Source organism: Mustela erminea, chromosome 2 (assembly GCF_009829155.1).
Source record: "Mustela erminea isolate mMusErm1 chromosome 2, mMusErm1.Pri, whole genome shotgun sequence".
NCBI classification, from domain to species: Eukaryota; Metazoa; Chordata; class Mammalia; order Carnivora; family Mustelidae; genus Mustela; species Mustela erminea.
In genome coordinates this window covers 70,386,241-70,654,555 of record NC_045615.1, presented here as the reverse complement: position 1 = coordinate 70,654,555, position 268,315 = coordinate 70,386,241, and the positions used below count along the sequence as shown (strand labels likewise).

At 36.5% G+C, this 268,315-nt stretch overlaps 2 protein-coding genes across 4 annotated transcripts; one reads left to right on the top strand and one right to left on the bottom strand.

The window, feature by feature from the left end:
* Nucleotides 1-121,988: 121,988 nt before the first annotated feature.
* LOC116584623 lies at nt 121,989-158,801 on the bottom strand. 2 transcript variants are annotated; one of them, XM_032333258.1, is made up of 6 exons: nt 158,678-158,801; nt 158,056-158,191; nt 152,580-152,659; nt 124,055-124,258; nt 122,692-122,774; nt 121,989-122,617 (listed from the first exon to the last, which is right to left on the bottom strand). In XM_032333258.1, exons 1-5 carry the CDS (start codon nt 158,787-158,789, stop codon nt 122,698-122,700), a joined length of 609 nt encoding a protein of 202 aa, XP_032189149.1. In that variant the 5' UTR covers nt 158,790-158,801; the 3' UTR covers nt 121,989-122,617; nt 122,692-122,697. The 2 variants fall into 2 exon arrangements, with proteins under 2 accessions (XP_032189149.1, XP_032189151.1); XM_032333260.1 differs by lacking the exon at nt 124,055-124,258 and having other exon boundaries at nt 121,989-122,774.
* Nucleotides 158,802-158,836: 35 nt separating this feature from the next.
* ARSJ (arylsulfatase family member J) lies at nt 158,837-246,674 on the top strand. 2 transcript variants are annotated; one of them, XM_032333257.1, is made up of 3 exons: nt 159,170-159,253; nt 166,585-166,696; nt 243,926-246,674. In XM_032333257.1, exons 2-3 carry the CDS (start codon nt 166,674-166,676, stop codon nt 245,328-245,330), a joined length of 1,428 nt encoding a protein of 475 aa, XP_032189148.1. In that variant the 5' UTR covers nt 159,170-159,253; nt 166,585-166,673; the 3' UTR covers nt 245,331-246,674. The 2 variants fall into 2 exon arrangements, with proteins under 2 accessions (XP_032189147.1, XP_032189148.1); XM_032333256.1 differs by lacking the exon at nt 166,585-166,696 and having other exon boundaries at nt 158,837-159,253.
* Nucleotides 246,675-268,315: the final 21,641 nt, after the last annotated feature.

Sequence of the window (268,315 nt, the reverse complement as noted above, 5' to 3'; positions counted from 1 at the left end):
CTAAGACAAATATCAAACACAGAAGGAAGGTTCTAAAAATTTTAAGACCAAAATAGCAAAACAACTACCAAAGAATAAGAATTAGGTTAACATAGGACTCCCTCAAAAACCACACAGGGTATAAGAATAAACTGAGGGAATACTTTAACTATTAAATGAAGAGAACCTAGAAATTCCAATTTCATATCCTACAAAGTGTCAGTCAAATATGAAGATAGAATAAAAAATATTTTCAGACTTTGAAAAGCACAGAGAAAATAGTTTCTGAGGAACTGGACCAATAAGAATAGAAAAAACATCCAAGATATGCTGCAATGCCTAAGGAAAGGTAGTAATAGTGATAAAAATCAATTGGAAAATATTTCACTATCTAAAACAAATAAAAATAACTATGAGGAAAAGGAAAGAAGGAAGGAAGAAAGGAAGGAAAGATGGAAGGCGGGAGAAAGGAAAAGAGGAAAGGAATTCTAAATAACCCAGAATTAAAATACTAGATGATACTAACATTACTGAAGTGAGGGGGAGTTCAAGGGATCTAGCAGCATGCCAAGAAGATTTTAATATTCCTCTTTTCCTAGATTCAGATATAAATATAAAAGTAGCAGTAACAAAGAAAAAAGGAGAAAATTTTTGTAGGAGAGAGACAAGCTGAAATGAAAAGCAAACAAGTCACAAATAAATCCAAAATACCTACAGTCACAATCAAAATAAATAAATGGACTAAACTTCCCAGTTACAAAATAGGAGCTGTTAGATGATTTTTAAAACTCCAGTTACAGTTCAGTTAGAAGAGACTTAAGTGACACCTAAGGACAGAAAAGCTAAAAGTTAAGAAATCTGATAGTAGGTACATACTATTCAAAGCAAAGTTGGTATAATTGTTTTGTTTTCTGACAAATTCAACTTTAAGGAAAAAACTAATATTATAGATAGGAGTGCTTCATGAAAATTAAAAGTCCAGTTTATTAAAAATTATACTAACTATAAGCATACTACACCTAATAAAAGTCTCAGAATTTATAAAATAAAAATTAATAGACTTAGGAAAATTGGCAAATTTGCTAATCAGAAGACAATACTAAAACACAGCTTTTTAAGGAAAAATAGGTACATCAGGATTATAGAATAGGTATCATACAGATAACATTATTTAGACATAGACAACATAATTAAGTTGCAAGTTAATAAAAGTACAAATAAAAATGTCCACATATTTGGAAATGAGAAGAGCATACTTTCTAAGTAACTCTTCCTTCAAAGATAATACAATGAAAACTGCATGATCACAAAAAGACTGTATGTCAAAATTTGAAGCTGCAGCAAAAACAGTATTTAAAGGGAAATTAAATACCTCAAATAATTACAAAATAAACTAACAAATGCTGTAATTAATTAACTATACACACAAAGTAGATAGAAAAAGTAATAAAGGTAAAAGCAAATATTAGTGAAACAAGATAGCAAAATGAGTCCTAAAAAGTCTTAAAAAGTCTTAAAAAGTCTTAAAATGTTGGTTGTTCGAAAGATAAAGTATAAACCTCTAACTAAACTGCTAAAGGAGAAAAGAGAAGATATACCTATAACTAACATTTTGAATAAAATGGAGAAAATATTAGAAATCAAATGGATATTAAAGACTCAATAAAATTATCAATAAATTTACAAGATTAATTTTAAAACTCTTAATAAATGTAACTTACCAAAACTGAGTCCAAAAGAATAGAAGAATGAGGACTCATTATTGAAAGCATAGCTTAAAATCATCCTACAAGAAAATAATAGTCTCAAATGACTTATAAGGGAGTTCTATCAAATTTTCATGAAGCAGATCATTACAATCTAGTAGAAACTCTCCTAAACAATGGAAAAAGAGAATATATCTCAAACCTGTAAAATCTTAATGCAAGACTTAATGAAGAAAATTACAAGTTCTTCTCATGAATAAACCATAGATGAAAAAACCCTAAATCAAGTAGCATATTTGAGATATATATATGAAAATCACATATGACAAGGTAGGATTTATTCCAGTAATGTAAGGATGGGTTAATACTGGGATGGGTTAACATTTAATGTAAATATCTAACATCTAAATAATATATAGGACTTAATACATAAATTTCATCTGATTATCTCAATAGAAATGAAAAAATCATAGAAATATAACAAAGTAAATTTAATAAAATTTAGCATGAATTAATGATAAAAATTGCTACTAAACTTGAAGAACAAAGCTGGAGGTATCACAATCCCAGATTTCAAGAAACACAACAAAGCTATAGTAATCAAAACAGTATGGTACTGGTACAAAAACAGATGCACAGAATGATGAGACAGAAGAGAGAGCCCAGGAATAAACCTATGCACATATGGCCAATCATTCTACAAAAAAGGAGGCAAGAATATACAATGAGGAAAAGAATATCTTCAACAAATGGTGTTGGAAAAACTGGACAGGTACATGCAAAAGTATGAAACTGGACCATTTTCTGACACTATGCACAAAAATAAACTCAAAATGGAATAAAGACCTAAAAGTGAGACCTGAAACCATAAAACTCCTTGAAGAAAAAATAGGCAGTAATCTGTTAGACATTGGTCCTAGCAACCTATTTATGGAAATGTTTCCTTAGGCAAGGGAAACAAAAGCAAAAATAAATTATTGGGACTACACCAAAATAAAAAGCTTTTACACAGCAAAGAAAACCATTAACAAAACAAAAAGGCAACCTAGTGAATGGGAGAAGATTTTTGCAAATGATATATCTGATAAGGAGTTAATATCCAAAATACATAAAGAACTTATACAACTCAACCCCCAAAACATCCAATTAAAAATGGGCAGAAAATCTGAATATTTTCCAGAGAAGACATACAGATAGTCAACAGACACATGAAAAGATATTCAATATCACTCATCTCCAGGGAAATGTTAATCATATCCACAATGGAATTGATATTCTCAATTCTTTTTTTTTTTTTAAAGATTTTATTTATTTATTTGACAGAAATCACAAGTAGACGGAGAGGCAGGCAGAGAGAGAGAGAGGGAAGCAGGCTCCCTGCTGAGCAGAGAGCCCGATGCGGGCCTCGATCCCAGGACCCTGAGATCATGACCTGAGCCGAAGGCAGCGGCTTAACCCACTGAGCCACCCAGGCGCCCGATATTCTCAATTCTGATTCACACCAGTCAGAATGGCTAAGTATCCAAAAGATAAGAAATAACAAATATTGGTGAGGACGTGGAGAAAAGGGAACTTTTGTGCATTGTTGGTGGGAATGTAAATTGGTGCAGCCCTTTGAAAAATGGCATGAAGATTCCCCAAAATATTAGAAATAGAGATACCCTGTAATTCCACTACTGGGTATCTAATCCCACTAATTTGAGAAGATATATGCACTCCTATGTTTATTGCAGTATTATTTACAATAGCTAAAATATGGAAGTAACCCAAGTGTCCATTGATACATGAATGAGAAGAAGATGTGGTGTATGTATACACCACGTCTTGGAATATTACACACACCATGGAATATTACTCAGCCATAAAAATAATTGAAATCTTGTCATTTGTGACAACATGGATAGACCTAGAAGGCATTATGCTAAGTGAAGTACCTCAGATAGAGAATGACAAGTACCATATGATTTCACTTTATGAGGAATCTAAAAGCAAAATATATGAACAAATAAACAAATGAAAAACAGACTTACATACAGAGAACAAACTGGTGGTTGCCAGAGGGGAGGTGGGAGGAGGGATGGGCAAAATAGGTGACAGGTATTAAGAGGTACAAACTTCCAGTTATGAAATAAATAAATCAAGGAAATGAAAAGAATAGCATAGGGAATATAGTCACAACAATGTAAAAACACTGTAAGCTGACAGATTGTAACTATTCTTATCATGGTGAGCATTGAGTAACGCATATAATTACTGAATCACTATGCTGTACACCTGAAACTAACATAACATTGAATGTGAACTACACTTCAATGATATACATTTTATTAACTTGGAATTAAAAAAACAAAAAATAAAATTACCTTAGAAAGAAATTAAGTAAAAAATAAAACTACATACAAAGACCATTTTGATCAGAAGATCAAAATTTAACTACAGCTACTATATCACAGGACCATAATGACCTTGCTATTAAGAGCAATCCACAAACTAGGATCCATAACATCATCATCACCTAGGAGGTTGTAAGATTTTCAGAATCTCTGGGACCACCAGGACCTGTATTTGAACTAGAATCCTGGGTGATTCACATGCACATTGCAGTTAGAGAGGTGCTGATCTAGAATACATTTTCTGACCTTCTCACTGTTGACATTTGGGGCTGGATAGTTATTTGTGTTGAGTGCTGTTCTGTGCATTATAAAAAAGAAAAAGCAAAAAAAAAAAAAAAAAAAGAATAGTCTTAGTACTCTTAGTGAACTTGAGTTTACTCAAAGGGAGGAACACCACAATAAATATGTTACTGTCAGTCTTATACATCTCTAGTAGGTTCATAAATGTTAACTATATTATTAAAAATAAAATTTTAAATGTAGCCATGCATGGTTCAGGGAAAACAGTGGTATACCACAAATCAATGTTTATTATTAAACTAATTCTGAATACTTGATACATACATTTTTAAAATAAAGGGAATGTGGATCAAATGCAATTCCCATTGAAGTTTTTCAATGAGAAAGCAGGGTAGGTATGGGAGAGAGATGTTTTTTAAAACAGATAATAAAAACAAAAGTAAATACAAGGAGCTTCTTAATCACTGACATTAGATTATAGAATCAAAATCTATTTATGTCAAATGTTCAATATAGTAAGATGTGCTCTATAGAGGTAATATAATTAGTGGTGTATCTAAATTTTCTAATAGGTCTGGCCTTTACTGAATTCAACCACAAACTAAAAATGGGACAACTTTACCATATAACATGACAGGATATCTCCTAATGAAAGACAACACCTACATTATTTAACACACTTTGTAAAGAACCTAGCATTAAGCCCTCATGGTGGCACTTAAAAAGATACTTTGTTATTCATGCCTTCAATAAATGGAACTCTAATAATATTTTCAATTTGTAACAAAATGACATCCTGGCAGAGAAAAACTCATACCAAGCCTTTTTCTTTTCCTTCTTAAGGAGTCATATTTTACACAAATCCTACTGAAAATGCAGTCTCCTTAGCTATCAAGATTTTTCTGTGCATAAAAGGCTATCTTTGTTTTAAGCCTGAAACAAACCCTTGTGCTCACTGAAACTAGATTCCAACCACAAATTTCTCCATAAATGACTTCCTGTAAGGACCACCTCTTAAAGCTGATGGATCTTATCCTGAATCTGGATTATATATTCACCAGAAATGACTATATCATTTTGCCGATTATCCTGAAGTGGTCAGAGGACAAATTATATCAGAAGGAGAGAAAAAAAATCTTAATGTAAAATAAAACAGTTGCTCTAAAGACGTTCTTCAGAAAAAAAAAATGTTTAAACAAGATCTTCTTCATTAAATTTCTAAATATGACCATTTCTGACTTTCTGTCCTTCTTCTGATATGAAAAATCTTGTATTTTATTTACCATAGCAGCCATTTCTTTCTTTTCTTTTCTTTTTTTTTTTAAGATTTTGTTTATTTGACAGACAGAGCTCACAGGTACGCAGAGAGGCAGGCAGAGAGAGAAGGGGAAACAGGCTCCCTGCTGAGCAGAGAGCCCAATGTGGGGCTCGATCCCAGGACCCTGGGATCATGACCTGAGCAGAGGCTTTAACCCACTGAGCTACCCAGGTGCCCCCATAGCAGCCATTTCATCAGGATTTCTGAATAGCTGACAGTCTAAAGCTCAGGTTTGTGTAGGGAAGAGAAAGAATTCCTGAAACCAAAAGGGAGAAGGTAATGTAAAGAGGTCTCTAAACACTCTAATTTTTTACTGACTGAATATTACTAACTGTAATATGTTTTATTCTACCTTCAGTATGACTTGGGCAGTATCATAGGCGCATCTGTAGCCTAGGATTTAGAAAACATTTTATCATATTGGGTTTGTTGGTTGAAGAAATCTTGTAAGCAGCAATAGTCCATGGCATTCTGATAGTCTGACCGTGCTGACCAATCAGGGAATTCTCAAAATCTCCAAAAGCAAGAAAATATTTTTTCAAGTTACAGTGTAAGTCAAACATTTCCTAAGATGCAGTAAATTAAAAAATTGGGCAAAACCTGCAGTTTTTCTTGCAACTTTCCTTGCTGTTGATGGATAAGAGACTAGTCAATGTGATCAAAAGTGCTTTAATTTAACATGATACTTATATAAGGCTAGGGTGAGCAGGGTACATCAGAATATTCCAAAACTAGCTTCTATTTTTGAAAATGACAAGAATTTAACAGAGGATAGAGGATAATTTCTAGGAATGAAGGAAAGTCTGTGAACTCAATGATCATGTGAAAAATATTAACTAAAGATATATAACTAAGATTATTGGGAGCCACAGACTTGAACATCATGCAGTTTATAAAATGAAATAAGCCAGTATCATTTTAAATATAATGTTTGTTCATGAAAGCCTTTATTTTTCAGTGTACATTGTTGGACTATGTTCTAATATAAGTATAAACAATTTAAATTATAAAAATTTTTTGCTATCTTGCATTTTTTATTTATTTTTACAGATTTTATTTATTTATTTGACAGACAGAGATCACAAGCAGGCAGAGAGGCAGGCAGAGAGAGAGAGGGGAAAGCAGGCTCCCTGCTGAGCAGAGAGCCCAATGTGGGGCTCGATCCCACATGACCTGATATGAAGGCAGAGGCTTTAACCCACTGAGCCACCCAGGTGCCCCATCTTGCATTTTTTATAAAATGTCACTTACTTTTCAAAGCATTAAAACACGTTGCCTAATATAATGTGTAAAATTGCTCTATTAGACATTAGTTGAAGATTCTCAAGAGTACATAAATTCAATGGATAGCTTAAGGTCACACTACAATTTCTAGGACAGCTTCAAGAATGTAACAGTAGTAGTTTGGCACCAGGTTGATGGTACGCACACTGTTTCATTCTGAAGGTTTTGGGGAATAGAAAAGTAAAAGTATAACTAGATTGGCTTTGATGACAATTCTTTCAGGAGCTTCAAGAATTCTCTCCTTAACAGGAATATTTTACATGGTATTCTCAAGATTAAGAGTATTTTTTCAAATATTCATTTTGGAGTTGGTACAGATTCACATAAAACTGCAAAGAAATATAGGAAGGTCCTGTGCGTACTTCACCCAGCTTCTCCCAATGCTATCACTGTGCACAGTTAGAGCATAGTATCAGTATCAGGACACCAATGTGTCTATAAATCACAAAACTTATTTGTATTTCACCAGCTGAATATGTACTTGTATATGGGTGTGTGGTGTGTTGTGTGTCGCTGTCTAGAATTTGATCACATGTGTAGCTTCATACAACCACCACACTTGCAGCAATTTAAATGTGTTATCCCACTGACTTCTGGACTCCACAATTTCTGATTATAAAGCAGCTGTTGATTTTCCTGAGTTTTTGCATGTTATAAGTCACACTTCTCTTGCTGCTTTCAAGACTCTGTCTTTGTTTTTGGATTTCAACAGTTTATGATGTCTGAGGATCATTTTGAGATTATTCAACTGGAGTTCATAGACTTGTTTCATGTGCAGATTAATTTTGTTCATCAAATCTGGAAAATTGTTAACCATAATATTCAAATATTCTTTCTGTCTTTTTTTCTCTCTTCTCCTTTTGGGACTCTCACTGTATTTTTGTGTATGCTTGATGGGTGTTCCACATATCTTTGAGCCTTTGTTCTTATTCTTTATTCATTTACCCTCCTGTTCCCTAGACTACATAATCCCAATTGCTTTATCTTCCAGTTTACTGATTTTTCCCTCTGCCTGCTCAAATCTTTGTTGAGCACCTCCAGTGACTTTTTCATTTCAGCTATACTTTCAACTCCACAATACCTATTTGCTTTTTAAATATATACCTACCTCTTTATTCATATTCTCTATTTGGGGAGATAATTGTTCTCATACTTTCCTTGGTTCTTTGATAGCTCATTTATAGTTTTTGTCTAGTAAGCTGACCATCTGGGCTTTCACAGGGACAGCCTGTACTGACCACTTTTCTTTCCTGTGTATGGGCCATACTTTCTTGTTTCTTTGTATGCCTTGTAATTTTTTTGACAGCAAAAAATAAACGTTTTAAGTAAAGATGTGAGAAATCTGGAAATGAGCTTCTTGGTTTTCAAGGCTATCAGAGAATTGGAGAGGGAGAGAAAAAGATGAAAATTTGGGTAAAATAAAATGCCACTCATCTCATACCATGGTTCACCTTTCTTGAATAAATTTTCCACATATGGCTGTCAACTTTGTTAATTTTCAGAATTTGGAAATTTTATTTTTTTTTATTTTTTTATTTTTTGCAAATGTCCCTTTTGCTTTTGCGGAGGAAGGGACTTATAGAGGATTTCACTGTTATTCTTCAATCTCATACCTCGAACAGAATTAAATTTAATCTAAATCTCGTACCTCTCATACCAGATTAGAAACTTGGAAAGATCTATAGGTCTGAGACAAATGCTGTATCTTGTTTTGTTTAGTTTTGCTTTCAGTTTCTTGAATCTGTAGATTTATATCTTCCACCAAATTTGGAAGTTTTTAACCATTATTTAAATAGCTTTTAAGTTCCACACCCTTTTTTTCTCTACTTGTGAGACCCTAGTGATACAAATATTATAGCTTTTGTTATTATCCCTCAAGTTCCTGAGGCTTTTTTTTTTCTTTTCAGTTTTTTATCTTTTATTCAAGTTTTTTGATTCTGCCCTCTTGTCATCTCCATTCCACTACTGAATCCACCCAGCAAGATTTTTATTTGGGTTCTTATATTTTTATTTCTATAATTTCTATTTGGTTCTTTTCTATAACTTGGGAATTCAGTTTATAACTGAGACTTTTGGCTTATTTATTTGTATCCAGAGTATTTGTAGCTGATCATTGAAGCATTTTAATGATAGCTCCTCTTTAAAATCCTTGTCAGATAATTCCAGTATCTGATTCATATCAGTATTAGTATAAATTGACTGTTTTTTTTTCCTCATTCAGATTGTTATTTTCTTGGCTACTGGTATGAAAAGTAATTTTTAAAATTATATCATAGATATTGTGTTTGTTTTGTTAGGAAACTTTTGATTCTATTTAAACCTTCCATCTTTGGTTAGTGTCTATCTGTTGTCTTTAGAAAGACAACAGAATTCAAACTGTCATTGAATTCAGACAATTCGAATTGTCTGTTCCAATGATGGTTTAGTTTTCTGTGACCTTATATTATTCTGGTCTTCTTTGGGTGTTGCTGGGGTTCCCACTCAGTCCCTACTGTCACCATTTGCAGGTGGAGGAGGCACATCCCTGTTCAGTTACCTGTTGTAACTGAACAACCGCTTGGGGAAGAGTGCAGAAGCCTCTGTGTTTGGGTTTTCTTATGTCAGTGGATGAGGACAGGGCTTCACTATTTTCACCACCATTGCCATCAGACTGGAACACCAACTGATGTCCCAGTTATACAGCATGGACTAGGATGGTCTATGCCTTTACTGCTCTGCTGCCAGAGGACTGGACTGACCAGCAGCCTAATTTGTAGAGTTGTGGATGACATTCCTCCATTAGACCTCTTCTGGAATTCCTCTCTCTCAGTCCTTTGGCCAGAAGGAGCAAGCTCTTCATGCTTGTTTGGTTAGCTGAATGGCTTTTGTCCATGCTTTTTGGTGATTCCAGGTTCTGTTTAGCATCCAGTCCAGTGGTATATGGGAAATAAAGGAAAAACCTAGAGAGATCACCACGTTGTCATTCTTCAAGTGTGAAAGTCCCTAACTTGTTCATATTCTTCTTTCAAGCTTTCAAGTTGGATTTGTCATCCAAAGTATAACCTTGCCAGAGGCTGATGAAGTTAGTAGTCTAAAATATCAACTAAACCACTCACATAATATGTTTTCCTATCTTACTGCTTGGCAACCACACATATTCATTTTAATATCTTTAAATAGGTTGCATTTGATTTTCTTAATGACATCATTAATTATATCTGGTAGATAGCTAAAATATCTCTACTAACAAAATCTCTTTTGTGGCCTATCTTGTACTCTTCAGTGGTTACAGAGGATATCAAAGAAGTGAACATGCATGTTACTAGATACAAATGTCTATGTGTTTGCTAATATTTGATGCCTTCATCCAAAATAAAATAAAATAAACAAAAGATATAGAAATACAGACTAAGTTGCCTCTGTGTTAAAAAGCACAACCAGAATATAAAGTTCTATCTATCTTTTAAGATAAATTTAAAGATGGATATATTTTATGATTAATAAAGTGCTAGACTCTTGCTAAATTTTTTACATAGGAAAGTAAGACTTGAAGTTTTCAATGCCAAGTGAAGGTATGCAGTGCTATCTGGAATGACAAAGTTTCCTGCCCAGGCTGTAGTTAACTATCCACTTTAAAACTTTTATTATTTCAAGCCAGGAATCATTATGTGGAGGTATTGGCATGGAATCAGAGAATATTTACTTTCATGACTCAAGAGCCACTTCATTTCAAATGTGTCCTATTGCTTATGAATTAAAATTAACTAACGTTAAAAGTTAACATAGAAAACACAAAAAAATTACCATTAGATTTTCTTAATATTATTACTCTAACTTGCTCAGGCTATTTTATTATATTTTGGAAGTTTGTTTTGAAGAGCCCATCTTTGAACACTATGCTACTGGATACTTTACTGTGTTTTTTAATACTTATAGAGCAAATGGGCACATAAATAAGAGATTTAATCAAACATGTTTTTAAATATTTTAAATGACCACTCAAAGTCTTTCTAGTTTTTAGTAATCATTTAGCTAAGTTTTCAAGAAGTAAACCAAGACTTACAGTAAAAGGGTCTAACTACATTATTCCTTCAGCTTCTGAAATCCACCCTGAAATAACATTAAGTAATTTTAAAGGTTCAGGTAATGAGGCATTAACAATCAAAATTCATAAGTAAAATGGAATGTTTTAAAATATTAGGCATTTCAAACTGAAGATATAAAGAATAAAATATACTCAATGAATTACCTTTTTCTCTAATTTAAGTTTTCTTAATGTATAGTTGATGTAGAATAAACTCTACATATTTAACTTACCCAATGTGACCAATCTGCAAATATATATACATTCATGAAACCACTGCCACAAAGTATTGAATATTTCCATCAACTCCAAAGTTCCCTCATACCTTTTGTAATTGCCCATTCACTCATAACAAAACTGTTTTGGCTATTCTGGGTCTTTTGCATTCCCAGGTGATTTTATTTTATTTTATTTTATTTTTTAATATTTTTCCCCCAGGTGATTTTAGAATCAATCTGTCAACTTCTACCAAAACAAAACAAAACAAAAGCCTATTGGGACTGAGTTGAATTTATGATAAATTTGGAAAGAACTGACATAGTGATAACTCTGAGTCTTACATCTGTAGATGTGCATATCTGCCTATTTACTAAGATCTTTAAATATCTCAGCAGTGTTTTCAATGTTATGTGTATATGTCTCTCAAATCTTTTGTCAGATTTATCCATAAGTATATCATAATATAATGCTATTATAAATGGTACTCTTTATTTTAATTTCAAGTTGTTCATTGCTAGTACATAGAAATACAACTCCTTTTTTTATTGATCTCGTATTCTGCAACTGTTAAATTCACTTTTCATTTCTATGGCTTTTTTAAAGATTCCATCACATTTTTCTATATAGACAATCATGTCATTTATAAATATTAACAGTTTTACTCTTTCCAATCTGGATGTCATTTATTTATTTTTCTTCCTTTATTGCATATGCAAGAATTATCTGGTTCAATGTTAAATAGAATAGAGAGTGGATATCCAATTTGTTCCTGGCCTTAAGAAAAAAGTATTTAGTTGTTCCCCAATAAATACGATGTTAACTGTAAGTTTTTCATAAATGCCCCTTATCAAGCTGGATCACAAGACTGAGCCCCACATGGGCTCTCCCTCTGCCCCTCCCTCCATTCATGCTCTCTCTCTAAAATAAGTAAGTAAAATATTTTAAAAATTAAAAAATTTTAAAAAATTAAAAATATTTAAAAAAATAAAAAAATAAAAATATTTAAAAAAAGAAATAAAAAATAAAAAAATATTTTAAAAAATAAAAAATATTTAAAAAAATAAAAAACTGAGCCTGGGTGGCTCAGTTGGTTAAGCGGCTGCCTTCGGCTCGGGTCATGATCCCGGCATCCTGGGATCGAGTCCCACATGGGGCTCTTTGCTTGGCAGCAAGCCTGCTTCTCCCTCTGCCTCTGCCTGCCACTCTGCCTGCCTGTGCTCGCTCTCTCTGACAAAATAAATAAATAAATAAAAATAAAAATTAAGATGACTATTTTTTTATAAGTTTGCTAATACAATGAGTTTTGTCCCTACATGCAAGACCGTTTACCATTCAAAAACAATAAATAAAGCTCATCATATTACCAACCTAGAAAAAAAATAGCATATGATCATTTAATCCAACATACATTTTCCTTATTTCTAGATTCGAGATGCTAAAATTTAGAGTACAGTTTTTACATCTATGTTAAGGGAGATATTCATCTGTCTATCTTTTCTTGTAACATCTTCTTTTCTTATTGTTGTATCAGGGTAATTCTGTCTTTAGAGAATAAGCTGTAGATTCTGTAGCTACAGAATAATACCATCCTTTACTATATCCTGGAAGAACTAGAATTAGTAGTATTAATTTCTTAAATGTTTAGCAAAAATTAAGTAAGGAAGCCTGACATTTTCTTTTTGCCAAATTTTTAATTACAAATGAAGCTTCTTTAATTCCTTCAGGTCAGCTCACATTATGCATTTCTTTTAGATGAGATTTGGAAGGTTGTCTTTTTATGAACTTACTCATTTCATCTGAGTTGCCAAACTTATTGACAAAAAGTTGTCCAAAACGTTTACTTATCATTCTTTTCATAGCCACATGATCTGTAGTGATGATGTCCCCCTCTTTCATTCCTGATATTGGTAATTTTTGTTTTCTCTTATTCCTGATCTGTCTGGAGGGAATTTACCAGTTTTATTTATTTTCTCAATTTTTATTTCATTGTTTTCCTTTATCATCTCCTATTTTCCTGTTTAGTGAATTTCTGCTCTGATTTTCATCCTTTCTTCCACTTTCTTTGGATTTAGTTTGCGTTTTTTTTCTAGTTTCTTAGGATGGAAATGGAGTTATTGATTTGAGAACTTTTTCTTTTCTAATCAATGTAGGTGTTCAGTGTGCTGTTAATTTCCCAATAAGCACTGTTTTAAGACATTCCACAAACTTTGCTTTGTTCTGTTTGTATTTTCATACATTTTAATTTTCCTTTTGATTTCTCCTTTGATCTGAGAGTTATTTATAAGTTTGTCATTTAGTTTCCAAATAGTTGGGGATGTTTCAGAGATGTCTAGATTATCTGTTTCTAATTTAATTCTATTGTGGTCAGAGAACACAAAAATGGTGGCCAAGGGACGTGAAGAAAATGGGGAGTGACCATTAATGAGTATGGGGTTTCTTTTTAAGTGTTTAAAATGTCCTAACAGTGTCTGTGGTGATGGCTTCACAATGCTGTAAAACACTAAAACCCATTGAATTTGTACTTTAAATAGGTTAGTTGGAATTATAGCTCAATAAATCTTTTTTTAAAAGTAGCTGTATATTACATAAGTTCAGCAGTATTAATGCCCAAAGCAAAGGGATTAGTTTAGCCTCTTTAAGCAAACACATTTTCAAAAAAATACAATGGAAACAGACTATGTCTGTATAATTAAAATAAAATTCAGAACCTGATCAATAATGCTATATCAATCACACTAAAATGAATTAGTGAAAGGTCCAGATTTTGATCATTATACATTTCAATAATTTCTTTAGGTTACATTAACCAACTACAAATATTAGGATTTCCTCCTTTTAAATTAATATTAATAGAATTCATATCTCCATATATGTTGACTTGTTTATTGCCTATATTTCCTACATTAAAATAACCTCCATAAGAACAGTGATACTGGGGCACCTGGGTGGCTCAGTGGGTTAAAGCCTTTGCCTTTGACTCAGGTCATGATCTCAAGGTCCTGGGATGGAGTCCCACATCGGGCTCTCTGCTCAGCAGGGAGCCTGCTTTCCCCTCTCTCTCTGCCTGCCTCTCTGCCTACTTGTGACCTCTCTCTCTCTCTTAGATAAATAAAATTTTTTTAAAAAATCTTAAAAAAAAAAACAACAACAAAAAACAGTGATACCATTCATCATGTATCTCCATGGCTGGGACACTGCCTGGCCCAGAGTTGGCACTTAGTGAAGATGTGCTGAATGAATGTGCAGATGACTGACTCAGAACCAAAAAAGATCTGAGAGAAAACTGATGGTGGGGAGGAAGTTATTTCTTCAAAGTACATAAAATATGTACATAAAATATGTCAGAGCTAGGATGACAACTCACTTTTTGAGTGTTCTTTCCATCACATTTCACATTTTCACAAAGTAAAACATGGTTAAATGGAAAAGTCAAGATATGAGGTAAAATTACCTTGGTTTCAGTTCCCTTTTCAATATAGCAAACTCATTTAAATAATCATGGGCAAACTATCTTGGAAATTTAATTTCCTCACTTGAAACACACAGATAATGACAGCTTATTCATAAGACAATGGTTAGAATGAAATGAAACTATGAAAATAAACAGTCTGGAGGTATAAAGCATTATGAAAAATTACGCATTGCTATTATTCCCTCCTCTTCATTTTGTTTTTTTCCCTAAAAAGTAATTAATAGCCCACTGAAAAGAATATATAATTAGAATAAAATTAAGATTATGTTTAAGAGTACCCCAATGTATTTTTGATTGCCTTGGAAATGTTATATCTTCCTTAAATTTAAATCCTAATTGACCTTATTTTTATGGGAATTACCTATGAATTCCAAAAACTAAGGTTACTATTGGTCTTTATTTTTGTCCATATGTTGAGCTCATGATCTTCTATAAAACTGGTTTATTAGAAGATTACTTTGTGAAATAATAATAACAATCAGGAGAATGAAGCTTGATCATTGCAAATATTTTTGTTATGACAAAAGTTAGATACACAATGAGAAAATTTATAGGGGGAAGTAAATAAGGAAACATCTACATCCCATCCATATTCTATGTGGACCGGATAGAAGTTTTTAACTTTCCCAAAATCAGTTTGAGCTAACATCCAACAATTATTTCACTTTTTGAATAACTAATTTAAGAACAATAATAGGAAACCTCAAGTCCTTAGTTTCCTTAAATCACCAGAAATGAAACCAGTAAAAGGTTAACTTCAAAAAGTATTCAGGTGTTTTCAACACTAGGCTAATTAACTAATTTTTTTTTAAAATAAAGAAACATAATGTGAATTCCTTTTTTAAAAATACCAATGAAACTGTGTGCCTCAATTTGTGATACATCAAATGATAAGCCTTATCTGAATTTGTTTTGGACCTAACTGATAATCGTGCAGCAAAGCATTTTCAAAATGCTTATTTATAGCTTTCAGAGTTTATGGTTCTCCTTTGGAGGGCCTATATTTCAACCTTAATTTATTTATCTGGAATAGATCTGATGTTAGTCACAGTTGTCTATAATACATATGAAAATACTTCAGCATATATAGTGTTATGGTGTGTGTGTGTGTGTGTGTGTGTGTGTGTGTGTGTGTGTGTGTTGGGGGGAGAGGGCTGTTAGATGAAGCTATGCTCCTGGAGCCATTAGCCATTCTAATCAGACATGTATAGTATGTATAGTATGTACAGTCTACTGAGCAACTAATCATCATTTGGCAAACATCTTAGTAACAACTGTTTTCTTCAAAAATTAACAATAGATGCTAAATTAATAACTGAAATTTTAATAAGAAATAAGCTATTTTTATGGTCTCAAATTATCTATTTACAAAACACATATTAACTACAAAAGGAAAAATAATAACTTTATAATGGAAAAACTGGATAGACATCACAAAATTAACCTCCTGATATACTGTATTGAACAGGAAACAATCGAGAGCGCCTGGGTGGCTCAGTGGGTTAAAGCCTCTGCCTTCGGCTCAGGTCATGATTCCATGATCCATGATCAGGGATCCCATGATCCCTCAGGTCCTGGGATCAAGCCCCGCATTGGGCTCTCTGCTTGGGGGGGAGCCTGCTTCCTCCTCTCTCTCTCTGCCTGCCTCTCTGCTTACTTATAATCTCTGTCAAATAAATAAATAAAATCTTTAGGAAAAAAAAAGAAACAATATCACAATATCAATATGCCAAAAATGCATAATCTGAACCTAATCATGAGGATACATCAGACAACCATAAACTAAGGGGCACTCCACAAAATCAATCATTAGTACTCTCCAAAATGGCAAGATTACGAAAGACAAAGAAAAATTTAGAAATAAGCCAGATGAAAGGAAACTAAAATAAATACTGTAAGGACATTTTTTTTTCTTTTGTTATTAAGATCATTAGTAACACAACTGTCAAATTTGAAGAATCTAGGTAAAGGAGAATCATGATAGCAGATGTCAAATAATTATGCATATGTATTACAGAGACTGATCAGAAAATGTGGTAAAATGTTACTATTTGGAGAATATTATGTGTTAATATTTGGAGAATCTGGGTAAAGGACATATAGGGATTCTTTATACTATTTTTTCAGTTTTTATGAAGTCTGAAGTTATCAGAAAGTAAAAATACATTTTAAAAGGAAAAATTCAGCCCAAACATGGTCTATAAGTTTTCTATCAGAAAGTCCAATGTACTTTGTAGAGGATTAATTGCTACAGGTCTTTCTGCTATTGTATCTTGGTTGGCACCAAACACTGAATTGTAAAGGTCAAAGGCATTTTTATTGGTAAAATCTGTGATGCTTTAAATGGCCTGTTGAATGTTAGAAATGGGTTTTTCCTGGTAAATGAAGGGTGTTAATATGAATCAGCAAAACAATTTTAGATCTTGCCTCCCTAGCGTGAGGACAGTACAAAAATTCAGTGAGATGTTATCTAAATGCCTAAACAAGTCTTTGCTCATCCACAAACAGGATTTTGGTTGCCTGATGCTCAGCTATAAGGATGGAAGAACCATTTGAAATCCTGGCTTTGACTTCCAGTGAGGTTTTCCTGTAAACTGGTGGGGAGGTTATTTGCTTGTCTTAAGCATATCCCAGAGAGGCAGCATTCATGGAGAGACCTGTCCAGGAACAAAGGAACTGACCAGTACTATTTCCTTCCCCCAGGCCCTCAGCATAAGCACAGCACCACCTGTGGGAACCAGGGTAGCAAAGACACTGCTACTTGCTTACACCAAGCCCCATCTCCCACACAAGGGGTGGAATCGCCCTTCCCAGTCACACCTGCCTCAGTCACAGTGGGGCATATCTCCTCCAAAAGAAGACCAGTTTTCTGCAAACCCAGGAGTTGTGAAGAGCTTCAGTTCAGCAGTAGTAGTGATAGGTCTCATTTTACAAGCAGACCAGAGCATACCTAATTAAAACTCATGACCTCCGGCCAGGAACCAAGGACTGCTTACAAAAGGCAAAGAGAGCCTCTATAGATGAGTGCTCTGAACAATAAAACAGCCAGGACCCAACAGCAGACCATGCCTAGCACACATTGGAAACACTTCCTGAAGCACCAGGCCCTGGAGAAAAGGGGACACAACACGGTAAGGCACTATAGGAACTCTTCTGTATAAGCCCATTACCCTCAAGGACAGGAAATATAGCTGCCTTTCCTAACACAGAAAAACAAGCAGAGAGACTTAGACAAAATGAGAAGACAAAGGAATTTGTCTTAAATGAAAAAACAGGACAAGGCCATGGCCAGAGATCTAGGAGAAAAAGACATAGATAACATGCCTAATAGAGAATTGAAAGTAGTGATCACAAAGATACTCATTGGACTTGAAAAAAGAGTGGAAGACATCAATGAAACCCTTAACACAGAGATAAGGAATGACAGAGGAGAGAAAGATCAATAAACAAAATGAGAAACACACTTGCTAGAATGAACAGAAGGATAGAAGTAGCAGAGGAATGAATTAATGACCTAGCAAAATCTAAGAAGGAAAGTTCATAGCAATACAGGCCTACCTCGAGAAGCAAGAAAAATCTCAAACCACCTAATCTTACATCTAAAAGATCCAGAAAAAGAATGACAAATAAAACCCAAAGCCAGCAGAAGAAAGGAACAAGATTAGAGCAGAAAGAAGTGATATAAAATTCCAAAAACATAGAACAGATAAATGAAACCAGGAGCTGGTTCTTTGAAAAGACAAACAAAATTCTAAACCTCTAGTCAGACTCCTCAAAAAAACAAAGAGAAAAGAATCAAATAAATAAAATTATAAATGAAAGAGAAGAAATATAACCAACACCACTGAGATACAGATAGTTCTAAGAAAACATTATGAAAAACCATATGCTAACAAACTGGGCAAGCTAGAGGAAATAGATAAATTCCTAAAAACATATAATCTTCCAAAACTGAAGCAGGAAAAAATAGGAAGTTTGAATAGACTGATTATCACCAAGGAGATTGAGTCAGTAGTCAAAAAACTCTACAACACAGAAGTTCAGGACCACACAGCTTCCCAGGCAAATTCTACCATACATTTAAAGAAGAGTTAATACCCATCCTTCTCAAACTTTTCCAAAAAATAGAAGAGGATGAAAGCTTCCAAATTCATTCTATGAGACCAGCATTACCTTGATACCAAAACCAGATAAAGACACCACTGAAAAAGAGAACTACAGGCCAATATCTCTGATGAACATAGATGTAAAAATCTTCAACAAAATCCTAGCAAGCAGAATCCAGCAATAAATTTGGATTGAGTGAAATTTATTCACCATGACTGAGTAAGATTTATTCCCGGGATGGAAGGGTGATTCAATATTCACAAATCAATCAACATAAGAGACACATCAAAAAATCACATCAAACAGTAAGAGAAAGGAAAAAAACCCCGTAAGATCATTTCAGTAGAAGCAGAAAAAACAACTGACAAAGAACAACATCCACTCAGAATAAAAGCCCTCAACAAAGTTGGTTTCAAGGGACTATACCTCAACATAATATAGGCCATATATGAAAAATCCACAGTGAACATCATACTTAATGGGGGAAAACCAAGAGCTTTTCCTCTAAATTGAGGAACAAGCATGCTTACTCTCGCCACTGTTATTTATCATAGTACTGGAAGTCATAGCCACAGTAATTAGATAACAAAAAGAAAGAAAAAGCATAAATATTGGCAAGGAGGAAGTAAAACTTCCACTATTTGCAGATGATGTGATACTATATATGGAAAACCTTAAAGACTCTACGAAAAACCACTAGAACAATAAATGAATTCACTAAAGTTGCAGGATACAAAACCAATGTGCAAAAATCTGTTGCATTTCTATATACTAATAATGAAGTAGCAGAAAAATAAATTTAGAAACTAAATTTATGATTTACTAATTTACGATTGTACTAAAATTTATGATTTTAGTAATTTTACCAATTTATGATTGTACTAAAAATAATAAATACCTAGGAATAATCTTAACCAAAGAGGTTAAAGACCTCTACAATGAAAACTATAAACGCTGATGAAAGAAACTGAAGACATACAAAGTAATGCAGAGATACTCCATGCTCATGGATTGGAAGAACAAATATTAAAATGTCTATACTACCCAAAGCAATCTACAGATTTACTGCAATCCCTGTAAAAAAATACCAATAAAATTTTTCACAGAACTAGAAGCAACAATCCTAAAATTTGTATGGAACCATGAAAGACCCTGAATTGCCAAAGCAATTTTGGAAAGAAAAGCAAAGCTGGAAGTAAAACAATTCAGAATTCAAGTTATATTACAAAGCTATAGTAATCAAAATAGTATGGTGCTGGCACAAAAATAGATCAACAAAACAGAACAGAAAATGCAGAAATAAACATACAAGTATATGGTCAATTAATCTTCAACAAAGCAATAAATAATATCCAATGAGAAAAAGACAGTCTCTTCAACAAATGGCATTAAGAAAACTGGATAGCAACATGAAAAAGAATGAAACTGGACCATGTTCTTTCACTATACACAAAAATAAATTCAAAATGGATGAAATAGCTAAACGTGAGAACTGAAACCATAAAAATCCTAGAAGACAGCACAGGCAGTCATGTCTTCAGAAACATTTTTCTAGATATGCCTCCCAACAGAAATACAAGCAAAAATTAAATATTGGGACTTCATCAAAATAAAAACTTCTGCATAGCAAAAGAAGCAACAAAACTAAAGGGCAACCTATTGAATGGCAGAAGACATTTGCAAATGACATATCTAATAAAGAGTTAGTATTCAAAATATATAAAGTACTTAAAGAAATCAACAACTCAAAAAAACAAACAATCCTTTTTTTTTTTTTTTTTTTTTTTTTTTTAATTTTTTTTTATTATTTTATTTTATTTATTTTTATTTCAAACAATCCTTTTTAAAAAGGACAGAGAAATGAACAGACATTTCTTCAAAGAAGACATCCAGATGGTCAACATGTATTTGTTTTATTTGTTTTTATTTGTATTTGTATTTTTTGTATTAAAAAAGATTTATCATCACCCAGAAAATGCAATTCCAAGCTACAGTAAGATATCACCTCACAAAATAGCTAAAATAAAAAACACAGAAAACAAGCATTGGCAAGGATCTGAAGAAAAAGAAATATTCTAGCACTGTTGGTGGGAATGCAAAGTGGTGGAGTAACTGTGGAAAACAGTATGGAGGTTCCTTGAGAAGTTAAAAATAGAACTCTATGATCCAGCAATTGCACTAATAGGTATTTACCTAGATACAAAAAGTACTAATTCAATGGGATACACGCACCTTGGTATTTATATATTTATAATATACATTTACAATAGCTAAATTATGGAAGCAGTCCAAGTCTTCATAAATAGATGAGTGGATATGTGGATAAAAAGAGTTGGTATACAATGGATTATTCAGCCCCCCAAAAAGAATGAAATCTTGCCACTTGCAAAGACATGAATGGAGCAGAAGTTATAATGTTAAGTGAAATAAGTCAAACAGAGAAGACAATACTCTATGATTTTACTTATATATGGAATTAAAAAAAAAAAAAAAGCAAATGAGTAAAGGAAGAGAGAGAGAGAGAGAGAAGCCAAGAAATAGAGTCTTGGTTACAGAGAACAAACTGATGGTTACCAGAGGGGGGAAGGGTGGGGGACCGGGTGAGATAGATGATGGGGATTAAGAAGGGCACCTGTCATGATGAGCACTGGGCTATGCATGGAAATGTCAAATTACTGTATTATACACCTGAAACTAATATAACATTGTATGCTCACTATGCCGGAATTAAAATTTAATAATTAAAAAATATTTTCCTTAGAACAAACTCCATGGGGACACCTGGGTGGCTCATGGGTTAAGCCACTGCCTTCAGCTCAGGTCATGATCCCAGGGTCCTAAGAGTCCCACATCGGGCTCCTTGCTTGGCGGGGAGCCTGCTTCTCTCTCTGCCTCTGCCTGCCACTCTGCCTGCTTGTGCTCACTCTCGCTCTCGCTCTCTCTCTCTCTCTCTCTCTGACAAATAAATAAATAAATAAATAAAATATTAAAAAAAAAGAATCAACTATATGTAAACATGTTAGATTTATTATAGAAAATTGGATTTTTTAAAAAGAAAACTGAAATTCTTTAGTGCTTTTAAAATAACTGTCATTCCCCCACCCTATTTATTTGGGATTGCATGCCAATAAGAAAAGATAAGGAAAAAGAAGAAAGGTTAGTGCTATTGTGTCCCAAATATTCAGAAGCCTAGAGTCTACAAAATTAATCAAACAACCAAACTGACTGGGAAATGTTACAGAAGGAAAAACTAAGGAAAAATAATAGGAAGACCAAAACAGAAAGGGCATTAGGATTAAATACTACTTCAACTGGCGTTTCTGGACCTAGGTAATTGGAATCCTCAGGGTCAAAAGGACTCTAAAATTACCTTTACTTTAGGGATATACAGTGATGTTGACCTCAGTCTGCAATATTCACCTGAATTCTGAGAAGCCTGAACTTTCATTGCAAACCATGTCAGGTACCAAAACATGAGGTTATTTCTGCTTTACCCAAGAAATTCAGAATGGAAGTGAAGTTTCAATCATACAGAAAATAAATGGATAGAATTAAATTTTCTGTTTCATTATCTCATATTTCATAACTACTTCAGGATGTATAATTGAGATTATTAATCTGTAGATATCAGCTGCAGGTAACTATAAAAAACAAACTGTTGGCTTGTTTGAGTTTGTATTTCTCATTTAAATATACCATTACTTGGGGAAATGTGCCTTTTTATTCTCAGACGGTCAATTACCAACATTATAGTAATTGTTGCAGCAAGAATAAATGTTAAAATTAGTGGACAAAGTTTAAGAAAAACAGGATATTTTCACAGTCTCAGATATCTCCCTCAAGATAGTTATCAATTACAAGGAAAAAAAAAAAAACAGTAACACTGAAGAAAGCCAGCAGCTATCTCCTTAACCAAATGATCTAGGTTAACATTGCCAGTAAATACAATATATCACCATAATATGCTTTTGATAAGATGCAGTAGGACAAATGGACATATTATTCCTGGGGTATTCTTGACAAAATTATATAGCCTCAATCTAATGAGAAAACATCAAAGTCAAATTGAGAGACATCCTACAGAATAAGTCCCATACTCATCAAAAATGTCAAGGTCTTACACACAAGAAAAAACCAAGGAACTGTCATATTGGAGAGTATGGAAGCATAACAAGTAAATGAAATGTGGAATTTTGGATTGGATTCTGATACAGAAAAAAGAATCAGTAAAAGGCTGAAGTCTGAATACGGTCTGCAGTGTAGTTACTAATACTGTACGAACATTAATAATAATTGTCTTATGATTATGTAAATTTTTAACATTAGAGGAAGCTAATGTAAGGATATATAAAAACTGTAATATTTTCACAACTCTTCTCTAAGTCTGAAGTTATTTCAAAAAAAGAAAAGAGAGTGGATTACATTGTGGAATATTTAATCCAAAACAGATTATTAATTCAACAATTTATAATGTGGCATTACTCTTTCTAAAATAACCATAAGTAAGTGAAATTTTCTCCCCTGCATTTCTCCAGATTGAGGCCCAATATGCCTCAATTTTTATTCAGCCACATATTTGTTATAACTCAACCACAAAGCCAATTAGTGCTTTGTTATGGCAAAAATACCTTTAACAACTAAGGTATGATTTTTTGTTACTATAATCATTTTCTATCATCATCAAAGTAAGCTACACAGATCAAACAAGAGGCTTACCTGCTGAAGTATCCATTTAACTCATTCCAGAGAGACTTCATTTTGGCAAAGAGAATATAGTACCTAAACTTTATAGTTACATTTATTGTAAGCACATGATGTAAATGTCAGAAAGTTCTCTCCAAAACTTTTTTGTGTGTCAGTTTTAATGGAGTTGTTAATATAATTGAAAGTGAAAATTTCCTCCCTAAAAAAATGAAACCACCGAGATCTTGGCAACTGAAAAATATCTGCACTCTAAATAACTGTAAACTTTAAATATTATTTCTTCAGGGCAGAACATTTCTTAGAAGCCTGTAATGAGAAATCCTGAAGACTTGTGTGAAGTGATTTTAACTCCAAATAAACTGGAATCTGCCTGCCGTTTGTTTAGTAGCAAGTTTTTAGTTCTTTACTACATTTTTTTTCTCTTTACATACTTAGTACCCAGGCTCTTAGATAATTTAGGTTACTCAGTAGGATACAAACCTGCAAGGTACCATAGGTAATATCTGGTTCATGGATTTTGATCATTACTGTCTATTTAATTTCATCACTTTTACTTAATTAACCCATATCACAAGTTAAAGACCACAGACTTTCTACTTTGTTATTGTTGCAACAATCTATATTAATGGAAATAACTTCAATGCCTCAATACTAATCTAGATTCTCCATGATATCATATGTTAAGACCTAGCCTTGATTAAATAACTCTGAAAATAGATTAACAGCCATTCTCTATTTAATCAGAAATTGTCACCTTCAAAATTATTTTAAAGATAAATTAAATTATCACTTGCATAAATAGTGTAAGATTGGGGCACCTGGGTGGTTCAGTGGGTTGGGCCGCTGCCTTCGGCTCGGGTCATGATCTCAGGGTCCTAGGATCGAGTCCCACATCGGGCTCTTTGCTCAGCAGGGAGACTGCTTCCCTTCCTCTCTCTCTGCATGCCTCTCTGACTACTTGTGATCTCTCTCTGTCAAATAAATAAATAAAATCTTTAAAAAAAAATAGTGTAATATTCCATGCAAACTGTCTCCTCATAAAAACAAGAAGATAAGCTGGCATCCTCTTTATCCCCTATGTTTGCTTCCCATTTCCTCTGTTTCATAATTCACTTTATATATTTATAATACTTTCTCCATTCATCAAGTAAATCATTTGCAGGACACTACTCCATAATCCTCAATTTTAGCAACTGGATTACATAATTAGTCTCCACTCCTACCTAGACTATACAATAGTCCCTCCTTATCTGTGGAGGATACTTTCTAAGACTCCAAAGAATGCCTGAAACAGTGGATAGTATTACACCCTCCATATATAATTTTTCCTATACATTCATACTTTGAAAAAGTTTAATTTGTAAATTAGGCACAGTAAGAGATTAATAACAGTAACTAATAATAAAATAGAACTATAAACAGCATAGTATAATAAAAATTATGTGAATATGGTTCCTCCCCAAATATTATATTGTACTCTGTTCACTCTTCTTCATGAGATGACGTGAGATAATAAAATGCATACATCATAAGATGAAGTTAGCTGAATTATGTAGGCATTGTGACATGGCATTAGGCTACTATTTACCTTCTGACAATATGTAAAAAGGAGGACAATCTGCTTCCAGACCATAGCTGACAGTGGGTAACTGAAATCACCCCACCAGAGACCCTAAGTTTCAAAACATCTTGACTCTAAAAGCCATCATCTCCCTTTCAGCTCCCAGAGAGCTAGCAAATGTGGAGCACATCATCACCTCCACTGATCCACTTCCAAGATCTGGTAACAGCAGCAATTTGAAATCTTATAATATGTTCATCCTTCAAAATCTGAATATCCTTGCACAACTCAAACTCTTCATCCCATCATGTAACCCCACCTTCCAGCTTTACTCAACTATTTACAAAGCATGACCATTATCAATCAGTAAGCCATGCTCTCTCATAAGCAGCCAAGAACTGACCTATTGTTTTACATACCTTAGCAGTTTCTAATTCTATGTTAATATTGCTATTTCTCCATATCCATTTGAAATGACTAAACATAGCAAAATTCACATTATTGAACCAGTTGACCTCACTACAAGGCAGCCTACCTACAACTGAATAATGAATATTCATCACAAATTATTATTTTATCTTAAATTAATTCTCTTCAATAACACCAGTCCCCAAGAGTTTTGAACTTTGCCCATCTCTAGATGCAGTCAAGTCTAGGAGCAAATGACTTCATCTCCTTGTTTATTTAGTTAAAAATAGGAAGGAGTGGGCCAAGATGGCAGAGGAGTAGGGAACCTTATTTCAACTAGTCGCCTGAGCTACGTATCTAGTCAATTGAGCTAGATATCTACCAGACCACTCTGAACACCCAAGAAATCAGCCCGAGATGTAAGAAGATATATCAAGATCTATACCAACAGAATATCTCTGGTAGCTGGTTTCGAGGTATGAAGCCGGGAGGCGCAATTCTGTGGGCAGATACCAGAAGATAAATGGAAGAGGGAGGGAGCCACCAGAAGTGCTGTCACCGGGAAGGTGAAGTAACACAGGAGTGCAAAAGTGTCTTGCTCTGGATACTGGGTACAGACTCAAAGACCAAAGACTGGTAGCAGCAGGGAAAAGACTTTAGGGCAGTTCTTTAGGCTGAAACCTGGAGCTGCTGGCACATGTGTGAACTGGGGCAGCTGGCAATTTTAGAAGCACAAAGGGCAAAGATGTGCCTGGACCTGGAAGTGAGGGCTGGGAGTACTGCTGTGGGGCACACAACCCAGGACACTGCAGTTTTTAGCAGCACAGACAAAAATGGAGTTGATATAGCCTGGAGGGCTTTCTGGAGAATAGCCTGTGATCTATTTCTGGAGAATAGTCTATTCTGGAGAATAGACTGTGATCTCTCTTCTGAGATAGAAGACTAGATATGGTCACTTCTGCTCTGACTCTCAAAAGAGAGGCAGAAAGCCCCTAGGGAAAGCCACCAGAGAACAAAAGCCCCAGGAAAACTGGTTTTCACTAGGCCATACCCTCCACAAGGGGCAGGGCAACTCTACCCAAACAAGATTGCCTGAGTAACAGTGTGGCAGGCCCCTCCTCTAGAAGATAGGCTGAAAGAACAAGAAGCCAACACCCCTAGGTCCCTATAAAACAGGTGCATCTTGCTAGGGTTGTGTCAATAGTTTGGACTCTGTACATTCCTTCAACCACCGCTCACCAGAATGATTAGGAGGAAGAACTTCCAACAGAGGACCAATTCAGAGACTGTGACCTCTGCCACAGAACTAATGGATATGGATATAAGCAAGATGTTGGAAATAAACTTCAGGGTAACAGTCATGCAAACAATAGCTAGGTTGGAGAAAATCATTACCAGTAATATAGATTCTCTAAGGGCAGAAGTGAGAGCAGATCTAGCAGAACTTAAAAATGCTATCAATGAGATACACTCTAATCTAGATACTCTAACAGCTAGGGTAAATGAGGCAGAAGAACAAATTAGTGATACAGAAAAACTGATAGAAAAGAAGATCAGGAGGAGGCCTTGAACAAACAGCTTAGAATCCATGAAAACAGAATTAGAGAAATAAATGACACCATGAAACGTTACAATGTTAGATTAATTTGGATTCCTGAGGGGGTGGAGAGAGAGAGAGGACTAGAAGATATATCTGAGCAAATCCTAAAGCTGAGAAATTTCCTAATCCGGGGAACAAAACAAGTATTCATGTCCTAGAGGCATAGAGGACACTCCCCCCAAGATCAAGGAAAGCAGATCAACCCCCAGGCATGAAATGGTGAAACTCACAAGTCCTAAAACTAGGGAAAACATTTTAAGGGCAGCTAGGGGGAAGAGATTCCTTATGTACAGAGGGAGGAACATCAGAATAATGTCAGACCTGTCCACAGAGATCTAGAAAGCTAGAAAGGGCTGGCAAGACATATTCAAGGTACTAAATGAGAAGAACATGCAGCCAAGAATACTTCATCCAGCGAGACTGTCATTTAGAATGGATGGAGACATAAAGAACTTTTAAGACTGGCAAAAACTGAAAGAATATGTGACCAAAGCCGGCCCTGCAAGAAATATTAAGAGAGGTTCTGTAAAAGGAGAAAGACACCAAGAGTGATATAAAACAGAAATTTACAGAGGCAATCTACAAAAACAAAGACTTCACAGGCAACATGATGACAATAAAATCATATCTTTAAATAATCACTCTCAACATGAACGGCCTAAATGTTCCTATAAAATGGCACAGAGTTGCAAACTGGATAAGAAGACATGACCTATCCATGTGCTGTCTACAAGGGACTCATTCTGAACCTAAAGATACACCAAGACTGAAAGTGAAGGGATGGAAAACCATTTTTCATGCCAATGGACTGCAAAAGAAAACTGGAGTAGCAATTCTTACATCAGGCAAATTAGATCTCAAGATAAAGACTGTGGTCAGAGGGGCACCTGGGTGGCTCCACTGGTTAAGCAACTGCCTTCTGCTCAGGTCATGATCCTGGAGTCCCGGGATTGAGTTCTGCTTCAGGCTCCCTGCTCAGCAGGGAAGTCTGCTTCTCCTTCTGACCCTCTAGCCTCTCATGCTTTCAGTCTCTCTCTCTTTATCTCAAATAAATAAATAAAACCTTTAAAAAATATATTTTTTTAAAAACTGTAGTCAGAGATACAGAAGGACACTATAGCTTTCCTAAAGGGTCTATCCAACAAGAAGATCTAACAACTGTAAATATCTATGATCTAACATGGGTCAGCTAACTGTATAAGCCAACTGTTAATCAAAATAAAGAGTCATATTGATATGAATACATTAACTGTAGGGGACCTTAATAATTCACTCTCAGCAATAGACAGATCATCTAAGCAGAAAAATCAAAAAAGAAACAAGAGCTTTGAATGACACACTGCACCAAATGGACCCATAGATATAAACAGAACATTCCATCCCAAAACAACAGAATACTCATTCTTCTCAAATGCCATGGAACTTTCTCCAGAATAGACCACATACTGGGTCACAAATCAGGTCTTATCTGATACCAAAAGATTGAGATTATTCCCTGCATATTCTCAGACCACAATCCTTTGAAACTGGAACTCAATCACAAAAAAAAAAAAAAAGTCTGGAAGAAATACAAACACTTGGAAGCTAAAGGCCATCTTGTCCAAGTATGTTTGGGTCAACCAGGAAATCAAAGAAGAACTTCAACAATTCATGGTAACTAATTAGAATGAAAACGCATCCGTCCAAACCCTATGGGATTCGGCAAAGGTGGTCCTAAGGGGGACATACATAGCCATCCAAACCTCATTCAAAAAATATAAAAATCTTGAATACACAAACCCTCTTTACATCTTAAAGTACTAGAGAATCAACAACAAATTTAGCCTAACCCACACACGAGAAGGGAAATAATTAAGATTAGCATAGAGAGCAATGAATTAAAGACCAGAAATAGAGTAGAACACATCAATGAAACTAGAAGCTGGTTCTTTGAAAGAATTAATAAGATTGATATACCACTGGCCAGACTTACCCAAAAGAAAAAAGAAAGGACTGAAATTAATAAAATTATCAATGAAAAGGGGAGATCATGATTAACACCAAGGAAAGAGAAACAATCATCAGAAATTATTATAACAGCTATTATTATCTATCAATATGCCAATTAGTTAAGGAACCTAGAAAAAATGGATGCATTCCTAGAAATCTATAAACTTCCAAGACTGAAACAGGAAGAAACTGACAACCTGAATAGACCAATAATTAGTAACAAGATTGAAACAGTGATCAAAAACCTCCCAAATAACAAAAGTCCAGAACCTGACAGATTCCCTGGGAATTCTACCAAACACTCAAAGAAGAAATAAGACCTATTCTCCTGAAGCTGTTTCAAGAAATAGAAACAGAAGGAAAACTTCCAGATTCTTTCTATGAGGCCAGCATTACCTTGGACCCCAAAACAAAAAAAGACCCCATCAAAAAGGAGATTTTCAGACCAATATCCCTGATGAATACAGATAGCAAAATTCTCAACAAGATTCTAGCTAATAGGAGCCAACAGTACATTAAAAGGATTATCCATCATGACCATGTGGGATTTATCCTGGGATGCAAGAGTGGTTCAACATTCACAAATTAATCAATGTGATAGAACAAATCAGTAAGAGAAGAGAGAGAGAAACACATGATCCTCTCAATTGATGCAGAAAAAGCATTTGACAAAATATAGAATTCTTTCCTGATTAAAACTCTTCAGAGTATAGGGATAGAGGGAATATTCCTCAACTTCATAAAATCCATCTATGAAAAATCCACAGCAAATATCATCCTCAATGGGAAAAAGTTGAGAGCTTTCTCACTCAGATCAGGAAAATGACAAGGATGCCCACTCTCACCACTGTTGTTCAACACAAGTACTAGAAGTTCTAGCAACAGCAATCAGACAACAAAAAGAAATGAAAGGTATTCAAATTGGCAAAGAAGAAGTCATACTCTCTCTCTTCACAGATGACATGATACTTTACATGGAAAACCCAAGACTCCACCCCCAAACTACTAGAACTCATACAGCAATTCAGTAATGTGGCAGGATACAAAATCAATGTACAGAAATCAGTTGCTTTTTTTCTTTTTTTTTTTTAAGATTTTATTTATTTATTTGAGAGAGAGACAGTGAGAGAGAGCATGAGCAAGGAGAAGGTCAGAGGGAGAAGCAGACTCCCCATGGAGCTGGGAGCCTGAAGCGGGACTCAATCCCGGGACTCCGGGATCATGACCTGAGCCGAAGGCAGTCGTCCAACCAACTGAGCCACCCAGGCGTCCCAATCAGTTGCTTTCTTATTCACTAACAATGAAACTGTAGAAAGAGAAATTAGAGAATTGACAATAGCACCAAAACACGTAAGATAACTTGGAATACACCTAACCAAAGGGTAAAGGATCTATACTCTGGAAACTACAGAGCACTCATTTAAGAAACTGAAGAAGGCACAAAAAGATGAAAAAACATTCCAGCTCATGGGCCAGAAAAATAAACATGGTAAAATGTCTATGCTGCCTAGAACAATCTATACTTTCAATGCTATCCTGATCAAAATGCCATTGACATTTTTCAAGGTACTGGAACAAACAAACCTAAAATGTGTAAGAAACCAGAAAGACCCTGAATTACCAAAGAAATGTTGAAAAAGAGAAACAAAGCTGGGGGCATCATGTTGCCTGATTTCAAGCCATATTACAAAGCTCTGATCACCAACACAGCTTAGTCCTGGCACAAAAACAGACACATAGACCAATGGAACAGAGTAGAGAGCCCACATATAGATCCTCAACTCTATGGTCAAATAATCTTTGAAGAGCAGGAAAAAATAACCAGTGGAAAAAAGGATAAATGGTGCTGGGAAAATTGTAGAGTTACCTACAGAAGACTAAAACTCGACCATTCTCTTACACCAGCCACAACGATAAGCTCTAAATGGATGAAAGACCTCAATGTGAGATAGGAATCCATCAAAACCCTAGAAGAGAACACAGGCAGTGACCTCTTCGTCAATGGCCACAGCAACTTCTTTCAAAACACGTCTCCTTTTGATGGATGCAACATGGGGGCTTAAGTGGGTAGGAGAAGAATAAATGAAACAAGATGGGATTGGGAGGGAGACAAACCATAAGTGACTCTTAATCTCACAAAACAAACTGAGGGTTGCTGGGGGGAGGGGCTTTGGGAGAAGGGGGTGGGATTATGGACACTGGGGAGGGTATGTGCTTTGGTGAGTGCTGTGAAGTGTGTAAACCTGGTGATTCACAGACCTGTACCCCTGGGGATAAAAACATATATTTATAAAAAATAAAAAATTAAAAAAAAAAAAAACACGTCTCCAAAGGCAAAGGAAACAAAAGCAAAAATAAACTATTGGGACTTCATCAAGATCAAAAGCTTCTATACAGCAAAAGAAGCAGTTAACAAAACAAGGAGACAACCCACAGAATGGGAGAAGATATTTGGAAATGACACTACAGACAAAGGGCTGATTTCCAAGATCTATAAAGAACTTCTCAAACTCAACATTCAAAAAACAACCAATTCATAAAATGGGCAGAAGACATGAACAGACATTTCCCCATACAAAGGATAACAAACACATGAAAAAATGTTCATCATTAGCTGTCAGGGAAATTAAAATCAAAACCACACTGAGATACTACCTTACACCAGTCAGAATGGCAGAAATTGACAAGGACAGAAACAACAAACATTGGAGAGGATGTGGAGAAAGGGGAACCCTCTTAACTGCTGGGAGGGAGTACAGGTTGATACAGCCACTTTGGAGAACAGCATGGAGATTCCTCAAAAAATTAAAAACAGAGCTACTGTATGACCCTGCAATTGCACTACTGGGTATTTACCCCCCAAACGCAGATGTAGTGAAAAGAAGGACCATATGCACCCTAATGTTCATAGCAACAATGCCCATAATAGCCAACCTATGGAAAGAGCAGCAATGCCCTTCTGCAGACAAATGGATAAAGAAGATGTGGTCCAAATATACAATAAAATATTACTCAGCCATCACAAAGGATGAAAATGCAGCTTTTGCATCAACATGGATAGAACTGGAGGAGATCATGCTGAGTGAAACAAGTCAAGCAGAGACAAGTCAATTATCATATGGTTTCACTTACTTTTGGCACATAAGGAAGAGCATGGAGGACATTAGGAGAAGGAAGAGAAAAATGAAGGGGGTAAATTGGAGGAGGAGACAAACCACGGGAAACTGTGGACTTAAAAGAGGGCTTCAGAAGGGAGAGGAGTGGGGGGATGTGCTGGCCTGGTGGTGGATATTAAGGAGGGCACGTATTGCATGGGGCACTGGGTGTTTTTCACTAACAGTGAATCTTGCAACACTACATCCAATACAAATGATGTACTGTATGATGACTAACATGACATAATAACTAATATACAAAATAAGGAAAATAAATAAAATAAAACACAATATAATAAAATAAAATAATAAATAAGTAAAAAGTTAAAAATACCCAAATAAAGTTCTTCAAATTCCTTTTCCTCTTTCTCTAATGTACTTTAATTCCTGATTTTTTAAATTTATTTTTTAAATTTCTTTTCAGTGTTCCAGAATTCCTTGTTTATCTACCACAACCCATGCTCCATGCAATACATGCCCTCCATAATACCCACCACCAGGCTCACCCAACCTCCCATCCCCCTCCCCTCCAAAACCCTCAGATTGTTTTTCAGAGTCCATAGTCTCTCATGGTTTGTCTCCCCCTCCAATTTCCCCCAACTCCCTTCTCCTCTCCATCTCCCCATGTCCTCTGTGTTCTTATGCTCCACAAATAAGCAAAACCATATGATAACTGACTCTCTCTGCTTGACTTATTTCACTCAGCATAATCTCTTCCAGTCCCGTCCATGTTGATACAAAAGTTGGGTATTCATCCTTTCTGATGGAGGCATAATACTCCATAGTATATAGGGACCACGTCTTCCTTACCCATTCATCCATTGAAGGGCATCTTGGTTCTTTCCAGTTTGGCAACTGTGGCCATTGCTGCTATGAACATTGGGGTACAGATGGCCTTTCTTTTCACTACATCTGTATCTTTGGGGTGAATACCAGTAGTGCAATTGCAGGGTCATAGGGAAGTCTATTTTTAATTTCATAAGGAATCCCCACACAGTTTCCCAAAGTGGCTGCACCAACTTGCATTCCCACCAACAGTGTAAGAGGATTCCCCTTTCTCCACATCCTCTCCAACACACGTTGTTTATTGTCTTGTTAATTTTGGTCATTCTAACTAATGTAAAGTGGTATCTCAATGTGGTTTTGATTTGAATCTCTCTGATGGCTAGTGATGATGAACATTTTTTCATGTGTCTGTTAGCCATTTGTATGTCATCATTGGAGAAGTGTCTGCTCATGTCTTCTGCCCATTTTTTGACAGGGTTATCTGTTTTGTGTGTGTTGAGTTTGAGAAATTCTTTATAGATCCTGGATATCAGCCCTTTGTCTGTATTGTCATTTGCAAATATATTCTCCCATTTCGTGGGTTGCCTCTCTGTTTTGTTGACTGTTTCCTTTGCTGTGCAGAAGCTTTTGATCTTGATGAAGTCCCAAAAATTCATTTTCGCTTTTGTTTCCTTTGCCTTTGGAGACGTGTTTTGTAAGAAGATGCTGTGGTCAGTGTCAAAGAGGTTACTGCCTATGTTCTCCACTAGGATTCTGATGGATTCCTGTTTCACATTGAGGTCTTTTATCCATTTCGAGTTTATCTTTGTGTATGATGTAAGAGAATGGTCGAGTTTCATTCTTTTACACATAGCTGTCCAATTTTCCCAGCACTCTTATTGAAGAGACTTTTTTCCACTGGATATTTTTTCCTGCTTTGTCGAAGATTATTTGACCATATAGTTGAGGGTCCATATATGGAGTCTCTCCTCTGTTCCACTGGTCTATCTGTCTGTTTTTGTGCCAGTACTATGCTGTCTTGGTGATCACAGCTTTGTAGTAATGCTTGAAATCAAGCAACGCAATGTCGCCATCTTTGTTTTTCTTTTTCAATATTTCCTTAGCAATTCAGGGGCTCTTCTGGCTCCATACAAATTTTAAGATTGTTTGTTCCAGCCCTTTGAAAAATGCCAGCGGGATTTTGACCGGGATGGCATTCAAAGTACAGATGGCTCTAGGAAGTATAGACATTTTAACAATGTTTATTCTTCCAATTCATAAGCATGGAATTTTCTTCAATCTTTTTGTGTCTTCTTCAATTTCTTTCATGAGCGTTCTGTAGTTCCTCGAGTACAGATCCTTTACCTCTTTGGTTAGGTTTATTCCCAGGTGTCGTATGGTTCTTGGTGATATAGTGAATGGAATCGATTCTCTAATTTCCCTTTCTGTATTTTCATTGTTAATGTATAAGAAAGCAACTGATTTCTGTACATTGATTTTGTATCCTTCAACATTAGTGAATTGCTGAATGAGTTCTAGTAGTTTGGGGGTAGAATCTTTTAGGTTTTCCATATAAAGTATCATGTCATCTGCAAAGAGAGGGAGTTTGACTTCTTCATTGCCAATACTTACTTTCTAACACAAAGGAGATGACATAAAAAATTGGGGAAAAAAAAAGATTTGCCATTTTCTTACTCGGTAACATTAAGCTAATTCTTTATCACATCAATTTCTTCATGTGTAAAATACATATACCTTAACGATGTTCTGAAATTAAAAAAGATATTCTAAAACCTGACAGAGAATATGCCATGGCTGACTATTTTTCAAAGAGGTCCATCCTTTCCCTTTCCCTTAGGCTCTTAATTTCCTTTTTTTCTCTTGTCCGATCATCTCTTTCTTCTTCTACCCTTACAATTCACCCTGTCTCTTGACTATTTTCATCTAGTTTACAAACATACTGAATTTCCCCAGTTCTTAAAACAAAACAAAACAAAACAAAAAATCACCTTCTCTCCTTACCCTGTGTTTTGCTCAGGTTATGTATTATCCCTTATCTCTATTTACCTCATAGCCCTGCTATTCTTGAAGATGTCATCTAGGTTTATAGGCTATACTTTGTTATTCAACCTCAACTCTAACACACTGACACCAGGAGTTCTTGTCCACTATCTGCTCAAATTCGTTCTTATAAAAGCTACCTAATGATTTTTTTTTTTAAGATTTTATTTATTTATTTGACAGACACAGATCACAAGTAGGCAGAGAGGCAGGCGGGAGGGGGGGCGGGTAGAGAGAAACAGACTCCCTGCTGAGCAGAGAGCCCAATGTGGGGCTTGATCCCAGGACCCTGGGATCATGACCTGAGCCGAAGGCAGAGGCTTAACCCACTGGGCCACCCCAGTGCCCCATGCCTAATGATTTTTTAATTTCCAAATCAGATGACTGGTTCTCTTTTACATAAATCCTGACCACACTGCAATATTCAGAACTATTATCCCCTCCGTATTGCCTCTCTTTCCTTTTTAACTTTATGACACTGTTTTGTTTGTTTGTTTGTTTTTTGGTCTTTTCTCATGCATTTGTAAGGTACTCTGTTCTATACTCTTTAATGGTTAATTTTTCTTTAGTTACCTCTTGACAATATATCTCATCAAATTCAGGACACAAAAATCTTAGTTGATATACCAAATTTAGTGTCAACCATATTCTTGGTTTTATGAACTCCTGCAGAATATATCCAAGTGTATATATCAGCTTTTGCCTTCCTACTGTATTCCAAATCTATCTTTCCATGTGGAAATGCTAGCTTCAGAGTGATACCCTGCTGGAACTCAAATACTTTAAATCAAATTGTGAACTCTTATGTCCCACTCAAGTCTGTTTTTTGTTTCCTTTCAGAGTTCATGGCACTGCCACATTTCCAGTCACCTTGATCTAGAGTTAAAGAAATACTTAAGTCTTTTTTTTCAGCTAATATAGTCAATCAACACATTCAGCCCATTTTAACATAAACATTCTGAGATTTAACGCCTTCATTCCACTCACTTTTTATTCTCTGATAGTTATTATACATTTATTGATCTAAAACCAGAGCTTTTTCTAAAGTGGATTATAACTCCTGCCCCACTCATTCTTCCTAGCACCTTTTATTTTTTATCATCTAAAACACAGATCTAATCTACATCAGTACTATCCTTAAAAAGAGAGAGAGATGATTCACATTACAGAAAAACAGTAATTTTTTCACAGATCAATTTTGGGTATGTGACCTAAGCACATTCTAACTGCACATTCTAACTATGCCTCCTACCTGCACCATAGTCTCTAGCCATGCCGAATTTCATTTACCTGCTACTGTCCCTGTACATATGTACATAGGTTCACAATCCTTTCAGGATCACATCCTTCTGTTACATCAAAGCCAGCTTTTTTTTTTTTTTTAAGATTAATTTATTTGAGATAGAGAGCACGCATGCACAAGAGCAGTGAGAGGAGAGGGAGAGAATATCAACAGACTCCCTGATGAGCACGGAGCCCCATGTAGGGCTCGATCTCATCACCTGAGTCAAAATCAAGAGTTGGAGGCTTAACCGAATGAACCACCCAGGGGTCCCCAAAGCAGAATTTAATACTCTGATTGAAAGTCTTCCAGATTCAAATCTGTTTTATGACAAAGGAGTACTTTGTAATTACATTATAAACCATCCAATAAACCCAGTTTATTGGAATTTTGTAAGCACTGATGGTCCCATATAGCACTGTCACTTTGTGAGGATATATGTTTTAATACAACCGTTTAGACTGTGACCAACAGACTGGCTGCATCGAAATCACCTGGATTGCTTGTTAAAAATCAGGTGCTGGTGTTCCCTTTGGACTAACTATATCACTGTATCTAGGGATAAGGATCCAAGAATCTGCTTCTTAATAAACTGGTATTTTATACACTAACGTAGAGCACAACTGTTAAACTAAAATGGTACTGACTTTGGAATCAGATACATTTTGTCTTTGGTTATATGACCTCTCAGCATAAATTTTCTTACCCATAAAATGAGAATAAAAATAATAATATCTAACACGCGAATCGAGTGGGAAAAATAAATACAAAAGAATATGACTTGGACACCTGGGTGGCTCAGTGGGTTAAATGTCTGCCTTCAGCTCAGGTTATGATTCCGGTGTCCCAGGATCAACTCCCAGGACCAAGCTCAGCACAGGGCTTTCCACTCAGTGGGGCGTCTGCTTCTCCCTCTGCCCCTCCCCTGCTCATGCTCTCTCTCACTCTCTCTCTCTCAAATAAATAAAATCTTTTAAAAAAATAATATGAAAAATAAAAAATAAATTAAAAATATAAAAAATAAAATAAATATGGCCTATAATATCATAGACATTCATTGATATATAATTTTCCTTCCCTAACTCCATTCCCCAAACCCTACAGACTCAGAAATGACATATTGGTATTTCAAATATATACAGCAGATAGCAGATATTATCTATCATGATACCTTACACACCAGAAAGGCTACAAAATGTTTACTTTCAGAGATGGCAGTAAGGAAAGAAAATTTCTTTCTAGAAATATTGTATCAGTATGAAAGACAATTAAGATACTTGTAATTAAGGCAAATTTTAGAAGACTATTTAAAGATCATTTGTGAGTACATATAAAACTTATTGATGATAATGAGAAATAGTAATGATTCACTACCATAAGTCATGGAAGACTACTTTCACTTTAAAAGGCAGAGTATTGTACATTTAGATCTGTGTAATGGCAAATACACTGTGCACTGTGGATCAAGCAAGGCATTTAACAGCAATATAACAATTGCTTTCTAGGTAAAATTGAGAAATATAGGTCTGATTACTGTACTTCTGGGTATATTGGTAGAAACATCTACAAAAGTGTATTTCTGCTTCCACAGCTCATCTGCCCAAAGGAGGTGCCATTTTTAATACGTTCACAACTTTGTATGGGGGTCTTATAGATTAGTCTCAAGTTGGTTCCTACAAACAAAAAGGTGGAGACATAGGAGACAGAGTTTCCCATATACAAGAAGCCATATGATTCTGTATCTCCTACCATAGTCACCAAAGTGATGAAAACCTCACCCTTTCCTAAAGCCCAGTACAGTACAGGATGGAAAAGGAAGTAAGCTGGACAACTGGCAAGGCACAGTGCTTGGGACAAAGGATGACCCAGTAGCTGCCTAAAGAGACCAGTAACTAAATACAAGATGGTAAAGAGGATAAACCAGCAGCTGCCACCAAGACAGAGAGGACACTGAATAACACACACCCTCCCCTCTCATGGGCACTCTGTAAACCTCCTGGAACTTAATGAAAGTCCAGGCCAAAGAGTGGATGAACCTGAACTAAGATTACATTTTTGCCAGCTGGCAAAATAGGAGATGAACAAAAAAACTGATTTAAGTAATATAAAAAGTAAAACCCTGCATGGCCTGAGACTCATACCTGCTATACAAATGTAGATTGAACTTAACTATTTGAAAGCTAGGGTAATTAGACTATATTTATATAATTATTGCACTTATCATAACAAAAAGAAAAATAACTCACAGGAAACTCCATATAGTTGACTAGCTTGACTGCTATTTTGGAATATATAGACATTTCTAAGAAATGCCTTTGTCAATACGACTTCTTGTACTTTCTCTCTTGCCTCTCACAAAAGACTATCCTTGTTTTTAGCACCTGAAAAATACACTTTTAAAAACATCCATGCAATAGCACAACTGTTTTACATCAGTAATTTTATTGCATGTGAATGGAAAATTACGTGAAATGCAGTGCTGCAAAAATCCTAAAGAAAATTAGACCTGCAATTATAAACTTAACTTTCAATATCACACTTTCTACTGTTACCAAGATTGTATAACGAAGTCTTCAGCTGTTCGTTAGGAATGTCATTCCCTTTAGGGCCTGACATATTCCACTGATTAGATCCTAAATTATCCAGAGAAAGATGCAGAGTCCTACAGCCTGGTCAGTCTCAGTCCTGCTTTTCTGGAGCCTGAATATAATTAGTTGGTATTGTATCTGGCCTCTGTACCAAGCTCACAAACTAAATGGAGTATTTATGGTTCTTGCTTAAATGGCAGAGACACCCAAAATTAATGTGTCTGCTCATTGCTTCTGTGCTAGAATTATGTAATTTGACTCACTCCCTGTACATGAGACAAGATTTCTTCTTTGCTTGTTTTTTACTCTTTCTAAAAACATAATTACTTAAACTTGAATGGAATAAAAATAACTCTAGCAAATTAAAATGATGTGCTGAGTAGCAGTTGAAGTTGCATAAAGGAAAAGGATCAAGATACTTTGTCACAGAAAGGCAAAAATGAAAGTTCTGTGAATATGAATAATTTACCCTGTAAAACAAAATATAATATCTCTAGAATATGTTTTATCTTTAAAAAATGACAAATACTGGGGCGCCTGGGTGACACAGTCAGTTAACTGTCTGATTCTTAGTTTCTGCTCACGGTCATGATGTCAGGGTTCCTGGAGCACCCAGGATGGGCTCAGGGCACAGCGAGGAGTCTGCTTAAGACGATCTCTCTCTCTGCCCCTCCTCCGCACACATAAATGTGCTCTCTCTCAAATAAATAAATAAATATGACAAATACATTTTTTGTTGATTCTAGAAACGTGAAAATCCAAAAACTAAAAAATTAAACTTAAAGTTTATCTGTAAGAGACAGAATCCCATATTTTGATGAGTTCCATTTCATTCCCCTACAAAGAGAAAAAGTGCACAAAAGCACACTTAAAAAAACTAGATTTATGTGGTTTGGAAATTTTTTTCTTGATAATGTATTCTTAACATATTTGAGTATAATGAAATATTCATCCACAGTACCATTTTTAAAGATTGCACAAGATAAGATACCACTGTAAAACTTTAACACAAATTGATTAGCCCATCCCTTATTGTTAAGCTTAGTTGGTAAATTTTTTAGCTCTGATAAATCAGGCTTTGATAAATAATTGATGTAATGGAATATTTATGAACATCTATAAACAAAATTCTTAAGGATCAACTCTAAGGGCTTAATAGCAGGCCATGAAGTATCCACTTTTATTGCTTTTTCTTGCTATTGTCATGGTCAATGCATCCTCAAGAAACTCTCTACCAGGAGTAATTCTGGGTGCAGTATTTCAGAGTGTTCATGTTCCCAAAGCTTTACTGACATGGAACATTTCCCTCATTTTACTCCTACCAGTTTGAGATATGTGCCATATCCATTTTACTTTGCCTTTGTGTCTTACCAACGACTTTTAACATTTTTTAAATGTTTATTTACTTGTATATATTCCTACATGATTTTTTAAGTTCTTGTTCTTTTCACATATTAAATGGAGACTTTATCTTTTTCTTCATTTTGAAAAGCTCTCTTTATTAAATAATATTCTATGTAAAATATATTCCCAATATTATTTTTACCAATTTACTACTGCTCTTTTAAACTCTTTATTCAAGTGTAGCATAGGTACAGAAAGTACACAGCTTGAAAAATTTCACAAAGTGTATCCATCTGTGTAGTTAGCAGCCATATATGGAAACAGAGCACCTTGACACCAGAGATCTTTCTGCTCCTTCTAGTCCTTATCCTCCCCTGCAAAGGTGATTAGTATTCTGACTTCTAACAGCTAGTTCCATTTGTTAGTTATCTTAATTTGTTTCTTTTAGCTTCACATAGTTGGAATTATACTATATGTGCTGTTTTGTGCCTGGTTTCTTTAATACTATTGGTAATAGGCATTTGGGTAGTTTTCAGTCTGGATCTATTAAGTAGAGTGATGCATATTAAATATATGATGGTTACTATTAAAAATAAGTAGAAGAGTTGGAATATAAAGTTTAGGAAAGCCCCAAGAAAGTGGAAATAAAATTAAGAGATAAAAAATGTGAGGAAAAAAACATAAGAGATCCAGAGGACAAATCTACAAAGATGTGACAACAGAAAATAAAATAAAAACCAAAAACATCAAATTGAGAAGATAAAATCATTTGAAAAATAAAATAAGCATAATTTCAGAAACCTTCAGACTAAAAGGGACTACCTTGCAATAGTAGGACAAGTGAAAGCTGACCCATAATTGGCATAGCAATATGAAACTTAACTATCTCAGGAATAAAATCATCCTTAGGAGACAGAGAGGGTAGGTGGGTGAAATGAGTGAAGAAGGTAAAAAAGTACAAACTTCCAGCTATAAAATACATAATAAAATATAAAATAAATTTTATAAAATATAAAATAAATAAGTCATGGGTGACTACAGTTGACTATATTCCCAATATTATTTATGTATCGTATATTTGAAATCGCTAAGAGAGTAGATCTTAAAAGTTGCAATCACAAGAAAAAAATTTGTAACCACACATGGTGATGGATATTAACTAGACTTATTGTCATATAATAATAATTTTGCAATATGTACAAATATTGAATCATTATGTTGTATACCTAAAGCTATTATTATATATCAGTTATCAATATATATGCTTAATCAATCACATCTCAAGTTTTAAAAAAGAATAACATCATCTGGGGGTGCCTGGGTGGCTCAGTGGATTAAGCCTCTGCCTTTGGCTCAGATCTGAGGGTCCTGGGATCGAGCCCCAGGGGGCTCCCTGCTCAGCAAGGAGTCTGTTTCTCACTCTGCCTGCCTACTTGTGATCTCTCTGTCAAATAAATAAATAAAATCTTAAAAAAAAAAAGAATAAAATCACCTGAAAAGACAGAGGAACATACTATATTTATATACTATATACTGTTCAAAGCAATAAGAAAAACACTGGCATCTCTCTGTCCAACTAACATACTACAAGTAGAACACAATGAACCAATGCCTTCAAAAATGTAGAAAAAGTTACTTTAGTCCAGAATTCTGCATTCATTCACATCATTACTAAATATGGAGGTAAAATAAAGATATCATTATTAAATATGTAGATAAAAATAAAGATATCAGTAGACATGCAAAATATTAGAATATTTTACCTCTTATTTGAATAATTATTTAAGAATTTACTCTGGGAAAAAAATGAGGGTGTAAACATAAAATAGGAAACAAAGGATCTAACCTAGGAGAGTAATAAAGGAAAGTCCCAGCACTTCAAGTGTTGGGCAAGTCTAAAAAGAAACCACCGTAAGATTCTAGGAAAGAAAAAGAATGTAAGAGGAACAGAATCCAAATATAAAGAAGCCATTTAAATTGAAGGAATTCAATGGCCTTCAATTAAGGGCATGAAACAGTCCAGAAAATAAAGCAGTAAGATGACTCTCAAATGTTCTGCTTTTAAAATCAACTTTTAAGAAAAGCTGTAAAACTTATGGTTACAAAATAGATTGCAATTTGTATCCACTTTGACCATTTATATGTAAAAGTATAGGAGACAGCTGTTGGGAGGTGGAAAAAGAAGGAAAGGTGGAGGAAAAGACAAAAAAGACTTCCATCTTTCAGACTGAGAAAGAAAAAGACATTTTTCTATAATAATAATAGAAGAATTAATATAGAATTTGTAGAGAAATATAAACTCACTACTACTCAGCAGTACAAACATAATGCAGTTGTTTTTTCTAAAACTGATCTAATCTTTCAGACAAAGCTCCTGTTAAATCTATTGTTTCCGGTTTACACTGGTTTTTGTTTTTAATAATTCAGCTTATTCAATGTAAATGCCTTATGTGCAAAATTTCTTCCCCCTCATAAACTTTCCTCCCCTCCTACCCCAATTTGACATTAAGTCTAAGTCGGAGAGGGTTATGTGAGCTCCTGTACTATGTTCCCCTAGGTCCTCTGGCCCCCTCAGGGTTCTCAGGGTTCTTCCTTAATGTGCCTGGGTACCCTACTGACTTCCTCTGCTAACATTTTGCAAGGAAGAATTGTGTTTTGTTCTCTTGGCTCCCTTGGGCCTTTGGCTCTTTCCAGTTGCCTATTCCTCCAGGTCTCAGAAAAGTCTCCCTCTGGCCGTTGGCTTAGTTCACACACCCAAACATCTCAAACCTCCTCCATGCAGCCCCCATAACAGGCCAGCTGGTTTTCATCTCAGCTACTTTCCTGTCCCCACAAGACATGAGGAACTGGTCAATTGATTCTATATCACAAAGTCATAAATTACACCCTTTCTCGCCCCACCCACACTGAGCCCCTACGTGTGCCCTGCTGTATTTGTGCAAAAAATACATTTCCACAGACCTCATTGTCTTTGGCTTTCCCTCAACCACACAGTCCTCTGCCCTCTTTCCCCAGTGGTGGAGAGCTAAGGCAAAGTGTGCAAATAGGTGTTTTTACTGCTTCTCTCCTTCTCTCTTTCCCACGATCCACTGATTGCAAAGGGTTTTCATTTATTCCACTTCTTATCTGCCAAGCACTCCCTCTACATCATAGTCTCCATGTCCCATTGGACTTTCCTTTCTCTTTTACCTATGATGATAGAACTGCTATGGGAGAAAAAAGAAGGAATATAAAGAGATATTTTTTAATGGTTTCAAAATAGTTCACTGCTTAAATATGAACAACAGAGACATTTTTAAAGAGTGGTATATATAATTATATTGGGGAAGAAACAGTGCGTGTGTCAGAAGAACTGAGACAAAAATGCTTAAAAATATTACTCTGTGTAAGTGAATTAGGGATTAAGAGGAAAAGGGCACGGGACAATTGTTTTTTATTATAAATTTTTGTATACTACTTAACATACTGTTTCACAATCCAAGTTTTTATTTCTTTTTGCCCATTATGCCATGAATTCGTTAGGAATAGTTTCCAGCAGCTCCGCCTCCTTGCCATTAATCCTCAAAGTGAGTTCCTTTCCATAGAGCATGCTGGCACTTAAACTGAACCCTGAAACCCACTTCTTTCTCTCCTTTTTAAGATCATTTTCCTTCATTTGGGAATCAATCTCAACTCATAGAGTACTTAATATGCAATACACATACTATTTTCCTGTCAAGAATCATGCCCTCAACTTCCTTTGAGTTTTACCAATATAACATTTGTGGAGCAAATGTTACAGGACTTTAAGAAAATTATTTAATCTTTCTAATTTTACTGTCTTCATCTGCAAAATGGGGATGGCAGACTCGAGAAGCATTAGAAATACAAAGACATATCAAAGCTAAATTCTTGTACCTAAATGTCTTGAGTGCTTGATTAATCTATATTCTTGAAAAAGATTAACATAATATGTCTCAAGTATTTTTATTAATTTTTCTTGGTAAATAAGGAAAAAATTTAAATCATTCAGGCAATTTAACATTCCTTATTTCAGAATATATTTCTTTTATTGTATTTTGCATTGCTGACTTTTTCCATTCGTTTTCTTATTCAGAAATATATTTTCCGTACATTAGATCACTAAATAAAGTCTTCTTGATCCATAATAATCTCCCTTATTATTTTCCTTCTATCATATTCCATTTCATTTCAGAAATCCAACTTGTTTATTATATCACTGATTATATCAGTGGATTATATCATTGATATAATTTCACATAATATTTATTCTGTAGTGTTTTATGCAGATTTCAATTCTATTCAATTTTTGGTGTCCTACTAAAAATTACAATACTTTATTTCCCCGCTTCCTTTTTATTTCCATCTTTTATATTAAGGGAATAGTTCTTTGCTGTTTTCATAAAGTCTGATTTCTTGAATTATTTTACTAGCTCAAGGCCGAAAAGTTGTAAGATCTAATTTTCCTGTAGTAAATCTTTTTTAAGTCTATGTTTTTTCCACATCTTCTATATTATATTCCTTTCTATGTTGAAGTGTATTCCCATCGACCTCAATTTGTTGGAATACGTGCTCTCTCTGTTGACTCATCCTAAAATTGAGAATGATTTATCCAGGCCAGATGTGGGCCATAAACAGAGGACTCTCAGAACCATTCACTGACCACCTGATTGCTATTAGAACCCTATTCTCAGGTATGAAGCTTCAACTGGAAACTGTTAGATAAATTTCACTTCCCTAGTTCATTGAGCCTGGGAGCTTCAGGAAGAAGCCAGACCCTTGGAAAGGCAACTCAGTCTCTAGGCTTCTCTTTTTAGTGAAGCTTCAGCACTAATTTCTAACTCTGATTCTCAGCTTCTTTGCTTTCCAGCCTTCTCTGACAAGTATAACATTTGACTCCATTGCCCTTTTTTCTGGTTATGATACCAACCAGATCAAAGAGGACCTACATCACCCTGCTGGATTTCTACAGTGGAACTATGACCTCCCTTGCAGCTTATTTTTAATGCAGCATCTAAAACAAACGTCTATCCTTGGTCCTTTGCCCTTATCTTGTCCTTTCATTTCAGGGGATTTTTCTCTCTTCAACCAAGAGAAATAAGTCACATTGCCATTAAAAAGTTTAGATGGTATTATAAAATTTTTTAAGAGATGAAATGTGGGGTACCTGGGTGGCTCAGTCATTTGAGTGTCTGCCTTCAGCTCAGGTCATGATTCCAGAGTCCAGGGATGGAATTGTACATTGGACTCCCTGCTCCGTGGGGAGTCTGCTTCTCCCTCTCCCACTTCCCCTGCTTGTGTTCCCTCTTTCCATGTGCCTCTCTCTGTCAAATAAATAAATAAGCTCTTTAAAAAATAAATTAAAATATTAAATGTATTATTTTCTTTATGTATTTTTAAAATACACATTTTTAATTTATTTAAGTAACCTGTATGAAAAAACTGGATTTCCTAGAAATTGTATGCCATGTTTGGAATGTTCAGGTACCAATTATGAGTTAATTGAGAGATGCACAAAATATTTGCCTTTGGCTCATAAGTTATGTTTACCTAATAATCTTGATCTTTCCAGGATCTGTTTGCACTGAGATCTTTCCCCCTTGCTGCTTTCCTTGCTTGACTTTGCATCATGGGATTAGGTGGCTGTAGGGGTGATAGGGACTAAGCCCTGACAACTGTATTTCTAGGCTTCCATGTCTCTTTGCTTCTGGCTGGTTCTGACCCTGTAAAGCACTGGTGGGTCACTGAAAGTAGGAAGAAAGGAAGAGGCTGCCAGCTGTATTTCCTCCTTTTGGCCACAAGTGGCATTGCCATTGTATTTTCACTCTCTCTTAAACTACTTAACTACTTAACTCTCAAACTCTCTTAAACTACTTAAACTACTTAAAACTACTTAACTACTACTACTAAACTACTACTAAAACTACTAAACTACTTAAACTCTCTTAAACTACTGACTTCAAGCCTATTATGACTGCATCTTTTTTAAAAATTTATTTATTTTCAGCATAACAGTATCATTATTTTTTCACCACACCTAGTGCTCCATGCAATCCGTGCCCTCTATAATACCCACCACCTGGTACCCCAACCTCCCACCCCCCCGCCACTTCAAACCCCTCAGATTGTTTTTCAGAGTCCATAGTCTCTCATGGTTCACTTCCCCTTCCAATTTACCCCAACCCCCTTCTCCTAACTCCCCATGTCCTCCATGCTTTTTGTTATGCTCCACAAATAAGTGAAACCATATGATAATTGACTCTCTCTGCTTGACTTATTTCACTCAGCATAATCTCTTCCAGTCCCGTCCATGTTGCTACAAAAGTTGGGTATTTGTCCTTTCTGATGGAGGCATAATACTCCATAGTGTATATGGACCACATCTTTCTTATCCATTCATCCGTTGAAGGGCATCTTGGTTCTTTCCACAGTTTGGCGACTGTGGCCACTATGACTGCATCTTATCACTGGTGACCCTGTGCTCTGAGCTTTGGTAAAATTATTCTATTCTTGGGGCACCTGGATGGCTCAGTGGGTTAAGCCTCTGCCTTCAGCTCAAGTCATGATCTCAGGGTTCTCGGATCAAGCCCTGCATCAGTCTCCCTGCTGATCTCTTTTCTTTTCTCTCTCTGCCTGCCCCTCTGCCTACTTGTGATCTCTGTCTGTCAAATAAATAAATAAAATCCTTTAAAAAAATTATTCTACTCTTAGTCATTCCAGCCCAGAGATGATGGCTTCCGGCAGCTATTAAATTCTGAGTTGAATCACCAGTCTGATTGCTTCTTAATTCTTTTATCACCTATGTAACTAATTACCCACATTAAATTCCTTCTGTTTCAAAAACTTAGTGTTATTCAGTTAATACCCTGATTGGTTTCCAAGCCATTACATTAATATATATCAGTATCTCAAATTTATATCCATTATAAGTCTATTTTAATGTTATGTTCTCTTTATGTCTTTAGTACTATTGATGGTGTTGATTTTAACATGAAAATAAATGTGTATTTTTAACTCCTTCTCTCAGATTTCTCCTCAAAGGAAAAAAGTTGTTAAAACATTTATGAAATGTAAAACTGCCAAAAATGAAAGACAGTAAACATCGAAATAAATAAATAAATAAATAAAGTTGTTCTAAACTATATAGGAGTTTACGGGGCTATATAACAGTAGTACAAGGCCAAATAATAATACTTGTGTAACTTTTGCTTTATATGGAGTTTCCCCATACAGTACAGCTTTCTATTGCCTTGTATTTAAGTCTTTATTAAGCATCCTGACCTGATTTAGTTATAGAATCTTGGATGCCAAATATATACCAATTAACTAGCAGTTGAATTCTAATATTAGGAATAATTTTTACAATTTTAAATGATACGGTGTTACTCATTTTCTGAGCAACAAAACTTTTTCATGATATAATCTGCAAAATTTTCATTTTTTAAAAAATTGAAACAATTCTTGATGGAAAAATTGTCAGTTTTAATCTTCATGTTAAGCAAAGGTATCAATTCCTGCTTTGCAGTTGGGTAATGCATAATTATATATGTTAAACACTGTATTCTATAAAAATCACAGGCTCTGGTTAAAAAGAAATAGCAATTCATAGTCAATAAAACTCAGTATGAAATTTCCCTTAGAGTCACTTAAAAACTGAACCAAAGCCAATAGGTCTTGCCTTGTAACTACAGAATGGCCCATTTACACAGCTTCTGCTAATGCAGTAAGACTTTTGATGGGCCAGCGTCTTCTGAGTTTTTGCCAACAGACGTGGAAATTTCCTGTAATTACTACATCTGGGTATTATTTTCCTGGAGCGATGTATATGAAAAGGATCAGAAAAGTTTATGGGTAAATTGATATGATAATTGCTATAGCTTTGTTACATTTTATCATTTTATTATAGCTTAAGAGTTCAGCTGCTAATGGCTTTGGTTATTTTCTTTGTACAGGGCTTGAATTTTTCCCATGATAATCTTTGTTCTCCTACCTACACATCAGCTCCTCTAGGGAAATCATCCATACTCTGGTATAGAATTTTCTCTAGCTAGAGTGCTGTAGACAGAACAAATCAACACCCTGACACAGTGAGAAAAGAATGTGCACACCTTGCTTGAGCCACATTTTTACTTGTACAGAAACACAAACTGTCTAGATAATTAACACCTGGAGATTCCACCAGTTACTTTAGTCACTGCCCAACTGCATTACTCAATAAGCTATTTTGTGATATCGGTGTATTACTCTGGTAATGCACCTAAGAGCTCTTCAGAAAGCAGTCAACCCTAAATTAATTCAATTTACTACCAGGCTGGAGGTGAAATTGACTTTCCTATTTAGTAAAATGGGTAATTATGAATCACTTTAACAGAAAAATCACAAAGTAACTAGAAGTAGCAAGTAAACCACTGCGATCACAGTGTGGGCAAACCAGAAATGAAAATGAAAATGTAAGAGGTCGGGGTTAAGGATGTTAAAAGTATGAAAGACTGAATCAAGTAGTGGTAGAGGAGAAATCCCCTGTGCCACTTACCAAGTTTTTGCCTTTCAGTTCCAAGCCAACCTTTCTTCTCTCTGCATTCTGATACTGAAGGTGAGCCTGGAACCCAACATTTCTGCTTTGCCGGAAGACATGTTATATTCACCCAATAGGAAGTGCTGGAGAAAACTGGTAGCTTAGCAGAGGAAGAAGGGATTTGCACTTTCCTGGTTTTTTCCTACCAGCCTCTTGGCTTCCTCCTGATTCTGAGTATCATCCCAGCAATTTTTTTTTTAACCCCAACGAAGGCAGTTCCTTCCCACAGAAAATACTAAATCCAGATTTCAGTTTTCCAAAACTTGCAAAACCAGCTTCATCAAGTGCTCTTCCTCAGAGGCACTAGGGTCAGCAAGTTGGTGTTCCCTCTTCTAAGGCCTGGTTCCAGGCACCCTGGGATCCTCATTTAAGTTTCTAAGCTTTAATAATTCTAGTCTCTTCCTAAGGGTGGTCGCTGTTTCTTACAGTTGCTACCTCCATGAGAGCTTATCATTCTCTTTTTACCCTTCCAGTTACTTAGCTAACAACTTTATGCCTCATTAGCAACTCAGACAAAACTCTCTCAGTTAAAATATGTGACATCATTTCTGCTTCTTTCCTGGACCATGCTGATACTGCTTCTTCTTCTTCTTCTTTTTTTTTTTTTTTCTGATACTACTTTTAAAAAGGCAACTTGATTACTAATTGTTCTTTAGATGATTTTAAAACCCACTCTACCAAGATGAAAAGTCAAAAAGACCTAGGATGAAAAAAGCTATGGAAAAGTATGGAACATAATAGCTGTCATTAAAAGCTTGAGCAATGTTTTTGCTGAAAAATGCAGGGCAGTTAGGGAGCAAGTCAGTGCAGTTTAGACCTGATCTTAGCCAAAAGGCCGAGAAGCGATAAGTCAGTGAAGTTTAAATTATTAAAATGAACATGACTTTGATGAGAGTTGATAGCACAGAATTTCTGCCTTCTAGTGCATGAGAGTCCATCCACCTCCTATCTACAATTCTGTTGACTAAATTTCATAAAGATAGGCAGACACCCTGAATATAAGGACTTTGTGAGATTTTAACATTAATAATGCAACATAGTAAAACTGCTATTTGTTATGTATGTCTCTATTCAGTTTATTACTAGAATTCAGCTAATATTCTTTTCATGGACTGTGGGTAAGACTGCCTTTTCCATTAATACATTAATACTTTTATAAATTCTATTCTAAATAGTATTATATAATACTATTATAAATTCATGAGTATACACCACACGAAGTTAGTATTCACCAAATGAATCATCATGAGATATAATTATAAAGTGTGACTGATTCAGAATGTAAAGGACAGAGATTTATGCATTGGTCCATTCATTATTTTCAGTAGAACACATGTAGAATAAATAGCTTAGCAAAGAAATTAAAGAACTGAAAGAAAATGTAGGAAAATTTATGTATTATTGGGAATGGAAAAGGACTTTTGAAACAAAATAATTCCAGAGACCATTAAAGAGAAATTTTTAGATCTAACAACATTAAAATTTGAAGTAGTACCTCAAAAATGACCACAAATAAAAAGTAAAAGACAAACAAAATATTAATGATACAAACCTTAATATATTTCCTAAATAAGCAATCACAAATCAATATAAAATGATGACTGCACTAATGGAAAAAAGGAAATGGTGGTTAATATGTAATTCATAAAAAGAAATAAACTAGTAAATAATTATTATCTAATAATTAAAATGTATTAAATGAGATAATATTTCCATCCATCAGTCTGACGAAGTGGTTAATAAAATGACCTCCTTGTACATTATAGTGGGGTTGTGGGAGAGGATACTGTTTAAACACTTTCATCAAATAACCTGACAGATATATATTTTTTTAACTTTTAAGTATTCATACCTTTTTAACCTAGTAGTTCCTTTTCTACAAATTAACCCAACAGAAATAATCAGAAATGTTTTCAAAAAGCTATATATTCTATAAAATATTCATCTTTGCATTGTTTATCATTCTAAAGAGACTCAAATATCTTCATTAAAGGATTAATTATATTATCATAATACTATGAAAAATTAGAATATTAAGAAACAATTTTTACTGACATTCAAAAAAATCATTTGTCCCCTCCCCCCAAAAACCAAAATCAAATATATATGCCTTATGATGCCAATATTAGATTGTCTGTACTCTGTCAATATTCAGAAATAAGTCAAAATGATGAAGGTTATTTCTGAACACTGGAAGATTGGTGGTTATAAAAATGTGTGCTTTTCTATTTTTTTCCAAGATTATATGTTTGGTTGATTTTTTTTTTTCATTCTCCTTGTCTTTACTTATCTGTTTATATGTAGTACTAAAATTACTATGTGCCTCAGTTTTTTCAGTTCCTAATCAGATTGCAGTATTTTGTCATTGTTAATCATTGGCCTTTTAGGTTTTTCCGCAGTTAGGGAGAAGTGAAATTTAAAAAGCTATAAATTGAAATATTTCAAGAAACTAAATAATGCATTCATAAGTTTCATTTTACTTATGTAGCAGTTAGGGAGTATTTACAAATTATTTCATCACTAAGAATTTCTTATTCTCTCTCTCTAAATTAAACCCTGGGAGGCACCTGGGTGGCTCAATCTGTTAAGTATTTGCCTCCGGTTCAGGTCATGATCCCAGAGTTCTAGGATCAAGCCCTGCAGTGGGGCTCCCTGCTCTGTGGGGAGTCTGTGCCCCTCCTGCTTACATCCTCTTTTTCTTTCTCTCTCTCTCTCTCAACTAAATAAGTAAAATCTTTTAAATAATTAATTAATTAAACCCTGATTCTGAACCAGTTCTTTTTTCTGATTAAATGATTATGGAAATAATGTGCATTATTTGGAGAACTATCAGCTCTTCATACAAAGTTTTTTTTTTTAATTTTTAAAAAAATTTTTTATAAACATATAATGTATTTTTATCCCTAGGGGTACAGGTTGGTGAATCGCCAGGTTTACACACTTCACAGCACTCACCATACCACATACCCTCCCCAATGTCATAACCTTACCTCCCTTCCCCAACCCCCCCTCCCCCCAGCAACCCTCAGTTTGTTTTGTGAGATTAAGAGTCACTTATGGTTTGTCTCCCTCCCGATCCCATCTTGTTTCATTCATTCTTCTCCTACCCCCTTAACCCCCCATGCTGCATCTCCACTTCCTCATATCAGGGAGATCATATGATAGTTGTCTATCTCCGATTGACTTATTTCACTAAGCATGATACCCTCTAGTTCCATCCACGTCATCGCAAATGGCAAGATTTCATTTCTTTTGATGGCTGCATAGTATTCCACTGTGTATAATATACCACCTCTTCTTTATCCATTCATCTGTTGATGGACATCTAGGTTCTTTCCATAGTTTGGCTATTGTGGATATTGCTGATATAAACATTCGGGTGCACGTCCCCCTCAGATCACTACGTTTGTATCTTTAGGGTAAATACCCAGTAGTGCAATTGTTGGGTCATAGGGTAGTTCTATTTTCAACATTTTGAGGAACCTCCATGCTGTTTTCCAGAGTGGCTGCACCAGCTTGCATTCCCACCAACAGTGTAGAAGGGTTCCCCTTTCTCCACATCCTCGCCAGCATCTGTCATTTCCTGTCTTGTTAATTTTAGCCATTCTGACTGGTGAGAACTTCATACAAAGTTTTATTTGTCACATTTACAGTTTCCCAAATATATGGATATTTACTTTGAAAATGAAATTATCCCTTTTTCATTTATTTTATGATTGAATTTTAAAAGCATTAAAATTAAGATATTTAAGCCTTTTTTGAAACCTCATCATTCTCTTTTTACCCTTATAAAGATAAAGGATTCTTAAAGATATTTCTCTCTAATATCATCAGTCTTCTTTAAAGGAAAAAATAATAAATGCTTAAAAGTCCTATGTAATTGTCAAATTAAAATATGTAAATTTTAGTCAATAATAAAAGGAAATTTTTCCCACATTTCCTGATCACATTATACAGAGTCAGGCACAGATGTGCACATTTTCTCAAAAGGATCTATAGTATCAGGATGTTATTTAACCAGAATGAAAAAAAAAAAACAAAACCTTCTATTACTCCAAACTGTTGAAACAAAGAGTCACCAGTGTTTAAAATGAAAAAAATAAAAAAATAAAAGTCACTGAAGATGAATGAAAAGCCTCATCAAGTTAATTTCATCCTATTTCACTACAAATTCCTTTTAGTCCTCTGGGTTTTATATATTATGGCACGCTAGTAAAATACATATTAGAAAATGGTTACACCAGTGAACAATTACTGGGAGTCACATTAAACTTAATAGATGTTAGCTGAAAGACTTGCCACTATAAACACCACTTTCTAAATTGTAAAGGAAGTATGGTTTGGTTGATTATATTCAAGGTGGTTTTAATCTAGCAGAGGAATTAATATAAGAAACAAGTAACATGGGAAGAGTCATAGTAAAATTGTACATGCAAAGCTTTCTTTCATCTGATGGTGAAATTGAAGGAGGAGAAAATTTCAACGTAACTAAAAGCAGAAATACAAATAACTACTTCTCACTGCATATAAGTAGTAAAACAAACAAGTTCAAGAATAAAGTGTCCTTGAATATGCACCATCTTAATTGCAAAATCGCTTGTATTATCTTTTCAGTAAAAAAAAAAAAAGTAGTATTTGTGAAGAAAAACTGGAACTAAGGATCTTAAAGGCTCATTGTATTGATTAATTCAATTGCACACTTCTCTTACAAAACCAAATGTTTTATATCAAGTTAAATTGCAGTTTACATCTGGCATAGGCACTTCTTGTCTGACCTTCTTCTACTATCATACAATGTAGGTATACCGTTTCTTTATAGGTATCGTATGGATTTTACCTGGTCTATCAAGCAAAATCAAGTTTTTTCCAGAATGAAAAACGATTTTTCTCCCAATGGCCATGTTGTTCATTATAGTAAAAATTCACAACCTTTCACAAGGGAAGAAATTACAACACTTAAATGTTATAAACTTGAAATTCTCCAAGGGGGTGACTGTATAATGGAGCTTATACCTGTACAGAAGTATACATAGCCAAACCCAGTATGGGGCAAATGAACCATCTGCTTTAGTATTTTCTAAAATCACTCTAAAAACAGTTATTTTCCTACACTGTGAGAAGTAACTAAACTCAGACTCAAACTTTGTCGCGATTTATTCTGGTTGGAGTTTCTAGTCAGGCCTTGGAGAATTTTCTCAGTGTGACAGCTCTCCTGCAGGGAAGAGGAATGAACTGAGCTTTCAGAGCCTGAAGACTGTAACTGCACTCACTTTAATGCCAGGCCCAGGAGCAGCCAGGAACTACATATAAGGAGAGATTATGCTCCTTCACAAACATGACTATCTGGTTAGTTTTTCTTTAATATGAAATAACTGATCTTGGAAACTTCTTCATCGTTTTTGTTTATGTAATGAGGCAGAAAATGAAAACCTTTAACAAAAAGCCTCATTAAGACTGTTCTTTAAGGAGCGCTATTAACCTAGTTTTTCCTCTCTTAGCAGCAGAATTGCTGCCCTATTAGTCAGGAAAGGTCCTCTCAGTTCATCTTGCTATCTAAAAACAAACGCTTAAATTCTGACTCAACTTACAATCTATATTAAGAATTATACATAACTTACCTATCCATGGTAATAGGTAATATATCCACTATAAATATACAAAGTGCAATTCTGATTATCAGGGTATAGCCTCTCCTCACTTAAGAACCATAGAGTTTTTAAGCTTTGAGTATTCTGAATTGATTCTGAATTGAGTATTCTTTTTCTGTTGGTCTCACATCATTCCTACCTTTTTCAGCTGGTACTGGAAAGTATGTTTCTTGTTCTAGGTTCCTTAACCAGACAATATAATGTAAGTCCTTTGTGTCTATGGTCTGATTGTGATTGATATTTTCACACTGGTTCAGCCAAAGGTCTTGGGAAATGGGTGTTAAAATACTTATAGTAAGAAAGAATCCATTCATAATAGGGAGGGAAGCTGAAAATAGATGAAATACTAGATTTATAAAATGAACACAACTATATTTCTTTTACTACAGTAAATACTGTTTACAGTCTCCACCGATAACCCGGAATAGCATCCAAAAGTTTTACAGAAGTGAATTACTTCATGTTCAATACCACTGAGCTTACACTGTACTTTGACCCCATACAAATTACAGCTAAGCAGCTTTATAATTAGAAAATAGGTTTGTTATATTTATGTATTTAATGTTTAACTCACCTCACCCCTTCCTCTTTTTTCTTTCTTTTTTTTTTTAAGATTTTATTTACTTATTTGACACAGAGAGAGAAAGATCACAAGTAGGCAGAGAGACAGGCAGAGGGAGAGGGGGAAGCAGGCTCCCTTCTGAGGAGAGAGTCCAATGCAGGGCTCGATGCAGGGCTCGATCCCAGAACCCTGGGATCATGACCTGAGCCGAAGTCAAAGGCAGAGGCTTAACCCACTGAGCCACCCAGGAGCCTCCCCTTCCTCTCTTTTAAGAGCACAGACCATAATAATAACCAGTGGATCTTTTTTTCACATATTTAAAGATAGTTCTAGGTGCTAGGCGTGAAAGTCAGGTACAGAAACCCAGATAAAATTCTGACTTACGTTAGAGGGATCCAGAGGCTGAGAAAAGAAGCTTTAGAAAATGTGTGGGAGGGGCGCCTGGGTGGCTCAGTAGGTTACAGCCTCTGCCTTTGGCTCAGGTCATGATCCCAGGGTCCTAGGATCGAGCCCTGCATCAGGCTCTCTGCTCAGCAGGGAGCCTGCTTCCTCCTCTCTCTACTTGTGCTCTCTGTCTGTCAAATAAATAAGTAAAATCTTAAAAAAAAATGTGTGTGGGAACTGTGTTTAAAAAGAGAAAGAGTTGGGACGCCTGGGTGGCTCAGTGGGTTAAGCCGCTGCCTTCAGCTTGGGTCATGATCTCAGGGTCCTGGGATCGAGTCCCGCATCGGGCTCTCTGTTCGGCGGGGAGCCTGCTTCCCTCTCTCTCTCTGCCTGCCTCTCTGTCTACTTGTGATTTCTGTCAAATAAATAAATAAATAAAATTTAAAAAAAAAAAAAAGGGAAAGAGTCAGTGACTAGTAGCTGAAGAGGACCTTAGGGGAGAAGAATTTCAATATGAAATTTATGACATTATTCAAATAATTTAAATCATTTTTTTAGTCTCCTTGACCTGAAAAATGCTCTGGTTAAAATCTTGTTTTATCTGCTTGTAACTTCTTCCTCTCTTACATTTTTATACTTTTAATAGTTTTACATTACATATTTTGAAACTATGACTTCTGAAACATGAATGTGATATCTTTTATTTTTTAAGATTTATGCCTAAATTGTATTACAAGTTTTATAATTATAGCTCTTGTATTTAAGTCTTTCACTTATTTTGAGATAATTTTTGTATATGGTTTGAGGGAGGGAGTCTGACATTCTTTTGCATGTATCTCATATGTGATATCTATATTTTAATTACAAACTGGACATTTTCAAATCCATAAAATTCTCTTTGACATTTTTAATCTCTTTTGCCATAAATTCTTATATCATCTGTCACTAATATTTCTGCCCTTGATTTCTTTATGCTTTCAAAGACTGGGTAATATTTGCAACATTAATTTTAATTTTATTTTAGTTTAATATTTTATTTTGTGTATCTCACAAACAGAAAGTAATAATTCACAAACTGAATTATTTTGTAATTTATTTATTTTAATAAGATTTTGAACTCAATCATATTTATTACAGGTGTGCTTATTTGTAATTTTATTTTATATTTTCTTGGTATTTGTTATTTTTTAACTTTTTGTTTTTATCTTCATATATCAAATATGGTTTATTAGCTCACATTTTTCTCTATTGATTCAGATATTCTATATCTTTTTAAAGCTTTATCAAAATTATCCTCATATCTTCTTAAAATGTGAACATGTATTTTTTTCAACATTATCAATAAAGAAACAATAGGGGCACCTAGGTGGCTGAGTAGGTTAAGACTCTGCCTTCAGCCCAGGTCATGATCCCGGGGTCCTGGGATGGAGCCTCACATCAAGCTCTCTGCTCAGCAGGGAGCCTGCTTCCTCCTCTCTCTCTGCCTGCTGCTCTGCCTACTTGTGATTTCTCTCTGTCAAATAAATAAATAAAATCTTAAAAAAAAATAATAAAGAAACAATAACTACCCACTCCTTCACTTAAAGATAAAAACTTTATTCTATCCCAATTATCAGCCTCCTACTTCTTTTTGTTGTTTTGTTGCAATAATTCAAAAACTTAGCTTTATTTTATTATTTATTACTGCTTATTGCTTATTATTATTTATTGCTTATTAGTGCTTATTGCTTATGAGATTTTTGTTTAACACTATTTACCTTTACTTTTAAACTGTTTGATACCTGCATTATTTTGTAATAACATTAACAGACTTTAGACACTAAATTTTAAGTTTCACTGGTCTCATCATCTATTTCTTTTTATTATGCTGTACCTTTACTAATCCTGAGCTCTTTGTAAAAATTGTTTATGTCTCAGTTGACATAGGTTTTCCAGGCTTTCCTTTTCTTCTTTTCAGGGAGCCTATAGGAGTGGTGCGCTTTCTCATTTCACACATTCCTGAGGATGTCTTTCAACTGCACCCCTTCCCCAATGAATGGAGGAAATCTTCAAATAACAGCTTTTCCTCAAAACTTTATATTTTTTGCCCCCAAAGAATTGCATTAAAGCATGATACTAATCAACTGTTTTCTTTAATACGCCATAGTTTTATTGTATGAATGATATAGAATTTTTCTATGCATTCTATATATTATATACATGTTTCCCACTCATCTTCTGCCCATAAAAATAATGGTTGCCACCTTATTCCACACACCAGTCATGTATTCCCCCCCCCACAAATCGTGAGTAGTTTCAAACATAGTTAGTAAACCACTTCCACTAATAAGGCTTCTCTTATTGCTATTAACCTGTATTAAAGTTTACCAGAGTTTAAATCCTAGCTCTGTCAGCTCTTATGTTGTGTGAATTGGACACAATGAATAGCCTCTCTGTGCTGCAGTTTCCTTGTATATAAAATGGGTATAATATATCGCTTGGGGATTGTTTGAAAGATAAAAATGGGATAATAAGGTGCCTTGGTTAATAATTTAAAATGAACACTATCTTCTTATAAGGGGCAATTTTATAATAATTATTATTGCTAACACTATCCATTGTTCCATTATAATAATGTCTGGCTACTAAATGGGCAGAGAATTAAGCAATTGTAACAAAGGCTTTTTAACAAAACATACCCTATTAACATTACCAAGGTATATTAATGTGGCTAGACTAAAGTAACAGATAAAACATTTAGTGGCCTATGACATAATGGTGTTTTTTGTTTTTTCAAAAGAAGTCTAACCATTGTGCCTAATAATACACAATGACAACACATTTGAACCAAAGTGAACATGTGTGCAGTGATGTAAACAGCATGATATTTCAGCTTAGGAGGGGAGGTAATAGCTGCAAGAATGCCTCATCTTCCTGTTCATGAATCATTAGCAGAGGGGGATGCTTCGTGTTTCCACAATAGAGCATAACATGTCTACATTACTTCTTTCCTGGCAAAATTCCACCAGACAAATCTGTTTGCTATTTCAAAATGATATGGATATCTTCCCAGAATTGATTTCAGAAAAGAGACTTGAGCGTATTCTCAGATTTTAAAGATCATTTTCTCTGGTTTGTCATGACCAGATTTTAAGGATACTGTTATAAAAGTCTGCAGGGAAAAAAAAAAATTCTTCTCTGAGAAATCTCAGTTTAAAATTACTTCATCTAAAAGAAATCCCATTGCCATATGTTTGCTTGGCCTAGATTTCATTCAATAAAGCTTTCCTCCTTGTATATTCTTCAGAGGGAAACAAAATTAAAAGCAGTGTAGGTGCCAGCCATGAAATGCCTATGTCCTGTGTCAATTTTTAATAAGATCTTGTCAGTAACTTTTAATGGTCTCTTGCTTTATAAGCTAAAATTGCAGAGAAAGCAACGTGATTAGAATTGATAAGGGCATGAAATTCTTAATCCCTGTTTTTCTTTCTGAAAAATATAGCTTTCTTCTTTCCTTACAGAAATTTGAAGTTCCTTTCATGTTCACAATACAAGATTACTTATTTAAAATGCATGTGGTCCCTTCTTCTTTCTTGTTTGCTTCTTTCTGGTTTTGTTTACTTTATATGCCCATGTATGGATTGGGCATTATTGTGAAAAATCAAAAATATTTAATAAAATAATGTGTAACACCATGGTTGTTGACTCACAGTGTATATTCAATGATGAATTAACTTGGAAGAGAGTAAGCAGAGGTAAAGAATATAAAACTAAAGTACTGGCTGAATGGACTGATGCAAAATTATCACTTCTACTTGAAATTAAATGATGATGGAGAAGTTTTAAGAGTATAGTATCAATAGTTGAGTTGCCACAAACAAATTAATGTAATATAATTGCTTAAAACATAATTATTGCAAAATGATTTTTAAAGAAACTTGAAAACTTATACTGTATCAACATTAAAAATTATATTTAGGAAATCCTATTACTGTCTTTTTAAAAAAAGATTTTATTTATTTATTTGAGAGAGAAGAGAGAGCACAGAGGGAGAATGAGAGAGAGAAGCAGATTCCCCGCTGATCAGACAGCCTGACACAGGGCTCAATCCCAAGACCCAGGGATCATGACCTGAGCCAAAGACAGACACTTAACAGAGTGAGCCACCCAGGCACCCCTGAAAGGCCATTACTCTTACTGCTGGGCTGACATCTACAAATAAAGCATCATATGTGCCTGGAAAGAGGTTTTAGAATGAGAGACTGCATAGCCTGTCCTGCCCATAATGATTATGCAGTAAAATTAAATCCTACTTCTTGTCCTAAGCAAAACTTAGTCACTGACAGAGTTACAGCTACAGTTCAGGTATTTTGTCTCCTGATCCAATGCCCTCCTCCTGACTCTGATATATCCTACCAACAAGAGGTCCTGTCAGTTTCTCCAGGGGAAATTCAGCTTTCTGCATAATTCTATAGCATGTTCTACCCTCACTCCTCTGATGTTGACGTTCAAATGTATGAGGTAGCAAGTCAAAGAGTACACTGGCTAATTGTGTCAAATCAACAGAAAGAGATATTCAAGAAGTTATGAATTGAAATTGCAGTAATAAATCATATTTAGATCTATAATTAGATTTAGACCTATATTAGAATTCAATATAATAGTCAAAGCTAAATTGATTAAGTACTTTCTATTTACCAGACTGTTTGAAATGCTTGACATCAGTGCAAGCAACTATAGATACTCTTATGCTCGCAACTATAGATACTCTTATGACCTCATTTTACAGATCTGAAAACTGGAACAAAATAATATGATTAAATTGTCCATGGTCCCATAGCTATGAAGTAGCAAAATTAGGGTCTGAATATGAGCAAATCTGTCTACAGCCATACCATACTGAATGCACCTGATGTCTGAATACAAGCAAATCTGCACCAGAGTACTCATTCTTAACCACTCTTGCAAATTTCCAGCACTTAGTTCATAATAGTGAATCAGTGTGTCAAATCGATGTTGGAGTTGGAAGCATCACCATATGACATAATCCCCAACTCTTTCTTTCTCTCTGGAGCACTCATGCTATCTAGAACATGTGAATAGCCAGAACTTCTCTTACTCTTCCATACTCCTTACAGAATAACAGGCCATAAATATGAAGAATTTTTCACCACAGAATTGTGAATTAGAAAATTTTGGCTGACAAGGATTATCCACTATTTTGACATAACATTTAATTGGTTGTTAAGAGTTGGGATCCTTCTGGTTTTAAGTTTCCCTTTAATTATTAATAAGGCCATCAGTAGCCTCCCTGGGAAGCTACTTTTACATGCTCATAAAAACCTCCATGACTTTTAAATTTTCTACTTCATTTCTCGCCAGGATAATTTGCCCTTATGAAATTAAAATGTTGGTAATTATAAGCTACCATACCTTGACACACTGGGATACATCCCATAGGCATTCTGAAGTTTTATAAATAATTCTGGTGTAGAGTACTTTAAGGACATCTACTACATATTTCTGTAAAACTCTCCTGGTTCATTGGTATACATGGGACTTCACCTGTCATGTTCCATGAACACCACTCAATGCTGAAGTTTAAGCACAGAGTGAAATAATTTGGTATTTTGGTAACTAAAAGAACTCTAAACATGTATGTTTTTACTTTTAAAGATCAAAATCTTAACTTTCAAGTGGGTTTATTATTGTTAAACCAACCTGGAAAATCAATGCAGGAGAATGGTTTATTTAATGACCCATCCATATGCTACACCAATGCCAAAATACCAATAATTTGTCTAGGCATTTTCTCTTTGGCCTTTGTTTCAAACATTCTTAGTTAAAAAGCATCTCCCCATGCTCTTTAATAAGGATTGAACAGAAAGATTCCAATTATTGCCTGCTCTCCTCAAAGGAATTCTTTCTAATTGCATTTTGAAATTAGCTACTAATGAAATGTGAACATGTATGCAGAGCCCTAGAAACAATAGAAAAATAAAAACGTGGAGGATTCACCTAAAGGAATGGAGAAAATATGAAAAGCAAGTACACTCTAGAGGATTATATGAATAAAATATTACATAGTACAGTATGAAACAAGGGGTTTATGACAAAATTAAGTAATCGTTTACACCATTTAGAAGCCTGAAAAAAGGAAATGCATTTTTTCATGAAAGATTTTTTTTTCCTACCCTTTCATTGTCCCTTCATTTATAAGGCAACAAAAAGCAATCATTGCAAGAACTGCTTAATGACAGAAGATGACCTAGGAGCTGCTGAGCTTTGTGAGCTCCAAGATAATAACAGACAATTGCTAGAGAAGAGCCATGAGAGGATTATAGGGAAAGAAAGCAAATAAGATGGGTGAAAATGGTTAAAAGACAACACAACAATTTGCAGCAAACTACAAATCTTAAAAGCCAATTATTGAAAAACGATGGTCTCTGAGGGATGTTTCAGAAATTTTTTCCAAAACCTTTAACTTTAAAGAAATTATTTAATAAAAAGTGTATTTGAATCCCATTTGGTCAAATGAGCAGGTTTAATTATATTAATTCTAAAATGCTATTTTATCCTTAAAAACTCCCTCTTCCATTATTTCACTGATTATACTTTCCGCTCAGTATAGCTTGCAAAAGAATCCTGACAAATTACCATTCTTTTCAGACCTTTGGAAAAAAATTTGAGTAGTGGCATATTAAAAACAAGGGGGAGGAACAAACTAATTTAAAATAATTCTTTTTCTAAAGATTTTATTTATTTATTTGAGAGAGAGAGACGGAGCATGAGAAGGAGGAAGATCAGAGAGAGAAGGAGACTCCCCATGGAGGTGGAAGCCAGATGCGGGACTGGATCCTGGGACTCCAGGATCACGACCTGAGCTGAAGGCAGTCACTTAACCAACTGAGCCACCCAGACACCCCTAAAACAATTCTTATAAATAGATTAGTTTTTCATCAATATTTCCAAAAATTAAGGTAGTATACATCATCATAAGCAAAGAACAATTTCTAATTTACTGACTCAGTACAGAAAAATGGAGCTTGTCTTTTCTAGCTATGTAATACCTTATAACTCATTTAACCCTATTTCTTATCTACAAACAAGGGGTAATCACCTTTATTTTACTTGTCATGAGGACTAATGTGGGAGCTTGTGTACATATTAACATATTAAACATATTAAGTTTCAATAAGATTTTTGTCTCCTTGCTTGTCTACTGCAGGTAAAATACTACCATATCCCTCCTAAATAGTCTATTGACTGTAGAGATTATAAGAAGAGTCTTTAAATGGGCAATTGTAAAAAAATAAAAAATTCAATAAATTCTAAAGGCGTGATCTTAGTGCCATTAAAGACAGATTCTTATTTAATATGGCGTAAAACAATGTGTTTCAAAGTGAGGAATAATTATTTTAATTTAGGTGGCTTCGGTGAGTTAAAGAAAAAAAATATCTGTGATTTTACAATCTTACAAACAGGCCGTTAGTCCAATAGTTTGGACTGTGGTCAATACTAATGACCAGTTAATGGTTTGGCAGTTTTCTTAGGGGAAAAAAAAATACTTAAAAGAGATTAAAAAAAAAAAAAAACCTAAATTCATTAATCATCTGCTCTTTTGAGCTTCCCTTTGAAAAGCGTCCCTTCTAAGGAGGCATTACACCAAGATGGCGGCTAGGAAACCCCATCCCTTGCCCTCCCCGCCGCCATCTCGCAACAAATGTCAACAAGTACGAGGACATCCACCCGGCAAAACAGCTGTCAGAGAGGCTTGGAGTCTACTTTAGAAACTTCAGCAACACGGTGCAACAAATAGCCTGAGAATAACCACGCAAAAAGGAGGACAATCGCTTCATTTGACTGCGTCGGCCCATCCGCCATGCCAGCTGGGCTCAACACCAAAAAAGAATTTCCCAGCTAGAAAGAATTCTCTTCCCTGTTAAAGAAGAGTTCGTGCGGTGAGCAACCAATTTCCCCAGCCTTTCAGGGCATGAAGGTGCTGCTTTGATTTCACCCTGTTCAGCAAAGCTGAGACCTATAGAGACCACGAGGAACACGGAAAGAAAAGCAAGGACTACCTATAGCAGCCACGCAGCAGAAGGATCGTGGAGCAGGGAACTCCTCTGCAGATAAATCCAGCGGAGCCCACCACAGAAGAAGGGACCAAAGGCCAGCACACCTGCCACGGACCCCTGAAGATTTTACTGGCTTTGCCCCACAGGTATATCCACAGGCATCAGCTGCCTCGGCCCCTGTGTGTTCGCCTGGCCCTCGGGAGCTGGCAAGTGCACTTACAGGCTAGCTGGCCTCTGCGGCTGCACAAGCACAAATTCCTGCCTAGAACCGCAAGGCTGACTCCCTGCCCCCCCCCCCCCCCCGCGCTCAGGACTAGCCCCTCCAACTGTGTACCTGCATGCCCCCAGGACACCCCCTTGCACTGCACTGGCCTCTGCTGCTGTGCGCCATGGCAAGACCCAGCAGCCAGATAGTATGTGCCCATAGCCAGGATGCCTGTAGCTACAAGTGTGCCCATAGGTAGCCCCAATATTTGCTGCCTGTTCTAGCCCACACCACTGCATCTGTGTCAACAACAGGTGTCTTTCACCACAGAAGCACCTGCAACTGACTCCTGCAAATGAGTGCGTGCATACTACCAATTTGGCTACTGCCATCGCCTGCCCTGATCGCTAGCCATTGAAACTAGAATTGCCGCTAAGAACCTCAACAGACCTTGATCCACTGTAGAAACACATCTCCCTCCCCCACTCCTGGGCACAGCACTCATCAAGGACCATGAAGTTGTAGATGCTGTAGACCCCAGTGGTCTGAGCTAAAGAGACATCATGCCCCCTGGACTATCCTTGGTCATAACACACTCCAGCATGCCCCTCCTAGGTGGAAGTCAGAAAGATCAAAGCCAGTCCATAAAGTCCAGAAAAGGAGGCTACTTTTTTTTTTTTTAAGATTTTATTCATTTATTTTGACACCGAGAGAGAGATCATAAGCAGATGGAGCAGCAGGCAGAGAGAGAGGGGGAAGCAGGCTCCCTGCCAAGCAGAGAGCCCAATGTGGGGCTTGATCCCAGGACCGTGAGATCATGACCTGAGCCGAAGGCAGAGGCTTAACCCACTGAGCCACCCAGGTGCCCCGAGGCTACTTTTTATATCTGATGATTAATATCCAAAATATATAAAGAACTCATACAACCAAGTAGTGAAAAAAAAATCTGATTTTTAAAATGGGCACAGAAAGTGAGTAGACATTTTTCCAAAGAAGGTATCCAAATAGCCAACAAGGAGCTACATAAAAAAGGCTTCAACATCACAATTACCAGGGAAATGCAAATCAAAATCACAATGACATATTATATCATACCTGTAAGAATGGCTATCATTGAAAAGACAAAAGATTGTAAGTGTTGGAGAGGATGTGGAGAATAGGGAACCCTTGTGCACTGTGGATGGGAATGCAAATTGGTAGAGCTACTGTAGAAGACAGTATGGAGATTCCTCAAACAATTAAAAATAGAGCTACTCTATAATAGAGCAATCTCATTAATGATATATATCCTGTGGGAGGCCGCAATAAGGCTTGAGACGAGGACCAAACCCAGCCCTGACTTGTGCCTCCTTTAAAGTCCGAATAACCTAACAAAAGGTTTAGGACGGGAAAAGTTGAGTAGCACTGAGAAAGGGTCTGTGCTATGTGTTGTGCGCTAGTCTATGTGACTTCCCACATGCTTGCTAAACAAATGAGAACAATTTGGTTGGGGTCATAAGTTCGTGGCTGGTCCTTGCTGCCCTAGTACAACCCATAAATTACTTTCAGGTTTGCTGTATCAATACAGAACAATTGAACTGGCATCAGCCTTTTGGCGTCACGAGGTCTGCTTATAGTTAAATGTGAAACTTATTATGGGAACTAGTGGACACAGATGTATTGCTTCTCCTAATGTGGGAACTCATCGTTGTTTAAATAGACACAGACGTATTGCTTCTCCTATTGTAATATCACTATATATATGGCCTTAATGCTTTGAATAAACTTAGCACTATTGGACATCCTCCGTGGTGCTCCTCCTGCCCCCATCTCTCTGCTTCTCCAGTTCTTTTCTTCATCTTCTTACACTCACACTCCTGGTCAATTTGTCACGCCGGCCACGACAATATCCAAAGAAACGAAAGCTGAATATCAAAAAGATCTCTATTCCCGTGTTCATTGCACCATTATTCACAACAGACAAGATATGGAAACAACCTAAGTATCTATCAATGGATGAAGGATAGATGTGATACATATATATGTGTATATATATATATATATTTTTTTTTTCCAATAGAATATCGTCCAGCCCTGAAAAAAGAACAAAATCCTATTATTTGGTGACAAAATGGATGAACTTTGAAGGCATTATACTAAGTGAAGTAAGCTGGCCAGAAAAAGACAAAGGCTATGTGATATCTCTTATATGTGGATTCTAAAAAGGCTAAACTTGCAGAAATAGAAAGTAGAATGGTTGGTTACCAGGGGAAATGGGGAGATGTTGGTCAAAGGGTCCAAACTTAGTTATAAGATGAATAAGTTCTGAGGATCTAAAGTACAACATGGTGATGGTAACTAATAGTACCGTATTATATACTTGAAATTGCTAAGATAGTATATCTTAAATGTTATCACCACAAAAATGCAACGGTAATGAGGTGACATGATACAGGTGTTAGTTAATACTATGGTGGTAATTGTTTTTGCAATACTTAAGTGTATCAAATCAGCATGCTTATGCCTTAAACTTACACAGTGTTATATGTCAATTATATCTCAATAAAGCTGGGGAAAAGAAGAAAAATGCCATTTCCTGAATTTATTATGTGAGATGGAATAAAGGGCACAACTAAAGAAAGAAATGAACAGAGAGAGTTTAGAATCTATTTCTGTTGCTTGCTTTCTTCTCATCTCTTCCCTGTTTTTTTTTTTTTTTTACTACAGACACTGGCTTTAATCTCCCCAACTCATAAAAGAACAGAACCAAATAACATGCATTGTTTCATCTTATACTGGATGAAATATCAGTACACTAAGTCAATGTTCTGATATACACACATGAGCCTTAGGAGGGAGAAAATCCTCAGTTTTACATTCTTAAATATCTATTTTCCCTCTGTAAGACAAAAAAAAAAAACTTCCATGCTTATTCATTCATTTAACACTCAGTAAATTTTATTGGGTACTAAATATGTGCAAGAAACTCTTCTAGGATCTGGATGTACACTATGAACAAGAAAGAGTCCCTGCTCTAGTGGAAATTGCAATCAGGTGAAGGGACACAGAAAAAAAAAAAAAGGAAACACAATTACGTAATGTTAGTGGTGTTCAGTGGTAGGAGAAAACTAAAAGAGAAGACAAAGAGTATAGTGTTGTGGGAATCAAAGGAGTCCTCTTCGGAAGGTGATATTTAAGCAGGCACCTGACTAAAATACATAAGCTCTGTGTATCTGGAAATTATGCTGTGGAGCAAGCTGTGGGTATCTGGAAGCAAAACATTTTAGGAGAACAGAATTGTAAGTGATCTGAACAGAAACTTGCTTGGTGTTTTCACAGAAGGCAAGTATAATTAAGCAGTGTGGGGAAGGGTATATATTTGCTAGGGTCACCTTAACAAAGTACCACAGACTGGGTGGCTCAAATAACAGAAATTTATTTTCAGTTATTGTATAGGTTATAACTCCAAGATCAAAGTGTCATCAGGGTTGGCTTCTCCTGAGAACCTTTCTCCTTGGCTTGTAGATGGCCACCTACTCACTGTATCCTCACATGATCTTTCCTCTGTGTGTGTCCTCTTCTTCCAAGGATACCAGGCATCAGTCATAATGGATTAGTGCCCACCCTACTTACCACATTTAACTTAATTACCTATAAAGAACTTTATCTCCAAATACAGTCACACTCTGAGCTACTGGGGATTAGGACTTCAACATGCAAAATTGAAGGGACAAATTTCACTCCATAACAGAGGGGACAACCGTGTAAGAAAAGAGCCGCTTTTGTTTATTTGTGGTTTGGTTTTATGTGTGTGTGAGTGCAATTCTTGCTTTTGTTTTTGTTTTTGAGTGATAAAAGTGAGCCCAAGAGACAATGGGAGAAGTGGGAAAGTGAGTTTGGACAAGTCTGTCATAGAGTTTTGCTGTAAAGTGGACCAATACAATGGGGCAGGATTCTAAAAGTCCATGGCAAAAAAAAGGAAGACCCTTTGTAAGCTGAAAGAATGTATATTATATATTTCTGATGGAGAAAAAAGAAGAGATAACTATAGGGAAAACACTTCTGTACACAAGGTGGGCATAAAATCAACTGTATTCATAAAATATTTGGACTCAAATAGGAAGAAGAACAAGTGATTTCTTCTCTGTTACTTTATTCTTTAGCTTCTTCATTTGTTTAAATGCATCGCATTTTTCTACTATCTCATAGTTTAAATATTTTTAAAAAGAAATAATAAAAAAATCAAAGAAAAATGCAAGGAAGGAAGGAAGACAAGAAGGGAGGTAGATTGATTGTTTACTGGCTTATGAAGTGGATTTCTTTTCATTTAACAGGATTAATAATTCTTATTAAATAGTTTTAATAATTCTTTTTTAAATTTTTTATTTTTTATAAACATATATTTTTATCCCCAGGGGTACAGGTCTGTGAATCACCAGGTTTACACACTTCACAGCACTCAGGTTTAATAATTCTTATGAAAGAAACTGTCTTTACTTGAAAACAACCTATTTTAAGAGTAGAACGGGACGAGGGGGTAGGGGAGAGTGCCTGGGTGACTCAGTAGTCAAGTGTCTGCCTTCAGCTCAGGTCATGATCCCAAGGTCCTGGGATGGGCCTCACATCAGGCTCGCTGCTCAACAGGGAGTCTGCTTCTCCCTCTCCCTCTGCTTGTGTTCCCGCTCTGGCTGTCTCTTTCTCGGTCAAATAAATAAATAAAATCCTAAAAAAAAAAAAAAAAAAAAGGAGTAGAACTGGGATTCTGAAGACCTACAGTTACATACCAGCTAGAACAAGGATTTAGGGGGGTTAAAAACAGCAAAAAACTATGCCAAAACAAAAGGAGAGGGTCTTTGAAAAGAGAGAAGAGCAAAAACTGAACATTCTAAGCCAAGGAAAGTTTAGTGGCTAGAAAGCCAAAAACCAAGTTTTGAAGAACAGAAAATTCTTAATATAAGTTGTTAAATTGGTTTGTTATCTTCTAGCCAAGATAGATTAACAGGGAGCAGATTTTTCCCTCCTGACAGAAACTGTAAAAAAAAAAAAAAAAAAAAAAAAAAAAAAGAAAAGAAAAAATAACTGGACAAAATAGGAAACAAATATTTTTTAAGCAGTGCAAGATAGCGATCAGTGAAAAAGAAGAAAAAATAAAACCAACACTCATAATTATCCAGCTATTGACTGCAGAGTTTTGAATGGCAGCCTGTAAAGGGGAAATCTAAGCAGATCCCAAAGATCCCTGAGAGAAGGAGACAGAGTGTGGTGTTTAGAAACTCCAAACTAGCATTTGCAAGATAGTACTGGACAGGAGAGAGTTACACAAAGAGAGAGAGAGCTGCAAAGGAGTCCTTGGAGAGCATATGGACATGAGGAAACCACCTAAGTTCAGGGAATGAACCACTAAAAAGAACAATCCCTAGAGCTCATACAAGGCCAAGGATGATTTATGTTCTCACTAGCCACATTGGGAAAGCCTTGTAATTCACAGGCAATCCTGTAAAGTACTTAAATAGTACAGCAAAATTAGCTTTAGAAGAAAGGTTGCTCTTGGTTCCAGCATAAAAAAGGAAGAAAGAAAGCCTCAAGAAGTTCAAACTGTTTCCACCAAACCTAACTGCATCGCAGATCAAAGCTGAAAACATCCAACAAGGTAAAATTCTGTGTCTGCCTTCTGTTCCAAAATTAACCATCATGATTAGGAATAAGGAAAACAAAACACACAACTCTATAGATAGAAATGGACTCAAAACTAACAAAGAACCAGATAGATGATAGTAGATTAGGACATAGATTATAAAGCTTTTTAAGATTTCAAGATTAAAAGAGTAAAGGTAGAACACATTTAAGTAGAGACATGGAAGATATAAAAGAAAAATTCAAATCAAAAGTGTAAAGAATAGAAAGACAATATCTGAAAAAAATACACTGCATGGGATTAACAGCTCATTGGACATGACAGGAGAATAATTAGTAAACTTTAAGACATAGCAACAGAAACAAGCCAAAACAAATACAGAGAGAAAAAAAAAGACTGAAAAAAACATGAAAAGAGCAGTGAGCTGTGGGACAACTTAAAAATATATGAAGAAGTAATAGCCAATTTTTTTTAATTAAATGAAAACATAACCCACAAATCTAAGGAATCCAAATAAGTCCCAAACACAAAATGTTAAGAAAACTATACCAAGGCATATCAAAATTAAATTGCTTTAAAAAGAAATAAAAAGAAGTCTGAAAAAAGCAGCCAGAAGGGGAAAAAAGATACATCATTTACAGAGGAATAAATAACCAAACATTTCATGTCAGAACAGGGCAAAACAAAAAAAAAAAAAAAAGAAGAACAGGGCAAGACAGAAAACAGAAGAGCAGCATCTTTGAAGTGTTGAAAGTTAAAATAGTCAACCAAAATTATATACTTGATAAAAGTAATTTCCAAAAAACATAAAATACAGATGCAAAAAGTTTAACAGTAAATATACACTATGAAATTATATAATCTATGTTATAAATTTATAATTATAAATATATATAAATTATAAAATTATAAAAATTATATAGATTATTTAATTTTATTACATGGTAAATAATATAATCCCTATTATACATATTATTTTACAACTTAATAATCTTTATAATTTTATATATTTTATGTACATATGAAGTCCTTTAGGCAGAAGGGAGATGATAATAGACGCGAGTCTGGATGCTGAAGAATTTTCCTCCAGTTGTCAACTACTATGACGAGTGTGAGAGTTTACCCTGCTTGTAAGTTAAAAGGTTAGCCCGCCACAGTTTCATGGGTGCTAGCGGGAGCTGTGAGCCTCCTGGGTCAGCAACAGACTTGATTACTCAAAGTGCTGCAAGAGGCACCAGCACGGACATATTTCATAGCAGTTCTAGAGCCCCCGTTTCCAGAAGGTGATAGGAGGACCGCATAACAACAGCACACACTGTGAGATACAATGCAAGAGAGAATCCTGAGCTTAGGGAATTCAAATCTTTCACCATGAGCAGTTAGTTAGCCTGCTCTCTGCTCCAGAGGGAGACACTATTTCTGTTTTCCAAGGCTGTGCCTATACAAATGTTCTTTATAAAGGTGGTCCAGAACAATGGTCAGTCCGTGCCTCTGTTCATAAGATGTTGAGAAACATGAGACAACCATTATTGCCTCCTGATAATATCCACCCCTTACTTCTACATCATCTTGACTTCTGGTGAATCTTTGCATGAGTATTCATTCCATCGGCCACCCTGGTAAATCAGACCTACAGAAGGTGGAACAAATCTATTCAATCTGTTCCATAGTACATTTAATTAGAACTGCTATCACAGGATGAGAGCAAATTAGAACTACCGTATGATCCAACAATCCCACTTCTGGGTCTATATCCAAAAGAGGAAATGATATCACTATTTCAAAGAGATATCTGCAGTCCCACGTTCATTACATTGTTATCCACAATAACCAAGATATGAAACAATGTAAGCGCCCATCAATGGATAGATGAGTAAAAAAAATTTGGTATATGTATTACTTATGTTACAATATATAGAGAATATTATAATATTATATAAACAAGTATAATTATATTAATTACTATTTTATAATATATTATTTATATTATATTTATATTAGTATTGATAATTGTTTATTATAATTATAAATTATAATACACATATATATGACATGTAATATAAAACTATTAATTATAGTCATTCATGTTATTTATATATTATTTCTATAAATATTATATAATATATTATATATGATATATAATATAATTATATGTTTATATATAATTAAATATAATTCTATTTATATGATATTATAATATAAATATATGTTATTCATATATATATCACATTATATATCACATCTTTTAATATATATTGATAGGAATATATACATTATATACACACACATACACAGACACACACACGAAATTATTCAGCCATGTGAAAGAAGGAAATCTTGCTATTTATAACAACATGAATGGACTTTGAGGGCATTATCCTAAATGAAATAAGTCAGACTTAGAAAGACAAATACTTAAAATAAATAGTATTTTTTCTAACTGGATGCTTTACATGACAGGGATAACTGCCAATAAGGTATATGTAAATAATGAGTCAGTTCTCTCTCCAGAAAGCTCCCCTGAGAAAGTGACAGTAGCTTCATTTTGTAGAGAATCTCACAGTCATCTGAAAACTACCTGTTCTACTGATAAGGTTTCTAAAAGCAAATGAATGCCTGTCTTCCACACAAGAAGTTCAGTATGGAGACACACACAGTGCCCCTAGAAAGAAAATGTTGACAATTCTCAGGCCCTACAACGTTTGGGAGAGCACAGGTTGATAGCACCTCCAATGTGGCCTGATAACTGAATGATGGACCTTAGGGTTCCCAGTGCAGTTCAAATAACTGACTCCGATTCTTTTGTCTGGAGGGATTATATAAGAGCTGTCAGTCTAATCGATCATTTTGCCCTTCACCACCAGCAGGGTGAAATTTGTGTGCCCCACAGAATGGCTGAGCAATAGCGACAGGAGTGGGGCTATGGCAGACCTTCAAAGATGGTAATAAATGTTTTGCATGAAAGGTGTGGGAACTAGGGCCAACACTTCTATTCCAATAAGCTTCATAGTAAGAGTAAGGGGAATGATGATCAAATTGTAGTCAGAGCTGTCTGGCAGAAGATGGCAGCCTCACCAATAAGTTAAGTATTATTGCAACCATTTGCCACACCAGGTTGTTTCTCCTTCTTGAGAAAGTCTCCAGGGCTGATGCTAAAGAAAAGAAAAAAATATATATATCTTTAGTGCCCTGCCCTCTTTTATACTTTCTGAGGTCTGAGGAACTCCATTCCCAGGTGTCAAAACAATTCTTCTCCCTCCACTGAGACAAAATTGATGTGTTCCATTCCAGGCACTTAACTTTACCTTTTCCCAGTTATTCCCTAATCATACCTAGATCAGGTGCAAAAGAAATAAAAGCATTCCTGTAGAACTTACCCAGACCCATTATGTCACCTGCTTTGTCCCTCATGGACCTCCGGAAAAGAACTCAGTCAACAGGCATAGTCAACCAAGTAGTGGTTCTTTTTATGACTGAGGACCATGTAAATGGCTGAACCAGCATTAAGTTAGAATACACCAGCTTTTGGGCTGAAAAGTGTATCAATCAGGCCAACCTAGGATTGTAAGTAAGGGAAAGAAAGATGCATCATGTCCAGGGAAGATCAGGTTGGAATCCCAAATTTTCAAAATTGGTTAACCTCCATCCTTCATCCTGATCATTACCCAGTGTGTTAGTGAGGGTATCAAAAGAGGTGATCACAAACTTGTAGGTTTAGAAGAGAAGAAATTTATTTTCTCATGGTTCTGGAGGTTGGAAGTCTGAGGTCATGATGTCCGCAGTGTCATTCTCCCTCTGAAGTATCTGGGGAAAAAAACATTTCTTCCTCTTTTAGATTCTTTTGGCCCCTGGCATTCCTTGGCTTATTCCGTGGCCTAATTCCAGTCTCCACCTCCATCATCACATGGACAATTCCCCTCTTTGTCTCTCTGTGTACAAATCTCTCTTTACTTACTCTTTTAAAGACACCAGTCATTGACTGTAAGAGACACAATTCAATCCAATGTATGCAGGAACCATGCAAGAGAAGATAATACCTTTCAAGGGACAGCCACATTCAGTGATCAAACTGCTTTATAGAGAGGTGGACCAGAAAGTGGTAAGAGGTAAAGTTAGAATATTTTTTGAGCCAATTTTAAAGAGGTCAGTTAAATTATATCACTGTAGCTTAAACATTGGTGAGCCAAGCTCAGGTATCTAGGGGAACTTCTGTGAATTGAGGGCCCCATGAAGACAACAATTTTACTTCAAGAGTCTGAGTAAAAGTAAGTTTTCTCCTAAAAGAATAGTTGTTACTGGGGTGTGTGGGTGGTAAAGTTGGTTGAGCATCCTACTCTTGGTTCCCACTCTGGTCATCATCCAAAGGTCAAAAGATCAAGTCCCATTCTCAGCTTCACACTTAGCATGGAGCCAGCTTGGGATTCTCTCTCTCTCTCCTTTTGTCCCCTTCCCCCCCTGTGCTCACTCTCCTTTTTTTTTTTTTTTTTAAGGAATAGTTATTATTTTTTAACATAAAGTTGAGATGCCACTGGAGCCAGAACAGCAGTCTTTGGGCTATTCTATTTCCATTTGACAAGAGAGGTGTATTGAGCCCTTTCCACCTTGTTAGTCAGAATCTAGTTGACCCATCCCAAAATGAGAATATTAGACCAGAGAGTCATAAAGCCTCCGTGGATTAGCATTCAATTTCCATAAGACCATAGTAGCAGTGTAATGGTTGCTTTCTAGAAGAACCCAATAGCCATGTCATAGAAATAACCAATACAGATACAACGCAAAGGATGCTTCTGGATGAAGACTGTCAACTATTGCCACAGGCAGAATCATGAAAATAATCAGCCACAGAAACATTTAGCTTGAAGGGATTAATAGGTTGTGGGGCCCCAAAAGTACTAACATTCTCTATATGTAGTTTTCACTGATTGGAGGACTCCTTTCTGGCATGTACAGTGTAGGTATATATAAGCATGTAGCACATTTACTACCTCTATACATTCAGATATGAATCTACAGCAACAGAGCACTGAGGTGGCTAAATAGGACAAATTCCATGAGGTCACATTAGTTTCCTATCACCACTCTGGAACTTTCCCAGACCCTATGGGTTGAATTTGGATGGCCCTCCCAACATGAAACAGGATAGGATGAAGACTTGATTGCCTGACTTCAACAAATCCATAAAACTATGAGTGCCTCCCATTTCTGATCCTTCCAGCACACTCAGACAGGTGCATATTCAAGGTGCCTCTGAAACTCTTTAGGGACAGGGATACCTCTGGTCATCTTTCTCCTTAAGTAGCTGAGATCAGGTAAAGGAGAAACCAAGGAACCCGAGGATGTGAAAGCAGAAAGCAGCAGCTCTGTACTAGCAAGAAAGGCATGTTTGTATTCCATTTCAACCAATACAGTAGCTGCCCACAGATCCATCAAACAAACATTTAATGTTTTTACTCCTTCCAAATCCCTACATAGGGCAGCAGGGTCATCATTACTGACTCCAGCTATTTCAAGTTTGAGGACCCCTTGACTAAGCAGCCACAGCCACATTGCTTTGTGGCTGAGCTGCTGGTTTGTGCCATTTTGCTGACGTGGACTTGAATCAAATAGCAGCAATTGCTGTTAAGGAGTCCACCCTAAACCAGGGCTTGTGTTGTTACGGAGTCATGATAACATCTCTCTAGTTTTCACCAGTTTTAACATAAGAAATAAGGGAAGTTTATAGGGCAGTAGGTCTGACCACAAGAATTTATCTAGATTCTTTTGGATTGGGTAATCATATTCCAGTGATTCTCTTTCATCAGCTTTATAAACCCAGCCCAGGACAGTAAGAGGCTAAATACTGCTCAATCCCTTATTTATGTTTTCCCATGAGAATTTATCTATCCCATAGAACTATTACGAGAATGCTGAAACTTCCTAATAGCAGTCACAACCCACTGGAAAAAAAAAATTCTGACAACTACAAATGGACATAAATTTGGCATGATGCACTGTGTCATAACACAGCCCATCTCTTGCCATTCTTCCTTGACAAACATTAAATACCTGTCCCTCCTTTCCCAGGTGATTCAACTAGTTATAATGATTTGCCAGGCCTCTGACAATAGACATCACAAATTTCCTCCTGTTGTGTTTGGTATAGGCACATGTCTTCTAAATTGTCTGTAAGGGGCTGTTTTAGTTGGGAATCTCCAGAGGAATAGAACCAAAGAGTGTGTGGTGGAAGGGTTGCGGGGGAGGGTTATTTTAAGGAATTGGCTCTTGGATTGTGAAGGGTGACAAGTCTGAAATCTGTAGGGCTAGTAAGTAGGTTAGAGACCTTGGGAAGAGATGACTTGCAATTTTGAATCCAAAGGCATGTGAAGGCTGAATTTCTTCTTCCCTGGGGGACCTCAGTCTTTTCTCTTAAGGCCTTCAAATGATTGGATGAGGCCCACCCATATTATACAGGGCAATTTTCTTTACTCAAAGTCTATGGATATAAATGTTAATTGCATCTAAAAAACATACCTTCACTACACATATGGACTGGTAGTGAACCAAAAAGTGGATACCATGGCCTAGCTAAATTGAGACACAAAACTGACCATAACAGGGTAGAATCTTCTGCCAACCCATGAAAAATCTTTAAACTGTTTATTAGAGTAGGGCAGAACTGAAACATATTAATCCAGAAGTCTTCCTACCCAAGGATAGTTAGCAACAAGCAAGATGCAATATCATGTGCAATCAACTTCCCCAAGTTTTTCTCATTAACAGCCAGTAGCATATTTTTTGCCGACCTGGCCATTCAACTTGGACTAAACATTTGCTACTATTCCTATGGATTAGTTATATCTCATTAATTGGCCCACATGATCCTCATTATTATTCTAGAAAACAATATCTCTATTAGAATCCCATCTTCACCATTAAAACTGCAAAAAACTCTGAAGACCTTGAGATTTTATTCTAGTTGTAAGCAAATTTGCCACAGTTTAAGACAAAAGACTTTATTACTCATCATACAGTGTTTGAGTCCTTAGTCTTTGTTCAGGCTGTTTTAACAAAAGTACTATAAACTGGGAGGCTTGTAAACAACAAAAATTTATTTCTTGCAGTTCTGGAGGCTGAGAAGTTCAAGATCAAAGCAAATTCAGTGTCTGGTGGTGACTTACCTCCTGTTTCATAGGTGTCTGTCTTCTCTTCATGTCCTTACATGGAAGGAGTGAGGGGGCTCTCTCAGTCTTTTATAGGACAGTAACTCCATTCATGAGAATTCCTAAAGACCCCACTTCCAAGCACCATGGAGATTAGATTTCAACATATCAATTTTTAGGGAACACAAACATGAAGTCTATAGCACACAACAGGTAGCTAGACTATCAGTATATTTGTGCAGCTTCCTTGAGCCCATTTTCACAGGGTGGTAAAAGTAGGGCCAGGTCACACCTGAATATGCAGTGGTTTGCATTATAGCAGATAAATCTCTAGTTCAAGGATACTGAACCTTTTATAATAAGCAGTAAATACACCAGGCTTTTACTCAAGAAGGAGATACTGTCTCTATCTTCCAAGGCTCATAGGACATGCAAAAAATGCAAGAGGGGGAGACAAGATGAGGGGGAAGTAGGAGGAGGCACCGTTTCAACCTGTACCCTAAAGTGAGCTGATTACCTACCGAAGAGCTCTGATCACCCATGAAATCAGCCTCAGATTAGAATTATACACGTCTGGATCTCTACGGGGGCAGAAGATGCCAGTGGGCAGGTAAAGTGGAGTGGGAACATCGGACTGATATTGGAAGATAAACAAAAGGGGGAGGGAGCCATCAGAAGCAACCCATTGGAAAGTCATACCCCAATACGAGAGTGCCCTGCGACTGGGAACGATCATGAACTTGGAGTCTTGTGTAAAGCACTCAAAAAGAGCAAAAAATCGTGGGGGGAAATTGTGGGAATCGGGGCGGTTAGGGACAGGGGCTTAAGTCCCTGGACCCAGGACAGCCACCCCTGGCACTGAGCCAGAGAGAGTGTGGCGAAGAAGCCAGGTCTTGGTCCCTGAGCTGCCAGCACACCTGAGACCATTGGGTGGCGGCTCCCGTGGGGCTGGGAGCCCCTTTTGCATTCTCCACGCAGGAGGGGCGCTACCGGAGTCTAAGTCATGCCCCACACTGTCCCCCCGCCAGAGGTGCGTGCAGGCGTCAGCCAGCAGAACTTTTGCCTTTTGCACTCTCCATGTGTGTGCCCTGCTATCAGAGTCTGAGTCACGCTCCACACCCTCCCTGAGAGAAGCGCGTGCAGGCGCCAGTCCAACACTCTTGGACCTGGAGAGTCAGAGCACTCCCAGCCCGGCCAGAGGGAAAATCTCAGTGTGTTACCGCTGCTTGGAACCTCTCTAGTGGTCTGGAGCTACCCAGACAGGCACGGCTCTCGTGGTTTTGGGTAGAAGCAGGAGTTCCTGTGACCCCAGAGACAGACCCCAGTCCCCAGAGACTGGGAACGCACTCTGCCAGTGGCCTAGGGCCTAGTTTATGTGCTCTGGAGAACCCAGAGGGGAACAGACTGAGGCTTCTCTCTGAGAGCGTGGTCTGGTGGCAGTTTCCTTTCCTATAAACCTTCCAAAACCATCAAAAGCTGCCAAATTGAGAGAAAAAAAATGAACAAACAAACAAAAAAAACCTCCAGAGAACAAAAGACTGAAAAACCAGTTTCCTCAGAGCCCACCCCCTTGATGGGAGCAGGAGGGCTTAACTCAGGGAAAACTGCCTGAAAAACAGCTTGGCAGGCCCCTCCCCCAAAAAGCCAACCAAAAAAAAAAAAAAAGACAAGAGAACAACCACCACTACTTCATAGATATAACTTTTATTTTTAATTAATTCCCACTATTCTGGTTAATTTTTTAAATAATTTTTAACCTATTTACCATCACAGTGAGATATCCAGTACATCAAATTCCATAATAACCTTTTAACCTGAACTTTTTGATACATATACCTGTGTTTTTCTTTCACTTTTCTATTTTTTAACTTTTAAAATTTTATTTTAGTTTAGTTTAGTTTATTCTTTTTTAAAAATTTTTTAATAGTTAAACTTCAAGGTAATCCACTTTCCTCAATCAATGCTACCCCTTAAAGGTAAACCAATTTTTAATCCCCCTTTATCTTAGGAAAGTTGAGTCCTTTAACAAAGATACCAAGATACATCCAGGAAGAATCAAAAGAACCTTCCTCACCCACACTGAGAATTTATAACCACTCTCCCATCTTTTTCTTCTGCCAGTGTTTCTGTGTATTTGTTTTTGTCCTGGTAGTATATAAATCTTATACTTGGGGTTCTTTTTGACAAGGTAGTTTTTGTTTTGTTTTGTTTTTACATATTTTTTTTTCTCTTGTCATCTACTTTTATCAGTCTTTTTGTTTGTCTGTTTTTGTTTGTATACTTCATAAATCTTACCTTGGCTCCCATTTGGGCTGGGTCTTCTCTTTTGTCTTTCTTTTTTTTTTCCTGTCTCTCTCTCTTTTTTTCTTTCTTTTGGGTGGGGACTCCTGATTGCTCAGAAGCATTCCAGGCTGCACCTTGCCTGCACCATGGTCGATACATTCAGCTACATCCATTCAGTCTTTTCTCACCAAAATCACTAGGAGGAGGAATGCCCAACAGAAGAAAAATTCAGAGGCTAGGCCTTCTGCAATAGAGCTAATGGCAATGAACATAGACAATATGTCGGAAAGGCAATTCAGGCTAACAATTATCTAGGCAATAGCTAGGTTGGAGAAAGCTATGGATGACAAAATGGAATTGATTAGGGCAGAAGTGAAAGCCACTGGGGATGATGTTCACAATGTTCTCAATGAGTCCCAATCTAATCTAAATTCTCTAAAGCTAGGGTAACTGAGACAGAAGATAGAATTAGTGATCTGGAGGACAAACAGATAGAGAGAAAGGATCAGGAGGAAGCGTGGAACAAACAGCTTAGAAGCCACAAAAACAGAATTAGGGAAATAAATGATGCCATGAAATGTTCCAACATCAGAATTATTGGAATCCCTGAGGGAGAGGAGAAAGAAAGGAGACTAGAAGATATAGCTGAACAAATTCTCCATGAAAAATTTCCCAATCTTGCAAATGGAATCAGCGTTCATATACTAGAGGCAGAATGGTCTCCCCCCAAGACTATAGAATCTAGAAAGACCTCAAGACACTGGATAATGATGAATCATAATTGTAGACAGGACCTCTTGAAAGAAACTAGGACAAAGAAGTTCCTTATGTACAGAGGAAAGCCCATCAGAATAACGTCAGACCTGTCCACAGAAACCTGGAAAGCCAGAAAGGGCTGGCAAGATGTATTCAAAACACTAAGTGAGAAGAACATGCAGCCAAGAATACTTTATCCAGCAAGACTGACATTCGAAATGGATGAAGAGATAAAGAGTTTCCAAGACTGGCAAGGTTTAAAAGAGTATGCGACCACCAAGCTGACACTGCAGGAAATATTAAGGGTGGTTCTATAAAAGAGGAAAAATCCTAAGAATATCATTGAACAGAAATATATGGAGACAATCTACAGAAAGAAAGAATTCAAAGGTAACACGATGTCAATAAAAATGTATCTCTCAATAATCACTCTCAGTGTGAATGGCCTAAATGCGCCCATAAAATGACACAGGGTTGCAGATTGGATAAAACAACAGGACCCATCCATATGTTGTCTACAAGAGACGCATTTTGAACTTAAGGATATACCCAGACTGAAAGTGAAGGGATGGAGAAGCATCTTTCATGCCAATAGGCCTCAAAAGAAGGCCAGGGTAGCGATTCTCATACCAGATAAATTAGATTTTAAACTAAAGACTACAGTCAGAGATACAAAAGGACACTACATAATTCTTAAAGGGACTATTCACCAAGAAGATCTAACAATTGTAAATATTTATGCCCCTAATATGGGAACAGCCAATTACATAAGAAAACTGTTAATCAAGATAAAGAGTCATATTGATATGAATACAATAATGTAGGAGATCTTAACACATCACTCTCAGTAATACACAGATCATCCAAGCAGAAAATCAATAAAGAAACAAGAGCATCGAATGACACATTGGACCAGATGGACCTCATAGATATATACAGAACATTCCACCCTAAAACAACAGAATACTCATTCTTCTCAAGTGCACATAGAACCTTCTCCAGAATAGACCACATACTGGGTCACAAATCAGGGCTCAACTGATACCAAAAGATTGAGATTATTCCCTGCATATTTCCCTGCATATTTTCAGATCACAATGCTTTGAAACTGGAGCTCAATCACAAGGAAAAGTTTGGAAGGAACTCAAACACCTGGAAGCTAAAGACCACCTTGCTTAAGAATGCTTGGATCAACCAGGAGATCAAAGAAGAACTTAAACAGTTCATGGAAACCAATGAGAATGAAGACACTTCAGCCCAAAACCTATGGGATACAGCAAAGGCGGTCCTAAGGGGGAAATACATAGCCATCCAAGCCTCTCAAAAAAATTGAAAAATCCAGAATACACCAGCTGTCTCTACACCTTAAAGAACTGGAGAATCAACAACAAATTAAGCCAGCTCCAACACAAGAAGGGAAATAATCAAGATTAGAGCAGAGATCAATGAGATAGAAACTAGAGATACAGTAGAATGTATCAATGAAACTAGAAGCTGGTATTTTGAAAGAATCAATAAGATTGATAAACCATTGGCCACACTAATCCAAAAGAAAAGAGAGAAGGCCCAAATTAATAAAATTATGAATGAAAAGGGAGATCACAGCTAACACCAAGGAAATAGAAACAATCATCAGAAGTTATTATCAATAGTTATATGCCAATAAGTTAAGTAACCTAGATTAAATGGAGGCATTCATGGAAAACTATAAACTTCCAAAATTGAACCAGGAAGAAATTGACAACCTGAATAGATCGATATCTAGTAACAAGATTGAAGCAGTGATCAAAAACCTCCCAAAAAACAAGAGCCCAGGACCTGATGGATTCCCGGGGGAATTCTACCAAACTTTCAAAGAAGAAATAACACCTATTCTCCTGAAGCTGTTTCAAAAAACTGAAGCAAAAGGAAAACTTCCAGACTCTTTTTACGAAGCCAGCATTACCCTGATCCCCAAACCAGGCAAAGACCCCCACCAAAAAGGAAAGTTTCAGACCAATATCACTGATGAATATGGATGCTAAGATTCTCAACAAGATCCTAGCAAATAGGATCCAATAGCACATTAAAAAGATTATACACCATGACCAGGTGGGATTCACCCCTGGGTTATGAGGATGGTTCATCATTCGCAAATCAATCAATGTGATAGAACAAATCAGTAAGAGAAGAGAGAAGAACCACATGGTCCTCTCAATTGATGCAGAAAAAGCATTTGACAAAATCCAGCATCCGTTCCTGATTAAAACGCTTCAAAGTATAGGGATAGAGGGAACATTCCTGAACTTCATAAAATCTATCTATGAAAAACCCACAGCAAATATCATCCTCAATGGGAAAAAGCTCACAGCCTGCCCATTGAGATCAGGAACACGATAAGGATGCCCATTCTCACCACTCTTGTTCAACATAGTATTAGAAGTCCTAGCAACAGCAATCAGACAACAAAGAGAAATAAAAGGTATCCAAATTGGCAGTGAAGAAGTCAAACTCTCTCTCTTCACAGGTGACATGATACTTTATATGGAAAACCCAAAAGACTCCACCCCCACACTACTAGAACTCATACAGCAATTCAGTAATGTGGCAGGATACAAAGTCAATGTACAGAAATCAGTTGCTTTCTTATACACTAACAATGAAAACACAGAAAGGGAAATTAGAGAATCGATTCCATTTACTATAGCACCAAGAACCATAGATACCTGGGAATAAACCTAACCAAAGAGGTAAAGGATCTGTACTCGAGGAACTATAGAACACTCATGAAAAAAATCAAAGAAGACACAAAAATATGGAAGACCATTCCATGCTCTTGGATTGGAAGAATACACATTGTTAAAATGTCTATACTGCCTAGAGAAATCTATACTTTTAATGCCATTCCAATCAAAATTCCACCAGTATTTTTCAAAGAGCTGGAGCAAATAATCCTAAAATGTGTATGGAATCAGAAGAAACCCCGAATTGCTATGGAAATGTTGAAAAAGAAAAACAAAGGTGGGGGAATCACGTTGCCTGATTTCAAGCTTTACTACAAAGCTGTGATCACCAGGACAGCATGGTACTGGCATAAAAACAGACACATAAACCAGTGGAACAGAGTATAGACCCCAGATATGGACCCTCAACTCTATGATCAAATAATGTTCGACAAAGCAGGAAAAAATATCCAGTGGAAGAAACACAGTCTCTTCAATAAATGGTGCTGGGAAAATTGGACAGCTATATGTAGAAGAATGAAACTCAACCATTCTCTTACACCGTATGCAAAGATAAATTCAAAATGGATAAAAGACCTCAACGTGAGACAGGAATCCATCAGAATCCTAGAGGAGAACATAGGGAGTAACCTTTTTGATATCAGCAACAGCAACTTCTTTCAAGATATGTCTCCAAAAGCAAAGGAAACAAAGCGAAAATGAACTTTTGGGACTTCATCAAGATCAAAATCTTCTGCACAGCAAAGGAAACAGTCAGCAAAACAAGGAGGCAACCCACGGAATGAGAGAAGATATTTGCAAATGACAGTACAGACAAAAGGCTGATATCCAGGATCTATAAAGAACTTCTCAAACTCAACACACACAAAACAAATAGTCATGTCAAAAAATGGGCAGAAAACATGAACAGACACTTCTCCAATGAAGACATACAAATGGCTATCAGACACATGAAAAAATGTTCATCATCACTAGCCATCAGGGAGATTCAAATCAAAACCACATTGAGATACCACCTTACACCAGTTAGAATGGCCAAAATTAGCAAGACGGGAAAAAACGTGTGCTGGAGAGGATGTGGAGAAAGGGGAACCCATTTACACTGTTGGTGGGAATGCAAGTTGGTGCAGCCACTTCGGAAAACAGTGTGGAGATTCCTTAAGAAATTAAAAATAGAGCTTCCCTATGACCCTGCAATTGCACTACTGGGTGTTTACCCCAAAGATACAGATGTAGTGAAAAGAAGGGCCATCTGTACCCCAATGTTCATAGCAGCAATGGCCACAGTCGCCAAACTGTGGAAAGAACCAAGATGCCCTTCAAAGATGAATGGATAAGGAAGATATAGTCCATACACACTATGGAGTCTTATGCCTTCATCAGAAAGGATGAATACCCAACTTTTGTATCAACATGGATGGAACTGGAAGAGATTATGCTGAATGAAATAAGTCAAGCAGAGGGAGTCAATTAACATATGGTTTCACTTATTTGTGGAGCATAAGAAATAACATGGAGGACATGGGGAGATGGAGAGGAGAAGGGAGTTGAGGGAAACTGGAGGGGGAGATGAACCATGAGAGACTATGGACTCTGAAAAACAATCTGAGGGTTTTGAAGGGGTTAGGCATAGGAGGTTGGGGGAGCCTGGTGGTGGTTATTATGGAGGGCACGCATGGCATGGAGCACTGGGTGTGATGCATAAACAATGAATTCTGTTACACTGAAAAGAAATTAAATTAAAAAGAAAAAGAAAAAATTTCAAGAGACCCATAGAGAATTATTTTCTAACACAAATAACCACGGTTTACTTTATTTCTTCCCAAAGGTGGGTGGTCTTTTTCATGACTTTTTCTTTTTAAAGTAGATGTATTCATATGTCTTCTTGGGAAAGAGCGCCCATCATGAAACAAAAGGGTTCTCTTCCAATATGTATACAGTGTGTTAGGAATAGACATGCAGAGTAGTGGGCAAACCAAAAACTGACTTTCTTAATTAGATAATATGAATGAAGAACAAGTGATTGGAACTCAAGCACCGGGGAGGCTAGGAATATGGGAGGCAGATTAGCAACCAAACAATAGACATTATAACTTTGTGAGAGAGTGAAGATCTGGACCCAAATATGGCAGAAGTAACAGAATTTAAGTCACGACACATAGGGTGGGAAAAATCTCTGACAAATACATGAGGAAAAGAATAATACATATTTGTTATTGTTGTTTGAAAGATCAGTTATTTCTCTTTTAGAAATGAAGCTTGTTTCCTTATAGTTAAGCGACATTTGACCTCAATTTGATTATAAGAGAGTTTATGGGGGTGCCTGGGTCATGATCTCAGGGTCCTGGGATCGAGCCCCACATCAGACTCTCTGCTCAGTAGAGAGCCTGCTTCCCTCTCTCTCTCTCTCTGCCTGCCTCTCTGTCTACTTGTGATCTCTGTCAAATAAATAAAAATCTAAAAAAAAAGGACAGTTTATGAAATACTTCGGTGGCTCAAACATAGCTTGAGTTTCATAGCACTATTACAAAATCTAATACAACTGATGAAACAATAAATAAAAATGAGATAGCAAAATATCCTTTCTTATGCCACTCAAGTTTCCTTTTTAGACATACACATACATATTCACACTTTAATCTACACAATCTTGGTATAATTTACAAGAGGGAAATATTAATTAAAGGTAATTTATATTTTATAATGTAATGCATATTTTAACATAAAATAATAATAAATTATTAATAAATATTAATGACACATTGTAAGAAGATCATTTTTTGCTTTGATGTTTCTTTCTACCTTATAAAGCAGAAAGAGTAAATACTACTTTTCTGATATAATGAAACGGAGACCACCAGAGTTGGTAACTGGGTCTGATTTCCCTGACAATAAATCCAGTGTTCCATTCACTATTATTATGATCTTGGAAAATCAATTTATACTCTCTCCAATTTCTGGGCATAAGCAGGCAAACATTACTGTATAAATCAAGTGATTACTTCACTTATTATATATTAATGCACATTTACTGCATTAGCCCCATCACAGTGGTGTCAAATGTACAAAGACTATTAAGAATCTGTTTTGCATTTGTTCTTTATAGACCATAAAAATACAAACACAAATATCTTTTAATGAATAGATACATCATAGCAATTCCACCAGCCCATGTATGAAACATTTTTGGTAGTTAAACACCTAATTTTATAATACATGAATTAGTAAATATATTTGCCATAAAGGATTTTCTCAAGAAATTCAAAGTGAATGTTTTCTATGTATTTTTAAGATTTTCTAAAACACACAAACATCATTTCTAAGTCTTGACCTGATTTTTTAAAATTCCATGCTTAAAACATTTACTTTCAACTTTTATTTCCCCCACCAATGTTTTTTAAGACTGTTTTGTGTCAACTCTATTTGTGTGGGTAAAAATCTAAAGAAATAATTATATATGCTAAGTTAAGCTAAATTTACCTTTACTTTTTAAAAAATTCAGTACCTTATTGCCTTAGAGATCATTATGTCTGCTAAATTCATTACTGATACTGATGTTACCTTAATCTCTTTAAAGCATAGCTTTGGACACATTACTGTCCAGACCAGCTCTTAAACTTGGAATGGTCCATATGATACACACACACACACACACACACACACACACACATAAATACACACATTCATTCATTCATACATACATGTGTACAACCCAACCACCTAAGCAACGTAACAAGTCTTCAATGGCCAGGAATCACCCTTTAATTCTTATTTAGAAAGAAAGCTACTTATTGTCTCATAAAATTGGCTCACATTCTCATTTTCTTTGCCTGTGTTCATTTCTTCTCTTGGATTACCTCCTATCACCTTCTGTTTTGAATGAATGCTTTAGTTACCTCCACCAAAACTGGTTTTTAAAGGTTGGAAATGGTCTCTGTGTTTCTAATTCCAGTAGTCATTTCTCAATCCTCACCTTACATGACAGTAAACATTGATCCAATAAATCTCTCCTTCATCTTTGAAACACCATCTTCTCTCTCCTGAAACAGCTGGCTGTCCTGGTTTTCTTCCCATTGCATTGGTTGCTCCCTGTGTCTCCTTTGCTGGTTTCTCCTCACTTAAGCATTGGAGTGTCCTAGACCTTAGTGCTGGACATCTTCTCTATTTGTCTTCTTTTTACTGATCTCACCCAGCCTGTTTGATTTGCACACTACATACACACTGACAAGTTTTACGTTCATGTCTTAAGTTGGGATTTATTCCTTAAATGACAGAACTTTTTAAGCAACTGTCCACTTGACCCTCTATTTGGCTATCTATCAGTTTCTACTCGAATATCAAATAGGCTTCTCAAATCTAACATGTCCTAAATTGAAATCTTGATCTTCTCATTAAAAACTGTTCTTCCAAAGTTTTTCTTAACTTAGTAAATGAGAGTTCCACCATTCATATTCCTCAGGCCTTAATCCTTAAGGTCATTTGTGAGTTTTCTCTTTCTTTCACACCCTACATCAATTTCATTGGCTAAGTTTATCCATTTCTCCCTCTGTTAACACCCAGTTCCAACACACCATTCTCTTTTTGTCTCTTTCTCACCTGGAGTAGTAAAAATCCTTCTAACCAACCTCTCTATTCACTTCTCTCCTCCAAGTGCTCCTCATCTTATTCACAGTAAGAGTCACAGTTCTCAATATTATCTCCTAGGCCTTACACATTTGCCCCCCACCACCCAACACACACATCTATGATCATGTGTGTTAGAATCCCACTGGTTTTACCTTATAAGCTATTCCTAAGGAATTAAGCTGAACCTTAAACAGAGGAAAATTTTTCAATAATCATGTAGGGAGCCATGGGTAGAGAAGGACTGCTATTTTAAATAATTATTCTCACTGATTGGGGACATTTAGGCCAAGATCCAAGAGAGGTGTGGGAATAAACAATATGGCTCTCTAGGAGAATAGTGTTCCCAACAAGTAGTGAGTGCAAGGACCCTGGGACAGCAATATAGTTGCAGATGGGAGGAAATGGGAAAAGGCTGAAGACTGAAAGGTCAGCCAAAGGAAGGTGACTGTACTTATCAGCCCAGGTGAAAGAAGAGTTGAAAAGAATTGAAAAGAGGAAATAGGTAAGAAAAATGTCACTGCATTATTAACAAATGTTTATTGAGTAATTCCTTTATGCAAAGCACTTTTCTCAACACAAGAAATAAAATTAAGCCAAATGTGCCTACTTTCACAAAACAGTACTTCTTCACACGACACAAAATCCATCTTGTACAGAGGACAGCCATTCAGATATTAAAAAAAAGAATTTGGCAATGGCTTTGATGTTGTGGAGTAACAAAGAAAGACGGTTTCAAAAGGAGACCTGAATCTGGATGATGATTCATGAACATAGTTGCCTATGAGCTGAAACTCACATGGGATTCCTATGAAATTTCGCTAACAGCTTCTTTATAGCTTTTCAAGAATAGTCTCACTGAGGGGCGCCTGGGTGGCTCAGTGGGTTAAGCCGCTGCCTTTGGCTCAGGTCATGATCTCAGGGTCCTGGGATCGAGTTCCGCGTCGGGCTCTCTGCTCAGCAAGGAGCCTGCTTCCTCCTCTCTCTCTGCCTGCCTCTCTGCCTGCTTGTGATCTCTCTCTGTCAAATAAATAGTCTTTAAAAAAAAAAAAGAATAGTCTTACTGAGAAATTTCTAATAAGACATGTAAAACAGACAATACATTCAATTTCAAAGAGGCAGTAGAACATAGCAAGATCACAGACAACTAAGCTTGGGTTAATATCCCATCTCTGCTGTCCAATCTCCTTAAGCTACCATTTCCCTATCTGACACAAGGGGATAAGGACTACGCTTTCATTACAAGGTTGTTTGAGACTGTGGTAAACCAAGTCACGTGGCACCTGTTACAGAATGCATTCAATATTTTTAATATGTGTAGGGAGATTTAAACATCTTATAGATGCCTGAGAAAATACCTATTCCTGAAGAATGAATTCTCATAATACGACTTCTTATCAAAAATTTGTGATAATCTAGTGAGTCAATATCGGCATAAGGCTTTGTTTTATTATTAATGTAACAGAATAGGAACTAAATAATAGTTAATCTTCTAATGTATCTATCTGTAAAAGCTTTATCGCAATATTCTTCTTCCATCTCACATAAAAGTAGAGAGGATTTTATTATATATTCTGGAATTTCTTTGGGTAAGTGGGAGAAAATTCAGTGGTGAGAAACAGATTCATGAGGGCCAGCATTACCCATCACTGTGACTACGCTCACAATCTCTATATTCAAAAGTGCCAATGGCACTATAGCATATTCAATTTTGTAGAAAGATGTACAGTAATAACCTTTGGTCTATTTTTTAAATTGTGAAATTACATTTTGAATCAGAGAAGAGTACTAACATCATATTAAGAAATATTTACCAAAATAAAAACATCAACATCATAAGTGCTTAAGAGTTGTACCATGCAGGAAAATCATCACTTTCTGAGAAAAAAATACTGAAATTAGTCATCTGAGTGACCCAAGAATACAAGGAGCAGGTGACAATATAAGCTCTGGCCAAATAGCAATCACAGATTTACTTAAGTTAATGCAGGTGTTTTGATTAAGGTATCTAAAGATTCTGAGTTTTAGGTCAAGATAATGGACTCCTTCCCTCTTGAGAGCATATTTTATGGCAGGAAATTAATTTTCAGAAGGGGAACAATCCCTAATAGTGAAGAGAATAGAAGATGATAGTGGATTTATCAACAGATAAGATATATTAATGAATTTCTGAAATTCAGAAAACAGATATAAAAATGGGGAGGAAGCTATAGTCTAGGGAAATATGCTAAGAAGTCCTGCTACAGTTGTTGATTCATCATATTCTGAAATATTTTATAGTATATAAAATTTGAAATTTTATTAAAGTATAAAGATAGTTTTTTTCATATTTTCTTCATGCTTGCTATCTTTTTTTAATATAGAAAATTATTCCTTTCCTTTCATGGTTTTGCCTTACATGAAAATATTTTTATTTTTCAATCAGAGTTTAATTTTTCAGCAAAGAATTCTAGGTCTAAAATAATTTCCCTTTAAAATTTTAAGAGCATTTTACACTAATCTTTCTTTTCTTTGTAGGTTACCTATGTTTTTCTCATTACTTTCAGGATTCTCTCCCAAGGTTTAGAATTCTGAAGCTTTACTGGGATATCTTTGTGTGTGCAGCCTTATCACTAACCCCATCTAGTACCAGATGAGCCCTTTTAATCTAAAAATGTATTTCTCTTTTCAAGTCTGGGATATTTTTTGCCTAAATTTCTTAGAAAATTCTCTCTCTTTCATTTTATTTTAGTTCTCTCTCTCTCTCTTTTTGTTTGTTCGTTTTTCTTTTTTTGTTTTGGAAGGTTTTTCTCAGATGAAAACAGAAACTTTTGGATCTATCCTCCACATTTCTAAACACTTCTCAGATTTTCTACTTCTTACATGCAGAATTTCTGCAAGATAAAATGGCGACAGGAATGAAGTGAAGTTGAGACCCAATAAGGTTACGTACTTGGGCATGATCTTCTGAATCGCTAATTCAGTCTTCCTTTGTGTCCATTCTCCTGTTACTTAATCTACCCTAATGGTAATCTATTTTTAATTGAAGCAATCACATTTTTCATTTTGTAATGTTTTTCAAAGCAAATTATTTAGTTTCTTGGTTTGTTTATTTTGCAGATATGGTATCTTTTATGTTTCTCTAAGGATATTCTATTTAAATATCTTCTTCTGTTTCTCTTATTAACTCTGTTCATTGAAACTTGTTGACTTTCATGATTTTTGGTTTTCTGTTCATTTTTGTTAAAAAATTAAATAAAAAATGGGCCTAAGATGAATACTTTTGTAGTTGGAATGTGTTTCTTAAACTCCTAAACACTGGTGAGTTGGATCAGAAATAAAGATAGTTCTGATTACAGGAGCCTTCCACTTGCAATGTCCAACTAGACATTTTGTTTTTGAGGTGAAGGTGGTATACCCTCCCTTGATAAATCAAAACTGGTTATTTAAGCAGTAACTTAAAAATCCCAATACTCAGGCTATCACCAAACCATTAAATCAGAATTCTGGGAGCTGGACTTCAGTATTCAAATCCCCCAGTTGATTGCAATGTGAAGCCAGATGTGAGAACCATCACATTCTAGCACTGTGTGCTTACCTTATTACACACACATTTTGGAAGCTTTCCTATCAGAGTCCTGCCATCAGAGTGCTATTCTCACCTCAGTGCCAGTGTTGTCATCAGCTATCCTAAGTGGGATTCAGTTAGTTACTTTTCCCCAGGTTCTATAGTCTCTGACCTTGGAATTATTCCCAAAGTCTGCCTGGCAAACTCCCATATTGTCCCCTTAATTGTCCCCTTAATTGTTTATGTGTTTTCTTACCCTGTTGTGTTTCAGCATCACTTCATTCCTGTCAACATTTTATCTTACAGATATTTTGCACTATTCTGCTCTGTTGGTGACATCACCCTTAAGTTATTAATACTACTATGAATTCATAATATCTTTTTACATTTTAATGTGAGAAGTAGAAATCTAGTCTCCATGGAATCTCTAAGAAGAGATATTCAGGTTTATGCATTTGTTCATTCTTTCATTTATTAAGTCAGCATTGGTTCCCTGCTCTATGTACTAAGCTTAAAGCAGAGAAAAAGAAAAACACAGATACTGCCTCACATAGCTTGCATTCTACTGTGTTTTTGATAGTAGTCAACCACCCCCAATTGGAAGCAATCCAAATATTTAATAATGTATTGGTGGTTGGATGAGTTAAGATGATATACATCTAATGAAGTATTATCCAGTTTTTAACTACACTTAAGAATTATGACCTGAAAAAATCTTCACAACATAATGTTAACTGGAAAAAAGCAGGATACAGAATTGTATATACAGTATGAAGAAAAATTAGAGGTTTTTGCCTCTGAATTGGGACACCCTGGATAATTAATGTATTTGTCTTTATATTTTTTTCAGTATTTCTAATACTAACAGATTTATTTTCTATATAATATGCTATTTTGAAAAGTTATGAACTTTTTAAATTATATTCCCTTCTTCAACATAAAACACAAATAGCAACTGATAGAATCTAACTATCTCACCTTACCAAGGGGCACAGATTTAGAAAATAAAGCTTGTAACTCAGAAATCAAGGGGACTTTGAGTTCTCATACATATTCTACAATGTAAGCTTCCTGAAGGTAAGTGATTAACATAACTTTGGCTTTGTTTTGTTTTGTGGTTTATTTTGGTAGAATACCTTGCTAAGTCATGTGGTTCATTAAGAATTACCTTCACAAAGACAGATGATATGTTTTAAGTCAAAGAATTGCTGTCCAACATAACATCCGTGCTCATATTGGGTCTCTCGTCTCAGTATAGGGATTTGTGTGAAGCCCCTTAACCTAAAAATCTTGGCTGATAACATGCCTTGATGTCAGTTTTATTCTGAGTAGGAAAAGGCTTCATGGAATTTGACAGAGCCCCTCTCTCAACACATTATTAATAAAGCAGGAGAAAAAAAGTAAGTAGAAAGTAGATGGAAGATGAAGAGATTAGTCTGATATACTGTTACTATATATTATAGGCTTTGGACAAAGGTGATATGAAAATGACTACTTAAAATTTTGCTCAAAGCTGAGGGAAGACTCAAGGAAGGAAGTCCCCTTCAAATGTTAGTTAACAAACCTCTCCTTGTTTTGTCAACCGGCTAATGCCACTCCTCTCAACTTCTGAAGATCTGGATATACATTGAGAGGTGAATATTAGCTTCTGGGGGAAATAAAAAAAAGCTCATCACTGCTACTCATTGACCTCCAGAACCCATCTCCTCAAGTCTAATATGGAGTCATGGCTACCCCAGACAAAAGAGCAAACTAATCTATAAAAAACTTGGGCAGGGCTGCAAAGATACAGTTGCATTGACTCTGATGGAGACAATTACTTTATATTCTATGAAGTGTCATAAAATATACAGAAATTGAATGAGCACTTCTGAGGTACATTATGAATGCAATTGGTCATATTAATTGAACAGAACAAAGGTAAGATCTGACTAAATGGAAGACCAAATGCTATACAATCTAATTATATAAAAACACCTGTGTCAATTTTATTCTGTTAAAAATCACCTGTAAGGGTTATCTCAACAAAAAAATTGGTTTTTGTGTAATGTTGTTTTTTTGTGTTTTGTTTCCTTTATGGTGTTACCACTCAGCCAATTTTGGTTAAAGGTACATTTTCTCACAATGTACTACCAGTATTATACATAAGTTCAAATATTTTTCTTAAATGTAATACATAATAGACTTTTGGAGGGGTATTCAGTTTACCATTCATTTTAATAACAAAAGAATCCTCTTGAAACTTAGTTTTAAACCATAAAATATATGCTATGCAAAATAGATTTTAAATGTTATACTGTTTCTATCACTGTAGAGTAAATCATTCTGCTGACTTTATGATACAATGGATATTTTAGTACTTAAAATACTAGTTATTTTCTCCAAATGTGGTTTCCATAGAAACAGTACACTTTACTTGTTAGACAAAAAAGGATCAGAACTAACTCTACAACACTACATAAGTCTTTTCAGCTCTGATTTCACTAAATTCACATATATATTAATATCCATTTGAAACATGTAGTATATTTTGTCTTGAGAGCATAAAATAACCTTCACATTTCTTGACAATATATTTAGGATATTTACAATATATTTAATATATAGGCATATTTGTTTATACACATTTATACATACATACACAGAGGAAGTAAGCTAGAGACCAAAAGTAATGATATATTTTCCAAGTCTATTAGTTGCTCTCTAAAAAGATGACACACTTAGAGATGCCTGGGTGACTCAGTGTCTCGATTTTGAATGTTGAATGTTGAATGTCCAGTGTCTCGATTTTGGCTCAGGTCATGATCTCAGGGTTGTGAGATCGAGCTCCACATCTGGCTTCACACTGAAATGGAGCCTGCTGGGGATTCTCTCTCTCCCACTCCCTCTGCTTTGCCGGTTGGTGCTCTCTCTCTCTCTCTCTCTCACTCGCTCTTTAAGTAAATAAATAAAATCTTTAAAAAAATAAAATAAAAAGACAACACATTTAGAAATACATCAATGTAAAACTAAGTAGCTTTGTTTCACATATTTGAAGAGTTGAATTTTTAAGTATTTAATGTATTTTTAAAATGATATGCAGTCTAACACTATAGTATTTCAGTGTATAAATGCTCATCCAATAGCATCATATTCATTCATGTTAAATTGGTGAAGGTAGAAATGATCGATAAATATTTGTGACCTGGAAAAAAGAAAAAAGGAGGGGAAGACATATGGAAGTTGCCTGTATGACAGCTTTCTTTGAAATGGGACTCTTAGTCTCCCTCTTTTTAGTGCTCTAATATATCAAGTGGTTACTTGGCCACTTGGGAAGAGTTAAGTCAAATCACCTGTCAAAATCTAGAATATACAGTGTTTATAAATATTCAGAATTATCTTCATTCACTCATTAGTCTCTAATCTAAGAAAATATTGGATTATTGGTTTTTCACAGATGAAAACACCCTTCCTTTCTGGCATACATAATAGACTGTACTTGAATACATAATACATAATAGACTGTACCTGAATGAATAAGCATAGTACTTTGGAAATAGTGCAGTAAGATAAACAGAAGTGGTGATGAAATTTGCCTCCTGTCCTCAACATCAATTCTTACTAGGAAATGGTTCAGTAGCCAAAAGAAATCTTGTTTTCATTTTAATTTGGTTTTGGTGTGAGGTTGAGTAAGAAAATTAGTGCATTGGATCAAAAAAATACAAAGCAAGTTTTTAAGTGTGACCTGTAGCTCACTAGTCCCTTAAGATCAGGACAAATAGCAAAGTATATAAACATATAGGAGAATAAATTCTTACTAGGTATTAGAATAAATGTCTTGATTTACTCTAATAATTGCTATTATTAGATAATAATATACCTATATATATAATATATCTATTCATCTGTTCCTCAGTTGCTATTGAGGAACAGCAATTGAGAAAATCGAGGAACAGAGAAAATCATGGAAATGTTACTATCCTAGCAAGACCATCCAAAGGCACAAACATGAATTAAGTGAAGTCTATGTACCATGCATGCTTTTCTGATCCTTGACGCTCAACTTTCCTATCCCTAACTCACGTGTGTTTCTCTGTGGCTCCCCCATCAGATGTGACTGAGCAATGTACAGCTAAACAGCACCAATGGAATCCATGTCCTTTGATCCATGTGTTGCCCTCCTCCAATCAAATATAGCACTTTGAGAGCAATTCCCTAAGGTTACGCTCCAAGTAGAGGAAGTTAATCAGAATAACTACACCAGAAAAATATGTTAATGATTGTTAATTGCTTCACATGTATTTTGAACTGTAACCATGGAAAGAAAAAATGATAAATTTCTTTCCTCTGGTAAGTGTTTGAGTCTCATAAAGATCCTGTTGTCTGATTTAAAGTATTTTTATGCTGCAAAAGAGTCAGCTTTGACTAAGATATTGCTTAGACGCTGGTTTGGGTTTCTAAAACAATAAACTGCATTACTAGTAATATCTTTTCTACCAGTAGACTAAATAGCAGCCTAAATTCAGCATTCTTTAGGTATGTCCAGGGACTATTACAGAATTTGAGATTTGATAAAATACACATGTGTTAAACCAGGAAGAATTTAGCAAAATATTTGGTCAGATTTTAAGTTATTTTGATTTATTGGGTGACATTATTTTAAGACATGCTGTGTGTTTTATTTGTAGAATTAGAAAATGGCCCAAAGTGATCCAATTTTTATAATATCAGATAGTTTGAAGACATAAATCAGGCCAAATAGATTATTACCTAATAAGCACTCATAAAAATGAAATTTTAAAAATAAAAATTTAAAAAAACACAGAAAAGTAATATTTTAAAAAGCAGGAGGATTGCTAACAGAAACATAAAACTCTAACTTATTGTCTAACTTTATCTTTAAAGGAAGTCAGTGGACAAATGGTCCTATTACACTTGAGTAAAAGCAGTTTAGTACATCAGTGTTTCAGGCAAGCCCCATTTACTGGAACCTTAGTCCCTGGCCTGGAATAAAAATACCAGTGAAGATTCCACACATGCACAGGTGTTAGCTTCCACATGCTTTTAAATTTTTAAGAAGCTGACATCTACATAAAGAATTCATGCATAAATAAGAGGCAACAATCAAAGTCCAAAACTCTTTTAATTAGCATTTTTTAAAAACACATGGGAGAGAAATAAAAATTGATCTCTGTTCTTGATCTTAGCTCTACCTCTCCCTTTTCCCTTTTGCCTTTGGTTGTCTATTCCCCTTCAGTCTTAGTCACTCACCTCATCAACTCTGTTCTACCCATAATTCCACCACAGAGTATCTGGCCCCTCAGACAAACAAGAACAGTGCTCCAGCCAGAATGTCAGTCTGTGGAAGATACCTAGTTCACACAGCTGTTTACATTTTGGGATTTGGCTTTTACACTCCAGATGGCCTATCTCTGAGACCTCATGATTCTGTTAATGTTTCCAACTTCTTTTCTGGGTTAAGACACCTGTGCTTCTCAAACATTCCCCCATTAGTCCTTTACTTCTGACTGAGATCTTTTTCACGAGGCCAAGGTTTCAAACTCGTGGTGGTCCCAAAGAGCTGAATGGAGTTATTCTTCTTACTATGTGTGACCTAGGATACTAGAGTCTGAGGAGGAAGAGAGAGGAGCCAGTATTTGTGGATGACCTACTACTTTCCAGGAATGGACCTAGGTTCTTTACATGGCTTTCATTCAAAGCAACATATTATGATTATTATTCCCATTTTTCAGGTTAACAACTGAGGACTCAAAACCAAACAAAAAAAGATTGTCCAATTTATACTACTAAAATGTCAATTTGAAATAGACAGGGGTCTATTTCTGGCTCTGCCACTGGATAACTTTGGTCAACTCATTTAATTTCTTTCATCCTCAAAAGCCACATCTGTAAATTATTGTCATCATATTAGACTGATATCTTGAAGACTCATAGGTCTCAAAATTTCTGAAACTATGATAGAAAAAATTAAGTCACTGCCCAAGATTATAAAAGCTTGATAAAAGAGTAATGAAATGTCATTCTACTATTCTCTCTACTTTTTTATATTATTAAAATTTGCCATAACAACAAGTTTTTTTTAAGTGCTCTGTTATCTAAGGAGTAACCTGCCAATTGACCTTCACTAAAACACATAAATTGGTGGTAATTTTAGAAATTAGCTTCATCATCTTTCTATTTACTTTTCACGTGGAATAGATATGCAAAAACTGCTATTGACGATAAGTGAATTTTTCCATTTGTTCCACATATTGTAAATTCAAACTCCCATGTAACAAAAGTCAAATAAGAATATTCTTCACTTAAAAACAAACCCAAATTTTATTTGTCTCTAATAGTTGTGGTTTCCCCTGAGGGGAAAAGCAAGCATTTTATTCCTGTGGGAGCCTATTCTGGTGTAACTAACGCCTGTGTTTTATTTACAATCTTACCAGACATTGCCCAGATTCCTTTCTCTAAGGGGTGCACTTACTGGACAAGAGTTCCATATTCTGACAGACACTTTGAATTTGAGTATGGTCGAGGAGAGAGTCTGAGTCACTGAAATCTAGAAAATCCACTTTGTAAACCACACCATTCCTGCTGGGGTATGCAATGTTGACCAGAAATGTTTGAGCAAGTTAACTGAAGGACAAACACTTTCCCACATTCCTAAGTTTCCATAAACAATGAGATGTTCTCTTTTGAAAGATCAGCATTATGAACAGTAATAATTGTCCCACTTAAATATTATTCATTCAAATAAGGAAAGTTGGAATGTTTAAAATATAAGAAACTAGCAAAACTCAGCCAGATGTTTTACCATGGCTGATTTCATTCTTTTCTTGTAGTCCAAAGTCCCTAAAATAATGAAGGAAGAAATAAATGTTCTAAGTTTTAAAATGTTTCCTTTAAATTTTCATTTAGTTGTTAAACTCTTAAACTGTATCCTACATACATTCAGAAGAGAATGGGGATTCTTGCCAGTTTTAGGACTATCTTTCTTTTGGAATGTCAATCCCCCGGCACTGTTCAGAATTCAATGTGAGGCAAATAACATTTGATTGGTGAGGGGTTTTCTTTGAAATGGAAACATTAAAGAGGTCGTGTTTTATTGTGTTTCTTAAAATATTTGGAATCTCAAATTAACTTATTACTTAAAACTTATTTCTGATTCAGAAATAATTATACATTAGATTCCAGATATATGATTTCAGTATTTCAAACTCTGTTGGCTCAAAACCCCACCCAGAAACACAAGACTGAACAGAAACGTCTCCATTTTACAGTCACTTTGTTGGCACGAGCTCCTTCCAACATGTAAATGTAAGATGCACATCTTTGGACATGAAAAAAAATTATTAGAAGTACTCTATTGTAGAAGCAAGTAAATGGTCTTAAAAACAGCTGTTGCTGCTATAAGGAAGTAAATATTTATTTCATGACACAGAAAATAATAACAAGCAAATATAATTCTTTTACAAAATGGCTGGGATCGAGATAAGGGACTTCCAAATATTTTCATCCCACCAAAGAACAGAACAGAAATACTCCCTGATCAGTACTTGAGGAAAAAAAGCAGATATGAACCATTTTTTAATGGAGATGAACCTCAGTGGAATGATGTTTACTCACTGATAGAATCTTGGAAATCAGATACTTTAATTGTATTTATTTATTTTTTGGTATTTTAGACATAAATGCTGTAAAAAGTAGCCATTCTGTATGTAGGGGCTCAAATGACCAACTTCAAAGAAAGAATCAGAAGAATAGAAGGGATGAGCCCAACTATAATAATTCAAAACTGGGGAAGAAGTTCAGCTGAGCTTCCATGTAGCCTGTAAGTGACATGTAAGAGTAGAGTCAGCAAAATACAGAACAAAATCCATGTTTGAAAGAATTTGTTAAGATGCTATACACTTAATCATTTTAGAACTTTTGTTCATTTTCCCCTTGTAAATAGCATCAATATACTTGAATTGTAAGAGGCCTGTATTTTGACTATGTTCATTAATCAATCTCCCTACCCATCATAGTCTCTCCATACTTATTTATTCTGCTTGTTCTCCAGGAGGCTGATTTCTGCGGCATACCCCCATCGCTGCCACCCACTCTGGTTTCTGTTGGTTTGACCACTGGAAAGCACCAGCACCTTGGGAAGGCAGAGGAGGAGTAGAATTCAGGACACGTGTGTATCCTCCCAGGTCACTCCTTGCTGGATGCCAAGAACTGGCTCCAGCTCCACTCAAAGTCTCAGATTTTGTCAGATGGCCCTTCCCATGTAGCTATTTTCTCTGCTTTCTGTAGAACTTCCCCTCATCTCACTGTTTCTCCCCCCACCCTCCTCAAAGCTCAGTAAACCAAAAATAATTCCACATGCCCCGGACAAGTGAAAAAATTAGCTCTATAGCAGATTCTTAAAAGGAGAAGTTATTTACACTACATGTCCATTTAAATAGCCCATTTGGCTGGAATACATGTTTGATAGGTCTTCGAGTCTTGGAGAATGAGCATTACCACAAACTTAATCTGTAGTTGAGGATTAGAAAAAAATTACTACAGTCCCTAGCTGCTAGTTCACAGCTATTGAATTAGCCTATTTTTTTTTTTTAAATCTAACAAAGATAATCAGAAGCAGTTACTTCACAACATATCTTTACCATTTTACCTCAGGACTTCTACCATCATATCGTTCTTTATAGTCTTTTTGTGACATAGATAGTATACTGGCCTGTTCATTATATTGATGATGCTTCAACAAAAACACCTGAAAATCAGGAACAAGAACCCAGATGTCTTGTAAGACCCATGTATGTCAGAGGGTAGAAGCTAAGCCTGAGAAGTTTCAGAGGTCTGCCACACTGGTGAAGTATTTGAAAGTCCAGTATCTAGGAAATGTCAAGATATTTCCTAGAAAGTGAGAGAAGGTTGTTATTACACTTCTATCTGTCTTGCACTTCTATCATTTACCACAAAGAAAGAGCCACAATGCTTGGTTGGTGTTTTTGGATTTTGGAACAAAATATGCCAGGTTTAAGTTGTCAGTTTCAAGTGGGTTCTACATCAAGAAAAGGTTTCATGGCAGGCCCAACTAACCTTCTCTCTGAGGGTTGGTTTTTTTTTTTTTTGAGAGTTAATGTATTAATCTGTATAAGTCACCTAGTATAATACCTAGCATATAGTAACCCCTCATTAAATTAAATAACCCCTCCTTAAATCCCTCATTAAATCCATTGCTTGAAAATAAGCCCTTTAAAGAAATACATTGGGGAAGGAAGGGAGTTTTGGGCAGGGAAAGAAGTCAGGGTGGTTCAAAAGCACAGATTTTTCATAACTTACTAAGTATCTTTAGTTTGCTGTATTCTAAGTAGGTTCATCTACATATTGCATTTTTAAGAGTGCTTTCAAATGCCTGATATTTAGCTTTGAATTAAAAAACATGAGTTAGCACAGCCAAGAAACTAATTGCCTGCCACCATGCATACAAAAATTAAACTCTTCTAGTACAAATATTTTCATTCAATGTAAAAGCTTCCAACCAAGTCTCCTCCTACAGTCTTCAACCCAGATGGTTTATTCTGTTCCTCTTGTTTTTATATGTTATCTAATGGAGTAATGCTTCAATGAAGTACAGAATACATTTTTGCCAAATTATTACCACTTATTTTATAAAAGTTATTGTGCATTTTCCTCTTTCTCTCTACAATTCATAGATAACAAAAGGAGCCTGATTTTGAGAAAAAACTACATTATTTAAGAATCACAAATCACACAACTTCTAATAATAAAACAGATACCACTCTTTCTTTATTTCTTGGTGGAGTCAACTGTCATATAAGTAGAGAATTACATCAAGATTAATGTCATCTACTCCTGCTTTCCTCTATGCAATTCGTTACAGCTTCTCACTAAAGATACTGTGGAAAAACACTACTTTGGTGTCTATGATATTGTGCTTCTGCCAGTACTGTCACTGTCTCATGACCTTGGCAAGTCACTTCACCTCATTTCATCTGTAGTGTGAGGATGGAGGGAACACATCTGCAAGAACTCTTACCTTTCTAGATAGAACTTTGCATCATGTAAAGACCCATTTGCTATGTATACCACCATAGGTATGTACCATGCCTATACCTAGGCCACAGAACATTGATCTATGTGGATCAAAGTAGATGTTAGATAATTTCAAACATGAAAAGAAACCAATAAATAACACTGTCCTTCAAATGCACTGAGTTACTGATTAGGAATATTTTTTGTCCAGTTTTACAACAGTCATGATATAGCTAAATGGAAGGCAAATGTCTTAGTCCATTCAGACTGCTATAAAAAAGTACTGGGTAGCTTCAAAACAACAGTAGTTTATTTCTCACAGTTCTGGTGGCTGAAAGTTCAAGATCATACACCCAGCATGGTTGGATTCTGGTGAGAGCTCTCTTCTGGATTATAGCCTGCCAACTTCTTGCTGTATTCTTAGTGGTGGAGAGCAGAGAGAGGAAGCAAGCTCTGTCATGATTCTTACAAGGGCACCAATCCATTCATGAGTGTTCCACCTTCATGACCTCATTTAATCCCATTTATTTCTCAAATGCCCTACCTCCTAATATAATCACCTGGAAGAAGAAGGGTAGGGTTTCGACATATGAGTTCTGGGGGGAATTAAACAGTCTATAACAGCAAACACCATTTCCTCTGTTGAAAATATTATTGAAAATAATTTAATATTACCTATTGGATGTTTGCATATAATTTGGAACTCATTTTCTACATTTGACCAGAGTGCAAATATATACCAACCTAGAAAAGTAATGGCAGTAAAGCAAGAAATCTCTATAATGAAACCCAGTAAAAGGGAAGAAAGCTATTCTCTTCTAATATCTTCTATCTCTATTCTCTTCTAATATGTCTAATATCTTCTGACAATGGTTGTTTGATTCCACTGCTATTAATATTCCTTTACAGGGTAGACAAATACATTTATATATACCAGGATGTGTTACATATCCCAGAAAACTCATCTAGTTGTATGAAAGTATCTCTGTTCCATGTACAAAATGCTTTGTTCCTGTTAAGGCTGAGTTAACAACACTTTCAATAACACAGAGGTGGCAAAGAGACATGTGCATGGGCATGCATCTCAAAGGGGGAAAGAACAGATGGTTTTTCACCTCAATTACTGTTTTCACCTCGATTACTGTACTCAAATACACAAAAATAAATTCAAAATAAATTAAGGATCTAAATGTGAGGCTTAAAACCATAAAATGTGAGACCTAACGCTCCTAAAAGAAAACATAAGCAAATAATCATTTTGACATCAGCCTTACCAGCATTTTTCTAGATATGCCTCCTCAGGCAAGAAGAACAAGAGCAAAAATAAACTATTGAGACTATACTAAAATAAAAAGCTTTTGCAAAATAGAGGAGACCATAAAAAAAAAAAATGAAAAGGCAACATACGCAATGGGAGAAGCTATTTGCACAAGATATCCAATAAAGGGTTGATCTCCAAAATATATAAAAAACTTATATAATTCAACAACAAAAAAATAAACAATCTGATTTAAAAATGGGCAGAAGACCTGAAAAGACATTTTTCCAAAGAAGACATCCAGATGGCCAAAGACACATGAAAAAATGCTCAAAATCAATCATCATCAGGGAAAAGCAAATCAAAACCATAATAAGATATTACATCTGTCAGAATAGCTAATTTCAAAAAGACAAGAAGTAAGAAGTATCAGTGAGGATGTGAAGGAAAAGGAATATTCATATACTGTCGGTGGGAATGTAAATTGATGCAGCCATTGTGGAAAACAGTATAGAGGTTCCTCAAAAAATTAAAAATAAAATTTCCGTATGATTCAGTTATTCCACTACTGGGTATTTACCCAAAGGAAACTAAAATTCTAATTCAAGAAGATATTCTCATTTCTACACTTCCTGCTGCATTACTTATAATAGCTAAAATATGGAAGTGAACCAGGTATCTACTGATAGATGAATGCATAAAGAATAAAGAAAATGAGGGGTGTGTGTCTGTGTGTGTATATACCTGTACACAATGGATTGTTACATAGCTATAAAAAGGAATGAGATCTTGCCATTTACAACAACATGGATGGGCACAGAAGGTGTTATGCTAAGTGAAGTAAGTTAGAGAAAGAAAAATACTGTATGGTTACACCTACATGTGGAATCTAAAAAAACAAAACAAATTTAAAAAGCAGAAACAGACCCATAAACACAGAGAACAAACTAATGGTTAACTGCCAGAGAGGAGCTGGGTTGGGGGGATGGGCAAAATGGGTGAAGGGAAATGGAAGGCACAAGCTTCCATTTATGAAATGAGTATCTTTTTTTTTTTAATTAATTTTTTATTTTTTATAAACATATATTTTTATCCCCAGGGGTACAGGTCTGTGAATCACCAGGTTTACACACTTCACAGCACTCACCAAAGCACATACCCTCCCCAATGTCCATAATCCCACCCCCTTCTCCCAAACCCCCTCTCCCCAGCAACCCTCAGTTTGTTTTGTGAGATTAAGAGTCACTTATGGTTTGTCTCCCTCCCAATCCCATCTTGTTTCATTTATTCTTCTCCTACCCACTTAAGCCCCCATGGTGCATCACCACTTCCTCATATCAGGGAGATCATATGATAGTTGTCTTTCTCTGCTTGACTTATTTCGCTAAGCATGATATGCTCTAGTTCCATCCATGTTATCGCAAATGGCAAGATTTCATTTCTTTTGATGGCTGCATAGTATTCCATTGTGTATATATACCACATCTTCTTGATCCATTCATCTGTTGTTGGACATCTAGGTTCTTTCCATAGTTTGTCTATTGTGGACATTGCTGCTATAAACATTCGGGTGCATGTGCCCCTTTGGATCACTACGTTTGTATCCTTAGGGTAAATACCCAATAGTGCAATTGCTGGGTCATAGGGCAGTTCTATTTTCAACATTTTGAGGAACCTCCATGCTGTTTTCCAGAGTGGCTGCACCAGCTTGCATTCCCACCAACAGTGTAGGAGGGTTCCCCTTTCTCCGCATCCTCGCCAGCATCTGTCATTTCCTGACTTGATGATTTTAGCCATTCTGACTGGTGTGAGGTGATATCTCATTGTGGTTTTGATTTGTATTTCCCTGATGCCGAGTGATATGGAGCACTTTTTCATGTGTCTGTTGGCCATCTGGATGTCTTCTTTGCAGAAATGTCTGTTCATGTCCTCTGCCCATTTCTTGATTGGATTATTTGTTCTTTGGGTGTTGAGTTTGCTAAGTTCTTTATAGATTCTGGACACTAGTCCTTTATCTGATATGTCGTTTGCAAATATTTTCTCCCATTCTGTCAGTTGTCTTTTGATTTTGTTAACTGTTTCCTTTGCTGTGCAAAAGCTTTTGATCTCGATGAAATCCCAATAGTTCATTTTTGCCTTTGCTTCCCTTGCCTTTTGCGTTGTCCTAGGAAGATGTTGCTGCGGCAGAGGTCAAAGAGGTTGCTGCCTGTGTTCTCCTCAAGGATTTTGATAGATTCCTTACGCACATTGAGGTCCTTCATCCATTTTGAGTCTATTTTTGTGTGTGGTGTAAGGAAATGGTCCAATTTCATTTTTCTGCATGTGGCTGTCCAATTTTCCCAGCACCATTTATTGAAGAGGCTGTCTTTTTGCCATTGGACATTCTTTCCTGCTTTGTCGAAGATGAGTTGACCATAGAGTTGAGGGTCTATTTCTGGGCTCTCTATTCTGTTCCATTGATCTATGTGTCTGTTTTTGTGCCAGTACCATGCTGTCTTGATGATGACAGCTTTGTAATAGAGCTTGAAGTCCGGAATTGTGATGCCACCAACGTTGGCTTTCTTTTTCAATATCCCTTTGGCTATTCGAGGTCTTTTCTGGTTCCATATAAATTTTAGCATTATTTGTTCCATTTCTTTGAAAAAGATGGATGGTACTTTGATAGGAATTGCATTAAATGTGTAGATTGCTTTAGGTAGCATAGACATTTTCACAATATTTATTCTTCCAATCCACGAGCATGGAACATTTTTCCATTTCTTTGTGTCTTCCTCAATTTCTTTCATGAGTACTTTATAGTTTTCTGAGTATAGATTCTGTGTCTCTTTGGTTAGGTTTATTCCTAGGTATCTTATGGTTTTGGGTGCAATTGTAAATGGGATTGACTCCTTAATTTCTCCTTCTTCTGTCTTGCTGTTGGTGTAGAGAAATGCAACTGATTTCTGTGCATTGATTTTATATCCTGACACTTTACTGAATTCCTGTATAAGTTCTAGCAGTTTTGGAGTGGAGTCTTTTGGGTTTTCCACATATAGTATCATATCATCTGCGAAGAGTGATAATTTGACTTCTTCTTTGCCGATTTGGATGCCTTTAATTTCCTTTTGTTGTCTGATTGCTGAGGCTAGGACCTCTAGTACTATGTTGAATAGCAGTGGTGATAATGGACATCCCTGCCGTGTTCCTGACCTTAGCGGAAAAGCTTTCAGTTTTTCTCCATTGAGAATGATATTGGCGGTGGGTTTTTCATAGATGGCTTTGATGATATTGAGGTATGTGCCCTCTATCCCTACACTTTGAAGAGTTTTGATCAGGAAGGGATGCTGTACTTTGTCAAATGCTTTTTCAGCATCTATTGAGAGTATCATATGGTTCTTGTTCTTTCTTTTATTGATGTGTTGTATCACATTGACTGATTTGCGGATGTTGAACCAACCTTGCAGCCCTGGAATAAATCCCACTTGGTCGTGGTGAATAATCTTTTTAATGTACTGTTGAATCCTATTGGCTAGTATTTTGTTGAGTATTTTCGCATCTGTGTTCATAAGGATATCGGTCTATAGCTCTCTTTTTTGGTGGGATCCTTGTCTGGTTTTGGGATCAAGGTGATGCTGGCCTCATAAAATGAGTTTGGAAGTTTTCCTTCCATTTCTATTTTTTGGAACAGTTTCAGGAGAATAGGAATTAGTTCTTCTTTAAATGTTTGGTAGAATTCCCCCGGGAAGCCGTCTGGCCCTGGGCTTTTGTTTGTTTGGAGATTTTTAATGACTGTTTCAATCTCCTTACTGGTTATGGGTCTGTTCAGGCTTTCTATTTCTTCCTGGTTCAGTTGTGGTAGTTTATATGTTTCTAGGAATGCATCCATTTCTTCCAGATTGTCAAATTTATTGGCGTAGAGTTGCTCATAGTATGTTCTTATAATAGTTTGTATTTCTTTGGTGTTAGTTGTGATCTCTCCTCTTTCATTCATGATTTTATTTATTTGGGTCCTTTCTCTTTTCTTTTTGATAAGTCGGGCCAGGGGTTTATCAATTTTATTAATTCTTTCAAAGAACCAGCTCCTTGTATCGTTGGTTTGTTCTATTGTTTTTTTGGTTTCTATTTCATTGATTTCTGCTCTGATCTTTATGATTTCTCTTCTCCTGCTGGGCTTAGGGTTTCTTTCTTGTTATTTCTCCAGCTCCTTTAGGTGTAGGGTTAGGTTGTGTACCTGAGACCTTTCTTGTTTCTTGAGAAAGGCTTGTACCGCTATATATTTTCCTCTCAGGACTGCCTTTGTTGTGTCCCACAGATTTTGAACCGTTGTATTTTCATTATCATTTGTTTCCATGATTTTTTTCAATTCTTCTTTAATTTCCTGGTTGACCCATTCATTCTTTAGAAGGATGCTGTTTAGTCTCCATGTATTTGGGTTCTTTCCAAACTTCCTTTTGTGGTTGAGTTCTAGCTTTAGAGCATTGTGGTCTGAAAATATGCAGGGAATGATCCCAATCTTTTGATACCGGTTGAGTCCTGATTTAGGACCGAGGATGTGATCTATTCTGGAGAATGTTCCATGTGCATTAGAGAAGAATGTGTATTCTGTTGCTTTGGGATGAAATATTCTGAATATATCTGTGATGTCCATCTGGTCCAGTGTGTCATTTAAGGCCTTTATTTCCTTGCTGATCTTTTGCTTGGATGATCTGTCCATTTCAGTGAGGGGAGTGTTAAAGTCCCCTACTATTATTGTATTATTGTTGATGTGTTTCTTTGATTTTGTTATTAATTGGTTTATATAGTTGGCTGCTCCCACGTTGGGGGCATAGATATTTAAAATTGTTAAATCTTCTTGTTGCACAGACCCTTTGAGTATGATATAGTGTCCTTCCTCATCTCTTATTATAGTCTTTGGCTTAAAATCTAATTGATCTGATAGAAGGATTGCCACTCCTGCTTTCTTCTGATGTCCATTAGCATGGTAAATTCTTTTCCACCCCCTCACTTTAAATCTGGAGGTGTCTTCGGGCTTAAAATGAGTTTCTTGGAGGCAACATATAGATGGGTTTTGTTTTTTTATCCATTCTGATACCCTGTGTCTTTTGACAGGGGCATTTAGCCCATTAACATTCAGGGTAACTATTGAGAGATATGAATTTAGTGCCATTGTATTGCCTGTAAGGTGACTGTTACTGTATATGGTCTCTGTTCCTTTCTGATATACCACTTGTAGGCTCTCTCTTTGCTTAGAGGACCGCTTTCAATATTTCCTGTAGAGCTGGTTTGGTGTTTGCAAATTCTTTCAGTTTTTGTTTGTCCTGGAAGCTTTTAATCTCTCCTTCTATTTTCAATGATAGCCTGGCTGGATATAGTATTCTTGGCTGCATGTTTTTCTCGTTTAGTGCTCTGAATATATCATGCCAGCTCTTTCTGGCCTGCCAGGTCTCTGTGGATAAGTCAGCTGCCAATCTAATATTTTTACCATTGTATGTTACAGACTTCTTTTCCCGGGCTGCTTTCAGGATTTTCTCTTTGTCACTGAGACTTGTCAATTTTACTATTAGGTGACGGGGTGTGGGCCTATTCTTATTGATTTGGAGGGGCGTTCTCTGAACCTCCTGAATTTTGATGCTCGTTCCCTTTGCCATATTGGGGAAATTCTCCCCAATAATTCTCTCCAGTATACCTTCTGCTCCCCTCTCTCTTTCTTCTTCTTCTGGAATCCCAATTATTCTAATGTTGTTTCGTCTTATGGTGTCACTTATCTCTCGAATTCTCCCCTCGTGGTCCAGTAGCTGTTTGTCCCTCTTTTGCTCAGCTTCTTTATTCTCTGTCATTTGGTCTTCTATATCACTAATTCTTTCTTCTGCCTCATTTATCCTATCAGTGAGAGCCTCCATTTTTGATTGCACCTCATTAATAGCTTTTTTGATTTCAACTTGGTTAGATTTTAGTTCTTTTATTTCTCCAGAAAGGGCTTTATATCTCTCGAGAGGGTTTCTCTAATATCTTCCATGCCTTTTTCGAGCCCGGCTAGAACCTTGAGAATGGTCCTTCTGAACTCTAGATCTGACATATTACCAATGTCTGTATTGATTAGGTCCCTAGCCTTCGGTACTGCCTCTTGTTCTTTTTTTTGTGTTGAATTTTTCCGTCTTGTCATTTTGTCCAGATAAGAGTATATGAAGGGGCAAGTAAAATACTACAAGGGTGGCAACAACCCCAGGAAAAAATGCTTTAACCAAATTAGAAGAGATCCCAAATCGTGAGGGGGGAGAAAGGGGATAAAAAGAGGTTCAAAAAGGAAGAAAGAAGAAAAAAAAAAGGAAAAAGGAAAAAAAAAAGAAAAGAAAAGAATTAAAAAAAAAGAAAACACCTAAGAAAAATGTAAAAAAGAAAAAATATATATATTAGATAAACTAGTAAAAAATCGTTAAAAAAGAAAAAGGTAACAGTTTAAAAAAAAAAAATTTTACCCGAATGCGAGAAAAAAAAAAAACCAAAAAAAACAAAAAATGAAAAAGAAAAAAAATTAAATTAACTGCAAGACTAAAAAAAATCACAGGGAAAAAGCCATGAGTTCCGTGCTTGGCTTTCTCCTCCTCTGGAATTCTGCTGCTCTCCTTGGTATTGAAACCGCACTCCTTGGTAGGTGATCTTGGTCTCGGCGGTATTTCTTGTTGATCTTCTGGGGGAGGGGCCTGTTGTAGTGATTCTCAAGTGTCTTTGCCCCAGGCGGAATTACACCACCCTTACCCGGGGCCAGGGTGAGTAATCCGCTCGGGTTTGCTTTCAGGAGTTTTTGTTCCCTGAGCGCTTTCCGTAGAGTTCCGGAGGACGGGAATACAAATGGCGGCCTCCTGGTCTCCGGCCCGGAGGAGCCGAGAGCCCAGGGCCCCACTCCTCAGTGCGCCCTCAGAGAACAGCGCTCAGTTACTCCCGTCTGCCTGACCTCCGGCCGCGCTCCGAGCTCACCGAGCCTTCGACCAGTTCAAGGTAACACCGAGCTGTGAGCTTACTGTCGGCTCTGTCTCTGTAGCCGGCTTTCCCGTTCCAGTACCCGCAAGCTCTGCGACACTCAAACACCCCCGATCCTTCTGTGACCCTGCGGGACCTGAGGCCACGCTGAACCCGCGTGGACTTCACCCCGGTTTAGCCTCTGGAGCGATGTCCCTCAGCGGAACAGACTTTTAAAAGTCCTGATTTTGTGCGCGGTTGCTCCGCCGCTTGCCGGGAGCTGGCCCCTCCCCCCGGGGTCTACCTTCCCGTCGCTTTGGATTCACTTCTCCGCCGGTCCTACCTTTCAGAAAGTGGTTGTTTTTCTGTTTCCAGAATTGCTGTTCTTCTTCTCTTCGATCTGCTGATGGATTTTCAGGTGTTTGCAATCTTTAGATAAGCTATCTAGCTGATCTCTGGCTAGCTGAAGCAGTCTCAGCCTGCTACTTCTCCGCCATCTTGACTCCTCCCCTGAAATGAGTATCTTACAGAAATGACAGGTAAGCATAGGGAATATAATCAATTGTGTTATAATAGCACTGCATGGTGACAGATGGTAACTACGCACGTGGTGAGCATGGCATAACATACAGAGTTGTCAAATCACTATGTTGTACACCTGAAATTAATGTAATATTGTGTGCCAACTATACTTCAATTAAAAAAAAAAAGAGTAAATTCCCACCAGCAAGAAACAGCACCACAGAATTCTTTTGAGAAATTTGAAGCCAGAAGTGAACTGAACCATACCTCAGATTCCAGCACAGCCTTAACCCAAATCAATTCCGGACTGAATTGAGGTGATCAGGCCTTCATCCCTTGTGCCTATAGAAGATCATTCTATCTCCGTGCTTCTTCCAGACACAACATCTGGCATACTAGTAAAAACAATCCTGATAAAACCAGGGTAAAATCCTTACTAGAGGAAGTAGATCAAATGTAAATGTTATTATAAAATGTTCTAGGATGACAAATAATGTTAATGAGTGACAGATAATATGTGATGCTTTCAAGATCAAAGTGCAAAAATAATTGGCTAGTTTGGGGATTTGCACTTATTTTTAGAGGACAGGAAGATTAAACAGTAGACTTTCTACAACAGGATTAAAGTTGGTTCCTTCTTCCTGTTCTCTTTTACCACACAAACAAAATTTGTATCCTCAAGGAGATACTACAGGATTCTCAACTCTCAGTAAAAAGGTAGCTCTCAAAAATTCTTGCAAAAAAAAAAAAATTTTTTTAAAACTCCCATGAATGCAGGAATACTTTGAGGAGCAGAAATTTCCAAGAATTACCAGGTAAGAATGAAATCAAGTTTTAATAGGACAGCATAAATTAAGCATTTCTCATTAATGAAAAAAGGAGTTAAAGTATTTTTTAGCTAATTTGAAAACAGTAGATAAGTTGATTGTATCTTAAAAATATGATCATGTACAGCTAAGCTTGTTTATTTTGTTTCTCCCTTGAGTGATTTATATGCATGTATGCTTTAAAGTGATTTTCATGCAAGAATAAAATATATATATATATATATATGTAGAGAGAGAGAGAGGTATTTTGTATATATACCTCTACTGGAGAATAATTACATTGTACTGGGCCTGTTTTATGTCCCCACTTGACTCTCATGGCATCTGATAAAAGAAAGGTAGTCATTAAAATTTGAATGAATGAATGATTCATAAACAACATAAAGAACTATGTGAATTTTATCTTCAAAATATGCAGCATTACCTTTATTGTCTACATAGTTCCAAACTTGCCTACCATTATACTTTCAAAAAAAGACTTTTTAGCCATGAGGAAATAGGAGTATTTACTTTTAAACAAGAACAACCACAAGAGTTTTTTAAAAAATATGTAAAGATGCCACTTGCACAGAATAAAAAATTCCAAACACTCAAAATAATGGTGCAAAGTCTGTGCAATACCCCCACACAGAAAATTACTAATCTTCATGGACAGAAATTTTGTAAGATATACAAAATGAAAAGAAATACTATGATTATGTTGAAAGTGTCAATATTATAAAGAAGTTGATTTTCCTAAACTGATTTATAGATGTATATATACAGTTTTTAAATTTATAAATTATTTTTTCATGTCTATCATCTAATTTAATTCCCTTTGACAATCTTGTGAATTTAGTCTTGTTAATCCCTATGGAAGACATGGAAACTCACACAGGACAGACTCCTCAGGTCCCACAAGTTATAATAATAAGGCTGGGATTCAAACTCAGGTCCTGGACTCTTAAAGAGGGGTCTATTCCTCTATATCATAAACTTTCCCTGGCACTGCAGCCCCATCAGTCTATAAGACACAGGATTCCCAGGGGAAACACTCTGCTGAAAAGACATCCTTGATGAGATTGGCATGTCTTTCTCTTGGAATGTAAACTCCATAAAAGCAAAGATTTTAATTTGTTTCAGTCATTGCTGTATCTCTGTCATGTAGGATAATGCCTGTGTCGTAGGAAGCAATCAATAATTAATTATTATATGAATAAAAATGAAGAATTAAACTTTGGTCTGAAGTAGATGAAGGTAAATACAAACTTAGGTACCACTGGTTTTTAGATTTAATCTAAACATTCAAGTTCAGTCCAAGAATTAGAAATAAGTGTATAGTACATAACATGGCAAGGGATAACCTACAAAAATGAAATAATTACAGGCATCTCTTTGAAATTTAATAGTAAATTTGCTTTGCTAAATTTTTTCCCTCCTATTTCCAACCTAGGATCCTCAGTCATCACTCAATAAAGCAATGAATATACATTCTTTTTGCAATATACCCAAAGAAGTCAAAACTTATATCCATACAAAAACCTGCACATGGATGCTTATAGCAGCTTTATTTATAATTGCCAAAACTTAGGCACCTGGGTAGCTCAGCTGGTTAAGCGTGTACTTTAAGCTCAGATCATGATCTCGGAGTCCTGGAATCATGTCCTACATTAGGCTCCCTGGTCTGGAGGGAGACTGCTTCTCCCTCGGCCCCTACCCCCATTCACGTTCATTTGCACACGTGCTCTCTCTCTCAAAAATACACAAACAAAATCTTTTAAAAAATTATAATTACCAAAACTTGAAAATAACCAAGATTATTCTTTAGTAGGTGAACTGTGATATATTCATATGACAGAATATTATGCAGTGCTAAAAATAAATGAGCCATCAACCCATAAAAAGACATGGAGTAAATTTAAATACATATTACTCAATGAAAAAAGCCAATCTGAGAAGGTGACATACTATATGATTTCAACTATATGACATTCTGGAATAACAAAACTATAGAGATAATAAAAGAATCAGTGATTCCCAGGGTGGGGAAAGGAAGGAATAGATAACTAGGCAGAGCATAAGGAATTACTAAGATAGTAAAATAACTCTGCGATATTTTAATGACAATTATATGTCAGGATACATTTGTCCAAACTCATAGAATGTACAAAATCAAAAGTGATCCCAAAGTAAATTATGAACTTTGGGTGATTATAATGAGTCACTCTAAGTTCATTTTTAGTAAAAAAAAAAAAATATATATATATATATATATGTATATATATATATTTTTTCTACTGAAATCAAAACACTATAAAGTTTCAATAACTTAATGTTATATTGGCACAAGTGTAGAAAAATAGAACAATTTAACAGAATAGAGAGACCACATATATACCAATTAGATTTCTGCCAAAGTGGCCCTATAACACAATGGCAAGGAAAGAAACCATAAATGGTGCAGGTTTAATTGTGTACCCATGTGGAAAAAAAAACTAAACCTTAACCCCTGCCTCACACCACACACAAGAACAATTCCAAATAAAGTGTAGATACAAATATGAAAAGGAAAGCAATATCATTTGATAAGAATTTAAAATCATATATCACAATCTTGAGTAAAAATTTCTTAAACAGGAAGCAAAAAGTTTTAACAACAAGGGAGAAAATGATAAATCAAGTCACTTTAATGTGTAGAATTGTGTTCATATGAACATGGCATCAAGAAAGTTAAAAAAGAAGTAAAAAAATGAGCAAATATACTAGCTATACATATAACTGAGAAGTGGCTTATATGCTGGATAAAGGAAACACACATACAAAGTCAAGATAGAAAAAAAAAACACAAAAGAAAAATGGGCAAGAGAGTTACACTCAAATGACAAATCTATGGAAATTTGTAGAAAACACTAATCATCAGGAAAATTAAATTAAAACATAGGAAGACACTATTGCATACCCACTAGAAGAGCTAAAATCAAAAGGACTTTTAGTATCAAGAGATGACAAAGGCATGGAGTAACTAATTCTCGTATTCTTTTGGCTAATGTTAAATTGATACCAAGAATTTAGTAATCTGTTAAGTATTATCTTCTAAAACTGCACACCAACATTCCTTATAAGAAAGCAATTCCATTACTAAAATATTCCCAATAGAAATGTTTGCATATGTTCCCAAGAGGCACATAGAAGAACTTTCACATTATTCATGAGAGCTAAAAATTGGAAACAAATCCAATTTCCATCAACAGTGAAAGGAAGAGATAAATTGTGATATCTCTTTCCAGTGTAACAAAAACCAGTAATGACAAAGAATAAAAATGCTGTACTCATAAAAAAAGGATGATTCTTAGTATTTTAAGAAACAAGCCAGGAACAAAAAATACATATTTTGTTAGTCCATTTATATAAATTTTAAATCAAATCAAACTATAGTGGAAAAGGGAAAGAATAGAAATTGAGAGTGTGTAAGGCTGTAGGATTATGTAGTGCTGGTAATTTCATTAGTTCGATCTTTCTTTCTTTCTTTTTTCTTTCTTTCTTTCTTTCTAGCTTTCTTTCATGCTGGTAATTTTCTATTTCTTGATCTGGAAAGGGAATAATCATTGATCTTTACATTCATATTTCGTGCACTTCTTGATAAATGGATTAAATATTACATTAAAGACTCAAAACTATGGTAGATAATATTTTTTATAGAAGTTTGACAACCTTAGAAACCATAGGGACAGATATGAGTCAAGTTCAAACATATGAAACATTTCGATAAAATTCTGAGGGGAAATACATTCCTGGTTTATTAAGAAAAAAAAAAACTGTCTGACTAATCTAAGCTATTTAAATTTCCAAAAGCCACTGACAATTTCCATATCAAAGACAGGAAAAATTCTCCACCAAGATGACTAGGAGTTAGAGGAACATTTGTCATGGATGGGAAAAAATAAAAGGGAAGAACAAACTGTACTCTCCAGATGAGTTAATATAAGAACCTGTGCAATTTAGCATTTTTGTAAGTAATCTTAATGGACTAAACAGCACACTGTTTATATTTACTTGTTAAACATTATCAGTTTGATTTCACCTCCCCTACTTTTTTCCTCAGGAATCTTCCATATTGCCCTTTTTGTTCATTTATTTGTTAATTTTCTTTCGTAATATTTCTTGGGAAATTTTGTATAGGATTAGTGTGTACAGATTGTGTGTTGGGCACTAAAGTTTCCGTGTAAACAAGCCAGAAGATGCCTTCACTGATTTTGTATTCTACTGAAGGATACAGACAATACCGACAATAATCAAAGAAATAAGAAGTCAGCAAGATAATTGCAGATTTTGAAAACTGCTGTGAAGGAAATTAAAATGGTATGGAATACCATTAAAATGATAAGGGATAAAGTGAAATTTAATCTTGTTGGGGGGGGCAACTTTAGAATCGGTGCTTAGGAAAAGCCCATCTGTGGAAAGGAAATTGCAGCTAAAATTTAGGGATAGGGGATCCTGAGTGGCTCAGTCTTCAGGCATCGGACTTTTGGCTCTAGTCATGATCCAGTGGTCCTGGGATCCAGCCCTGCATTAGGCTTCTGGTTGGCAGGAAGCCTGCTGCTCCTTCTCCCACTCCTCCTGCTTGTGTTCCCTCTCAGGCTGCGTCTCTCTCTATCAAATAAATAAATAAAATCTTAAAAAAAAAAAAAGCCTTAGGGATAAAATGTCATCAACAATGCATGAGGAACACCTAATGTGTATGTAACAGGTATGATTCTAGGTGTTGGGAAATTAACAGTGAATGAGAAAGACAAAAATGCAACTTTCATGGTATTAACATTGAAGCCTACAAAAAGGACTTTCATGCTGATGCAACAATGACTACAAATGAGCTCAATGGGCTCATTAAACTTTTAAAAGGAAAGAGTATCAATAACATAGTGAACTCTTGCAGGAGAGGCCTGCAATGAATTTAAAGGAGGAGGCAGAGACCAGAGCATGTGTGATCTATAGGTCATGAAAAGAAGTCTGCTTGATATTTTAATAAAATTATAAGACATTGATGGGTTTTAAGCAGAGAAATGGCATGAACAGATTTAATTTAAAAACATATTTGCTGTTTTGTGGGGAATGTTATGAAAAGATAAATAGACATAAAGAAAAAATTAATAAGCTATTCTCTAGGCAATAAAAGGATAGTAAACTGAACTAAGACTTTTAAAAAGTGGAAACGGAGAGTTGGGGAAGATTGGAAGGGAGACTATGGACTCTGAAAAACAATCTGAGGGTTTTGAAGGGGCGGGGGGGTGGGAGGTCGGGGTACCAGGTGGTGGGTATTAGGGAGGGCACGTATTGCATGGAGCACTGGGTGTGGTGCAAAAAACAATGAATACTGTTATGCTGAAAATAAATCTAAAAAAATTTTTTGAAAAAATTTTTTGAGAAAAATGTGAGGATACAGTCCCCAGAATTTACTGAAAGATTGGACACAGTGTGGAAAAGAAAGAAAGAAATTACACTTTTGCTTTCAGAAGAAATAACTAGATGGATTTTGATGCCATTTGCTAAGGTGGGAAAGAAAGAGAAGAGTGTAAGGAAGAGATTAGGGTAGAAAATTACGAGCTTCTGCTTTTTTAACAGGTATGTTTGAGTGGTATATGGAGGATCTAATTGCGGTGTCAGATAACTAGTTTGAAATACAAGTCAAGCCCTCAGGGATAAATACAAACATTTGAGAGTTACCAGAATAATTACTGAATTTATACCTATGCCAAAAAAGAAGATCACCTAAGAGGGTATGTTAAAGACGATCACCTAAGAGGGTATGTTAAAGAAGATCACCTAAGAGGGTATGTTAAAGAAGATCACCTAAGAGGGTATGTTAAAGAGGCAAAGAAAGGGTGCCTGGGTGGCACCATTAAATGTTTGACTCTTGATTTTGGTTCAGGTCATGATCTCGGAGTCCTGAGATTGAGGCCTGCATCCGGCTTAGCGTGGCGCCTGCTTGAGATTCTCTCTCTCCCTATCCATCTGACCTTACTCCTGCTCATGCTCTTTCTCTCTGTAAAAACAATAAACAAACAAACAAACACGGTACACAAACACACATCCCTACATGTACGCATATGTATGCACAAACATGCCAGTAAACATGATTTATATATTTAATATGAAAAACTCTCCAACTTCTATTTTAATTTAGATTAAGTTTGCATTTCTCTTTGACCTAATAATAGCAATAATAATACATTTATTATGTCGCATTTTGCAAAAAATCATATAATTTATTGTCACACACAGTATTATATTTGAACACAGTGGGTTGTCCATGAGGAGAAAAATGCTATATTAAAATTATTTTGGTAAAAAATAAATAAATAAATAAAATTATTTTGGTGATTTGAGTTATAGCTCTTTTGTTTTCCTATACAGTGGTTTCTAGGTCTTTATTTTCTTTTCCTAAGCATCATTATTATTATTTCTTTAAACAATGTATTTATTTGGAAGAGAGAGAAAGCACAAGAGAGAGAACACAAGGCAGGGGAGGGAGTGGGACGCAGAGGGAGAGGGAGAAGCAGGGGACCCCGGGACCCTGGGATCATGACCTGAGCTAAAGGCAGACATTTAACCAACTGAGCCACCCAGGCACCCTGATTTTCTTTTTAATTATACAAATTTTAAGAATATTATAATAATAGTTAAAAGTTATTTATGCAATTTAAAAATTAATATAATTAATTTTTCATTTATTAGAGATGAGGCATCAGAAAAAAATGTGTGATATCTAACATTTGATGTCCATGCACTAAAAAAAATTAATGAATATCACTTTTTACCAGTTCCATGAACTCCATGGAAAACATTGATTTTATTTTGTCAATAAGATATTTTTACATATTAACATATATTGACTGCTAAAAATATATGGGTCTAGAACCTTAATGTGTTTGGAGAATTGTGGCAATACAGATATTTGAATAAATGTGCTAGAAAAATAGATGATGGTTATGGGAAAATTAGATATTTAAAACCAATATTTCAGAAGCTCTGTTATTTTTCTGGGGTTGGAAAAAAATGGTAAAAATGGCTGGCCAGGAGAAAAAAAAGAAATATGAACATAAGACCAAAGAACCAAAAAGGCAACATTTCAGAGGATTTATTTATGTGGACACTGAAGTCACAAATGTACAGGATTTAGTAATCTGTGTTCTTGAATAAAAGACCTTTAATAAGTAGACAAAAAGACAACAATAACAGAGAAATGGAAGAGGGATATAATTCAGTGGTATGAGCCTCAAGAATAGTGGTAGGTGTCTGAAGGCAGAAGACTAAAAAGCAAGTAGTGAAAACCAAAATACAAGAGGACACCAACCCAAGAACAAAGAACAAACAGCTTTATTTTGAGACAGCCACATTAAAGCTAACAGTGTAAAGGGACAGGCATTTTTTTAGAGAACAAGAATACAAAGAATGTTCCTAGAAGAGATGGAACATGTAGCCTAGTTTTCTGCTAAAGAACAAGGCTTCTAAAGGGAAACGGGATGGGAGTAGGAGGACCAAATTAAGGGCTGGACAGAACAGCATGAGGTTTTATGTTTTGTGAATATGAAACCTCTTGTAATCAAATTTCTAGTTATGATTGATCTAAACAGGGATATGACATGTGACAGCATTGATCTATGTCTTGGAGAAAGAAGGGCAACCAGAACTATTAATCTTGAACAGACTCTACCATCAGTGATACAGAAGCTTATTAGATTGGAGTCCCAAAAGGCTGGAACTAATGTGGCCATGCAGAGTCAAAAGTTCCATGGCCCTAAGGCAGTGTGATAGCATTCACAAGCTGGTAGCAACTTTCCAGGACTTTGAACCATATAATGAACCACCCACATCCAAGCATTTTTCACAACTTTTCTCGGGTCCTACTTCCTTTGGTGAAATTTTTCTCACCTCTCCAGACCACCGTGTTTGAACTCCCAGGCCACTTACTACTGTCAGAACAGATTTTCTCATTATTTAACAACATATGAAATAGCCCTAGGAACTGTCACATATACACATGCAACTTATTGTTTTAAGTATTTAACACATTTGTAAAATGCAGATACCACATTTTATCCTTAGGATATACATTTCTCAAACTGCAAATTAAGGTCTACAAATAGCAACTCTTATTTTTCTTTTTTTCCTTTTTTTAAAAGATTTTATTTATTTGACAGAGAGAGATCACAAGTAGAGAGAGAGAGAGGAGGAAACAGGTTCCCTGCCCAGCAGAGAGCCCAATGTGGGACTCGATTGAAGGACCCTGAGATCATGACCTGAGCTGAAGGCAGAGGCTTAACCCACTGAGCCACCCAGGCAGCCCACAACTCTTATTTTTCTGCAACTACACTCAGTCTTTGCCCATTCCTCTTAAGGGAAGAAATGTAATATGATCAATTACAGGTGTATGCAGACGTCCTAAAAACACATAAATTGTACTTATAAAGTATGTTCACTAATTCTAGAATACTAGGTTAAGGAATTATGCTTTAAAATTTGAAAGTATAAATTTAAAAGAAATTAAGCATTGTCTCATACAGCTAATAGTGAAAAACTTCATTTCAAAAGGATATGCAGGCTAGTCATTCATTCAACAGATTTTTAGTATCTGCTATTGATTCTGATTTGCAATAGATACATGTAGGGGACAGACCTTGGTAAGACACAGTCGTTTGTATCAGAAAGCATTCAATATATCAATATAAAGTATTTCTTATAAATAGGTGTTTTGTGTATATATTTATAACAATGATGGATCTATAAAATGATATTAGTTAGTATCTACTATCTAGAAGAAAAAGAAAGAGGAAGGAAGAGAGGGAGAAAGAAAGGAATTTGAAGCAAGTTTTCCACTTTTGAGGACAGGGTTGAGAAAGAAAAACCACACCCTTCCATATGACCACCAAACCACTGCCATTAGCTAAAGGTCAGACTCAGAATGAACAGATCAAGAACGGCAGATCTGGTGTTCTTAGGTTCCCAAGGCAGATATTTTTAATAGCATTGATGTTTATCTGTGTTCACATGGAATGCGGATATAAGTCAGTGTGTGACTTGACTACTTTTGAGTAGTTATCAAAACATTTTTCTGGGGGTGGCACAGTCAGTTAAGTGTTGGACTCGGCTTCGACTCTGGTGGTGACCGCAGGGTCATGGGATCTAGCCCCATGTCAGGCTCCGCGCTCAGAGTGGAGTCTGCTTGAGAGTCGCTCCATCTCCCTCTGCTCCCCCCCACCCCGCCACTGTGCTCTCTCTCCCTCTCTTTTTCCCTTTCTCTCTCTCAAATTAAATAAATAAATCTTACCAATTTTTTTTTCTCAAACTACAACTTTCATTATATTACAAATGAGTTATTCATTGAAAAAAAAAAAAAGAATCTGCCATCCAAAACATGTATAAAACTGGTAGGCCCCATATATGATTCTTTAAAAGTGATAAACTAAAAATTGGGATTTGTCTAAATTATGATAGCTACATTTAAAATTATTGTTCATATATCTATCCAACAAACACTACTATAATTCTATTATGCATTAAGCGCCTAGGAGATCTTAAAGTGTTGTTTATACTGATTTATATTTCCAAGTAGTTTATTCCAATCCAAAACCAAAAATATTTAAATGTTTCTTCTGCTCTTTAACACACAGAAATTACTCTTCTACACAGGTATAAAAGCAACCATAGCTGATTTTAAAATAATAAATAGGCAGGGGTAAAGGGAAAAAATGAATTTAAGGGCTTTTCAAAATCTATTTTAAAGTACATAGCAAAGACAACACAAAATTATCACAATTTTAGTAGTACTAGAATATTCTATGAAAGACATCTGTTCCTGGGTTTAAATGATGTAATTTTGAGATTTAACATGCGTTTTAAGAAACATAAAAAAACTAGAAGGGTCATGAAGAAACTAACAGCAACCAAAACAAGCTGGTTACAAAGTATGCCTTATTCAATTAAAGTTCAGATAAACTAGTGTACACATACTGCAAATTTAAAATGTCCCTAGGCATCAGTAACTTGTATAAGTAAACCTTACATAGTTGATTTTTTAAGGAACTCACAGTTTGTAGTCAATGTGCCTTTGAATGGGTCTTCTCAATTCTTGCTCTTTTCTCTTTTAGGTAAAAAGTTTTCCACTTTTTTTCCACTGAGCCAAGGTATTAGTCAAGAAACTGCCTTAAAAGTAAGTGGTAATGTTACCTGGTCTTTAAAGGAAAAGATCAACACTGAAAATAACATGTAGGTTGATACCTGCAACTTTAGATATGTGTGAGCTCATTGAAGGAATTCTCATTTTAATTAATTTTCTTAGGATTAATCCTTACCTAATCTATATCTATGTCCTATGTCAAAAATGGATACAATAGAAAATAGATATAGATGAATAAACATACAGTATAATATATCTCTAATATGTAATTGATATACATAGATATACACATATGTATATACACATACAGGAAGCTTAACCAACAGAAATTTTATTTTTTTAAAGATTTTATTTATTTATCTGACGGAGAGAGAGAGAAAGAGAGAGAGAGAGGGCAAGCACAATCAGGAGGAGTGGCAGAGGGAGAGGGAGAAGCAGGATCCCTGATGAGTACAGAGCTAGACTTGGAGCTAGATCCCAGGACCTGGGGATCATGACACAAGCCGAAGGCAGATGCTTAATGACTGGGCCACCCAGGAACCCCAACCAATAGAAATTTTAATGGTGTTGTTAGAGCATCATAATACCATTGCCTATTTATTTAGTGGGTTCCCCAATTTTTATTAAATTTCTATTTTTTAAAAAAGATTTGTTTATTTATTTATTTGACACAGAGACAGAGATCACAAGTAGGTAGAGAGGCAGGCAGAGGGAGAGTGGGAAGCAGGCTCCATGCCGAGCAGAAAGCCCAGTGGATGCCAACACTATCCCGGGGTCCTGAGACCATGACCTGAGCAGAAGGCAGAGGCTTAACCCTCTGAGCCACCCAGGTGCCCCTAAATTTGCATTTTAAATTGGGATTCAGACTTCTGATTGTCAAGAAGGAAAGAATAAACATATCCATATTCACTAGAACAGAGAAATTTGTATAAAAATGAAAGGAAATAAAACCAGCTATACCTACACTTAAACAACGAGCAAAGAGTAGTAAACATTCCAAGCTGGGCCAACAAAAAGTATGCCTTGCAAGGAAACAGTAAACAAATATATTCTATGGAATGGATGCTCATTTTCACTCACCTCATACTCAAGATATCACAGTATTTAAAGGAAAAGAAAAATCTGAACTACCCTTGCGTATTTCCATTTCCACCAGGAGAATGAATACAACTTTAATAAAATACGCAGATTTTATTTGATAATTAAGGTAATTCCATTCAGAACTAAGAAACATAACAAACTGTGAAAGACCCTGTCACAGATGGTTTCTCTTTGTTCTTGCAATAAAAATACTGATGTAAAAAAATAAGCCGCAGTTATTCTCCTGGGAAGTTAAAGGCAAAGATGGAAGTATGCTCCCTTCATGTTCTTCATCTATTCTCTGTTTAATTCAGCTGTTCTCCCAAGAAAGAGTACTAATTATAAAAACAGTAGTAAGTTCTCAGTCTCTGTGAGTTATTGTATTAGCTGGCTAGGGCTGCCCTAACAAAATACCACAGATGGGGTGCCTTAAAGCACAGACATGTATTTTCTCACTGTTCTGGACACAGAATGTCCAAGATAAAGGTGTCAGCATGTTTGATTTTTTCTGAAGCCTCTTTGTTTGGTTTAAAGTGGCTATCTTCTCTCAGTGTCCTCACATGACGTTTCCTCTGTGCTGGAGCATGCTTGGTGTCTCCAAATTTTCTCTTTTTATGAGGACTCTACTCTGGTAGAATTAGGTCCTACCCTAATGGCCTCATTTCCCAACTTAATCACCTCTTTAAAGGCCTTATCTTTTTTTTTACTTTGTTCATTGAATATACAAAGATGTATTTATTTATTTATTTATTTATAAATTCAATTAGCCAACATAAAGTATATCATTAGTTTTTGATGTAATGTTCAATAATTCATTAATTGCATATAACACCCAGTGGTCATCACATCATGTGCCCTCCTTAATGCCCATGACCCAGTTACCCCATCCTTATCTTCAAATACAGACATTCCAAAGGCAATGGGGTTTGGGGCTTCAAAATATGAATTTTGAGAGGAATACAATTCAGCTCATAACAATTATTCTTACTGTTATTATCATGATTATTACATTAGTCTAAAACATACTTATTTTACTTGATCTTCATAGCTACACTGAAGGGTTAAGTATATCTCCATTTAACAAAAGTTTCAAAGACCTGAATTAAGATTTTTTAAAGAAGAAGTAGAGAAACTAGAAAACCTTCACTGAAATTAAGTTTCTTTTGGAAAATAAGTACCAAGAAAAATTTCAGTGTAGATTACCTTCCCTATCATCATTCTTTCCAGCCTTCTGCTAGAAAATTCCAACTTGCAGCTAGAAGAAACCCTCCCTTCAAGCAGGCAGAGTACCCACACACAAACAAACAACCATAAATGATTGGTCTAGCAAAATTCTTCAATCCTTAGTTTTAAATTCTTTCCCCTTTGCTCAGAAGAATTCAAAGTTGATTCTGGGTAGCTGATGAACATTTGGTTTTCATCACAGGACTTCTTGCATCAGGGTTTGGCTTTAATCTTTAGGAAAGAAAAGCCACCATGTTGAAAGTGGTCAAAAGATTTCACTAAGTACATGAGACTAAAACAGTCACCTTTGCTTAGAAGTGAAGTGGTAGTTTCCATGGCAGCAGCTTTGGGGAAGAAGAGCAGCCGCTACAGATTTCTTTAACTGTGCCTTTCAGAAAAGAAAAAGAAAAAAAGTAAAAGAATCAGATATTCAAATATATCATAAGCTATTCAATTAAGCTCAACAAATATACTTTGGGACCCTACTCTGTGGCCTCCATATTTGTGAATGTCTTTATTTTACTTAAACTAAGCTCTTTTCAGAAGTTCCAGCATTTTCTCAAGTCCATAGGGATCTCTCTATAGGCCTCTATATCACGTTATTCTATCAGACCACACAGATGACTTTTCCCCTGTTTCTCTTTTTTTTTTTTTTTTTAAAGATTTTATTTATTTGTCATAGAAAGAGAAGCGAGAGCAAGCACAGGCAGACAGAGTGGAAGGCAGAGTCAGAGGGAGAAGCAGGCTCCTTGCGGAGCAAGGAGCCCGATGTGGGACTCGATCCCAGGGCGCTGGGATCATGACCTGAGCCGAAGGCAGCTGCTTAACCAACTGAGCCACCCAGGCGTCCCACCCCTGTTTCTCTTTGCTTTTTAAATTTCATTCCTTTTCTTTTCTCCAAGGGATTAAAAAAATATATCTTCTTGCTCATACTCAAGCAAAAATATATTGAGTTCTGTTGTTTTGATTTAGAAGGAATTAGATGTAACCAAAACCTACTAAAGAAATATATAGAAAGCTATGATTACAATGGTATATTTCAAGGGCACCTGAGTAGCTCAGTTGGTTAAGCATCTGCCTTTGGTCCTGTGCCCTGTCTCCCTGCTCAGCAGGGAGCCTGCTTCTCCCTCTCCCTCTGCCCGCCCTCCCCCACCCTGCTTATGCTCTCTTTCTCTCTCTTTCTCACACTCCATCTCAAATAAATAACTACAACCTCAAAAAATGGTATATTTCATCCTTTGTAATATTCTTCTCTTTGTGTTTCTTTGTTGGGAATAAAGACATGTAAGAATCGCTGATGAATTAAGCTGGCTGGAAGTGTTTGCTTGTTTTGTCACATTATGTTTTTGCCAACTCAAAAACTGTTAAATGAATTTATTCTCTTGCTCCTACATGCCATATAATAGAAGACAGTTTTGAATTAATCTCTCTTACTAGTGTATATAAGTGATATCTATAACGTATTTTTTATATTTTTTCAAACGGGTAGCATTTGAGCTGGAAATACAATTTCCCTTTAAAACAGCATAACAACAATGAGAAAAAGAAAACTCCATTTCAAAATGAAAATCAATTCCACTATATAATAATGATTCAGGACATTTATGCCCTTTTCGCCCATTCCATTTCCTCCACTATCTTATAAACTGGATCTCTTCATCTACATACTTCTGTAAGGAAGGGGCAATGTTGTAGCTTGGTGATTTTCCGAATCTGCCCAGAACCATGAAATGAGTGGTCCTTGCAGCCTTTTCACAATAGACTTGCTGTGAACTGGTGTGTTTTCACACCTCCCCCCACGCAGCATCTCTAAGGTAATCCTCAGGCTCCGATGTGGCACCGCGCCGGACAACACCAATTGATTCATATTGCCTATTCACCAGTTGAAAAGAAAAAGTAGATGAGATTAGATCTGGCATAAAATTTACATATATTTATATATAGGGGTTGTGTTTTACCTTGTTTATAAGATAAATTGTCTTCATCCTAGAAAATAGGTACAAATGAACCAGTTAATTTGTAACAGAGCCTTATTAGCAAGTCTATGAATTGGCAGATGTTCTTTTTTTACTTACATATTGAGTTCAATGCTGGCATTAAACTCAATAATATATGCGAAGATGCAAACTTTGAGGTATTTTTAATACAAAACCCACATGCTGACCTTTTATTTATTTTTTTTCCCGTTGGTCAGAACATAGAAAATCAGCAATGAGTTCTTAAGATATTACACACTCATTCTATTGGTTACATATTTTCATGATTTCTGCCAGTTGGCACCAATATAAGAACTTTACTTACAATTTTAAGCAAAAGTTTAGCAAAATTACTTTTTAAAAGAGGGGGTACGTTTTTACCCCCTTTACAATTAATCCAAAAACTCTTAATAAGCAGAAGTCACTGGGTTGATCGTAAGGATAAAATGTGGTCTAAGAAGGAAGGTGTGCCTTCAAGAAGTTTATAAGATATTTTAGGGGAGAAGCCAAAGAAATCTAAAATATACCAAAAACTAATAGCTGAATCCTATAATTTGAGAAATGGGATTTTTAATAGAACAACAAACATTCTCTCATACTGTAGATCAAAAAACATTCTCTCATACTCTTTTATTATGAATCTTAAGACTGTTTTCCTAAGAGATTATCCTACATATATAAAATAATCCTCACTTCTACACCATCTATTTTTCCATAAATTTTTAAAAGCACAGCATCTTGAGATTACTAGATTTTCAAGATACTTGAAAATATTACTAGCTAAAAATAAGAAAATTAAATTATACATTGAAATTATTGATAATCAAATGCATACAAAATAGTACATTATATTAACCGCACTGAAAATCAATTTATTTAATGTAAATAATGCTTGATGTAGGAGCATATTAATATATTTGATATATAGTAATAAAGAATCAGATCTCTAAGAAGTCCTAGAGTCTATGAAGTCAGTTAAATGGTTATGCCCCAACCAAATATCCAAATGGCATTGCTAAACATTTTGAGTGAACAATAATGAAACAATTAAATAGCAGGGTTAAAGTCATATGAATAATGTAATAAGCCTCAAAAAATGTCTTTACAAAAAAAATAACAGGAAGAATACAAAAACATTTTTTAGTATATAATAGTCCAATGATCTGGACCAGGTAGCAAAATTTCAGTAAATGCAGCATCCAAATCAGTACAGCAGTAATACTCTAATTGTTTTATTTTCATTTTCTTCACTTCCAATCTATTAGTAACTGTTGGTTGACCAGTTTTCTCTCTGAAATGATGCGGCCACTCTGACCTCTAAGTCTCAGTTCATGCTTTCCTCACAAGGTAAGTTTTTGCCTTTCTCTCCCAGATCCAAAGCCACTCATTTTTCTAACCATTGTATTGAGAGAAAACTTGCTATGCATTTTAGTGAAAATGTGGTATCATTTTATCGTTATGAAGGACACAACTATTTCTTCTTGTTCTTTTCAAATACAAAAAGAATTTTGACTGCTCTCATCTTTCATATCCATAGACAGGGAAGCAAATAGGGAAAACTGTGACAGCACCACAGACACCATGATCCAGAACTGCCTGCACTCACCCATAATCTGTAATTATAAGCTCCCTACTGCCTGATCCTAGCCCCTAAATCTAGGAAAGCTGCTTCAACAGTAACCTAGTGCTGGACTGTGTGCCCCGCCTCATAGAGGTGGCTGGTTCTTCTTGGATTTTGATTGTTGGCCAGAATCTCTGCATTGGTTCTTGACCTAGAGTTCAGGGACTTTCTCCCTAGATTTATGGATTGGTTGTCGTCTCTCCAATATGATCCTTCAACATTATTTGATAGTTTGGTTCTCATTCTCTTCATGGTTCTGACCTTCACTTTTCCTGCCTGCCCACTTTGTTGCTTCCCTCAGCACTCTGAACTACTCATCTGCTTCTTCATGCACCATTTTCTTTTGTTATTATATTATTTCTTAACCCTCAGCTTCTGAACTCTTCTCTAGTCCTACTTGACAAATCCTGTTCACCTGACTAAAGTTCATCTTGCATTATAAAATCTATTACAAACTTTTAAAATAGTGTTTATTTCCAAATATCAATTTTTGACAGGTGTTTTACATATGATTTACTCTAATCTACATAGCAGGTTATCATTTTTCCCCTTCTTAATGATGAGAAAAGTGAGACTCAACAAACTTAGACCTTAGTTTCTCTGACTTCAAGTCTACTCTGGGTATTACAGTCGAGACATTTTTAAAATAGGATTCTCAGGACATACTCTAGAACTTCTGATTGTAGTGATTGCCAGAGGCTAAGCTGAGAGAATCCAACCATGAGCCAGGTCTGAAGGCCATGGTACTACACATGTTGTCACTACCATACGATGTGTAACCTGCATTATGGGATACACCGCCCCTGAAATGAAATGTGGATCTTTTTTAAAACTGGCAGGGTATTCTTATGGATTTGTGAGGTGTAATTTACTCAGGGTCCTTCGGTGTACTATTCTCTTTATCTGAAGACTATGTTATACTTTCTAGATCATATATTATCCATATTTTCCTCTTTTAACCCAGACCCAAATTTGAAGAGCAGTTGGCTAACCCCAGTAGTCGTGGAGTGAGAATTTTTCTCCTGAGCCACAAAAGACCTACATAAAGACAAAAATTATGACTTTGAGATCATAATCATATTGACACTTACAAGTTTACATTATGTATTAGGAGAAAATAATAATACAGTGACAGTGTGCTATTTTAGTCATTAGCACAAAGAAGTATAAGCAACTGCATTGTTCCTATGAAGAGATCAAACTTTAACCTAATGACTCTAAAAATAAATCTTTCTATTGGAAAATAACCATGAACATTTCTCATGACTTAAGGATATACTTTATTGTATCCCTATATTCCAACTAAAAACAAGAGGCAAAAATCATTAATTCATTCCTCTGAGACCTCTTAGGTGCTTCATAGCTTGAAGTCAAATATTAATTTTTTAATGTAAATTGCGATGCATAGGATAGTTGCAATTAATACTGCTACTTGTACTCCTTAATCAAATGAATCATTAAACACTCAGATGTTTTAAGGGAATATTGAATGGATCTTTATATTGATGGATTAAAAAAAAATGAGAACAAAGCATCTAGATAGCTATTTTACCAAACGTGATAGTGACCATAATTTTTTCTACATTTATGAAAGAGAGAGAAATAAGGAATAGAGATATCCAGTAATCCTCTGAATTGATTAAGAATTTACTGGAAGATAGAGAGAGAAAACCCAGGATGTATGACTGATGGTTGCTCTCTAAATGCAACAGTGCCTCATGATGCTCACATTAAGGTTCTTACCTTGCTTTCCCATTGTACCAAATTCTCTTAGTCAAAAGTGTCAGAAACGCTATCAATTATGTTTTTCTTACAAGTCAATAAAATAATCTAAAAACTGATGTTTTAAGTACAAAATAAATCAGCACAGTGATGGAAACCATCAAGAAAGTGAAAAGGCAACCTACTGAATGGAAGAAAGTATTTGTAAATCCTATATCTGATAAGGAGCTAATGTCCAAAATGTATTAAGAACTTACATTCAATAGTAAAAAACAAAACAAACAAACAAACAAACAAAAATCCACAACAATCCAATTAAAAAAATGTGCAGAAGATCTCAATAGACAGTTTTCCAAAGAAGACATACAGATGGCCAACAGGTACATGAAAAGATGCTCAATGAATCATCAGGGAAATGCAAATCAAAACCACAATGTGATATCATGTCACATTATCAAAAAGACAAGAAATTTACAAGTGTTGGTGAGGCTGTGGAGAAAAGGGAAAACTTGTGAACACTATAGAAATATAAATTAGGGGGCACCTGGGTGGCTCAGTCATTGAGTGTCTGCCTTCCACTCAGGTCATTATCCCAGGATCCTGGGATCGAACCCCGCATCAGGCTCCCTGCTCAGTGGGAAGCCTGCTTCTCCCTCTCTCACTCTCCCTCATGTTCCCTCTTTCTCTGTCTCTCTCTATCAAATAAATAAATTTTAAAAAAAAGAAATATAAATTGGTGTAGCAACAATTTTGGAGGTTCTTCAAAAAGTTAAAAATAGAACTACCACATAATCTGGCAATTCCACTTTTGGGTATTTATTCAAAGAGAACAAAATCAGTAACTCAAAAAGATAGATGCACCTCCATATTCATTGAAACACTACTAACAATAGCAAAGATGAAACAACCTAAGTGTCTATGGACAGATGAATAGATAATGTGGTGTGTGTGTGTGTGTGTGTGTGTGTGTGTGTGTGTGTGTGTGTAATACTATTTAGTCATTAAAAAGGATGAAATCTTTCCATTGCAACAACATGGTTAGACCTCAAGGGCATTGTGCTAAGTGAAATAAGTCAGACAGAGAAAAACAAATACCATACAATCTCACTTACATGTGGAATCTAAAACAAAAACAAAAGCTTATAGATACAGAAAACAAACTAGTGGCTGCCAGAGGTAGAAAGTGGGGGCATGGGGAAAATGAGTGAAGGGAATCAAAAGGTACAAACTTCCAGTCATAAAATAATTAAGTTATGAGGATATAATGCACAGCATAGTGACTGTAATTAATAACAAAAATTGCTAGTAGATCTTAAAATCTCTCATCACAAGAACAAGAAAAAAACATCCTGTAACTATCTAAGTTGACAGATGTTAACTAGACTCATTGTGGTCATCACTTTATAATGCATACAAATATCAAACCATTATTTGTACACCTTATATTCAAATAATGGTATATGTCAACATACCTCATTATACACATACACAGAGAGAGAGAGAGAAAAGACCAAATAAGGTATGTTGCTTTTGTTTGGTTATTTTATCTGTGGTAGCACTATAAGAAAATAGATCTGGACTTTGGTTAGTCAAAACTTCACATAAAAGTTCTGAGTTTATGGCATCAGGGAAATACAAATCAAAACCACAATGAGATATCACCTCACACCAGTCAGAATGGCTAAAATCAACAAGTCAGGAAATGACAGATGCTGGCGAGGAGGCGGAGAAAGGGGAACCCTCCTACACTGTTGGTGGGAATGCAAGCTAGTGCAACCACTCTGGAAAACAGCATGGAGGTTCCTCAAAATGTTGAAAATAGAACTACCCTATGACCCAGCAATTGCACTACTGGGTATTTACCCTAAAGATACAAACGTAGTGATCCAAAGGGGCACGTGCACCCGAATGTTTATAGCAGCAATGTCCACAATAGCCAAACTATGGAAAGAACCTAGATGTCCATCAACAGATGAATGGATAAAGAAGAGGTGGTATATATACACAATGGAATACTATGCAGCCATCAAAAGAAATGAAATCTTGCCATTTGCGACAACGTGGATGGAATTAGAGCGTATCATGCTTAGCGAAATAAGTCAAGTGGAGAAAGACAACTATCATATGATCTCCCTGATATGAGGAAGTGGTGATGCAACATGGGGGCTTAAGTGGGTAGGAGAAGAATAAATGAAACAAGATGGGATTGGGAGGGAGACAAACCATATGTGACTCTTAATCTCATAAAACAAACTGAGGGTTGCTGGGGGGGAGGGGGGTTGGGAGAAGGGGGGTGGGGTTAGGGACATTGGGGAGGGTATGTGCTTTGGTGAGTGCTGTGAAGTGTGTAAACCTGGCGATTCACAGACCTCTACCCCTGGGGATAAAAATAGATGTTTATAAAAAATAAAAAATTATTTAAAAAAAAACCTTATCTGTTAGAGATACATATAAAAATATGTCAGTATGGAAGAAAAATCAATTAAAAATATAAAAATCAATTTCTATATTTTTGAAATATCAAAAAAAAAAAAGTTCCAAGTTGAATATAGTTGATTTTGGAATAAACCCAAATAAGGAAGAGGATCTACTTCTGAGATGGCAGCCCAAGAGGGCATTATGCCAGGAAAGAGTTTAAAAGCCAGGAAATGAATCAGGCTTGTGAATGGAAGGAGTCAAACACATCACTAAATCAGGAGGACCAGGCAGATGGAAAACCAAAAATATGTACCCAGCTTTAAAAAATGCCCATTGCAAAGGAGATTGAGGTCAGATGGGCTGATGTTTTCCTGGTTTATTCATCTATTCCACCATTCTTTTTATCCACAACATGCTGGATCAGGGTAATTTTCATTAAAGCAAGGCATATCTACTTTCGTTATTTGGTGTTCCTTTACCAGAGAAACGGTGTTTTCTAAATTCTGACCTGTTGTCTGAAATTATGCCTTTTATGAACTCTAAAAAACAGGCTAAGAGAAAGATCTCAGCATTTAATAAAAATAGCATATTTTTTCAAGGATGGGAATTTGGCATATATACTAGTGTTGAATTTCTGAAAATTATTCGTTCACTTATTCATAATGTATTTTTACCCTAGACAAAGCAGGATCGTGTCAAGTTGCTAGAGACTGCATATTACCAAATGGCCACAGCCTATATTTAGTAATGTGAATTTCAAAGGAAGAAGAAATTCTCTAGGTCTTCACTCATATTAATATTGCTCTAAGCAAGCTATTATGTATAAACCTAAGCAAAATAATAATAGTAATAATAATCTATGCCTTGAAGAGCTAAGCAAAAGGAGAACATATCTTATTTGTCTTGTTCTGGTAAACTCCATTTACTTTATACCCTGCCAAAAGATTGAGCTCTTTGCATAACAACCTGATAGATAGTTTCATAAATCTTATATTTATAATTGACATTCAGACAAAGCATCTCTAAGAAGTATTTCAAAAATATATCTCAAAATTAATATCCAATGACTTTTTAAGGTTTTTCTGCAAATCTGTACTTAAAGCCAAACCCTCACCTTACTGAAATAATACTATTTTCTTTGCCATAAAATTTTCCAGTTATAAAAAATACATACACTTTTTCATCTGTTATGTTTTCTCTGCTTCCATCTATAAGCTTTAACACTTTTGCTATGCTGGGAGAGCGGGGACAGAGGATGTCCAAGCTTTGCTTCATAAAGCCTTAGAAAATTGGGGAGGGGGGAGTTCTGTAAGCAGAAAAACATTTCATTGAGTTACTTTTAAAACCCAAACCGTATTAAACCCTGACATTGGGAGGTTTATTGTGGTTTCTTTTAATTTAACATAGAGTCCCTGATAAAGTAAAATACCTCTAAAATGGATGTTTGACAAAGATGTTTTTACTTTTCCACTAATAAAATGGTGAAGAGACCTGGAAATTGAGTTTCTTTGTATATGTTTGAGGTATGTTTAATTTTCTGCTTCTTTAGTTTTCCTTCAGAGTTTAATTTTCCTACTTATTATAATAGTTACAAAAATGCTTAGAATAAGCATATATGTATACTTTAAATCCTCACAATAACCCTATGAGATAATTATTATCCTTATTTTATGGATTAAGAAACTAAAAAAACAAAAAAAATGCAAATAACTTGTCATGAAAGTTATTGGCTTATATTTCAATGGTGTCACTGATATTCACTATTCAAATATCACAAGCAAACTATTTTTTTTTTTTGAGAAGTAAACTATTTCTTGAAGGACTGTCATGTAATAAGAGAAAGATGAGAGAAAGAGGAATTTTCTTCCTAATTATTGATTTTTGAAGTTAAAATATAATTCCTGATTTAATATACTCTGCTTCCTTGAAGTTGAACAACCAGATAAAATGTGCGTATAAGTTTAGGATCAAACTCAAGTGAGGCATTTTCATTAAAATTTAACAGATCTAAGTCATTATTTGAAAAATTTTGACCTAACATATATAAATAGCAAAGATTTTTTATATGAAGCAAAGTAGATACAAGTGTCTTTCTTTTTCTTGCCTCTTTTCTTTCTATAATTGATTTTTCTTTTTTCCAAATATAAGTATTTGTAAAATTATATTTATTGACTTTATACCTGCATCAAATCCAAAAAGCATTGCATTGTTACCTATAAATACTTGCGTAATGGCAATTTCTTGATGTTAAAGTAGCCATCCTTAGTAAGGGTTACACAATCACATATGGTTTAGGCAAGTCTTTGTCAGTTTTAAAATAACACAGTCCTACTCAGGATGTAGTAAGAACGCAAACTCCACCCAGGTGTGGGATATAAAGCGTGATCATTTCCTGAGAGAGGGCTTAGAGCCCATTCTTCCCAGATGCTTCAGTATTTTTTTAGCAGTCTTCTATTTGCTTCTTCCACAGGGAACAGCAGAATTCCAAGCATCTCCCTTACAACCTTCAAAGTAAGGTTTCCAACATTTACAACAAATATTGTGATTTTGAAAAGCTACCATCAAAAGTGTTAGACTATTTGTTCAGAGGCCATTGCAAATCACAGGGAACCATTTTGTTGCCAAATGCTGACTCTGGTAATCTAACTAGGTTAGTAGGTCACTGAAAAATTTTTCCCTCGTTTTAAGCAAATCTTTTATTGAGGGGCAAAATGCCATAACCAAATATCAACAGCTCAGCTTTTCTGTGGTTTTTAAGAACTAGCTACAGAAAAATAACAAGTCTTTGAACTACATGTTAGAGCTTGAAAAAAAGCCATGCCTTGGCTCATCTCTCTTTATGTACACTAGCAATAGTAGAGTGACAGATGCCCTTTTCTGTTCCTGTGTCCTCCTAATTTTCTTGACTCACTGGACCAACTTGCAATATGGATAAACATAGCTTCTGCTCATTTTATCATGATAATGGTGAAAAATCCTTAATTTTTTCCTTGTTGACTCTACGTCCTTCTATATTTTTTAGCATTGAGACTTATTTGTGCTTGGTTTTTCTATTTACACAATTCCATTATGAATAATCTGATTAATCTTATTTATTTCAAGTATTCCCCACCCCTTTTATAAATTCTCTGTGCAATTCAGATTCTCGTGTTCCTTTTGTTTTCAATTAAAAGATAGAATTATTTACTGAACAAGAAAGGAAAATGCAACAAAATGTGGTTGAAATCACTGGACTTGAGGGCGAAGGCCTGAGTCTAAAATCCAACTCATTCATTCAGACTTTGTCCACAATAACTGTTTTTAAATTTCTAGTTCTGTAACAGATAATGAAAGAATATGGTACACAAAATATTTATTGTCCCCACTCTGTGACACAGTCTGGTGGGGAACTCAAGTGATAACCAGATAATCACACAAATAAAAATGTATTTACAAAATGTGATAAGTGCATAGGTTGTAGAACTTGACTACACCAAGGAGGCTGAGGAACACTTCCTGGAGGAAACAACATCTAACCTGAGATATGAAATAACAGGGGAGTTGGGTCAGGAACAAGGAAGATTGGTCCAGGCAAGGGAAAGTGTTAGGGAAAGTCTTGAAGCAGAGTAGTATATTTATTTTTTTATTTTTAAATATTTTATTTATTTGACAAAGAGAGAGAGAGAGAGAGAGAGAGAGAGTAGGCAGAGGCAGGGGGAGTAGTAGAAGAAGAGGAAGAAGGAGATGGAGAACCAGGTTTCCCATCAAGTAGGGAGCCTGCTATGGGGGGTCCATCCCTGGATCCTGGGATCATGACCTGAGCTGAAGGCAGATGCTTAACTGACTGAGCCACCCAGGCACCTTCACAGAGTAGCTTAAATAAGGAATTCTGAGCTCCTAGATAAGAGAAAGAGGGGTTCCAGGTATCCCAAAGGATACCTGTGATACCTTGTAGGATCTACCAGGAGGTGTTAGTGATTTTGGTCTCAATGTTAATAGCAACATGAAGAAATTGAACTCATGTGATCACACATTTGCATTTTAAAAGAATTACTGTGCCAACTCAATGGAGAATGGATTAGGAAGATAAAATAGCAGAATCAGGGAAGAAACCATTACAGGAATCCAGAGTGTAGATAATGGCCATTTGGATCAGTAGAAGGAGAGAAAAACAAATGGATTCAGAATATACTTCACTTGAAAAATAAAACCAGTAAGATTTCATGATAGATTGGATGTGGTAAATGAGAGCGTCAGCAGGGACTTGCAAATCTGGGGCTTGCATATCTACCACTGACTGAAATAAACATTTTTTCAAGGAAGATCATAAGTTTGGCTTTAGACTGCTATATTCGAAACTGAGGCTTGTAAGGCATATCTATAAAATGAGAGAGTGAGCAAATCAGCTCCAAGATTCCCTTTCAGCTACATACTTTGATTTTTTCTTCTTTTTAAAATCTTATCTATAGGAAAAACCAGGAAATTGAATGTCCTTGTCCTAATAAGTTCCTTGATAATAATCAGAAAATTTTAGAACTGGGAAAGAAGTAACTTTACCCTAATGTTGACTAAGTATATTTCCAAGTGTACTTTCAAAGAAATGACTTTTGGAATTCAATCTGTCAACTATAGTTTATTATTTTGGCTTCTAAACTAAATACAGTATTACATTCCCTATCCAGTTTTTTTGTTTGTTTGTTTGTTTGTTGTTGGTTTTTTTGCCAGTGGTTCTCAAACACCATTATAGTTCTCTGTTCCATGGAGAAGAAGAGGAGTAATAACAAAGAATTGGTAAACAAACAAACAAAAAAATGCTATTAAAAAGTAGAGAAGTAAGGGCACTTGGGTAGCTCAGTGTCTGACTTGATTTCAGCACAGGCCATGATCTGAGGGTGGTGGGATCAAGCTCCACATCAGGCTCCACACGCAGTTGGGAGTCTGCTTCTCTCTCTCTCTCCCTCCCTCTGCTCCTCCCCTCACTTGTGCTCTGTCCCTCTCTAAAATAAATAAATAAAAATTTAAAAAATAGTAGCAAATTATCACACACATAAAAATAAAAGGTCAGTGAAAGTAAATTTTAAGGTCAAGTCTACAAATGTATTAAATAATGCACATATTCCAGGAAGTATAAATCATGATTAGTTCAAGGCAACACTACATATGCAGTGATAATACAGAATCCTTCCTGAAAATGGTAATAATCCCAACCACCTGCATGAACATGTTAAAGAATTTGACTACTGTGATAAGTGGTCTCTAAGATGGCCTTCAGTGATCCCCATTCCTTGGAATCACACCCTTGAACGAAAAAAAGCTGGTCTTTCTGGACTATACTTGAGACCTAACTCCATATCTAATGAAAAGGTGAGAGCCTATCAGAAAAATTTTACTCACTCATTCTATATGTAGAGCAGAGCATCCTTTTTTTTTTTTTTAGCTCTTCTCCAAAAGATTCAATTGTCAGTAGGAAGAGGCAGTGCAAATGCTAGCTATGACTGAAACTTTTAATTTCCTACCCCCAAATTATATACATCTAAATATATATATATACCCCAAATTATATATATCTTAAAAATACCTCCATGTTCTCTCATGAGAATATCATTCATCTCCACGTGAACTTTGAGAAATCTTGGAAGGATAGAAATAGCACGTTAACATGGTGGTCACACTTTGAGGTTCCTGGGATATGCCAATTATTTCGTATAATTTGTACAACTTCATAAAGAACATTAGATAGCACCCTAATAAAAAACCTGGGATACTTAGAGAAGCATATTATTCAAGGTTTTATCTAGCAATTGATAGAACAGTGTTTGTATGTGAGTCTATCAGTTTCTGAACTGCCTTTTCCCCATGGCCCTATTCTTATCCCTCAAAGATATGCTTGAAGAAGGCAGCTCCCAACTACCCAAGGGAACTTTAAGGCCCTTTCAGATGTCACCAGCTATCATAAATCCTTGTTTCCCCACAGGGCCAGTAGCAGATTTCCTTGCATCTTTCATTATTAGCAATGCATCTGGTTATTTTAGAATTCTCCAAAAAGTATGAGATTATCTTTTCAAAGGAAGAACTCCTTCAAAGGATGTCTTTCCAGTGGTACAGAATGGTTTTTCTTTGTATCTTCTGTCAATTTCTTCTCTCTCTGTCTGTCTCTCCTACAGCCAGATGTGTATTTCTTTCACATTACTAAAGTGTTTATGTCTCTCCTACAGCCAGATGTGTATTTCTTTCACATTACTAAAGTGTTTACATTTTATTTTGGTTTTATGCCTTCCATTAACTCTAGCAACTCTTTCATCTCTAGACCCTCAGAACGTGTGGGGAAGTGCTCATTAAGTCTTTTCCCTCTCTCAAGCATGCTGAATAGTCTGTTTATGATGCTGATGTTCACCTTCAGCAGGAAGGAGGAACTCTCCCTCCAGCCCCTTAAACAGCTTTCCAGCTTGCATCCTCCTAGTTAGGGCTGGCATCTGTAATAAAAATCTTGCCTCTTAGGGCACAGCACTTACCAACTTGCTTGGCTAACTATGCAATAGGAAACAGACACATATATGGTTTTCTATGTAAGCTGGTTTGGACAGGGCTTCATTCCATACGGGAATGAATGGATAGAGATGAAAAGGTTATTTTTTAATTTGGGCTCCATTTCCCTATATAGGAAAGAATCTCTGATGAGCCAGCTAGCTGCATATTAATTCTTTAATCCACCCTTTCTGGAAAGGAAACTGTTCTCTCAGGTGAGCAAGCCCTTGAGTAATGAAACTGGCCTCTGAGTTCAATGCACAATTGTGTTCTGCTGCAATATTACGAGTTGAGAAAGACTTGGCTAGATAGTTAGAATTCCATTAGCCTCTATTCTAGTGTTTGCCATAATATACTTCTAAAATATTTGTTGAGTGGAGATGTAATAGTAAATTAAAAAATATGAGAGTTATGTTATCCCAGTGTGCCTGTGGAAGACAACATCATTTTTTTCAGCAAGACATTTGATGGAATTTAAGCAGCATTGGGAGGTCCCACCCAATCTCTTTTCCTTAGATGGGGATGGGCATTTAACTGAGGCATTTTTAGAAGCTAAGAAGAAATACCAAATATCCCAGGACTTTCATATTCACTGAAGATAATTAGACGTAATATAGGAAGGAACTTTGTTTCATACAACATCAGTTTCCATGGCCCCCTTTTCCTTCAGCTAGTGTTTGTTAAGAACTTGGTATGGAGGGGTGCCTGGGTGGCTCAGTGCTTTAAGCCTCTGCCTTCGGCTCAGGTCATGATCTCAGGGTCCTGGGATCGAGCCCCGCGTCGGGCTCTCTGCTCAGCGGGGAGCCTGCTTCCTCCTCTCTCTCTGCCTGCCTCTCTGCCTACTTGTGATCTCTCTCTCTCTGTCAAATAAATAAATAAAATCTTAAAAAAAAAAAAAAAAAGAAGAAGAAGAACTTGGTATGGAGCAGCCACTGTGGTAAGCCCTGGGCCTAGAATAGTGAACAAAACCTAACCTAGTCCCTATTTCCAGTGCGGGGATTTCCATTAGCCAAATACAATGTCTTTGTAAGCTGAAATAAAGATTTTGGACAAAAAGGAATATGGAGTAGATGAAAAGCAGGACAGATATATGATGAGATCTGTGATTTTTTTAAAGTAATCATTGAATGTAGAAAATCAATTGGAGAAAAGCCAAGAAATTACTCACTAGTAAAATGTTCTAATGTCATTTTTCAAGGGAACTGACTTTTCAGGTTAGTTAATGAAAGTACACATAGAAGAAACCTCATTTTGTGTGCACTTGTCTGGAACTTGAAAAAAAGTTTTATATTTTGTGAGGGAAAACATGTAAGCCGTGCAACATTCAGGCAAAGCTACTCTATGTTCATGGTATTTTTGGTGTCTACTGTGTAGTCTTTTCATGCATGTTTTAACTGGAATAGGGTCTGAGTGGGTGGTAAGCAACCACCCTTCGTTAAAACTTGCTCTACTCGTTTGCTCTATAAAGTTTCAGAATACAGCTACCCGTGGGACTAGATTCAATTAGTTATTATTTGTGAATCAAAGTATTAGGTCAACATGGTCCCTAAAATAAACCCTAATATAAAATATACCATTATAACAGATTCCTCTAGTTAGCCCAGAAAATGACATTGACAGGAAATTCAGCTAACATGATATAGAAATGTTAAATTAGAATAGTATTTATTTATTTATTTATTTATTTATTTATTTATTTATTTTAAAGATTTTATTTATTTATTTGACAGACAGAGATCACAAGTAGACAGAGAGGCAGGCAGAGAGAGAGAGAGGAGGAAGCAGGCTCCCTGCTGAGCAGAGAACCCAATGTGGGGCTCGATCCCAGGACCCTGGGATCATGACCTGAGCCAAAGGCAGAGGCTTTAACCTACTGAGCCACCCAGGCGCCCCTAGAATAGTATTTAAAAAAACTTTCTACTGAAAGTAATTTAAATAAAATATATTTCAAAATGTTTGATGAGATAACTCTCCCATCTTTATCTTTCCATCTTTATATAATACATTTTTGTATATGTGCTATATCTGAGATTCCATTATTCTTCCACGATCTCTTCCTATTTAACCTCGAATTAATTGAAACACCACTATTTGCTTACCGTTCCCTGCACAGTTTAAACTTCAGAAAGTCTCTGATATTTTATTTACTTCCTTCCCTTGCATTTGATCTTTTCTACTTCACAAGGTATGAACTAGAAATATTCTCATTACAAACGTCATCTAAGTTTACCACACTGAGGAAAAGTATGCTTAATGCAAATCAGAATTATTTTCTATCTATCCATTATTAATTTGAAAGACACTCTTCATACTAGCTGTATACACATAAATACTGGTTATTTTGTGTTGAATTCAAATACACATAAATTAATTGGATAGTTCCACAAAGAGATAATATATGATTAAATGTACATTTACATGTAAATTTTTATAAAAACTATTAACATATCATAGATTACAGATTCCTTAAAATCATTCCAAATTTATGAATGTTACAAAACTTGTTTTGCTATGGTATTAAACTGAAACAAATAATAAATACACTCAATTTCTTTTCAAAGGTTTTTAAGGAGCATATAGGGCTTTTTTTCTAGATTTATTTATTTTGTTATTTGAGAGAGAAAGAGAGAGAGAGAGAGAGAGGAAGATCATGGGCATGCGCACATGCGCACACCCACACACGCAGGGGAGGGGCAGAGGGAAACGGAGAGAACCTCAAGCAGACTCCCTGCTGAAAGAGTACTCTATCCCAGGACCCCTAGATCATGACCTGAACCAAACTCAAGAGTTGGACGCTTAACCAAGTGAGCCACCCAGGTGCCCCAAGAAGAATATAGTTTATAAAACACTTTGTGGGTCAAAATCTCCAATATGCTAATAGAAACATCTGCAGAAAATCTGTTTTTTTTTTAATTTATTGTGGTAAGTAAACACAAGATAGCCACAATAGGAAACATGTCTTATAAAACCTTATTTTTATGAGCCAGATCTTCAATATTAAAAGGAAATTACATCAATTGCAATAACATTTAAAGCACAGAAGGGCTCTTCTCATGAGATTATTTTAATATGAAAAGCTGACAACACTTTTTAATAGGGAATGCTGTTTTAAAAGGCATTTGAAAAAAATCTTATCAGCAAAATCAATGCTCTCCATTTTGGACAAGAAATATTGCAAATCATGTGCATTTGTTTTAATGTCGCCCAAAGATGGTGTTATTGCTTCAGCTGACCTATTGACTTAAAATCAAATGCTTCCTAAGAGTTGGGGGTGGGGAGGCTAAGCAGGGGAAAGGAGAGGTTCCCCTCAAGAACTCATCATAAGAATATATTCTTTGCCATCAAAATCCTTGAGGAGAACACAGGCAGCAACCTCTTCGACCTCAGCCACAGCAATATCTTCCTAGGAACATCACCAAAGGCAAGGGGAGCAAGGGCAAAAATGAACTATTGGGATTTTATCAAGATCAAAAGCTTTTGCACAGCAAAGGAAAGTTAACAAAACCAAAAGACAACTGACAGAATGGGAGAAGATATTTGCAAACAACATATCAGATAAAGGGCTAGTGTCCAAAATCTATAAAGAACTTAGCAAACTCAATACCCAAAGAACAAATAATCCAATCAAGAAATGGGCAGAGGACGTGAACAGACATTTCTGCAAAGAAGACATGCAGATGGCCAACAGACACATGAAAAAGTGCTCCACATCACTCGGCATCAGGGAAATACAAATCAAAACCACAATGAGATACCACCTCACACCAGTCAGAATGGCTAAAATTAACAAGTCAGGAAATGACAGATGCTGGCGAGGATGTGGAGAAAGGGGAACCCTCCTACACTGTTGGTGGGAATGCAACCTGGTGCAACCACTCTGGAAAACAGCATGGAGGTTCCTCAAAGTGTTGAAAATAGAACTACCCTATGACCCAGCAATTGCACTACTGGGTATTACCCTAAAGATACAAACGTAGTGATCCAAAGGGGCACGTGCACCCGAATGTTTATAGCAGCAATGTCCACAATAGCCAAACTATGGAAAGAACCTAGATGTCCATCAACAGATAAATGGATAAAGAAGAGGTGGTATATATACACAATGGAATACTATGCAGCAATCAAAAGAAATGAAATCTTGCCATTTGCGATGACATGGATGGAACTGGAGGGTATTATGCTTAGCGAAATAAGTCAATCAGAGAAAGACAACTATCATATGATCTCCCTGATATGAGGAAGTGGAGATACAACATGGAGGGTTAAGGAGGTAGGAGAAGAATAAATGAAACAAGATGGGACTGGGAGGGAAACAAACCATAAGTGACTCTTAATCTCACAAAACAAACTGAAGGTTGCTGGGGGAAGAGGGATTGGGAGAAGGGGGGTGGGGTTACGAACATTGGGGAGGGTATGTGCTATGGTGGGTGCTGTGAAGTGTGTAAACCTGGTGATTCACATACCTGTACCCCGGGGGGTTAAAAATATATTATATGTTTATAAAAAATTAAAAATTAAAAAAAAAGGATTAATGAATAAAGAAATGTGGTAAATGTAAAAAAAAAGAATATATTCTTTGCCAAATCTACTTATTTTTTGAAAATTAAATTCTTTCTGAATAATTGTGCATAAGAACTGATCTTACTAATGATATACTTATGGAGTGTTGTATTTTAATTATTTTTTAATTAATATCTTCTGGCCTTTAATTATAAACAAGAAGGAAGACACCTACTTTAAAAAAGAATAATCAAGAACATATAGTGAAAAAGGATAGCAGGAAAGAAGAGGCAAGAGGCCTGGACTTTCACTGACTCTTTAGTCACTGATTTGCTATGTGACCTTGAAAAGTTAAGGAATGACTTGAAGCCAGACTGTCTTTACTCATTTGTGAAGTGAATACATGGTAATGGTTACCAGCTGTTTCCAGGATTGATGAGTTTGGGCGTGATCCTCCCATGTTACAGAAATACACCCCAGCTAGGCCTGGCTGAGCCTATTACCAAAGGGACGGAGTATATCAGGAAGCATCAGGCCTGATATCCACCACACAGGATGCCACCCAGCTGGAGGCAGTCCAAGATGGTGACTAGGAGGATCCTGAGCCTGCCTCCTGCAGACATACCAAATCTACAGCTACACATGGAACAATCCCTCAGAAAAACACCTGAAAACTTACTAAACATTTCCTTTTCAGTGGCCAGTGAGAAAAGGGGAGGAGAGGCTGGGACGCGGTCTTGTCATAAACCCCAGCCCCAGCACAGCAACCCACAATCAGAAGAGAACTTACAAATCCAGAGCTTCTTTCTGAGGCAGGGAAAGGTTGGCATCTCACATCAGGACCTCAACTTTCACAATCTGCACCTGAGAGATAAGACCCCAAAATATCTCACTTTGAAGACCAATAGGGCTTTTGTCTACAAGACCCAAAGGGCTATAGCAAACTGAGAAACTGCCCTTAAAGGGATCATGTGCTGACCTACTCACCCCAGGACCCCAAGAGAAAGTTTGCAAGACACCCAGCCTATATGTGAAGGAGATCCATTTGCTAATCTTAGAGTGTCCACCAAATGGACAGTGGTCTGTTAGGATACTCTCTGGGGGCCGAGGTGCACACAGGTATAATTTTTGAGCTCTCTCTCTTCCTTGTTAAAGCCAGTAAGTGTCAGGCAACTTTTTTTTTTTTTTTTAAATCCTTGGGGGTGTTTTCTTCATGCTCTCCCTCTGCAATGCTCCACAATGCCAGTTTCTCTGGGGTGGGCGGGCAGGGGGGCATTTATACACACAGCTGATGCCCTGGTTTTTATGTCTGGTGTTTTTTGCAGCTGCAGCCCAGGGAGCACCCTTTGATTCCTGGCTCTCGTGGTCAGGGGTACTTGCATTCCTGGATCCCATGAAACTCTAACAGTCAGACAGTTCTTCACAGACTCAGAACACTGCACATGTAGCAACTAAAACACACCCCCTGTTTTTCTGAGAGAGAGGCCTGTTTAGGTTGTCTGGGAGCTTTGGGCTGAAGGGCATGCTTCTGGTTGAGCTCACTTCATAGGAGCTTACAGAGGTGCTCTCAGGGAAGGAGTCAGCAGACTTGGACTCTGTGCTTTCCCTCTGCCTTGCTCTTTCTCACTGGTATCTTCCAGGAAGGATCTTATAACTTTGTCTGATGCCCTGATTTTTGTAGCTGCTGCTAGAGGACACCTCTACACCACCTGGTTCTGGTGCCCAGCAGGGCTTATGCTCACAGGTCCTACAGGACTGTGTATATTTGCATACTTTAAAAGTTGTTGCCCGAGGCTTTGGCTTCCAATCAGTCTGATTCTAAGTGCAGAGATCTCCCCCTCTGGGACACTGACAGGTCTTGGGACACCCTCACAACTGGAAGCCATGAAAAATAAAATAGGCTAATTAGATAATTACAAAGATTCAAAAGACTACCAAGAACTAGGGCAAGGTTCAAATGATAATATTCATCTCTTCTACAGTAAGCTATTATTTCAAGACTGGAAGAGGTGGCTGTTACACCTAATACAGAGAAACATGGAGATTCAAGCAAAATGAGGAAATAGAGGAATAGGTTCTAAACAAAAGTACAAGACAAAACCTCCAGAAAGAAATGAAACAGAGATAAAGAAACAGAGAAGAGTTCAGAGTAATGGTCATAAAATTGCTCACCAAACTTGGAAGAAGAATGAATGAACACAGTAAGAAGTTTAAGAAAATGACAGAAAATAAAGTACTGAACAAAAGTCACAGAGCTGAAGAATATAATAACTGAACTGAAAGTTACTGCTCAACAGCAGACTGGATGAAGACTGAATGAAGCAGAAGAAAGGCAGGTCGGGTGAGTGTGCAGAGAAGGACGTTGGGCACACTGAAAGAAAAGCCCTCTCCTAGTCACTGCAGAACCAGGAACAGAGAGGGCAATAGGAAAAGCAGGGAGAAAAAGAGAAAAAAGAGACAAAAATCTAGCACATTTTGATCACCACTATAAAATGCAGATAGACATAGTACTTCAGGGTAAAATTATGAGAAGAACTTGACTCTTTTTGGAAAAAACTTAACAAAATTCCTAAAATATGAAAGTGCTAAGAAAAAGGGGTTTTATGGAGGTGGCTTGGGATCCAGACTGACTAGGTTCAGATTCCTATTCCAGTATATGATTTATGTAACTAATTAATTAATTTCCTTTTGTCTCAGTTTCCTTAGTTATAAAATGAAAGCAATGATACTACCCACTCACAGGGCTGATGCAAGGATAAATATGTTAATAACCACATAGAACAAAGAACAGTGCCTGGCACCACTAAGCCATTCAGTAAATGTTATAGTTACAGTGAGCTTATCACTTCCCGCCAGATTCTGTGCATGATGCTTTTACAAGATTATCTCATTTTCCATGTCTAATTAATGTTTTCTGGGGCAAAAAAGCCTATATGGTAATTGGTATTCTCTTTGAAAAAGATATCATGAGGATAATATTACATTTATGACTCAAAGAAATCTAATATAAAATAATTTTGAGGTAGATAGCACTGTACAGTATGCTATTTAAATACCATAATAAAAAAAATCCATGGATGTTTTATTTATTCCACAAATATTTACTGTTTTTTCACTATGTACCAGACATATGTCAAAACCCTCTATGCAGAATATTAAAGAGATTTCTTTTGAAAAGATCTTCTTATTATCTTATTATCTGATAAAGGTTAAGGTCAGAATAAACTTTCTACCAAGTATATTATATTCATTAATTTTATTCCCATTATATTCATAATTTTCCTCTCTAGTTTTGTACTTCCTTTCTAAGAAGATATTCAGCTTCCTGTTTTCTTCTCACTTTGGTCTCTGCAATCAGTCCTTGTTGGTCTTTCCATTCCCATCTCGAGATGCTTCTCCTTTAGGAAGGCTCCATCACTTCTAATTCTTTGTATCATGGCCTGAGCTCAGATAGAGCCAAATTAACTATCGCAGGAGGATTGTTGCCGTATAGCAAACCATATCCAAACTGAGTAGTCTGAAATAACAGTCACTTCGTTTGCTCCTGGTTCTGTGAATAAACTGGGCAATTATGGTCTGGGCCTGCTCGATGGATCTCTGGTAACGCAGCTGGGGCTCATGGTCCAGAATGGCCATATTTATAGCTAGGTGGTTCTAGTATGCCTCATCTCTGGAAGCAGGGATTACTTGTCTTTGCTTCATGTAATTTCCCATCCTCCAGTAGGCTATTACTGGTTTCTACCCACAAGTTTTGAAAAACAGAAAGAGAAAAGGCAAGTCCCCAGATACAAGCACTTTTTAAAACTCTGCTAATATCAAGTTCACTTGTGTCCTACTGACCAAAAGAAGTCATACAGTCAAACTCACATTCAAGGAGAGGAAAAAAATGAATTCCTCCTCTTAACTGGAGGAGTTTTACAAAAAGGCAGCATACAGAGATATGAAGAATTTATGGCTAGTGTGCACAAGAGGCTAAGCCTCAAAAAAAAAAAAGGCAAAGTATCATAAATATTGGATAAAAATAAAATTTTTATTTGAAAATTCAAAAAAGCATTAAAGGATTATAATGAAAAAAATCAGTACTACATTGGATTGCCTTACACTTATAATGATAGAAGATCTTGATGTTTTAAATTACATATGGAGCAAACATAGGCACCAATTTCTTTTCATGACTTAGTTTCTTAGTCTCTTTGGGCTGATAAAACAAAATAACACAGGCTGGATGGTTGGGGTCTGATCCCACACTGGGTTAGGACCTCTGTTTTAGACTCTCAGAGATATACATCATCTTCACAGCACTCATTGCAATTGTAACTAATCACCGTTATCAGTTCACCCAGTAAACTGCAATTTTCATAAAGGGGTGGACCATGCCTATTTTATACCCTGTTGTATTTATCACCAATGACTGACTAATAGTGGACCCTTATGGGTATTAATTGAATGAATGGCAAATCAGGAAAGAGAAAAGAACAAAGAGATAAGTATACAAACATATCTTTGAAATTGATTAAGAGTATGTGAGCTAAGTAAGGGAATAAATAGCAGAGAGGCCTGCCTGCAAAAGTTAACAAAGGAAATAGTAATCCCCTGAGAGAATGATAACAAATAAAGATGTATTTTGTAGGAATTAAAGTAGAAGAAGGGTGTGGGCAAAGATTTACCATTTTGAGGATTAGAAGGCCCAAAGTGAAACTGAACCCAAGGGTGGACACAAGTGAACTCGATATTAGCAGAGGTTTAGTGGAAGTAAGTAGGACATTGGGCAATGAAAGTAGTTGATTAATCAAAAGGCCAGATATAGTGCAGTAGTCCTTGGCAAGGGGGCACCTGCCGTGGGTTCCCACCCTGTGAGAGACTATTGTCTGGCCATCCTCCAGTCATGCTCCTTCCCAAAAGGCAGGGATCCCACCCAGAATCCATATACCTCCTTCAAGATCATGTTTGGAATGTCTGGGACCTGGAAATTCCATGCAAAAATCACTCTTCATGTCTGTCACACAGCTGAGGGTGGGTCACACAGCTATAGTAGGCTGAGGGTGGGTCACACAGCTACAGTAGGCTCTCTGGATGAAGGGGAGAGCAAGACAGGACTGTTAAAGGGCAGTCTGGCCACATGGTCTGGAGGGGCTACATACTTTTAGAAGGGTCTTGTGGTATAGGAGCAGGAGCAGGGGAAGAAAGAAGAGTGAACAAGGACTGGGGACCAACTAACCCACCAACTAGGATCATGGAACTCTGACAAATCCAGGAATTCTAATCTTGAATCAGGTTTCCAGCTCTCAAATTGGTATCTTTGTTTCCCATATATATTCCTATGCTCTCCCTATTAAAAAAAAAAAGAGAGAGAATGCAAGCTTTCTAGGGCAGAAATAAGTTGGACAGAAGCTAAACTGATGAAGTCAAGAGATTTCAAACTGAGTCTTGACTTATTAGCTTGACTTATAACTTTTAAATATTTAAATATATGGCATATAGACCTCCATTTTTAATCTTGACACCAGCCCTGCAATGTTAGGGGTGAGCCTACCCAGGATGTATACCTTATACTAGAAATCTATGATTCTAAAATGATCTTTCACTGTGGGTTGATCTTGGCTGGTTATGGACTTTTCAGTATCCATAACTCTTGTTTTTATGTGGAAAGTTAACTAGACTATTCCACAACCATTGGCTTAGGTTTAGAGTTCCACCTACTCTTTTCAGATGGACGCTGAGTCATGTATTTGCTCAGGAATCCCTAGAGGCTAGAGGTTTTCTGAACTCAGAGAAATGAATAAAATTAGGGAGAGAAGAAGAACGTACAGGCATATGGTATTGGATGACTTCAAAACACTTTCGTGTATATTGTCCTAATATGGTTCTTAGAACTACTCTGTAAAAATAGATAGGGAAGTTTTCTCAGTTGAGAAAACTGAAACTCCAAGAGCTTGTGCCATGGTGAATTTGAAACTAATCTTCAAATATCCTTTTCTTTTTCAAGTCAGGAAAGAGGTGATATATTTACAAAATTTGAGGGTTTTTTCCTTAACAAAATAAGATATGTAAACCTACAGTGAATACATATATGTATTCTCATCATGAGAAGATGGTGTAAGCACTTTTTGAAAAGATACAAATTCCTCTAAGCTGGTTTCTGTTTGAAATCTCTCTGACTTCATCAGTTTGGCAGGTGTCCAACTGGCTTATGCCCTAGAAATCCTGCACTTTCTTTTATTAATGAGAAAGAAAGGGAACCAAAAAAAAAAGCAAATTTAAAGGATATAATTTTAGGGATAGTTTTTATCCAATTCTTTATTTTTACTTGAGGTCACTGCGACTTAGAAAAGCTAAGTCAGTTGCCCTAAATCTCAGAGAGATAGAAGGAAGAGCTAGCATGAAACCACATCAGATCCAGATCTCGGAGTTTTCCCCCTCCTCTGTGTCCTATGTAATAGTCCTTACTTCCTCCAGTTAGTTTTATTCTTTCTTTCTTGTTACCTTCTATTCTTTTTGACATGGTCTCTGCTACTAGTTTGAAATTATGTATAAGATATGCATACATATATCTTATATGTTAACATATATTTTTGTATATATATATTTCTGGTGTACAAAATATTTCACATTATTATTTTCACTATGCATTACTTTAGGTGCATACTTTATGTCCTTTATTATATTCATAATTATCATTTCTAATTGTCATAGCATTGCATCAGGTTGATGACTCATAATATATTTAATCCATTTTCTATCCCTTAACACTAAGATTTCTATTGTAGATAGTGCTCCCATGACCAGTTTTATTAACTATTTCTTTTATTCTACTACATTATTTTCTTAGGATAAAACGTCAAAGAATGATACTACTGCGCTAATATGTAAAGATATTTGTGGTTTGTATGTGATACTGTGATATATACTGCCATGTTATTTTTTGAAAAATATTTATCAAACAAACACTCTCAGCAGAGTATCAGTTTCCATCCACTCTTACTGATACTACAATTCATATATCATTCTTTTTACTAGTTTAATAGGTATAGAAATTACAATTGTTTGCTTTACTTTATATTCCTTTCATTACAAATAAGACCAACATATTTACTCTCTTTTGATCCATTTCTATTTGCATTGGTTGTCCAAATTCTTTACGTATTTATTATTGGAGGTCAAGATATTTTTCTTAAAAATTTGAATGAACTCTTTTAGTGGAATACATTTGAACTCTTTTCTTGTTATGTTACTAGAGATACCTTCCCAGTTTATTTTCCTTTTTCACCTTAATTTTGTAACAAATTTTGATACAGTCAACATTTCCTATCTGTTAAATTGAACAAGAAAAGCCAGTAGATACCACAATTTGTTTTTATTTCTCAATGTCTCTAAATTCTGTGGGCCTACTTCCTCTTGCCCTTCAAACTTCTGGAGTCAATCCTAAAAGCAAATAGTCTTGTGATTTCTCTGCTTCACAAAATCTGACATTCTGATTTAGGATATATATATTGTTATGAAAACTCTAAAGTTCATTTAAAGCCTATCTTTTGTCCCTTCCTCAGATCAGTACTACTTCAGCCTGGAAACCTAGAGTACTTCTCTCGTTTACTGTTCCCTGCCTAGTACTTCCACCCTTCCTTCCCTATCATGTTAACTTCAACTTCTGCTCCTCCAGGATGAATGTGCAAGGACAGAGAAAGGTGAGAGAGTCAAGTCAGTCCTGAAATGACCAGTATGATGCACTCTGGGCCTGGCAGTTGTTCAAGGGTAACGTTTTGTTGTATGTGCTCCCAATCAACTTTTGACCATCTCCTATCTGCAGTATCTCTAGGCATAAAATGGAGAGTTAGCCCTCCAGACTGGTCACTTACATTTTGACTTTTTTTTTTTTTTTTTTTTTTAAGTCTGATTGAGTCTGTGGGAGACCTTTCTGAACAGGACCAAAGACAACTCAAGGCCCCCTTTATTCATACATGGCCCACAACTGGTTCCCAGGAAGGCTTCAAACATCCTTTGTCCTGACAAGTTGTGGGAGAGCTGGCTAGTCCCTGGGAGCCTCTCTCTTTCTCTGGCTCATTGGCAGTCAGTCCTGAAGAGGCTTCTTCAAGCAGCAGCCAGACACGAGACCACTTGAATCTCAGAAGGTTAGCACCTCCCTCCTCAGGCCCCTGTAGGCAGGGTGAGGAGTTCTCAGGGCACACCAACAAGTTATTAAAATATCTCTTCACTCATACTCTCCAATCGCCACATGCTCTGACCCTCTTACTACCTTTGCATGGGTAAGAATGTTAAGAGTTGTCAAACTGGTTTTTAATAACTCCTTTGAAAACTGGCATCTTGTTCTGGCACACCTCTTAGGAAAATCACAGCTTTGAATCTTGGTATCTTAGTTAAAATATCTGATTTAATACTCTGTTGTAAGTATTTTATAATTATCTGTCATTAAAATTTCTATATCACTTAAAAACCAAAAATAGAAGAGTTTCCCGACCTATATTTCATATAATCAATTAAATTTTCTGTTGGGCTTCCTTCAACTTTTTTTTTTTTTTTTTACATATAGCTCTCTAATTTCAACTAGATGTTTTTCTCTTGGTATGTGCTATAAGATATGGGTTAATTAATCTTTTTTGATGTGGTTATATAATTATCTAATTATTATGTTCATCATTCTAAATGCTTAGTTTCTTTTATTTTGAGAAATTTATTTTCACATATTGTTTTCGTATAGTACCAGGTTTTGGTCTCTCCTTTCTTTCATCAATCAGTATTAAATTATTGTTGTAGAGTAATAAGTCCTAACTATGGTCAGGTAGGATCTTTATGTCATTTGGTAAGAGTTTATCATGCATTTAAGAATAGTTCACAAACTGGGAGTTTTCAAATCAACAGTGGAATGAGGCTCAGAGGTATATACTTATCAGATAGTTCATATAATGACAATACAGGGCCTTTTGTTCTATATGATGATTGGTTATGGCACTGGACTTTCCTTAGTGATAAGTTAAAAGTGATTACCTCGTGCCAATTTAGGGGAACAGCTTGTTTTAACTCTTATTCTTCTTACAAATATTATCATTTGTTGAGTTCTGAATTATCATCAGACTGAGGTTTTATTGGAATGACATTACACTATAAATTAATTTAAGAATAATTATAATAGGAATAAAAATTAAAACAAGCCTTAATACTACTTGCAATGGCAAAGGCTATTCTATGTGCTTTCATGAATTAACTCATTTAAGTCTCAAAACAACTGTGGTCGACTTAATTTTTGGCTCCATTTCATCACCTCTTCTGGCATCAACAACTTTTTTATAGCCTCATCCAGGGAAGGACATATTTCCCACCCCTTGACTCTGAGCTTAGTTATAAGATTTGCACTGGTCAGTGAGATGTAAACAGATAAACGGAGCCTTGATATGTGTTTGCTTGGTTCAGCTTGATCTCTTGTGCTTCACCTATGCCCCAACAAGAATTTGTGTCCATCCCACTGATCCCAGGAGGAGATGGGAAACAGTTGGAGCAGATCTGGCCCAGCAAATCCTTAAATCCATAAGAACATATTATTGTTGCTTTAAGCCTTTGAATTTCGGGGGTAGTTTGTTACACAGCATTATTTGGTGATAGATAAGTAACATGACACACTATGAAATAGATATTGTTATTATCCATATTTTGCAGATAAGAAAAATGAGGCAAAGAGAGGCTCAGTAACTTATCAGCTAGCAAGGGGAAAGTCTGATTCTTTGGTGCATCTTTCTGATCAACTTTGTAACACTGAGTCCTTAGTTTAGAAAACAGTTTATTCAAAACTGTGTATTCAAATATTTTCAACTACCAATATAAATATATGCTTTTCCTTATAAAGGCTTTGCACGTCTTATCTGGCTCCTCTAACATTTATATGATTTGATGATTATCAATTTCTTTTAATAGATTTTGAGTTAAAATAAAACCCTGTTTTCTTTTCAAACCTACTTTGTTAATCAACACTTCAATACTATAGAGCTCTGTCATTGTCTGATAAGAAAAGAGCTTTAGTAAGTTATTTGTAGAGAGCTTGTTCCAATGAATTAACACCTACTATGTTCCTCATCTCACTGTTCTCTTCACTCTTGACTTTATTGACCTTTCTCACTTCCTTGTGTGTTAGTTCTCTTCTTCTTAGCTATTTGATACTCTGTTCTCTTATGATGTCATTCTCTTGTTTTCTCTTGGTACAACCACCTGATGTAACTTAACCTAGGTTTTTTCACATGTAAAATGGTAATAATAGCATCTATCTGCAGAGGCTGTGAAGAGTACTGGGATAGTTCATGAGAAACCACTTAGCATAGTGCTGGCACCATTCCATTATTGAGTAATGTTCAATAAAAGTTGCCATCTTTGCAGTTACATTTCTCTTGCTACTTCTTGGTTTCCCTGTGGACTCTATTTCATCTTCCCTATCCTAAATAGCTCTGTCCTAGGCTCCTTTATCACTACTTATTCTCCAAATTCCCTTGGGAAATTTTACCTACCCTGTCTAGATGTGGATACAATTTTCTCTCCTCCCTTGTTCTCTGAGGTCCAGATCCATATATCCACCTATCAACTGCACTCCTCCATTGGGATGCTTCACATATCTCAAGTTCAACAACACCAGAGCAAGTTTTTCCATTTAGTCTTCAAACTGCTAGTCCTTTCAAGACTTCTACCATTATGAATGGTACTACCATTCAGGCAATTTCCCTAAACCTGAAACTAGGTATAATCATTTATTCCTCCCTCATTTTTATTCTCCAATCACCAACTTCTATTAGTTTCACCACTATATCTTATACATTCATATGATTTTTATTCTTAAGATTTACGTGATTCATATAGTCTTTAAAACATATGATTTTTATAAATTCATGCAGTCCAAAATTGGGAACACACTACTTTCTGGATGCCAGATCGGGCACTTAGTCTTACTGAGTAGCCTTGACTCTAGATTTCACTAGCCTCATTGAGACCAGAAACTAGCACATTTCAACCTTGGGAGGTCAGTACCTTTGAACAGGACAGACCTTTGGCTCATGCCACAGGGAGAATACTACAGATCCTGCCAGAAGACATCACTATAGATGAGCTGGGTTTAGAACCCGGCCTTTCCTTCCAGTCTTTCCTTTCAGTGTATCTGAATCCAGCAGTGCCTGCACGGTCTATTGCCCCTGTCACTCACCCACTTAAGCTTTAATGCCTTTCCCTTCTTTTCTTGATCCTGGTGGCTTGGCTATATCCCAACTTTAATTCTTCCTACCATCTAACAGAAACTCATTGTTCAGCCCTCAGATGTTCTGACTCTAGATTTATCCACCCCTTTTTCAGCTGTGTTTCCCATATTGTATTGATAGATGGCACCAACATCATCCATTAAATAATCCTATCAAAACTTCGATGATTTGGCTTCTAAATCAGTGGTTTTTCAAAATTCTATACATACCACAATCACCTGGAGAGTTTTTCTTAACATAGATATCCCCAAGCTCTGGATATTTTGATTTCAGTCTTGGGTGGAATTTCCTATTTAAAATAAATAAATAAATAAATAAAAAGCCCTAAAAGAATCTGATGGGCAGCCTGGTCTAGAAATTGAAATGCTACATGGCTATGCAAATAATAAAGAATTTTACTTAAAATTTAAGCAGTAAGAACAGATCTTAAAATGTGGAAATTACCAGGTTTCCCCACAGTACAAACTCTGTTTAAAAGTCTGCTTTCGCACATTTGTTGAATGAAAGATCTTGTCTTTGACAGTTCAGATTTTCAGAGTTCCTAATGTCAAAAACCTTGTTACTTTTGGGTAGCTATGTTTATACACTGTTGAAATTTTAGTGTCACTCACATTATTCAAATTGTTACAGCTTATTTCAACAGAGACTTCCCAAGAAAGAAAAGTGATCTTTACTTAACAATTACTGAATCAGTTACTTAACCACCCTAATCAGAGAGCTCTTGTTTCTTGAGACAATGGCTCAAAGCAGCCTTCATTCTGGAGTCTAATGAAGAGTTAATAAAGATGAATAGGGAGTTGATTATATAGAAAGCATATCGAAATGGCCATATTAGGACAAATGTTTCTTTTAGACTGTGCATGAATTTAAACTTGGTGACTACTCCTTCATTTTTAAGTACTTACTGTGCTTATAAACCCAAACAAGCAGCAACCGACTTTTAAATCTTTTTAATAGTCTATAAATCTCTGGAGTGACTATTTTCACAACTTTTTAAGCCTACATTTAAACATCAGCTGTATCTTTTAAGCATCTAATTACATGTTTAGTTGAAAATAAGTGTGTATAGAAGAAAGGGAAATAGGGTAGCAGGCATGCTCTCTTACTAAGCAAAATAACAACAATGACTTATCTAGGTGTAACTAGAACAACTACTTATCAATAGTAAGCTAGGGCATTTCCGCCCATGCATACTGGGGGCTATGGGAAATGCCTTTATGGTAAGGATTAACATGAATGTTTAAAAGAAATTTGTGCAACTATCCATTTTAGTGTTTTTCTATGATTTTCTTAACTTCTCTATTTACTGATAGGCTTTTCATATGCACTCCTGAATTCCACCCTGGCATCCACGACCCATGGTCTGTCCCCTAAAGAGCCCCAGGCCACTCTGTGTTGTCTTACTCTGATCTCCCCTCTGATGGTGACCTTTTTGACAATACCTTCTATTATTTTCCTTTTCCATCTTCCAGTCAAAGAAGGTCCTTTACTGGGTCCCTGATTCCTTTTGCCACTTGTTTTTCTCTTAAGTGATTAATTACTTCTTTCTAAACTTTTAACAAATGCCCCTCTCCCAGAAAATGATGTAGTCATAGCATAGTTATTTAATTTAAGGAGTATATTGCTGTAGAAATTTCACACTGTGGCAGTTGTGTGATTCTAGTCTTTGTTCCTTCAAATCATTCCCTAAAAATATCCTGGGATATCTCTTCCTATATTTTTACGTCTTGCCCTAATCAAAAAAAAACTTGGATAGACTTAGTGCTCTTAGGGTAAAATTCAATTCTTCAAATTTTTTAAACTGAAGCCCTTATTTGTTGCTTCTATGTCTATGTCTTCTGTGTCTATAAATCTATACCAGAAAGGACCTTAATACGACTTACTTAAGTACTTTCTCATGTTACGTCCTTCTCACAGGACCTCATCACCCTAATGCCCTCAAATCAATTTCCAGTGCTTTAAACCTTTTCAAATCTTCTCAATATCTGGTGTGATCTGAACTTCCTAACATCATATACCATACGACCCCAGTCAAAACGTGTCTCGGGCAGTTGGTCTTCCCTTTCCTTTTACCTGAAATGTCCTTCCTTTAACTTCCTCTCTTCTTTCCCAAATTTTGACTGTCGTTTAAGGCAGAGCTAAAGTCCCATCTCCTGATTAAGCCTCACTGAATAATCAGTCTGCACTAATTTCATCTCGAGGCAATTCTATTTCCTCTCTCTCTTTACTGAATCAAATAGTACCTTTAACTTTTGTAACATCATCCCATGACTGTGAAATACGACTATATCTAGGCTAAAATAAACCTATGGTGTTGTTCTGTAAGTGAAGCTAATTCTTGAACACCAAAAATGCTGGCTTTAAAGTGAGGAAAAAACAGTTAAATTATAGAGGGTCTCTTTTTTTTTTTTTTTTTTCCAGCATAACAGTATTCATTATTTTTGCACCACACCCCGTGCTCCATGCAATCCGTGCCCTCTATAATACCCACCACCTGGTACCCCAACCTCCCACCCCCCGATAGAGGGTCTTTAATCTGGGATTTCATGAGGATGCTAAAACTACTGCTTAGAGTGCATGAAACCCAATCTTGTTATGAGAAATGTGAGGTTTATGTGCTTATAATACCAGCGTAAGTACAGTAAAGGATAGGGCACTCAACAGCTTCTGATTTCATTCTCAAGGTATTTCTTGTGGATGTGGGAATAACCATTATCCATTTCCCACTTTGGCTAGGGCACCCAACCAATGGATTTTCCCTTTGACTCACATCTCATTTGGCCTGCTGTAGCATGACTATTCTTGTTTCTTGGCTCTTACTGCTAATTGTAAATAGTTCTTAGTTTCCCTTAATACTTGTACTATTTACTCCAGAAATGGCATTTTTTAGGACCAAAGTTCTGCCCTTCTATCCTCAATGTGGAGAGGATGCATGCCTTGTGTGAAGATTAGAATTCTCTAACTCTGGCAGCTGTGTTCTCTCTGTGCTATGTGGCTAGAAAATATCTTAATACCCACTTGCGGGAAGATTATTTTTTGAAAAACATGGGTTTTGAAGACGGATTTGCAACTCTAAGTTTCCTGTTAAAGGAGATAACAGCTTTTCCTCAGCGCCACTAAGGTGCTCTGTTCTGCAGAAGCTAAGGCCAGGGAGGGGTGAGGCCCTCATTTCATCCTGTGATTAGCACCTTGCCTGGTAGCATCCATTCAGCATTCACCTGCACCATGGCCTCCTTCTGGGAGCTTGTCTGCTTCTATTCAACCCTCATCCTGCACAAGGATGAGGTCTGGGTCACAGAGGATACAGCAGCTGGTGTAAATGTTGAGCCTTCTGTGGGTGTAAATGTTGAACCTTCCTAGCTGGACTTGTGTGCAAAGGCTCTGGCCAATGTGAGCATCAGAAGCCTTATCTGCAAAGTAGGGCCTGATGGACATGTCCCAGGAGCTGGTGCAGCACCAGCAGAAGGTCCTGCTCCTTCCACCACTGCTGCCCCAGCTGAGAAGAAAGTAGAAGCAAAGAAAGAAGAATCAGAAGAGTCTGAGCTTTGGTCTTTATGATGAAACTTCTGTAATCTGTTCAATAAAAAGCTAAACTGTTAAAAAAGAACGAGGGGTGGATACCAAACAAAGTAACATTTCTCTCAGTTTAAAGGTTACTTCCCTGCACCACCTCACCCACTAACCACACCCAGTCTAAGTCAGATTTCTTTGTTTTAAATTTTCTCTTAAATTTGTTCCTTTGCTTCAGAATACTACAGAATAGTAGGTAATATTTGGAGTCTGGGGATGATTCATTGATCAGCTTATCTCTTCCCATCAATGTAAGTTCCACAAGAGCAGATGCTGTGCCTGATTTAGTTAACCATTACTTTCCCTTGCTACTTGCATTGGCCCAGCTCTTCAGATATTTGTTGAATGGAAAAGTATGTCATAAAATTGGTAGAGAAAGAAAAGTAATAAAGTATGTAAAGCACTGTATAAACACTGTAAGTCATATGTATGTATGTATATATGTATATATGGTATATAATCGGTATATAGAACACTATGGTTATCACATGGTAAGTCATAAATGTTATTATTATCTACTCTTACTTGAAATCTGAACTGAAAAGTACCCTCTTTCTTGCAGAGCAACACGGACACTTCTTGTGCTACGTCATTGACTAACCCCAACTAAAAGCAGTCAATCCATCTGAATGCCTGTTGACACTCAAGAACCTTGTTAGGCCTACAAAGCTGGGAACCTTATCTCAGTGCAATATTCAGTTCAGTCATTACATCTTTGGTGATTTACCTTACAGAATTGTTAAGATCATATTTCCAAATAGGACTTCTAACACGGCTCATCTCTCCACAGACTAATCAGAATGGCCTCATGGAAGAAAATAAACTAGTAGAAGCCCACACACATTAGCAAAATTACCTATATGGAGCCCACGGCAAGTTTCACAGGTGCTAAGTTTCCATTTTACGAAGGTTTTGCCTAGAAACTAAACAGGAACTTTAGCAACAAAAAGGAATTAAAAACAAATGGCTAAGTGAAACGTAGATTTATGCTTAGGCAATTGGGAGAATCTGGCTTTTTATGTGCCAGCCCATAGTAGGTGTTCAATAAATAACTTGAACAAATTTTGGAAAAGAAAAACATGTCTCAATGGCTCTTGGCATTGACTGCCTCCTCTATAGGTACCACAAATCCCTTTCCTGATGGAGCAGGGCTTTAAAAACCTGTGATTCTACTAAAAGCAGGCATATCTTCCTAGTCAGGACAAGCTTTTAAAATACTTTCACTCCACATAGTTAAAAAAAAAAAAAATGATGAAGTTCCTGGAACTATTATATGGGAAATGGTTTCCTTACTGCAGGAGTGCAGACTGGGCTCTCAGTTCCCGAGGGTGAAATGTGTAACTCCTCCTCGCCCCACTTTCTTGGCTGGAGATGCCCTGTGGGTAAGTTTTAGGAGCGGTAAGAATAAGGGGACAATTTCAATATCTTCACGTAGGGAGAACCTCTTGAGGAAGTCAGGCTGTCAAGGCCAGCAAAAGGGAAAGGAAATTCAATTTAAAAACTTGTAGTCGCGACTGTTAAAAAAAAAAAAAAAAAAACCGGGGGGGGGGAGGCGGGGATAAAGGAGTAGGAAAAATGGGGGGGGGGGGGTGGAGGAAAGAGACTAGTAAAGGAAAACTAGAAGAGGAAGAAAGTATGCCACGCAGTTTGTTGTTTCTCCTGCTCTTCTCTCGCTCTCCCTCCGAAGCTAGAAAAAGTTTGCAAGCACAGCGTTCGGGATGGGCGAGAGAGCTCTTCATTTACGGACCCACGAAAAGAAGCGCCCGCTTCACCCCAACCGATCCGCGCCGCCGCGGTCTGCCCCTTGTCCGGATGATGGAGGGCAGCCGGGGAAACCCAGAGAGGAGTTAGCCCTGGCGGACCCCCCTGGATCCCGCAGGGGCCGTGCAGAGGCGCGCGGCTTTCCCTCCGTCCCGCAAAGCCTCCCCTCCCTCCTCCTCCTCCCGGAAAGGAAAAAGGAAAGACCTAACCTCTACACCAACCTTACCCCTCCCCCTCTTCCTGGAGGCGCTAAAGCAGAAAGTACCGTTCCGTGATTCACTGGACAGAAAAGAGGGAGGAGGCGGCAAAGAACGCCTGGTGCCAAAACTAAGTAAGTTGGCTGACAAAACGCACCCATCTTTCCGCGCCTCGGCCGGGTGCACCAACTCCGCGGAGACTGGTGGGCTCGGCGTGGAACGGCCGCCGGGCGGGGACCCCGCTTCGCGCCCCCACGCGCTCCAGCGGCCCGGAGACTCGGTGCCCGACGTTCCTGGAGGAAAAGGGGGGTTAGCCGCGGAAAGAAATCAGGAAACTGGGCTTTTTCCCCCCCTCGCTTCGCCGCCTAGTGTCGGGGAGATTGGCAAACGCTCTGGAGAGGACCGGGAGAAAGAGCCCTGGAAAAGTGGAGAGAGTGGTCAGGAAGTCAGTCCCCTTCAGGCAACTGTTTATCTGCTAGAGCCGGGGCGAGGCGCGGCGGCCCGACTTCCAGGGCTTTCCAGGTGCGGGGACGCCGGACGGCGGGTCCCAGCGACCCGCGCGCGCCCGCGAGAGCCTCGCCCCGCAGCGTCCAGGGCGCTCTGGCAGGGAAAGCCCCCACAGAAGGGGGCTCTCAATGCCTTACTAGATAGACTTTTTCTCCCGACAGCTTTTGGGTGGAAGCATTAACTTTGTGTGGAAGCCGCTCGCTCGGGGGAGCGGGGAGGAGGAGAAAGTGAAAACTGGAGAAGAGCGACTCCTTGTTTTTCCGACGTCTCACCACTTCTACAAGGTTGACGTTGTTGGATGTGGTGACAGCTGAGAGGGGCGCAGGACTTCTTTCCAAGTGGAGACGGTCCACCGCCTGCTCGGTCGACCCCTCCCGCGTGCATGTGGGCGGCGGCGGCGGCGCGCGGTGCGTGGTTCTGCGAGTGGACTCTCAGCCGGGACCCGAGTGAATGGCCCCCAGGGGCTGTGCGGGGCCTCCGCCTCCCCCGCCTCCTCGAGCCTGGGTCTGGCCGGGAAAGATGCTAGCCATGGGGGCGCTGGCAGGCTTCTGGGTGCTCAGCCTCCTGACCTACGGTTACCTATCCTGGGGCCAGGGCTTGGAGGAGGAGGAGGAAGCGACCTTTCGAGCTCAGTCTGGAGAGAGACCGGAGCCCAGTACGGCTGCCACCTCCCAACCCCATCTCATTTTCATCCTAGCGGATGATCAGGGATTCAGAGATGTGGGTTACCACGGCTCGGAGATCAAGACTCCCACTCTTGACAGGCTCGCTGCCGAAGGTGTTAAACTGGAGAACTACTATGTCCAGCCTATTTGCACACCGTCCAGGAGTCAGTTTATTACTGGAAAGTAAGTGTTACCACTTCGTATATTTATTCCTTGGAGAAATTTTATGCATTTAATTAAGACCGAGCTCCTAATTTTAAGGAGTAACAGGGAAAAAAAAAAAAACAAAAAACAAAACATAGCAAACGAGTGAATGAATGAAATGTGGTATTGAGTTACGTTGAGTATTAAATTGGATACCTTGTTAATGATCTTGAAAGTCTCCTCTCTAGTTAGGCTCATTTTCTTACTCTCAGAGCCTGCTGGGAAGTGCCCTCCAAGTTTTTAAATGAGGTTAGTACTTGTGAAGTCTCACCTACCAACCACATGTCTCCAGAAGGGGTCTCCTTCTCCAAATCTATTTTGTTTTTTGAGCATGCTCAGATTTGTTTCAGGTGTCGCAACAGAATTCACCATCGCCATTACTGATAAGAAAGACAGATGGAAAATGTTCTGCAACTCAGTTTGTTCTTAAATCTAGAATTGAATACTCAAAGCTGTAAGTTCTCATGGACATAAAAGAGGTCAAGGAAACAGATGGAAAACAATGTAAAATCAGTGTACAAATGACTGTTTGGGTCTTTGATAGGTAACTTTCTCTAACTGGGTCAATAACGAGGGCCATGTGTGATTACCAAGGTGATTCTCAAAATGCAAGGAAATTCAATGATGAATGTTCAACAGGAGTCAAATTTCATCTGAAGTTTTCTACTGCTCCTCACACGTCTTGGAATTTTCTGGTTAACTCTAAGAAAAATCAGATTATTTGGATGCTTAAGTAAAGCATTTTTAATTTGTTGCTTTCCTAAATCGCTTAACCTCCTGTTTAAGACAGTCATTCATTTTCAAAGTTTATTCTATCCTATTAGAAGGTAGGTTACTGTTACTGATTTGGATGTCTAAAGTCAGCCTGTGCCACAGAGATAGACTAGGAGGTCTGGAGGTCAAGCCATCACTGGACAGTGGTAGAAGAGAAGCCTAGTGGTTCAGTATATGTGTCCTGCACTTTCAGTGTCGGGGAACCCTGCTTCACGGAAGTTGTTCTTGGAATTGGATCCTCTCAAAGTAGCCAGTATCCATTGGAAAAAAAAAAAAAGATTATTTTGTAAGAATCTCTGTCTTGCAGAGACTTTTGCTTATAACATGATTTCCACTGCTTAGCAAACTGTCAGAATGTAGCATCACTGCCAGAAGAAAAAAAAAGAAAAAAAATCCCATCCTTTCCTTTCCTGAGAATGAGAGATTTAAAAAAGTCTCACTGTTCTTCAGAGTCATTTTAAAGGTTATCTGTAGCATCAGAAAGTCAAGGGTGTTTGATATTTATAAAGGATCAGATTTTTGGCTGGAAAATAAGTCCATCTGGTGGCCTGGTCAAGTTCTTCATGTCTAATCCCAAACACTCTTACATTTGGCTTATGATATAAATGTGTCATAAAAGCTCACTAAATCTCTTCAACGAATTTAGAGAATTTAGATTTACTGAGATAGCTGATAGTAGTTGAAAATATGTACATGAATCATGTGAATTTTATCTTTCACAATAGAGCATATGCTATAAGGCTTTTCACCAAGTAAGAACATTTAGCTCCTAAACATTTTCTTGCACGGATAATATATCTGGCTTTATCTTTCAATCTTTATGTTTACTTAATGACATGAAACAGAAATGAAGCTAGAATACTTCCTAACTTTTGTCTTTTTTTTTAAATGAAGATAATATACAGTGTTTCATTTATTTTAGGCATACAACATATTGATTCAACAACTCTATATATTATGCTATACTCACCAAAGGATAGCTAATTTTCCTTTTGTCAAAGGTTGACTCTCTTGTTCTTTCAATGCAATCAAATATCTAATGAAAAGATTCATTCTCCTATTAAAATTTTCTATTCAGTGCGACCAATTGTGTAACTAGTCTATAGACGAGAAGTTTAAATAGATACTGTACTTGATTTAAATTTTTGTTTGATTCAAACAGTTGAAGACATTTTCATTTGCAGTTCTCCTTTTAGACTGGAAGCTTCCTTGTAATGAACACAAATATAAGAAAGAAAGTAGTGACAGAAGCCTAGTTGTGGGCCTAATGTTAATAGTGCAGAACTCAGGGATTATGGTCATTTGTCCTTTCCATGAGCACATGTGTATACTCTCTGGATCTTCTAAAGTAAATCAAAATAAGAACGAAGAGCAATAAAAACCTAACTGTCCTGAATTAAAGTGAAAAATGTGTTATGCAAAATATGAGAGGATTCAAATCTTTCATAAAGAAAGTTAAGATGATTAAAACTGAGGCTACTTTTTTTTTTTTTAAAGATTCCATTTATTTATTTGACAGAGAGAAATCACAAGTAGATGGAGAGGCAGGCAGAGAGAGAGAGAAAGGGAAGCAGGCTCCCTGCCTAGCAGAGAGCCCGATGCGGGACTCGATCCCAGGACCCTGAGATCACGACCCGAGCCGAAGGCAGCGGCTTAACCCACTGAGCCACCCAGGCGCCCCAAAACTGAGGCTACTTTTAATACTATTAACAAATCAAGCCTCCTTTTAGGTTTTGCTGAAGTTCAAAATGTAAAAATCTATTCCCCTATACTGCATAAATGTGCTGCAAATTCCAGATTGCTTTAATAATTTATATCATACCCATCTGGTAATATTAAATATCAGTTAGACTGTCAGCGAGCATTCACTGTGCACAGACAGATCCCTGTATTGGAGCTCTGAGGAATAAGTAAGAAATAAGCCTTAATCTCTGGATAGTGGTCTTCAAATTTAAATCTATGAAAAGAATCACTCAAAAAGCTAGTTAAAATGCAGATTTCCAGGCCCAGCTAGCAATTTGGCTTCAGTAGGTCTGGGGTTGATCCCAGAAATCCGTAGTTATTTAGCAAACAGTTCAGGTTATTCTGATGTTAACAATATCAATACAAATTAAGGGTGTAATTATTAAGTGCTAACATCCATTGTTCCAGGGTAATGCATTTTTGTCTCACTTAATCTTTATAACACCCTATGAGATAATTGCTGTTGTTATGTTCATTTTTTTATAGTTATGGCAAAAAATAATTTCAAGAGACGTAGTAATGCAGGGGCTCTGTACATGGGACTTCCTGAAACAGCACTGTATGTGTTCAGAGTTGGCCTGGTGATAAAAAAGTTCGATTGAGAAAGTGGCTGTCTATGTTTGATTTATTTCGAAGTAATTTTCTCACCTTTTGTTTTGTTTTTCACAGTTTTACAAATAATGACATGGCTAAATGACATTATTTTTTCTTTTTTTAAAGATTTTATTTATCCATGTAAGAGAGAGAAAGCCCAAGAATGGAGGAGGGGTAGAGGGAGAGGGAGAAGCAGGTTCCTTGCAGAGCAGGCAGGCTGATGAGGGGCTCATTCCCAGGACACTGAGATCATGACCTGAACCGAAGGCAGATGCTTAACCCACTGAGCCACCCAGGCACCCCGTGACATAATTTCTTCTTAAAAGAATATAATGAAGGCTTCAGAAAGAGAATTAAAAGTTTTGCAAAGTTTAGAGGTACCCGAGTGGCTCAGTCCATTAAGTGTCTGACTCTTGGTTTTTGGCTCTGTGCAGAGTCTGCCTGAGGATTTTGTCTCTCCCTCTGCCTCTCCCCACCTCTGCTGTGTGCTGTCTCAATCTCTCTCTCTCTCTCTCAAATAAATGACTAAATCTTAAAAAAAGAAAAGTTCTGCAAAATTTAGACATGCATTTTATGCAGACTTTAGGAAAAATTGACAACCTGAACTAAATTTATATCTTTGGCAATAATTTTGTTTTTTTACTATTTTGTTGTTAATTTTTCTATTTGAAGTGCCATGATGATGATTTTTATAAATTGCAAAGGTAACTCAAATGTGTATTTGTAATAGGATATTTGATAAATTCATTTTGTGCTAAAAAAAACTCCTTCTTCTTGCCAAGGGTAGTCATTCTCCTGACTTCTAACACCTCAGGTTAATTTTTGCCTTGTGTTTGAACTGTATCTTAATGGAATTATAGAAAATGTACTCTTTCATGTCTGCCTTCTTTCTTTTAACATTACATTAGTAAAACTTTTTCATGTTGTTGCCCGTAGATGTAATTAATTCATTCATCCTCATTACTGAACAGTGTTCTTTTGTATCAATATATGACGATTTATTCATCCATTCTACTGCTGACAGACATTAAGGTGGTTTCCAGTGTTGGGGCATTATAAATAGTGCTGCCATGAATGTATTTGTATGTGTTTGTTGATGAACATATGTATATGATCTTTTTGGACATCTATCAAGAACTTAGATTACTGGGTTATGTGTGTATTCCTTTTCTGTGGATAGTTTTGCAAAGTGTTTCCAGCAGTTTACACTCTTACCAGTTCACACTCCTAGCAGTGTATGGAGAGTTCTAGTTATTTCGTATCTTTGTCAACATTTGATTTTTTTTTTTTCAATTTAGTCATTCTGGTTGTTACACACTGGTATACCATTATGGCTTAAATTTGCATTTCTCAGGTGAGTAATGAATTTGGACATCTTTTTATATTTTTATGGACTATTTAAATACTCCCTTTTAAGAAGTATCTTTTAAAGTTTTTGTCTATTTTCTCATTAGGTGATTGTTCTTTCTTATTGATTTGTGATAGTTATTTATATATTCTGTTTCTTTGTCAGATATTTGTACTGCAGATGTCTTCATCCACTCCATGGCTTACTTTTTCACTCTTAATAGTGTTTTTGATGAACAGAAGGTTTTAATTTTAATGTAGCCTAGTTAAGACTCTTTTTCTTTTTATATCCTATTTAAGGTATCTTTGACTAAATCAAGATCTTTTTTTCTAAAAGTTTTATTGTTTTTTTTAATATTTAGATCTATAATTCATCTGAAATTAATTTTCTGTTATGGTATAAGTCAGGGTTCAAGACTATTTTTTTCCCATGTGTATCTCTATTGGACCCACACTATTTATTAAAAAAGCCGTACTTTCTCCACTACACTGCAGTGGACTCTATTCTGTTCCATTAGTTTCTTTGTCTATCCTTGTGCCAATACTACATTCTTAACTCTTATAGCTTTATAATACTGATATCTGGAATGTAAGTTATCTGACTTGCCTTAGCTCTTCTTTAACGGTTCATTCATTTTAATATGGGAGAAGGGAAAATATAAATGTACAAATGCAAATAGGTTGGGAGATTTGGTTTTGGAATAGGGAGTAGTTCTTTTCTCAATTATTCTACTCTTTAAGTGAAATAACAAATGAGGTCATTAGCTGAGAATAAAGATCTGGAGGTTTAAAGACAGAAATAGAAAAATATTCTTCTAAAAGAATGAGAAAGTGAATTAAGTAGAGAAATGCTGTACAAATACAGGGCATTCAACTGAGCCCACTTGAGATTTGCGGTCATAAATTTAAACAGAGATCGGTCATCGTTTGTTTGTTTTTCCTGTGCCATGGCCTGGTGCTGATGCGCAGAAGAAGTGCCATTGAAAAGGTAGACTTAAGGGGCACCTGGGTGGCTTAGTGGGTTAAGCCTCTGACTTTGGCTCCCGTCATGATCTCAGGGTCCTGGGATGGAACCATGAATCTGGCTCTCTGATCAGCAGGGAGCCTGCTTCCCCCCAACTCCTGCCTGTCTACTTGTGATCTCTCTCTCTCTGTCAAATAAATAAATAAAATTTTAAAAAGTAGATTTAACTAGATTTGGGGCTTTGGCAGATAATGCGATCACGGACTCTAAATTGGCAAGGAAAAGAGGAAGACAATAAGGAGCTAATATTCTCTAAGAAATCACCAAGGTCGATGAATTGACTGTCTTGCTGCGGTTGAAGTGAGGATACTGTAATAAACTTGGAAAGCTAGATAAATATTGTTAGATGGAGAAATTTGAGCTTGGGATCAAAATTGTGTGAGTAGTACAGTTTTGGGAAATGTCAGGGGCATGGATGCTAAGGTGAGGTGGAAGAAAACATCTTCAGACATGAGGAAGGCACAGTTTTAGAAGGGCAAGCTATTGGATAGATCACTTCAGCAGATATTGAAATCATTAACAACAGTGAGAGAAGCAACATTCAAGAGGATGGTGAACCAGGTGCTGGAATCATTTATGAGTGCAGGGCCTGGAACTGGGTAGGTGAAGGAGTCAAATAGGAAAGGTAGTCTATGACCTGTTGCCTTGCTTTTCAAATAAGTTGAGCTTTTAAATGAAGGCAAGAGCCAAAATTGTCTGAAAGTGCCAGTGAGGAACTAGGAGGACATTTTGCTAATGTAAGACTTTCAGTAACAGAAGGCTTCTTGGCAAAAATTAGGGAGTTAGCAGTAGAGAGGGATTGGTCGAATCAGAGTAGAGATGTATAGAGATATATAGAGATTAGAATCCGTGTGAAAGACAATACATTGGGAAAACTGGAGTTAGAGTGAAAACACAAATGGTGCCGAAAGGCATGGTAGGATTTTTTCTACACGATCTCCTAGGAAATGATAAGTGTTCAGTTTTAATTTTAGTCTCATTCTGGAGATTGAATGAGCTCCTGACCCTTCATCAGCAACTACTGCAGCCATACTGTATATAGTCAGACACACAAGTCAGGAACTCTGGGCGCCTCATCTGGTCCAGGAAGATAGGATCCATGTAGGCCTCTTCTGTAGACTGCAGTGGACTGTACTGGCAGGGAAACATGTCTCTTGGGAGTTTACAGAGTATTGTTTCTAGGTACGAGATTATCAGTCAACAATTATGCTAGTGTTGAAAACCCTGAAAAAGTAATTGAATTCTTTCAGCCACTCTCACAGGAGGAAGAGTCACAGAAGCTAAGGAGAGTAGGGTTTAGTGATTCCATTTTGTAGGTATGTGGGTCCACATACATTTCCCCTCTGTTTCTATTGTAAACATAACATCAAGAGTCATACATGCTTTCTCTTCCATCCACTTCCTTTATCCAAAGCCTAGTTTTAAGTAGTGTTCCACATACTGAGAATACACAATAAATATCAGTTGCTAAGAGTTTGCTTATTACATTTGTAAATATTTAGTTAATGCATAAACATCTAGAAAAATGTTTATGGTTTGAAGTTTAGAAGAAACAGAATTTTTCTTCCAAGCCTCACTTTGGCTTTGGAAAATGACTGTAACAACAAAGAAGAGGGTAGCTTTAAAGACTCACATATCCATTTCAAAAAGAGCAGCTCAACAGAGAAGGCCATTCAACAAATAGCTGCCTCTTCCTGTTTGACCTCATAGGTTTTTCTGACAGTAGAATCATGGTCAAGTAAGCTATTGGCACACTCTTGTGATCAAAGTCCCTAATTTTAAATGAGTCTCTTAAAAAAGGTTCCCTCTGAAATGAATTGCTATTCAGGTAATCCTGGGTGAGTTTCCTGAGTGGCTGTTCTGAAAGGTGGACATTTATCCAGGTGTGGAGAGTTGAGAACATTTCGTTTCATCCAGATGACCTCTCCCAGAGATCAAAGGTGGGAGAAGCGAAAGACTTAGAGCCCCTGATTCTAATATGAGCTCAGTATGAAAGCCTCTTTTATTTCAAAGTTTGGTTTCATTCAGATTTTTTTCCCACAGCAATATTCAAGAATTAATTTCACTACAATCTTTTTCTGTATTTTACTTTGATTTAATTAGAGTGTGTTGCAGTGTTCTTTTATCATTCTAGATAGTAAATATTCCCAGTAGTGTTACCTCATTGAGACATTCATTCCCTCTGTGCTCTGTTGCAGAAAAGACTTTTTCCTCTAATCATTTACTCCCTCTCTCTTCTGATTCACTCAGCATATTTGCTTTATTCCACCATGACTCTCATTACATCACCAGCCTCAGCAAACACCCTCCCTGGGTTGCCCTGACTACCACAGCATTGGACCAGAAATTAATTTTTACTGACCACCTTATTGTACCAGTCACTTTTCAAATATCCTGTCATTTGATCTTCACACCTACCCTGAAAGTAAACTATTTTTATTATTTTGAAAAAATAGTTCTGAAATATTTAACAGACGTCTTCCTTTCATGGATGATATATGAAAGTTATAGAGAAATTATGTAAGTTGATCACAGTCACACAGCTTCTAAACAACAGAGCCTGTATTTGAACCTAAACTTGGGTATCTTCAGCAAGACCCTTGCTGTTTTCATAACCTCATTCTGCCCGATATGAAAATTGTAAGCATATTAGTCTAGTCTTTAAAATAGTTTTTAGCCTTATTTTCCTCTCTCAAGCTTCACACTCCCCTCTAGGAAAAAGGATGATTCACTGTTTCTTGAGCACATTCCATACTTCACTTTCTTCCTTCTTTTGCACATACTGTTTCCACCCCTTGGAATTCATGCCCTATCTCTCTTTGCCTAAATGCCAGCCACTCAGACTCACCTAAAATACTACCTTTCCTGTATAGCTTTCCATGATTCCTTAGCCAGAAATAATTTATTCCAGTGATGACCTTTCATAATCCTTTCTATTACTGTCTTATTACGCATGATTTCTACCTCATTCATAGCTGTCACTGGACCTCATACCTCTGGTTTATAATCTCCATAAATCTCACAGTGCTTTGTACTAATAGGCACTAAGTGTATGTGTAAAGAATGAGTGAATGAACAAATGAATGAATAGATGAATAAGTGATTATTTCCTTCTAGCAGGCAAATAGAGCAGAAATAGCATAGAATTTATAGTGAGGAAATCTGAATTACAGTGCTGATTTAATGAACAAATTCCTGACTGACCTTGAACAAGTAGTTTAATCTCTCTAGGATTCCGTGATTTCACCTGTGAAAAAAAAAAGGAATAATGTTATTATATATATTGCCAACCTTAAACTGATCAATTGAGTTAATATATGAAAACAGTGTGAGAACTTTTAAGTATGATATAGCTTTTAAGTAAAAATTATTTTAAATTTAGAGCTACAGCTCTATAATTTTTAAGCATATGCAAACTTTAAAGGAATAGTTTGGTTTTTTTTTTTTTTAAGTTTTCTGTGATACAGTCATATCTCTTCCAATTTCAGTCTATCAGTGCAAAGAGTTAAAATGAAATCTCATATGCTTTAATTTCTATACAGGAGTTTTTTGCATTATATTATTAGTTCTGAGATGTTCAGGAAGATGATTAGGGACATATACTTTTTCAATTTCTGCACTTGGAGATGGTGTGTGTTGTTGTCATCATGCTTGGCAGAATCTGATGGAACCCTGCTAAGCTTGTGACAACTGAAAGCAGATGCATATTTAAACAATGACATTAAGAGTACAACACTAAATGAGAAGAAATGGAAATAGGGTAATGGAAAGGCTGATGATTAATTATATCAAATTCCTTCAATCAAAAACAACTTTAAAATTTTACTGAATATCATTAACATATCTCATTCAGCTTTGAATGCCAGTTCACCCAGGGTCTACAGCTCAGTAGGTCCTCAATAAGTTGTTTGGAATTAAGACACTGCTCTTGGCTTCATGGGAATTGAAATTTTTTATGCTCTGTGACCACTATTTCAGTCACCTTCTAAATGACTATATTCCCTGCAGCATCTGCCTCTAATATTAGGACCCGGGTAAAATTCAACACGATCAAAATCACACCACTCCCCTGGTTAAAATCTTCTAGAAACTTCCATTACCTATAGGCTAAAGCCTTATTCCTAAGATTTCTATATAAGGACCTTCAAAATATAGCTTCTGATAAAATTCTTGTACAATCTCCCAACACATTCCCATTTATACCTTCTCTGGATTATCATGGCCAAGGTACTTGTACTTTCCCACAAGGGCTATGTCTCCCAGCCCCCCGTTTCCATCTAAGCAGGTTTCCCTTTGATAGACTATCCTTAATTCTCCAATTTGTTGCATCCCTCCAGATCCTCTACTACTTTCCTCTCTTCTCCAATCCTTCTCTGATCATTTTCTTACCCTAGTCCAGGCAGAATCAAATGCATTCTTCTCTTTCCCTACAGCCTATCCTCTTTATATCTTTATAATATTTGTAATTATTTATGCACCTATTTCCTTTCAATTCCAAAATGCACAACAATACATTAAACTGTAAACTTCTGTCTTTTTAAAGATTTTATTTATTTATTTATTTAAGCGGGGAGGGGCAAAGGGAGAGAGAGAGGCAGAAACTCTCAATCAGACTCTGCACTGAGCATGGAGCTCAGTGTGGGGCTTGATCTCACCACCCTGAGATCACAACCTGTGAGGTGAAACCGAGAGTCAGATGCTTAACCACCTGAGCCATCAACTCTAAACTTGAACTCTAAACCTGAACTCTAAACTTCTTACAACATAGTCTATTAAAACACACACTCACACACACACACACACACACACAAATTCCTACTGATTAAAAGGAAGGATTCTGTAAGATACCAGCCATGTAACTTAAGCTGTATATGCCTCATTTTCTCATGGGAAAATGACTATGATAATTACAGTACCTACGTCGAAGGGTTTATTGTGAGGATTAAGTGGCATTCTGTACATAGAACATAGAGAATAGAAACCTATCACATACAAATAAATATATTTATTTATTTATATAAATCTTAATCATCTTGGTTATTATCTTCATGCTGGAAAACTTTAAGCTATCCCACAGATAATGACTATTGATAAACAGACTCTCAATAAATATTTCTTCAATAATTTTACTGAATCACCATTGCTGATCAACTGAGATTTGATACTATATTTCATAGAGTTAGGTAGCCACAAATATTCAGATTGGTAAGAACTTTAAGCAATTGCTCAACTATAATTTTAACTTTATCATGTTCAGAGAAAGCAACCATGTTAAGTAGAAGTTATTTGAGGAGCAGTGTGCTATCTGGGAAGGACAGTAGGCATAGGATGGAAGACCTTAGTCTAAACACCAGTTCCCTCCTACAGTGAAACCTTAGATAGGTTACCTCATGCCTGGTGAGTCTCATCAAATGAGAGGGATAGGAGCTAACAGACCATTACTTTCTGGTTTGGTTATCCTATTAAACAAGATCATGTTGGTGAAAATGTATAGAGGACATATAATACATAATATATACATTCTGGTTTTAGGTATAACTGAATTCTACAGGGCATTTATTTTGAACAGAAAAGCAAAAATATTTCCAAAGTTTCAAGTACTCTTTTAAATTTTTTTTTCCAAATTGGGGATGTGTAGAGCCTTACCAAAAACTCTGACAATACTCATGAACCTTTTGGGTTTACCTTTTGTAGGCTTTATACACCTTTTCTTGGGTATGATTATGACAGCCAACACAGTGCTAGAACTCTTAGAATTCAAAGGGATATCACATGTAATTTTTTCCAATCCCTTAATTTTATGACAATGGATAGGAATTCTTTCCACTGATCAAATAGAATCAATAATAATACATTGCTATCATAACACCAACACCAATCTACTAACCATCTGAGCCTCGTAGGGAAGACAAGCCAGAAATAATCACGAGGTCATTGTCCCCTTGCTGAGGATATATATTGTGCTTTTCTCAATACTTGGTTGTTCTCTGACGTCATTGGAGAGGGTAAGGGAACCAGACCTAGATGAGAAAGAGGCTGAGGAAACTAACTGGACCTTATGGGATTACTGGATTCTTCTATGTATGGTATCCACACAGGCTTTGTGAGCATGGTTTGGCAGCATTCATTTTCTAATAAGGTCCAGCCAAGAGGTACATTGCAGCGGGAAGATGAGTGGCAATCAATACTGGATTAAATTCATGACCACAAATCCAAAATAGGCACTCAAAAATGCTCCGTGATTTTTTTTAACTTCCTTTAGTATATGTTGCATTCTTTAGAACTACTATTTCAAAATTTCTCATCTCCTCAAACTGCCAATCATGGGCTCATTACCTTACTTCCATTGACAGAAATAATAATGAATAATCTATAGCACAATGTTAATGTATACTATAAATTATTGATAATTTTAACATTTTTAATAAATCTGTGATTTATTAGAAATTTATAAAAAGATTTGTCATAATCTTGGATCGGAAGACTTCTAGAATTTTTAAATTGTTTTATCAGACTTTAAAAAATTATCTTCAGGGTTGAATAGAATAAGATTAAAGACTGTATTATATACTTTGAACACACCATGTTTTTGGACAGAATAAGGCTGTAATAAAAGTATGTGAACTGAGTGTATTGAACTTATCAAATTTAAAATGTTTTAGTTTAGGGCACTTGGCTGGCTCAGCCGATTAAGTGTAAGACCTTTGATTTCAGTTCATGTCATGATCTCAGGGTTGTGAGATTGAGCCCCACAGCGCACTGCACACTGGGCATTGAGCATGCTTAAGATTCTGTCTCCCTCTGCCCCTCCCCTCACTATAGGGAAAAAAATAAAGAAAGTTTTGTTAGTTTAAATAATTTTTAACATATTTGAAAATATAATCTCAAATACTTGAAATCAGGTTGGGTTTCTTTTTTCTTTTTTTGCTTTGGTTCTAATTTGGTTGTCTTTCAATGCTCTGAAGTATAATTTAATCATAAATTTTTCTAACTAAAAGGTTTAGTTGAAGATAAAATCTTGGGAATAGAGATGTAACATTTATTTGGCACTTAACAAGTGTTAAGAAATTATATATATATCATTCTATAATATATATTCTCTAATATGTCTATGTATATATCTTTCTTTCTTCCAATATGTATATAGACCTCGTAACTCAAGGGTAATTATTATTACCCACATTTTATATATGAAGAAATCAAGCTCACAGAAGTAAAATATCTTGGCCAAAATCCCATAGTAAGTAATGAGGCTAGAATTCCAACCCTAACACTGTGATTGTTCCATTACATTACTCAGATCGTTGACAAGATGGGTTTAGTATAGAGTATAGCTGCATAGCTACTCTTTTGAATGGAAATTAATAAACATTTTATTCAAGTAAAGCCACAACGGGCTAAAATAGATATAGCTATTCTAAAAAGCAGAAACTCATTTTCAAACTGGTTTTCTCATACAATTTGGGGAAATTGGAATAAGTTCTTATTATTCACTTGTTTCATATCTAAATTAAGGATGACGCTATTAGTTTACCTTTCAAAATTAGTAATGCTTAAATTGTTAATCAAACTATACTTTCTCATAATGAGATGAAACAAAGAATTTAAATGGTCCAAAGGGATTTAAAATAATCCCAGCTCTGTTTTTGTTACTATGTTTTGAAGTAATAGAGACCTACGTCCTATAAAATGTTGTTTAAATTTGACTTTGGGAAGTTGTAAGGATTTATTTCATGTGTATTATCGACCCTAACCTCTTAAATATTAACAATTATACATTTAGAACTGTAAGATGTACATAATAGTGCAATGCCTAATAATTACCTGGAGAGTTTATTAAAGCCTTCATTCCTCTGTGCTCCACCCAGAAATTTTGTTTCAGAAGGTCCTGGGTGGGGCCTGAGATTCCTCATTGCCAGTAAACAGCCTGGTGATAACAAAGTTGCTGGTCTGGAGACCACAATGAGTGCGGAGTTACAGTGCAATACAATTTTGGTCTTGAAGACTCCATGACTGTTTATTACCATCTTCTTTCTTTTTTCTTTTTCCACCATTTAACAGCCACTATATGCATAAGACTGTTTAATTTAAATGCCATCCAAGTAGCAAGTGTAGTTAATTCGTGCAGTTTTCTTTATATCCTCTGTAGTTGAAGACTTGTTTCAGGTTACGTGGATCTGGCTCCTGGAAGAGACAGCTTCTCTATTAATGTGCTTTCAGCTCTCCCACAAAATGAATGATAAAAAAGATTCCTATTTTGGGCAAAGCAATTGGCTCAAGAGCAAAAGCAACCGAATTTCTGAGAACTAAATCGCGAAATTAAAGGTGCTAGGAGATATAGATATTTTAGCACATTGTTCTCTTTTAGAACCTTTCTATCACAATGCCAACTTAGAGAAAATGGACATTTATTTTGAGGTCTTGTTTAAATCAATACATTAAGAATTTGATCTAGTTTGCATCAGTTTCAGGATGAGTTCAGACATATCCTGATTTTTTTTAAAAGTGTTCTAACTGGTTTGAATTAGTTGAGGAATTCATTATCATCATTTACCTTTAAATGAAATTAGGTCACTTGGGTCAACAGTCTGAAATTTGCTAAAATAATTCAGTGATTTGGTTTTAACAATAGAACTTCTCAGATCTCTTTCCTGATATGGCTCTGAGTAATCACAGATGCCAAAATAATAAAACAAAATAAATACATAATTTAAAATAGAGAGGGTTTTTTTTTTTATAAGACAAATGTTAAGCCTCACCACAAATCTATGAGGAAGGTGAACGTTAATATTTCTCAGTCTTACAAAGGAGTCTCCCAAAATTAAATACATACCCTTAGAAGTTCTTATAAAGGAGGAAACTACACGTTGACTAGTTTGTCACAGTCATGTGTAAACCTTCATGAAGCTTTCCGTTACCAGTTAATGGTTCTGGAGGTAATCACCATTGATGTAATCGGGCTTCTTGTTTTTATTTCACCAAGATTCATTTAGCATTCATTCAATACTGAGTACCTACTCTTTGCCGATACCATTCCAGGCACTGGGAGATGTATCAGTCAACACAGATCTACAAAAATCCCTGTTCTAATGACTTTTATATTTTAGTACAAGGAGATAGATACAAAGAAGTGAAATAAATAGTGTGCTAGAGGACCCTATGCTCTGTGAAGGAAAACACTACAGGAAAGGGGATGGAAGTTAAGAGGGCAGTGTTGTAGAGGTCATGGAAGGCCTCATTAAGAAAATAAAAGAGGGGGGCGCCTGGGTGGCTAATTGGGTTAAGCCTCTGCCATTGGCTCAGGTCATGATCTCAGGGTCCTGGGATCGAGTCCCGCATGGGGCTCTCTGCTTGTCAGGGAGCCTGCTTCCTCCTCTCTCTCTCTGGCTGCCTCTCTGCCTACTTGTGATCTCTCTCTGTCAAATAAATAAACAAAATCTTAAAAAAAAAAAAAAAAGTAATAGAGGGAGTCTTGTTGTGTTGGTGCTCTGGGCAGACAGAAGGGCAGAGACACAGGCATAGGCCTATGTTCAGGTGCCATTAAGAAGCCCATCTAGCTAGACTGGTCAGAGGGAGGATAGGGGACAATTAGAGGAGATGGGGCCCAGGTCATTAAAGGAGCCAGATTCTGTAATGCAGCGCAGGCCTGGGCAGGATAGGGACTGTGAGCAAAATGGGAGCCATGGAAGGCTTGGAGCGGAGGCGTGACATGACCTAACTTAGTTTTAACTGAATTGCTTCGGTGCTTGTGTTGAGGATAGATTGTAGAAGTAAGTTTAAGGTTTGTAATAGGAAGCCCTGGTAAGCGATTATCCATTACCCTGTGTGGGGAAATGACAGGCTGTGGAGAGGGGTGATGGAAAGCAGTAGATGCGGAGTATACAGAATCTCCACAGGTAGAGCAGATAAAATATTTTCATGGAGTACAGATAGTTTGGGAGAAAAAAGAGGAGTCGAGGACAACTTTAAGGTCATTCATTTCGCTATTAGCAGAAAAAAAATGGGCTCACTCAAGCAGGTGAAGTTACTACTGATTACAAATTGCAGGAATGCCTTCAGCAGTTACATTTTACACTTCAAAGCCCACCAGTACATGAGAGCCTTTGTTTCTCCCTTCTCCTTCGCCAGACTCTGAGTTTTCACATTATGAAGGCGTGCCAGAACATCCGCATTTTTTCACTTAGCAGTAGGTCCGAGGAAGGGCAGAGTAGGTGGAGTTAGAAGATCTGCGTTTGAATTCCAGCTCAGCCACTTACTAACATTTCAAAGGAAAGATAAAGCAGTACAAGGGAATGTGGAGGAGGTGGCTCTGTCACAAGAACTACAACAGGACCTCCTTTGGCCCCAAAGTTGCCCAGAATGGCATTAACTAGGTGAAGCCGCCCTTCCCATCACTTTGCCACCTCAGAGTTGAAGACACAAACCCTACCATTATTAGTACAGAACACATTACTAGTATGAGAGTTGCTCAGGTGGTTGCTGAAGAAAGGAAACCAACAAGCACAGCCAATGTAAAAACTGGACGCTCCTCTCTATTGCTATTACACTGAAAATGCTGCTACTTCAGACAGATTAAATGTCAGGTGTATACACCACAAACACACACACGTGCGCACACTCATGATTCTCATTTTTTTCTCTTGGATTAATGTCAAGGCCAGAGTTGTCTGAGTGGCACTTGGTGGTTGAATCTTCACCTGCATTTATGGAGTTATGACTTTTAAGGATTTGTTTCTGGTAAGAATTTTTTTTTTTTTTTTAATTTGAGGTGTGCTCCTTTTGTCTCCTAGTTTACAAATAGTTAAAAACAGAACAACTGTTTTATATTTAGAAAAGTCGTTTAAAAATTTTTTTCCATGTTGCTGATCTATTCTTTTTGTTCTCTGAGTTAATAAAATTGTTCTCTAAATAACTATGAACCACCCTGAGTAAGTTGTATGCTGGCTTTTGTGTTGTTTTCTGGGGCAAAGAGTTAGCAGCTGCGCAGCTACAGAGATAAATCTTTAGTGAGATAAATGTTTGTTTCAGTACGTTCATTCAACTCAGTTACCCCCTAGTATTAAGACTGAAAGGTCCAGGGGCGCCTGGGTGGGTTAAAGCCTCTGCCCTTGACTCAGGTCATGATCTCAGGGTCCTGGGATCCAGTGGCATAGACATCAGGCTCTCTCTCATTAGGGAGCCTGCTTCCTCTTCTCTCTCTGCCTTCTTCTCTGCCTACTTGTGATCTCTGTCAAATAAATAAATAAAATCTTAAAAAAAAAAAAAAAAAAAGACTGAGAGGTCCACCCTCCATCTGACCTAACGGTGAGCCCTCACTTTCCCTTTCTTGGATTTTGAAGGATAAGCACTGTAAAAAATTTAATACTGAGGCAAGAGAAATTTTAAAAATTATTTTATTTTATTTTTTTAAAAGATTTTATTTATTTGACAGAGAGAGAAAAATCACAAGTAGGCAGAGAGGCAGGCAGAGAGAGAGAGAAGGAAGCAGGCTCCCTGCGGAGCAGAGAGCCCGATGTGGGGCTCGATCCCAGGACACTGGGCTCATGACCTTGAAGGCAGAGGCTTCAACCCACTGAGCCACCCAGGCGCCCCTTAAAATTATTTCTTAAAGAACACTGATCTCAAGAGTCTTTTACAATCTGAAATTTCTCCTCAAAAATCCCCTCATTTTAAATATTTATGGGAAACTTCAGTGAAGCCATGTTGTCCTGTCCTGTAGGAGTTGCCTCACTTCCCATTGCTGAGGACTTTCCTGGCCTTTCTGGGCCTGGAATCAGGGCTGTAGCCTCACGCCTCCAGTGGTCTGCATAGGATCCACATAGTCCCTGCTTTGTTCCAGGGCTTCCTTTTGACCTCAAGGAACTGGCCAATTCACAGGTTTATCAGCCACATGTAAATTGATTTATTTCCTTGTTGGACTTGAAACTTGTTCTGTGACTTACAAACTCTTTTTCTGTGGTGGAACTTTTTATTCAAGTGAGGCCTTTGATGGAAAAGCTCAGTATATAAAACAGATGAGAGTAGAGAGCCTGGTAGTTTCCTAGCCTCAACCCCTTCCTTCGAAGGCAGGCTCAGAGCCCCTCTGCCCAATCTCCAGGGTTCCTGGGTCATGGTTTGAGATATTCAGGCCTATTTTATCTACTCTGGGAGTTATTTCCCAAGAGGTCAAGAAAGATATGTGACTGACTTAATGCTACAAATGAGTACTTTGTGGACAATTCAGTCATTCTCAAGAATAGAGAATAGGGACGCCTGGTTGGCTCAGTTGGTTAAATGGCTGCCTTCAGCTCAGGTCATGATCCCAGCGTCCTGGGTATCATGATGCTATAGTGCAGAGGCATGAAAGCCTTTCATATCCTACTAGGGAACATGGAAGTACAAGGAAAAGAATAATGAAGCAACAATATCTGTAGGATAGAGAAGATTTTCCAAGTAATATCAGACTTTCAAGGTGTTTTTCTTTTCTTGTCTGCAAATGCCATTTCAGTAGCCCAATAAAGAGTACCAGGACGCTATTATTTAATTATTAAGTTATAGGTAAACGTGTTGAAGAACTGTTATTGAGAACTAGTACTTAAAGTTTTTCCTCCTTCTATATAGTCTATGAAATGCCTACTATGACTCTACTGCCTCATTATTATGTCTGTAATTCTGTAGTAACGAAATCAGTGGGAAGTTGCAAAAATGAGAAATGAGAAAGACATAGTAATAAGAATGGAAAAGACAGCAAAACTTCAAGAGATAATCCGTATTAGAATGGATATTGCTGAATCCCCAAAAGAACATAGCTTGAAATGAAAGAAGAGAAGCTATAAGACTTCAGGAAAGGTCTGTTTGGGTGGCTGGTAGATCATATACCATTAATCAAAGTAGACATTAATCAAAATGGAAGGGGGCAAATATTCTGACTTTAAACTGTGCTGCTTGTCTTTATATTTGCATTCTGCTTCCAGAAACCAAATGCCTTTTGATAATATGCAACCATATAAACACATTCTGTGAAATAATTAATCCCACACATTACCATCCCATTGTAGTTGCCAAGTGGTCTAAAAATATCATGGTAAATAAATATAAACTAAAACATAGCACATGTCTGTAAAATTTTTGTATAAATGCTACACATGATCGTTGTAAATCCTATATAAAAAAAATTATAGCAAACTGAGTTTCCTCTAGTAAATGTTGAAATTCAGAAAAACGAAGACATGAAAACAGTAAAATCTTACTTCCCTCTTACTCTGGTCTTTCATAAAAGCTAAAAATTCTGTCTCCTTTGAGACTGTGAAATTGTTCACAGGTTCACGTATGTCCCTAACATTTTAATAGCTAACTGTCTCAGAAAGCTTTATAACTCTGACTCATGTTTGGCCAGAATGATTCAATATTAGGGAATCAGTTCACTAGATCAGAACTAGTCTGTGCATTTGAAATATTAAACAGAAGGTTTTTTAAAGGAAATGTTATGTATATTTAGAAGTAAAGCTGTTAACAGAACACTGGATTGAGGGTGAACAGAAATTATTTTCCCCCACAGTGAGCTGTTGGCTTATGAGGTTTATGTTCTGTGTGAACCACTCAGAAAGATGTCTACAGCAATTTCAGGCACATTACTTAATTTAACATTTGCCTGGAAAGAAATGTTCTTTTTAGACAGTTCTAGTTATTATTTTAAAAAATTTATAGTGCTTTTAAGTTGCTATTTTAAGAAGAAAAACATCATTTTTATCACACGCCCCCCCAAAAAAACTAAAACCATGAATGGCTTTGATTTTGGAGAGGTTACTAAAAGGGCTGGTGGAATAGGAATAAGAGAGTGGTGTAATTTGTGAGAGAAGTTTGACTTTGAAACAAAGGCAAGAGAGAAATACTCTGGTGATTTAAAAAGTAGCAGATTCAAAGAGAGGGTATTTTCAAGATAGTGAGACACGTGCTTGAGGATGTGGGTGAAGATATAGCAGAAAATAAAATGGGATTTAGGGGAAAGTAAATCTTTAAAAAATTGGAAGTGGTACATTTTTATCACAATTGCCCTCTTCTCTTGCCTATTTAAGTCTTATCCTTGAAGATCCAGATCAATGTCTGTCTGCCTTACTCCAAACCCTTCTCACCTTAAGCACTGTTATGCATGCATTTGTATATATGTTACAGCTACCAATGAGATATTCAGGTTAAAATCCATAGAGCAAAAATATATAAAATCTGTGACATAGGGGCCTGATATTTGTCAGAGTAAATGGTTTACAGACCATCTATAATTATCACAGGTGTTTGGTTTGGGGAACATGGTACAAATAGAAAAATTACTAATGGATTTCTTAATTTCTGTACACATAGGGAAACCTTAGACCACATTTTATCTTTAGTCATAGCAATGATAATATTGTACTACCGGTTATGCATGTAATTTTTTATTTAACCCTAATTTTGGTGCTATAGCTCTCTCCCTAATAAGACTGGATTTTCATAGAGCAATGCTTTATGTACAGGGGCATTCAATAAGGTGGCTGATTTGTCATCTCTTTTTTCACTGAACCACCTCACTGAGTCCAAGTTGCATCAGGAGTGCTGTTGTTCAGTTTCTTTTCCATGGTGTTTTGGAAGGAGCGAGTAAGAGGAAGTAGAGGCTCCAGGCAGTGGCAACAGCTGGAAGGCATCTCTAATTAGATTCCAGGCAGACTTGGGCCACATTTATAACTTTCCATATGCTGGCTTACAGTTCCTTTTAAAAAGGTTCCCAAAACAACATGCAAATTTAAAAAGATTTGCTGTCCTTGTATATTTCACTCAATAAGAAGTTGTTTTCCTTGAGCACCTTAGCATGGAACATAGAATGGTAATCACTGAATGCTAAGTTAGAAGATGTTATCCAGAAAGGATGTCTTAGGAGGTCTGTGTGCTTGAATGATTTGTTATTTATTCATAAAAGTTTTAAGACTTCCATTACCTCATAAAATTAAAAGATATAAGCCTAGCAGATGAAATTCTGACTTTTAAGTTTTTTCTCTCACATATGTGACTTGAGGTCTCTCTTGTAAGTTACTGTTTTTTTAAGAAACACAAAAGAAGCAAACCATTGTGTTCAATATACAAACAAATCAGTGGCCATGAACTATGAAACATGTGTTGTGGATTTGTGATTATAGTGTTGTGCTCAACGGTAGAGAGGTTTGGAGTGGTTGTGTTTTATTTTTTTAGCATTCTGTCCTGGAGAGATTGAGTTAAAATTTCCCTTCTCAAGGAAGTTAAAAGTTATATTTGTTGCAGAAGAACTTTAAAGACCCATTACTATTCTCAAATAAATGATGAATCCACTTAATTTTAGATTTTAAATTCTCTAGTAGAATTTATTGCTTATTAGTTTTTTACTTATGAAGGATTCGTTTTTGTATTTGCATTCTCCGGAGAGCTATCTGAAATTAACTTAAAAAAAAAAAAAGATTATTTATTTATTTGAGGGCTGCGAGGAGCAAAGGGAGAGAAAAGTCTCAAGTGGACTCCACACAGAGTGCAGAGCCCAATCCTGGGCTCCATCTCACAATCCTGAGATCATGATTTGATCCCAAACCAAAGTCAGGCGCTTTGACTGCACTCCTTAAGATTTTTTTAAGATTTTGTTTATCCATCAGAGAGAGAGAGAGAGAGAGAGCACAAGCAGGGGGAGCGGCAGGCAGAGGGAGAAGCAGGCTCCCTGCAGGACAGAAGCATGATGTGGGATGCCGGGCTCCATGAGGTGCTGGATCCAAGGACATTGGAATGGGGACACCAAGGATACTGGGATCCAGACTGTATCAGGTTCCCTACTCAGCAGGGAGTCTGCTCCCTCTCCTATGTCACTTTCCCCTGCTCATTTTCTCTCTCTCAAATAAAAAAATAAAATTTTAAAAATACAAAAAAAAAAAAGATAAGTAAATGAAATGGTGGTAATACCTTTTGGAGAACTGAATATAAAAGAACTGTCACCATCCCAAGGCATCAGACGTCACACTGAAGACTTCATTGCTATTAACTTATTATGTAATGAATCTTCCTCAAGACCCTCCTCCCCAAACCTAGCCTTACCTCAAAACATTTCATATTTATGAGCTGCCCACAATTACTAAAATCAGTAATTGTTCTAAAGTAAAATGAATCTCTAATTTATGATAACATATATCATTACGTAGGGTCATCTTGCCCATACAACTACAATTGCCTATGAAATGGTCCACTGCCACCAGTCTCTTCTTTTCACCATTTTCCCTCCCATAAGCCCCTGGAATTGTCTTTGTAAATGACCAGATAGACTGATCATGTGAACTTTTCATTTTGTGAACTTACCTCTTTTACATGCCTCTTTGTCTTTCCACAGGCTGTTCCTATTGAGGTGTTCTTTACTCTTTTCTCAGTTTGTATGTGATTTATCCTTCAGAACTCAAATCAAATTTTACTTCCTTCAATTATTCCTATGGATGAGTTTCCCTTTTTTTAATTCATAGATTTTATTTCTACTTACCAGGATTGTAGCATTCATTGCCATATTCTCCATTGTACACTGAGCTCTTCAAAGGCATTGGCCTTGTCTCAGATATTTAAATTCACCTTGTAGGATTACACGGCATATAGCAAACAGTTAATAAATATTTATTAAGTGAATGTATGTTCCCACTGATTCTAGCATATTTATAGTATTTCTTAGTATTTTTTAATGTCCTAGATCCCTCTTTATTTTTTCTGTCAAATGACTAATAAGTATTTCTTTATGTTCTAAGGGAATAATGTATTAACCACACCCTGTAAGAAGAGGAGGCACCTTAATTATTATGAATAATTTGGATCCTAATTTTTTATTCTAAATATATGTTTTCATAAAGAAGGCTTTGCTTCAATTTCTTTCAAAATCAGTACAAGCTGTATCCTCAATGCTATCCTCATGTTTTTAGACAAAGAAATTAAATACTATATTATAATTATTTTTCAGCTTGGGCATATTGCTTGAATGAATATTTAACTTCTCCAGTGCTGGTTTGAAAAATTATTATATTTCCATACAAGTTTTTTTGTTAAGTTTTTCCGTCTACGAATTATCCAGTCTTGGTAAAGAGATGGAGTTCAATGAATACTTGGTTCTCGTTTGCATCTTGGTTACAGCTAGTGAAAGTGTAGCTTATGTCAAGTCAACTGGAGATGTAAAGACAAAGGGAAGAGAAAGGGAAAAAGAAATGATCCAACTGCAAACCAAACAGCTACCATTTGGGTACAGTTATCAAAGAGGTATAAATATGTGTTGTATTTTTTTTAGACATTTTATATCTATTCAGGTTTGATCATTCATATATCCTGTTGAGAAAAGTTATCCTATACCTCTACCATAAATTTCAAATAAAATCTTTTAAAGTTATAAAATTGTTTTGTCCTTCCTGAATAAAACCCACTAATCTTACTTATTATAAATTATTATTTAAATAGAAATTAAATAACATAAATTATTTGCTGTATTCCCCTAATATATTAATTTTCCAATTAAAATAGGATATAATAAGCAGAGGTTGGATTATCTTCTGTCTTCTTATAAGTAAGATATGTTATTACCTTGAATAATTAGATAGTAAGTTTTATTTCCTTCTGTAGTAATTTTGGATATAGTCCATTTGCTTATGTTAGGCTGGAATTACGTGATAGCTGAACAATCCCCACAAGGGAAAATTCTCATTAAAAAAAAAATAATAATCTACAGAAGAAAATTCTAAAGCCTTCTTTAAAAAACTCATGGTTATTTTTGGGGCGCCTGGGTAGCTCAGTGGGTTAAGCCGCTGCCTTTGGCTCAGGTCATGATCTCAGGGTCCTGGGATCGAGCCCCGCATCGGGCTCTCTGCTCCGCAGGGAGCCTGCTTCCCTCTCTCTCTCTCTGCCTGCCTCTCTGCCTACTTGTGATCTCTGTCTGTCAAATAAATAAATAAAATCTTAAAAAAAAAAACAACACACAAAACTCATGGTTATTTTCAACCACACAGGCAGGTAAGTTTTCCTTTGTAACCAGTTGTGAATTCCAGTTAAGCTTCTTCTATCCTTCTTCATATTCAATGGAATTAGAATACTTCCAAGCTATTATTTTCAGGGTGCCTCAGTGGCTTAGTTGGTTAAGCCTCTGCCTTCAGCTCACAACATGATCCCAGGGTCCTGGGACTGAGCCTCATGTCGGGCTCCTTACTTTGCAGGGAGCCTGCTTCTCCCTCTCCCTCTGCCTGCTGTTCCGCCTGCTTGTGCTCTCTCTCTCTCTCTCCCTGTCAAATAAATAAACAAAATTTTAAGCTATCATTTTCAGAACTTATAAATGCCTTAATTCATTCCTTGGCCTTCATTTCCTTGACCTTTTGTTTTCGCCGAGTGTTTTCTGTGTCATCATGACTGGATCACACATGCAATGAGAGCCTGATGTGAAGTAAATGTTTACTAAGTACTTTAGTTTTCATAAATTATAAAATGGTGTATAAAGGTATATTTATATTATAGTTTATATGTGACACGCACACAAAAATTTTGTGACACTAGATAATCTCTCAACTTAAACAGGGTAGAATAGAAAAGACAAAATAGAACACACGAATCCAACCAGCATTGCATTCTTCTAGTAGAAGTGGATTTACATGAAATTTTTTCAGGTAGAGGAAAAATATACCAGTGAAAATAAACAGGTTATATGTATATCTACTAGATTAAGTTCCTGAATATTTGGGCCTATCTTAACCGATGAAAATGGTACTTTCGTACCTAATACATTACTAAAATGATGATAAAATGCCAAGAAGTGTCAGATACTATGAAGAAAAATAAGGCAACTTAAGAAAAAAGAGAATAAAAGGAATTGCCCTATTTCTATAAGGCACCAAAGAAAAGTATCTGTGAGGAGGAAACATTTGCAGCCTTAATGAAATGAAGCAAAAGGTTATGTCCAAGTGGGCTAGGCTAAGGAAGCAGCAGTGGCAAAGGTGTTGGGATTGAAGCTGCCTTGGCATGTTTGAGAAGTGTGCAATGAATGAACAGAGCATGGATGGAAATGAGAACAGAGACAGATTCTGCCTTGCAGCCTGTGGTAAAGATTTTGAAACTTAACCTAAGGGTGAGGAGATGCTGCTGAAAGGTTTTGCACAGAAGTATGGCATGATTTAATTTATATTTCAGAATTATTTTTTGTAGCTCTCAGTACTTCAGTCAGGCTGTGACACAGAGGGCTATAGCCTCCCAGAATAAAGAATAGTGTATCTCCCAGGATAGAATGGAATTTGTTTTCCTTACTTAGAGCCACTTGGGATTTTGAGCTAGTTCGAGAGCAGCAGGTCCACAGAAGTAAATTTTGACTGTCAAACTCTACTGTAAAATGTGAACTCACACACCTGCACAAATGCAGTGTGACTCCCCATGCTTCCAAGGCAGGCTTCCCCACTCCTGGCTGGAGCCCAGCCCAAGTGTTCAGAAGCAGGGAGCACCACCGCGGGTCATCACAGGCTGCAGGAGCCTCCGTGGCTTATTCACCTTAACATTGGCCAGCTAGTGAGTGTGGGGCTTTGTCCCTGATGCCAGTGCCCTAGTGGAAGAATTTGACAGTGTCGTAAAAAGGCAGCTATCTAGGTCATTTTTGGACCTTTCACGGAGGGAAACCACCAGGGGTTTGATGATGACTGAAGAGCACATTTATTTTGGCCTCTGGACAAGATCAAAATCTATAAAGAAACAGAATTGTTAATTGCATTCTTTGTTTCTCTTAAAATAACTGAATTTCCATTTGCAAATGTTTAAAGAATAGCATTCTTATTTTAGCTGCTCAGAACTTTATAAAACTATTCCTTATTTCAATCAAACATTTTTACATTTGGCCCCAAACTAGAGTGAATATATTTGCTTAAAATTTGAGATAATTGTCTTCAACTTTCCTGGAATGTTTATACTATAGAAACATTTCAGGGTTCTGGTTTTTTTGTTTTGTTTTGTTTTTTAAGTGTGAGCTCAAACATGCTTAACATCAAACTGCTATAGCAATTACATTTTATAATTAAAGACATGGCTATCTATTCTTCCCTCTTCTGAGGGAATATATCCTTCATCTTTAGTCTAGAAACACTGATAAAAGGGACAGGAACTTTATCAAAGGTGATCAAATTTAGTGTGACTTGAAACGTTCTGTTCTTAGCACACTTTGTTTTAAATTGGTGCTCTTTCTTCGGAGGTATTACATTGCTCCTAATTGTTGGCCCATTTGTGCAGAGCACATATCAGTAACAATGAGGACCCCTCAGTGAGGTTCTAGGGCTTCTCTATGGCTGCAATCTACCCAAACTGCAAATTTCAATACATAGAAAAAAATATATATTTGGTCACAAGTGGATCCAAATTAAAATATTAAAACACTTTCAGTAGTATTTCCCAATTTTCAGCTTAAAAATTCTGTTTCCATAGTACAAATGGTTCAGAAATATTATCTTCACAAATTTTATTAGTCCATAACCCCTACCATTAAAATATACTAAAAGACAACTTTTTCCAGAAGTAACATTAAAAAGTTTAATCACAACATTATTGTTCTTACAATGAAGAATTTGATAAAATGTTTTAGAGACAGGAGGAACACCACAGCAGAATTTAGGCTGGATTTAGAATTTAAAAAACAAACAAACAAACAAAAACAAACCTCATTTTGGAATCAAAAGTTATGGCTTAAACCATTGTCTTTTGCTATGTGATCATAATGGGCCTCATCTTAGCTTCTTTTTTTTTAAAGATTTTTTCTTTATTTATCTGACAGAGATCACAAGTAGGCAGAGAGGCAGGCAGAGAGAGAGGAGGAAGCAGGCTCCCTGCAGAGCAGAGAGCCCGATGTGGGGGCTCGATCCCAGGACCCTGGGATCATGACCTGAGCCCAAAGCAGAGGCTTAACCCACTGAGCCACCCAGGTGCCCCTCATCTTAGCTTCTTAAGCCTTAGTTGCCTTACCTGTCAATGAGGATTCTAGTGCCAAAGCAACATACAGAACAGAAAGCATTATACAGATATTAGTCATTATTATTTTCTTGGTATTTATCAAGTTGTACCCATATGAATTTGGTGTTTGAAAACACCAAATGGACTGCATCCTTGTACTCTCTGTTATAATAAAAACTATGACACAACTCCTGCACGGTGGCACAGAACCTGGGCTTCCAAGTAATTCTGTTGATTTTTTTTTCCCTGAGTTTTCTGTTTAATTATGTAATTGTTTAGATTACCATGAGTCCATGCAAATTTAGGACCTAAAAGAAGTTGGTTAATTGGTTGAGTTAATGTGTAAAGAATTACCAGTCTGCCCACTTACTTTGATTGACATTGATGAGAATTTGGGCGAGGGGGAGGGAAATATAGTATATCTGCCAGTTGCTCAAGCTAGATGTATGCTGTGTCACTGCACACATCTGCCAAAACTTTGAGAGGTGGTTTAGTGTGTTCCTGACAATGAGTGTCTCTGGTTTTCACTTCTATCCTGCCATTATCTCCTTCCTGTGTTAAAAGTACCTTGATCTCCCTTTCCTCAGATTTCTCCAATAATTAATTTCATCCATCTGGCATAGACTCAGAAGCAGATGCTGTGTGCTCACATATGCTAAAGAAAACAGTCAAGAAATTGAGAGGAGGAATAAAAAAGAACACAGTTCTGTTTGTAGGGGTAAAGAATGGGACCAAAATAACACAAAACAGATAAATGCACAGAGAATAGCAAAGGGGAAGCATTACTGCATTAGAACAAATTGAAAATCCTTTCTAAGAGGTTCCAGATATCTGGCTCCTGGGGCTTGGGGGTTGAAGATCCATAGACCTTTTCGGAAACAGTGCAAATGTAAAAGGCATGGCTCTATTTTCAGCAAGTGGGCCTTTGGTGGATTGCTGCCCAGTGTGATCTGGCTTCATCTGTCTCACTGCTATGAGATAAATTCCCACCTATTGGCAATAACCATACATCAAAAAATGCCTACAATGACTTTGGAAATCTTTGTCCTGAGGACAGTTTGTGCAGTGAGAGTTAAAGGAGATAGATGTGGACTTCTAAAGTACAATCTCTGTTTAACTTTAAATGAAATAAGGGAAGATATTTAATTTTTGGAAGCAGTGCTTCTTAGGTATTTTGTCTGAGGCAGAATTTGAAATAAACATTTCATTTATTTTCTTTTACAAGTATTTAAAAGCTGTATTTTCGTATAGAATGAAAACATAAACAAGCACATAGCCCTAAAATTTTGTTCTATTTCACACTCCTTACAGATTATATATTTTAAGATCAGAGAAAGCTATTATGGAAGCATTATTTATTACTTTCAGTGAAAATTCTGTGTTATTGCAAAGAATATTTTATATATACCAGGAAGGAGGGAGGCAAGGAGGAGGCGGGCCATGGCTAATAGATTTCTATACATTCACTTATGTAATGGATATTTTCACATATCTAATGAGATGTCAGTGACACCAAGAAACCAGAGGATATCCATCCCTTCAGAAAACCTAAAATAGATCTTGGTGATAATATATAATTTTAATTACTTCTTGTCTGAGAAAATCATTAGAAACCCAAAACAATAAAGCTATAAAGATCACACTCACTACTTAGTTTTATACCTTATTCTAGAATATATTCTAATATACATAGAAATATTGCCTTTTGAATCTCACATTTCTTGAAACAATTTTATTCAAACTTATGTCACGTACCTTTGATATAAATGACTTTATCATTACTCCTGCTACTTTTTTTATCCTTTTTACCCCAGAGCATTTTATCTTTACTTCCATCTAAGTTATTTAACATTCAGCACTTCTAAAATTCTTTTCTTTTTTTTTTATGTTTTTTTTTTATTTCCAGCATAACAGTATTCATTATTTTTGCACCACACCCCATGCTCCATGCAATCCGTGCCCTCTATAATACCCACCACCTGGTACCCCAACCTCCCATCCCCCGTCCCTTCAAAACCCTCAGATTGTTTTTCAGAGTCCATAGTCTCTCATGGTTCACCTCCCCTTCCAATTTCCCCCCAACTCCCTTCTCCACTCTAAGTCCCCATGTCCTCCATGCTATTTGTTATGCTCCACAAATAAGTGAAACCATATGATAATTGACTCTCTCTGCTTGACTTATTTCACTCAGCATAATCTCTTCCAGTCCCGTCCATGTTGCTACAAAAGTTGGGTATTCATCCTTTCTGATGGAGGCATAATACTCTATAGTGTATATGGACCACATCTTCCTTATCCATTTGTCCGTTGAAGGGCATCTTGGGTCTTTCCACAGTTTGGCGACCGTGGCCATTGCTGCTATAAACATTGGGGTACAGATGGCCCTTCTTTTTTTTTTTTTTAATTAATTTTTTATTTTTTATAAACATATATATTTATCCCCAGGGGCACAGGTCTGTGAATCACCAGGTTTACACACTTCACAGCACTCACCAAAGCACATACCCTCCCCAATGTCCAAATTCTTTTCTTGTCCTACCACTGATCATTTCTTTTGATTTTTATAGATACTAAATTGAAAATCTTTTTTTATCCTTTAAAATATTTTCTCCCTTAATTAACGAGTTAGCATTTCCACTAGGTTGATCTGGTACCACATATGTAGAGCTGGTATTTGCGGTCAAAAGGTGCAGGTCCTATTTGAAATTAAAATTTTTATTGAGAATGCTCATTGCATTACATTTGTCTTAACTCCATTGTACTAAACCAAAGAGCCATATGTTATCTTTATGAAAGTTTATGTTCATCTCAAGACTTTAAAGAAAATAGAATGTAATAAGAGAATGTGTTTTGTTTTACATCCTTTTTAAAAAGCAGAATGAACTTCAAACTGAGGGACTGATGAAGTACAATTACCAGCAAATAGTAGCATGAGACAAATGAGATGTGTCTGTCTGCTCCCCAAAGATTCTAAGAGAGATGGCTGATTGTCACAGATTCTACCATGCTGTCTTCCCAGAGCTCCAATTTCCTTAATCAGGAGACTGTACAGTCTTTCAGCATAGAGAACACAAGTTTCAGAGCTCAGCAGGCCTCACTCTAGATCCCATGTCTGATACTTCAGTTTGGTTAATCCCCAGAATCCTTTGTCTAAAGCTCGGAAGCTGTTACTTTCCAAAGGTTGTTCCAAAAATGAGAGATGTTGTTGGTTATTGCTAGATGATATAGTGGTCAATAAATTGTAGGTATCATTGCTGAATCTGTACTATTTTGATCTTAGTTTTCAATACAGACTTCAACTGTGGCACCAAGATTCCTGGTGTCAAAGCTATTTTTTGACACTGGTATCAAACTTCCTAAAAATGTTGTCATTGCTGTGTCCTCCAACTGGTCATGTCCCAGTTCTAACCCAGTTCTTATGTGAGCCGAATCTAAACTGCAATTTTTGGATAGCCTACCTTTCCTACAGAGGGTGGGCCATCTCCAATCTGTAGGTCTCTTGGTCCTTTTAAACGAGCGTCACGCACTCAGGTCCCTATTTCTCAGCTCTCTAATGCCCTCTAGTGATTGCTTTCAGCACTACCTCATTTGGTGGTTTATCCTCGTACTGACTCATGTTAACCTGGGTTCAGACTGTAAGAAAAGTCAGCTGATTTGAGAATCCACAGTGGATGAAATTACATTCCATATTTTAAACATTTACATATGTATGAAAAAATTGAAAAGCAGCCACAGTAGACTCCTGAAAAGAGAAGGTATCAGAATACTGAAGATGTGTAGGATCTTGGTGACAAAAAAATTCTAGATTATAGAAACAAGACTGATTACTTGGTTATAGTGCCCTGATTAAAAAAAAAAAATTCTACCTGACTAGGAAATTATTGTAACTGAGCAAGTTAATAAAGGAATAAGTGATCAATAGAATCGATTTTAGATTCATTGAGGAAGAAATTATGTCCCCAAAATCATTTACTTTTACTTTTCTTTTGGCATGCATGTCAGTATCAGTGGAAACTATAGATATACTATATCTTAGTTTCAACGAAGCTTATTGAAAAGATGATCCTTTTAATTAAAAAAAATTATATTGACAAATAAAACTTTGAGCCATTCAAAGTGGATTGAGTAATAAAAAACCAAAGTTAACCTGAGGGCAGGTCTCCAGGTCTCCACTTTCTAAGGCTTTGATCTGAGTTAGTGTTGTCCCCTCAAAATCTTTAACATGTGATTCTCATGAAGACATATGTTGTCAAAACTAATTTGGGAGGAATAACTGAAGTATTGGACGACAAAATTAAGTATCCGCTGGGTCCCTAAATGGCAGGAAGAATGACAGAAAGTATCCAGAAATGGAAAATTCTCTGTAGACCCACAAATTAAACTGTTCTTCGACAAAACACAGGAAACCTGGCTTAAGGAAAGTACACATGAAAAAAAATCATCTTGGGCTTCAGCTGCCTGCATGCTCACCGTGCGCCAACACTGTGACAAGCTGCCAAATAAGTTAATGTGAGTCCTAATAAGTGTAGAGTTGAGATCAAGGAAAGTAATAGTCCCATTGAATTTTGCACTGTTCATACCACATCTGGAGTATTATGTTCAATTTAAAGTGCCAGATTTTAAGAGGGACACTGACAAACTGAACCTCGTGCCAAGGAGATCTGGCAAGTGCAGAGAGCAAGGACTGGCTGAAATCACCCAGATGACTCAGAAACATGGTAGCTGTCTTCGCGAATTAGAAGAACTGTAACGTAGAAGAGAGTCTGCATTTATTAAGATTCCAGACGAGTCGAACCTGGATCAATCCAAATAAGAACCTTCTATTAGAAAACTCTTCAGAAACAAAATGAGCTGTCTGATGAGAAATTGAACTCTCCGCCACTGGAAGCGTTCTAGAAAAAGCCATAGGACTAAGAAACAAGTATGGCTCTTTAGAACTTTACTGTTCGGGGTAGTTAATGCCTTGCTTATAAACCTTTAACTTTTAGGATCTGTATTTCCTTTCCCTCTCTTTATATTTGTTTCTTCACACCCAGAAACCCTCATTTATTTTCTTTTACTCTCCAATCCCTCCTCCCAAACGTGCAGAGTTGGATAAGGCAGTGCCATAAACAGAATTACAGCATATCATGGCCAAGGCTGAATGCCAGTGCTTCAACTGTATGCTGATTTCTTTGAGAAATAAGATGCTGTCTCAGACCAGACTCCAGAGAAAATAATTTCCATTCCTACTCCCAGTTACAGTATAATCAGAAAAGCATAGCTTCTTAACATGTAAGCCGTTATATTCGGTGGCCATGAAAATAAAGAGAACACAGTCACTTTAGCATAAGCCTAAGGAGCTTATGTGCAGCATTTTGATATTCACATTGCAGAACCAAGTAGAGTTTATATAACTTCAGAATTTGCAGGTCTTTCAAAGTAAAATCAATTCTCTTTCTCTCCGTCATTCCTTCTTTCCATTCTCGCCTCTTTTCTTTCTTTCTCTTTCTCTTCCAAGATTTATCTCATAGCTGTTGCACAGTGTTTCTCAGCAGAATGATTGAGTGTCCCATTCCTTTGTTTCTCTTGAGCTGTTTCCTTATTACCAAACCAAATTGACTGCCCAGTCCAGGGCTCATCTGGCTACTGCCTCCTACATCCGTGGCGCTAGGAATAGCTTCCTCTTCACCAGCTGGCAGTAAAGCAGCCATGATGGTACACAGGGCAGCAGGTTTGGGAAGAGCATCAAAAGAATGGGGAGGGTGTAGAACAGAAATGTCCTTTCTTCTCTGTGATGGATTTCCTTCAGGGCAGCTCTAGGCAGCGGAAATCTCTTCAAGGGGAGGGAGACGGAGAAGCTATTCTTTCAGAAGCAGGTTTCTCCTATCAGATGGCCCAATATTTACTACCCCTATGTAATTAATTTTCAGTACTTTTTATTAGAAGCTGTTTTTATTTCCTGAGAAACCAAGCTTCTTGCATCTGTATAGCATGCATTTCTGTGGACGCCTAGAATCCTGCATTTACAGTGTCTGACTCCATTCCTGGGTGAAAAGTTGGGAAAACCTAGGAAAGAAAATCTCCACACTTCTCTTTTCCCTCCAGAGTCTCTACTGTCAAGTGGAAGAGAGGCTGGGAACATTAATAACAAGGATCTCCTGCTGTACAGGGGCGCTGGGAGGTGTCAGGAGCTAATTCGACACTTAGGGAGCCAAGTACAGATTTCAAAAGCATATTATTAGTGATGAGGCCACCGTTTCATTTCTTTATGCCTTCATTTCTCCATGTTTAAAATGACACTAATATACCTATTCCATGGGGTAATTATGAGAAGAAAACAGGAAGGAGGTAAAACTCTTAGAATAGGGACTGGCACAGGGTAAATCCTCAATAACGCTCGGCTATTAACATCATTCCTGTCTATTTTTAAGTTGGGCAGTGAGGGAACCATCAGTAAATACCCGAGGAATGAAGGCGGGGACCATGGAATACGAGTGTTAGTTCAGTATGTGCAGATCTTGAGCTGCATTCAGAAATAACTTCTCGAGTGTGCTTCCTCAGCTCCTGTTCATGTGCTTCCTTTTCCTCCTCTCATGAAAGTCAATCACAAAGGAAAAAGGCTGTCTCTGGCATTCACTGTACCTTCAATTCTAACCAACAAAAGAAAGTGTCATTGATGAGGTAGCACATATCTTAAAGATGTTTTTTTTTTCTATTTTATTTTATTTTATTTCTTTTCAGTATTCCAAAATTCATTGTTTATGCACCACACTCAGTGCTCCATGCAATATGTGCCCTCCGTAATACCCAGCACCAGGTTCACTCAACCCACCACCCACCACCCCTCCAAAACCCTCAGTTTGTTTCTCACAGTCCACAGTACCTCGTTGTTTGTCTCCCCCTCCAATTTGCCCCATCTCACTTCTCTTCTCCATCTCCCCATGTCCTCCGTGTTATCCCTTATGCTCCACAAGTAAGTGAAACCATATGATAATTGACTCTCTCTGTTTGACTTATTTCACTCAGCATAATCTCTTCCAGTCCCGTCCATGTTGTTACAAAAGTTGGGGGTATTCATCCTTTCTGTTGGAGGCATAATACTCCATTGTATATATGGACCATATCTTCTTTATCCATTCGTCTGTTGAAGGGCATCTTGGTTCTTTCCACAGTTTGACGACTGTGGCCACTGCTGCTATGAACACTGGGGTACAGATGGCCTTTTTTTTCACTACGTCTATATCTTTGGGGTAAATACCCAGTAGTGCAATTGCAGGGTCATAAGGTAGCTCTATTTTTAATTTCTTTTTTTTTTTAAGATCGCATTTTTTAAAGATTTTATTTATTCATTTGACAGATAGAGATCATAAGTAGGCAGAGAAGCAGACAGAGAGAGAGGAGGAAGCAGGCTCCCTGCTGAGCAGAGAGCCTGACACAGGGCTCGATCCCAAGAAAGTGGGATCATGACCGGAGCCAAAGGCAGAGGCTCAACCCACTGAGCCACCCAGGTGCCCCTATTTTTAATTTCTTAAGGAATCTCCACCCTGTTTTCCAAAGTGGCTGCACCAACTTGCATTCCCACCAACAGTGTAAGAGGGTTCCCCTTTCTCCACAGTCTCTCCAACACTTGTTGTTTACTATCTTGTTAATTTTGGCCATTCTAACTGGTGTAAGATGGCATCTCAATGTGGTTTTGATTTGAGTATCCCTGATAGCTAATGATGATGAACATGTTTTCAAGTGTCTGTTAGCCATTTGTATGTCTTCTTTGGATAAGTGTCTTCTGTTCATGTCTTCTGCCCATTTTTAGACATGATTATCTATTTTGTGTGTGTTGAGTTTGAGGAGTTCTTTATAGATCTTGGATATCAGCCCTTTTTCTGTAGTGTCATTGGCAATTATCTTCTCCCATTCTATGGGTTACCTTTAAAGGTGGGTTTTAAGAAACTCTTTGAGCATCTGTTGAGATAAAGAGATAGAGAAAATTCTAAGAGCAAGGCTGCCTGGCAGACTTAGTCGGTAGAACAGCATGTAACTCTTGATCTTGGGGCTGCAAGTTCAAGCTCTGTGCTGGGGGTAGTGAGTGCTTAAAAATAAAATCTTTTAAAAAACCCAAAACCCAGAAAGGAAATTCTAAGAGCAAAGCCAAATACCATCTAAGGAGCATAGAAGAGGATGTGGAATAGCTATATCCAGTCCGTTCGTGGCACAGGACTGCACTCGTCTCTTTGTGCTTCTGTAGTAATAGAATTGTTATGTTTGCCAATATGTGCTTTATTTCTTTGTATGTGCTTTAGAATGTGGTTCTAAAATATGATTGTCTAGACATAGAAAAAAATCCATGAAGTGCAATAAAAATCAAAGCTATAAGGATAACATTAACAATATGCTTGGAAAAAAAATTCTAGAATTCGGCATGTTTGCAGATATTATCAGGAAATAATAAAGTATAAGAGTTTGTTTTTAAAATAAATAAAAATGCTTAGCTATTATAAAATATGACCTTTCATATAGCTGTAAGGTTCCAGGGAATGTTCAAATCTTTGTTAACTGTAAGGAAGTTTCTGAAGAAAAGAGTAATAATTTTAAAGTTTTTCATGGTTTAAATTTCTTGGTGATTGTAAACTATTTGGTTTACTGATCTGTACTTATGAAAGAATAGAAATTGTGAGAAGTAATTCCTTACCTGGGCTCATAGATAAGACAGTAGAATGAAGCCATAAATAACTCACAAGGATATTACTTCTGTTAGAAACATTCTTCTCCAGCCTCTTTGGGTCTCCAGCTGGGCCTCAGAAGTAAGCTGACATCAGACAGATTAACAGGAGAAAAGCATGCAAATTGTATTGAATTTTTACATGGACGTGGAAGCCTCCACAAGAGAATGAAGACCCAAAGAAGTAACCAGACCAGGAAGCTTTTAATACCTTTTAAAGAAAGACAGAATACATTTGGGAAGAATGGTAAAGAAATAACAAGGTTTCTTTATACAGCCTTCTTGGCCCTAAATTCCTAGTGATTAGGATGCCTTTTTCCTTCTAGTACAGGGAGAGAGCCTTCCTCATGGGAGGTTTCTCTCCTGCTTTTTGAGAAGGGGTGTTAGTTAGAATGACCTTCCTACTGCTGCTGTTTTCTCAGACTCCTTCAGCTTAGGACATTCAGCATGTCAAGGTGTCATAATTTAGAGTGGTGTATCCTGAACTCCATCACTTCATAATATAATAAAATACTATATTTTAAAATATTTTCATTAGATAACAAAGTTTAAAGGCTTACTTTCCAAATGTTTTAGTTAAAGAAAATACTCTGTATTCAGATATGTTTGGTAATATGTTTTTGCCCTATTACACTTATCTAAAGAAAGCACAAAGTATCTCAAGCTAAATGATCAAAAGCAAAAAGCAAAATTAATTAAAAATGCAGTTTGTATAATTTCCTTATTTAATTGTCAAGGCAGTTTATTCTCTACTGGATAAAGAAAAAAGCCATTTTTTACTTATAAATCACAGTTAAAATACCTACATATCACAATTTGAAAATTTTGAATATACGTCAACATGTCAAAATACCTTATTGAGAAAAAGAAAGTCAAATGTTTTCCATGTAGTTCATGGAATGGGTGAGAAGCGATATTCATCAATTTCTTTAGTTCATAGTCATCAAATGTTAAACACCACTCATTTTGCTGATGCCTCACTTCTAATAAATGAAAATTTAATTATGTTGCATTTTAAATTGCATAAATGGCTTTTAACTGTTATTATAATATTCTTAAAATTTGTATAATTAAAAAAATTATAACTATGTTTAGGAAAAAACAGTAAGAACCTAGAATCAACTGTATAGGAAAACAAAACAGCTATAATTCAAATCACTAAAATAATTTTAATACTACGTTTTTTTCCATCTGGACTACCCACTGGACTCAACTGGAATAATGTATGTGAAAATAAAATTATGTTATTTATACAAAATACAAAATATTATAAATGGATTAATATTGCTATTATTAAGGTCAAGGAGAAATGCAAAAATTTATGTAAATTAAAATAGAAGTTGGAGAGTTTGACATATTTAATATATAAATCATATAAACTGGCACGTTTGAGTGTGCGTGCATGTGTGTGGGGGTGTGTTTGTGTACAGTGTGTATATAATGCAACCTTTTTTTAAAAGATTTTATTTATTTATTTGTCAGAGAGAGAGAGCGCAAACAGAGGGAGAAGCAGGCTCCCCACTGAGCAAGGAGCCCAATGAGGGACTTGATCCCAAGACCCTGAGATCATGACCTGAGCCGAAGGCAGATGCTTAACCAACTGAGCCACCCAGGTGTCCCTAATGTAAACTTTCTTTATTTCCTTTTTACTCTGAAATGTTTGTTGGAGCCCATGTGCAAAATCTGAGATGCTGATCCACTGTAAAACATATTTAAATTTTCTTTAGAATATGAACATTCATTTCTCTCAGGTACATTTTTTTAATGCTTCTAAAAATGCCACTTGAAGTGCAAAAGAGTCTTCTCTATGTGGAACTTCCATGTGTGTCTGCATTATTTTATTTATGCATAATGATTTGCAAGTCATTAAAAGATGGTGATTACATTTAGGATTTGTTTTCACTTTAATTTTGGAGCATAGTTCCTATTGTTTCCAGTTTTAAGAAAGTGTAAAGGAGACAGAAAAGAAATCTGTGAAAAAGACATCTAGAAGAGTGAAGGAGTAAGTTCTGGCTCACTTTTATTTATTTCCTTTTATTCAACCCAGGGAACACAGAAGTTACCTATACCTCCTTCATTTAGGCTTAAAACTCTTCACAATAACAACAGGCACACTATTTTTATACCAAGGGGGAAAAGTGATTCTTATGGGAAAGAAATTTAAAGTGTGGAAGAGAAGTAGTTTGTGTGACATTGCTTTCCTAGATGACGCTGCCTGCAACCTATAAACAGATTGATATTTTGAAGCTACCAGTATCCTCTACCAACAATCAGGATTATGGGTTCAAATCAGAAAAGAAGGTATGTGGAAATTACTGGGAGAATTACTTTTCTTTTCATTAGGATGAGAGTAAGAAGAAATCAAAGAGTGGGCAAAATGCAGGTATATAAGTTTCTTCTAAACAATAGTTCTTTCATCTATTTGTATCAATGTTAGATCCATAAAGGTAAACAGCATCAAGGATTTTTTTATGAAAATGGAAAATTGCCTGGGTGGCTCAGTCGGTTAAGCATAAGCCTCACTTAGGTCATTATCCCAGGGTCCTGGGATTGAGGCTCATGTCTGGCTCCCTGCTCAGCAGGGAGCTGCTTCTCTCTCCTTTTGCACACCACCGCCCCCTGCCTCCGCTCAACCTCTCTTTCACTATCTCTCTCCCTCAAATAAATAAATAAAATCTTTAAAAAAAAAGTTACCTTCCTTTAAAAAAATACTATGAAAATGAAGAAATGGGATTTATAATGGCAATTAAACTGGTTTTCTCATAGTTGTTCGTAATAGCTTTTTGAGAGAATGAAAAAAAATCCTTTAGAATGTAAGTATCTTAGGAATAACTGTATATATATAGACACATATATAACAATAATAATATTTATTTTTATTAATTATTGATTTATAATTAATATTAATTAACAATATTGATATAAATCACAATGATGTAATAAATAATAATATAACAATCACAATAAAGACATTACCCGCATCTCGACTGGTCAATTATAATTCCAACTATTCAAAGTTTACTAATTTCTGTTATCTCCTCTTTAAATGTCAGAAGTGGACATTTTAGGAGAGACCACCAAAGAACTAATCACAGCAAATCACTTCTTATTTGGAATTCAAAAATGCCCCTTTGATTTTTTACTGCATTATTGTTACTCTTGTTAACATATAATTTCAAAAATTAAAAATATTACTGTCATTCAACTATAAAATAAACTTGTCAAAGATTTATTTTATTAAACTCATTAAGGAGAAAGATTCATTAAGGAGAACACTATTGAGATGTCAATATTAATTTAAATGAGAATTTGAAGAAGATAAATAAGCAATCGCAAATACTGAAATGAATTTGTTAGTAAGTACAAAACTTGTTAGTATTCATGGAGCAAGAGTGTTTGGAGTCATCTTTTCTGTAGAGCAGACATCAGTTCTGCCTCTATCAGACAAAATTCATTTGTGTTGCTATCACTGAGAATCATTTGTATTACCCTTGGTTTTTTGACACTTGACTTCTAACCCCTACAGAACTGTAAAATAGCCTAGCCAATAATCAGACTCACATTCTTAAAGAATTGATAATCCCCAGAGGATCTGGTAGAACACGCTACCTCCCTGCATACCCCTGAAAGGACATTAGGAAACCTCTTTTCCTGTTCTTGAGAAATAGTTCCTTCACTATATATAATTTTATTAAACATAATTGGTTTTGATCACTGTTTTTTGTTTTTGTTTTTGTTTTAGGTCATGGATCCCTTTTGGTGACTAGATAACTTTAAAATTATGAGACCATTTTATGAAGCCTCACCTACCTGATGAGGAGCGATGACATTAATATAATAGTGTGTTCCTTTCCTAGTTTTCCTATTGTCCACAGTTATTTAATCCCAAATCCTAGGAATCTTTTTGACTTCTGCTTATCCATCTCCCTCATCTCAAATGCATAAAGCTACACAGATATATACATACAGAGCCTACATAAACATGTATCCTTTCTCTAGCCTTGTCGGACCTATGAGCAAATCATTCCCTTCCCTAAGTGTCAGTTCTCTGAGTCTCCTGGTTCTAAACCACAAACAGCACTTGCCTGGGCTAGTGCAGCAACCTTCATACTGTTTCCTTTTTTGTCACTAAAATTGCCTTTTCTATAAGTCAGCAGAGAGATTTTTGAAAAACTTCAATTGGGTCATATTACTTTTCTGCTTAAAGCTTTCCAGTGGCTTTACCATTTCAGTTAGAATAAAATAAAAATTTTAGGACATGGCCTACAAGGTCCAACACATTCTGGGCCACATCCCTGGCCTTGTTACCTACTATCTTCTCTACTTCACTGTATTCCAGCCTCACTGTCTTTCCCTCTATTCATGGACACAACTATCTGATTCCCAGCTCAGGACCCTTACTTTTATCACTCCATTTGCTTAAATGTCTTTCCCCCATATCCTTACTTGATTTCATCTTTTCATTCAGGTGTCAGTTCAAAAGCTACAGCCTCAAAGAAGACTTCCCTTGCCCCCTCTCTAATGTACCTTTCTTCAGTCACTCTACCAATTGCTTGTTTTAATTTTTTCCATAGCAGTTATTACTACCTGAATTTTCTTATTTTCTTTTGGCTTGTTTATTATCTCACTCCCCAGTGGGGAGAACAGAGCTGTGGTTCATATGCTCTAGTATACCTATAGTGGTGTTCAATTAATATTTGTTAAAGCATAGGTAAACCCTAGTAAAATACGTTTGCAATATGTACTTGGGAATTTCTGCTTTGTTTAGGAATCTAAGCTGCAAATGTGATGTGAGAGAACATCATGGAATGGGGCTCAGGACAGTAATAGTCTAGTCCTCCATGGTACCGTAGAACATAAGAGCAGCAAAGATTCCTGCATAAGGCATTTGTAGGTACTTTAGGACTGGGAGGTACAAGTCCTCAGATGTGAGCCAAGGAGTAAAGGAGAGATTCAGGGATCATGGGAGCCCCATGATAGGAATAAGAGCAGGGAAGGTTGAAATGGGAGTCTGTGGAAGATGCTGACTCCTCTCTGTCAACTTTTAAAAAGTAGCTAAGCAGCTCTGGGCTCACATGATAAATGTTGGCCAAAAGGAGGTCAGCGGCCCCCAGATAAATCCTGTTTGGGTTTCAAGACATGTGTTAGAATCAGCCAAAGAGATTCAAAGCCTACCTTTGTAAACAACTGTCTTGTGATGCTTTGTACTGCTATTATCACTATTATTATTATTATTATTATTATTATTATTATAGTATTTAGATACATTTCTGACTCATTAGGCAAGAACTTTTCTTCACATATATTTATTAGTTGCACCAGTTAATTATTTTAGGCTATGATTGAACATACGACTTGGGTGCTATTTAAGTAAACATGTGATGTATTTTTTTCATATTTTTATGACGTTTCCATTTTAAGAAAAAGTTCCAAAATTCCAGCAGAATTGTGCATTGTGTATGTGCCAAATTAAAATGAAAATCTTAAAAGATCACTCATATCCACTGCTTGCCAAAATCTAAGAACATTCCCTAGTCATTGTTGATGGCGCTTGCTTTGTACCTTAGTGGGAGGAGGAAAGCTTCATGGCAGAAGTGGCCTATGAAATGGGCCTTTAAATATGGAATTGGTTCCGAAACAAAGATTTACTTATTTATTTATTTATTTTAAAGATTTTATTTATTTATTTGACAGAGAGAAATTACAAGTACACTGAGAGGCAGGCAGAGAGAGAGAGAGAAGGAAGCAGACTCCCTGCTGAGCAGAGAGCCCGATGCGGGACTCGATCCCAGGACCCTGAGATCATGACCTGAGCCGAAGGCAGCGGCTCAACCCACTGAGCCACCCAGGCGCCCCCGAAACAAAGATTTATATCAAGTTAAATCTCAGGAGTAATGTTGTTTGTGTTTACTTAGAATAGTGAGGACGCGAGTGCTAGTTACCTGGGTCTGTGAAAATTTGCAGCCATAATTTTAAAGGCCACATACTGAATTGTCTATACTATGTACTTTGCAGGTAACTGATTTTTAGCAGCAAGATTTTATTACTGTGATATATCTATAAAATACTGAATTGAAACCTGTCTGAAAAATTAATTTGAGGATAAAGGGATAGGAGGCAAGAAGAAAAGGTGGAGATGTGAATCCATTAACTGCATCCATAGTTTGACTAGGTCTTCAAGTAATCCCGTGATCTGATGTTCCTTTGAGTTTCTTCTCACTTCTCATCTTATCCATTCCAGCAAAACTTGACAGTTCCTGTGCTCTTGAAATTCAACACATTTACCTAACAAGTTTCCTTGTAACTGGTATTCAGTTTTCCTCCTTCAGTTTAGTCATACTTAAGGAAGGTCATTCCCTAACCTGCTCTCACCAGCATCCCTGCAACTCCCCTTTCGGAAACCATGACCTAAATACATTCCCTCCTTCTCTAAAACCCTAACTTTTAATCTGTCATAACAATAGTATCCACCTCAAACTTGTGCCAAAGTAAATAATAAAAGGTTTTGAGCATTCTTATTTTTAAATTTTGCAGTTCTAACTTGGCAATATTAATTTACCATTTTGTCTTGCTACATAATAATTTATATACATGATTTATTGTTTCATCTAGGTTCTAATTTAATTGAAAGTAGAAATTGCATATTATTTTTGTTTTCGCCAAGGTTTATTATGGTGCCTTATACATTGGATATTTATGTTTTCAGTTTGAATTAAGTGACATTTTATAGTTGTTAACAGCACACCAATCTTGAGTTATGATTATTGGGGGCTTCTGGACAATACATGCCAGTATCAGACACTTTAGTTTGTTGCAAGCCATTTGAAAGCATATAGACCATGTCTTTTTATCTTTCTTTTAAAGATTTTATTTATTTGAGAGAAGGAGAGACTGTAAGAGAGAGCACAAGCAGAGGGAGGAGCAGAGGAAGAGAGAGAAAAAAATCACAAGTAGACTCCCCTCTGAGCACAGAGCTCAATGCAGAGTTCAGTCCCAGTGCCCTGAGATCATGACCCAAGCCAAAGTCAGATGCTTAACCAACTGAGCCACCCAGACATCCCCATGCCTTCTCAACTTTGCACTGTCCTATTACATTCCTAGTAGATTTTCTTCCTACCATTTAGAAGAAACCATATGGTAGGAACCAAGTAAATAGTCACTGAATCAAAACATGAACATAAAGGAAGTGACTCTTATATTCTTTAAATTCTCTGAGATGTCAAAAAGCAACCTACTATAACTTGCTTATTTATGTAATTGAGAAGTGGGTTTTTTTAAATGTTAAAGTCCCTAGAAACTCTTAACAAGTGTAACTTATTTTCAGAATATGGTCTGTTCACATGTTGCTGTGTATATCACATTTACATCGAGAAAGAAGTCATTCATTCTTTCTAGAAATATTTATGAGCCTCTACACTGTTTCTGGCTCTGTCAGGAGCTCCGAAGTTCAGATGTGGAACCAAATGGAAAGATTTATTTACTTTCTGTTGATAACCCCTCAAAAGCTACTTAGATGAAAAGGCTCTTTATCACTGTAACCTAGACATTGACTTCAGAAAGGTATTGTAGAAACTGGAAGAGAACAAGGAAATCAGCTGTGTAAGGGACTCTTAAGAGCCTTGCTTTAAACATATATGCCAAGATTCAAGAAATATGCTTGCCATCTGTCAAAATATTTAGATCTAACATTAAAAATTTCTCCTATTCAAATTTATAATCCATTTTGAATTTATTCTTTAACTCTTTCTTAGAGCCAATTTTAGGCCAAGTTTTAAAGTGGGTGGAATCTATCTTTGGTAACTCTACCTCCTTCTCTGCGTCTTCTATCTTCATTCACATTTGCTAGGCATTCAGGATATTCCTGTTGCTTTTAATTCTCACTGAGGTTTTAGTGACTTTTAGACTCACTAATTTTCTTGTGTTCATAGACTTCAATGCAATATAAATAAAAGTGCTGGCATGAACCAATGAATAGAAAACATTAAAGATATGTTAATATTTATTTGAAATAATCAAATTCTTAGAAATGTGTTTTTTATTTATTTTGCTTCATTATTATTCTGCTTTTATGAACTACAAAATAAAAGTTTTGGTATTTGAGCTATAATAAAATATATTCTCCTCTATGATTAATGACAGTGCCTCTCTAATTATTTTTCGATTAAGGAAAGCCTACAGTGAATCTGATTCTGATTCTAAAGGAATACATTCTAGCTTTTAAAAAAAAATTAATACAAGTGTGATGAGCACAGGGTGTTTCATGTAAGTGATGAATCACTAAATTATACTCCTGAAACTAATATTATACTATATGTTAACTAATTGGAATTTAAATAAAAACTTGAAACTAAGATAAATAAATAAATAAAAATTTTAAGAACTACTTTTATAGTTAGATTATTTAAATATAGTATAAAAAGTAGCAACCAAAATATTTTTTAAAAAGTCACTATTTTTAATCCTAGATATTAAAAAATATATCCTTATGTAGTAATATTCTCTAAATAATTTTTTACATTTAAGGAAAAAACTGTTATTCTATGTTTATGGGTTATAGTGAGGAAGACAGTATTACTGTCTTTATGAACTAGGAGTTAAAGACACTATAATTTTTTTATATTCCTTGCCTAATATTTAGTAGGTGAATCCCATATAGCATTCTGTCCAAAAATAAACTGTGAATATTCAAGAAGTACCAGTTGTTAATGATGAGTCCTTTTTCATGGTAAATTTCTTCATTCGTAAAAGCTAACTTTATTCCCTTCTCCATTCCACCATGACTCTACATTAAAACACACATACTGTACTATTTCAGTGGTATTATACATTAGGCATTGTATAATGCACCAATAATAATGTAATGAAGAAGTCAGAAAAGGCCTTCACCTGCTTGAAACATAACTTACTCTTTCTAGTAAGCAGGGAGAAGGGGACCGTAATAACTCAGTGAGTAAGATAATTTCAGATTATTCTAAACAGGAAATAAACAGGTTAATTTGAGGATACTATTTAACATTCAAGTTTTATTCACACATGTATTCATCCAATTCATTTACTTGTTGTGTAACTAGTATATACACAAGAAATTACAAACTCAAGTGTCCGTGTGTGAAGTGTGTAAGGCAGCAACCCAATGGAAGCTGTAGATGTACTTTCAGATGTTCTTCCAATATGTTTACTGGTTAAACCAGAATCCCCTTTTGGAATGCATCTGGTTTACTGCTGTCTACTTCTAAATATCTTCTTTTAAGGCAAAAATATATTCTCTTTCTTTTGATTGCCAATCTGATTCATGAACATTCATTCATTTATTCATTCCCTCATTTATTCAATAACCTTTAAAGTGACACCTTTATTTCATTGTGCTTGTACAAAATGGGAAACCAGGATGATAAGACTCAGACTGTACCTTCCAATAAATTATAAACCATGTTCAATTAAATACAAGAAACTGGGCTTTGGAAAAGAGATTATATCTGAAGACATACATGAAAGACATTAAAAGCTATGAGATTATATGGAATCCAGAGATGAACCCTAAGCACTCTAGAGTTAAGAGGTCAGTGGATGAGGGGGATTTCCAAAAGTATACTGAAAAGAGTCAGCCAGTGAGTTAGAGGGAAAACCAAGAGAGTGTATTCTTGAAGCCAAGTGAAGAAAATGTATAAAGGAAAGGAAAATGGTCAGCTTTGTCAAAAGCTACTCATGGGTCAAGTGAGAGGAAGGCTGAATATTGATTATTGGATTTAACAACACAGAGGTCAGTGGTGTTCTTGTAGTTGAATGGTAAATAGAAAAACTTACTAGAATATGTGCAAAAGAGGATAAAACTAGATGGAGACAACAGGTATCAACAAGTATTTCAAGGAATTTTGATATGAAAGTGAAGAGAAAAAGAGAATAATCTCCTGGAAAAGTAAACAGAGTCAAGAGAAAGTTGAGTTGTGAGTTGGAATAAATAATGGCAACAGCATATGGTAGCTGATGGAAATGGTTCAACAGAGAGGCAAAATTTGCTGTTGCTGAATATAGAAAGATGTTCTTGAGCAGGTAAGAGAGAATGAGATCTCTTGCACAAGGTGAAGGATTGGCATAAGCCATGAACGTAGGAAGGAAGACAAGTGCGTTATGAATACAGAAGCAAGGAGGTGGTAGATTGGATTGAGTAATTTACGAAAGTTTAAATAGAATCTGAGTGACCCTGTTTCCTTTGGGAAATAATTAACTTTGCCAGTGATGGGGAGGTAGAGGGAGGAGTCGTTAGAGATCTGAGGTGAAGCGAATGGTATGAAATATGTATCTAGGAAAGTGAGAGGCAATGAAGGAGGAAAATAAAGTAAGATGAGGGCCAGCATCAGGACCCACTTGAGATTAGTGAGCATGACTTTAACATTAGACCAGTACTCTCTATTTTACGTTGTTCTCTGGAAATGGTTTAAGCAGAGCTGGATTTAATGAGAATTGGAGTTTTACCAATAGAGTATAATAAAGTTAGAGGGAAGGAAAGAGAGTGGTACACGTGTGTAAGAAGGTAATTACAATGATGGCACGTGGAATTTAAACTAGGCAATTAGGTATAGGGGTAATAGAAAAGTAATATAATAAATGGGTTTCTAGTCTCAAAGAGAACAATTTTTTATTAGTTAGGATATTAGAAGGAATGAACAGGAAAAAAATTGGAAACTATGACTAGAGAATGAGATGCTTAAAATTGTGGTTAGAGTGGGGTTTCCATAAATGATAGTGAGATGATCACTGGAGTTGGTAGCTGGGTGAAAAGACCATGGGAGGAGAGGAAGTCAAGCAATCAAGAGTCCAAGGCATTGTAAGAAACATTTGTGTGGATACTGAAGTAGAATGAAGAATGTTTCACGGTATGATAAGAGCCAAAATTTTCAAGAACTTAAAGGGAAGAATGATATGGAGAGGGGGTGCTAGAAAAATGTGATTACAGTAGATTCTACAGTCTGATAACACGGGATTCAAAGTTTAGGGCTTCAGGGAGAAGAAAGAGAATTATTTGGAAGTGGTAATGAAATGCAAGTTGGGTATTTGCATTCCAGGGCACTTCCAGGCCCAGTGGTATGAGAGGTGTCAAAAAGAGAAGAGCCACCACTTGAGAAGGTTATAGGGGATAGAGTGTCTTCACAAGAGAGCCAATTTTCAGTGGAAACCAGAAGATAAAGGTCACATTCAAGAGGAGACTGAAGATAAAGGGGACTATGCTTATGACTGGCTGAGAGCTCCAGAGGGCACAGTGTCCTACGGGGGAGTCCGGGATGGGAACAGAAAGATGAATATACAGGGCCTTCTGAAAATTGGAGACTGAGACATTGAGAGGCCCAGGTTTTCCCTGGGGTGTGAACAAATAGGACTGGTGCTGAGCAGGAGAGTAGGGGAGACCTGTCAGTGGTATGGGAGAGTGCCTTGTCTATGGCCTGCAGAACTAAGAATATACTATTGGGAAATAAACATGTTTAACAAATGATGTTTGATGTTCATAAGTGGAAAGGTAGAATGTGAATAAGAATAGGGTCTAACTAAAAAAAAAAAAAAAGAATAGAGTCTAACTTTTTGCTAGGAAATTCTGCTTTAGATCATTTGCAAATTGATGATACTCTGTAGAAATTTAGCCTAAGCTGGTCTTAGCTTATAAAAGAAAAGGCCTTTTAGGGATTGTCTTTTATGAGTTTTGTCAGATCTAGGCTGATAACTGTGGTTTCAAAAATTCACATATGTTTTGACATTGACTTCATGGGAAAATCTGGAGTTTCACGTAATATGATTTCTTTTCTTCATACTTTACTTCCGTTCTCCAGAGTCTAATAATATTTAGCTTTATTGTGGTAAAAGGAACTTTGTTCTCTGGGCAAACCAATTTTCTGGTCCATGCATCAGATTTAATTACTCTAAAAACACATATATACTATGGGGCACCTAGTGTCTCAGTTGGTGGAATGTGTGACTTTCAATCTCAGGGCTGTAGGTTTGAACCCCACACTGGGTATGGAGATCATTTAAACAATAAAATCTTAAAAAATACATTTATGCTCTTAAATTCTCTGCTTATGAATAAAAACCAGGTAATTGCCAACTAAATAGTAGCAAATTGTTTAAGTCTCTGAACTATTTAACTTTTCTTTCATTTCTTGCATCCTTTTCTGACTTTTTAGCAGATTCTCTTCATTGCCATTTTTGAGGCTATGATGTTCAGTATCTGTCTCTGTTGGTTTCTTATCACTTTTTCTTGATTGAGATTAATAATTTCATTGTCCTCTTGTTTGCATTTCAGTTTGTCTTGACATTAAAGTTCATTTGAATTTCTCCTGGATCAAGATATTTTGTTCTTCTCAATTTAATTCTAATTTTTACTTTTCATTTGTTCTTATGATTATTACTTTTATTCTTACAAATCTTTTGAGCCTCTTGACATAAGTTCTTGCTTGCACGCAAAGCTTCTGCAAAGGGAAGACATTGGTAATTCCAAAATAGTCTAAAAATTCTTTTTAATCATGAGTAGGTAAAAATACTTTCTTGAAGACATTTACTTTAAACAAAGTTCACTAACATAATAAAATCAGGGATGCAGCTGGGGAGAGTACATCTGTTCTTTCTTGGGGGTTGTTGTCCTCTCTTCTAAACAGGTGGAAATAATAACCACTCCATTCTTCACTCAATTTGACCTCCTCCACTACCCTTTCTTGCTTTGGTTATCTCATTAATTCTTTTCTCCTCTTCACTTAATCTTGGATCATGGCAGGTCCAAAAGGAGTGTAAAGTTGTTAGTGAAGAGGAAAAATTCATACTTACTATTTTTCTTCTTGCTCAAAATGTTGAATTTGGGCCAAAGCAGAGAAAGCTGAGCCATTAACAGTCTTTATTTTTATGCGTATTTATTTATACTTCTATTGGCTACAGTTAGCAGACTTAGAAACATGTGTGGGCCATATTGAAAAATCAAATTAAAAAGCAGTACTTAATTGTTGATACTTAATTGGATGATATTTAACTTTTTAAGTTTCCTTGATCAGGTGTGGTATTTTTCAGCCACTACATTGAAAATAAAACTTTTTCTGATATTATTAGATCATTATTAGATTCTTAATAACCAGGATCATAAGATAAAGTACTCATATTTTTACTGTAGGGATAAACTTGTCTCAGGAACTGGACAGACTAAAGAGTCCAATAAATGAGGCATCCAAATGACAGAGCAGTCTCAAAGACACAAAAGTAAAGACTGAACCTTTGATTTATTTTTTTGGATGACTTGCAAATCATTGTTCCTCATTCTGAGTTACACATTCATTCTTTTGTGTATATGTGCTAAGGCCATTGGTAAAGTTAACAGTCCCCACCAAATGATTTACATATACCACAATTATTGCCCAACGTGTTAATTTTGTAGTTTAGTTCTCCACCGGGTTCATTCCTTTTTTCCCCTTCTGAGTTTGTGAAGATGCTGTTTTCACACACCCCTTCACAGTAACCCACACTGTTGTATTTTTTTTTAAGATTTTATTTATTTATTTGACAGAGATCACAAGTAGGCCGAGAGGCAGGCAGAGAGAGAGAAGGAAGCAGGCTCCCTGCGGAGCAGAGAACCCTATGTGGGGCTCAATCCCAAGACCCTAGGATCATGACCTGAGCGGAAGGCAGAGGCTCTAATCCACTGAGCCACCCAGGTGCCCCCCAACACTGTTGTATTGTCTACAGTGATGCTAGCCCTCATTCTATGGAACTTTCTTTGATTAACCGGACATTGTGAAAAACGAGGTATATGAAGTTGGCTTCTAGAGCTCTCATTTTCTATTGCAGCATTTCCCTCCCTTGTAACTAAGATCCATTGCCTCATTGCACAGTTCTCTTCTGGGATACCTCGTTGCCTCATACTTCATTTTGTGGATAGCCTCATGGCTCCATACCTGTCTTCCAGATTCCATTTTTTTGAAACTTTATGGTTCTGCATTCCTTAGTAGATGTATACTCTATTTGCTGTAACTTGAAAGCTAGAGCATCTTGAAGACTATAGAGTTCTACTGGCAAAGTCATAGCTGCAGACATCCTAGTTAGCTAGTTTTTTTTTTTTTTTAAGATTTTATTTATTTGACACAGAGAAAGAGATCACAAGCAGGCATAGAGAGAGAGAGAGGGAAGCAGGCTCCCTGCCAAGCAGAGAGCCCGATGCGGGGCTCGATCCCAGGAACCTGAGATCATGACCTGAGCCAAAGTTAGAGGCTTTAACCCACTGAGCCACCCAGGCGCTCCCTAGTAAACTAGTTTTACCTAAGCTTTTGCCATGCAAGGCCCTTACCCCCATCCCCAGTCCTCACACTTGTCTACCATATTGAGCCACTTAAAATTCAGCCACTGCACTTATTCACATCATTTAGCCTCTGTTCTGAAAGGTTCTTTCCCACCCTTTTTCACCTTTCCAGTCTACATTTGGTCTGTGCTTAAATATTCCCAGGGAACATTTCCTTAAACTTCCTTGATCCTCAAACATTTGAGTCCTCATATCACACTGTCATCACCCCTTTTTAAGCACCTAACACACTGGATTGTTTGGCTACAAACTCCTTAAGATAAAGCGCTATGTCTTGTTCACCTTTGTTTGAGTAGCACGTTTTTGGAGAAGTGGGGTGATAAGTAAAAGAGGGAAGGAAGAAGTTAGTTATACAACTAAAGAAGCCTAAAGAGCTATGGGTCTTTTCTTCTACCTTTAAACAGACAAAAGTAAATATTTGCTGGAAAACCTTCATAAGATGAAGGATAGGGACATAAATCTGAAGTTTTATAGTTATGGCATAAAATAAAACAAATTATCTTTGTTCTGAGCTATTCATCTCAATGTTTCTGCCTAATTTACTTCTTATGATTCTTTTAGAATTTTATATCACTTTGATATGCAAATGTTAGATCCATGTATTGCTCTGGGAATATATTTCATATTTTATTGATTATAGGATGCCATCAATAGTGGAGAACCCAATATATTATATAAAACCACATAAAATATTAAGTCAGTTATAAAATACTTCATAATTTGGGAGTTGTTAAGTTATGAAAAATGTGTATTTTAGGATTAAGGACTATAGTAATATAACCTCTTGCCCCTCCTCAATAACAGTAAAATCTAATAGATACTGAATGCTTACAAAATACCAAGTACTTCACATACATTATAATATTTAATTCTCAAAATAACTCCAGGTAGTAAATCTACTATTATTATCATATTACATACAAGGAAACTAAATGCACAGAGAGGGGTGTGTGGGAGGGGTATAGTGTGGGTACGTAGAGAAAGGAAGAGAGAGAGAGATTCATTGTAAAGAATTGGCTCATATGATTGGCAAGTCCAAAATCTGCAAAATAAGTCATCAGGCTTGAGACCCAGGGAATGGTTGATGTTACAGTAAGTCCAAAAGGAGAATTGTCTTTTCCTTTTCTTTTTTTTTCTTTTTTATTGTGTTATGTTAGTCACCATACAGTAAGTACATCATTAGTTTTTGATGTAGTGTTCCAAGATTCATTGTTTACATATAACACCCAGTGCTCCATGCAATATGTGCCCCCCTTAATACCCATCATGGGGACAACGCACCCTCCCAACCCTCTCCCTCTAAAACCCTCAGTTTGTTCTTCAGTGGAGATCAGTCTTCTATCCAGACTTCAGCTGAAGGAGGGTAATCTGCTTCATTCAAATCTGCTGATTTAAATGCTGACCTCATCTAACAAAAATATTTTCACAGAAACATCTAGAATAATGTTTGAACAAATATCTGGGTTCCAAGTTGACATATAAAATTAATATCCCAAAGTTCACTGAATACTTTTGTATGCAGTACAACAAATTACATTGTTCCATGGTGTATGCTGGAAAGGAATTTGACTAGTACTGAAGTAAGTTGCTTTTATATAATCAAACAAATTTGACATGTTTAATAAATCACCAGATAGAGCACTCTGAGTTAATGTTATATTGTCTCATGGTATTCTAAAACTCTTTGCTGCTGTCTTATTATTGCCAAATATGACTTTTTTGTTTTTTGTAATATATGAGTAAAATTATGAAGACTGCTTTAAATGTTATCATTTTCTTCATAGTGAAAATACAAGAGTGATTGATGGGAGTTGAAACCACTGTTACTTCCATCAAATAACTAGAGAACATATCTAGAATAGTTCTATATTTGAAAAAAAAACTTAGCAATAAAGCTGATAGGATGATATTATGTTATGCATACTATAATTAAACACTGAACAATAGCTAATCATAAAAGAATAATTAGAATATTTGTTAATAATCTTCCTGTTTATGTTTCAAATATGAAAATTAAGTGTTAAATTACATTTCTTCATTGATAACAAATTCCTAGTAATTGGAGCTATTTAAAATTTAATAGCAATATTTGATTTGGTCTGGTTTTTAATTTCACACCAAGGATTTCAGCTCATTACTTTCCTAACATAGCATCTTTTTTTAAAATTTATTTTTTATTTATTTTCAGCATAACAGTATTCATTATTTTTGCACCACACCCAGTGCTCCATGCAATCCGTGGCCCTCTCTAATACCCACCACCTGGTTCCCCCAACCTCCCACCCACCCCCCGCCACTTCACACCCCTCAGATTGTTTTTCAGAGTCCATAGTCTCTCATGGTTCACCTCCCCTTCCAATTTCCCCCAACTCCCTTCTCCTCTCCATCTCCCCATCTCCCCATGTCCTCTGTGTTCTCAAGCTCCACAAATAAGCAAAACCATATGATAATTGACTCTCTCTGCTTGACTTATTTCACTCAGCATAATCTCTTCCAGTCCTGTCCATGCTGATACAAACAGTTGGGTATTCATTCTTTTTGATGGAGGCATAATACTCCATAGTGTATATGGATGACATCTTCCTTATCCATTCATCTGTTGAAGGGCATCTTGTTTCTTTCCACAGTTTGGTGACTGTGGCCATTGCTGCTATAAACATTGTGCTATAAACATGTGGTACACTACATCTGTATCTTTGGGGTAAATACCCACTAGTGCAATTGCAGGGTCATAGGGAAGTTCTATTTTTAATTCCTTGAGTAATCTCCACACTGTTCTCCAAAGAGGCTGTACCAACTTGCATTCCTACCAACAGTGTAAGAGGGTTCCTCTTTCTCCACATCCCCTCCAAAACATAGCATCTTTGACTAAGACATGTTATTTTACTTAAGCAGAGGACTGCCCTTGGAAACAGAAGTAGAGACAGAGCTATTTCCTGTATTTAAAAAAAAATATTGTTTATGTGTTTGAGTGAGACAAAGAGGGAGAGAAAGAACATGAGCGCGAGATGAGGGGCAAAAGGAGAGGGAGAAGCAGACTCTCCTCTGAGCAGAGAACCCAACCCCTATGACCTCCAGCCCACAACCCTGGGATCATGACCCAAACTGCAGGCAGACACTTAGCTGAGTGATCCACCCAAGAACCCCTATTTCTTATATTTTTAAGTGATTTTCTGTGTAGTTGACATTACTTTCCTCACAAATTGTGGTGTTGATATTGTTCTCTTTCCCACTAGAATAGGGAAGATAAATCACAATGAAAAAAATCTTTCCTGTTCATGTTGTACAAGCATGATGGCTGTTACTTGATTGATTCTTAGGACTATTTGAGAACTGATATTTATATTTTGATTGATATTGATATTTGCCTATTTGTTTAGACTCATTGTCCACCTATAGTTTTCAACAATTTACCCCATTCCTGGTGTAGTCCACTAGGTCTCTGCATGTAGCTGTTTGAAAGATGAACTTCTGTGCTGCATTTGGGTTAGAAAATACTGAGTTACAGCTTTTATTTTAGTAGTTTGCAAAATACAAAGTGACTGTAGCTCTCTGACTAACAGGACAAGCTATGCCATTTGGCAAGTTTAATGAACACAAGACTGGTGAGATCATTCCTAGAATTATGGGTTAATAATTACTAAGATGGTGGCTTCATTTATATCCTGGATGAGCAAACCTGTTTAATCAGCTTTATGTTTAACCTAGCTCTTGGTAAAAAGCTGCATTCCTGGTAGATTAAACACATTTTGCAGTTTCAGGTGAATAATTCTGAGAGCCTCTTGCCCCTCCTCAACAAACATTAAACAGAAAAACTGTCATTCAAGATAAGAAGGAAAAGAGTATGTAAAAACCAAAAGAATCTTTCTTAAATCTTTTGCACACACCTCCCACCATCCAGTCTCCAAACAGCCTGGCTCTTTGTGTTCTTCCTTCTGTTGGTGGAATGAGTAATACTCCACACAGTTTATGGAAGTTGCAGAACATGTGTGTCAACAAGATTCTTTTCTCTCAAGACTTGTCATCAAATACCATGGTTTCCTATATAGTTTCTTTTCATTTTAAGCAAAGCTGACTCAAAGTTTAAAGCTTCTAATTTTTCTTTCCACACTGTGGTTTCCCACTGGTTTCACAGTTATGGTCATTTAAAATGTGTATCTGCATATCTATTTCAGAGAACTTGAAGCAACATTCTGTGCTCTTTGATGAATCTCATTCAACTCCATACAGTGCCTACACCATCCAGCCATGCTATTTCATTCCCAGTTAATGCTCCAGTATGTCATTGTTGGTACCATTGCCCTTAATCTAGATCTTTCCAAACCTTGTTAGTTTCGCAGATTAAATCATTCAAGAATGTAAATGTGACTTCTGTAGTTATCATGGGCCTTTGGGTTATTTAAAAATTCTAAAATTTCAGGTGCGCCTGGGTGACTCAGTGGGTTAAAGCCTCTGCCTTTGGCTCAGGTCATGATCCCAGGGTCTTGGGATCCAGCCCCACATTGGGCTCTCCACTCAGCAGGGAGCCTGCTTCCTCCTCTCGCTTTACCTCTCTCTCTGCTTGTCTCTCTGCCTACTTGTGATCTCTGTATGTCAAATAAATAAATAAAATCTTTTTAAAAAAATCCTAAAACTTCAGTTTTATTCTAAAATGTGATAATGCATATTAAATACCCAATTGACTTTCCCATAGTAGGCAGTTAAAACAAGTAAATTGTCGTAAGTCATGTCCCTCCATGGACTTTTTAAAAAATTTACATATAATGTATTATTTGCTTCAGGGGTACAGGTTGGTGAATCATCAGTTTTACACAATGCACAGCACTCACCATAGAACATACCCTCCCCAATATCCATAACCCAGCCACCCTATCTCACCCCCGCCCCATACTCTAGCAACCCTCAGTTCGTTTTCTGAGATTAAGAGTCTCATGGTTTGTCTCCCTCCCAATCACATCTTGTTTCATTTTTTATTTCTAGCCCCCACGACCCTGCATGGACTTTTATTTAAGTATGAACCACTCTTTAGTCAGCCTCTAAAGAGACATATAGGTCTCTGGATTCTTTGTGATTTCTCTCTTTAAACAAGTGTTCATCTTAGGAGAATGTCATTCATCTTTCAGCTTTTAACTCCCATAAAAATTATTTATTCATAGAATGTTAGAACTGAAAGTCCTGGAGGCTCCCTAATTCTAAACCTTTTATATATGAAATTTTACAGTTTTTCCTGATATTGGTTAGTGTGCTTCTTTAAGTTTATTGCCAATTGTTATTCTGGTCTGTTCCTGCAAATGTATGAATAGTTCACGGTGTACAAAGATGTTGTGAGGTGATACTGGATGATTTTTGTTTGGTGCTTTGTGCTATGAAAGGGTGCTTTAAGCCTGTTCACCTGTACCTAATAGCTACTGAACACTTTTAGAGAATATTTTATGATACTTCAACATTCATGGAAACATATATATTCTGTAGAGCCTTTTTGTTTTCATTCACACTGAAACTAGCCTATTCCAAGAAACAGAGAGTAATTATGACCTTTGGCACAATGGTAGTATTAATTTTTCTCAGAAACTAGCTGTTGGCTTTACACAAAGGTTTTCAAGCTGCCTTCTCTTTTATTGAAAGTCAAAGGAATGTAGACCACTGTATTCGATACTCAAAAGGAAGTGCTTCATTTTAATAGAAACAGTGCATTTCTAGTTCCTACCAGAAATTGCTAATAAATCTTATCCCTACTCATTTTACAGAGCATGATTTCCTGTTAAATATGAAGCTATTTCAACAACCAGATTATCTCTATAGGAGAGATCTACAAGACTGTCTTGCTTCATGCTCTTGTTACTTAATAATGATAACTAAACTTCCATAATACTTCATTCTTCAAAGAGGTTATTTATATATTTTATCTTATTTAATTTTCACAACAATCTGAAGAGAAAGGCAAGTGTATGATTGTGACCACAGTAAGTGAAAGTTAGGTGTCACAGGAGGTAGAGATTGAACTACAGTCCACAGTTTACTTCCATAGTCAGAACAAGCAAAAGCCATTCCCATTGTTTTTCTTTGCCTTTTTCAGCCTGCACTCCTCCATTGCCCCATTATTCCAGATTCCTCTCTTTGTTACACTGAACCATAAATCTCAGCCTTTCTCCTGTCTCCACAAGATCCCCAGTGCTTTTCTGAGGCATGATTAACTTTTCTGAAAATGCAGGGTCATGTTGCATAGCAACAGGTTTCTGCTATTTCCCTAGCTCTTCACCTCACAAACTACTCCTTCCCAAAGTCCGCAAGCCTCTGACATGTCCCTCCACCTCATACAGATGGGGAAAGTTAGGTTTAAGAAGCGTAAATGATGAATCCAAATGATGAAGCACGATGTGAAAGCCCTGTGTCTCATTACAGATTCAGGGCTCCAGTCATGACTTCAATAATATTAACAGTAACGATTTGTTCAGCCATTACAGTTTGCATAGACATTTAATTTGCATTGACATGTTTTAATCTGTTTAATAAACCTATGAGGGGCGTATTATTATTCCATTTTGCAGAAGCAGATATGGATACATGCAAAATTGTCTTACCTGCCTGTTTGTTATTATTTAACTTTACCCTTTCCTTTGAGATTTCACTTACATATAATTGATTTCAACTACTAACCTAGGAGTTGAAAGTAGTCTGGACTACTTTCTTTTTTTCTTTTTCTTTTTTTAAAGACCATATTTATTTATTTACTTGGAAAGACCACAGGCTGGGTTGGGGAGGAGGGACAGAGGGAAAAGGAAAGAGAATCTTCCACAAGCTAAGCTCCATGCTGAGCGTGGAGACCATTGTCACAGGGCTTAATCCCACAACAACCCTGAGATCCTGACCTGAGCAGAAATCAAGAGTAGGTGGCTCAACTGATGGAGCTACCCTGGAGACCCTTCCAAGGATTTCTGTTAATAACTAGGAACTCACAGTCTCATGGTCACTTCTTTCAATAGCTTTTGATCTCAGCTGAATCTCATATTCTAGTCTGGTTGATATGTCTCTCAGCTTCATTGCAACCCAAATATGAAAAATAGTCCTTTTTATTTATTTGTTTTTAACTTTTTATAAAAACCAAACCCAACTACCCTGCTCAGTGGGGAATCTGCTTCTCCCTCTCCCCTTGCCCCTCCCCCAACTCATGCTCTCTCGCTCTCTCTCTCTCTCTCTTTCAAATAAATAAATAAAAATAAAATCTTAAAAAAATCAAATACTCTAAGAGCAATTTAATAAATATTATAGAACATTAAAAAGGGGGGGGGTGCCTGGGTGGCTCAGTTTTTAAGCATCTAGAAGATAAGGAAGTGATACGGAAAATTTTCACAACTAATGTACATTTTGCCAATCAGTTTACTAAAAAAATATTTTTTTCATTTTGCTACAGAGTTAATAATGGATTCAGTACTGGAAATTTTAGTTATTCTTTTTATTATAAAATACTGCTTCATAAAATTATTCCTTATTTAGCTTTGATAATGACTGATGTATCTATTCAGAAAGTTTTAACCATAGAATAATTTAGAGAATTTTATGACATCAGTGTTCCTCACTTTTGGCCTCTGGGCCTGCTTGCATTCTTAAAAATCACTGAGGATCTCAAAGAACTTTTGTTTATATAAATCGACTTTTTTTTTTTTTTACCGTAATAGAATTTAAAACTGATAATTAAAAAAATATTTGCTTATTAATTCATTAAAAAATATAAGCCAATTATATGTTAACATAAATAAGATTGTTTTATGAGTACAATAGTCCTCCCTCATCCACAGAGACTATATTCCAAGACCTCCTAGTTGATGCTTAAAACTGCAGAAGGTACCAAAACCTATATATATTCTATTTTTCCTATATAAAGTTTAAAAATTAAACTCTCTAGGAGATTAACAATAACTAATAATAAAATAAAATGATTATAACAATATGTTATAAAAATGTTACGTGAATATGGTTTCTCTCCCTCGAAATATCTTATTATACTGGATTTGTCCTCTTGTGATAATGTAAGATGATAAAATACCTATGGGATAACATGAAGAGAGGTGAATGACACAGGTGTTCTGATGCAGTATCAGGCTACTATTGACCTGACAATACTTCAAGAAGATCATCAGCTTCTGGACCATGGTGGTCTTTGACTAAATGAAACCACAGAAAGTGCAACTGCAGTCAAAGGGAGACTGCTCTATAACTGTACTCTTCCAAAAAATAATAATGAGAAGATTAGCACTATTTTTTTACTTTTGCCAATCTCTTTAACAGCTAGTTTAATAGAAGAAAATTGGATTCTCATTGCTATCTCTTATTATTATTGAAGTATATGAAGAAAATTCAACTTCATGGAGGCATATAGTTGGAAAAGGAGAGGTATTTGAGCCATGTTTTCAGATAAATGTGGATATTCTTCTTTGATACCACATCAAAAATTTGACAAATGGTAGTTTCTTAGAGAGTCTTACTGTGTTAGGTGAGCTCAGACAACTGATAGGTTGGAAAATGTGTTAAGTCTGCCAAAATTCTAGTAACCTCATTGCACTCTATAATTTTTTTCTATTGTGTTTCAATTTGTTAGAAATTGTTCTAAGCACTTTAGATCTACTAATTCATTTAATTGTCTTGGTAACTCAATGACAAAAGTGCTGTTATTAACCTCATTTTATACAAATAAGGAAACTGATGCCTCTGAATCTCTGAAATGAAATTTCCATGTTTCTGCTCAGTTCTGCTGTTTCCACAGGATAGTAAATTCAAAGTAAAATAAATTTAATGATAAGGAAAAGTAATAGAATTTCAAAGTTTCTGAAAAGCGTATGACATATGGAACACTAATAATACATTGGTAAATTACAAAGGGAGATAACATAACCCTCCTTTAGCAGAGCAAAATCACTTACTATTCCCTCAGTATGTTTCCAATTATATTATCTATTGAAGTAGAATGATCTATTTTTGATAACTTTTTTCTAATACATTATTTTCCTGAGTATGACATCTAAGAACTACATTAATAGAACTTTTGAATATAATCTAGCACATTGCACTTTTGTGTGCACTTTCCCTTATATTGCTATAGAAACACTTTCAACTAATTTTAAGATTCTGTGTTTGGGATTCTAGTAAGAAGACAGCTAAAACAACATAGGTTTTCAGGATTTACGTAGCTCTCTAGGATTGCAAAATCTCAAGAACATAGAGATAACAGTTTGGGATCTTATAATACAAGTTTTTAGAGGAATTGTCAGAAAAAAGTATAGCATGAGGACATATAATTCCTCTCAATGGCACAGGAAAGGAGCAATGAGCACTAGCAGAAGCAGTACCATAAAGAACAGTTTTTACTGCAACAAATCTTAATGGTACCTTCTGGGAGATTTCCAGAACAGAGTCAACTGAGAAACCTATGCTCAATAATGAGTGTGCTTTCCCAAGGTCATAAATGCAGATTTGTATAATATGTTGGAAGCCTATTTGTTATGGTGTGAATAAAGAATAAGAAAAAAATTGGATAGTGTATCCCACCTTAGATTTATCTATCAAATCTTCCTTCAGATAGATAAAATAAACATTAATTATTATTAAAGTACTCAAAATGGAATTTGGGGGAATAAGTTTATCTTTTCTTCTGAAATATGTCAAGATGTATATATTAAATTAATAGTGGAAATTATGACTCAGACAACTGATAGATAAGTTGGTTTTTGTTTATAAGTCATTATAACTCAGCATATTGTAAATATTCCTATAGACTCAATACCCATTCTTTTCACAAACTATTTCCATTCAGAATATTTATTTCATAAAAATAAGGCTAAGTAATTGGCAAGAACTTGGGTCTCACTATAGAGCAATGTGAATTGTATTTTTTGAATTCCTCATAAACATTTAGAGAAATTGACACATTTGTCAAGTAAAAGGAAAGGAAAGAAACTGTGGGGAAAACAACTGACAATTGGAAATTTCAGTCCAAATGCTGGGAAGAAAGAGAATGGGAAAGATACTAGTTCACTAGTTCCAAGCAATGGAATCACGTGTTTGCTTTGGTTTGGTTTTGGTTTGATTACTTTCATACAATAGGGCAGTGGAGAAGGAGGACATGGAGTTGAAAAGATGGGCAGGAAGAGCACAAGAAAAGACAAGATGTGGTAATAATTAGTATAATGAGCATTTGTATAAAGTTTTACAGTTTCCAGTATGTTTTTTTTTTGAAATATCTGCATTTATTGGATGATTCGTTCATTTAATTAATTTTTTTATTTTTTATAAACATATATTTTTATCCCCAGGGGTACAGGTCTGTGATTGGGAGGGAGTTTCCAGTATGTTTTAAGCATTTTATTTAATCCTAACCAAAAAGGGAGTGGACTATCCTGTGGAGTTGACACATTGCTAGTATTAATATCTCTGTTAAAAAAGAAGAGACTGAGGTTCAGGTTAAGTGGCTGTCCCAAGGCTACATAGCCAGTAAGGAGGAGGATTCAAATACAGATATTGGGATTCCTAAGACTGTGGGTTTTTCTCAGTACTACCACATAGGCTGGATTGTTTCCACAATACATCCTGGAATACATCTTTGATGTCAGGTCATTGGGCACCACATCCAGAGATAATATATGGCCTCTACTAAGCCCTCCACCAACCTGATTTCTAACAAATAGAAAGGTATACATTTTCCCACTTACTATTCAGGAAATGGCTGGCTGTCGTCCTATGAGACACTGGGCTGCAGACCCAACCCTGACCACCAGGGCAATCCCTTTGGAGAAAATAAAGAGGATTGTTGCCAGAGCATATGTGAAATAAACACTATGAACTTTACCATTAGTGCCCTTTTAAGTCTATAAGCAGTGAGCCCTCTCCTGAGGAAAATAATATGCCTGTATAATGATTACTTTCCACTTTACTTGTAATGTTTGGATAAGTTTCCTGGGGTGGGGGAGGGGGGGAATAGAAGGCTGACTAGCAACTGCAGCAAGAAGGATGAAGATTAACTGTGATAAAGTTGTTCTGATGGTAAGCCAGAGTGGGGAGAATCTCCTCCCCTGGTGTATGTTTCAAGGTAATAGGTTTTAATCTATTAGAGATCTTCAGCGTATATTTATTTTTCCTTTTTTTTTTTCTAGTTTTAAACATTATTTTTATTATCACTGTGTAACATTTCAAACATATCAAAGCTTTTTGAGAATACTATGACAAATACTCTGGTCATTTTTCTACTTTTTTTTTTAAAGATTTTATTTATTTATTTGACAGAGAGAGAGATCACAAGTAGGCAGAGAGGCAGGCAGAGAGAGAGAGGGAAGCAGGCTCCCTGCTGAGCAGAGAGCCCGATGTGGGGCTTGATCCCAGGACCCTGAAATCATGAGCTAAGCAGAAGGCAGAAGCTTAACCCATTCACCCTCCTAGGCACCCCTCATTTTCCTACTTAAAGAAGAAAGTTGAGGCGCACCTGGGTGGATCAGTCAGTTAAACATCTGCCTTTGGCCTAGGTGGTGATCCCAAGGTCCTGGGATCGAGCCCCACATTCCACATTGGGCTTCCTATTCAGCAGGGAGCCTGCTTCTCCCTCTGCCTCTGCTCCTCTCCCACTTGTGCTCACTCACTCTCTCCCTATTTCTCAGATAAATAAATAAAATCTTTTTTTTAAAGTTGAATGAAAAGAATTATTATATAAAATTAACACAGCTATAGCCATCTGTTATATATATAGTTGATTAAGGAGTAGTTATAATAATTATTAGGACGAGGGGTCCATTCTAATTTGCTAATTTTCCTACACTCATTTAAAGCTATGTATAAAGCTCAACACTTCAGAATATAAAATATCAGTTCCACATTCTTACCTGCCAGGACTAATTGCTTATTAATGCTGCCATTTTAATAATAAATCCTAAGCTATTCAAAATAATTCAATATCTGTATTCAAGATAGAATCAATAGTCATCATTGTTAGAATTTAGAGAGAAACCAATAAAATGGCCAAGTCACAGACAGAAGTCCATGAATTCAGCTTTTAGGAAAAAAATTATCTAATACATACCATTTGGCACCTAAGTGCTAAATCTAATGATGCCTATGTGAAAATGCATGACTCTAGCCTTGAGAATTTGGTCATTACCAATTAATGGAGTTTTTATTCAACAGTTCTCTTTTTCTTTAGTTGAAACTACTATGTAGGATAGAATTATAAGCATCTTTTAAAAAATAACGCTAATCAACTGAAAGTGTTAGTAAATCTAGTGGCTTTGAAGAATGTAAGTTCACAACTCTCTCTATAGATTTCCTGGTATAATCTGAAACCTGTCCTCATTCACAGACAGCAGGGAGAGACCCAAAAAATCAGCCACTCCATGTTGGTAGGTGACATTTTTGGGGGCTGGGGTGACATTTTTAATAGTAGCAACAGGAATTTACATAAAAGGCTTGTCTTGGGTGGCAGCAAGTTGAATGGATCCCTACACCCTCCCCCAAAATCTTAAAAGCTTATAAAGAGGCCGTAACTAGACTCAGTCACCTATAAGGTGCAGGTTCTTTCAATATCACATCACCATCTCCAGGCTCTGTCATTGGAGCAGCCTCTGGGAACAGGGAAGACAAGTGGAACCTACATTCCCAGGACCAGGGAGAGAGTGAGGAGCCTCCTAGTGCCCATGTCCAGCTCAAGGGTCAATTGGCAGGCATGTCTTTTTGGTCACATTCCCCAACAATTATATAATGATTCCATATTCCCTGCTAAACCATCTTTACTTTGAGTTTATTTTCACCTGACTTGCAGCTAAGACACTAATGGTTCCACATGAGTTTGACATGAAATACTTTCATGTGGGGTATGAAATTACCCACTATGCGTGGGTAATTTCAGTGCAAAGATACTCAGTTATTTGAAAAGTAATTCCTAACCATGGCTAAGAGGAAGTAATTCTGTTCAAGACTGCAAGAATGTTACCACTTTTTGTGGAGCTAATTCCTAGAGAAGCCACATGGTGAACATAAATGTCAAACTCTTCATAATTTTTTGTCTTCAAAGTTAGAAATATAAAGAAAATGGTGGACTTAAATATGGCAGCCCTGGGGCACCTGGGTGGCTTAGCATCTGACCTCAAGTCATGATCTCAGGTACTGGGATCAAGCCCCATATCAGGCTACATGCTGAGCAAGGAGACCGCTTCTCCCTCTCTGTCACGAATATTTTCTTTAACCCATCCTGTCTCTAGAGCAAAGTTGATAATGTAAAATGTGGTTTAACATTTATGTATTCTCTGCTCCATACCTTCAACTGAATTTTCTGTTTAGAATGGAGGACATTAGAACTTGCACATTTAAAAAATGATTTAATAATACTCTGTGGTAGTAAAGAGAATAGCAAAAAAAATAAAAATTAGAAAATTTTATTTTGACAGTATGGTTACATTTTGTTTTATGAAATATATATGGTCTTAAATAGTCTCTATAAATTTAATAATTATAAATATACCTCTGGAATTCAATTTTACTCTGTAAATAATTTTACAGAAAAGGAACATGCTAACTATATAAGTGATTATTCATTTAGACAAGTGTTTGGTAATCTTTTATTTATGTCTTGGCTATTTTTTTTTAGTGAAGTAGAAAGTATCAGTCTTCAAAAGGAATAATTTCAGAAGAAAAGAAAACGGGAAAAAAAGGGAGAAGACCGTCTAGCTGGGAAGTAAATTTGCCTTTTGATGGACACTACCAAGAATTCACACACACACTATAGATAAGACTGTAACCAAACCAAATAAAAGTTTGATCCACCTGATGTGCAGCAAGCCAGTAAAAACTGACACTCAGCTTTTGCAGTAAAGAAAGACAGGCTATTTATTGGTATGGTTCCACCCAGGAGAATTGGAGCTAAAACTCTGAAGTTCCAGATTCCTTGATGACTTGCAAATGAAGGATTTTAAGGGCAAAATTTGGGGTGGGGTTCTTCTGAAAAGGGGGACACCGTTGATTAGGCCCATGAAGTCATGCTAGCAGGTGCTCTGGTGCCACTATGTCCGATTTCCTGGAGGTCTTTTCCATCTCAAGAGACTTGGAATCTGTATGCTAGAGAGTTACGAGGGGCATCTGGTGATTATATCTTTAAGGTAGTGCTGATTAATACCTTAAGGTGAGTAGAGATGCATTCCCACAGTTTCCTTGGTCAGTCCAGCCCTGCCTGGAGCAATATGATCTCTCATATTCATTCTTTCATCTGAATTGACAAAATGGATACTGGCTTTAAGATTAAAAGGAAAATTTCCCGAAAGAAATCACTTAACATGTTATTTGCAGCCATGTTTCTAATGAGACCAGGAAAACTGTATTCAGTGTAGCAAAAGCTTTGATATTGTAAATGTTAACATACTGTACATGAGCAAGGCAATTTCAAGGATGAACAGCAGGTGCTGCTGATGAGGAAAGACCATTCAAAGCCAGGAATTTTTAAGTTACTTGACAAGTTAATCTTTTTTTTTTTTTTTTTTTTTTTTGGTTAAATGGATCATCTTCTCTGGCTTCTAAGGGATAATTATAGAATTCATTTAGCTCATTCCATCTCCTTTCTTCTGGTCTAAAGGTGGTCTCCTGAGTAGATGTCTCTAATAGGAAGAATATTCCTTGATGAGAAGAACATTTTCATTCATTTAGAATTTAATTTCTTTTTTTATTTTAAATTAAAAATTAGTCCCATATGTAATTATGTAATTTTAACACCCATTCACCTAAGTTTCACTTATATATAAATTATATATAAATTTATATATCAGGAAGTGAAAGCTACCTCTTCTTATTAATATCTCCCTGGAAATAATCATGTTTAACTATTTGGAGAATACCTTTACATTTTTCTCTTTCAATGAATATACACTCACTCTCATTCATTTACTCATTCAATAAATATTTATCAATGTCCTGTTAAATTCAGGTGATGCAGAACAACAGTGTATAGTCCCTGCCCTCATGGAATGTACACATTTTTTCATTATAAAAATGTAATAATACAATAGAAATTCTGTCTTAGCCAGATGTTCTTTTAGTCAACAATACATCATAAGCATTGCACCACATCAGCACTTGGAACCCCACTGTATTCCTTTTTTTTTTTCTCTTCTCTTCCTGTTTATACATCTTGAAATTAAGTTTATACTCACCATCTATATACATTTTGTCAACCAACAAAAAAAAGGCCAGTTGGGGCACCTGGGTGGCTCAGTGGGTTAAGCCTCTGCCTTTGGCTCAGGTCATGATCTCAGGGTCCTGGGATCGAGCCCCGCATTGGGCTCTCGGTTCAGCAAGGAGCCTGCTTCCCCCTCTCTTTCTGCCTGCCTCCTCTCTGCTTACTTGTGATTTCTCTCTCTGTCAAATAAATAAATAAAATCTTTTTTAAAAAGCCAATTATTTTATTGGCAAAATGAGTTTATTCAAGAATAGTTAAGAATTACAATTCAAGAACTGCAAGCTACAGCAAAACCACAGATAGGCAAGTCCAAAAGACAAAGAAGAGGAAGATTACTTTATAGAGAAGGAGGTGAAAGTTGGGAAAGTTTGCTCTGAACTAAGGTCCACCAGAGAAAAGTAAGAGTTCAGGGTGATGATGGTTTCTCATTGTCTGAGAAACCAGAGTATTTGATTTCTTTTAGAAGATGCAGTGTACATACATGTTTTCCTGGTAGGGCCTATAACTGATCATTCTTTCCTGTTGAAGATTCTTTTGTTGTGGTCTATAATTGACAATTCTTCCTCTAACTGGTGTTGAGTGGTATAGCTCCTTCTAGCTTCCCAACTCCACTTTCATGGAAAATTAATAATTTCACAGTTTCTACTTTCCATTCAGGTCTCAAGTCACTAAAATCTGGACTTCTACTAAAATATGGTTTACTATGTTGTCAGGAAGAAAGAATTTCCTCTTCCCTTCAAGGTCCTTCTAGCTGAACTAAGAATCAAATTGACAGATTAACAGGAGAAAATCAAATTTAGTTTCATACAAGACATGAACTTCCAGAGACAGGCAACATGAGGTTTATTTGACTTCCTGAGCTAAGGAGAGGGGTAACGGTTTGGGGGTACAAAGAGAAGGAAGTCTATTAGCAGGAAGGTGAGGGGAGATGTTTAGAAAATAAAGGTTGCCCTTTATATGGTAAAGGTTCTTAGGTAAAAAGGAAATTATGATACTATCTCTCTTGCTGGTACATCCAGGAAGTTGTGGGGGAGGTAAAGAGCTTTTTCTGAATTTGCTGAACTTAACTCAAAATAAATTTCACCTGGGAGGAATAGCAGGCTGAGATGACATCAGGTAGCAGGAGATCAGCTAGATAGTTTATCAAACCATTCCAAACCCCTACAAATCCAACAGGGGATCAAAGAGAAGAAGAGCAGCAATTCTAGAAACAGAAAGTTGACCACTTTTTGAAAGGTAGGACGTGTGGAGAAGTGAATCCAAAGTGATGGGAAGATAGATGACAGGGGGAAGGGCCGGCTCCCAGCAAGCGGTGGAGCATGGGAGCACAAAATCTGAACTTTTAAAAGTCTGCTCCACTGAGGGACATTACTCCAGAGGCTAAGCGGGGGTGGAACCCTCAAGGGGACAGTGTGGTCTCAGGTCCTGCGGAATCACCGAAGGATCAGGGGTTTCTGATTATCACAGAAGTCGCAGGTATTAGAGCAGGGAATCTAGTCACAGAGATGGAGCCGAGGAGTAAGCTCTCAGCTCAGCGTTACCTTCAGCTGTGATGTGTGGCACAGTCAGACCACTGCTCTTTGAGCAGGGACCCCACAAGTGGCAGAACCAAGGAGATCCCCCAGAAGAGCGGCAGGGATATGCAGGGTTTAGTGACTCCGTGTGGGGCTGTGTGCCAGAGACAGAGGTGCTTGGTCACAGGCCGGGTGAGCTCGATGTGCAGCCCGAGGCCAGGGAGATGGGAGTGATTGAGTGCTTTTCTCTGAAGGCACTGAGGAGTGGGGCCCTGAGCTCTCCGCTCCTCTGGGCAGGAGATTGGGAGGCTGCCATTTTCATTCCCATCCACCAGAACTCTACAGAAAGTGATCAGAGAACAAAAGCTCCTGAGAGCTAACCAGAGCAGATTACTTAGCCCTGGCAAGGGCAGTGCAATTCCACCTTGGGGCAAAGACACTTCAGAATCACTACAACATGCCCCTCCCCCAGAAGATCAGCAAGAAATCCAGCCAAGACCAAGCTCACTTATCAAGGAAACAGCCGAATTCCAGGGAAGGAGAAAGCAAAGCATGGAATTCATGGCTTTCTCCCCATGATTCTTTAGTCTTGCAAAGCTAATTAATTTTTTTTCTTATTCTAGTTTTTGTAACATTTACTCTTTCCTCTTTTAATATTTTTAAACTAGTATATCTTAACAATACCTTTCATTAAAAAATCTTTTTGAAACTTCATTATTATAGTCATATTTTATCATTCATTGTATCTAACTTTACTTTTTGTATACACATGGGGTTTTTTCTTCTAAAAAATTTTGGGATACAACTTCTTCTAATAAATCAAAATATACCCTAAATCTAGCACAGGACTTTGTTCTAGTCTGAGCAAATTCTCTCCACTTTCTTTTTCTTTCTTTTCCCAACCAACTTATCTTATCAACTCCTTTTTTAGAATTTTTAAAAAATTTTCATCTTTACAGTCATATTCCATCTCTTCATCATGTTTAATTTTACTTTTATATTTATATATATATACACATATTTGTATATATATACATATATATTTTTTTCTGTATGTGTGTTTGCGTATGTATGTGTGTGTATGTGTGTGTATGTATGTATATATATAATCTTTCTTTCTTTAAAGTTTTGGGAGGTAGTTTCTTCTAAGAGACAAAAAGTACTCCCAAAATTAAATGGGTGGCTCTGTTCTATTCACCAGTCTAATATCTATATTTCCTTTTTTCTTTTCCTTTTTTTTTTTGAATTTCTTTTTACCCCCTTTCCTCTCCCCATGATTTGGGCTCTTCTGATTTGGTTCACACACATTTTTCTGGGGTCTTTGCCACCCTTTTAGTACTTTATTTTCTCCTTCATATACAGTTTTTTAAAAAAATATTTTATTTATTAATTTGATAGAGATATAGAGAACACAAGTAAGCAGAGTGGCAGGCAGAGGGAGAGAGAGAAGCAGGCTCCCTGCTGAGCAGGGACCCTCCCTCCAATGTGGGGCTTAATCCCAAGACCCTGGAATCATGACCTGAGCCGAAGGCAGCTGCTTAACCCACTGAGCCACCCAGGCACCCTTCTTCATATATTCTTATCTGGATAAAATGACAAGACAGAAAAACTCACCACAAAAAAAAGAACAAGAGGCAGTACCAAAGGCTAGAGACCTAATCAATATGGGCATTGGTAATATGTCACATCTAGAGTTCAGAATGATGATCTCAAGGTGCCAGCTGGGCTCAAAAAAGGCATGGAAGATATTAGAGAAACCCTGTCTTGAGAAATAAAAGCCCTTTCTGGAGAAATAAAAGAACTAAAATCTAACCAAGTTGAAATTAAAAAAGCTATTAATGAGGTGCAATAAAAAATGGAGGCTCTTGCCACTCTGTCTGCCTGTGCTTGATCTCTGTCTCTCTCTCTCTCTCTAACAAATAAATAAAATCTTTAAAAAAAAAATTGGAGGCTCTTACAGCTAGGATAAATGAGGCAGAAGAGAAAATTAGTGATATAGAAGACCAAATGATGGAGAATAAAGAAGCTGAGTAAAAGAGAGACAAACAATTACTGGACCACGAGGTGAAAATTCAAAAGATAAGTGATACCATAAGACAAAACAACATTGAAATAATTGGGATTCCTGAAGAAGAAGAAAGAGAGAGTGGAGCAGAAGGTATATTGGAGAGAATTATTGTAAAGAATTTCCCTAATATGGCAAAGGGAACAAGCATCAAAATCCAGGAGGTGCAGAGAACCCCCCTCAAAATCAATAAGAATAGGTCCACACGCCATCACCTAATAGTAAAACTTACAAGTCTTAATGACAGAGAGAAAATCCTGAAAGCAGCCTGGGACAAGAAATCTGTAACAAACAATGGTAAAAATATTAGATTGGCAGTGGACTTATCCAGAGACCTGGCAGGGTAGAAAGAACTGGCATGATATATTCAGAGCACTAAATGAGAAAAACATTCAGCCAAGAATCCTATATCCAGGTAGGCTATCAGGAAAATAGAAGGAGAGATAAAAAGCTTCCAGGACAAACAAAAACTAAAAGAATTTGTAAACACCAAACCAGCTCTACCGGAAATATTGAAAGGGGTTTTCTAAGCAAAGAGAGAGCCTAAAAGTAGTAGATCAGAAAGGAACAGAGACAATATACAGTAACAGTCACCTTACAGGCAATACAATGGCACTAAAGTCATATCTCTCAATAGTTATCCTGAATGTAAATGGACTAAATGCCCCAATCAAAAGACACAGGGTATCATAATGGATAAAAAAACAAAACCCATCAATATGCTGTCTGTAAGAAACTCATTTTAGACCCAAAGATACCTCCAGATTTAAAGTGGAGGGGTGGAAAACAAATTATCATGCTAAATGACATCAAAAGAAAGCTGGGGTGGCAATCCTTATATCAGATAAATTAGATTTTAAGCCAAAGACTATAATCAGAGGTAAGGAAGGACACTATATCATACTCAAAGGGTCTGTCCAACAAGAAGATCTAACAATATTAAGTATCTATGCCCCTAATATGGGAGCAACCAACTATATAAGCCAATTAAATAACAAAATCAAAGAAACACATTGACGATAATTCAATATTAGTGGGGGACTTTAACACCCCCCTCACTGAAATGGACAGATCATCCAAGCAAAAGATCAACAAGGAAATAAAGGCCTTAAATGACACACTGGACCAGATGGACATCACAGATATATTCAGAACATTCCATCCTAAAGCAACAGAATACACATTCTTCTCTAGTGCACATAGAACATTCTCCAGAATAGATCACAGCCTCAGTCCTAAATCAGGTCTCAACCGGCACCAAAAGATTGGGATCATTCCCTGCATATTTTCAGACCACAATGCTCTGAAGCTAGAACTCAATCACAAGAGGAAATTTGGAAAAAACCCAAATACATGAAGACTAAACAGCATCCCTCTAAAGAATGAATAGGTCAACCAGGAAATTAAAGAAGAATTGAAAAAAAAATTCATGGAAACAAATGATAATGAAAACACATCTGTACAAAATATGTGGGACACAGCAAAAGTGGTTCTGAGGGAAAATGTATAGCCATACAAGGCTTTCTCAAGAAACATAAAAGGTCTCAACTATACAACCTAACCCTACACCTAAAGGAGCTGGAGAAAGAACAACAAAGAAAGCCTAAACCCAGCAGAAGAAGAGAAATAATAAAGATCAGAGCAGAAATCATTGAAATAGAAACCAAAAAAAAAAAAAGTAGAACAAATCAATGAAACCAGGAGCTGGTTCTTTGAAAGAATTAATAAGATTGATAACCCCTGGCCAGAGTTATCAAAAAGAAAAGAGAAAGGACCCAAATAAATAAAATCATGAATGAAAGAGGAGAGATCACAACTAACACCAAAGAAATACAGACAATTATAAGAACATACTATGAGCAACTCTACGCCAACAAATTTGACAATCTGGAAGAAATGGATGCATTCTTAGAGACATATAAACTGCCACAACTGAACCAGAAGAAATAGAAAACCTGAACAGACCCATAACCAGTAAAGAGATTGAAGCAATCATCAAAAATCTCCCAACAAACAAGAACCCACGGCCTGATGGCTTCTCAGGGGAATTATACCAAACGTTTAAAGAAGAATTAATTCCTAATCTCCTGAAACTGTTCCAAAAAATAGAAATAGAAGGATGGCTTCCAACTTATTTTATGAAGCCAGCATTACCTTGATTCCCAAACCAGACAAAAATCCCATCAAAAAAAGAGAATTACATTGGGACGCCTGGGTGGCTCAGTGGGTTAAGCCGCTGCCTTTGGCTCAGGTCATGATCTCAGGGTCCTGGGATCGAGTCCCGCATCGGGCTCTCTGCTCAGCAGGGAGCCTGCTTCCCTATCTCTCTCTCTCTCTCTGGCTGCCTCTCCGTCTACCTGTGATTTCTCTCTGTCAAATTAATAAATAAAAGCTTTAAAAAAAAAAAAAAGAGAATTACAGACCAATATCCTTGATGAACACAGATGCAAAAATTCTCACCAAAATACTAGCCAATAGGACTGACCCAACAGTATATTAAAAGGATTATTCACCATGACCAAGTGGGATTTATTCCAGGGCTGCAAGATTGGTTCAACATCTGCAAACCAATCAATGTGATACAATACATTAATAAAAGAAAGAACAAGAACCATATGATACACTCAGTAGCTGCTGAAAAGGCATTTGACAAAGAACAGCATCCTTTCTTGATAAAAGCTCTTCAAAGTGAACGGATAGAGGTTACATACCTCAATATCATCAAAGCCATCTATGAAAAACCCACAGGGAATATCATTCTCAATGGAGAAAAACTGAGAGCTTTTCCACTAAGGTCAGGAACACAGCAGGGATGTCCATTATCACCACTGCTATTCAACATAGTACTAGAAGTTCTAGCCTCAGCAATCAGACAACAAAAAGAAATTAAAGGGACCCAAATCAGCAACGACGAAATCAAACTATCACTCTCTGCAGATGATTTGATACTTTATGTGGAAAACACAAAAGATCCACTCCAAATCCACTAGAACTTGTTCAGGAATTCAGTAAGGTGTCAGAATATAAAAAGTCAGTTGCATTTCTATACACCAGAACAAGACAGAAGAAATAGAAATTAAGGAGTCAATCCCATTTACAATTGCACCCAAAACCATAAGATACCTAGGAAAAAACCTAACCAAAGAGGCAAAGAATCTGTATTCAGAAAACTATAAAGTATTCATGAAAGAAATGGAGGAAGACACAAAGAAATGGAAAAATGTTCCATGCTCATGGATCGGAAGAACAAATATTATGAAAATGTCTATGCTACCTAAAGCAATGTACATATTTAATGCAATCCCTATTAAAATACCATCCATTTTTTTTTCAAAGAAATGGAACAAATAACCCTAAAATTTATATGGAACAAGAAAAGACCTCGAATAGCCAGAGGAGTGTTGAAAAAGAAACCAAAGTTGGTGGCATCATAATTCCAGACTTCAAGCTCTATTACGAAGCTGTCGTCATTAAGACAGTATGGTACTGGCACAAAAACAGACACATACATGAATGGAACAGAATAGACAGCCAAGTAATAGACCCTCAACTCTATGGTCAGCTAATCTTCAACAAAGCAGGAAAGAATGTCCAATGGAAAAAAGACAGACATCCAGATGGCCAACAGACAAATGAAAAAGTGCTTCACATCACTAGGCATCAGGGAAATACAAATCAAAAGCACAATGAGATACCACCTCACACCAGTGAGAATGGCTAAAATTGACAGTCAGGGAATAACAGATGCTGGTGAGGATGTGGAGAAAGGGGAGCCCTCCTACACTGTTGGTGGGAATGCAAGCTGGTGCAACCGCTCTGAAAAACAGCATGGATGTTCCTCAAAAAGTTGAAAATAGAGCTACCCTATGACCCAGCAATTGCACTTCGGGGTATTTACCCCAAAGATACAAATGTAGTGATCCAAAGGGGCATGTGCCCCCGAATGTTTATAGCAGCAATGTCCACAATAGCCAAAGTATGGAAAAAACCTAGATGTCCATCAACAGATGAATGGATAAAGAAGATGTGGGGTATACACACATACACACACACACTCTCACACACACACTGGAATACTATGCAACCATCAAAAGAAATGAAATCTTGCCATTTGCGATGATGTGGATGGAACTAGAGGGTATTATGCTTAGCGAAATGAGTCAATCAGAGAAAGACAATCATCATATGATCTCCAATATGAGGAAGTTGAGAGGCAATGTGGGGGACTTGGGGGGTAGGAAAGGAATAAATGAAATAAGATAGGATTGGGAGGTAGACAAACCACAAGAGACACTTAATCTCACAAAACAAACTGAGGGTTGCGGAGAGGGGCGGAGGGAGAGGGTAGTTGGGTTATGGACATTGGGGAAGGTATGTGCTGTGTTGAGTGCTGTGAAGTGTGAACCTGGCGATTCACAGGCCTGTACCCATGGGGGGCTAATAGTACACTATATGTTAATCAAAAAATTTTAAAAATAAAAATAAATAAATAAGTCAAACATAATAAATAAATAAATAAATAAATAAATAAATAAATTTCCAAAGTAGCTCGTCTTGTGGCAGCCTCCTCTTGGCCCCTACGAGGTCATACATGCTTATTGCCAAGTCAGTTGTTGTCTTTTAATTCTCACCTTTCTTGGCTTCTCTACCGTATGTGATGCAGTCAGCTCTAAACTGCCCTTTACTACTCTAATTCAGGCAGCAGCTATTTCATCTCAAACTCTTTCACTGGTGCTCTTGCTTTTCTTCTGAGTGATTATATTTCCTGGGCTCCATCTTTAGCCTTTAGTCTCCTTCTTGTCTTTAGATGGTCTCATGTACTCACATGAATTCACCTGCCACCTTTGTGTTAATGAGTCTCAAATCTAGGAGTTATTTCATCTTTTCCATCTCCAGCTGGGTATCTTACAGGTGCATCCAACCAAACACAGAGCAGGATTCATCATCTTCTTATTCATACCTGTTCTTCTTCCTACTTTTCTTAACTTAATGCAAGAAAACTCCTTTTACCCCACCCCCCAGCCCAGACACTTGGGACTCATTTTTAACATCCACTGTCCCATGTTCCACACAGCCTGTAGCACTCTCAGACGTGCCTCGTTAGAGTCCTCTCTTCATTCTTATTGTCACAGGCCTATGTTTCAACTGTAAGTGTCTCAAGCACTAGGGCAAACACCCCTGCCTTTGTCTTATTCCACTACAATCTACCCTTCACACTACAGATTGTTTTTTCTAATGCAAACTTTTGTTATGTATTAGTCTTTTCAAAAGTTTTTCAGTGGTTTTCTGTGATCATCACATTAAGTACAAAAACTTTTGTACAGCTGTATGCTATAATACAACTCTATGTAACTTGGCACTTACTTGTCTCTGTAGTCTCATCTTGCATCAAGATATGTCCAAATCTCCGTTCTCATATTTGGAACTGTTGATCCACAGAGGGCCAAATTCTCTCCCTTGGTGCATTTGAATGTTCTGTTCCTCTCATTGAAATAATCTGCCTTCCCTTCAACTCTTCACCTGGTTGACACCTCCTTCCTCAAGAATCACCTCAGATTCATGTTCCCTTGTGACTTCATGCTTTTGTCCATATTGTTCCAGGTGTTTCAAATATCTGCCTTTTCCCCATATTCACCTAGATACTATATCTGCCTTTTCCCCATATTCACCTAGATACTACTACAGATCAAACATGGCCCCTTTTGAGAGAATTTCTCAACCCTCTATGAGTACTCAGAGAATGCTATGGTTGTCTTTCTTGCAGTATTTACTCCTGTTATGATGATTCTCTAATTGTTGTCTGTCCCTAGACTTGTCCCTAGACTTGTCCCCAGACTGTCTGTCACTAGACTTGTTACCTAACTATCCATCATAGCCCGGATTCAGGAAATGAGGGGAAGCCCTGGTGTGTTGCCATGCCAACTGCTCCATCCCGAGGAATCCCAACAAATCAAAAGCATAGCTCCTGGCTGGGTTTGCCAACGGTGTTGCCTAACAAACTCAGATAAACTTGTCACAAGAGAAGCCAATAATTCAAGAAAGGGGGTTTTGGAAAAGAGAGAGAAATTTATTTTGGGTGCAGACCGCTTCATTAATGCCTCAAGGAGGTCTGATAAGAAATAAGCACAATGGATTTTAGTTAGAGCATGAGTTAAGCTATCTTTTCTATTTCTGATTTTAACTGGTGGAGTCTATGGTTGAGCAAAAGAGCTTGCTAACTGAGTGTCTTGTGAGCAGGAATCATCTCCTTCAAATTTATGACCCCCAAAGTAAGCAGTGTCTGGCTAATGGTAGGTGAACGAGTTTTAAATAAGTAACTCATTCCAAACTATGACTCGTTTTTCATCTCATGAATGAGATAAAAATCTAGACATTGAGTTGTTATGGTACCTATTTCCCACTTATACCCTTTGTCAGAAAATACAATTAACTGAAAGATAAAATTAAGGCCCTTATCTTGATGAAGTCCCAAATGTTCATTTTTACTTTTGTTTCCGTTGCTTTGGAGATGTGTCTTGAAAGAAGTTGCTGTGGCCAATGTTGAAGAGGTTACTGCCTATGTTCTCCTCTAGGATTTTGATGGGTTCCTGTCTCACGTTGAGGTCTTTCATCCATTTAGTTTATCTTTGTGTCTGGTGTAAGGGAATGGTCAAGTTTCATTCTTCTCTATATAGCTGTCCAATTTTCCCAGCACCATTTATTGAAGAGACTGTCTTTTTTTTTCCATCGGATATTTTTTCCTGCTTTGTCAAAGATCATTTTATCATAGAGTTGAGGGTCCATATGTGGGCTCTCTACTCTCTTCCATTGGTCTATGTATCAGTTTTTGTGCCAGTACCATACTGTCTTGGTGATTGTGGCTTTGTAATATAGCTTGAAATTAGGCAATGTAATGCACCCAGCTTTGATTTTCTTTTTTCAACATTTCCTTGGTGATTCAGGGTCTTTCCTGGTTCCATACAAATTTTAAGATTGTTTTTTCCAACATTTTGAAAAATGCTATTGATATTTTGATTGGGATGGTGCTGAAAAGTATGGATTGCTCTGGGCAGAATAGACATTTTAATAATGTTTGTTCTTCTGATCCATGAGAATGGAATGTTTTTCCATCTTTTTGTGTCTTCAATTTCTTTCATGAGTGTTTTTTAATTCCTAGAGTATAGATCCTTTACCTCTTTGGTTAGGTTTATTCCAAGGTATCTTACGGGTTTTGGTGCTATTATACATGGAATCGATTCTCTAATTTCTGTTTCTACAGTTTCATTGTTAGTGTATAAGAAAGCAACTGATTTCTCTGCATTGATTTTTTATCCTGCTACATTACTGAATTGCTGTATGAGTTCTAGTAATTTGGGAGTGGAGACATTTGGATTTTCCACATAGAGTATCATGTCATCTGTGAAGAGAGAATTTAACTTCTTTGCCAATTTGAGTATCTTTTATTTCTTTTGTTGTCTGATTGCTGTTGCTAGGACTTCTAGTACTATGTTGAACAATAGTGGCAAGAGTGGGCATCCTTGTCACGTGATCTCAGTTGGAAGGCTCTCAGCCTTTCACCATTGAGAATGATATTTGCTGTGGGTTTTTCGTAGATGGATTTTATAAAGTTGAGGAATGTTCTCTGTATCCCTATTCTCTGAAGAGTTTTTCTCAGGAAAGGATGCTGTATTTTGTCAAATGCTTTTTCTTCATCAATTGAGAGGACCATGTGGCTCTTGTCTCTTCTCTTATTTATGTGTTCTATCACACTGATTTGCAAATGTTGAACTCTGCTTGCACCTCAGGGATGAATCCCATCTGGTTGCGATGGATAATCCTTTTAATGCACTGTTGAATCCTATTAGCTAGGATCTTGTTGAGAATTTTGGCATCTGTATTCATCAGGGATATTGGTCTGAAATTCTCCTTTTTAATGATGTCCTTGCCTAGTTTTGGGATCAAGGTAATGCTGGCCTCATAGAAAGCTTCTGTGTAGCAAAGGAAACAGTCAACAAAACAAAAAGGCAACCCACAGAATGGGAGAGGATATTTGCAAATGACACTACAGACAAAGGGCTGATAACCAAGATCTATAAAGAACTTCTCAAACTCAACACCCAAAAAACAGATAATCAAATAAAAAATGGGCAGAAGACATTAACCTACAAAGGCTATAAGACCTACAAAAGGCTAGCAGACAGATGAAAAAGTGTTCATCATCATTAGCCATCAGGGAAATTCAAGTCAAAACCACACTGAGATGCTACCTTCTACCAGTAAGAATGGCAAAAATTGACAAGGCAAGAAACAACAAATGTTGGAGAAGTTGTGGAGAAAGAGGAACCCTTTTACACTGTTAGTAGGAATGCAAATTGATGCAGCCACATCGGAAAACAGTGTGGAAGTTCCTCAAAAAATTAAAAATAGAGCTATTGCATAACCCAGCAATTGCACTACTGGGTATTTACTCCAAAGATACAGATGTAGTGAAAAGAAGAGACATAGGCACCCCACTGTTCATAGCAGCAATGTCCACGTAGACAAACTGCGAAAGAGTTGAGATGCCCTTCAACAGATGAATGGGTAAAGAAGTTGTGGTCCATATACACAATGGAATTTTCAGAAAGGCTGAATGCCCAACTTTTGCATCAACATGGATGGGACTGGAGGAGATTATGCTAAGTGAAATAAGTCAAACAGAGAAGGTCAATTATCATATGGTTGTGCTTATTTGTGGAACATAAGGAATAGTATGGAGGACGTTATGAAGGGGGAGAAATCAGGGCGGGAGATGAACCATGAGAGACTATTATTTCCCGGAAACAAACTGAGGGTTTTAGAAGGGTGGCGGTCAGGGGATGGGTGAATCTGGTGAGAGGTATTAAGAAGGGCACAGATTGTGTGCAGCAATGGGTGTTATATGCAAACAATGAATCATGGAACACTACATCAAAAACTAATGATGTACCCTATTGTGACTAACATAACACAATAAAAAAAAAAAAAGAAATTAAGGCCTATAAATAGAATAACAGTCTTCAAGATAAAAGAGTCCTTTGGAAGGAAGTGATAAAGAACATCTTTCAGAATATGGAAAATTAGTTTTATTTTTCTAATTTATAAATATCTGAATGACATTTAATTCATATGCTATAGTCTCTTATACCTGGTTCCTTCCCTTCAAATACCAATTTCTCCCGCACTATTGGCTGATTTTGTATTCTATAAAAATACTAGACATTGGAGTTTGCATGGGACCATGAGGATTCATATTTTATCTTTATATGTATCTTGTATTTGTAAGGGTACATCAACTATGTAATTGGATTAAAACAATATTGTATTAGACATTCCTAGAAAAAAGAGAATTCAAAACTACTGCCGCTACCAGAACCTAGTGATATAAATTAATATTTAAAAAGATTACAAAAGTCTTTATACATTCTAATGCCAAGCTGAAAGTCCCACTTAGCTTTTGTCTTTTAATTTAGCAGGGAAGTGAGAATGATTGCCATTGATTTTAACAGTTTTGGCATCAAATCTAGATTTACTATTGTTCATATGGAATTTTCTTCACATGGTACCCAGATGGTAATTAAAAAAAAGTAGACTAAATTTCAAAATTAGTTCATTTTTTTAGTCATGATTACTGCATTCAGGAATATTTTGTGAAAAACCTATTTTTTAAGCTTACATTATATTATTCAAAGAAAGAACTTAAATATATACAGATCCATTGTGGAAACTTCTTTATCAAATACCTGTACGTAATATTATAAACTTGTTTATGTAAAGCTGCTCTGAAGTTGCACAGCATTCTTTAAAGAAACATTGACCTGTCATCCTTGATTCATGAATTTTTAGAGTTAGAAGGCACCTTAGAGGTAACCTAACACTCCTTTCCCAATTCAGATGCATCTTTTTTATTTTTTAAAATTTTAAATTAAAAAAAAATTTTTTTAAAGATTTTATTTATTTATTTGACAGATATCACAAGTAGGTAGAGAGGCAGGCAGAGAGAGAGGAGGAAGCAGGCTCCCCACTGAGCAGAGAGCCTGATGCGGGGCTCGATCCCAGGACCCCAGGATCATGACCTGATCGTGACAGAGGCTTTAACCCACCGAGCCACCCAGGGCACCCCTCAGATACATCTTTTACAGACTCCCTGGCAGATGATCATATAGTTTATTTTGTTGTTTTTTTTTCTTTTCTTTTCTTTTTTTAGTTGTGGGGTTTTTTTAGTTGTTGTTTGTGTTGTCGTCTTGCCATGTACCATTTTGTAATGTTATCCATTAGTCGGAGTTGTATACTCTGGAACAGAACAGAGATCAGCTGGTCCATCCACTGTTCACCAAAATATGAAAGCCACAAATTCAGAAGGCCTTGATTTTTTCCTTTTCCTTTCCCACTACACTCCCTTCACTGATTTTGTCCTATCAGTTCTAAATTCAAATTTTACATCTGATTTATCCACTTCCATTTTTACTGCCACTAGGTGGTAGTCCAAGCCACCCCTTTGACCTACACTACTGTAATAGCCTTCTCATTAATCCCTGTGTTTCAGTTGTTATTTCTTCACAGTCAACTTTCTGTACCAGCTCTCTCCATATTGGAATACATACACCGCAGGGCAATGCAGGATCGTTCATTAGGATACAAGAACAAATACCAGTATTTATATTTATTTTTATCCCATTCTTTTTCATTTCTGTTTTGTGTATCCTTATAATGTTCATAAATTAGTACAGTAGTCCATGTGTGCCATTTATAAATAAATAAGTGTACATTTATTTGGGGGACCATGTTTAAATATTGAGTACTCTATTCCAGATATATTCTGATTAGCAGAGAGTAGGATTATTCCTTCTTAGAATTTGCACACTGCCCTTATATAATGTAAGATCTTATTAGCATTTTAGCTCTTTTCTGTTTTGCTTTTTTTCAAATTCATAGTCTGATATATCCAACTTCCCAGATCCATAAGAAACATGTAAATCATTGCTTTTTACCATGCAGTGCCTTCCATTTATTCCCAATTAGATTTTCTTACACTTTTTTAAAAAATTTTGAAACAATCTCATATTCCAGAGAAAGTCAAGTACCATACATGTATAACACAAATAACATTTTTTCCTGGACCTTTTGAGAGTTCACTGCCAACCTGATGCCCCATCATCTCTAATACTTTTGTTTATATTCTCTACAAACAAAATTTCTTTCTATGCTGGATCCTGAGACTATGAAAACCAGGAAATTAGCATTGTTAATCCCATTTAATCCTTAGACCCTACTTAAATTTTGCCAGTATTCAAAGTATGTCCTTTATCATAACTATTCCAATTCAGAATTACATGTTACACTTATTTGTCGTGTTTCCTTATTCTTCTTTGAACTGGAAAAATTAATCATTCTTTCTTTGATTTACATCACCTTGACACTTCTGAATATTTTAGACCAGTTATTTTGTAGAATATCCTTCAATTCGGGTTTGCCTCTTGTCTTCTCAGGTTATGCACATCGATTCAGGTTCTGCATCTTGGGCTGGCACACCACGTTGTGTTCTTCTCATTGCATCCTATCGGCAGGCACATGACAGTTGGTCCCAGTTATTGGTGATGTTAACTTTGATCACTAGATTAATATGGTGCTTATCAGGTGCTTTCACTTTACAGCTACTCTTTTAAAGATTTTATTTATCTACTTGTCAGAGAAAGAGAGTACAAGCAGAGGGAGCAGCAGACAGAGAGAGAAGCCATCTCCCCACTGAACAAGGAGCCCGATGTGGGACTCGATCCCAGGACCTTGGGATCATGACCTGAGCCAAAGGCAGATGCTTAACTGACGAAGCCACACAGGCATCCCTGCACAGTTACTCTCTTATCACATGTTTTGTGGGAGGTATTGTGAGACTATACCATTATCCTACTCCATAGCAAATTTTTATTATTTGCCAATTTATTTATAATAGTATGGACTCAGGGTTTCCCTATTTTATTCAGTGGGTAAAATTTTTTACTATCGCTATTTATTTTGATACTCACATTGTCCCATATTCAGCCAGTGAGATCCCCTTCATTCAGGCTTCTACATCTTTTTGATGTATTCCCTTCACTCTTTGAGCACCTCCTTAATTTTTGATCTATATTTCACTTTCTTTGTTTTGACATTTCAGGCCATTTTTATTACTTTGAGTCTTGATTAGGCCACTTACAATATCAACTCTTCCTCCTATATGATATAGATCAATACACTATTTTGTATTTTGAAGAATTATTGATCATCAAGCTAGTTGCTGCTGCCTAGTTAAAGTCACTATCAAGCCAAAGATTCTTCCCTGGATTTCAATCATCTCCTTCTTCTTCTTTTTTGTTTTTTTAAAAAGATTTATTTATTCATTTATTTGACAGAGAGAGATCATAAGTAGGCAGAGAGGCAGGCAGAGAGAGAGGGGAAAAACAGGCTCCCTGCTGAGCAGAGAGCCTGATGTGGGGCTTGATCCCAAGACTGGAGATCATGACCTGAGCCGAAGGTAGAGGCTTAACCCACTGAGCCACCCATGCACCCTCTCCTTGAAAGAAAATAATTTGCTAACATTCAGTGCTCTTCTCCATGACTAAAAGCACTGACTCCATCCCAACCTGATCCCAAGGTTCAGAGATCTCATACATAAAAGTCACTGCCATTACTGATCTTGACTTAGAGCTCACTTAAGGATATCAAAGCTTTGGGTACCAGGAGGTAGTGGACAAAAACAAACAACAACTTTGTACTTGGCACGCATTTTTTAAAATTTTTAAATAAATTTTTAAAATTTATTTTATTTCTTTTCAGTGTTTGAGAATTCATTGTTTATGTACCACACCCAGTGCTCCATGTAATATGTGCCCTCCATAATACCCACCTCAGTATACTGCTTAACTGAGCAAATGAATAAATGCAAATAAACTAACCCAAATTTTAAATGGGTCTGACTGTTCAATAATCTGTGAGTGTTCTTGGAAAAGCCTTTAAAGCCAAAAATATGGATTCCAGATTTTTTTTTTCAAGGCTTACAGCTGTAAAACTTGACAAACCACTAAATTACTCTGAGTTTCAGTGTTTTTTGCTTTTGTTGTTACTAGATGAAAATAATAAATGGAACACTCCTGCCTCATCCACAGACTTGTACAATTTTCATGTAAATAAAAATTATCTGTATGCCTTAACTGGTATTAAAGTATAACATTATCATTCTTTTGGTAAATATACAATGTTACCATATGGGTTTTTTTCATTATTTTTTAAGAAAATGATCAGATTTTTGAAATGCCCATCATTTTCCTAAACTGTTTACCTAATGCTGATATTTTTTTAAAAAGAAAATGGAGCTTAAAATTTTTTAAATTAATAAAGTAACATAGAGAAGAAAAAAAATGAAGCTAATTTAGCTTTTTGAAATACTCACAAATCATCTACTCAAAAATTGTTCTCAAATTTCTCTGGGATCAATATAAATCTCACTATTTGATTTACAAAAATCCTTCCTTTCTTTAATTAGAAAGTTAGAACAGATTTGCTTCTCAAAACTGATGACATTTTTTCCCCTGCTCTTTGATTTTTCAAAAAGTACCCATTTTACTTTTTTTAAGATTTTAGTTATTTATTTGTCATAGAGAGAGAGAGCACAAGCAGGGTGAGAGGCAGGCAGAGGGAGAAGCAGGCTCCCTGCTGAGCAAGGAGCCTGAAGTGGAACTTGATCCCTGGACCCCAGGATTACGACCCAAGCCCAAGGCAGATGTTCAACTAACTGAGCCACCCAGGCATCCAAGAAGTACTGATTTTAACTCTTAAAAAGAATAGAGAGAGAATCAGATTTAACTCCTGTCATTCAGGAATCAATTTCACAGGTTGGTGGGGCAGGCTGGAGGAGTTGGGGGTCATCTCTATATCTCTATTCTATCTATAAAATTAACATAAAAGTGTCCTACTTCTCACTGTTACAGTGAGAACTAAACATAATAATGCATGTGAAAGAATGCCTATAAATAATAAAACTTTGTACAAATATGTAAGGAACATATGACTCAGAACTTGGAGGTAATAATAGCAAAACCTGTCATCTATTGATGTACTCTCCTTATCAGATTCTATGTTCTCTTTCAATGTTACAACAACCCAATATGTATTATTATCCCTATTTTACAGATGAAGAAACTGAGGATCAGAGAGGTTAAGTACTGCCCAAAGTCACACAGCTAATATGCAGTGGAGCAAATTCAATCCCAGGTCTGTCTGACCCCCAAACTCTACCATTAACCCATGACCCCAATTCTACCCTAAACTCCACCAGTTTGGCCCCAAAGTCTTGAATCCATTTAATGACTCTGTCCTGAAAAGTTCTCTTCTGTTTATGAGCTGCTGCCAAACCTTAATGTTGTTGGTTCTAAATTTTCCAATATGAAGACTGTTCTAGGTTGTGGAAACCATACAGTTAATAGTTCTAATGTCTCTTATTTATCTGCTAACACTGTACCCTCTCCTGAAAGAAGCAGCTCTCTTCTTTCCTACTCTTTTTTATGTGAGCGTTTTCTGTATTTCATGCTTTTCAAAAGGCTCAATTACTTTTGCCTTTAGTACTAGCTGAGAAAATGCCCAGTTTGATTAAAAACGCATTGGTTAGCCATTCAATGAATTGAATAGATACTCTCACCAAGTACATTTTCCGCATAGAATTATTTAGTTCATAATTCATTAAAATTCTTACCCATACAGATTTTTCCATTTTTAAATTTACTCAGCGCTTACACTGATAAGCGTTACCAATTTGTCATGTACTCATACAAAATCGATGGTTTCACAAGAAAATGTTTTAGATCCTGAACTGGATCATCAAAAATTATCAAGGATAATAACAATATTTTCTGAATTTGGTGTTAAATAATGCTTGTGAAATGCTTATTTCTTTGAGAGTTTTTATATTTTAAATCACAATTGTGATCATTGTGAAACTTTGACAGCTTAATGATCAGCAGAGTAGACAAGTCCATGTGGAATGCTGCTTTGCATTAGTGATCACATTTCCCTATGGGGCCTACCAAACCATCAATGTTACTGTAATTGATATTTCAAAAGAATTCACAGTTACATTATCCCATCATATGAAAATTTAAATAAATTGCACTATTCACCCAAGGTATGTATGACATGATGACCTTTCAGGTTCAATCAGTTTTTAAAATTTTTAATTTTGGTCTCAATATTACTCTCTGTAACCTGATTCCAAGAGTATTTTTACATCTACCTTAAAACCTTCTGCAATCTTCATTTTCTCAGAATTTTTGTATTTTCTACTTTAAAAGTCCTTTTGAACTTATATAATGACTATAGAATCAATTGCTTTTAAATGTTGTAAACTAATAGACACATCTTGACCCAAATGAAAATTCATACACTTATGTGATGATAACCCTTCTCTGAGGAAAAGTCCTTGGCAAAATATCCTTGGGACAAGAGCAATGCTGGAAACTAACATTCACTTAATTTTAATGTATAGAAGGTGTTGCCTTATTTTCTTAGACTATAAGTAAATCTAATTTTTTCTTAAATTGAGACACTGGAAAAAATATGAAAAGACTCTTTTCCTTCTGTTTTGGGGAAAATGTAATCCTTCTTTAGCATTAGCTAAAACCCTTACCCTAAAATGTTTTTTCAGAATAATGTACTGTGAACCAGAAAAATTCCCTTTCTCTTTACAGAGATCTAACAGGTTGGGGACTAATTATAAAATATATTTTGACAATCAAACAGCAGACTTTTATATAATTTTTGCTTGTATTTTTAGTGCTTCAGAATTAGCTTGAAATAGATCTCAGGAAATGATTCGGGAGCTAATGTGAGATCCCCAGACTAAAAACTAATAATACTTCTCTAACATTTGTATCCTTTCCCTCATCACATTTGCTTTCTATGTCATATAATTAATTAAGAGTTTAAAGTTTATTCAGATTAATTCCATTAGAAGAACTTTAAAAACACTTGAGATAAGGGTGCCTGGGTGGCTCAATCAGTTAAGCATCCAGCTCTTGATTTTGGCTTAGGTTATGATCTGGGTCATGAGATTGAGCCCTATGTAGAGCTCCGTGCTCCAAGTTCAAGATTCTCCTTCTGCCCCTCCCCTGTCCCACTCACACTCTCTCTCAAAACAAAACAAAACAAAAGTGCTTTGAGATAAGTGGTGAAATCTTAGTTTCAAAAGTACTGATTTAGAGTCAAATGTATTTCGAATGTTAAATATGAAGCTAATTAGGATAAAACTTCTGAGTCAACCATATAAATGCTGAACTGGTCATATTTTACTTGAGGTAAAGTTTCTCTTCATAGAAACATTGTTTAATTTAAGAATGATTGTAATATCTCTTTTATCCTGCACTGACAAAATTTTTATTCTTGTCAAGGTATCAGATACACACCGGACTTCAACATTCTATCATAAGACCTACCCAACCCAACTGTTTACCTCTGGACAATGCAACCCTACCTCAGAAGCTGAAGGAGGTTGGCTATTCAACACATATGGTTGGAAAATGGCACTTGGGTTTTTATAGAAAAGAATGTATGCCCACCAAGAGAGGATTTGATACCTTTTTTGGTTCCCTCTTGGGAAGTGGTGATTACTACACACACTACAAATGTGACAGTCCTGGAATGTGTGGCTATGACTTGTATGAAAATGACAATGCTGCCTGGGACTATGACAATGGCATCTACTCCACACAGATGTACACTCAAAGAGTTCAGCAAATCCTGGCTTCCCATGACCCCAGAAAGCCTATATTTTTATATATTGCCTACCAAGCTGTTCACTCACCACTGCAAGCCCCTGGAAGGTATTTTGAACACTATAGATCCATTATCAACATAAATAGGCGGAGGTATGCTGCCATGCTTTCCTGCTTAGATGAAGCAATCAACAATGTGACCCTGGCTCTGAAGACATACGGTTTCTATAACAACAGCATTATCGTATACTCTTCAGATAATGGCGGTCAGCCCACAGCAGGAGGAAGTAACTGGCCTCTCAGAGGTAGCAAAGGAACATACTGGGAAGGGGGCATTCGGGCTGTTGGCTTTGTGCATAGTCCACTTCTGAAAAACAAGGGCACAGTGTGTAAGGAGCTTGTGCACATCACTGACTGGTATCCCACTCTGATTTCACTGGCTGAAGGACAAATTGATGAGGACATTCAACTGGATGGCTATGATGTCTGGGAAACCATAAGTGAAGGCCTTCGTTCGCCCCGGGTCGATATTTTGCATAACATTGACCCCATTTATACCAAAGCGAAAAATGGCTCCTGGGCAGCAGGCTACGGGATCTGGAACACCGCCATCCAGTCGGCCATCAGGGTGCAGCACTGGAAACTGCTTACAGGAAACCCTGGCTACAGTGACTGGGTTCCCCCCCAGTCTTTCAGCAACCTGGGGCCCAACCGGTGGCATAACGAACGAATTACCTTGTCGACTGGCAAAAGCGTATGGCTCTTCAACATCACAGCTGACCCATATGAGAGAGTGGACCTGTCTCACAGGTATCCCGGAATTGTGAAGCAGCTCCTACGGAGGCTGTCACAATTCAACAAAACCGCAGTGCCTGTCAGGTACCCCCCCAAAGACCCAAGAAGTAACCCTCGGCTCAATGGAGGAGTCTGGGGACCGTGGTATAAAGAGGAATACAAGAAAAAGAAGCCAAGCAAAAAGAAGGCTGAGAAAAAGCAGAAGAAAAGCAAGACAAAGAAGAAACAGCAGAAAGCAGGTTCATTTCCAAATTGCCATTCAGGTGTTTGCCATTATCGTGGATAAGTACACATTTTTTCCAAAATTGGTTAAATTTAAGTCAGTCTTAGTCTTTTAGCTGTTTTCTAGGTAAACTAGCAAATCTGGCTCAATAATATCACTGCCATTAGCACCAGACTTATTTTCATGTCATGGTCACAAGGAAAACAGGTCTATTTGGTGCCAAAGGTGCTACCATTGCATGCCACACTTGGAGGTGGATAGAGACGTTTATTCCTTTTGCTCGTTTATAAAGTGCTCATTAAGGATTTCAGCTGTTGTGCTTCAGTCAAGGGACCAAACCCTTGCTTTCAACTGCAATCAGTGAGTATGTTAATTTGATGGAAGTTACAGGGTAGCGTGATGAAACTACTTTTGAGTAGTTTTGAGGTTGCCTTGCCTCAAAAGGCCTTGAAAAATATTTTTTCTTAGTGAATTATTGTATCTCTATCTTATGATACTTGGTTTTTCTAAATTAATTCCATTTCATGTATCATTTCCTTTCCTGTGAAAATAAGCTGTTTCCTCCCGTGTAAACAGCTTGCACCTCATTTTATCACGCATGAGGGAATGGCAAATAAGAATGTTTGAGCACACTGCCAAAACGTGAATGTAACTATTTTCTAAACACTTTAACAGAATGACATTTCAACATAAAGTACATAATTTATTTTACAGAAAAAAATATTGTTTTCTTATTAAAGTTATACAAATGACTTTTATTTTTATTTTCTATATACTGTTAGAAGTTTATTTCATGTTTTTAAGATTACCAAGCACTGTAATACTATAAATTACTGTAATACTGTGTGAATTCATAGAATAGAAAAAGAAAATTAGTCAGAAAAAATGATAATCATCATTGTTCAACCATTATTTTGAATGTAAAAAGATGAATATATTCCTTACAAATTACTTGGAAATTCAGTGTTGTATGGGGTTGAGAGACACCTTTATTGTTCCTATCATAAATATTTTATTTATGTGTCTTTATTATTAAATGATTTATTTCACAGCACTAACAAATTTAGTGTGGTTTTCCTGATCGAATTTCTAGACAAAATTATATTATTCATCTTAACAAGAAAAATCTTTACAAAAACGCAATTGAAGCTATGATTTTCTAACAACCACAGTAAATAATACAGATTTTGCAAATAAGAGGTGTTTCCACTTGGCTATTTCAGAGACAAAAATATTATTTTTGTTAATCTATAACATTTATAATGATCCTCCTCTTACATAAAGTAGATATGATGGGATGTGATTTTAAGCTCTCTATTAATGACCACAACCTTTGTAAAAAAGATTTTATTTATTTATTTGTCAGAAAGGGCGAGAGAGAGCACACAAGCATGGGGTGCTGCAGACAGAGGGAGAAGCAGACTCCGCATTGAGCCAGGAGCCCAGTCCGGAACTCAATCCCAGAACCCTGAGATCATGACCTGAGCCAAAGGCATATGCTTAACCGATTGAGCCACCCAAGCATCCCCTTCCATATCTTTTTTCAATCGGAAGAAATTAGCTCACAGTCTTCTATCTGGAAATGGCTTCACAGATGTTATTAGCTATTTGTAAGAATACCTGTCACCTGCACATGATGCTAGGTAGACTGATTTAAGAGAAGTCTGTCTCCGTTGGTTAAGCAGCTGCCTTTGGCTCAGGTCATGATCCTGGGCTCCCTGCTCAGCAGGGACTCAGCATGCTTCTGCCCCTCCCCCCACTCAGGTGCTGGGCGCTCTCTCTCTCTCTCTCTCACAAATAAATAAATAAAATCTTTTTTTTTTAAGTCTGCCTTGCCCTTAAGAAACTAAAGTCTAATATAATAATCCTGTAAAAATATTGAACAAAAATATTTTCAAAATACTGTCAGCAAATCTCTAGGTATTTCAAGATGTCCAGGAAGGAAAATACTATACAGTTGACTTTCACGTCCTAATTATTAAAACTGTGTTAATACTGGGCATTTAGTCTCGGGTGTCATTTTCCTGAACTGTGATTCTCAGGCTTCATTTCCAGAGCTGTCTGTGGCTCTTTCAAGTGTAAACTGCAATTCTTTAAAACCTCTCATCCTTTTACTAGGAGACTGAAAGAAAGTCCTGGACTGAAAAATGAGTTTTCCACTAGTTTTGTCAGAAAGCAGTTTGTGGATATAGCTATGTGTCTTGGGTGAGAAAGGATATAAAATAGTTAATTCAAATAAAAAAGCAACAAAGCAACAAATAGCAAGGCAGCAACCACTTTTGGTGCCTTTCCAGTGAAAACAACCACCCCAGGTCTGTCAAGTCTACCAAAGGAGTTGTTTCATCTATAGTTACATAATCTAACCTCACTTTTCAAAAAATTGAGTGACTGTTAGTTTGCTTGACTGGGCCGTTTTTGAAAATCTTAAGGATAGAGAAAACACTGTGCCACTGACAGTTGAATAAGTAAGTATACAGTAAATACACTTTAGCATTTGCTAAAGGTCCATGAATTTGGCAACAGGATTAGCTTCTTAAACATTTTATTCATAGGATTCATGAGCACCCAAATCGTGAATTTGTCAGTAGCCATCAGAATATGCTGGTAGAGGGCACCTGGGTGGCTCAGTGGGTTAAGCCTCTGCCTTTGGCTCAGGTCATGAATCTCAGGGTCCTGGGATCGAGTCCCGCATCAGGCTCTCTGCTCAGCAGGGAGCCTGCTTCCCTCTCTCTGCCTGCCTCTCTGTCTACTTGTGATCTCTCTCTGTCAAATAAATAAATGAAATCTTAAAAAAAAAAAAAAAAGAATATGCTGGTAGAAATAAGCTGGCTTGCCAAAAGCAGCACACAAAATTCTATGTCATAAGCTAATAAATCCATTGTTCCCTCTTAGGGAAAATTACTTCTCAAAATTTATACATTCATTCAACAAATATTTATTAAATCCTACTATCTGTCAGATAAAATTCTAGGTGCTTGGGACGGATCAATGAAAAAATGGATTAAAAATGTTTACCTTTGTGCTTTTGCCAAGTTAGGCAGACAATAAATAATGAACATAAGTAATAAGCAAATTATATACATAGTCCCCCACCTTAGGCACAGTTTTGCTCTCTGTGGTTTCAGTTACTCTAAGTCCACTGTAGCCCCGAAGTAGATGATCCTCCTTATTCTGTATCTAAGGTCAATAGTAGCCGTCCCTATGCCTGTCATTCACCTCGCTTCATTTCAACACTTTGGGATTTTTTTTCATCTCACATCATCACAAGAAGGCTGAGTTCAGTACAATAAGATATTTGAGAGAGAGAGAGAGAGAGACCACATTCGAGCAACTTTTATTACAGCATGTTGTTATAATTATTATTTTTTATTAGTTATTGCTGCTAATCTCTTAATGTACTTAATTTATAGATTAAGCCGTATCACAGGTATGTATGTATAAGAAAAAACATAGTATATATATAATATATATATAGTTAACCCTGCGGGTTAGGTATTACTCGCAGTTTCAGGCATCTCATGGAGGTCTTGGGACCACCATATATAGGTACTATATAAAGTAATACGAAAAGGAAAAAGTAGATCAGGAAAAGGGGAGGATTCATTCACCGCCAACTTTATCCACCTGTTCGTTCAACGTTTGTGAAGTGCCATATGCAATGATATCTGCTACGGTCTGGTGACAAGTATCATCAGACGAAGTTCCTGCCTTCAGGTCTTGTACATTCTCCTGGGAGACATACACGAACTGAATCATCGAACCGCCTCATCTCCCCCACACTTCTTCCCTAATTGATTTCTCTCTGCAGCACTTCTTACCCTTTAATATATTTCATGTTTTACTTACATATTTTTTTTTATCCTCTGACTCTTTCCTCTAGAGTACAAGCTTCTTTTTTTTTTATAGATTTTATTTATTTATTTGACAGACAGAGATCACAAGTAGACAGAGAGGCAGGCAGAGAGAGAGAAGGGGAAGCAGGCTCCCCGCTGAGCAGAGAGCCTGTTGTGAGGCTCCATCCCAGGGCCCCAGGATCATGACCTGAGCTGAAGGCAGAGGTTTTTAACCCACTGAGCCACCAAAGCGCCCCTAGGGTATAAGCTTCTTAAAAGTGGTTTATGTCTGCTCTGTTTACATCTGTATCACCAGTATATAAAGCAATACCTGCCTCAAAGTCAGCATTCAATATATAATTTTGAATGAATAATCACATATATCCATATGTTCAGCTATATTTGCTTCAGTTTCCATTTTCCATTTTTTTTTTTTTGCTTTTCTCTTCTTATATAGGGATTTTACTTTTGAAAATAGAACTCATCATCCCTAATACTTTCCCTCATAATAATAGCAATAATGTGAAATACAGACATTTCTAGCACTATAAAAAAAGTAACTATGATAATGTGTGTTGTAAAAAGAGTGTTATAGCAAAAGCCAAGCAAAATTCACACAAAATTGAGAGCCAATTTTATCTATATAATCTTTATTACCTAGCAGGGCAGAATACTATTATTCTAACACTACACTGAATATCACAGAATTCATTAACTGAAATGAGGGTTTCCAGAAAGGAGAGGTGGGGGCTTTTATTGGGAATAATTTTTTGTAGCAAGTGATGGAAGGAAAAAAAAACATAAATAGCAAATAAACCTCTATGTCTTCATAGAATTATGAAGCCACATGGACTATTACTCCTATCTTTGGGTGTTCTGTTACAAACCTCTCCAATCTGGCAGAGCAGAATTCTTCTTGGAAGATAGGTTTTTCCCTAAGTTGGCTGTAGTATCTCTATGAAGTCTGTTGACTTATTGGCTAGCTATGGCATTATTAAACCCAGGACACTAAAATGTCCTTGTGAGTTAGGCAGTCACATTACTTAACCTTCCATTTCATATCAATGACTTGACAGAAATTTCCTTTCTCTCAAATTTTTCTACAATCTTATATTCTTGGTTGATTAGCTTATGCAATTTTGTGTAAAATTAATCCCTACAACCACAAAGGAGCAAGAACACAACAGAGGCTCATGAGAAATGCCTCATAGTCACTCTTTGCAGAAATTCTTTAGCTGAAAATTTTAAGTGAGGAGCATCTTATGAATCAAGTAAAATTTGTCTTTCAGAATAAAAATCCAAAAACAATTTTCAAGAGGACATATTAATCTCTTTGGAAACCATACTTTAAAGAATTAATGTTCCTTCAGCCTTGAGAGTTGTGAATGCCTGGTGGATACTTTCAACTGAACTTCTAAATCATAAACAACTATGAGAAAAAAAAATTTTATAACTAAGGTTAACAAAAACAAAACCTTGATTTTTATGTAGCATCTGAAACTGTATTTTCTCATGTCACCATCACAGACCCTCCAGAGGCTTTTTTTCAGCAAAAAAAAAAAAAAAAAAAAAAAAAAATGATAGCATAATTCATCAGTCATGAAGATAGATGCATTCTAATGGCCCACTAACATTTCTCTATTTGTAGCTTTTTGTGATTGGCGTATCAATGCCCTCTAGCACCTGGGACATAGGGAATTACAAGCATATAGCATCCACATTATCTCTACTTTGCAGTCACACTTAATTTAGCAACAAAATATAAGGGTTCAGAGTCTATCACCCCAAAATATGCTGCCTTGGCATATTGGTTACTTTGAGTGAGTTAAAGGTAAGTTAAAAATGTCAGATGCAAAAAGGGACCTCTGACCTTTCTTTTTTTCTGGAGGAGTAGATAAAACTCCCATGAAAAGTGCCCTCCCTATACAAGAGGAAAGAAGACATGCTTGTCACCAGAGAAGGGTACTGAGAGAAATCTGTACAAACTTGTTCAACTGATCTACATCTCTCTAGTCACTTTTCCACACTTAACTACCCTACCCCAAACCCCTTTGTTTTGTCATGTTGTCACAATTTGCTACCTTTGTCTAACCTAGTACATAGAGTTCACCTCTAGCTACTTCTTTGTGTCTTCATTTTCTAGTGAAGGTGCCCATGTACATGTAAAAATAAAATATACAGTCTTTTTATTAAACTTGTCTTTCTTGTCTTCAGGTTTTGCTCAAAGACCTAAGAGTTAACTTAGCCTTTCAAAGATTACAGTGACAGTTGCTAAGATAAGCTATTATTTCCCAGCTGGGAGAAGTGGCTGCAGTGACAGTCAGACTAGGTAAGCGGGTAAGTGGAGAGGTTTTTCCCCTGTTTTTTTTCTTTGGCTCCATGCCTGTGTACTTCCTAGCTTCTGGGCTATGGTTGAGCTGTTTCTTTCTGTCCTCTATGGCTCCACATTTTATATTTTTAGTACCTTCATTATCCATCCCTGAGTCCCACACCACTTCCTGCCACAGAACTAGGCATAAAGACACCTGTTCCAACAGATTATGGAATCCAACAGATTCCTCCCCTTTTAAATGAGTGTATAGAGCTGCCCTCATCCCCACTGGTGACAGGAAGTCCTAAGCCCCACACTTAACCTTTAGCAGCAGAGATTATGGTAGAAGGGGAGTTGGGGGGAGGAAGGTTTCCACAGGAATAAGGTGAGATACATCTCCCTTCAGGTTTGAGCAGCTTAGCAGCTGCTGTTAGGGTACAGAGTCGACCACCCCTCAATAGACAGAGAACACTCTCAATAATGCAAGTCACACCGCAAGGTTTTTTTCCAGCTAGTTGGGGTCCAAGTATCCGCCCAGCACAGCGGGTTTCAACAAGGACCCTGAGCACTCAAAGCCAAGGGTTTATATAGCATTTTCAAGGTACTTTCCCATAGCTACATACATATCTTGTGCCCCACTTTGACAGTTTAACTTTGTTTAACCTTTTGCCACCCCAGCATTGCCCTGGCGCCATCCTGGCGGTTAAGTGAGATTTAGGTTTAGAAGAAATTTAACTTTATTTACATTTCCTTCTGCCTCAGCCTCCCTTCATTTTATGGTGGGGAGGGTGACCTTAGGCCTTGAGGAACTGAGCCATTTGTCTCTGGAAATCAGGCCATTGAAGAGATAGCCCTTTTTGTTGTAAATCACCAGGACATTTGCAAACCAAGGGAGATTCCTGTCTCGCAAGATTGTGATCTCTGCAAGTTAACTATTTGTTTTTCTTTAACATTTGGTCCCTGTGGCGCCATCGCCTAACGGCCTTGGTGGTATATGATTAAGTTGTTTTTTAGGTTTTAGCTACTTTCTCTTATCTCAAGTTACATGCGCCCTGTGGGCTGGTTAGGGACGCTCAGTAAAATGGCTTCCCAGCCTTCAGGATGGCCATTCTTATGCTAACCCACTCTTACAGTGCAAGGTGCCCGCTTTTGCCTTGCCAAGATGGCTGTACTTATGTCAGGGCTAGACTCGAGGTGGGTACAGCCTTGTTTTTCTTGGCCTCCACACCTGGAGCTGGTTTTCTGGGACTTGTTTTTAAGTCCCCTGAGAAAAGGGGAGCAGGGACAGTTTAAGGGTTAAACAACAAAGTTATTGCTTAACTTCAATGGAAGCCTTTGGCTAAAATAGAAATATAAAATAGGTCCTCACACTGCAATGCCCAAAGCCTTACTTCACTTTTGGTAACTAATTAGCGCTTTCATCTCCTGTCTGCAGTAGACAGCAATAAACAAAGTATTTTCTACTGCTTTGGGTCTACCCAAAGCCCATCTGTAGGAATTCCTGTGCTTTCTCATCTAGCCTGGAGGAGAAAGCAATGGAGACTTCTAACCTTGTCTACCTACCCACAGCCCAATTTGGAGAATTCCTGAGCCTTTTCTTCTCTTGCCTGGAAGAGAAAACAAAAACCAAAAGCATTATTTGGGTGCTTGTTCTAATCCTACCTCCTAGTCCTCAGCCATCCTTTCAACATGGCAGCTTCTAGTTTCTGTTAACATCTTTCAAATCCTGTTAGTCAGCCTATGAGATTCTCCTGTGTCTCTTCCAGCAAACCAGGTTTCAAAAAGGTTCCCATCCTTCTCAGCAGAGCCGATACCTTTTTACTATTTATATTTCTTCATAGTTATCCTGCAAGAAACCCTGACCTTGCTGTGTTAGAGATCAGAGTCATTATTATTATTTACCCATGATGACATCATCAGTTTCCCAGAGGTGACGTCATAACAGCCCATCGTTAGGACTCCATGTCCAGGAATTGTATCACAAGAAAGGAACCCAGAGATTAGGAATTGTGGTTTTATATAGGAGCAGGATACCTTCCCCCCACCCTCCTGAGAAAAAAAGAGAAATTTCTGCTCTGCAGGCTTTCACAATCCTTTGGAATGTAAATGAATTCTCTCAAGAAGAGAGGAGGAAGTCTGCGCCACAGAATGCAAAGCATTTGGCTGTGGAGGAGGTAAGTTTCATGACCTTTTGATTGAGAGCAGATGGTTCAAGGTCTACCTAACCTTTTACCTGCACCATTTAACTTCCAAGGCTTGTCCTTTCACCCAGGTGTGAGTAATGTTTTCTCTGAAAGTCCTAACTCTGCACAACCATGAAAATATCCACTTCTTGACACAGATCAGTGGGTGCCTGTGGCTGAATGTTGGAGCAGGATTGACCGTAAACAGGTAGGAGAAAACCTTCTGGGATGAGGGAAGAATTTTTTTAAGACTGAACCATGGGGTCTCGGGATCAAAACGGTGAACGGCCTGCTGTTGCAGCATTAAGCGGGGAGCTGGAGGGTATTCGGAAATGGTATCACAGCGCTGCAGTTCAAGAAACTAGTGTTAGTGTGAGGTGATACAGTGTGTGAGAATGATGACGTGAAGGAGGCCATGAGGCTTCCTGAGAACCTGTAACACCACAGGGTGTTTCACACTGAGAGAGCACGGGATCTGACCAGGAGGAAACAGATTTCGCCTAATGAGCAGCGGACACAATACAAGGCGGGTAAATTCTACCTTGAACCCCATCCGAAAGAAGTTCTTTGGGAAACAGAACAGAGAGAAGAATGGGCAAGGAGAAATCATGGAGTGGAAATCCATGGTTGCAGCTGCCCTCAGATATTTGTAAGAAGTTGGGTAAATCTGAAGTGTACAACTGAGAACTATTTGGGCTGCAAACGTACCACTTTAAATATCTATCGTAATTTAAAAAATTAAATTTAAAACAATGTTAATAAAAAGCTGAATTGCAGAAATGATTTCACAACTGCACACTGTACTAAAACTTACTGAACTGTACCCTTGAAGGGACCCCATGAAGGACTGCTTTTTTGCTGCCCCTGTTCTTACAAGGGCCTACACCTCTACCTTACACATGCCTTAGTGTATGTCCTCCTCGTGAAGGTCAAGGAGTTACTGATTTCTTTGCAGTCTTCCAGCATGATAGATAACATCTAAGGAGTAACTGGATGAGGTCACCACTGACTCCAGACACCTTGATGTTAAGACTCTTGGCTTCAGGGCTAAGTGAGTTATGGAGGGCACCTGAGCACTTGTCCTTGTTTTGACCAGTTCCTGGATGCTTGGGAGGACACGTACACCAGATGGCCATCCTCAATAAAACCCCCAGACACTAAGCAAAGATGACAGTCTCTCTCTTTCCAAGTCTCCTGGGTGATCGGTCTGAATCTGCACTCTCTCTATATTTTCAATAAACTCTCCTCTCATGTCCTCTTGGCTTCCGTTCGATTTCTATACTACAAGAAGCTAAGGACCCTCTTGGCTGGTCCTGTGGGACCCCCTCTGCGTCCTTGGACCTGACCTGCCTACATCACACTTACAATGGGCAAATTGTGTAGTATGTAAATTACTCCTCAATAAAGCTTTTAAATATAAGCCATAGATTGGGAAGATTATTTATAACAACTATAACTTAACAAAAAGTCAGTTTCCAGGTTATATAAGGAACTCCTACAAATCAATAAGTAAAAAGAAATAAAGTTCCCTCACAAAAGATGACACACCCAAATGGCCAATAAATATTTGAAAATGTGCTCAAAATCTTTAGACATTAGGGAAATGCAAATTATAGCCATAATACTATACCATTACACCCCCACCAGAAAGGCTAAAATGAAAAAGACAAAACCAAGTGTTGGCAATTATCTTGAACAACTTGGTGAGATTGTTCATAGGTGTGTAAATTGGTGTAACTGTGTTAGGAACTTTGGTCTATCAGTGAAAGTTAAATATATATATCCCTATGACCCAGAAATATCACTACTGGGTATATACCCAAGAGAATGTGAGTGTGTGTGTGTGTGTGTGTTTCACCAGAAGTCATACGAAAGGATATAGCATGATTCATACTAGGTGAACACTGAAAAACACCCAAATGGGTCCATCAACAGTAGAATGAATAAATAAATTATGGTATACTCACAAAAAGAAAACACTTCTGTACTTCTACTCTCACCAACACTTCTGACACCACATATGTGGGATTTTCCACACCAAGAAGTACCCCAATTCTTGGTGGACGCCAACTAGGTATCCTCCAACTTAACTCAGTTCTGACACAAACTGCCTGGAGTTAGCACAGACCCCACAGGTTAAGTGCTCAGTCCAACAAGTCTGCCCTTTCCCTGCTTCTGACTCCATTCAGAAGTCTATGCCTCCCATCCTTCTGACTGGTGGCAAACAATAAATCAGGAATTCCCAAGACTCCCTCTTAAGGTTTGATCGTTTACTAGAATAGCTCACAGAACTCAGAAAAAGGGTTTACTTACTAGAGTATTGGTTTACTATAAAAGGAAACAATTCAGGAACAGCCTGACAGAAAAGATACACAGGACTAAGTGTGGGGAAGAGCACAAAGCTTGCAAGCTCTCCCCAGGTGTGCCGTATCTCCAAACACCTTCATGTGTTCAGCATCTCAGAAGCTCTCTGAATCCCTTAGGTTAGGTTTCTTTCTTTCTTTTTTTTTTTTAATATAGGCTTTATTACATAAACATGGTGGATTAAATCATTGGCCATTAGTGATTAACTAACTTCGAGTCCCTTACTTCTCCCCAGAGGTCAGGAGATGGGGCTGAAAGTTCCACTAATAATGTTGGTGCCCTGGCAATGAGCCCTAATCCATAGGGACTTTCCAAAAGCTACCTCATTAACATAATAACTTAAATTTAGGTGTGGTTGAAAGGAACCTATTATGAACAAAAAATGATGCTCTTTTCACCTTATGGCTCTAGGACTATTTCAGAAGCCAGGAACAAGAATCGATATTATAACAATGTTCCTACGGCTCTTATCACTTTGGAAAACATAATGGTTTGAGGAACTTCGTTCAGAAGCTTGGAGGAAGACGAAAACACCTTTCTCATTATATCACAGTATCCCATCCATACTGTGGAACGTTATTTCATAGAGGGAGAGGAGTGTGCGGGAATCGGCACAAGTGGAGCTTTGGGGTTCTATTAATTATCTTGGTGCTGCTTATGAGAGTACATTCATTTTTTACAAATTTACTAAGCTACTCATTTTTGGTTTGTGTACTTTATTTTTGTTATGCTTCACACCAACCGCACCACTACCAGAGTTCATTGTATATGTAGAGTCTATAATATACGTCTACTCTGAGTGTGTGTGTGTGTGTGTATCATATATATATATAATAGGTGTATAAAATAGGCATGTCTACTGTGTACCTACCCTATGACACAGCAGTATCAACTCCCAGATATTTGCCCAAACCTGGTGATAAAACTAATAGGTAACCAGCAGAATATTTTACACACTATGGTATACAATTAACATTGAACACAGAACAAAAAAGGCCTAAAAGAGTCACCTAGTATTTTAATTATGTTTTTACCATGTTAACCAGCATGCAGAAATCAGTGGGAACTAAATAAATATCACCCCCATTACATTATAGATGACTGCCACCAGGTATCATGCTAACAGGTTTCTTTCAACTGATTGAAGCTGTAACTAATTTTATTGTTTTTAATTATTCAAATCCAAATCCTTTAAAATTAAATCATAAAACTAGGGCAATGTGAATAATCATATTAAATGGTAAGTGCAATTTTATCTGTATATGCATTTCATTCACAACTGATTCATCTTTAATAATCACAGTTCAAACTCAATTCTTTTTTTTTTTTTTAAAGATTTTATTTATTTATTTGACAGAGAGAAATCACAAGTAGATGGAGAGGCAGGCAGAGAGAGAGAGAGAGAGGGAAGCAGGCTCTCCGCTGAGCAGAGAGCCCGATGCGGGACTCGATCCCAGGACTCTGAGATCATGACCTGAGCCGAAGGCAGCGGCTTAACCCACTGAGCCACCCAGGTGCCCTCAAACTCAATTCTAATCAAAAGTACTAACAAATGTAAATTTGAAATAAAGAACCATACCTATATGCATTTATAACTTTCTGGTTATATGATCCTCTACTGAGAAAATATGAATGACCCTGCTTAAGATTCCCGCTTGGGGCACCTGGGTGGCTCAGTCAGATAAGTGTCTACCTTGGGCTCAGGTCAATGATCTCAGGGTTCCAGGATCAAGCCCCACATTGGGTTCCCTACTCAGCAGGGAGTCTGCTTCTTCCTCTCTCTCTGCCCCTACCCCCACTCATGCTCCCTTTCTCTCTCTACCAAATAAATAAAATAAAATAAAAATTCTCTCCCTCTTCCTCTGCCCCTCACCTGCCTTTCCCTCTCTCTCTCTAAAAAAAAAGAACTTTATTTACTATTATCAGATTCTTAAATATCATTGTGAATATATTTGTATGTTTAATTATAATCATATGTTTGCTTGAATTAAGGTTCTCAGAAGTAATTACAGCTGTTATTGGCTATTAAATAAGCAAATGTATTTGTAGCTCAAAAATTTGTCTTATTATATTTCCTGGTGGAAAAAGGCATGTATGCTGACAGGATGTTAATTAATTTTAATGGATTCACATTATTACCCAGCACAATAAAACAATAAACAAGGCTCTACTTTGTGGATTGTGAATTATTAGTATTTGTATTATTTTCTGTTTGCATGTCAATATTTTTATACATTTGATCTTTTCTAAATAAAATTGATGTAAGATTTAATTTTAAATACTTGTGAACAAAGAATGTCTCACCATATTCTATTAAACTGCATTAATCCATTCAAGCAAGAAAGTTTAAATTAGATTCTACTAACATTCAGCATTTATGCACTTGTCAAATTACCTAACTCATGCTTATTGTAGGATAATTTTAGTAAAATATATTTTGAATTATTCTAAATTGTGTTAAATAAGTTGACTGATACATTTACAAAACAATAGTGTTTTATGAGGTACATAATTCAACCTCTAAATTTGATTTATTTCAATTCAAAACAAAGGGATAGTTATGATAAACTTCAGGTTATTAACACATTATATTCCTCCTTTTCCCTCTAACCATCATTTGACCATTTTTTTCTACTGAGTTATTCTGTTTCATTTATAATTCTTAAGTAAATCTTGGGGGGGGGGTTGTCAGTATGAAAATGCTGTAATTTCCTTATAACTTGTTATTAATGCTAATTTACTCCATAATTTATTTGCCCTTTAAAGTGTCTTTCTCTTTGACATTTATCTTAAAATTTCTTTGTAGGAAGCCAGTTACTGAGCTGAAGCATTTCATTAGCTGATTTGGATGCTGTACACGCTCATGAAATACGGCCAAGTAGATCGTTGAACATTTTGCCTGTCATGGTTTGTCTTTTCTCTTACACTAAAAAGTATTATGTACATATGTACTATGCTGGAAATAAAAAAAATAAATAAATAAAATTAAAAAAAAAAAAGTATTATGTACATTATTTACATACAAAATACACATTTCTGAAATCTGACTTCCAAAGTCCATTTTTTTAATCTCACCCTTGAGAAGTGAAGGAACTTAAACACATAGATTTCAACTGTTGTTCAAATGTACTAACATCTCTTTATCTTAGGAAAGATACTAAAGAAAAATGTATTATTAATATTGTTATTATTATTATTTAATATCTCTTTGAGAACCTTGAAGTATCACTTACCTCATATATGTCACTTATAAATAATGAGTAATAGAGTCCCATTAGCCAGGTTAAATTCATTCTCTCAAGTCTTACCTCACATGTGTCGTTTTTAAAATCCTCCAGGAGTCAAAAATTAAACCAGTGTTTATGAGTGAACTTCCTATAGCTGTGTGTGAAAAGAGAGAGAATGCTTGTTTTATAAAAACATCACTAACTTCATTCCATTTCTTTTTTACCCCCTTTCTCTGGATCAGACTACCAGTGTTGATAAATAAGTGGAAGAGAACTAGGTAGTGAGAGGCTTCACATTGCTGGCTATATATCCTCTACAGAGAACACAAGAATTCTACCACTTAAATTCAGATCTTTTATTTACTTCTTGCTTCCAAGACGAGAACCATGAGAAAGTTGTAGGAAAACTGCATTCTCTTCAACCAGCTATTTGTATTTATTTTTCTATAAAAAAGGAAGTTGGGCTAAATCAAAGCAAGACAACAAAAGGCAAAATTGATTTTTCACAAATCGTAATGTTTAAAAATAGATGGCACTGATTCCCTTGAGCTTGACACATTACTCGTTGGTCTCACCTGAGCCTCACATCATCCTTTGGCTAGAGGTGGTTAACAGAGCAACAAATAATCAAAAGCCTGAAATCAATCAAATGATGAGTTCAGCCAATCTTCTCTCAGTACCTCACACTCACTTTTCAGCCCAGAGAGACTCACAGCCCGGGAAAGTAGCTGTTCCTATTTGTTTATAAAAATAAAAAGTAGTGTGTACCTAATTGCACATAATAATACAATAATATTATTATTGCTAGTAATAGACATATGTTATTATTTATTATGGCTACTAATAGAGTTACAGTTACTAAGGGGCATATTTAAACATATATCATTGCTAAATTCATTATAAGAGGCATTAGCTTAAGTTAATTAAAGCTCAGATGTAGATTAAAATGTTTTTTTTAAACTGTCTTCGGTGGCTCTCTAAAGCAAACTTAGGATGAACAGACAAAATTAGAGAGGTAAATTTTAGGTCATTATAAACAGAGTGTTCTAACAATTAACGTTGCCTTCACTGGAATATGGCAGACCCAGAAGTCTACCTGTGTTTCCTATTATTGAAGGAAATAAACAGAAGTGGAATCACTAAATGGGAGGGACATATCCAGACTCTGTGTTAGTAAGAGCCAGGAGACTTGTCCACAGCCCAGACTGCTACAATAGTTGGGGTCCAAAACCAGATTCCACAGGCACCCTGAGAAATGGCTCCCATAGCTTCTCTAGCCCAGTGTTCCTTCCCAGGGGTGATTCTAACTAATATATAGTAATTGATGTGAATATATATGTATATAATTTATTTGTTTTCCCTGACTTAACTGAAATCAGTAGAACAAGAGATTTGTGCCATATTCAGAAGCTTGTGAGCACGCAGGCTCAACTTCTTTAGAATGTCACTCGAGGGGCACCTGGGTGGCACAGTGGGTTAAAGCCTCTGCCTTCGACTCAGGTCATGATTCTAGGGTCCTGGGATTGAGCCCCATATCAGGCTCTCTGTACAGCGGGGAGCCTGCTTCCTCTCTCTCTGTCTGCCTCTCTGCCTACTTGTGATGTCTGTCTGTTAAATAAATAAATAAAATCTTTAAAAAAATTAAAAATTAAAAAAAAAATGTCGCTCGAATTTTCTCGCTCATTGACTTCATCTTTTGTCAACGGCATAAACCTGTCCCAAATTCTTTTCCAAACCTATCTCTAAGGAAAATAGGGCCACTCTAATTATGATTTACTTCACATTCACGTGGTTTTCTCGTTATAATGTTTAAGCATAATATGACACTCTTGTTGCCAGGGTAACCTAAAAGCACAATTGTTTCCTTAAAACCTACACCTACCTTGTCAAACTCCCTCTGTATTCCTGTCTGGTCTCACTTTTGTGTCATTAAGATGTAAGCATTCTGCAGTTTCCCTCTTCTCATTTTCGCATTTTCCACAAGGTTTTGTTGGTCTATACACTTTTTCCTTTGATTCACTGACATTTTATTTTTATTAACTAATTCAAATACATTTTGCCACATTAAAAACAAGATTTTGTTTGCATCTTTTACATGTTTCTCTCAAATTTTTCATCTCCATTAAGCAAAATAAAAAGAAGTCAGCTTACGTATTTAAAAAAACCCTATATTTTAGGGGTGCCTGGGTGACTCAGTCATTAAGTATCTGCCTTCAGTTCAGGTCATGATCCCGGGGTCCTGGGTTTGCACCCCACATTGGGCTTCCTGCTCAGCAGGAAGCCTGCTTCTTCCTCTCCCACTCCCCCTGCTTGTGCTCCCTTTCTCACCATCTCTCTGTGTCAAATAAATAAATAAAATCTTATAATAATAAGTCAAATAAAAAAATAAATAATAATTCAAATAAATAATAAGTCAAAAAATAAAATAATATATAATAAAAATAAAATAAGTCAAATAAATAAAATAAAATAATAACCACTTTTTTTAAGTGATACTTTTTAAAAAATTTTTTTATTATTTATTTGACAGACAGATCACAAGCAGGCAGAGAGGCAGGCAGAGAGAGAGAGGAAAGGAAGAAGGCCCCCTGCTGAGCAGAGAGCCCGATGAATGCGGGGCTCGATCCCAGGACCCTGAGATCATGGCCTGAGCCGAAGGCAGAGGCTTTAACCCACTGAGCCACCCAGGTGCCCCATTACAACCACTTTTTAACTTGTGCATTTTTAGTTGCACCATAAAGTCATATCTTCTTTAAGATACTCAAAAAAAAGTTTAAATTGACTTTTTTCCCCCTTTTGGTGCTAAAATTGATATATTCGGCCTCTGGAACCCCTCTGACAAACTAGCCTCTTTATCTCTTTTTCATACTACCTCAGGTATTTCTGAGAGCGTCCTTGTTTTTTATAACATTTTATAGTTATATAATTATAACATTTTATAATTATATAATTATATAACATTTTATAACATTATATAACATTATAACATTTTATAACATCAAGATATATCTATATATCAAGTCTATTCTTACTTTCCTAATTTTAAGTGGAGTCAGCTCTACTCCCAGCTGCCCTCATTACTTTTAGGGGAGAAGAATAGTAGAAGCCATATGTTGGCATTAGATCATACATTAGACTATTCCATGTGATTACAAGAGGTAGGAAAAGTGACACCAGAGAACCAGCCCAAGAAGTTCCTGTTTGTGTTATTACACACACTGAATACTGGAATAGAAAAGTCTATTCACGAATAACAAAGGTATAATATTGTAGCCTTTTCAAAATTATGGAAATTTAAAAGGGCAAAAGTAGTTCACAAAAGTGAAATTTTGTGACTGGTTTTTCTTAGCATAATGTAAAAAGTTATATGCAGCTACTAGAATTTGCTGGAAGAGAATGGACCCATCAGTAACAATAGTGTTTGCTATTAATTAATTAATAGCAATTAATTAATTAATAATTAATAAATAGTGTTTGCTATAATTGTGTAGAATATAAAGAATTCTGCTTTATCCTCTTACATATTCAGAACTGAAGAATGCAACTTGAGGAAACTAAACTGGAGTTAGTTTCTTTCTATGAATGATAGGGCTTTCAAATAGATGACCTGGGAAAGAGGTCAGAAGCCCTATACCTTCTGATGTTAATCAGTTCATTACTTTCAATAAAACAGCATTTGTTTTGTTTTGTTCATTTGTAAATGAAAGAATCAAGATCTCAGATGACAATTTGGTGTTTCATGGCTGTAATTCATATGTCGCAACAAGGACACATAAGCTCTTGTGTTTTTACCACCTCTTAAAGGTTAAAATCTAGACACCCCATCACATCAAGTATCTGGCCAAATATCCAGTGGAAACAGGAAAACTTAAAGTAACTTGAAATGATTTTCATGTATGCTTGTACTTTAATAGTATATAAAGTAACAGACATTTTCAAAATGAAGTTCTGGAAATACATTCTGAAGATACATTCCATAAAGTAAAACTTCAAAAATTATTTCTTTTTTTTAGGATGTGGCTTTGTGGATTTGTGAAAAGTATTGCCCTTTGTTTTAACGTTATTTGGAACCTGTAGGGACAGACTAATTATTGCCAAATTTCCTGCAGCTGGCAGCCATTCTTATGATGCACATGTTTGCGATCAAATCTCCCTCAAGAGCTTAAGGTGTTGCATCAGATAAGAGTTGTTTCATAAAGCTTAGCTGTGTTTCCAAGAGCTGTTGTTTTTCTTAATTACATCAACTACAAGTTTGCTGAATACATTCATAGATATATGCTGAGCATTACTTTGAGGTTGATCTTCATTTATTATAACTGCTCTTTGCTTATTGAAGGACAAAACCTGAAATTAACTGTTACTATGAAATCAGTAAGAGTTCATAAAGAACTAAACATTAAATAAAAACAAATCCTACTAATACTTGGCCAACAGATGAGAAGGCAAGGACTTGAACTGGATTTTTCATTAACTTATACTTTTGGCTGAATGTTTTATGTGACAAGAACTGTCTTTTTCTTGTACTAATTTGTAAAAGACTAACAGTCATAGTCACTCAAAATTTTTTAATTATTTTACTAATATGACTGAGAAATGAAATAGAAAAGAGAATAGAACATGAATTTTGCTTCCAAGTACAGTATAGTTTAGGATTCAGAATTAGTCTCAAAATTATGAAATTGAATTTGTCTAGGAAATTAGCACCCTAAAGTTCTCAGGTTGAGTGGCTCTGTGTACTATTCATTCTGGACAATTACACAAACCAGAGTGCTTTCTTACCAATATTTTACATATTTTACCTTCATTGTTTATTTCCAATCTATTTATAGTCTGATGTTATCTCCAACAGCCACAGTTGTCCATATTTTAAAACACGATTGTTTTATTACAAACATTAATTTTTTAATATAGACCAGGGAATTCAATGATCTTCAATGATGTCTGCATACTATTTATGTAGTGGGCAACTTGTATCTTCAATAAGTTATGTTATTATAACACAATGTTGTGAAGTACCAATGAAAAACTTTCATACTTTCCCAGAATTAATGCCTAAAGGTCCATAGTCTGACACCAAGTAATGCCAGTGTGTTCTTGTTTTCCCAGAAGTGATGCCCAGAATCCACATTCTAATATCAAATTCTAAAATCAAAAACTACCAGCAGTAGGGCCAACCACTTTGAAAAGATTTCTGAAAGGCACAATTTCAGCACAGCTGGAACCATCCATTACAGCAGCTCTCCATTTCTCCACTTCCCCTGAACTATACACAAAGAAGGAAGTCTAGAAGTCATCCTTAAAGGGAATGAGAGTTTGTGGAGCAGCTTTCCATACTCCTCCCATAGGCGAGGAGGAGCATTTAAAATATTCGTTCTGAATAAACAAACAAACAAATAAATAAATAAATAAAATATTCTTTCTGATCCTACGTGGGTGAGGACGTCAGAAACACTGCCCTTTCCACTAAGTTGTGACTGCTGATCATCTTCATGTGAAATTTTCGGATCTACAGAACAGCAGGGCACTTGCTGCCCTAAACTTAAAGCTACTGATGAGAGAAGAGAGGGGCAAGAGAGAGGAGGAGAGACAACTACCAGGGGGAATTGCCTGGATCCCCACCGTGGGATGTGGCAAGATTTCCTGTTTCCCACAAGCACAATGGGCATAGGTTAGAAATTGAGTAATTTTGCTCGTACTCTCCAAGAGAGCTATCAGCTAGAGCAAGAATCCCCAACTACAAGAGGTAATGAAGTGAAATCCCTGTGACAGAAATGGGGAGAGTAAGTGGTTAAGTCTCCGCTGATTCTCCCAAGCCATGGCTGTAAAGGGTAAGAATCCATTAAGGCTTTTCACAGAACCAGGGAACCTCTGCCCGATAGAAAACAAGCATTTGGATGCCTACCACAGAGAAGTAGCTGGAACTGACAGAACAAATTGCCACGGTGGAGTTAAGCAATGGAAGAGCATTTCAACTAACAAAGGGAACATTGGCCAATTATCCATAGGCAGCTGTACATGGAAACACGTTTTGACTCTTCTCCCTCTCTGTCTCCACACCAGAGGACTAAGAGGTTGAAAAACGACAAGATTGTAAGAGTGTTTGCTCCACTTCCACCAACACAAGTCCCGAACCACTAGGCTGGACTTAGAAAAGAAAGGAGAGCTCAAACTGGTTATAAGATTTACATTCTAAAATAGACTATCTATTAATAACCACAGTAACTTGTATTCTTTTTCTTATGGGAAATGCCTGTGTACATCTCATTCGTGAAAGAAAGACCTGTTTAATCTGTAATTCCATGGTAACAATTATTTCCTGTCAGTACTTAGAATATATTATTCTACTGTTTTCTGCTTCCGTTTCTGCTATTGAGGAATCTAATTTTAATCTAATTGTTCTTCCTTTGTGGTTAATCAATTTTACTCCCTGATGCTTTAAGTAACTCTTCTTTTTTCATTAATGTTTTAATTTCACCATGCATAGGTGTATATTTGTTTTAATTCATCTCCTTGGAATTCACTGAGTTTTCTCAGTTTGATACTGGTACATTGGTGCTTTTATAGCATCTGAAATGGCAATGATCTCTTCAAATATGTCCTTTTCACCACCCTTTCTATTTTATTATTCTGGAACTATCATTGGGGAATCTGAAATTCTTCCCTCAAGCCTCTCTTTCACATTTTCATGCCTTTCTCTCTCTTTGGTGATCCTGGATAATTTCTTTGCATCAATTTTCCACTGAGTTATTCTTTCTTCGACTGTGTAATGTGTTATTTTATCTATTGATCAGTTTAAATCTAATTTTATATCTTAATTTTTAGAACTTCTGTTTGGTTCTTTATTAATAGTAATTTGGTCCTTGTTTATATTTTTGATTCACTCTTAAAGATTTAAAAAATTCTCATTTTTCTGATTATTACATCTACAGGCTTTGCAGGTAGGTTCATCATGTTTTATTTCTGTTACCTTTGCTTATGGCTTATTTCTTCATGTTTTTAATGACATCTTATTGGGAGATGATATTGACTGGAATTCTGAGAAATGTTTGAAAGTTGTTTCTGAAGTTCTTTTTTCCATAACACATCTATGTTTTCTTTTGTCAGGTTCTTGGGGCCAATCCAGAATCATTTTAACCTAATTATTGGCTTGGTTTTAAAGTCACACAGTAGTGTGAATTCATGCCACATTTCCATTTATGTTAAAATATTCTGATTGGAGAGCTGCCTTGGTGGCTCGGCCGGTTAAGTATCCAACTTATGGTCTCAGCTCAGGTCTTGATCTCAGGGTTGTGAGTTCAAGCCTCACACTGGGCTCCATGCTAGGTTTGGAGCCTTGTTAGGAAAAATTCTGGTTAGAAACTCTTTTTTTTTTAAAGATTTTATTTGTTTATTTGACAGACAGAGATCACAATTAGGCAGAGAGGCAGTCAGAGAGAGAGTGGAGGAAGCAGGCTCCCTGCTGAGCAGAGAGCCTGATGCGGGGCTCGATCCCAGGACCCTGGGACCATGACCTGAGCCGAAGGCAGAGGCTTCAACCCACTGAGCCACCCAGGCGCCCCTGGTTAGAAACTCTTAAAAGATTTTTGTTCTTCTTGTATTTGTTTTTAATTTTATACTCTGTTCTACCCAAAGCAAATGTGTTTTAATGTGTGCTTGGAGTTTGTTTTAATCAAGTATGGTAAAATGACAGATATGGAAGCAATTTGCTTCCGTTTCTTACTCACGATTTCCCAGAGAATGGGCCATGCATGCCTTGCAAAGCCATGTGGGGAATCACCAAGGTTGGTCAGAAGGCAGAAGGAGTAAGAGAAAAATATGGACAGAGGTTTTATCATGATTTTTGTAAGAAGGGAGGGGTGGGCAAGCTGAGCAAGCTTAGTATTGTATAGTTTGAATAACTGTGGGCGGGGGGGTTCTGGACTATGAAGTGGTCCCTAATTATTGGGTACTTGGTGTTGAAGTGATTTAAAGCAAAGAGAATCTCGGCTTGTGTGAGAGTTACACAAAAGAGGCAGCTGAGTTTAAGGACTCAGGATTACTTGGTTTGCGTATGAGGGTATGCTCACAGGCGAGTCCTTAGCTAGCTCTAGGAATTAGATAGCCCTGGGAAGGGTAGTCTTCCAAAGATCAGCAAGGCACCAAGATAACCAAGTATTACACAATTTTAAAATAAACTAATAAACAAATACAATACCCAAGGTAGATGTGCAAGTATTCTCCATATCTTCTTCTGTAAGGGGGTTTCCCCCTCAAGTTCAGTCACTGAGGGTATTGGTCTCTGGGAACCAGGCTCTCAGATTTTTAAAGTTATCACTGACTCAGACTTCTATGAAATTCAGGCCCGTGGTTTGCCTCCAGCCCCTGTGGGTACATGGGCCTCAAAAATCCAGGCTCAGAGTTAGTAAGAATTAGCAGGGGCTCTCTGGCAAACACTGACTCTACTGATCACAATCTGGTATATGGGGTTTGTTGTTGTTAGTTCTGCCTTCTGATGATTTTTCTGAATTTACTACCACATCAGCGATGATTTTTAAAATATTACCACATTTAATTCATTATTTCAGGCATTCTCTGCTTTACTAGTCAAATATTTTGCTAAAATTAAGGTCTTTGGGGTGCCTGGGTTGCTCAGTTTGTTTAGGCTCAGGTCGTGATTCCTGATCTCACTTTTGGGCTCTGAGGGCAGAGTCTGCTTCAGATTCTTTTTCCTCACTCAATGTTTCTCCCCTCCAATCACTCTCTCTCTCTCTTTCTCCAACATAAATAAATAATAAAATATTTTAAAAAAATTATTTGATTTACCCTTTAATGTCTCTTTGCTTGTTAAAGGTTATTCTTAAATTCTATTAAAAGCAAGAAAAAAAATTCTAAAATAGTAACTGATTAAATTTCAATTTGGATTTTTTTTAGGCTTTCAAATGGTTTTGTACATTTTGAGCGATTGCCATGAAAGTGAAGCTATTTGAATTTTTGGCTAAATGTTTTGTAATTTTTATTTTCTCTAAAAAATTGAAAACCTTTCCGGTGACTTCATATCTCGCAATCTGAAATTTAATTTTAAAATCTGAGAACATCTGTCTTCCTTTTTCAATATTGAAACTATTTTTGTAAAAGACATCAATATTTCTTA

Bases quoted from the DNA above. Each gene is read 5' to 3' on its own strand.
- ARSJ (XM_032333256.1), top strand. From the start codon at position 158,856: ATGGCCCCCAGGGGCTGTGCGGGGCCTCCGCCTCCCCCGCCTCCTCGA. The intron at 159,254-243,925 runs GTAAGTGTTACC...ATTCTTGTCAAG, and splicing joins AGTCAGTTTATTACTGGAAA to GTATCAGATACACACCGGAC.
- LOC116584623 (XM_032333258.1), bottom strand. From the start codon at position 158,789: ATGCACGCGGGAGGGGTCGACCGAGCAGGCGGTGGACCGTCTCCACTT. The intron at 158,192-158,677 runs GTGAGACGTCGG...CTTTTCCTCCAG, and splicing joins ACGTCAACCTTGTAGAAGTG to GAACGTCGGGCACCGAGTCT. The intron at 124,259-152,579 runs GTATGTATAGAA...ACTGGTGAATAG, and splicing joins AAACTCTCCAGGTGATTGTG to GCAATATGAATCAATTGGTG.